At 41.0% G+C, this 263,394-nt stretch overlaps 2 protein-coding genes, 1 long non-coding RNA gene, 1 other non-coding gene and 1 pseudogene across 6 annotated transcripts; 1 reads left to right on the top strand and 4 right to left on the bottom strand.

Annotated features, from left to right (window-relative positions):
• Window positions 1–13,672: 13,672 nt before the first annotated feature.
• On the bottom strand, window positions 13,673–15,581 carry LOC104669392. Its single transcript, XM_010372351.2, has 3 exons — window positions 15,450–15,581; window positions 14,067–14,501; window positions 13,673–13,876 (listed from the first exon to the last, which is right to left on the bottom strand). The coding sequence occupies exons 1-3, from the start codon at window positions 15,579–15,581 to the stop codon at window positions 13,673–13,675; spliced, it is 771 nt and encodes a 256-aa protein (XP_010370653.2).
• Window positions 15,582–23,965: 8,384 nt separating this feature from the next.
• Window positions 23,966–25,275, bottom strand: LOC104669391. Of its 2 annotated transcripts, XR_004054865.1 has the most exons (3): window positions 25,150–25,275; window positions 24,523–24,709; window positions 23,966–24,198 (listed from the first exon to the last, which is right to left on the bottom strand). It is a non-coding gene; the product is annotated as an uncharacterized LOC104669391 (long non-coding RNA). The 2 variants fall into 2 exon arrangements; XR_004054864.1 differs by lacking the exon at window positions 25,150–25,275 and having other exon boundaries at window positions 24,523–24,856.
• Window positions 25,276–58,558: 33,283 nt separating this feature from the next.
• NLK (nemo like kinase) lies at window positions 58,559–211,347 on the bottom strand. Of its 2 annotated transcripts, XM_010372304.2 has the most exons (11): window positions 209,752–211,347; window positions 130,110–130,239; window positions 122,019–122,074; window positions 93,565–93,671; window positions 91,194–91,279; window positions 86,174–86,383; window positions 82,395–82,496; window positions 69,726–69,812; window positions 63,775–63,973; window positions 62,775–62,868; window positions 58,559–60,363 (listed from the first exon to the last, which is right to left on the bottom strand). In XM_010372304.2, exons 1-11 carry the CDS (start codon window positions 210,207–210,209, stop codon window positions 60,309–60,311), a joined length of 1,584 nt encoding a protein of 527 aa, XP_010370606.1. In that variant the 5' UTR covers window positions 210,210–211,347; the 3' UTR covers window positions 58,559–60,308. The 2 variants fall into 2 exon arrangements, with proteins under 2 accessions (XP_010370606.1, XP_010370607.1); XM_010372305.2 differs by lacking the exon at window positions 69,726–69,812.
• LOC115894801 lies at window positions 136,349–136,528 on the top strand (annotated as a pseudogene).
• An 18,823-nt stretch (window positions 211,348–230,170) lies between the features above and the next one.
• LOC115895054 lies at window positions 230,171–230,308 on the bottom strand. Its single transcript, XR_004055258.1, has one exon.
• Window positions 230,309–263,394: the final 33,086 nt, after the last annotated feature.

The raw sequence follows: 263,394 nt of genomic DNA, 5'->3' as shown, positions 1-263,394 counted from the left end.
ATTAATGGTTTGAAGTGGACGAGATTCAAGACTCGCCTCATTAAGGGGTAGATCTATTGTTGTAATCAGATTTCTGAGATCAGTGCTGACTTCCTCTCACATTTCACAGGAAGCTAGACTTCTAAAAGGTTAAAGTTTCCTTGATGGGTTTTATTTAAATTGAATTAAAATAATTATTTTACAGGGAAAAACCTCGAAACACTTTGCAACTTTGGGGTGAAAGTTAAATAAAAGACTCTAGCCCCAAATTATGTTCCCACTGAAATGAATGTTTTAAGAAAACATTCCAGCCATGCATGATGGCTCACACCTGTAATCCTAGCACTTTGGGAGACTGAGGCGGGCAGATCACCTGAAGTCAGGAGTTTGAGACCAGCCTGGCTAACATGGTGAAACCCCATTTCTACAAAAAATACAAAAAAAATTAGCTGGGCTTGGTGGCAGGCGCCTGTAATCACAGCTAATTGGGAGGCTAAGGCAGAAGAATTGCTTGAACCTAGGAGGCAGAAGTTGCAGTGAGCCAAGATCCCGCCATTGCACTCCAGCTTGGACAACAAGAGTGAAACTCCGTCTCGGAAAAAAAAAAAAAATTCCATATGTAGTAAATAATGACTGTTTTTTCTTTTAGAGATTTAGAAACTTAATCCGTATTTAAGAGCTTTCATATACAGTCATGCGTTGCTTGTCATATGAGGAGGAGCTTGAGAAATGTGTCATTAGGTGATTTCACCTTGCACTAACATCACAGCGTATACTTACACAAACCCAGGTGGTGTAGCCTACAGCACACCTAGGCTACGTGATATAGCCTACGGCTCCTAGGCTACAAACCTGTACCAAGTGTTACTGCTGTTAGGTTTGGAAGGGAAGGCGAGGGCTAAAGAAAGACGCAGAAAGAAGGCAGCTCAACGCAAATGCAGGCTTTACATCCAGCATAAAACCTACAGAAGTGTGGGACCAGCCTAATGCCAGAGTCCACTACTGCTTACAGGCTGGGGCTACTTGTAGGTATGGGTGGGAGGGGTCTGGGCAGCATGGCTTGCTGCCCGGCAGGATATTGATGAGATGTTCGTTCCCATGATGCGGCTGTTCTGGCCCTTGTTCCAGCAGGATGTCATCATGGTGTTCCTTGGACCTTTGTCCAGCAAGACATGATAGGGATGTTTGTTTAGTTGGGCCTTTGCCTTGTGGTCTGGTGGTTAGGCAGGATGTTTTCTCACGGCCCAAACCCCCGTGAAATGTTTCACTTTGACCAAGGTCTGCAAAATAGCAGGGAGCTTACAAGATGGTGCAGTTTGGATTAACATTCTTGCCTTTTACTTTTAAAGGAAGAGGGGCATTGTTGATTGACTGGCTGCTTCTTGCTGAATAGGGTGCTGTACTCAGGTTTGGGTTTTGAAGCAGTGGATGTTCAACTTCATCATTGTTTCCTTTTTTTTTTTTTTTTTTTTTTGAGATAGAGTCTTGCCCTCATTGCCCAGGCTGGAGTGTAATGACACAATCTTGGCTCACTGCAACGTCTGCCCCATGGGTTCAAGTGATTCTCCAGCCTCCAGCCTGTAGGTACCTACCACCACGCCTGGCAATTTTTTGTATTTTTAGTAGAGACAGGGTTTCACCATGTTGGCCAGGCTGGTCTCGAACTCCTGACCTCAGGTGATCTGCCTGCCTTGGCCTCCCAAAGTGCTGGGATTACAGGCATGAGCCAGCACACCCTACCCGGAGCTGTTTTCCTTGAGGTGCTGATATCAGACCTGGGAGAAGAGAGTGATGGTATTGTGTTTCTGGGTAGTTGCCAGGACAAGAGAGAATGGGATAGGAAGGTGAGTACACATGGGCCAACTGTTAGTATTATGAGGCGGAAAATTTGGGGTCCTAAGAAAGGGCCAACTGGCTATCCTGGTGCCGAGTGTAGCAGAGATGTTTTGCCCTGCTGAAGAGAATGAAGTGTACAGCCCCCTGGTGTGTGTGGAGGAGGAGGAAATAGGGATTACTAAAGGAACCTGAATAGTTTGGTTGTTAGGCAAAGTGTTAATGTTTGGAGATTGAAACACCGGGGTGCATGTTCCTGGCCAATTGGCCAATAGGCAATTGAGTAGGCAATAAAAGTTTGTACCGCAAAGGAAGAAGATCGCAAGTGCACACCACCATACCTGGTTAATTATTATATATATTTTTGTAGAGACAAGGTTCCCTAGGCACCCCAAGGGCAGCCTAGGGAATTCTGGTACTCTCCAGATGTCAGAGGTCATAATCAAGGATGACGCCTTTAGTTAGACAAACCAACTTTGAGCCTTCACTCCACGTTATAGTGGAGTCCCAGATAAGAGTACAGCTTGGGCTGGGCACAGCAGCTTACGACTGTAATCCCAGCACTTGGGAGGCCGAGGTGGGCAGATCACTTGAGGTCAGAGTTTGAGACCAGCCTGGCCAACAAAGTGAAACCCCATCTCTACTAAAAATACAAAAATCAGCTGGGCATGGTGGCGGGGACCTGTAGTCCCACTATTTGGGAGGCTGAGGCAGGAGAATTGCTTGAACCTGGGAAGCAGAAGTTGCAGTGAGCCGAGGTCACGCCACTGCACTCCAGCCTGGACCACACAGCAAGACTCTGTCTCAAAAATAATAATAAGCAGCCATAAAAAAGAATGAGTTCATGTCCTTTGCAGGGACATGGATGAAGCTGGAAACTATCATTCTCAGCAAACTAACATCAGAACAGAAAACCAAACACCGCATGTTCTCATAAGTGGGAGTTGAACAATGAGAACACAAGGACACAGGGAGGGGAACATCACATACTGGGGCTTGTTGGGAGGTAGGGGACATGGGGAGGGAGAGCAGTAGGACAAATACCTAATGCATGCGGCTTAGCTTAAAACCTAGATGATGGGTTGATAGGTGCAGCAAACCACTATGGCACATGTGTACCTATGTAACAAACCTGCATGTTCTGCACATGTATCCTAGAACTTAAAGTAAAATAATGTGTTATATCATACATCATATGATATATAATGTAGCTATAATGATATAATAATAGCTATTAAAATGGCATTTGAGGCAGGTCTTGAAGGATATGCAGCCTCATTGACCAAAATTTCCATCACTCCCTGCTTGTTCTCCCCTCTGTCAGTCAATCAGCTGCTACCAGGGAGGTCTAGTTTCTGAAACATGGGAAATATGTGAGCAGAAGTCGCAGCCCCCAAGCTGCCCTCCACACTGGAAGCCAGTCAAGGCGTGGCCTCCTCAGCTGGGGTTGACATCCTGTCCTGCTCTGGACCTGTCAAGGGTCAAGCTCTGAGGGTTTCCCGCCAGGCTGCAGGGAGGGGTTTTGGTGTAGACCTGGTGGACTGGAAATGTATCAATTTGCCCCCAGATTAATTATTAACGGGTTACTACCGTCACCATGTCTGGGAGAGGAGCCCAACTCCAGACTGGGCCCGGGGGAGCCCGATAGCACCTCTCTCTGCTTGGGGGTTTCGGATATATGCTCCATGATGGGTTGACTGGACCTGATGGGTCTGGAATCTACGAGTGATATCTGAGGGCACCTGGGGCCTGGCCAGGCCGCATACCCCTCTGGTGAGGCTTCCGACTTCCGGGGCATACAGAGAGGGTGTGGCATCCAGCCAGATGTCCTGGCTAAGGCAGGTGGCTCCAAACAGGAGAGCTGTGCCCTTGGCTCAGAGGGATGTGGGCCTCTCTGACCACTCCTGGCTTGACCACAGGACTTGCCTTGGCCAGTGGCACCTGAGCAACAGTGGCAAGTGCTACATCCAAGCAGGAGCTCTAAGAGCTATCCCTTGCTTCCAGCTTTGCTTTTCTTTCTTTTTTTTTTTTTTTAAATGCAGGGTCTCACTCTGTTGCTCAGGCTGGAGTGCAGTGACACGATCTCAGCTCACTGCAGCCTCCGCCTCTCAGGCTCAAGCTATCCTCCTACCTCAGCCTCCTAAGTAGCTGGGACTACAGGCTTGTGCCACCATGCACGGCTAATTTTTGTATTTTTAGTAGAGATGGGGTTTTGCTGTGTCACCCAGGCTGGTCTCAAACTTCTGGACTCAAGAAATTCACCTGCTTTGGCCACACAAAGTGCTGGGATTACAGGTGTGATCTACCACACCCAGCCCACCTTTGCTCTTTTACCCTGGCTATGAGGTCAGGATGCCCCAGAATGGGGTTACTTCTTTCATGGGCAGGAGGTCCTGGAATGATGTATATTCCACCCACACTGGGGGCACCAGGGTATAGGACAGCAAACATTTTGAAGCAGCAGAGCCATCTCACAGCTTCTGGGAAGACGGAAGGCGAGCTCTAATTCCAATTCCCATCCTGCTGCTGATATGTGGAATGACCGAGCCAGTCGCGGCCTGCTCATTAAACCTTCATTTCCTCATCTGGACAAAGGGGAGACTCTGCTTAGTTGGAGACTAAAGCATATTGAAAAATGAGAGAAGTTTGGGAAACTCCAGTTAGCAGGAAGGTAGGCCTACATGTGGTTAGTCCACTTCATATAATCCTCCTAGCAACCCTAGGAGGTAGAAAATATCACTCTCCCCAATTTCCAGAAGAGTAAAACCAAGGAAATCGCACAGCTAGAAAGTCAGTCTTAGAATTTGGCAGTTTTGCTCCAGAATCGATGAACTTTGGATCTAGGAGAACAAGAAGTCTGGAATTGATGGCCTGATGGGAATTCAGCTCCTTCAGCTTCATCTAACCATCCATCAGGCCTTCCTTCCTTCCCTTATCTTTCCTCTCTTTCCCTCCCCAGGCATCTATTTGTACCAGGCACCAAGTGGTCAGATGGTTGAAGATCTATCTGGGAAGTACAGAAACATGTGAGATTGGTATGGGATTACCTGGGCAGCAACATAATGTAAGGGAGAGAGGGATGTCAGGGGACCTTGGCTGGGTGTCTGCTCAACGTCCACATCCCATCTACCAGCCTCCTCTTAGGAATGTGGCTCTCCTGGCCAGGCAGCGACGAATACTGTGTGCGCTATTTCCCAAACTTCTTGGATCACAAAAGCTAGTCAGGGAATGTGGTAAATATACAGATTCCCAGGCTCAATTCCAGACCAATAGACTCAGAATTGCCCAACATGAATCCTGGGAAAGTGTATTTTAATAAGCCCCCCAGATGAGTTTTCTAACTGGGCAAGTTTGGGAAACAGGGTGGATAAGAAGAGCAGAGACCGGAATCTGGAAAACTCGGGTTTAAGGTCCTGCAGCAACCCTTGTTCCATGAACTTTGGTTTCCTAATCTGTAAAATGGGGACGGGACCCCCATGGGGTCAGCCTGCCACCCAGAAGGGTAGTAAGTGAAGCCCCCAAGAAGGCCCCCTTCCCTTCACGTGCCCCACGCCACCCCCAAGCCTCACCCATCTCCCTCCTCTCGCCCTCTCTAACCTGATGGGGTGGGAGGTCCTGACGCCATTCCCAGGATTGGGCACCACGGCGGCCCCAGCACGGGGCGGGGCCCACCTGAAGCAGTGTGATCTGCTGATGCTGAAGCTTTCCCAGCGGCAGAAGCAACTCTGCTGGAGGGACCCCGGCCTGGCTGAGACCCTGTGGGAAGCCGCACATCTCGGCCTGCTCCAGTTCCAGTGCCGTCCTGAGTTCCATCCTGAGGTCCAGTTCCATCATGAGTGCTGGAACTGTAGCCTGGAGGCAGGATGGGCCCCCTCAGGAGAGGTGGGGAGGAGGGCCGGGGAGGAGGAGGGCTGGGGGAAGAAAGCTGGGGGGAGGAGGAGGCTGGGAGAGGCCACCCTTTCCTCTTCTCTGGCCCCTGTGTCCAGGCCACACTGCCCTTCCTGCCCTAGCACAGTCCCAGATGAGAAGAGTCCTGGGAGGTAATAAGGGGCAGTTGAAGGCCAGGTGTGGCCTAGCCTCAGGTTTGGGGGAGCAGAGGAGCAAGGAAGATCCAAGAGAGGAGGAGACACAAACCCATTTTGGAGGAGCCCACAGATGAGATGGGGGGTCCCTCAGTTTCCTCCCTCTGCCTCTTCCACACCTACATGCGAAACGAAGCGCATGAACATGTGAGGATGGGTGGCAGCTGCTTTCAGGCCCGATGACGTGAGCCAGGCCATGCATTTGTTCGCTCATTCATCTGTCCCTTTGTCCCTTTGTGGGTCACATCCATTTATCCATGAGTCCCTCCTTCCCTTCTGCTGCTCCTCCCTTCCTCCTGCCTCTCTCCCACCTCCACCCACCCCCTAAGCATCCATGGAGGCCTATGGTGAGCTGGTCACTGTGCCAGATGCTGGAGGTTCAGAGCTGAACAAGACCCCAGCTGCCCTCGGGAAGCATGCAGTCTAGAGAGGAGAACGCAGGACACCATGGGACTCCCTCACCAAGCAGAAAGGTCTTCTATGGGACTTTTTAAAAACATGCAGTGATTCTGTACAGGGCAGCCAGGCCCCTCCTAGGCCAGCTGCTCTCCATGGTCTGCAGTCGAACTAATGGCCTCTCTCTGTGTCTCTCTCAGGACGTCACCAGCACCCCAGATGTACTGGAGGGCAGGTAGGAAGGAGTGAGCCCCTGAGAGGCCAGGTTTGGGCCATCCCCAGCAGAGAGGAGTAGCGGTGGTGGGTGGGATGATCAGTCTGGGGCGAGTCAGCCAGGAGACTCAAGGTCACTATCATTGGGCCTATTCCACAGTGGGTAGCAGAGAATGACATTTGAGAATACTCATGTAATCACAGGAAGCCCACAGGGCTTATCTCAGGGGCCCTGGAAATGGGCTGGTCCAAACGATCACACACCAAGTTGGAGTCAAAATGGTGGGTTTAGCCCCAGCTGTGCCTGCACCAGGTGCCTGAGTAGCTTCTCTTTGCATCTCAGTGTTCTTCTTGGAGAAGTGGAGGCAGGAGCCCCTGTCCTGCTGCTCTCTGGGAATCTGGGCACATACTCCACAGTGAATTTGGAAGGTCCATTTAAATGGCAGCTTTCAGTCAGAGTTTAAGGGGCAATTGACAGGGAGACCCAACCGGAGCTGTGTCCTGAAGTCACCTTCCCTTGTGCTGCCCATCGCAGCACTGCCACCACCGCCTCCTGCCCTCAGAGGGGGGCAGGCAGCCTCTGAGCTTCCTCCTTTCCTCTCTCCCCGCTTTCCTCCCTCCCCATACCCCTCCACAGTTCCTGGAATGAGTAAGGGAGTCCAGAAGAGTGAGGGGATGAGAGCCCTCAGTGCCTGCAAAAGAGCCTGGGTTTGTAAGGACAGTTGAGGCTGCAAAAGGACACGTCGTTTGAGCTCTTGTAGGGGCAGGCAGACGTTCAGCACCGGGCTGTGACTAATGGGGATAAGGAATAGCCTGTTTGCTGGTATTTAGGGTACACTGGTCCCTAGATATCTCCTCCCACCCTGTACTACGGAACTTTCTCATGGGAATCTCCTTTCTTTTTCTAGAGATTATTGGCTCCACAGAAAAGCAGTTCTGGTCTCACTTGGCTATGGGCCATCCCATAAACGTCAGTGACATTGACATTGAGTTTCTCACACCCTCACCGAGAGCAGCGTTTGCTTGTTTGTTGTTGTTGTTGTTTTGAGACAGAGTCTTGCTCTGTCACCCAGGTTGGAAGTGCAGTGGTGCAATCCTGGTTCACTGCAGCCTCAATTTCCCAGGCTCAAGCAATCCTCCCACCTCAGCCTCCCCAGTACCTGTGACCATAGGCACGTGCCACCACACCTAGCTTTTTTTTTTGAAATGGAGTTTTGCTCTTGTCACCCAAGCTGGGGTGCAATGGCACGATCTCGGCTCACCGCAACCTCTGCCTCCCGGGTTCAAGTGATTCTCCTGCCTCAGCCTCCCAAGTAACTGGGATTAGAGGCATGCGCCACCACGCCCAGCTAATTTTGTATTTTTAATAGAGACGGGGTTTCTCTATGTTGGTCAGGCTCATCTCGAACTCCTGACCTCAGGTGATCTGCCCACCTCGACCTCCTAAAGTGCTGGGACTACATGCGTGAGCCACCATGCCCAGCCATACCTAGCTTTTAAAAAATTTTTTGTAGAGACAAGGTCTCACTATGTTGCTTAGGCTAGTTTCAAACTCCTGGGTTCTAGTGATCCTCCTACCTCAGCCTCCCAAAGTACTGGGATTACAGGTATGAGCCACCATGCCTGGCCAGGAGCAGGTTTTAATAAGGAGAAGGGGCCAGAAGATGAGACACTTTCAGAAGAAGTGGAGATGGGAGAAAGGGGTTTCTTTTATGAATGGAGGGGCTCACGCCTGTTAATCATCTAGCATGTGCCAGGAGCTGTCCAGAGGCTGAGCTACCTAATCCAAATCCATCTTCACAACAGTCCTAACCAGCTCCACTTTACAGATGAGGATGTGGAGGCTCAGGGGAGATAACGTCCCTTAATCAAGGTCACACAGCCAGGAGGTAGTGAAGATAGGATTCCTACCCAGAAGCCCTTGCTCTTCCTAGTGCACCCCTTCTGGGGTTGGGGTGGGCATGAAGAATCGGTGCACATTTCACAGTCTTGCCCCAGAAAGGTAGCAATATTGAACGGGTAGAGGGGACCTGAGAGGCCACGCAGCTGAGGTTCTGTAGCCTGAGGTAGCCAAGGCCTAAGTTCCTCATCCAAACAGCCAAGACCCACCACCCTCCAGAAGGCTTAGCAGGTCACGCCTCAGGGGCTCCAAAATGGCCAAGCAGGCTGAGAAAATCTCCAAGCCGTGCAGTGGGGCCTGCAATCCTGAAACCAGAAACCGCAACCCCACCCCCTCCCCATGGCAGCAGGCCTAGGGGAGGGGAATAGGGGTGCTGGGACCCCACAGCAGCCCTGTAGGGAAAGGTGGCACCTTGGATCTAGTCAGATGGGGAGGGGCATCTGGTCTCAGCATAACTCCCTTCCAAACAGTAGCCCCTGGGAAAAGCACAGCCCCCTCTCAAACCCAGAGCCAGTTTCTCCCTTGGATCTGCATACTTGGAGCAAAACATTACTCTATTCCCCAGGCCTCCCCGCCTCTGCCACCCACACCTCTGGGCCCCTGGCAGGGACTGTGCCCTGGTCAGAACAGGTGGTAGTCCATGTGCTTCCACCCTCACCTTCTCTCTGTTCTGGACTTTCAGATCATGACGGAGGGAGGAAAAGAAGGCTGTGCTGGAAGTGGAACTTTAGTGGGAAAGGGGGCATGGATCCTTAGGAATATAAAGGGGCTCAGGTCCTGGCCAGAGACGCTTTGCTGTGCTCCTCTGCACCTGCCCAGCACCATGGTAATGTCTGGTGGCCAAGTTTGGGCTCCCTATCAGCTGTATTCTCTAGGAGCTTGGGGATGGGGCCTGGCACGAAGGGCCCTCCTCAGGCCCACTAAGGGCATGAAGGAGTTAGGCAAAGGCAGCCTCATCTACCATTCTGATGGTCAGGACAGCTACTAGGGCTTCTTATCCCTGCTTGGGGTGGTGGGGATGAGTGGAGTTCCCAGTTAAAAGAGGGTTGACGGGCTTAGGAGCTCTGGGGGTGTGCATCACGTTTATGGGCATATAGTCTGAATCATGGTGTGTTGCAGACACAAAATTCTCTGTGCATTGGGTGTGTGAATCATCAGGCTGGCTTTCCTGTGTGTAACACTTAGTCATTCATTTAATATGTATTATCGAGTATCTACTAAGTGCCAGGCACTGTTCTAGGTGCTTGTGATACATCAATAGACAAAATAAGCAAAGAGCCCAGTTGTGATTAATGATGCTTACATTGAGGGAAGGGACTTGGACATAAATATAATAAGTATAGAATACATAAGTTAGAAAGTGCAGCCAGGTGTGGCTGTGCATACCTGTAATCCCAGCACTTTGGGAGGCAAGGCAGGAAGATCGCTTGAGGCCAGGAGCTTGAGACCAGCCTGGGCCACCTAGCAAGACTCTATCTCTACAAAAAATTAAAATTTAGCTGGGCATGGTTGTGTGCACCTGTTGCAATATATATATATATATATATATATTTAAATTGTAGAGACAGGGCTCCCTGTCTTTTGCACAGGCTGGTCTTGAACTCATGGGCTCAAGCGATCCGCCCGGCGGCCCCTGCCTCCCAAAGTGCTGGGATTACAGCCGTTATATACCGCACCCTGCCGGGTTGCAATTTTTTTTTTTTTTTTTTTTTTTTTTTTTTTGAGATGGAGTTTCGCTCTGTCGCCCGGGCTGGAGTGCAGTGGCCGGATCTCGGCTCACTGCAAGCTCCACCTCCCGGGTTCACGCCATTCTCCTGCCTCAGCCTCCCGAGTAGCTGGGACTACAGGCGCCCGCCACCTCGCCCGGCTAGTTTTTTGTATTTTTTAGTAGAGACGGGGTTTCACCGTGTTAGCCAGGATGGTCTCGATCTCCTGACCTCGTGATCCGCCCGTCTCGGCCTCCCAAAGTGCTGGGATTACAGGCGCCCGGCCATCGGGTTGCAATTTTAAACAGGGGTGTCAGGGTAAGACCCATTTCAAAGGTGGATTTTCAGCTAATGCCTCCAGGGGGCGACAGAGCTGGCCATGAGGCTGTCTAGAGGAAGAGTCTTCCAGGCAGAGAACAACGTGACTGACATTTTGAGGGAACGGCAGGGAGAAAAGAGGGCGATAAGTAAGAAATTTGCGGGAGAGAGGTCGGTGAGATTAGGGAGCTGTCCAATGGTTTTACGCCGTCCTTGTGCCTACACCTTAGGGTGTGTCTCCCCGTTCATTTTTACCTCGATGCTGTCAGCGTGCATCACTGGGCATGTCCAGTTGTGCACCATTCCCCCGGGCACCAGGATGTCCCTTAGGCCGTCTGTGCACTGGTGTGTGTTCCAGAAATAGTCACGTCCCTCGGCCTGAGCTCCCCTGCACCCAAGCCTGCCCATCGCGCGGAACACCCGCAAGCTACCGTCCGGGCTCGGCTGACCCCGGCCGACCGGAGCCGCGGGGTCACGTGACCGCCCGCCGCTCTGTGAGTCCGGAGCTCTCCAGACGCCGGCTCCGCGCTGCGCATGCGCTCTGGTCGTAGCAGGTCTCACGTGGCTGCTGCTGCCGCCGGAGGGCGCCCTGGGCGAGGAGCTGCAGGTGCCGCAGCAGTCCATGACCGCCAGTTGGCTGAACTTAGGCTGGATCAAGAAGTACGTGGGGAGGCTCTTCAACAGCAGGTGAGCTGGCGGAGGGCGCGAGGGAGGCAGGGAGGACGGCGGAGGGTGCGGGAGGACACGGACGCCGCCGGACACACCCACGCGCATCGCGACCCAAGCTGGGCTCGGGAAGCGGCCTCATGATCGCTGCAAAGACGTGTTCTCAGCTCGAAGAAATCTAAAAACTACAAGAAAATTGCGAACGCCACGAACACCTCCCCACGGAAAGCCACGAAACCCCTTCTATGGACCACCATGAAACCCCAGTGGCTGAACACCTCGGAACCCCGACCACCAACCTCCTCCCGAGGCGCCAGGTAGGACAGCCTGTATGCTCGGCACCGAATCAGGGGCCTCGGGACTGGGGGCTGCTTGGGTGGGAGCGAGAGGAAGCCCTCGGGGGCGGGCGTGCGGGGAGATACTGGCCGCCCTGAGACTTCCTTCTCCAGGCTGGGGCTTGGCCTCCAGACGCCTGACCCCCCACCAACCCCTTTATATTGAGAGGGGCCTCAACTCCTCCTCATCCCCTCAGTGAAAACAATAAAGACAAATGTCTGTTGCTTCAGTGACTTCTGTGGGCCGGGGAGGGACCAGTCCTTCGACAGGGAAGGGGAACCCTGGAGTTCCTGCTGTGGGAGAAAAAGACCTCAGCTGCGGGGTGGAGGGGTCCTCCCCTCACTCCCCAGCAACCTTCCCCCACCTCACCCCACACACCACCACCAGGGTTGGCGGGGGATGGGGGGGACTCCAATGCAGAGGAAGGGCAAAGGTGAGAGAACCTGGAACCTTAAAGGAGGGCTTCAGCTCGACACACCCCCAGTCCCACCTCGCCCAAGTTTCTATCGAACAGCCCAGCTTGGGCTGTCAGAGTTGGCACAGGAACAAGAAGAGGTGCCTTTGCCCCTCAGCATGCAGAGTATGGGGGGGCCGCCTTTGCCTCCTGGACTTCTGACCCCTTCTAGGGTGAGCATTGCAGGGGAAGGGGTGGATCTGGCCAGGGACTGTCCCTGAGAAGCTGGGTGTGAGGGTGGCTCTCTCTCTTCTGGGGGCTCCCATGGCCATCAGAGAGGCTTGGTAGGGGCAGAGCCCCCTGCCCTGATCCTACTCTCACATCCAGGTATGTCTTCAGGGTGCGAACCACTGGCCCTAGGAAGTATCCACACCTTTTCCCATTCACACCCTTAAGCTGCCAGAGAAAATGCTGGGACTTCAGGCTCCCTTATTCAGACTCAAACCATTCTCTTGCTGAAGCCATCTCTCTATCCAGACACCCCTTGGATTTAAGAATCAACCTGAGGTCGGGCATGGTGGCTCACACCTGTAATCCTAGCACTTTGGGAGGCTGAGGTGAGCAGATCATTTGAGCTCAGGAGTTTGAGACCAGGCTGGGGAACATAGCAAGACCCTGTCTTTATAAAAATAAAAGAAATTAGCTGGGCATGGTGGCATGTGCCTGTAGCCCAGCTACTTGGGAGGCTGAGGCAGGAGGATCGCTTGAGCCCAGGAGGTGAAGGCTATGGTGAGCTGTGCTCATGTCACTGCACTTCAACCTGGGTGACAGAACAACACCCTGTCTCCAAAGACAAACAAAAAATCAATTTGAGCCAAGCAGCTGCATCCTCTTAAAGCTCTTTGTCTTTTAGGACCTGGTTCTACTTCCAGGTCATTTGCACACACCAGATTGAGTCAGGACTTGAGGGGAAACACAATTGTGGTGTCATTTCCATGGGATCTGTGCAAGGTGCTGAGCCCAGGAAAGTGGACCCCTCATCCTCCAAACGTATAACCCCATCCCTTCAGGCCAAGCATGTGGGGGAGACAGGAGAAGCCATTCTAGGAACCAGACACATTCTAGTTCCCTCACTTCTCCCCTATACACACACGCGCACACACACATGCACGTGTGCTCTGTCCCCACCTATTCAGGATGCCTGAGAAGGGCCAGGAAGAGACAGGTGCACTGGGACTCCAAGCAGTCCTCCCTGAGGCAGGATCCATGTCCTCGCCCTCCCAGAGCTCTAGTGTGGAATCCACAGATTGGACTCATGGCAGTGGCTGGAATTCTCAGCTAATCTAGCCTCCTCCCCTTCCACAGCAGCTTGAATACTTCTTGTGCCCAGGATTTCGCTACCTCTCTGGACAGCCCATTCTCTCCAAATTTCTGGATGGCAGCTCAGGCCCCTGGATGCAGCCGTGACTGCCATAGCACCAGAATTGTGCCTCCGTGCTGGGCTGATCCCCTGCCACCATGCCAAGGATGCTTTCGTATACATTTTGGTGCTCCTGCTGCCTCAGCCACAGGGACGCACTGGTGCACCTGGAGCAGGGTTGTCGTGGGGCTGGGCTGGGAGGGTCTACAGGTGCTGAACTGGGAAGAGTCAAGCTCAAGACTGCCACTTCACAGGTCGCCGAATGACCATAGAGGAGTCCCTGCCTTCCTGTGGTCACAACTTGTCCCTCTGTGAAGTGGAGAGGAAGAGATGAGTGACTGATGACCCCATGGACGTTCTGGATGATTTACAAGCACAGCCTGCTTTCCCTGTTGCCTCTGCCCTGCCCTCCCCTTTCTCTCCATGCATTTAGCTCTTCCTGCTGCCCTGCACCAGGAGTCCACAGAGACATAGAGATAGACTGTGGCTTTGACTTGCTTTATTGAGCCTCTGCGGGAACAAGGAGCCAGTTTTGGCCAGAGCCAACAGTGCGGAGGGGAGAGCTGGGCTGGCACTGCCCACGGAGTGGTAGGAGGCAGGTGGTAGCGTTACAGTTCCAGCAGGCTGAGCTCCCTGTGAGGAGCTGTGTGGGGGGCAGGCCTTGTGCCGTCAGGAGGCCTGAGGCCTTAGGCCTTAGGCCAGCCCTGGGCTCCTGTTCTCCCTCTTCCACCCCCCACCACACCTTTTTAAGCCCTGATTCAGTCCCACCATCCCCATTTCAGCCCCAGGGAGCTGGACAGACAGGGCAGGGAGTCGAACTCACCTGGGGGCAGCAGCATGGGAGGACCCCACTCTGAGAAGGCCAGCGTGTCCTCTTTGTCTTTTTCCCTATACATGGAAGCCCTGTGCCCAGGTGCCAGCCCACCTGTTTCGTATCCGCCTGTAGGCACTCACTTGCCCAGGGCACATGGGCCCAGGCCTGGTCAGCACAGATGCTCTGTTTCCCCAAGAGTAGCCTGGAAGGGGCTGGGGCTGGAGATGGGGCTTGGGCTGGGGATAGGGTGTGGCCAGGAATGTGGAGTGAGCCCAGGGTCCCAGGGGCTGGGGTCTCTCTCCATGTCCATGGCACATGCCTAGGCTTGGTCAGCACGTTGATGTATCTATGGAGCTCAGCTGCATACTGGGCCATCTGCTCTGGCGTGGCATTGCCCCCTGGGTACAATGGCTCCAGCGGGGCTCCCCAGGCACCCAGCAGTGGCTGCAGCAACAGAACCACACACGTGGACAGGAGCAGCAGGGAGAGGCAGCAGCATGCAGCAGCCATGTGGGGAGCAAGCAGAGGGGAGGTGGAGGCAGAAGAGCCCGCGCTGCAGATTTTCCTATGCCCAGGAAGCAGGGCCCATCTACCCAGCCCCTTAGCCCATCATCCATTTCTCCAAGCCTGGGACAAGAGGGCAGAGAAAAGGGCCACTCTGAGCTGGCTGCTTCACCTCCTAGACACTGCCTTGGAGGCATAGAGAGCCCGTCCTGTGAGCAGCCCAGCAGCCAGGTCCTCACAAGTTAGAAAAGTGTAGCAGAGAAAATGGGGACATGAGTCCTGGAGACACATATTTCATGACATCCAGGGCCTCATGGCTCAGAGGCAGCAGTAGATAGTGGGAAATAAGGGCACACCAGGTCGCCCACAGGGTGCTGGACACGGAATGAACTGGGGAAGCAAAGGACAGAAATCCATGGCCTTGTGGGTCTGGCCCTCCACTCATCTGTAGAGACAGATATGGGTCCTGGAGAAGACACTGTTGCCCATGTCATCCTGCACAGACCGGCAAAGACACTCACACAGGGACACATTCCAGTTCACAGCCACGCACACGAGTGTGTACACACACTTGTCATCAAATGGCTTCTAGCGCGACAGGTCTGTCCAGGTGCAGAGCAAGACCCAAGCAGGACCTTAGACCTTCAAAGGCCCCTGTCCCTGCAAAGTACCAACTCCTTCCCTCCATCCCAGGCCCCAGCCTGGGGGAGTCCTCCAGAGTCCCAAGCAGGCTGAGCCCACTTACCCAGAGTCAGGAATAAACAGTCACTGGACCAAGCAAGGACAGGTCCCTGCCCTCAGCTGGGCCGCTTCATAGCCTTCAGTTCCCTAGAGTCCTCGCCTCCTGTCAGCCTCTCTCACTCCACAGCCCTTACCCCCTCCTCCCACTGTCTCCCTGGTACTCCCAATGCCAGTACTGGGGCCAGAGATGGGAGGGGCACAGGGCAGTGCTGGGGGTGCCAGACTAGCAGCATAGTCGATAAAACTGGACCACAGCAAAAGTCTCCTGTGGGCCCCCATCGCTGACACCCCTTCCCTTTGGGCCCCAGAGCAGGCTTGGTTCAAGAAAGATGGAGTTCTGGGACTTCAGGATGACTGAAAGGTTTTGGTCACAGGTCTTGGAGCTGGCCCTCCCATCTCCTAAGGATCAACTGAAATCAAACGGATTCTCTTGGGACAGAAGATTGAGGCTGCAGCTGGAGCCTCCAGGATGAAGAATGGAAACTCAGGCCATCCTTTGCAGTTTGGAACTAGAACAAGGTGGGAACAGGGAAGGGGCCTCAGGTCCTCAGGCAAGGTGGAAAGGAGTGGGGTGTCAGGTTTGGAGAAAGCTGTTTGGTGGGTACATAGGATGCAGAATGAGAACTAATGTGCCTGGGTTCAGGGGAAAGGTTGAGGGGGTGCCAGTTTCTGGGAGCCATCCCAGAGCCCCCATTCCAGGGGAGTGCTAAAAACCAGCATCATTTATAAAGCCTCACCTTTTCCAAAGTGCTCCCAGCTCAGTCACCTCACTAAATCCCTACAGCAACCCACTTTACAGATTCAGGGTCCAAAGTCTGCTCAGAGATGTCAAGTAACTGGCCCCAGACCACACGGCTAGTCAGTGGGAGATCCAGGGTTTGGAACAAAATCTAACTCCAAAGTCTAACTCCAAACCTGAACTGTATTTTTTTCTAAGTGGGAGTGTCAAAGTATTGGTATAATTTCCCACTTTTTTGCTGAGAAACCTGAGGCTCAGAGGTAAAGAGGCTTGCTCAAGATCTCATAGCTACCCGGGTCTCCAATTCTGGCTTAGATTCTCAACCCACTAATCCATCCCCACCAGAATCCCCCGAGTCTCCCCTGCCCAGCGTCTCTTCCCAACCCCAAGTCTCCTTCCCCTGCTCAGGCCAAGGTGGTAACTGACGGTGTCTGAATGACATAGTGACACCCAAGTAGGGAGCAAAGGACTTCTCACTGCTGGCGTTCTGCTGTCCCAGATCAGGACACCAAGAAGTTGGTGGGGGGACTGTTGGGGAAGAGGGTGCCGGAGGTGAAACTCCAGGGATCTGTTAGGGTGAGCTCAGAGTCAGACAGACCTGGGTCCGAATACTGGCTCTGTCATTGCCTGGCTGAGCCAGGGAATGTAATTTCTTTAGCCTCTCCGAGCTTCACTTTTCCTCTCTGTAAAATGAGCTCATCAAGTCCATCTCAAGATAAGCAGAATAAAGGAAGGCTCAGCGAACATCAGTGTTCTGCCTTGATCCTCTCAATTTTTTTTCTTTTCTTTTTTTGAAATGAAGTCTCACTCTGTCACCCAGGCTGGAGTGCAATGGCATGATCTTGGCTGACTGCGACCTCCGCCTCCTGGGTTCAAGCAATTCTCCCAGTCAGCCTCCTGTGTAGCTGGGATTACAGGCACGTGCCACCACAGCCAATTAACTTTTTATGTTTTTGGTAGAGATGGGGTTTCACCATGTTGGCCAGACTGGTCTCAAACTCCTGACCTCAAGTGATCTGCTGGCCTCGGCCTCCCAAAGTGCTGGGATTACAGGCGTGAGCCACTGTGCCTGGCCGATCCTCTCAATTTTGATTTCTGGTAACAAGAAGAGCAGTAATGCTTCACCGGACAACTCACATGCCACAAGGCAAATATGAAAGTCATTCTGCCTCAGCAAGCCTGGGTCTTTCTCTGGACTGAGGTTTTCCACTTGCAAAACAAGGGTGTGAACTGGTGGCTGGTCTCAGGCTGGCTTTGAGTTTGGCAGGTAGAGGCTGCAGCTTACCCCCATGGGACACCAGGCTCCAACCCTTGTCCAAAGGGTTGGAGCTTCCACAGGACCATGGCCTGGAGGGAACTGTTCTGGCTGCTATTCTTGTCGGGACCCAGCCCCACCTGACAGACATGGGTCTAGGGATTGACTCAGATGCCAGGGCCACTTATAGTTCTGTTCTGTCACAGAGATAAACCTAAGTGCCTAAGAAATAACAGGTACTCCACAAATGTCAACCAAACTGCAGCTTTCATTTTCTCCTTTGCAAACAACAGATTCCTCTTCTGGGTCCTCTCAGAGATGTGGTGACAATCTAGAAGTGGTAGTGAAGGTGCTTTCTACACTGCCTGTCCATGTGTATTAGTCCATTTTTCATACTGCTATAAAAAACTGCCTGAGGCTGGGCGCGGTGGCTCACCCTGTAATGCCAGCACTTTTGAAGGCTGAGGTGGGCAGATCACCTGAGGTCAGGAGTTTGAGACCAGCCTGGCCAACATGGTGAAACCCCATCTCTACTAAAAATACAACAATTAGCCGGGTGTGGTGGCACATGCCTGATGTCCCAGCTACAGGGGTGGCTGAAGCAGAAGACTTGCTTGAACCTGGGAGGCAAAGGTTGCAGTGAGCTGAGAGCACACCACTGCACCCCAGTCTGGGCCTCTGTCTCAAAACAAAAAACTAAAAGAACTACCTGAGATTGGGTAATTTATAAAGGAAAGAGGTTTAATTGACTCACAGTTTGGCATGGCTGAGAAGGCCTCAGGAAACTTACAACCATAGCAGAAGGCGTCGGGGAAGCAAGGCACTTTCCTCACGAGGTGGCAGGAAGGAGAAGTGCCTATCGAAGCAGGGAAGAGCAACTTACGAAATCATCAGATCTCATGAGAACTCACTCGCTATCACAAGAACAGCATGGGGAAAACTGCCCCCATGATTCAGTGACCTCCAACCGGTCTCTCCCTTGACGCATAGGGACAATAGGGATTGCAATTCAAGATGAGATTTGGGTGGGGACACAAAGCCTAACCATGTCACCATGTCTAGAACACAGCAATGCTTGCTCATATTCATGTGTTCCTATCTGAGGCGTTTGAACCAGAGTGACTCCATCTTGAACAGGGGCTGGGTAAAATGAGGCTGAGACCTGCTGGGCTGCATTCCCAGGAAGTTAGGCATTTTTAGTCATAGGATGAGATAGGAGGTTGGCACAAGAGACAGGTCACGAGACCCTGCTGATAAAACAGAATGAGGTAAAGAAGCCAGTACAAATACGCAAAAAACAAGAGGCCGATAAAAGAAAGTGACCTCTGATAATCCTTGCTGTTTTTTTTTTTTTTTTCCCAGTAAAGATGGCTTCACCATGTTGGCCAGGCTGGTCTCGAACTCCTGACCTCAAGTGATCTGCCCACCTCGACCTCCTAAAGTTCTGGGATTACAGGCGTGAGCATGCCCGGCCTCACTGATCATTATACACTAATTATAATACATTAGCATGCTAAGAGATGCTCCCACCAGTGTCAGACAGTTTACAAGTATCATGGCAACATCTGGAAGTTACCTTACATGGTCTAAAAGGAGACGGAAACCTCAGTTTTGGGAAATCCCCACCCTTTTCCTGGAAAACTCATGAGTAACCTACCCCTTGTTTATTAGTATATGGTCAAGACATAACCATAAAAACAGCCAACCGGCAGCCATGGGGGCTGCTCTGCCTATGGAGTAGCCATTCTTCTGTTTCTTTTCTTTTCTTTTTTTTTTTTTTTGGAGATGGAGTTTCGCTGTTGTAAGACTGGAGTGCAGTGGTGCAATCCCGGCTCACTGCAACCTCCGCCTCCTGGATTCAAGCAATTCTCCTGCCTCAGCCTCCCGAGTAGCTGCAATTACAGGCATGTGCCCCAAAGCCCGGCTAATTTTGTATTTTTAGTAGAGATGGGATTTCTCCATGTTGGTCAGCCTGGCCTTGAACTCTCGACCTCAGGTGATCCACCCACCTTGGCCCAGGCATGAGTCACTGCACCTGGCCCTCTTTTGTTTCTTTACTTCCCTTTTATTTATTTATTTTGTAAGATGGGGGCTCAGTTTTTTGCCCAGGCTCAAACGATCTGCCTGCCTCCTCCCAAGGCGCTGGGATTACCGGCATGAGCCACCGGGCCTGGCCCTCGTTTCCTTCCTTCTCTGATAAACTTACTTTCACTCTACTCTATGGACTCACCCTGAATTCTTTCTTGGAGGAGCTCCAAGAACCTTCTTTTAGGGTCTGGGTCAGGACCCCTTTTCAGTAACTCCCATAGTGCTTACCACAGAGCCCTGCCCTGAAATCACCAATTCCCGGCCTACAGATGCACTAAATGAATATGATGGTAGTGCCTCTTCCCCTGCCCACACCACGCCCTGTGGCACGAGGAGGATGGCCACTGACAGTGATGGGGATGGAGTAAGTGCTGTGAGCCTAGGAGAGGAACACCTCAGAAACACCTGAGGTCCCAGAGTGAACGAGGCAGGTAAAGGAGCAAAGGGAATGGGGCCCCCACATACGTGAACCCAGGGCAGTAGTTTGGCCTGCATTGTGTCCTCCATCACACCCCCAGTCCTTGCTGTCTAACTGCAATCCCTGCTGCTTTCAGTGAATGACCAATGAGTGGTCATTTATTGCACATCTATTCTGGGCCTGGTGGGGGCAGCAGGTGGAGATGAAGAAGCAAGAGTTCTGCAAGGAAGTCCAAGCTGTGTGAGGAGCCGGCGGATGGGTTCCTTTTTTTTTTTTTTTTTTGAGACAGGCTGTTACTCTGTCACCTAGGCTGGAGTGCAGTGGCACGATCATGTTCACTATAGCCTCTGCCTCCTGGTTCAAGGGATCCTCCCATCTCAGCTTCCCAAGTAGCTGAGATCACAGGTGTGTGCCACCACACCACACCACAATTTTTTTTTCTTTTAAATTTTGTGTAGAGACGGGCTCAAGTGATCCACCCGCCTCAGCATCCCAAGGTGCTAGAATTCAAGAGTGAGTCACTGCACCTGGCCAAGACGGTTTTTTGTTTTTGGGTTTTTTTCCCTTTTTCTTTTTTTTTTTTTTGAGACAGAGTCTCACTCTGTCACCTAGGCTGGAGTGCAGTGGCACAGTCTCAGCTCACTGCAAACTCTGCCTCCTGGGTTCAAGTGATTCTCTTGTCTTAGTCTCAATGAAGAGATAGGACCCAATGATTTCTAGATGACGTCCAAAGGACATCATGTTTCTAGCGGATAATGCTAGGTGCCCTAATATCCATGTTCTCCTTTCATCATCAAAGAGCTTGAGGTGGTACATATGTAGGTTTGTTATATAACAAAAAAATCCATTTATAAATAAAAATGCTTTTAAAAACAAAGAGCTGGAGATGGGCACACAGACACTCAGCTAAAGACATCTCGTAGGTTGTCCTTGCAGCTAAGTGGGGCCATGAGACTAGGCTTTAACCAATGGGCTGAGAGTTAAAGTGATTTCTCTCTTTTGGTTTTTAGGAATGGATGTGCCTGCCTGTGGCAGATTATATTTTTCAAAGATGACCACAAAAATACCTCCTATCTCATATGTGATTCTACAGTGGGGCCTATGTCCCCTCTTCTTGAATATGTGTGCACTTGTGATTGCTCTGACGAACAGAGTATGGGGTATGATGCCATGTGACTTCTGAGGCTGGGTCACAAAAAGCAATTGTTATGAGTTAAATTGCATGCCCCTGCCCCCTGCCAAATTCATATGATGCAGTCTTAACTCCTACTACCTCAGAATGTGTCCTTATTTAGAAAGAGAATCACTGCAGATCTAATTAGTTAAGGTAAGGTCTCCTTATAAAAAGGGTAATTTGGGCACAGAAACAGACATGCATAGACGGAAGACGATGTGAAGAGACACAGCTCAGACACCTATCTTCAAGGCAAGGAGAGAGGCCTGGAATAGATCAGAAGGAATCAACCCTGGCAACACCTTCATTTCAGACGACTAGCCTCCAGAACTGTCGTTTAAACACCCAGTCTGGGATTCTTTGTTATGGCAGCCCTAGCAAACTAAATAGCAATGCCACCTTCATCCAATTCTCTGGAAATAAGCAGGAAGCCAGTTATCATGTAAATCCAGCTACCCCAAGAATATCATGCTGGAGAGCCCACATGTAGGTACGATGGTCAGCAGCCGTGGCTGAGCTCAACAACCAGCACCAGCATGGGAGTGAGCCTTCTCAGGCATCAGCCCAGTGGATCATTTAGATAACTGCAGATCTGCCAACCTCTGATTGTATTCGCTTGTGAGACTCAAAGTGAGAACTGCTGAGGTGAGCGCTTCCTGGTCCTGACCCGCAAAATCATGAGTGACATACAACGGTTGTTTGAGGCTGCCAAGTTTTAGGGTAACTTATACAACATAGGAACCAGAGCACCTGCCCTCTCCCTTCTCCCACTTGCCACTGGCTGGAACACAGATGAGATCTTGGCGGACTGTCTTCAGTCCTGTAAATGACAAAGATGAGGGCTTGGGGAAGCCACAAATGAGCCTGGGCTTTTGGATGCCCTCATGGAGCAGAGCTGCCAACTCCCCAGATGTCACTTGCGTTTCAGGTAAGAGAAATAAATTTCCATCCTGTTTAAGTCACTGTTAATTCCATCTTTTTTTTTTTAAACTAAATCAATATCGTACTAATATCGTATATGTAAAATGAACAGCTCCATGTCTAGCACATAAATAAGTGCTTTTTGGAAAGGTAGTTATTACTATTTCATTATTATTATACTAATAATAGTTATTAATGTGATTTCCCTAAACTGCTCAACACTCCTCAAAATGAACATGAGGAGGACCCATGTCACTGATGGTCCATGAGACCTGTCAAGCTGTGCAGAAATTGTCTGCGGTCATGTGTAATTCATACCAGGTCTCTCTTCCATCCACCTTAAACTGAATACCGTTCTCCCAGGCAGACCAATAGATAGGGGGTCACAGACACCAACACACAGACACATCCTCCCACTGCCCACCCACACAATGAGCCGAAGCTCCGGGTAGCCACTGTATGCTCCCATCCCACCTGTACTATCGCAGGAGAGAAGACAGGCAGCAAAATGGGATGGAAAGTGGGTCTAAGATAATGAGTGGGGAGAGGGAGCCAGAGAAACTAACTCCCTCCCCAGGAAATCAGGCAAGGCTTCCGGGAGGAGGTGACCACTATCCTGAAAGTATCTTCCAGGCTGAAGAGAGGGAAAGGGCTCTCTGCAAGCAGGGAGAGTGGCATGGGCAAAGGCATGGAGCATCAGAATCCACACAGCCACTGACCTACACCTGCCTCCTCAGCCTCACCCTTTCAGCTCTACCTCCAGGGAGGCTGGAGGGCAGCACAGGGAAGGGTGGGTGTCAGAGCCCTGTGGCCCCCTGGGGACCTGTGTCCAAGCCATGACCTACTCTGCAGCTACGGCAGAGTCAGCTTTAGAGTCTTCTATTCTTCCAGAGCCATGGAACTGCAAACAGTACTTCAAAACCCTGGTCCACGCAGGGAAGCCTGCAGTCTTCCTGTCCTTTTTACCCTCTCTGGGTCAAAGGCTTTGGCCTCAACCTGATTATCCCCCTCATCTCCTAGTCCCCTGCCAGATTTGGGTAGGTCTTGCTGAACTAGAAGCCCAGGAGACATCCCATAGATACAGGAGGCTGCGTGTGAAGAAGGCCTTTCCTTCCTGAGGCCCCAGGAGGGAGCCAGGACACAGAGACATAGACAAAACTCTCAGTGAATAGAGCAGAGGCCCTGAGAGCTGGGCAGCCAGAGAGGCAGGAAGAGTGCAATTGGGCAATCAAGGCAAGCTTCTTGGAGGAAAGGGGCAGGGAAGGGTGGATGTCAGGGAAGATCACCCCATAGGCAGACTCTGGAATCGGTGCAGAAGGGAGTTTAAACATCCACAGTGCCTTTAGGCTTCAGTATCTAGTCCAGGGGAGGGGGGGCGGTACATGGGAGGGCGTCCCTATGGCCTTGTCACTAGGAAAGCACAGTTCGTGACCTATCCACAGAGTGTGAATTCAACGAGATGAGACAGGGTGGTTTTTTAGCGATCGGGCAGCCTCCACATTCCCCATTGCTGCTCTGCTCGGGGAAGGGGGACGGTAGAAATTACCTGCCTCTGCCGCCAGGACACACACACACGGCTCTTCCTCCACAGTCCCATCTTGGACCACGCCACCGCCAGCCACTCCAGTCCTGGGCGCTACTAATACAGCTCCTAGGGAAGCGCCCCGAGGTCTTGGTGCCCGGCCCGGCCCCAGCCGTCCTTGGTTTCACGGGGTTGGGTGCGGAAGGGACAGCCCTGTCCCCATCTACTCTGCTAGGCTGCCTAGCAGGCTCCTGTCCACGCTCCCTGCCCCTTCTTCCAGAGCCCCATCCACCCCTGCCCCAACTCAACTCGAGTTCCTTCCACAGCCTTCCCTGGTCTGGGCGCTGTCCAGCCCTAGGCTGGGTGGTCAAGTCTTCCTTGGGCTCCCAGCAGAGGGAACCCCCGCCCCCGCCCCAGCCTTGTCCTGGAGCGCCTCTGTCCGAGTCGGTTTTCGCTCCTCTGGCCCCCACGCCTCCACCACCGTCCACTTCTACGAGACCTCCATGAAGGGAAAGGAAAGGAAATACAAAGGCACACATTCCGTAACTGTGGAATTCGCTCTTTATTTTGGGACCAGGGAAGGAGCACACACAGCCCTGCAGCTCAAGGGGCGAGGGCACCGAGACGCAGGACTGCGGTATCCGAACCCTGCCCAGATGCCGGCGGGAGGCGGAATCCGGGTTTCCGGGGTCGGGAGTGAACATGCAAATGAGGTGGGCGTGGTCTGCAGATCTCCCAGGAGGCCTCGGGGGTCCTCACTACAGGTCTGAGCCTCCGGCCTGCGGGAGTGAAGGGAAAGGAATCCGATCTGGGGAGGCGAGCCTGGGAGACGTCGAAAGTGATGTACCAGGGTGGGGCCAGACCGCGCTCTCGGAGGCAGGATGTTATGTGGCTTGACGGGGGCGCTTTTACTGCGACCTGCCCGGGCGGTCCTTGCCCTCTGGGAAGAATGTTTTGGAAAGGCGCGTGTCCGGGCTGTCTTCCCATGCCTGGGGGCGGGGCCTGGAAGGGCGTGGTCAGATCTGACCACGCCCCCAGTGGAGAGGGGCCACAGGGGGAGAGCCCCAGGGGTCCCGCTCGGCCCACCCCGCGCCTGCGCTCACCATGGCCAGGTGACCAGGTTGAGGTAGTGGCTCAGGGAGGCGTAGTAGCGGCTCAGCTCCTCCAGGGAGGCGTCTTCGCCGGGAGCCTCGGTTTGATAGGGTGGGCCTCGACCAGCGCCCCCAGGTAGACGAGCAGGGCCAAAAGCACTGTGGCCATGGTAGGCCACGACCTGCGCAGCGACACCATCTGGGAAAGCGACACTGGGGTGTGGGTCCTTCCGAGCCTCGATCCTCCACGGCAGGAGGCTGCGGCTGCTGTCGGGGCCGCGCTCCGGCGCTCTCCCTGGGGCTGGTAGCGGACCAAGGTTCAGCAACCAGCTTGCCGTGTGTTCTCCGGCACTGCACCGTCTCCTGCCTCAGTTTCCTAATCTGTCAGAGAGACATAAGCCCTGCCTGACATAACCCCCCCCCGCCCCCGCTGCTGCCCAGAGAGGTAAATTAGAGAAGAGGGTTGTGCCGGCAACGGGACTCCCGGGGACTCCCGGGCCTCCCTTCCCACCTCCAATGGCCCCCTCCAATCCAGTTTCCCACCACTCAGCCCAGCTTCCACCATTCCAGCTTCAGTTTCCCCACAAAACAGCCTGGATTTCCTGGTACCAGACCATGCTTGAGCCCCCAGCCACTCACAGCGACAGCTTATGAAGCAGATGAGCAGGAGGTAGAAGGCGAGGGAAGTTTCAGGGGCTGCACTGGGTCAGGTCAAGTTGAGGCCTCCTCTGCTCAGGGCTTTCCTTTCCGGGCTTATATCCCCGCCTGGAAAGGAAGAGGAGTCCCACGGGGAGGGTGAGCCATCAGGGGGTGAGCCCTTCTTCCTCCTTCCACCCTCGCCAGATCGCTGAGCTTACACCCAGCCAGTGTGTGACGTCTCCACCTCACAGGAGCTCAGGGGGCAGCTGCCATGCTCAAATTTGGGGTCCCACTGGATGGGGTACCTAGCCTGAACTCTGTGTTCAGCCCACAGCCCCCGCCCCCAGGGGCAGGTCTAGCCTCCTGAGGAAGTGAAGTGGTTGGACCTAGACTCCTGGGGCAGCCCCTAGGACCAGGGATGAGATTCTGTCTTCTCTAGCCTGTGCGTGGGTGGGAGTGGAGGGTGGGAGGGTGGACACATTTCCTCCAGCCTGTGGGATCTGTGACCACTCTTTCCAAAACACAATCATTTTCAGCCTCTGCTCAGTAATACCTTGGAGAAGGGCTTAGGAGTGACAGGACCTCTGGAAGAAAGTCTTTATCCTGGAGGCAGGGGTGGGAGCACCTGACCTTGGCTCCTGACCTGCAGTTTATGGTATCCTGGGGGAGAGACCTCTCTGAACGCTCCATTATGTTCTCTCTCCATTAAAGAGTTGGGAAAAGAGGCAGGAGGAGGCAGAAGCCAGTCCCCCCACAAGAAGCAGCTGAGTCGGCTACCTGTGTATCCAGCCTGGCACACGAAGACCCCGGTCCAGCCATGTGTGGCATAGAGCCCCCTCCCCAGGCAATGTCCCCACCCCTATGCAGGTGTCAATAAAGGTACTGGTGTCTTCTGGGCCTGAGTGATGCCAAGGCTTCCCAAGCACATGCCACTGTCCCCAGCCCATGACAGTCTCCACTGGCCTCTGAAGCCCAGATCCTTTGAAGGAAAGGACTCATGTTTATTAAGCACCTACTGTGCACTAGGTAGTACGTAATTTCAGACATCACAAAACAATGAGCTGAGTTTATCTCCATTTTCCAGATGAGGAAACTGAATCCCTGATGGAGCAGCCAAAGTTACCCATGATTCAAACAGCAAAAGGAGGGTGAGGCAGACCCCAGGAAGAGGACCTCTCAATTGTGAGGGGCAGAAAGGCTCAGCACCTGGAGTAGCCATGTGGTGCTGGAGGCAGGCCTGGGAGCAGGGACCCAAAGGCTATGTCTGGGGCCCACCACCCACTCTGAGAGGCTGAGTAGGGGAAGGGCCTCCAGACTGCCAACCCCCTCAAACCCACCTGCCCGGTAGGAGAGAGGGCTGTGGGAAGGTCTCTCCATAAAGCCCTTCCAGCTTCCTCTCCCTGGCCTGGCCAGACTTCCAATACTTCCAGATGTCCCATCAGCCTATGGGGGCTGAAGGGGCCAACTTGTCCAGGTCGCTGGTTCTGAGCCAGCCCCTCCAGCCCCAGGACAGATGGCTGTGGGTGCTATTTTTAGAGCTCTCCTGAGGGGAAGAGTTCAGGGCTTTCTCAGTCACCCTTTTATGGGTTCAATCATGGGCATTCTCTGCAAATGGCTCCTTATCAGCCGGTCAGGCCCCATGGGACTCCACATCCCAGGAAGCACCAGGGTGCCCTGCTGAGCATGGAGGTGGAAGAGGACACCAGGACAAGGGATATAGATCCTACCTTTGGAGGAAGGAGAAAAATCATTCTTCTTAGGGACTCCTCATCCAGGGGGTAAGGCACAGCCCTGTCCTTCAAGAACCCCAGTCTCAAAGGAGAGACATGGCCGTATCATGGGGGATCCTCAATCTGAGGGGTTCCCAGAACATAGATACAGAGAGACAAACAGAGAGACAGCTGTTGTCCTGTTTGGAGGGTGACAGCAGAAATCAAAGAATTCCACCCCTCCATGGAAAGACAAAAGACAGGTGCGCACCCTAGGATGGAGGGGGCAGTGGGAGCTGGTTAGGACATCTGTGTTCCCAGGAGTCAGGGCCTACAGAAGGACCCTGCAGGCTAACAGGGGCAAGGATACCAGAGGGTAGGGGGCTCTTTGCTCTTCTGACCCTGCGGCACTAACCATGGTGGTGATAGGGGGTTTCTAGTGCACTGATTCTGGGCAGAGAGATGGAGCCTGTGAGATGTCCACAGGGAATCTGACATCCCTGGAATCCCGTCATGTCTTTGGGAGATATGGGGTCCAAGGACAGATGGAAAGAGAGGAGAGACATTATAGAAGCTAAAGGGCATGGGATGGCTTGAATTTGGGCTACAACCCCTGAAGAAGTCACTTCCTCATTTATAGCCAAAGTAAATGGGTGCCCAGGTAGTCTCAGTGTGGACCAGAAGCCAGCCTCACACATCCCTCCAAGCTCTCCCTATCCATCATACCCCATCCTCCAATTTAACTCCCCAATTATAGGGCAAGCCGATTTGTTCATTAATCACCGCCTCCTCATCGGAGAGCTTGTTAACTTGCTGATTAGCGGGGAGTATGTCTCAGCCCTCTATCAATGGGCTTGGCTACCTCCATCCACACACCCACACCCATCATTGATGCATGACTCAGTGGCCATGAGATGTGTCTGGGCAGAAAGTTCAGAAACAATTGTTTTTGTAGATGTTTGAGACCAGGGCCTGCCTCCAACTTGTCCTTGAAGGGTAGGGGACAGAATCACTAGGACTTCCTTGGCCCCATTCTCAGAGCACTGGGCAAGGCCACCCTAAGTCATGGAGACCATGGACCTGGACCCCAGCCAACAATTCCCCTTGTCTGGTGGGCTCAAGGGCCACTCATCAAGAGGGTGTGGCCTCTGCCATTCATCCCTAGAGGTTTAGAATTCTGCACCCCATCACCCACCTGCCCATACCCACTCCCCACACATAAGGCCTCTCTGATCACTGTGCACTGTGCAGCACTGGCCCACTGCCCTTCCACCTGCAGGCATTTCCTCAGGCCCAGGGTCCTGCAGACAGCAGGTTGTTATACAGCAAGAGTAATTCCATCCTCATTCAACAAGCACTTAGGAAGTCCCTGCTGTGTGCTAGGCACTCATCTAGGGACTGGGATAGGGCAGTGAACAAACAGACAAAACAAAACCGTTGCCCTCATAGAGCTCACATTCTAGTGACATAGAAATAGAAAATAAATCGATAAGCATGGAGGCTGGGCGCGGTGGCTCATGCCTGTAATCCCAGCACTTTGGGAGGCTGAGGCAGGTGGATCACCTGAGGTCGGGAGTTCGAGACCAGCCTAACCAACATGGTGAAATCCCGTCTCTACTAAAATATAAAAAGTAGCCAAGTGTGGTGGCACATGCCTGTGATCCCAGCTACTCGGGAGGCTGAGGCAGAATTGCTTGAACCTGGGAGGCGGAGGTTGCAGTGAGCTGAGATGGTGCCACTGCACTCCAGCCTGGGTGACAAAGTGAGATTCTCTCTCAAATAAATAAATAAACAAATAAATAAGCATGGAATATGTCTGATAAGTGCTATAGAGAAAAATCAGAGCCAGGTATAGTGGCTCATGTCTGTAATCCCAGTGCTCTGGTAGACCAAGGTGGGAGGGTCACTTGAGCCCAGGAAGGAAGTGACGAAGCAAACCACGAAGCTACCTTGGGAAGAGTGGGAAGTAGGTTTGGGAAACAGTGATGCCAAGAAGGAAGGAATTTTCACTTTTTGTGATAGGCGTTCTCCTAGGAGCCCTCCCTCTTACCTGAAGCTTCTGCAAAACGCAGTAACAGATACCTGTGACATGCTGCGCCCCCAAGGCTCAGGCTTCGCTCTAGAACAGAGGTAGGCAAACTCTTTCTGTAAAGGACCAGATAGTAAATATTTTAGGCTCTGTGCTCCAGACAGTCTTTGTTGACACTGTTAGGCTCAGCCATGGTAGCTTGAAAGCAGCCACTGAATACACCAAAAAAAAGAATGGACGTGGTAGTGCTTCAGTAAATCTTTACTTACAGACATTAAAGTTTGAATTTCGTATAATTTTCATGGCATAAATTTTTTTTTAAAGTTTTTTTCAACCACTTACAGATTCAACCACTTTAAAAAGCCATTCTTTTATTATTATTGAGCTCAAGGAATCCTCTGGCCTCAGCCGCCCAAAATGCTGAGATTATAGCCATGAGCCACTGTGCCTGGCCTAAAAGGCTTTTTTTTTTTTTTTTTTTTTTTTTTTTGAGACAATCTCACTCTGTCGCCCAGGCTGGAGTGCAGTGGTGTGATCTCAGCTCACTGCAACCTCCCCTTCCCAGGTTCAAGGGATTCTCCTGTCTCAACCTTCTAAGTAGCTGGGACTATGGGTGCACCCCACCACGCTCGGCTAATTTTTGTATTTTTTGTAGAGATGGGGTTTCACCATGTTGGCCAGGCTGGCCTCGAACTCCTGACTTCAAGTGATCTGCCTGCCTTGGCTTCCCAAAGTGCTGGGATTACAGGTGTGAGCCACCACACCCGCCCCTAAAAGACATTTTTAACCCACAGGATGTATAAAAACAGGCCCACAGGGCCATAGTTTGCTGACCCCGGTCTAGAAAAGCAAGAACTCAGCTGCCTCTGCTCTGGGTTGAGTTGTCTGTTTACCAAGAGTTGATTAGGTGTGTCCCTAGCCTGTTTATGCCAGGTGTATTGTCATTGTAATCATATAATTGAATTAAATATTACATAAACTGATGAGATATGAGTGCATAAAGAATTGTTTCCTTGCAAATGACATTAAATGCTTTGGAAGTAATACACAAAGATTTGCTGACATGTTGAATTAGATGTGAAGGATAAACTATTCAGGGAAAATCCTAAAAATCTAGAAGTGTTCTATATCAGATTGCTTCACAAGTGTCTTTAAGTTTAAATAAATTGAAAATAATAGGTGATTAATTACAGGATTGTGGGTGTGATTTATGCAAGAAAGTCAAAGGGGGATTTGAGTCAAGATACCCAAAGAAAAACTAGTGCCTGAATGTGAATTTTGTATATGTGTCTGTTTTTATGATTGCCCACTTGAACTGACTTTTTCAAAAGACTGGTCAATGACTCAGACCTGCTTATATCAAAACAAGGGCTTTTCCAGTATTGTATATATTTCCAATATAGTTTGAATGTTTTATAGGGTATTTCTTTTTTGTTTTTTTCTTTTTGAGATGGAGTTTCGCTCTTGTGGCCCAGGCTGGAGTGCAATGGTGCGATCTCGGCTCACCGCAACCTCTGCCTCCTGGGTTCAAGTGATTCTCCTGCCTCAGCCTCCCGAGTAGCTGGGATTACAGGCATGCACCAACATGCCCAGCTAATTTTGTATTTTTAGTAGAGACAGGGTTTCTCCATGTTGGTCAGGATGGTCTCAAACTCCTGACCTCAGGTGATCTGCCCACCTCGGCCTCCCAAAGTGCTGGGATTACAGGCGTGAGCCATCGTGCCTGGCCAGGGTATTTCTATTTAATGGCTTAAAGAACAACCGAAGAATTTTTAAAAACCAATATAAATCAAAGGCAGGTGTGTGTTGTGAAGCCTGAAATCAGATACTGTGAGGGGCCCTGGGCTCCAGTCCCCGGAAGCTCTGTGCACATCCCCTCCACACGAGTGCCCCTGTTCCCAATCTGAATCCAAAACTTTTTCTAGGGCTCAACAGTCTCAAGAGGCTTGTGCTGCTGGTGCAGAAGCTCAAGTCCTGAAAGAGGTATGGATTCAAGGAGAAGCAGTTCTGACCTGGTTCAGACACGGTCAGCTCCCTGATTCACCAGGCCCCTGTGGACATGTGTCTTTGTGGCTCCTGGTATCTGATGTGCTGGTATGTGGTGGCTCTTAGGTTATTGAATCGATCAGTCAACAAGTGAACATATTAGTTAAAATATTGGTGCACCTGCCTTAATAGAGACCAAATAACAGTAACTTAAATACCATAGATATTTATTTCTCTCTCATGTAAGGGTCCAAGCTGGCAGCTGGGGGATAGGGTGCCTCTGATCTACAAGGAGCCCGAGCACCATCTGTCTTGTTATTCCAAGATTGTGCACCCATCCACATAGTTTAAGAATGTTCATTACTGGGCCTGGCATGGTGGCTTACGCTTGTAATCCCAGCACTTTGGGAGGCTGAAGCGGGCAGATCACAAGGTCAGGAGTTCGAGACCAGCCTGGCCAATATTGTGAAACCCTGTCTCTATTAAAAACACAAAAATTAGCCAGGCATGGTGGCGCTTGTCTGTAGTCCCAGCTCTTCGGGAGGCTGAGGCAGAAGAATTGCTTGAAACCGGGAGGCAGAGGTTGCAGTGAACCGAGGTCATGCCACTGCTCTCCAGGCTGGATGACAGAGAGACACTCCGTCTCAAAAAAAAAAAAGAATGTTCATTACCCCACATTCATATTCCAGGCACAGGGATAAGAAGCAAGGAAGGAGAGAGCAATTTTGCCCTTGAAGAGTGTGGTGTGGTGAAGGTCAGGTTCCTGGCCCACACCTGTAATCCCAGCACTTTGGGAGGCTGCGGCGGGGGGACCACTTGAGCCCAGGAATTTGAGACCAGTCTGGGCAACCTAGCAAGACCCTGTTTCTACCAGAACAAAAAATAAATTAGCCTGGTATGGTGGTGTGTGCCTGTAGTCACAGCTACTTGGGAGGCTGAGGTGGGAGGATCACCTGAACTTGGGAGGTCAGGGCTGCAGTGAATTGAGATTGTGCCACTGCACTTCAGCCTGGGCAACAGAGCAAAACCGCATCTCAAAACAAAACAAAGAAGTGGGGGAGGAAGGAGAGTATCAGTAAGAATGGCTAATGGATGTTGGGCAGAATACCTATGTGATGGGATGATTTGTGCAGCAGACCACCATGGCACACATTTACCTATGTAACAAACCTGCACATCCTGTACATGTACCCCTGAACTTAAAAATTGGAAATCAAAGAAAAAAAAAAAAAAAAAAGAGGCCAGGTGTGGTGGCTCACACCTGTAATTCCAGCACCTTGGGAGGCCAAGGCAGGCAGATCATGTGGTCAGGAGTTCGAGACCAGTCTGACTAACATAGTGAAATCATGTCTACAAAAAATACAAAAATTAGCCAGGCGTGGTGGCACTTGCCTGTAATCCCAGCTACTCAGGAGGCTGAGACAGGGGAATTGCTTGAACCCGGGAGGCGGAGGTTGCAGTGAGCTGAGCTTGCACCACTGGACTGCAGCCTGGGTGACAGAGTGAGACTCCGTCTCAAAAGAAGGAAAAAAAAAAAAAGAAGAAAAGTTTGGCGAGGAAACTGCATTGCTTCTTGTACTCCTATCCCATTGGCCAGAATGTAGTCATGTGGCCATCCCTAGCTAGAAGGCACTTGGCCTCTGTTTTGCTCCGTTTTCCCCAACCCTCATGTCACCCAGTCTCTGTCTTCTCTGCTTACCTGTCCCTTACCACAATGAAGGCTGTATGGCTTCACCTCAGCATACAGCCTCCTCCTCCTCAACCCCCTTCCTGGAAGTGGGAGCATTTTGCCCTACCTCATACATCTTTTCCTTTCACTCTTTCCCATCATTCTTAGTGAAAGAGACTGCCAGGTATTCCCCAGTATCTATTTTCCCCTTCTTCCCTTATAATAGAATTTAGCTGAGCATGCGGCTTCCCAGCTAAAAACTGCATTTCCCAGTCTCCCTTGCAGCTGAGTGGCTTCTTGTGACTAAGTTCTGGCCAATGGATGTGAGCAAGAGTGATGTGTACCATTCCCAAAATGTGCTATTAGAAGGAATGGGGGTACCCTCTCACTCCTCTGTTTTCCCCCTTCCATGACCCTTAATGCAATGCCAAATGGAAATGTAAAAATGAGCCATTTCTGAGCTTTACTGAGGTATCATTAACTCATAAAATTGTATATACTTCAAGTGTACAGTGTGAAGATTTGATATATGTACACATTGTTAAATGGTTACTACAATCAAATTAACACATCCATCACTTCACATTGTTACCTTTTCTCATGTGAGAACCCTTAAGATCTACTCTCCAAGCAGATTTCAAGTATACAATACAGTATTATTAACTATAGTCACCATGCTGTACAAAAAATGAGCCATTCTTGACCATGTGAATGAAGGAAACTTTTAGTCACAGGAGGGCCCTCAGACTGCCAGGACCAATTTGTTTGCATCACTCTGGAAATGCCTGGGACTTCCCCATTCCCCAGGGGCAGCTTTAACCAATGACTGATGAATGCAGGGGTATACACACTTCAGTTTGCCTCTGATTTGTATGACTTGAGATGTAGCCAACAGGTGTTCCCTGGAAAGTGTGATGGGCATTTTTTGGGCGGCACACAGCTGCTGAAACAGCCATCACAATAGCAGGTAATGGCAAGGCACCAATGCCCTTGCTCAAGTCTAAAGGGCCTGGAGAAGTTTTTGTCCCCTGAGCTCTTAGCACCAACCTGCCAGGGCTCCCCTACGGTACTGAACCCACACTGGGGATAAACCACTAAGAGCAGGATCAAAATTAAGCAGCACAGAGACAAGAAAAGAGGGAGAGAGAGATTCAGATCAAAGGGGGAGAGGAACAGAGCCAGAAAAAGCTCAAACTGAAGCCACCGTCATTTTCACACTTCATGAAAACAATAAAAGGAAGAGATCCATGAAGTCAGAAAAATTCTCTGATGAAGCCTCCTGAAAATTTAGGAAAATTTGTTTCACGTAAAAATCAGCACAGTAAAAGTATTAAGATCAAATCCCATACAAAACTATTATTAGAAATATAGCCCTGGCCAGGCACAGTGGCTGATGCCTGTAATCCCAGCACTTTGGGAGGCTGAGGTGGGTGGACCGCTTGAGCCCAGGAGTTCAAGACTAGCCTGGGCAACATAGAGAGACCCTATTTCTACCAAAAATACAAAAAAAAAAAAAAAAAAAATTCTGTCATGGATGGTCAAAATAGAAAAAAAATACAAAAAATAGCTGAATGTGATGGCATGCACTGGTAGTCCCACTACTCAGAACACTGTGGTGGGAGGATTGCTTGATGGAGGAGATCAAGTTTGCAGTGAGCTGTGAACGTGTCTCTGCACTCCAGCCTGGCAACAGAGAGAGACCCTGTCTCTACAAAGTTACATTACCGTCACTTTTGTTTTTTTTTGGGTGTGTGTGTGAGAGGACAGGGACATCCTGAGTAGCTGGGACTACAGGTGAAATTCACCACATCCAGCTAATTTTAATAGTTTTATTTATTTATTTTTATTTTATAAAAATTATTATTTTTATACTTTAAGTTCTAGGGTACATGTGCACAATGTACATGTACACAATGTGTACAATTGTTACATAGGTATACATGTGTCGTGTTGGTTTGCTGCACCCATCAACTCATTATTGGTCTATTCAGAGATTCAATTTCTTCCTGGTTTAGTCTTGGGAGGGTGTATGTGTCCAGGAATTTATCCATTTCTTCTAGATTTCCTAGTTTATTTGTGTAGAGTGTTTATAGTATTCTCTGATGGTTGTTTGTATTTCTGTGGGGTCGGTGGTGATATCCCCTTTATCACTTTTTATTGTCTCTATTTGATTCTTCTCTCTTTTCTTCTTTATTAGTCTTGCTAGCAGTTTATCTATTTTGTTGATCTTTTCAGAAAACCAGCTCCTGGATTCATTGATTTGTTTGAAGGGCTTTTTGTGTCTCTGTCTCCTTCAGTTCTGCTCTGATCTTAATTATTTCTTGCCTTCTGCTAGTTTTTGAATGTGTTTGCTCTTGCCTCTCTAGTTCTTTTAATTGTGATGTTAGGGTGTCAACTTTAGATCTTTCCTGCTTTCTCCTGTGGGCATTTAGTGCTATAAATTTCCCTCTACACACTGCTTTAAATGTGTCCCAGAGATTCTGGTACGTTGTGTCTTTGTTCTCATTAGTTTCAAAGAACATTTTTATTTCTGCCTTCGTTTCGTTATGTACCCAGTAGTCATTCAGGAGCAGGTTGTTCAGTTTTCATGTAGTTGTGCGGTTTTGAGTGAGTTTCTTAGTCCTGAGTTCTAGTTTGATTGCACTGTGGTCTGAGAGACATTTGTTGTGATTTCTGTTCTTTTATATTTTCTGAGGAGAGTTTTATTTCCAACTATGTGATCAGTTTTAGAATAAGTGCGATGTGATGCTGAGAAGAATGTATATTCTGTTGATTTGGGGTGGAGAGTTCTGTAGATGTCTATTAGATCTGCTTGATCCAGAGCTGAGTTCAAGTCCTGGATATCCTTGTTAACTTTCTGTCTTGTTGATCTGTCTAATGTTGACAGTGGGGTGTTAAAGTCTCCCATTATTATTGTATGGGAGTCTAAGTCTCTTTGTAGGTCTCTAAGAACTTGCTTTATGAATCTGAGTGCTCCTGTATTAGGTGCATATATATTTAGGATAGTTAGCTCTTCCTGTTGAACTGATCCCTTTACCATCATGTAATGGCTTTCTTTCTCTCTTTTGATCTTTGTTGATTTAAAGTCTGTTTTATCAGAGACCAGGATTGCAACCCCTGCTGTTTTTTGCTTTCCATTTGCTTGGTAGATCTTCCTCCATCCCTTTATTTTGAGCCCATGTGTGTCTTTGCATGTGAGACGGGTCTCCTGAATACAGCACACTGATGGGTCTTGACTCTTTATCCAATTTGCCAGTCTGCATCTTTTAATTGGGGCATTTAGCCCATTTACATTTAAGGTTAATATATTTTTTTTGGTATGTTTTTATTTTATTTTATTTTTTTATATAATTTGTCTTTTTTTAATTATTATTATACTTTAAGTTCTAGGGTACATGTGTGTAACGTGCAGGTTTGTTACATATGTATACTTGTGCCATGTTGGTGTGCTGCACCCATCAACTCGTCCTTCACATCCGGTATAATAAGGTTAATATTGTTATGTGTGAATTTGATCCTGTCATGATGCTAGCTGGTTATTTCACCCATTAATTGATGCCGTTTCTTCATAGCATTGGTGGTCTTTACAATTTGGCATGTTTTTGCAGTGGCCGATACTGGTTTTTCCTTTCCATGTTTAGTGCTTCCTTCAGGAGCTCTTGTAAGGCAGGCCTGGTGGTGACAAAATCTCTCAGCATTTGCTTGTCTGTAAAGGATTTTATTTCTCCTTCACTTATGAAGCTTAGCTGGGTTGGATATGAAATTCTGGGTTGAAAATTCTTTTCTTTAAGAATGTTGAATATTGGCCCCCACTATCTTCTGGCTTGTAAGGTTTCTGCTGAGAGATCCCCTGTTAGCCTGATGGGCTTCCCTTTGTGGGTAACCCGACCTTTCTCTCTGGCTGCCCTTACCATTTTTCCCTTCATTTCAACCTTGGTGAATCTGACAATTCTGTGCCTTGGGGTTGCCCTTCTCGAGGAGTATCTTTGTGGTGGTCTCTGTATTTCCTGAATTTGAATGTTGGCCTGCCCTACGAGGTTGGGGAAGTTCTGGATAATATCCTGAAGGGTGTTTTCTAACTTGGTTCCATTCTCCCCATCACTTTCAGGTGTAGTGTAGATTTGGTCTTTTCACATTGTCCCATATTTCTTGGAGGCTTTGTTCTTTTCTTTTCCCTCTTTTTTCTCTAATCTTGTCTTCTTGCTTTATTTCATTAATTTGATCTTCAATCACTGATATCCTTTCTTCTGTTTGATTGAATTGGCTATTGAAGCTTGTGTATGCTTCATGAAGTTCTTGTACTAACCGTTTTTCAAGGCTTTTAGCTTCCTTGTAATGGTTAGAACATGCTCCTTTAGCTTGGAGAAGTTTGTTATTACCGACCTTCTGAAGCCTACTTCTGTCAACTCGTCAAACTCATTCTCTGTCCAGTTTGTTCCCTTGCTGGTGAGGAGCTGTGTTCCTTTGGAGAAGAGGTGCTCTGGTTTTTGGAATTTTCAGCCTCTGCTCTGGTTTCTCCCCATCTTTGTGGTTTTATCTACCTTTGGTCTTTGATGTTGGTGACCTACGGATGGGGTTTTGGTGTGGATGTCTTTTTTGTTGATGTTGATGCTATTCCTTTCTGTTTGTTAGTTTTCCTTCTAACAGACAGGACCCTCAGCTGCAGGTCTGTTGGAGTTTGCTGGAGGTCCACTCCAGACCCTGTTTGCCTGGGTATCACCAGTGGAGGCTGCAGAACAACAAATATTGCTGCCTGATCCTTCCTCTGGAAGCTTTGTCCCAGAGGGGCACCCACCTGTATGAGATGTTTGTTGGCCCCTACCAGGAGATGTCTCCCAGTCAGGTTACTTGGGGGTCAGGGACCCACTTGAGGAGGCAGTCTGTCCGTTATTGGAGCTTGAACGCCATGCTGGCAGAACCACTGCTTTCTTCGGAGCTGTAAGGCAGGGACATTTAAGTCTGCAGAAGCTGTCTGCTGCCTTTTGCTCAGATATGTCCTGCCCCCAGATGTGGAATCTAGAGAGGCAGTAGGCCTTGTTGAGCTGTAGCAGGCTCCGCTCTGTTCAAGCTTCCCTGTTCCTTTGTTTACACTGTGAGCATGTAACCGCCTACTCAAGCCTCAGCAATGGTGGATGACCCTCCCCCTGCCAAGCTTCAGCATCCCAGGTCGATCTCAGACTACTGCGCTAGCAATGAGCAAGGCTCTGTGGGTGTAGGACCTGCCGAGTCAGGCACGGGGGGGAATCTCCTGGTCTGCTGGTTGTGAAGACTGTGGGAAAAGTGCAGTATTTGGTCAGACGTGTACCATTCCTCCAGGTACAGTCACTCACAGCTTCCCTTGGCTAGAAAAGGGAAATCCCCCAACTCCTTGCACTTCCCAGGTGAGGCAACACCCCACCCTGCTTCAGCTCACCCTCCATGTACTGCACCCACTGTCCAACCAGACCCAGTGAGATGAACCAGGTACCTCAGTTTGAAATGCAGAAATCACCCGTCTTCTGCATTGATCTCACTGGGAGCTGTAGACCGGAGCTGTTCTAATTTGGCAATCTTGGAAAGGACCTTATTTTATTTTTTGAGACAGAGTCTTACTTTGTTGCCCAGGCTAGAGTGCAGTGGGGTGATCTTGCCTCACTGCAACCTCTGCCTCCCAGGCTCAAGCAGTTCTTCTGCCTCAGCCTCCCAAGTAGCTGGGATTACATGTGCCCACCACTGCGCCCGGCTAATTTTTTATTTTTAGTAGAGATGGGGTATTGCCATGTTGGCCAGGCTAGTCTTCAACTCCTGACCTCAGATGGCCTCCCAAAGTGCTGGGATTACAGGCATGAGCCACCGCACCCAGACAATATTGTTTTATTCTTTTATTTCGGTAGAGATAGAGTCTCACTATGTTGCCCAGGCTGGTCTCAAGTTCTTGGCCTCAAGCAATCCTCTCACCTCTACCTCTTAAAGTGGTAGGATTAAGGTGTTAGCCCCAGAGCCCAGTCTAATCAGACTTTTTGACAGCAATACTCTACACAAGAAGGAAATGGAATAGTATATTTGAGATGCTCAAGGAAAGAAAACGTGAACCAAAGATTTTTATTCCTAGCTCTACTGATCTTCAAATGCATAACCAAACTATTATCAGCATGTGGGATCTCAGGGAATATCATGCCCATGTGCCATTCCTGAGGAATCTCCTAGAGAATAAACCTCTGACAACCAAAATGACTGGAAAGACATTGACATAAGGACTGGTGATAAGCATGAAGTTTAGTTTCGTAGGACGAATACTAAATGAGGATTAAAAGGAAGAAAGTGTATTATGTAATGGTTATATACTCTAACTATATATAGTAAAACCAGAGAAAAGTGGGCGGGGCAGCAAAGGGGTAGCATATGCAAAAAAAAAAAAAAAACAACTGTTTTCGGTAATAACTGGTGGTGGCAGTCAGCATTGTTATTCTGTGAGACTTCTGCATAATATAGATCAAACAAATGCATATTCTAAAATAAAGGGGATATTTAATGCTTTCATCTCCTGTGTCCTTGAGAACCAGAATTTACAATGTGGAAGAAAGGAGTACAGATGTAATATAGAAGAGGTTAAATAAACACCCATCAGTCCTGAATTTGATTTGGAAATCTCTGTTTACTGAAAAGGCCTAGAAACAATGTTGAAACCAATAGCAATGAACATCCCTAGCATCCAGACTGGTCTTTTTTTCCTTTCCTTTTCTTTTCTCTCTCTCTCTTTTTTTTCCAGCTTTATTCAGGAATAATGGACAAATAAAAATTCCATATATTTAGCCGGGTGCGGTGGCTCACGCCTGTAATCCCAGTACTTTGGGAGGGTGAGGTGTGCAGATCACTTGAGGTCAAGGGTTTGAGACCAGCCTGGCCATCATGGTGAGACTCAATCTCTACTAAAAATACAAAAAATTAGCCAGGCATGGTGGTGCATGCCTGCAGTCCCAGCTACTCAGGAGGCTGAGGCACGAGAAGCATTTGAACCCCGAGGTGAAGGTTGCAGTGAGCCAAGATTGTGCCACCACACTCTAGCCTGGACAACAGAGCAAGACTCTGTCTCAAAAAAAAAAAAATTGTATATATTCAAGGGGTACAATGTGATTATTTAATATATGTATACATTATGTGATGATTACCACAATCAAATGAACACATCCTTCACCACACAGTTACCATTTATTTGTGTGTATGTGTGTGGTGAGGACACATACAATCTGCTTTCTTAGCAAATTTCAAGTAAACAATACAGTAGTATTAACTCTAATTGCCACACTTTACCAGAATTCCCATGCTTTATCATGATTCCCAGAATCTATTCATCTTGTAACTGAAAGTTTGTACTCTTTGACAAACATCTTCCCATCTCCCCATCCTCATCCAGCCCCTGACAACCACTGTTCCTCTCTCTGCTTCTATGAGTTTGTGAGTTTTTTAGATTCCACATATAGGTGAGATCATATTGTATCAGTCTTTCTGTGTCTGGCTTATTTTAATTAGCATTAAAACCCAACATGTTCATCAATATTGTCACAAATGGCAGGATTTCCTTCTTTTTTTTTTTTTTTTTTAATAGCTGAATGAACTGGGATTTCTTGGAGAAGTGGTAGAGCCCAGCTCTGGAACTGGAACTACACAAGCTGAGGCTGGAACACATTGTCAAACCAGAAAACAAGGAGGCTCCGGGCATGTGGGCATGTCCAAAGGACAAAAGAACCAACCTGAATAAGCTCCCTCTGGCCAAAGATGGACTTAATGAGCATCATCAGGGTAATAATTGTAATGGATTGGGGTCAGGTGCAGTGGCTCATGCCTGTAATCCTAGAACTTTGGGAGGCAAGGCAGGAGGATCACTTGAGCCCAGGAGTTTGAGACCAGCCTGGGCAAAATAGTGAGACCTCATCTCTACAAAAACCTTAACAATTTAGCTGGCTTGGTCCAGGTATGGTGGCTCACATCTGCAATCCCAGCGCTTCGGCAGGCCGAGGCAGGCGGATCACCTGAGGTCAGGAGTTGGAGACCAGCCTGGCCAATGTGGTGAAACCCCGTTTCTACTAAAAATACAAAAATTAGCTGGGCATGGTGGCAGACGCCTGTAATCCCAGCTACTCGGGAGGCTGAGGCAGGAGAATCGCATGAACCTGGGAGGCGGAGGTTGCAGTGAGCCGAGTTCGCACCACTGCACTCCAGCCTGGGTGCAACAAGAGTGAAACTGCATCTCAAAAAAAAAAAAAAAAAAAAAATGAGCTGGCGTGATGGTGCATTCCTGGAGTCCCAGTTATGTAGGAGGCTGAGGTGGGAGGATGGCTTGAGCTTGAGAGGTTGAGGCTTCAGTGAGCCATGACTGCACTACTGTACTCCAGCCTGGGCAAGAGAGCAGGATTTTGACTAATAATAATAATAAATAAAGTGTAATGGGTTGAAATCTGTCAAACATGTTTAAATACTTGAGTTCATGATGATATAATTATGAGTTCATTTTAATATTTTTCATTATCTTGAAAACTGAATAAAGAGAAGGAATCAAGCATTTATCTTGACTGTTCTATATGAATCGGATAGCCAGACAGCAGATGAGGGCAAGCTATTCTTTATGAACTTATTCCATCAATCAATAAAGACAAAGGATAGAATTAGGAAATCATCACTGTTCATCACCACTGGCCCTCCCCAGCATATTAATGGATCTACTCATTGAGTATCAATATCTGTTGTCATCAAAAGAAAGAGATGGCCAGGCATGGTGGCTCACACCTGTAATCCCAGCACTTTGGGAGGCAGAGGTGGGAGGATCACTTGAGGCCATGAGTTTGAGACCAGCCTGGGCAACACAGCAAGATCCCCATCTGCACAGAAAAATAAAAATAAATAAAAAATAAAAAGAGAGCCAGTCACGGTGGCTCACACCTGTAATCCCAGCACTTGGGAGGCTGAGGCGGGCAGATTGTTTGAGTTCAGGAGTTTAAAACCAGCCTGGCCAACATGGCAAAACCCCATCTTCACTAAAAATACAAAAAAATTAGCTGGGCATAGTGAGGCACACCTGTAATCCCAACTACTCAGAAGGCTGAGGTGGGAGGATCGATCGAACCCAGAAAGCAGAGGCTGCAGTGAGCTGAGATCACACCACTGCACTCCAGCCTGGGCAACAGAATGAGACTCCATCTCCAAAAATAAATAAATAAATTAATTAAAAGAGAGGCAGCCAGACATTATGAGTCTCCTGATTAAAGAACACTCCAGCACCTATAGTTTTGCCAAATGGAGCAACCTTGAATTTGATCATGCCTCTGGATCCAGCTGCCAATTTGTGGAAATAGAGGACAGAGGAACTTACTGAACTGCATCATGAATATGCAGTCATCCAAATCTGGACTGTGGGAAACTTGAGACGTCAAACAGCCCAGATTCTTCTACAGATAAGTTGTAAGAAAAAGAAAGAGACAGAAGAGGAAACTTCAGATTAGAAGAAACCTTTAAAAAGAAATCTTATACCCAATGATGTTGAGGTGAGAAGAAGAGGAGTAGGAGGACTGGGAGGAGGTAGAGGAGAAGAAGGATAAAGAAGAAGAAGAACCTTAAAATGTATCAGATTTTTGGTCAGGCATGGTGGCTCATGCCTGTAATTCCAGCATTTTGGAAGACTGACGTGGGCAGATCACTTGAGGTCAGGAGTTCAAGAGCAGCCCAGCCAACATGGTGAAACCCCATCTCTACTAAAAATACAAAGATTAGCTGGGCATGGTGGTGGGCACCTGTAATCCCAGCTACTCAGGAGGCTGAGGCAGGAGAATCGCTTGAACCTGGGAGATGGAGGTTGCAGTGAGCCGAGATTGTGCTACTTTTTTTTTTTTTATGAGATGCAGTCTCGCTCTGTCGCCCAGGCTGGAGTGCAGTGGCCGGATCTCAGCTCACTGCAAGCTCCGCCTCCCGGGTTTACGCCATTCTCCTGCCTCAGCCTCCCGAGTAGCTGGGATTACAGGCGCCCACCACCTCGCCCGGCTAGTTTTTTTGTATTTTTTTTTAGTAGAGACGGGGTTTCACCGTGTTCGCCAGGATGGTCTCGATCTCCTGACCTTGTGATCCGCCCGTCTCTGCCTCCCAAAGTGCTGGGATTACAGGCTTGAGCCACTGCGCCCGGCCCAGAATTTTTAAAATAAGCAAGACTAAACTACAGTGTATAGAAATGCACATGGGAGATAAAACCATAAAGAAACAAGGAGTGATTATTGAAAGTGTCAGGTTAATAGCAGCCACTTTTGGAGTGGGTCCGGGGTGGGACTGTGATTGGGATGAGGCACACAGAGGGACTTCTGGGTGGGGAGGCGCTGGCAAAGTTCTATTTCTTTTCTTTTTTTTTTTTTTGAGAAGGAGTCTCGCTCTGTCACCCAGGCTGGAGTGCAGTGGCCAGATCTCAGCTCACTGAAAACTCCGCCTCCCGGGTTTACGCCATTCTCCTGCCTCAGCCTCCCGAGTAGCTGGGACTACAGGCGCCCGCCACCTTGCCTGGCTAGTTTTTTGTATTTTTTTAGTAGAGACGGGGTTTCACCGTGTTAGCCAGGATGGTCTCGATCTCCTGACCTCGTGATCTGCCCACCTCGGCCTCCCAAAGTGCTGGGATTACAGGCTTGAGCCACCGCGCCTGGCCAAGTTCTATTTCTTGACCAGGGGTTTGGGGTGTTCATCTTGTAACTCATCAAGCTTGTGGTAAGGGACAAGTAAGTCTGGAGGCAGAGAAGACAGAGACTGGATGACATGAGGGTTGGGGAAAATGGAGCAAAACAGAGACCAAGTGCCTTGTAGCTAGGGATGGCCACATGACTATGTTCTGGCCAGTGGGATAGGAGCACAAGAAGGAATGCAGCTTCCTCATCATACTTTTTCTTTCTTCCTTTCTTCTTTTTTATCCTTCCATTCTCCTTTAAGAATTCAGGCCTTCTTATTATTTTTTCCTTCCTTCTTTATTCCTTTTCTGAAGTTCTTCTTTGATGTCTGTCTGGTTGGAGGGTTGGCGGTTTTGCATTGGGGTGATGAGTCTAGGTGGGTTGTATCTAGCTCTTTCTTTCTTTCTTTTTTTTTTCTTCCTTCCCTTCTTCCTTACTTTCTTCCTTTTCCTTCCTTCCTTCCTTCCTCCTTCCTTCCTTTATCCTTTCCTGACCTTCCTTCCTTCTCTTCCTTCCTTCCTCCCTCCCTCCTCCCCTCCCCCCCTCCCTCTCTCTATCTATATATCTATTTCTTTCTTTCCTTTTGAGACAGAGTCTTGCTCTGTTGCCCAGGCTGGACTGCAATGGGGTGATCTCGGCTCCCTGCAACCTCCACCTCCTGGGTCGAACTGATTCTCCCACCTCAGCATCCTGAGTAGCTGGGATTACAGGCACATGCCATCACACCTGGCTACTTTTTGTATTTTTAGTAGAGACGAGGTTTCACCATGATGGCCAGGCTAGTCTCAAACTCCTGACCTCAGGTGATCCACCTGCCTCGGCCTCCCAAAGTCCTGGGATTACAGGCATGAGCATCATGCCTGGTCTGTTTCACCTGGTTTTCTATATTAGTGTTTTGTTTTACAATAAAAATGGAAGTTGTTGTTGTTTTGTTTTTATTGTACATATTTAAAGTATACAACATGATATCTTGATATACATATACATAGAGAAATGACTACTAGGATCAGGCAAATTAACATATCCATCACCTCACATAGTTCTGTGCATGTGTGTATCTAAGAGAGCACCTAAACTGCTCTCAACAAATTTCCAGCATGCAATACAGCATTACTAACTGTCATCCTCGTGCTGTACATTAGAGGTCTAAACTTACTTGCATGGATGAACCTAGCAGGCATTAGCTAAGTGAAATAAGCCAGACACAGAGGGAAAAACACCGCATGATCTCATTTATCTGTGGATTTTTTTTAAAGCTAAATATAAAGAAACAGAGAGTAGAACAGTGGTTACCAGGGGCAGGGCGTGGTGGGGAAGAATGAGGAGATAGAGGTCAACCAGCACCATAAAAAGTTTTAAACAAAACTATCCATTGAGAAACAGAAAACAACCAAGAAACAACTAAAATAATTCTTTCTTTTTCTAGCCATTTAACTACAAAACAAAAAGTGATTTTTTACTGGCTTTTCCTGTTTCTTCCCTTTGATATTGGTGCTCCCCAAGATGAGATCTTTGACTCTCTTCTTTTTTCTTCTTCTTTCTCTTTTTCACCATGGAGTTGTCATCCACCCCCAAGATTTTAACCACCCCTAAAATCTGTGTCATTGCTCCTCTGCAGAGTTCCTGATCCACATTGTCCACTGTTTCTAGACATATCCCCGTGGATATCTCTCAGTCAGCTTAAAGTTAATGCAGCCTAAAAGCAAAAATAATAAATCAACATTTCTCAAGTGCCTACACTGTGCCAAGTGCTACTCCAGGTACGTCTCACATATTATCTTAGTCTTCACCACACATAATGTGCCATCATTAGCCCAGTTTTACAGATATAAAACTGACACACAGAGAGGTCAAGTCAGTAGCTCACCCTTATCTTAGCTTGTTATCTGAATTCCCAAATCTCCAGGATCTCCAGCTCCATGAATGGTATCTCCGTCTCTTTAGGTGACTGAGTTGGAAATCTTGGCTTCACTCCACCAATGACCTGAGTCATTCTTAGAAAGTCTGAAGAAGGAGCATGCAGCTCTGAGGGTGGCAGCAGGTCCAGGAATCTTAATGTGACCACAGGGGAATTCTTCATAAAGGGCTGAACTTTACTGGATGAGTTTCCCCTGGAATACCAGGAAGTCATATGAAATCGCAGTTTAGGAAGTGCATTCAACAGTACATGGCAGACATCACTTCATGTTAATAAATATATCCAGCCCTTTACCCCAACACTCCCAATCCTCCTTATCTGCCCTGTTTATTCCCTAGGACTTATCACTTTCTAGCACTCTATGTAATTGATTTATTTGTATGTTTATTGTCTGTCTACTAGAATGGGGGCTCCATGAGGGCAGAGGTTTTTGTCTGTTTCTTCACTGATGTATCCTCAGTGCCTAGAATAATGTGTGATACATGGTGGGGGTTCAAGTAATACTTGTTGAATGAATGGATCCACATCTTCACTTTCAATGGCTGCATGGCTTACACACAGGCACATATATAAGCATGTATATGCACATACACACACATGCATATGTCTTAAAGACAGAAGTCTGTTCCTATCCCACCACAGTCCAGATCTTCATCAAAGAAGAAAGCAATTCCCTAAACACTATGCACTCTTCCTTCATACACCGTGCACGTTAAAGGAAGTGACATATCAGGCCCTGTCCACAACACATGAGCCCCATATCTCACCCCACAGAACTGTTGTGTTCAGCTCCTTCTAAAGGTGCAGAACTAGCGGCTCAGACCACAAACTCTGGGGCTAGGATGACTGGGTTGGCCACTGACTAGCTGTGTGATCTTGGGAAAATTACCCTCTAGGAACCTCAGTTTTGTCATCTGTCGAATATAGATAACAATAATACCTACTTCATGTAATTGTGACAGTTTAAAAAGCTATTCCAGATGAGATGGAGTAAGCACCCTCCACCCTGTCTCTCCCACTGAACGCTGCTGTGAAACATGGACAGACATGCACAGGGCAGCTCTCTGAGGAGTGTGAAAGTAAACACAGTGGGGAAACGGTGGAAGACAGTCAGAAGTCAGCGTTCCACTGAGCTGAAGCGAGTTTCCCATTTTTTCTCTGTTATTCCCCAGCCTGGATACAAGACAGCCCCAAATCCAGAATAGGCACTGGGGCGATGAGAAGGATCAACAGGGCCGGGCGCGGTGGCTCACGCCTGTAATCCCAGCACTTTGGGAGGCTGAGGCAGGTGGATCACCTGAGGTCAGGAGTTCAAGACCAGCCTGGCCAACAGGTGAAACCCCGTCTCTACTAAAAATACAATAATTAGCCAGGTGTGGTGGCAGGTGTCTGTAGTCCCAGCTATGTGGGAGGGTGAGGTAGGAGAATCACTTGAACTCGAGAGGTGGAGGTTGCTTTGAGCTGAGATTGTGCCACTGCACTCCAACCTGAGCAACATGGTGAGACTCCATCTCAAAAAAAAAAAAAAAAAAAAAAGAAAGAAAGAAAGAAAGAAAGAAAGATCAACAGGAGAAACGCTGGCTCTGCCTCGAGGAATGGAAAGGGAAGGTCTAACACTGAGAAAGAGAAGAGGAGCTCAATTTTTCTTTTCTTCATTCTCCCGTGCTCCAGCCCCCAGACAATGCCATGGGAGTAAAAGTGGTGATGGTAGTATCGGTGGCTGCAGGGTCCACAGACACCCAAAACTTTGAGGAATGGAAATCTTTCCCCCTCTGATCAAGAGTTGTGGGTCAGGGGCAGTGGATCATGCCTGTAATCCCAGTACTGTGGGAGGCTGAGGTGGATCACTTGCAGCCAGGAGTATGAGACCAGCTTGGACTACATATATATATATATACACACACACACACATTCATACACACACATACTTGTGTGTGTGTTTGTTTTTCAAAAGAGTTGTAGTCCCAAGAAGGAGAACTCCCATAGCTTTCTTTTCTCTGTGTCCTCCTGCCACCTGGCCCTGAACACGGACACAACCATAGGAAGTGTGCAGTAGAGCGGGATAACTAAAGAAGAAATGGCCAGGCGCGGTGGCTCACGCCTGTAATCCTGGCACTTTGGGAGGCTGAGGTGGGCGGATTACGAGGTCAGAAGTTTGAGACCAGCCTGGCCAACATGGCGAAACCCCCATCTCTACTAAAAATACAAAAAATTAGCTGGGCGTGGTGGCGGGTGCCTGTAATCCCAACTACTCGGGAGGCTGAGTCAGGAGAATTGCTTAAATCTGGGAGGCAGAGGTTTCAGTAAGCTGAGATTGCACCATTGCACTCTAGCCTGGGTGACAGTGCACGACTCTGTCTCAAAAAAAAAAAAAAAAAAAAAAAAAAAAAAAAAAAAGAAAAAGAAAAAGAAAGAAAGAAAAGAAAAGAAAAAAGACATAACACTGATTTTACACAATCTCTTCCAGAAAATAGAACAAGAGAAAATACTCCCCAGTTCATTTTATGAGGCCAACATTACCCTGAGACGAAAACGAAACAAAGATATTTTAAGGAAAAAAACTACAGATCAGTATCTTTCATGAACACAGATGTAAAAATTTTCAACAAAATATTAGCTGGCCAGGTGCGGTGGCTCATGCCTGTAATCCCAGAACTTTGGGAGGCCGAGGTGAGTGGATCACTTGAGGTCAGGAGTTCGAGACTAGCCTGGCCAACATGGTGAAACTCCACTTCTACTAAAAATACAAAAATTAGCCAGGCATGGTGGTGCATGCCTGTAATCACAGCTTCTCGGGAGGCTAAGGAAGAATAGCTTGAACCTGGGAGGTGGAGATTGCAGTGAGCCAAGATTGCATTACCGCACTCCAGATTGGGCGACAGTGAGATTCCATGTCAAAAATTAAAAAAAAAAAAAAAAAAAAAAAGAAAGAAAGAAAAACAAACAAAAACAAAATACTAGCCAGCTGAACTCTGGAATATATATTTTAAAAATGCTACAATCAGGTGAGATTTATCCTGGCAATGCAGGGCTGGTTCAATATTCAAAAATCAATCACTGTAATTCAGCATATTAACAGCCTAAAGAATTAAAAGCAGGGCCGGGCACGGTGGCTCACGCCTGTAATCCCAGCACTTTGGGAGGCCGAGGCTGGTGGATCACCTGAGGTTGGGAGTTCGAGACCAGCCTGACCAACATGGAGAAACCCCATCTCTACTAAAAATACAAAATTAGCTGGGCGTGGTGGCACATACCTATAATCCCAGCTAATAGGGAGGCTGAGACAGGAGAATTGCTTGAACCTGGGAGGTGGAGGTTGCGGTGAGCCAAGATCGTGCCATTGCACTCTAGCTTGGGCAACAAGAGTGAAACTCCGTCTCAAAAAAAAAAAAAAAAAAAAAAAAATTAAAAGCAAATGATCAAGCTGGGTGCAGTGGCTCACACCTGTAATCCCAGCACTTCGGGAGGCCGAGCTGGGCAGATCACCTGAGATCAGGAGTTCTAGACCAGCCTAACCAACATGGCGAAATCCCATCTTTACTAAAAATACAAAAATTAGCCAGCGGTCATGGCTCATGCCTGTAGTCCCATATACTCAGGAGGCTGAGGCAGGAGAATCACTTGAACCTAGGAGGCAGAAGTTGCAGTGAGCCAAGATCATGCCACTGCACTCTGGCCTTGGTGACAGAGTGAGACTCTGTCTCAAAAGGAAAAAAAAAAAAAAAAAAAAAAAGCAAATGATGATATTGATAGAGAAAAATGTGACAAAAATTCAAAATTCACTCACAGTTAAAAAAATAATACTCTTAGGCCCAGCTGGGTCACTCAGACCTGTAATCCCAACACTTTGAGAGGCTAAGGCAAGAGGTATTACATGAAGCCAAGAGTTCAAGACCAGCCTAAGCAATGTAGTTAAGACCCTGTCTCTAAAAAAAATTTGCTTTAAAATTAGCTAGACATGGTAGTGCCTGTAGTTTCAGCTACTCAGGAGGCTGAGGTGGGGGAATTGCTTAAGCCCAGGAGTTTGAAGTTACTGTGAGCCATGATCACACCACTGTACTCCTGCCTGGGTGGGTGACAAAGCGAGACCCTGTCTCTTAAAAAAAAAAAAAAAAAAAAAAAAAAAAGACCAGATGCAGTTGCTCATGCCTCTAATGCCAGCACTCTGGGAGGCTGAGGCTGGAGTATCACTTGAGGCCAGGAGTTCAAGACCAGCCTGGGCAACATGGCGAAATCTCATCTCTACTAAAAATAAAAAAATTAGCTGGGCGTGGTGGCACATGTTTGTAATCCCAGCTGCTCGGGAGGCTGAGGCATGAGAATTGCTTGAGCCCGGGAGGTGGAGGCTGATGTGAGCCAAGATCGCACCCACTGTATGCCAGCGTAGGCGACAGAGGGAGACCCTGTCTTAAAAAAAAAAAAGGTGTGATACAGGTGAAATGACAGAGTGATAGACAGCTAGGTCAATGGGACAGAATAGAAAGTACAGAAACAGATCCACGCAAATATGGCAAATTGATTTTTGACCAAAGTGCAAAAGCAACTGAATGGAGAAAGGATTCCTAGACTGTGTCCACTGGAGTCAGGACACAGAATGACTGTATCACTCCGAAGGACTCCCTGGAGCTATCCCTGTGTGGTCACTCCTCCTCTCACCCCTAATGTTTGGCACCCACTACCATCGCTATAGTTTCATCTTTTAGGGAATGTCATACAACTGGAATAATATAGTGTGTAACTTTTTGAGACAGGCTTTATCCACCCCTAATGCCTTTGAGATTTGTTCTGTGTATCAATAGTCCATTCCTTTTTATTGCTGAGCAGTAAATATCCCAATATATTAATGTGGTTTGTTTACTCGGTCACCCATTGAAAGACATTAGGGCTGTTTCCAGTGTGGATCAACTATGAATAAAGCTGCTATATTGGCGGGGGGGAAAGCTGCTATATTGGGAGGCCGATGCAGGTGGATCATGAGGTCAGGAGTTTGAGACCAGCCTGGCCAATATGGTGAAACTCTGTCTCTACTAAAAATACAGAAATTAGCTGGGCGTGGTGATGTGTGCTTGTAGTCCCAGCTGCTCGGGAGGGTGAGGCAGGAGAATTGCTTGAACCTGGGAGGCGGAGGTTGCAGTGAGCCGAGATCACGCTATTGCACTCCAGCCTCGGTGACAGAGCAAGACTCCATCTCGAAAAAAAGCTGCTATCATGTGGGCATATTCATCTCTGTTGGATAAATACCTTGGAGAGAGTTTTCTAGGTCATACGTAATTGCGTGCTTAACTTTAGAAAAAAGTGTCAAAATGTTTTCCGGGATGGTTATTTTGCGTTCCCACCATCAGTGGAAAAGAGTTCTAACTGTTCTGCACCCCCTCAGTACTTCGGATTGTCAATTTTTTTTTATATTGCCCATTCTAAAATATGTGGATAGTGGCGCCTCATGATGGTTTTAATTTGCATTTTCCTATTGTCTAATGATGTCGAACATCTATTCATGTGCTTATTTAACATCTTTATATCCTCTCTGGTGCAGTGTCTGTTCATGATTTTTTTTTTAAGTGCGTTGTTGGTTTTCTTATTGTTGAGTTTGAAGAGTTCTTTATATATTCTGAATACAAGTCTTTCGTTGAGTATGTGATTTGCAACTATTTTCTTTCTGTCTGTAGCTGTTTTTTCCATTTTCTTAACATTGTCTTTTACAGAACAAAAGTTTTTGTTTATGATAAAGTCCAGTTTGTCAATCGTTTTCTTTTGTAACTCATGGTTTTGGTGTCCAGCCTAAGAACTCTTTGCCTAAACTGAGGTCATGAAGATTTTCTCCTACTTTTCTCTACAGGTTTTATCATTTTACATTTCTTTTAGATATATGATCCATTTTGAGCTAATTTTTGTATAAGGTGTGATGTTTAGGTTGAAGTTCTCTTTTTGTATATGAATGTTCATTATTCAGACATTGTTGGCTCTAGGAATCTATACATGTGTTAAAACTCATAAAGCTGTACATCAATGAACGAGTCAATTTTACTTTATGTTACATTATTATTATTAATTTTTTTTTTTGAGAGGGAGTCTCGTTCTATCACCCAGGCTGGAGTGCAGTGGCGTGATCTCAGCTCACTGCAACCTCCACCTCCCTGGTTTAAGTGATTCTCCTGCCTCAGCCTCCCAAGTAGCTGGGACTACAGGCTTGCACCACCACGCCCGGCTAATTTTTGTATTTTTTGTAGAGGCGGGGTTTCCCATGTTGGCCTGGCTGGCCTCGAACTCCTGACCACAGGTGACCCACTCGCCTTGGCCTCCCAAAGTGTTGGGATTACAGGCGTGAGCCACCACGCCTGGTCAATTTTATGTTACTTAAAAAAAAAAATTTTCTTTTGAGACAGGCTGTCACTGTATCAGCAAGGCTGGAATGCAGTAGCCCAGTCAGCTCACTGTAACCCTGAACTCCTGAGCTCAAACGATCATTCCACCTCAGCCTCCCTAGTCGCTAGGACTACAGGCATGCACCACTTTACCTTGGTAATTTTTGTTTTTATTTATTTTTGTTGAGACAGGATCTCACTGTGTTGCCCAGGCTGGTCTCAAACTCCTGGCCTTAAGTGATCTTCCTGCTTCACCCTCCCAAAGTTCTGGGATTTACAGTCGTGGGCCACAGCACTCTGCCAAAAAAGTCATTAAAAAAAGAAAAAGTTATTTCTAAAGTGCTTAGAACAGAACCTGAAAAACAGTAAGTTTTCAACAAGCGTTTGTTACTTAAATACCTGGCTTTCCTAGGCAAGCCACCCTCCTATTATAAAATAAGCACCCATGGGTGGCTACTGACAGATCAGGAGTCTTTGGGTTTTGTGCCTGGTATGGGATCACATTCTAAGTCATGTCCCCAGATGCTACTGTGCAAGCAGAAAAGAAGCAAGGGGGAGATTTGGACTGTCCTGCACAGTTCCCAGTAAGAAGGCGGGGTGGAAAGGCAGATAGTGGTGGATGGGTCCAGGTGAACCTGCAGGCGTCTTTGGAGGGAGGCATCCCATAGTCGATCAGAGCCCCACTCCAGAATCAGACAAAACCTGGTTCAAACCCTGCCTCAAGTGTTCAACCAGTCTCTGTGGCCTGAGGAAATTATTACATCCCTGAACTTTGGTTTTGTCCTCTGTGAAAAATAGGTCTTTAAAGTGCCCATAAAGGGTTAGGAGGATTGAATGAAATAATGCCTGTCAGAAGCACAGGACTGTTGCCAGCTCATTGTTAGCACCCAATAACATGCTACATTTTCTTGCTATTGTTTGCAATAAAGAGACTGGCAGGATGCACCCTTAATGTGAACGGTGAGTTCTTTTGTTGTGGGTTTCAGGTCCTAATATTGTATTCTAAAAACGTTCAAAGTTACAGCAAATTGAAAATGGCTGCTCAGCAAGTGGTGCTGATGAGAATCAGGATGCTTTTTCTTTCTTTTGGCTTAGCCATAGTTTCTGTTTTCTACAGCAGACATATATTACGTCGATAATTAGAAATAAATATGGAGGAGAGGATAAGGAAAAAAAGGTTCAACAGAGCAGGACCAGGGGCAGAGCCCTGTGGTGCAAAGCCACCACTTCCCACTTTCAGTCCTGGACTTTAGAAACTTTTAGAGCCTTTAGAAACAGCCTCTCATCTAATCAGAAATTCTTGGCCAGGCGCAGTGGCTCAAGCCTGTAATCCCAGCACTTTGGGAGGCTGAGGTGGGCAGATCACTTGAGTCAGGAGTTCGAGACAAGCTGGCCAACATGGTGAAATCCCATCTCTACTAAAAAGACAAAAATTAGTCGGGCGTGGTGGCAGGTGCCTGTAATCCCAGCTACTCAGGAGCCTAAGGCAGGAGAATCGCTTGAACTTGGGAGGTAGAGGTTGCAGCGAGCTAATATCAGGCCGCTGCACTCCAGCCTGGGCGATAGAGCAAGACTCTGCCTCAAACAAACAAAAACAGCAACAAAATTCTTCCAGCCGTTGAGCCATTTCACCCACATATCACCCCGTGTCCACAGGATGTCAGAAGAGGTTTTGCTGTGTGCCTTGCTTAAGTCCAGACACGAGGAGCTTGTGGCACCCCCATCCCTAACCAAATAAGTCCATCAACGGGGAAAATCAGAGCAACCCAGACTGATCTGTTCTTAGTTGTTTCTGATCATGTCTTTCCTTGACATGTACTTACAAATGTGTCAAGGTGGTGGAAAGGGTATGGATTCTGGAGTCAGATGTTCTGGGTTTGAATCCCACTCGCATTTCTCCACTGTGTGACTTTGGGAGAGTTGCCTGGCCTCTCTGAGCCTCACTGTAAAAAGAGAATAGTAAAGCTCATGTCACAGGCTTCTTTTTGACAACTTAAACAGTGGGTAGGCTGGACGCCGTGGCTCACGTCTGTAATCCTACAACATTGGGAGGCCAAGGTGGGCGGATCGCTTGAGCCCAGGAGTTTGAGACCAGTCTGGGCAACATAAGAACCTCATCTCTACTAAAAACACAAAAAAATTAGCCAGGTGTGGTGGCATGTGCCTGTAGTCCCAGCTACTTGGGAGGCTGAGGTTGGAGGATCACCTGAGCCCAAAAAGTCGAGGCTACAGTAAGCCGAGATCACACCACTGCACTCCAGCTGCTTGGGTGACGGGAGTTAAAAAAAAAAAAAAAAAAAAAAAAAAAAAAAAAAAAAAAAAAAGCAGCAACCAGGTTTCTTTAAGGACAAGGCAGGGGATTCCTATCTTTGTGCCCCAGTGCCTGGCACAGAAGGGTACCATCAATCCACCCCACCCCACCCTGATACATATGCCTCACATCTTCTTGCTCACATCTCTGCCACCTGCCTCTCCCCACACTTCTCCATAATTCTCACCAACTCTCTCTCCACATATGCTTCTCCCCAGTGCTTACCTCTGCCCTCTCATTTCGCCCCACCCTGCCTTCCTGGCTTAGGGTGACAGGCCCCATTCTTCATTCCCATTCTGTGTCTCTAGTGTCCATGAGCTGCTGTGCAGCCTGTGGCCTGCTCCATGGCCTTCATCGGAACAGGGAGATGGAGGGGGAGAGTGATGCAGGGGCGGCAACTCATTTACCCAGGCACTTGTTAGCAGTTTCATTAGTTCCAAGGGCTCCATAGAAAGCCCTTAGCTGTGACTCAGCCTGTGCCATCCATCAGAGAGGGGGGTGGAAGTGACAGCAGAGAGAGAAGAAAACAGGAAAATGACCCACTCCTGCCTTTCTGCTGCTTCCCAGAGAGAATGAGGCCAAGCCAGTTGGGTGGCAGCGATGGGCAGGGAGAGGTAGCACATACACCTCTATCTGCCCTGTCCAGTCCCCATGCTGGCAGTCCTCACAACAGTCTGCTCTGCATCCCTCCTACTTCAGGCCAACATGGTCTACTGGACCATCACCTCCAATCACCCAGGGCTGCAGCCACACACCCTCCCACTCACCCATCACTGAAACACCACAGGGAGGAGAGAAGGTGACTGGTGGGAACCCCAGAGTCACCGACTCAGGAAGAAGGGAAGCAGAATGAAGACGTTTCTTCCTGTTTCTGCCTCATCCTTCCACAAGGGTCTCATCCCACTGCCAATCATCAAAATAACTTCCAGGTAGACTAAAGAGTTAAATGTAAAAATACATCAAACTATGGAAAAACAGGAAGCAGAATCATCAGACCTCTTGTGGAAAGAGAGCTTTATGAGCGTAAAAGCCCTGGAAGAAATCACAAAGAGAAAGGTCAACAGCCTTGCCCGTACAAGCGTTAAAATGGGTGTGCATGTCATAAAAGTGTAACTGAAAGCACAGATCAGACCACCTCTCTTTGCCAGGCTAACTCTAATTTATCCTCAGTTCAGCTCCCCGGGGAAGCTTACCTGACCACTTCACCTGCTTTGGGTTAGCTGTCACCCCTGAGTACTCCAGGGCACTCAACTCTGTCTCAGAGCAGAGTTGAAACCATGTTGTGATTTCTTTATATTTCCATCCCCATGAACCATAGGCACCTTGACATTTTATTGTTTTGATAATCTCCATGGCCAGCACACAGAGATATTGAACACAAAGTAGAACTCAGTATAACTCAATAACTTTTTTTTCTTTTTAGTGACTGTTACATTTTCTGGTTATCTTGCTTTTTTTTTCTTTTTGAGACATAGTCTTACTCTGTCATCCAGGCTGGAGTGCAGTGGTGCCATCTTGGATCACTGCAACCTCCACCTCCTGGGTTCAAGCGATTCTCCTGCCTCAGTCTTCTGAGTAGTTGGAACTACAGGCGCCCACCACCATGCGTGGCTAATTTTTGTATTTTTAGTAGAGATGGGTTTTCACCATTTTGGCCAGGCTGGTCTTGAACTCTTGACCACAGGTGATCTGCCTGCCTCGGCCTCCCAAAGTGCTGGGATTATAGGTGTGAGCCACCACGCCTGGCCTCAAGCAATCCTCTTGTCTCAGCCTCCCAAATAGCTGGGATTACAGGCACACACCACTGTGCCTGGCTTCTAATTTTTTTTGAGGAACTGGCATACCATTTTCCACAGCTGTTGCCCCATTTCACATTCTCAGCAGCAATGCACAAGGATTCCAATTTCTTCACATCCTCGCCAATATTTCAAATATTTTTGGTTAATTTTTAATCTTTTGCTTTAAATATATTTTTGCCAAAACTTTGTAGCTGTAGATTCAAGCTCATTCTAATTAAGGAACATGTCTACCATATACACTACTGGAAAGTCCTAACTGGCAAACCACGCAGTCAAAACCAATTTACTTTCTATTGGGAAAGGTCTACATTTGTTTTATACATGTTTCCACAAAAACCATCTCACTTCTCAATTTTAAGTCAGACACAGCTGTGCCACAAATTTGCTGCCTGAATGAAATAAAATATCGCCAGTCCCAGTATTTCTTCCTAATGCTCTCTTAGCTTTACTTTCCAGGGGTTCTCTCTCAGGATTGATGGATTACCTGACAGTAGTGAGATGCAAGAGGTGAGGTCTCTATAAGCAAAATTGTTTCAAATTGTCCCTTTAGTTGGCAACCCAGGAAGTTTTTATACTTAGGTATATTGCACCACATTAATACCTAAGATGTGTAAGAAATTCATCTTTCTTTTATAAGTGGGAGAATGATAACTGTGAAGAGGGATGTGAAAATAAAACTCCAAAAGAGAATGGAGGAAAAAAAATAGTGAAGATGGGTGGGTGCGGTAGCTCACGCCTGTAATCCCAGCACTTTGGGAGGCCAAGGTGGGTGGATCATTTGAGGTCAGGAGTTTGAGACCAGCCTGGCCAACGTGGTGGAACCCCGTCTTTACTAAAAAGACAAAAATTAGCTGGGTGGTAGTGGCGTGTGCCTGTAATCCTAGCTACTTGGGAGGCTGAGGCAGAATTGCTTGAGCCTGGGAGGCGGAGATTGTGGTGAGCTGAGATTGTGCCACTGCACTCCAGTTTGGGTGACAGAGTGAGATCCGTCTCAAAAAAAAAGAAGTTAGTGAAGTTGACTCTCTTAAAAGTACATGTGCTCGGCTGGGTGAATGGCTCACATCTGTAATCCCAGCATTTTGGGAGGCTGAGGTGGGAGGCTCACTTGAGCCCAGGAGGTTGAGCCTGCGACTGCACTCCAGCCTGGGTGACACAGCAAGACTCCATCTCAAGAAGACCCAAACAAACTTATGTGCCCACATACCTCCTGGAGAATCTTCGTTTACCCTTAGGGGTGTCTGTATCCCAGTTTAAAGAATGCTGCTGTAATTCATCATCCCCACAACCAGATATTATTAATTATTATTATATGCAATCTGTGTTTGCTTAGTGTTCACCGATTTCTTTGTTCACCATTCTTGGAGATCTGCTTTTAGTTATTCTTTTTCTTCCTCTTGAAGTATGTCATCTTCTTGAAGTAAAGTAAGTCCCCTTTAGAACTGCCTTTGGTGAGGCTCTGTTGATAGTAAACTCAATTTGTTTTCTGAAAATATTTTAAAAGTTGTCTTAATTTCAAAATTCAAATTTTGTATTCTATTCTTTATTTTTTATTTTAATATAAAGTAATATTTTAAATAACATAGCATAGAGGGGAAAAAAAAATTCTAAACTTTATGAGTCATCTCAAGAGATAATCTGCATCTTCCACATGTTCTCAAACTGCATACAAATTGTAGGTGATATAGCCCTAACTTACCTGTCCACACTGACTCTACTGGCTTTGGGAACTCCACAGTTTTGCAATTCCCAAAAATAAAGCAATAAGGAACAAATCTCCGTGGTTTTCTAAGTAGGTTTCAGTAAGAGCAGGTCAATACATTTTCCCAAATACTTATCTGTAAAGGAATTTATTATTTTTTTTTTTTCTGAGACAGAATCTTGCTCTGTTGCCCAGGCTAGAGTGCACTGGCACGATCTCAGCTCACTGCAACCTCCACCTCCTGGGTTCAAACGATTCTCCTGCCTTAGACTGCTGAGTAGCTGGGATTACAGGCGACCGCCACCTACCATGCCTGGCTAATTTTTGTATTTTTAGTAGAGATGGGGTTTCACCATGTTGGCCAGGCTGGTCTGGAACTCATGACCTCAAGTGATCCACCCGCCTCAGCCTCCCACAGTGCTGAGATTACAGATGTGAGCCACCATGCCCGGCCAGAATTTAGTTTCAAAATGGTATGCATAACTCAAAATGATCTCTTGTAAGTGATGAAACTGGTTTCCTTATCTAAGCATTGGTGATATTAATATGGATTCCTGACAAGTAATTCTTATACTTAGTAAGTATTCAAAATTTTGTTGAATGAATAAAATAATAAATGTATTTATATTAATTTACACGAGTTAGAATAGTCAACTCCCTCAATGTCAGGAAAAAAAATCCATTCATTTTGCTAAATAAAGAAAAGATAGGGAGAAGTACACACCACCTACAAACTCAAGAGTAATGTTTCTTTAGCCTCACGGAAAGTATTTTGAAGCTAGGCAGCCTGGTTTCAGGCCTTGATTACACCAACACTGGGCTGGGACTTCTTCCTTAGCTGAAAGTACCTTTGGGCTGCTAGGGGCAGGAGGCAGAAGTGAAGAGGAGGGAGGTGTCAAGTCCCTTTACCATTCTGTTTCATACAAAGCAATCTACTTTTATTTGTTAAATATATTGGACTCCAAGATCTTGCTTCAAAGAAAAAAAAGTTTGAAAACCACTGGATTAGAGACTCTAAGGTCTAAAAAGACTTCTATATTGTGTGTATTTAAATCACATGTCTTTGATATTGATTCAACTAAATTTTCAATATGTTGTCAGTCTAAAGTTTCTGAGAAGATTTTTAAAAACAACCTATTTCCGCAAAGATCAAAGTGGAAATAGGAAGTGTCTCAAAACTTTGCAAAGTCAGGATACGAGTTGTACTGAAGAGAAAACAAAAGAAAGAAACTGAAATAAAACAGATGACACAACTTTTTCAAATGTCACATTTAATGTTTTCACCACTGTACTTCAAATCTACATTGTACAAAGTGACCAGAAAGTGTGCCACGGTAATTGACCAACCTCTGAGATTGTACCTTTCACACCAGTGTCTTCTTGGGCTCTTTTGATACTAAACACGTTTCTCATTCAAGTGAATTGAAATGCTTCAGTTGGGTTGATTCTCAGGAGCCTCATAAAAAAAAAACAAAGATATTGCACCATCTTTGTTTAGTAATTCAATGTTTGTTTCTTTCACAGCAAATAATTACTTCATTGAAGTTAAAACTTCCAAACATAACTTATTAATAGTCTTCAAATTCAGCTCAGATCACTCAAGTTGAAAATACTCTGCTAAATACAGATAACTTACAATAACTTTAACAGTTAATTGTCCATAACACACACCAAGGTTTTTTCCTAGACCAATTTTAAGACGATCCATTAGTATTCCTTGTACAGGTGAAAAATGATCTTCAATTTTCTTGTCTTTTTATTTTTAATATAAAAGTTGGAAGGGACATTCAAGTTTCAAGTCTCCACACTGAACTTAAAAAAAAAAAATAGTCATCATCAGCATGTGGAGGTAAACAAGCCAAGTTGTATAACTCCAGGAGGTAGAGGCCTTCGATTTGTATTCATATGTACATATGCACAGAAGAATTCAGTGTTCCAACAGAAAAAAAGAACTTGTCAAAAAGTAATAAGTTATTTACTACTGTGACATTTCAAGACTCCCACAGCTTTGCCTAAGGACACAAACACATTTGACATAATTCCCTATGTGCCTTTTTTGTGGCTTAAATTTTTTTTGATTTGTTTTTGTCTTTTATTATTTTTTTTACTGTCCAGTGCAGGAAAAGTCTCACAAAATTTCACAGACCTAAAATGTGCAAGCTAGTTCTCTTTCTATACAGCAATGTTGGGATTCTTTTGAAATTAGCCCAGAAATGAATTATTTACACACATGAAAGATGCATGCTTGGGGTTCTTTTATGTAAGAAAGAGCAGAAAAACTTCTAATAAAAATAGATTAAATATATATATATATATTTATACTGGGTAAGGAAAACAAAAGTTTAGTCTCTCCTAGTCACAAACTCATTCTCTCTACCCACAACATTGGATTTTAGACAGCACACATCACCATCACGGCTCTAATGAGAAGCTAATTATAGGGCTTGATCATTAGGTGGCATGCCCCTCTTCCCTACCCTCCCCCCAGGTGCAGCCACGATCAGCTCATGTGGCTCCATGATTGGTCGCAGGCAAGTTTCTAGATTCTTTAGTTTTAGAAAACCCCAAATCTTTAGGAATGGCTCAAATATCAAAATGTATGACTGTCCTTTGTGTGTGTGTGTGTGTGTGTGTGTGTGTGTGTGTGTGTGAACAATCTCACTTCATTTTAGAAAAGAAAAACAAAACAAAAACATAAAACCCCAAACTCCCAAATTTGGTTCAATTCTCTTTTGTTCTGAGGTGAGCCACAACAGCTGCACTAAATTCATAAAACATGTGCAACTCTGGGTAAAATATTTTTCTTCTAAAAGCACAACCACTTTACAAGATTAAAAGTCTAGTAACATTTCTAAATATTATTCATATCATACAAGTAGTGGTTGTTAATTTAAAACTTCATTAGTAAAATTACAGTACAAGCATGATTAACCTCCAGAATTGCAAATCCCAGACTCCAGTGGAAAGCTACATTACATCTTCAGTAGTACATTATCTTCCACCATTACTCCCACACCAGAGGAGATGGGGGCATCTCAGATGGCTGAGCAACAGTGGAACTGGAAGAAAACAGAGATGGAGAAATTAGTTATCATGTCACAATGGACAAAAGGACAAAAGGGTAATTCACTACTACCTGTTTTCCTCTCTTCCTCTGAAAAAATTAAGTCCACTTCTGGATTTTTATTTGTTTCTTTGAAGTTGAATTTGCTCTAAGTTGCTTGTTTATGGACCTGTTATCTATGGAAAGGCAATCTGGTATAGTGGCTAATATGCAGGCTGGAAAACAACATGTCATTTACTAGTTGTATGGCACTGAGCAAGTGCCTTAATCTCTTCTCATTTGGAAAGGAATGATGCTGTTTACCTCATAGGATACTGTGATGAATAAATGATAATAGATGTGAAGTGTTTTTCCACAGTGCCTACTTGAAAGTGTAAAGTAAATGTAGGTATTACAAGTAATAATTTCAATAATCAATCAGGAAAATAACCTTAAGGGATGTAGAATTATCCATTTAAAAGTAGCCTCTCAAAATACAGTGGCCTATTTTGAATGGGCCTTATAAGCATTCTTTTATCAAGTATTAATGGAGAAGTATAGGTAATCATTTAGCATTGGTTATCCACAGATCTGTTATTGGCTTTTTCCTATGTCTAAGGTTGCTAATGAGATCACAAACTTGAGAGGGAAAAGTATAACCCCTTGTTTCCCCAAGGCCCAGGATCATTTGCACCTAAGCCGTTCAACTGCCTAACTGACTGGGTCACTGACTCTTAGGGGAAAATAGTAAAACAAAGTAATTTAAAACCACAGATAAATAAAAATGCAACTTAACTCTTTCTTCCAATAGAAAAATACATGGAAGAAATGAAAGTCACCCGATTTTACAAACTTTAAGCATAAAATCTTGACTGCGGTCCAACAAATCCAATGATTTTTTAATATGATTAAAGGGAAAGAGCATCAGGGAGAGAGAAAAAGGAGAGGAGAAAGGCAGCAGGGAAGATACAGACTGTCACCACTCAGATCCGAATCCACCCTTTGTCCTGCTTTGTGATACTGGAGCCAGACCCTGTTCATGGTTCCCCTTTTCCACCTAGCTTAATGTTAGCTTTTGTCAACACAGGGTGCTGGAAGGGCATTTGCAAGGCTGTAGCATCAGGAAGCAGTCTCCCTTCCTTGGTTTGTTGTGCTTTTTTTTGGCCATGTGGAGGGCTCAGCTTTGGTCCACCCGAACTCTCCTGGCAGGCGGTCTTTGATGGACCAGTTCTGTCCACACCTGCTGGCACACTTCCTCTTCCACACCACCCTCGTGCTGTGTGTTCCTGTTCCTGTGGCAGCCATACCCTCTCCAAAGAGGTCCTTAAATGGAGGAACCTCTTCTAAATTCTTAGTTTTCTTAATTTCCTTCTTGTTTACTCTCCCTCAGTCTACAGGGAGTGGCTGCTTTCTGCATTTGCTACTTCAGCAGCCTTCAGAATCCTCTTTTATGCCTTTTAGCAGTTGATCACCTTTCCTTGTTAACAATTCTTATTACTGAATTTTCTCCACTCATATTATAGGGAAATGGTTTATTTCTCCTGACTAGACCCTGATCAATATATAAGGAATTAAGGAAAAAGAGATCAAGAGAAGGAAAGGACAGAAAGACAAGGAGAATGACGCCTGGTAACTTCCAACAGTAAGTTCATAGCTCTACCATAAGCCTTTTGACTTCTCCTCTAAATAGGCTACACCAGCAGTCCACCTGCACATACAAAAATTATTTTCTTGCTTGCAGTTATTACTAGGGAGTGGGAATGGTAGTGGGAACTGAGATGACCACGTCTAACTCCAGGACAGGTGGCCATAATACTAATGCTGCAGTAGGATCGCCACGTATGTGATGAGGCAGCACAATGGTCATCTGGGGAAAAAACTGCTAAAGCAACCACAGTCAACTGGCACCAGTGTAAAATGTGATGTTTATGGTGTTGTTTTTTTTTTTTTTTTTTTTTTTTTTTTTTTTTTTTGAGATGGAGTTTTGCTCTTGTTGCCTAGGCTGGAGTGCAATGGTGTGATCTTGGCTCACTGCAACCTCTGCCTCTTGGGTTCAAGTGATTCTCCTGCCTCAGCCTCCTGAGTAGCTGGGATTACAGGCATGCACCACCATGCCTGGCTAATTTTGTATTTTTAGTAGAAACGAGGTTTCTCCATGTTAGTCAGGCCGGTCTCAAACTCCAGACCTCAGGTGATCTGTCTGCCTTGGCTTCCCAAAGTGCTGGGATTACAGGCATGAGCTACTGCACCCAGCCCAGATGCTTACAGTTTTAATACACTTTTGACTAAAGCCAAACCTCGTAACAGAAACTATCTGTTGCACCTTTTATCTATGTTATCTAAATAAAAACAGAAATATGCTGAATAATGAAGTAACACTGGCATCCTTTTAATTCTAACAAGAATGTTAGAAATACATATAGTTACCTAATAAAGCTCTTAAAAGCAGCAGACTGAGGGTTGATGCAGAGAGGCACTCTGTTTCCTTTCTGCTGTTCCAAAATGAACTGATGAATAATTTCTGTGGAGAAAACAAACATCACACAATCCATGACAATTTGCAAGCCCGGGAGCAGTGAATTCTCAGCTAACTCTAGCTAGCATCTGAAAAGCATTTCCTACTGATTTAGTTGAATCAAACACACACATCATCTATCAAGCAGAATTCAGCTGAACTTCCTAAAACTAAAATGACAGCTGTTGCTAAATATAAGCAAGAAACGTACTGGTGGCATTACGTAGACTGCAACCCCATCAGTGGGAAGAGTAAAATGGTCTCTAAATTTGAGAGACACGTCACAGGTTTGGCATTATGAGTGAACTCTTCTAAGTTTTGCTGGCAATTATTGCCTTTTTGAAGATCACTTAAAGACCTCAGTTTGTATCTAGGTGTATAGTTTCAGGTGGTTACTTTGGGGACTACCCTCTCTCTTGTAAAATGTCCTACAGTAGACACTAAAATCACTCAGAAGTTTGGATGTCATTACTCCCACTGTATCCCAATAGGAGATCCTGCCACAAAATTTTATGAGGACACTATCAGAAATTCCCTTCTCTTATCATCCAAGGAATAATTCCCTCAGTAAATGTTTATGCTTTATGGAACTTTGTATGTTATATAAAGAAGTTCAATACGTTTGAATCAATGAGATGACATTGAGTGAATACATATTAAACATATTTTGAGTCATACTCACTAAATAAACTTTGAAAATAAGAACAAAATATTCACTCATCTCCCCAGCCTTCCCCTGGATATAATATTAATTATGATTTGTTATGCCCTGGACACATAGCTATATGCAAGGTTGTGAAATAAACATAGAGGGGAGCTTTGGTTACCATTCAGATCTCAGCTCTTCATGGCCACCTAATGGAAAATGTTACTAGGCATATTGCCTGGCCAAAGGCCAAAACAGATACTCACCTTTAACCTGTCGGACAGAACTGAGGTTCTTCTCAAAAGTGTCATCAAATTTGGGATTGGTAACAGGCTCAAAGTCACTGGTATAAACTCTTCCAGTAGAGGTGGAAAAGCAACATTTACACATACATGTGTGATATCGTAGTCGCCCTTCATCTAGGTAGGGGTGGGCTAAGGCATCCTTAGCGGATATTCTTTTGGACTGAAATCAAATTAGAGACCAGCACATCAACACTACAGATAAATACAACTGTTCACATAGGATCTTTCAAAAGACACATTAACTGCTTTACACAGCATATATATAATTTATAGTACATCCCATCTAAAGAGGGATAATTGAATTTAGAGGTGGGTCACATAGTAGCAGAGGGAGTGTATGATTTAGGACAACTACTGTTATTATCTACCATCATAAAGTACTTAGAAGTGCCTTGCTTCTAAAATTCTGAGAAGTTACTACATTGAAATAGATGTATGCAGGGTCAAAAATCACAAATATCATGACATTTATGTAGTGCTTTGAAGGGGTTACGTTTACCTTTTAAATAACAGGCTATATTTTCTAAATATGTGTCAGCATCCAGAAGATGTGTTCACAGTGGCAATTTTCAAAGCTGCTTGAAATTTTTACTCTCTTAGAATACCAAATGGATGATGGCAAAAGCTGCTGGAGTTAGGCAGCAGATAGTGGTCTGATTGCCATGTTTTGAGATATAGCTCAGTCTGAATATCAGGAATCTAGTCTAGCTTTTTGTTTTCTGGCACTCTATTTCTTGAATTTTTTGTAGAGATGGGGTCTCACTGTGTTCTTGAATTTCTGGCCTCCAGTCTTGGCCTCCTGAAGTGCTGGGACTGCAGGCATGAGCTACTGCACCTAGTAATTTTCTGTCACTTTAGATCAGAATACTTAATACACGAGTTTTAAGTTTGCCTGAAAATCTAAACTTTTAACATTACTCCATGAAAAAAATTAAAGAAACTGTCCCTTCTTTTAGCTCAGTAGACATATGTGTACTACTGAAAGTAAATTTTAAAGATTTAAGCATGAACTCAATAGTACAGAGTAGGACAAAAACAAGAACACACACCTTGCCCTGATTCCAATATGACCAAGCACTTTACATTACACAATTTAAGAATGAAAACTACTTTTGTTCTCAAATAAACCAAAAACAACTGTTCTGGTCCCCAAATAATAATAAAATGTTTCTCATACACCTGGATTCCCTAAAAACACTTTTATCTCTGATTTTCGCTATGCTGATGTAAAAAGGCATGTCATGACCTTTCAAGATAAGATAATCACAGAAGAAAGCAGGTGTTTATCTACCATGAACAGGCAAATGTATGCTTGATAACCTTGTTTTTTTTCTTTTCAATAAGTTTATGTTTTCTATTTGGTGATCTAGCTCTTTTGAAGTCTGACTTCCCTGCATTCTTAGCAAGTAAACTTTTTCCTTTTCTTTTTTTCTAAAAAAGTCAGAGTCCTTTGATAGCTATTCCTAGAGATTCCACTGGGATAGTGTTCCACTGTTTGAACCCAAAGGAACAAGCAGGCTGACAGTGTACGTGCCTGATCCTAGGCCCCTCTGAGCTCTTGGTTTCCCTTTCCTTCTATTTTTCATTAACTTCTGTTCATGAGTTTCAGGACACAACTTCAACAGTTTATCTTTCTGTTCCTTTAGGTTATATACAGTGATCATTCCAACAACATACTTGTCTGTAAGATGTTTCACACTTACACTGCTGTCCAGTTTCTCCAATAGCTTTGCATTCTGTGCTATAGATAAACATAAATGCTTTCTCTTTTTAAAAAAATCAGTTACCTGCTGGGTTATCTGCAGGACTTTTTGACATTTTCAATAATACTTTTACTCCAAAGAGCACAGAATAGGCAAAAAATACAGTAAATAATGCCCACAGGTCTCGGCAGCATGTGGGACATTGTGGGGAACCTGTCATTGGTGCATCTGGCCTGCACATATGCCATTTTATTACCCTTTGTGGGGACACTTGCATGGGGGAATCTGGATATACTTGGGGAAGATAGAATCACAGCTGAAGGAGGCTGGAGGGTCTTTTTTCCCTTGGGGATACTGAACAAACTGTGTGTTGTATGCCTACTTTTTGACAGTGACCTGTCACCGAGGTGAGGTCATTTATGTTGTTATGTTGGCACTCAGAGTTCCAGATTACGGATGTTCAGAGAGAGAGAGAAAGAGAGAGAGAGAGAGAGAGAGAGAGAGAGTGTGTGTGTGTGTGTGTGTCTGTGTTTGTCTGTGTATGTGTATCTCACCACAGACACCTGCCTTTTAGACTCAATCAAGTAATTGAGTCAGCATTTCAGTCCAGGAGCAGACATGCCATGGCAGTAGACTGCTTAACCCAAGATTGACAAAACAAGAATAACTAGTTACCTCAGACTAAATGGACTAAATAAATACACTGATTTAAATATGGTCAATGGTCTGTTCTTCATGGATATTTAAAAAGTGGCTCATGTCTGTAATCCCAGCACTTTGGGACGCTGAGGCGGGTGGAACACTTGAGGTCAGGAGTTCGAGACCAGCTTGGCCAACATAGTGAAATCCTGTTTCTACCAAAAATATAAAAATAAATTAGCTGGGCGTGGTGGCACACATCTGTAATCCCAGGTACTTGGGAGGTTGAGGCAGGAGAATCTCTTGAACCCAGGAGGTGGAGGTTGCGGTGAGCCGAGATCATGCCACTGTACTCCAGCCTGGGCCACAGAGTGAGACCCTGACACACACACACACCTCATATCCTTCTTAATGTATTTCTGACTTTCAATTTAACAGGTTACAATGAGAAAAAAACTTTCTTTAAATGGTTTCTTGTTCTGATTGAACTCTCAGAACTGGAAATATAAAAAAATCCTTAATATAGATCAAAAGCTAATAAAGCATCAGGCCAATTTAAAAATAATTCTGTAACAAAGTAACACTTATTGGCTTTGTTTATAACACAGTGATAAAAACGGTTATTTATTATGTAGTGTGCATTAAATAAATTAATTTCTTTCTTTTTGAGACAGGGTTTCGCTCTGTCTCCCTTGCCAGGATGGAGTACAATGGTGAGCTCATGGCTTACTGTGGCCTTGGCCTTAACCTCCTGGGCTCAAGCCATCCCCCCACCTCAGCTTCCCGAGTAGCTGGAACTACAGGCAAGTGCTACCACGCCCAGCTAATTTAAAAAATTTTTAATTTTGTTAATCCCTAAGTTGCCCAGGTTGGTCTTAAGCTCCTGGGCTCAGAGGATTCTCCTGCCTCAGTCTCCTAAAGTGCTGGGATTACAAGTGTGAGTCACTGTGCCCTATGCTCAGCTTAATTTCTTTATTTTTAAATGACTGTGTAGTTACTTACATAGGTTCCATAAGAATATGTATTCTTCCTTATCAGATAAATCTTTCTCCTTAAATAAATCTTTATAACTACAACCACACCACAAATTTCATTTAATTAAGTGTGATAATCCCAGTGTTAAGGAATAAGGACATGTCACATGTAGAACTTGTGTACAAAAAACCTCCCAGAAAAATGGACTTACTACTTGCTCTATGGCTTAGGAAATTCCAGCCTTAAAGACTATAAACACTAACTTCCTGGCAGATTGGGAGCATTAATAAACACGGGCTCTCTAGGCTGGGTGCAGTGGCTCACGCCTGTAATCCCAGCACTTTGGGAGGCCAAGGCAGGTGGATCATGAGGTCAGGAGTTCGAGACCAGCCTGACCAACATGGTGAAACCCCCATCTCTACTAAAAATATACAAATTAGCTGGACGTGGTGGCGCCTGCCTGTAATCCCAGCTACTCAGGAGGCTGAGGCAGGAGAATCGCTTGAACCTGGGAAGTGGAGGTTGCAGGGAGCCGAGATGGTGCCACTGCACTCCAGCCTGGGCAACAGAGCGAGACTCTGTCTCAAAAAACCAAACCAAACCAAAACAAAACATGGGATCTCAGAGAAAGAGAATGCCTTACAGCTCTAAACAGTGTATGCACACCTGATAAAGGTGAGTTACATGGTTCTTGGATCCACATCTAAATAGAAATAGAGAATAAAATATTTCTAACACATACAAGTAAATTTCAATCCTAGACCCTTTATAAAATCCTCTATGGGAAGGTAGAAATTACCTCTGAAGCCTGAATTTCACACAGCTCTAGTTTTGTTAACCATATAAATGGAGTTTGTTTTTTAACATATTGATCAACATATTCTGTTAGCTATGTAGATAAACTTGCCAAATAACATAAAATATCAAATGATAGTAAATTACTAGCTCAATAAAGCAAGTTATATGATTGAAATTGTCCTTAATGGTGGGAACTTGACCACAAGGAGAGACTGTGCGAGCAAGAACTGCCACTTTGTCAGGCCTATAGTATCACTAAGCACTTCACATACCACATGGTATGGTTTGGCTGTGTCCCCACCCAAATCTCATCTTGAATTCCCAGGTGCTATGGGAGGGACCTGGTGGGAGGTAACTGAATCATGGAGGCAGGTCTTTCCTGTGCTGTTCTCGTGATAGTAAGTCTCATGAGATCTGACAGTATTAAAAAGGGGAGTTTCCCTGCATAAGCTCTGACTCTTTGCCTGCTGTCATCCATGTAAGACGTGACTTGCTCCTCCTCATCTTCCACCATGATTGTGAGGCTTCCCAGTCATGTGGGACTGTAAGTCCAATTAAACCTCTTTCTTTTGTAGATTGCCCAGTCTTGGGTATGTCTTTATCAGCAGCAAGAAAAAGGACTAATACACCACAGTAAAAAACAGAAAACAATAGCAAAAAACACCAAAATAAACACATAAGCAATCTAAATTGTACCCTGAGACATTACAAAAATAATTGGTTCTGGTCCCCCAAATAAAAAAACCTTGACTGTTTCTCACCAACCAGGACTCTAACAGAATTATTTTTATCCCTAATCTTTGCTGTGCTGATGTCTGAAGGATTGTGAATTTGATATCTTCTGAGAAAGTTGCAGCTTTCTCACTACAAATGGACCAACGTAAACTTAATAACTCTGGTAATTTTGTGGTTGTTTTATCTTTTAACTCTCTGGTATTTTTTGTATTTGGTGACTTTGTATTCTCGGCAAGTTAAATTTTCTTTTCTAAATGCTTCCATTTGTAAGTCTTCTTTGACAATAGTTATTGGCATAGATGTGAATAATAAATATTCTTTGGATGAATGAATAAACGAAGAGCTGAACTTATAGTATAATTTGTAGTATGTTCCAGAAGAGTGAAGTCCAGAAAGGGTATTGGGAAAAGCTTCCATCTCAAAAACCCAGAGCAAACATTTTCTTATGGAATATAATGGTCAGATTTTTTTCAAATAATCTTAAAAAACTTTGTGTCCTGGCTGGGCGTGGTGGCTCACATCTGTAATCCCAGCACTTTGGGGGGCCGAGGCAAAAGGATCACTTGAGCCCAAGAGTTCAGACCAGCCTGAGCAATATAGTGAGACCTCTTCTCTACAAAATATTTAAAAATCAGCTGAGCATGTTTGTAGTCCCAGCTACTCAAGGGGCTGGGGTAGGAGGACTGCTTGGGGGGTTGAGGGTACGAGCTGAGATCACACCTCTGCACTCCAGCCTGGGTGACAGAGCAAGACCTTGTCTCAAAACAAACAAAAAATTATTTTGTCTTGATTTAACTTGGTGTCAAATTCCTTTTACAAATATTGAGATAAGAAATAAGAGATACATAAGATCCAGCTCCTTATCTCTTCGCCTAGATTCTTATGTGTTAATAATCAAACTTCTGTGTGATGAGCGTGCATGATACATATGATACGGGGGACTGAAGTTTATGTTTTGAAAAGTAATTATTTACATTGCCAATCTATTCAAAACCACACTGTTTCTCTCGAACACATGTATTTGTAATTCATTAAAAATACATAAAAACAAACACTACTTACTGGATCAAAGACCAACATCCTGCAAAGGAGATGAACAGCTTCATGTGTAGCCTGGCTAGACAGGGTATAGAGTACAGGAAGAGATGGCTGTGAAAAAATTAAAAATTCAAATATTTAAGTGAGTCTCTGTGTAAACAGCTATGGAATACAGCCAACTTATGACAAGGTAAGTACTCAGCTCAAAAGGCAATGTGTGTCTAAACTCAAAGAGAATGAGTTTTCCCTTCATTAACCAGTCTTCAAAAGCAACAATTGTTACTAACTTCCCGTAGCATTTTTACTTTTTTATTTTATTATTTATTTATTCTTTTGATATGGAATCTCGCTCTCTTGCCCAGGCTAGGGTGCAGTGGCGCCATCTGGGTTCACTGCAACCTCTGCCTTCCAGGTTCAAGCGATTCTTCTGTGGTCAGCCTCCTGAGTAGCTGGGATTACAGGTGTGTGCCACCACGCTCAGGTAATTTTTAGTAGAGATGGGGGTTTCACCATATTGGCCAGGTTGATCTCGAACCCCTGACCTCAAGTGATCTGCCTGCCTCGGCCTCCCAAAGTGCTGAAATTACATGTGTGAGCCACCACATCTGGCCCTATATATTTTTATATTGCATGGTTACCCACTATAGGGGAAAGCACAAAAGAGCCTATAAAAAAATGAAAACAAGTTGTAAATATGGCACTCCTGCTAGCCATCTTTTTTTTTTTTTTTTTAATAGGAGAAAAGGCATGCACATTTATTTATCATGGGTACATAGGAGGCTTCAAAATAAAGCCCCAAACCCCCAATGAGGTACAGAAGCTTGAGGTTATAGAAACAACGTGGGCTCGGAGCATGGCCAAAAATGGGTTTTAGCCTTACATCTTAAATGCTTTGGCAAGAATGATAATCAAACATGCCTAGAGGTAGGAGAGAAAAGATCGAAAGGTTTTAAAACCTGGGCCACCTGCAAAGCACGTAAACTATAAGCATGTGAACTATGTCTTATGACAACATTACCATAAAGGTGCTGAGATACTAGTCCTAAAGGAGCCAAAGGACATGCAAGAACATACAGATTCTTTAAGAAAGTACACCACTGGTTTTGATGGTTCAATCTGAATTGTCTTTAGCATTGATTTCTCACTCAATAATTGCCTTCGTAAGTGGTAGGCATATCCACATGGCCATATCTGACTTCCGTGAAGCAGAGAGGTGGCTTTAATGACCTGAGAAGCCATAGAGCTTATAAAGCTTCCATTTCACTGCTAGAAGCGTCAGCGGACAGAGCAGGTAAATGGCATCATTGCTCTGTCTCTCACACAAGTAAATTCTTTATATCTAATGTAAAAAAGGCAGAATTAAGGAAGGTGACAAAAAATGTTTAGACACTCCCTTTCTTCCAATGCTTAATATAACCTTTGGCAGAGAATTTTTTCCTCAAGCTTTGAAAGTTCTAGACTTATGGCCATATTATTATTGGCTTGACTTTCATACCACTTTAAAAAAAACAAACTCATCTCTTAGTGGGGTAAATGATTTTCCTAATGAGTTTTAGACCTGGTGTCTACTTATAACCTTTCTGTGGTCAGAAAGTTTGGTAGGTCAAAGCCTATGAAAATCAACTCAAATAACAATAAAGTCAAAGGCTAAGGCTGGATGCGGTGGCTTACATTTGTAATCCCAGCACTTTAGGAGGCTGAGGCAGAAGGACTGCTTGAGCCTGCAAGTTTGAGACCAGCCTGGGAAACACTGTGAGATGCCATCACTACAAAAAACTTAAAAATTAGCCAGGCCTAGTGGTACATGCCTGTAGTCCCAGCTACTCAGAAAGCTGAGGTGAGAGGATTGCTTGAGCCTGGGAGGTTGAGGCTGCAGTAAGCCGTGCTTATGCCACTGCACTCTAGCCTGGGTGACAGAATGAGATTCTAAAAACAAAAAAAAAGTCAAAGCCTAGCCTAAAGAAAACCTAACTTTGGGAGTAATGACCCCTGACCTTCACTAAGATTTGGAAAGTGAAGAGACTCAAGTGCTATAAACTATATTTTATCTGGATCTGATCTCTTCCCATTAGCTCTAAGTGCTGCTGCTGCTGCTTTCTCTTAAAGAAATAGGAGTCTTGCTATGTTGCCCAGGAAGGGCTCAAGCGATCATCCCACCTCAGCCTTCCGAGTAGCTGGGACCAAAGGCACGTGCCACTGTGCCCAGCTTCTCTAAATCCTTTTTACATCCTCTGTTTCTTCAGGGGTTCCCCATAAAACTTTGAACTTTTAGGATATAATCTCAGACTAGAGCAGCCTTTCATAGTTCCTGGGCTTCTTATTTTATATAACGCCCAGACTGCTTCACTACGATTATATTTGTGGGAAAAACTAAAAAGAGAGTTTTAAAAACATATGTGTTTCTCTCATTTGAAAAACAATTTAAAAGCCATCTGTGAACTGTGTGGTATCTTTATCTGGTCCTGATCTCTTCTGCAGACACTGCCTCATCATACCACTTTAGGGTCAGGGCATTTACATTTTGTTACTACATCATTAATGGTCTAATAACAAGAGAGCAGAACTTCAAAAAGGGGTGGGGTGGTGGGGGGAAGGCAGTCTGACTTATGTTTGGGAGAATTTGACCATCTCACCAACACTGCATTACTTTCAAGGCAAACTGGAAGGAAGTTTTACTTGCAAACCTCTTATATAAATTTCCTGTGGGTAGTCTACCTTGTATTTTTTGGTTTGTCAGCAGATGAAAATTCAAAATATCACAGAAAGCTCCTGCCATTTGAGCACTGGAAGGCCAGAAACAGCAGCACGAACAGCAATATAAGCAGGTCTCATTGGGTCAAGCTCTCCACAACACCAGAAACAGGAGAAGCAGAACACTAAAAGGTTTCCTTGGACCTTGGTCATAGCCTCAGAATTCCGCTAGGACAACTATTAATGTCAAGAATTTTATATATCTTCCTCCTTCCAACAAAAGCCACGTAGGAAAATCCCCCCCCCACCAAAACAAAACAAAACAAAAAAAAACACCACCAAGAAGATACCTCAGAATCATCAGGAGGTAATTATTCATTATATATAAGTTTTCTTCAGGATCAAAGAGTAATAGAGATAAGATTAGATAGAGGTTCTAGCTTTGTCTCCTCACTAACTAATTAGATAAATCAACATGTCTTAACCTCGGTATCTTTAAGTATAAAATGAGGGTGTTGGACCATCTGATTTCTGAAGTTTACTTTAGTTCTAAAATTGTATGTCTTTTTTGTTGTTGTTGTTTTGAGACAGGGTCTTGCTCTATCACCCAGGCTGAAGTGCAGTGGTGTGATCTCAGCTCACCGCAGCCTCCACCTCCTGGGCTCAAGCAGTCTTGCTACCTTGGCCTCCCAGGTAGCTGGGACTACAGGTGCGCACCACCACACCCAGCTAAATTTTGTATTTTTGTAGAGACACGGTTTTGTCACGTTGCCCAGGCTGGTCTCAAAGTCCTGAGCTCAAGCCATTGGCCCTCCTCAGCCTCCCAAAGTGCTGTGATTTGTACAGGTGTGAGCCACTGCACCCAGCCTTGTGTGAGTCTTGATAAGATTACTTTGGATAAAAAAATTACATATATGCACAGAGCCCATACAGCATATTTGGCATTCAAGTATCTGTAGACCAACTCGCTATTCCTTGGTAATAAAAAGAGAAGTATTTCTTTTCTTTTTTTTTTTTAAGAGACAGAGTCTTGCTCTATTGCCCAGGCTGGAGTGTAGTGGCACGATCACAGCTCACTGCAGCCTTGAACTCCCAGCCTCAAGTGACCCTCCTACCTGAGCCTTCTGAGTAGCTGGGTAGGACTACAGGCATGTGCCACCACAGCTGGCTTTTTTTTTTCTTTTTTGAGACAGAGTCTTGCTCTGTCGTCCAGGCTGGAGTGCAGTGGTGTGATCTCAGCTCACTGCAACCTCCACTTTCCAGGTTCAAGCGATTCTCCTGCCTCAGACTCCAGAGCAGCTGGGATTACAGGCACCTGACACCACACCCGGCTAATTTTTTTGTATTTTTAGTAGAGCGGGGTTTCACCATGTTGCCCAGGCTGGTTTCGAACTCCCGAGCTCAGGCAATCTGCCCACATTGGACTTCCCAAGTGCTGGGATTACAGGTGTGAGCCACCACAGCCGGCCCTCACTAACTTTTTTAAAATTATTTTTTTAGAGAGACAGGGTCTCCCTATGTTGCCCAGGCTGATCTCAAACCCTTGGGCTCAAGAGATCCTACCATCTTGGCCTCCCAAAGTGCTGGGATTACAAGTGTAAGACACCACGCCCAGCCTAAGTATTTCTTGTTTAAAAATGTGTGAGTCTATAAAGCTCTGAAATTATCTATATTAGTCAAAATAAGGAGAGGTGGAGAGTGATGGGGGAGAGGCTTTAACTTATAACTTAATTTGCATGTATTTTACACAAGAATTTTGTTACTGTGTAAAGCGATTTGATATTCCAGAAAAATTTTTACTGTGAATAGCTGTCTTCTTTTTTACTAGCCTGTGCAGGTTGGCAGCCAAATTCCAGACAATTCGTACAATTGAATTGTCTCACCATAAACAGTTCTTTCCCTTCCACTCTCAAAATGAAACTACTCATCCTATTTTTGCGGTGAAGGTATGTCATAGCTTAGCAAAGGGAATACTGGAAGAAGTACTAGAAGACATGAGTTTGAATCCTATCCTTGCTATTACTAAACTTTGGTAAGTCACTCAGGCTTTGGCTTTCTCATCTGTTAAACTGCACTAGTACACACATCCTTACCTCTTAATATCATTGATACTCATTTAGAAACCACCCAATGTCAGGGCCTGGGTTAGTTATTGAAGTAATGAAGATGAAAAAGACTCCTCTAGTGGGCAAGGAAGACAGGCAAATAAGTAGTTCTATGTACCAGTGAATGGGGATAGAGAACAAATTAAAAGGCAGAATTTTTAAGACTTGAAGACAACTGGGTATGGAATGAGTGGCTAGAGAAAATAAAATTAGTGGATGTTAAGGCTACCTGAAAATTTAAATTTCTCCCTCCACCAAATTTCACCTTTCTTTATAGAAGCACACCCCAACAAATACAATAAACATAAAAGCATAATTTCAGCCTAGAACAGTCATATTACATACTTTCTCCTTTTCTATGTCAGTTTATTCATACCAATGCTTCTTCAGAAAGACAATCATTAAAATTTTAGTTTCTAGCATTGGCTCCACAGGAAAGATGAAGTGCTACAGATACTGCATTTCTAAGTTCACATTCTTCCCTCTAACTCTATAGCCATTAGGTTAAAACCATTTGGGCCAGGATATCAGCAACAAACAAGAAGTTTACATTTCTCTTAAGTGCAACAGAATCAATCTGAATAAGCAAAAAAAGTCAGAATGCTTAGAAATATGCCCTAGACTGGGCACAGTGGCTCATGCCTGTAATCATAACCCTTTGGGAGGCCAAGGTGGGAGAACTGCTTGAGCCCAGGAAGTCGAGACTAGGCAACTTAGGGAGATCCTGTCTCTTTGTTTTTGTGTTTTTGTTTTGTTTTGTTTTGTTTTGAGTCTCACTCTGTCACCCAGGCTAGAGTGCAGTGGCACGATCTTGGCTCACTGCAACCTCTGCCTCCCAGGTTCAAGCAATTCTCCTGCCTCAGTCTCCCGAGTAGCTGAATTACAGGTGCCCACCACCATGCCTGGCTAATTTTCTTTGTATTTTTAGTACAGACAGGCTTTCACTATGTTGACCAGGCTGGTCTTGAATTCCTGACCTCAACTGATTCGCCTGCCTTGGCCTCCCAAAGTGCTGGGATTACAGGTATGAGCCACCATGCCCAGCCGGGAGACTCTCTCTCTTAAAATAAAAATAAAATAAAATAAAATAAAATATAAAATAAAATAAAATAAAATAAAATAAAATAAAAAAGGTTAGGCAGGGTTGGCATGTGCTTGTAGTCCCAGTTATTCGAGAGGCTGAGGTGTGAAGATTGCTTGAGCCTGGAAAGTTGAGGCTGCAATGAGCTATGTACTCTAGTCTGGGTGACAGAGCAAGACCCTGTCTCAAAAGAAAAAAAAAAAAATATGCCCTAAACATCTCATTTGGAAATATTTTTGCCAATTCTTCTAACATTTACCCATGTTAAATTTCCTCCTTTAAAATAAAATGCTGCATTTTCTGTTTGTTCTGCAAGTTTATAAGTAACTTAGCAATGTGGGAGTAAGTGGGTACCAGTGCTGAATCATGAGGACAGGAAGGGGCATAAAGAGTGCTCTATTAATGACTGATTAATTAAATGAAGCAAAGATGAGCTTCTGGACTTGGGTGAGTGGCCCTAAACAATATGCCACAGTCATCATAAGCTAACTGTAGCATGCTGGTTGCTACAGCAGAGTCAGCTGGACTGTGCAAGTGTCCCGAGCAGACGTTCCTATTAGTTTTCATCCAACTACATATAAGTTTTAGACCTTAGTTGGCAGCAAAGAAGCTGCGATGATCAGTCAGTAACATTAAGTGAGCATGCACAGTGAGTACAGAATAGTAAGCACTCTGGGGTGACATAAACCCCCACCTATAAAATAAGTTTGAACTGAATGAACTCTCTAAGATCCTTAGTCTGCTAAATGTAAGATATGGTTCCTGTCAGGAGACAGGACTATCTTCACTTGAGCAAAAATATTGTTATCTATTTCTGACACAATTAGGTGGGAACAAACTGAGGAAAACTGAAGACCTAAACCTTATTATAAGAGAAGAACAAAAGGACTAAGAGCAGACAATAGACTTTTCAATCCTATCAACAGGTCAGTTGAAGAACTATCTTCTTTAATAGATACATGGGCTGTGGCAGCTATACTTCCCTTCATTCAAGATTTTGAGTTGTAGAAAAGATAAATAAACTTGAAACATCACAGTGTTTTATTCTGCCCAGCATTCCCTGACCTCTAGGGAACCACCCCCTTTCACTCCCAAACCAAGTGGTTTGATTAGGCTTGATTGCAATCTCCCAACTCCTAAGGATGGGCACCTGACCCACCCAGGCCTGGCCAATCAAATGATATCCTCCTCCCTGAGCACCATGACTGGCTCCAGGATGGACACATGGTCTGAAACAGACAAAGGACAGACAATGGGATGGCTAACCCAATATATACCCTCAACCCTCTTTTCCTTATCTGACTTTATTATATAGAATAGAAAAGCTAAATACTCACTTTAGCCTGTTTTGCAGCTAGGAGGCCACATATGACACAGTTCTGGACGATGACATATGAGCAGGAGTTTGTTAAGCAGGCTTCTAGGAAAGCTTTTACTTTCCTGATTAAGGGAACAGATACTGCTAATGCACCTTCTTTCCTCCATTTTCTTGCTTTGAATATCGACGGGATTTCTGGATAAGCTACAGTTATATGGTAACCGGTCACCATATAGTATGCAGGCAACATTCTAAAGATGGCAGGGCAGAAAATAAAAAAGCTGGATCCTTGACACAAGTGAGCTACTCTATCAGCTCCAGACTATGGAGGAAACCTCTTGATATAAGGAAAAAGTGTACTCTTATTTCTTAAACCACTATAATTTTCTACTACTTATAGCCAAACACATTCCTAATAAAAAGTCTTTCAAAGATTTTTTTCTGGAGCTATTTGGGAAGCTCTTTCCAGAAGGATTGTTATGGTAATAGAATGTAGGCCTAGACTGCTAGCTCCACCTTTGCAAACACATGGGGAAAGCCTGTTTGAAAATGAAGTCAAAATACAGGAAAACAGAGCAGAGGAGAGTCAGATTCCTGGCAGGGAAGATCATCTCACAACCTGAATTCCAACAGGGCCTGAAGTCAGCTGTGCTCAAGATTTTTCAGTTATGAGCCTTTAAGAATTCCCTTTTTCGCTTAAGCCAGTTTAAACTAAGTTTCACTGGAAAGAGTCTTGACTAAATATGCCACATAGAAGCACTTATATTAACCAACCAACACAAACACATTAATTTGACACATTAATCTGTGACTTTAAGATGACAGTCAATTAGGTTCTCCTTCTGTATATGTATACAGTTGATCCTTGAACAACACAGGTCTGAATTGCATGGGACCACTTAAATGTGAATTTTTTTCAATAAAAGTTATATTGAGTGTGCCTGCCTCTCCTTCCACCTCCTCCACCACTTTTGCCTCTGCAATCCCTCCTTTCTCTTCCTTCTTAGCCTACTCAATATGAAGACAATGAGGATAAAGACCTTTATGATGATCCACTTACAAACAAACAATTTATTTTCTCTTCCTTATGATTTTTCTTAACATTTTATTTTCTCTGGCTTACTTTAAGAATACAGTATATAATACATATAAACAGACAAAATGTGTTAATTGACTTATACATGGATTTTCAACTGTAGGCAGGGGGTTAGGAGGATGGAGTTGGCACCTCAGCCCCTGCATTGCTTAAGGGTCCATTGTATTTGTATGTTTTTAAAAGTCTCATATTCTATTTACACAAATATATGTAAATAAATGAATATAAATATGTGAATATATGTCCAGAAAGATATTCTCAAGTTAATCCAGACGAGACTGGGATTGGGGTGGTAGTTGCAGATAATTAACTTGCTGCAAAATTTTTATTTTATATGTTCTCACAGATTACATGCATATATACAAATGAAATTTTAATAAATCTGCTGTGAAGACATAAGTGCCAGGCAGTGTATACTAGCTAAGAACATAGATTCTGGAGTTAAGGAAACCTAATTTTAAGATCTGGCTTATGACATTAAGCATGTTATTTAACTTCAGTTAATCTTCCATTTCCCATCTGTAAAAAGGAATAGTAATGGTACATTATAGTGTTATTGTGAGAATTTAATGAGCTAGCATATAAGAAGTGTTCAGTACATAGCAAAGTTCTAATTATTCTTAGAAATTATGAACAAAAATGATAATTTATGTCTAACTTTGAGTAATTACTTAAATGAAAACTACTTGAAAGAAGCTTAGTTTTTCTCAGTCCAAACTCAAAAACTTGTATTGAATTTTTAGAAGTATTCTTCATGAGTTTAAACACCATCAATCTAATATTCCTATATTAAGTAATTTTAAATAAATACAGTGAGATAGAATTTGCCCCAGTTAGACTCCCAAATGAAGACCTCCAATTGGCCTAAGCAGCATCACTGAGGATTACTAGGAGTCTTTTCCAAAAGCCAGAGGCTGTGTGTGCACACATTTTTATTTCATGTAAAGTGTTATATACTTCATCTGTATTGTTTGTACGCTTAAAAGAAATTCACCCCAAATTTTTCTATAGATTTTCATAAAGATCCTTTATATTAAGGCATAAAAAAGACCGAACCTTATCAAATGCCTTTTCTACATCAATTGAGATAAACATGATTTTTCTCTTTTAAGATATTATAAAATAATAGATTTTCTGTTTTAAAATATTAATAGATTTTCTGTAGGTGAACGATCCTTGCATTACTGGGATAAACCCCACTTGATCATAATGTATACTTTTTTAAAAGTCACAAGCTTCATCTGCTATTTTGGAATAATAACTTTAATGGTTAATATTTATTAAATGTTTAGTATGTGCCAGGCACTATTCTATGCTCTCCTTACATGCATTAGCTCTTTTCTCATTATAACAATTTAATGAGGTAAAATCATTTTTAATCACCATTTTACAGATGAATTAACTGATATACGCAGAGGTTAAATAATCTGCCTAAGTCACAAAGGGAGGTACTAGTAAAGCCAGGATTCATACTCAATCTGTCTGAAAACTGTACTGTACTATTCCCAGTTCACCATTCAAAACGTGCAACATGGTGAAACTGAGATTGACACTACACTCTTTTTTATTTTATTTTATTTTTTTTGAGACGGAGTCTCGCTCTGTTGCCCAGGCTGGAGTGCAGTGGCATGATCTCGGCTCACTGCAAGCTCCACCTCCTGGGTTCGTGCCATTATCCTACCTCAGCCTCCTGAGTAGCTGGGATTACAGGCACCTGCCACCATGCCTGGCGAATTTTTTTTTTAGTACTTTTTTTAGTAGAGATGGTGTTTCACCACATTAGCCAGGATGGTCTTGATCACCTGACCTCGTGATCCACCCGCCTCCGCCACCGCCTCCCAAAGTGCTGGGATTACAGGCGTGAGCCACCGTGCCCGGCTGACACTACGCTCTTAATCACTACAGTCCAGAGATTATAAACTGAGTACATAATCTGCACAGAGCACTAAGCTAAACCCTATACATTTTGCAGAAAAGTCATGAGGTACAGAAACATAAGCTATATTGCATATTCCAAAGACCAAATTAATCTTTTAAAGTAAAAAAAAAAAAAAAATCCAGGTGTCTATATACCAAATATATTTGTGTGTAGGTGTCTTCCAATCTCAGCTGTAAATAGCTATAACATGAATGGCGATACCTTCAAGCAGCTGTTAATAGGCCAACAAGAGGCGCATAGGATATGCATCATGTGGTTGGTGAGTGGACAGGGAGTGGGAAGTGAAAAGGTAGAATCTGATTGGTGGCTTAAGTAAAGCACTTCAAGAACCTGTTGACATCTCTTAAGAGCAGTGATGATAAAGATCAACTAGCAAACATAGATCAAAAACTCAATTTCCATACTGAAGGAAAAGTAGAAGCAGGCAATATGCTAGGTTCTTTTACATTCAATTATATATGGTTGGTATAACTTTATACACATCTAGCTGGGTTAGTGCTAAAAGACCATGAACATCTGCCTAAGGAGACCACTTCTAGCAGTGGATAAAAGCCATTTAAAGAATTTAAAGTCTCTGTAAAATGCATCTAGCCTTTAAACAGAAATGGCCTCCTAACTAGTTTTCACTCTATCAGTCTTCTCTTCAAAATCAAAATATTCCGACACCAAGACTGGAAAGGGCTGCCCCTAACTTCTACCACAGTACTCCCTTAAGGTCATCACTAAACTCAGTGATAAGCAAAGGGATTACTGTTAAGAGGCCAATTAATAGCAAAATATCTAAGAAGTGATTTGTTTAGACATCTCAACCTATTTAACTAGTTAAATAATAGTGGAACTTTGGATTTTCCTTTCCTCTTCTTTTGTTTTACAGAATAATATATTTACTCTTTTTTTATTTCATGGAAAGCCTTAGGTTTTTACAACTAACAGATTTTTAAAATTTTCACAGAAAAAGTACTCAATTGCCAGGAATGCTCAGAACAGTGCACAGTGACTTTTGGTGCAGTAAGTTACATTTTCCAGCCGTTCTATCTAGACAGCAGACAGGAAACTCCTCAGGAAATCTTGTTCTTCAGGCTGCTGTTTAGCAACTCTTTGACACAGATGATTAATTAACTAGTAACCATTAATAACAGTTAAAACTCCTCTAGAGACAGAAGGGTAGCATAAGGGCGTCTGATTGTCTTCACTTTTCATTATTGTTTACCTTGAACCAGGCAAGATTTACTAATTAATGAAGTCAGTGAAAGAGGACAATTATTTTGCTACTTCTAAGGACACATTTACCAAGAGGCATTAGTAAATTAGTTTAATGTCCCTGATGCTGGCCAATAAATGGAACATAATAGATCTTGTTAGTTCCTTCTATAATATAGAACTTTTCTCTAGGTTAAGACTTACTGTGCTCTTCTAAGGGTGTTGGGCCTCATTATTTTCTAGTTCTAAACCAAATACTAAAGAAAGATGTAACCATCAGGGGGCTGTTTAACACACAAGCATGCATCTCTATTTACTAGCCTGGGCTGGTTTTAGAAGAGAACACACTTTACCTCGTTGCCCTTTATGCCTGTGACAACAAAAGCTCTGGAGTCACACTAGAATTACGAAGACAGAACCACAAAGGGAAGGTGAGGTCTTCCCTTTGTAAATGTCTGGCTGACAGTTTGAGAGGAGGAGTGTCAAATTCACTCTCATTTGGTACCAGCAATCAGATAATCTAAATGTCCAATTCAAAAGAAAGCAAAACTCAGGAAAATTTGTTGCTGGGTCATCCTATTCAAGTCTTATCTGTTCTGTTTTAATTGTTGCTCCTAGGAAAAGTATTCCCCTTACTCACTCTTCACATCATTAGGCTGTTCTGTCCAAAGGAGATTAGGAAGTGCTTGTAAAAACTGCTGCTAAATCAACAGGTGGAGATAAAAAACCATCTTGTCTTTCTCAGCAGTGACTTGGCTAGTTGTAAGTAATATTGAATGCAAATCTGGCAATCTATCTTCATACTTCTTTTCTAACAACATTCACACCTGATTCTGTGTCAGTGGCGAGAATGCAATAGCAACAGCCTCACATTCCTGGCTGGAATAAGAAATACCAGGTATTTTGGCTCAGTATTTGGAAAGGACATCTTGATATACATGTAGTAGGTTATGGCACTGAGGTCAAAGCTCCAACTCCAGTAATTTTTCCCATAGACACCAATAAATCAGGAGACATAAAACCAAGGGTAATTTATTAGCAAAGGAGCTACAAAAATACGCACTTTCTCCTACGACATTAGGAATGAGATTTTATTTAGTTTCACAAATATTGAACATTTTCTTACTTAGGACCATGATGTTAAAAAAAAAAAAAAAACCCTACAAATAATACATTTGCTTAAAAATCCTTAATAGATTATTCTATTGGAAGGGAAATCTTGCCCCCAACAGTTACCAGAAAAATATTCCCCCCTCCTCTCACCTGTTTATGAGGACCCCTGAGTATATGTGCCTTAGCGCCTTCACAAGCTGTCCTCATTGCTTCCAGTGATGGTGTGCCCAACAGATCCGTGATCAAATCCAACTATAAGGAAATAAAATACAGATAGATAGCAATCTCATGGAAATAACTTTTCATTACTCTTAAATCATAGTCTTAGAGATGTGGACCAAATTTGGGGAAAAAAACCTTAAGACAAGCTCTAGGTTAACTGACAGGAGCCCCTACTTTCACTTTCTGGCCTATTAAAAAAGACTTCTAGGAATTTATAATAAATTCCTCACATAAAGGAATTTAAATATATTCCTGTTAATTTATTATTCCTAATATTTAAAATAAATAATCCTGTTATAATTCCTGTTATTTTATTATTCCTATTTATTATTTAAAGGTTCCTCTTTATCCTATTCCTATTTATACTATTATTTATAATATATAGGATTATCCTATATATCCCATTCCTATTTATCCTATTATTTTAAAGTTCCTATTTATTTATATAAAAGTTCCTATTTATATGAGAGAAATACAGAAATATGTTTTGATAAGTATGACATTCTAAGACTAGAGCAATTTGGGAGTCTGTATCTGTCTGTCCTGTTTTCTTGATACCATAGCACCTAAGATCTTTGCAGAGTTGAACTCCTCTTCTATTGATGGCTAATGACTATACTTTCCAAACAGTTAATGAATGGATTCTGATGCTTCAAATGAATGCAGGCTCACCAAGGAGCTAATCCACAAATTGGACACCTGTGATTTCATAAATCCTGAAAACATTCACACCTGAAATGAAAGCTAAGCTCTCCATGCTTGGGCCAGTATACATCCTTTACATTCTAGTCATGCTAGAAATCTCTTACACTGGCAGAAAACTGTGACACTTAGAAAATATGACACTGCATAAGACCACATTTAGTTAGCTGGACACAATAAAAGAGACCAATAAAACAGTCTTCTTGCAAACAAGTCTTTGGGTAGCAAACTATCTTACCAATTTTCTGTAGTGTCACAATTGTTCTAACTTCATAACTAATTATCAGTAACATTTCATTTGGATTCCTCCAGGATGGGAAATTCTTACCTAGAGAACACTTCTTTTCCTGGTTCTGGGCTTGCCGAATATAAAGCACTATTTATCTAAACCATGGGGTAGCCATCAGCATCACCACCCTACAGGTTAATGGAGATACTTGAGAAGCTTGCTTTCCACAGAAATAAAGATCTCTATACAAAGCTTTTTGGGAAAAGTGTGTAGGTGATACTTTTGGATCTCTAATAACCACACTAAAGGCAGAAGGAAATGACTAGCTTCTAAAAACAAATTGAAACATTCAGAAAGTTGTCTAAAATGGGTCAGATGCATAGATGAGAAACACTTTTATGATGTCTGCTAGTATTGGGTAATTAAATCTCAAAGATACAGAGAAAATACAACAGGAAATAATGACTTCCATTAGAAGTTAGAGCCTTTTCTATTTTAGATCTTCATTTCTCACCCCAGCACATATCAACAATTAGACAGACATGAATTCTCCTGCAGTGGCTATGTCAGACTGCCAAACTGAAGATCTATATATTTCTCTAGCAAATGAGATATCTGAACTCCAGTCCAGTTGCTTCACACTTTCCCTCACATATTTTTTGCAGCAGCAATTCAAGATTCTTGTTCCATATATAGGATTTGAATACCTCCTTATTATTTTTTACTTAAGCTTTTCTGTATGCAAGGTAGTAGTCACATTCATTTTATGACAGCTTATGTCCAGATATGAGAGTCTTATAGGTTAAGTCTGTTAAACTTTACTTTCTAAAGAAATTGAAAATTGAATATTGTCAATAGTACCCAACATCAGATTACATATTATATGTACATAATTTTTTAACACCAGAATCAATTTTTAAGATGTAAAATTAAAAAAAGACAGTTTGAATGTATAGCATAGAAAAATTTAAATGTTGATAAAAGCAGATATAGTTTCTAACCTATTAGGTAAAAATTCTTTGTAGAAAAAGCATAAAAGAAATAATTCTGTCTGGTCAAGTGCATGAATTATTTACAAAGACACAGTAGTCAGTGTGATCTTTTAAAATGTCATTAATCAAATCTTAGTATTCCTTTGGTCAAAACCTTCATTTACGTTTTCTATCACACTTGGAATAAAATCCTAAGGCCTTATCATGTCATCATGGCCAGGTTCTTTCTCACTTTCTGATCTCATCTCCTACAGCGTCTTCCATCACATGCCACCCCTCCAACATGCCATGCTTGTTCCTGCCTCAGGGGGCTTTGTTATGGTGGTTGTCCCTCTTCTTGGAACTTCTTCAGCATCTTGCTGCCTCATTTTATGTGGGTGAAATGTTACCTCCTCAGAGAATCCTTTAGTGCCTGCTCTGCTCTGCCACCATTCTCTATCCCTAACCTGGCTACATTTTTCTTTATGGAACTTCCATTACTTGGGATCATATTTATTTGCATACTTATTTTTGTCTCATGTGAAAGTTTCACAAAGGTTAAGAATGACACTGTCTTATTTACTGCTGTATCCCCAGCGTCCTGGCACACTACCACCATCGTAATTGCAAACATTTACAGAGTGCTTACTATGTGCCAGGCCCCATTTTCAGCTTTCCTGCTTCATTGTACAACAATCCTCAGAACAGTTTTAGGGGCAAAAAAAAAAAAAAAAAAAAAAAAAAGAAGAAAAAAAAAAGGAAGAGAGAGGTTAAGTAACTTACCCAAGATTTAACATAAGTGGTGTAGCTGGGATTTGAACCCACCAATCTGATTTCACAGCCTGAGCTCATGGTTACTACATTATTTTCATGCAAGTGAATTAATAAAAAATACCTAGTAATTATCCCAAGAAAATATGTGTAGTAGTGAATAATTACCTTTAAAGACAATTAAAGTAACATGAATAGCTTCCAAAGGATTCTCTGAGATTATATTTTAATCATCTCCTGATGTTCTCTGCCATATTTAGATATTTTAGTACAATAATAAAGGTTAGAAATTTTCCTAAATGTTCAGATTTCAAGAAATCAACACAAAAATTTACATTCTAAGCACAAAGTGTAAGCACATTAAGTCACGAATACATTTTCAAGTCAGAGCCATTCACTTAGAAGGAAAAGAGGCCTTCTAACAACTGAAGATTATGCCTGTGCAAATTGTCACAGCACAGCTTGCGGCTATGCATCAGTGCATATAATAATGTCAACAGGCTGGGTGCGGTGGCTCATGCTTGTAATCCCAGCACTTTGGGAGGCTGAGGCAGGTGGATCACCTGAGGTCAGGAGTTCGAGACCAGCCTGGCCAACACGGCAAAACCCTGTCTCTACTAAAAATACAAAAACTAGCCAGGTGTGGTGGAGTGCACCTGTAATCTCAGCTACTTGGGAGGCTGAGGCAGGAGAATCACTTGACCCTGGCAGGCGGAGGTTGCAGTGAGCCAAGATGGCAACACTGCACTCCAGCCTAGGCAACAAGAGCAAAACTCCGTCTCAAAAAAAATAAATAAATAAAATAATAATTATAATAAATAAATAAAGTCAATACACACTCTAAAGGCTCATAAGTTACAAAATGAATCTCTTTGTAATCTTCAACTTTATAACTTTCTGAATTTTAAGTGAACCTGAATTTCCCAAAAGCAAATTAGACAGTATAATGAATAAGCCCAAGACACATGTGCAGGATGGATTTTTCCTTCAAATCTGTAATAGAATTAAAACTAAAACCTAAATTGAAATCATACCTGCTGAATGGGACTCTGTGCCTGAAACAATATTCTTCGTCCTAGTAGTTCTGCAAAGATACATCCCACAGACCAGATGTCAATAGCATTGCTGTAATGACGGCTGCCCATCAGGATTTCCGGAGCCCGATAATACTGAGTAACAACTTCCTGAGTCATATGACGGGATTCATCTAATTCTTCCACTCTGGCCAATCCAAAATCACAAATCTAAATAGAAAAGGCAGTCAAAACATTGTCAAGCAAATACAAATGAAAGAGTAAAACAAAACATCAAAACCTTGATAGGGCACTGAACTTTGAAACTTTTTTTTTGAGACGGAGTCTCACTCTGTCACCCAGGCTGGAGTGCAGTGGCACAATCTCAGCTCACTGCAACCTCCGCTTCCCGGGTTCAAGGGATTCTCCTGCCTCAGCCTCCCAAATAGCTGGGACTACAGGTGCCCACCACCACGCCTGGCTATTTTTTTTTTTTTTTTTGTATATTTAGTAGAGAAGGGGTTTAACCATATTGGCCAGGCTGGTCTCAAACTCTTGATCTCAGGTGATCCACCTGCCTTGGTCTCCCAAAGTGCTGGGATTACAGGCGTGAGCCACCGCACCCAGCCACTCTGAAACACTTTTAATGATACAGGTATAGTATATTTATGTCAATATACAATCTGGTTTTATTTGGTTAGAGAGGAACAAAGTCTCAAACTTACATCATTTTCTTAAAAATATTCTTCTCATCTTTATTAATAAAAACATGTCTGTTTTCAGTTGATAATCAAAGCAAAAAAACTAGGTGAACATAAACGACTTTATTTATTTTTAGACAGGGTCTCACTCTGTCTCACTGGCTGCAGTGCAGTGGCATGATCAATCTGAGGCTCCTCCCACCTCAGCCTCCTGAGTAGCTGGGACTACAGGTGCGTGCTACCACGCCCGGCTAATTTTTGTGGTTTTTTTTTTTTTTTTTTTTTGGTAGGGATGAGATTTTGCCATGTTGTCCAGGCTGGTCCTGAACTCCTGGGTTCAAGCAATCTGCTTGCCTCGGCCTCCCAAAAGTGCTGGGATTACAGGTGTGAGCTACTGCACCTGGCCAAATGCATACTTCTAGGTTTGATTTAGAGACCAACTGTTGGCCAGGCACAGTGGCTTATGCCTATAATCCCAGGGATTGGGAGGCTGAGGTGAGAAGACTGCTTGAGAGATCAGGAGTTTAAGACCAGGCTGGACAATATAGCAAGATCTCAACTCTACAAAACAATTAAAAAAAAAAAAAAGCTGGGCGTGGTGGTGTGCACTTGTAGTCCCAGCTATTCTGGAGGCTGAGGTGGGAGGACTGCATGAGCCCAGGAGTTTGAGACTACAGTGAGCTATTACTGTGCCACCACACTCCAGCCTAGGAGACAGAGTGAGATTGAGACCCTATCTTTAAAAAAAATTTAAAAACCCTGACAAAACCAACTACTTTCAAGACTAGTTTATAGACAAAGATATCATAAGACAAAGGGGTGTATCTTGAAGGCTTCTTAGTGGAGACTGCCTGTCATCTTTATGAAATATATATAAATTTCTTTAAAGCAATGGGTTTCAAACTGACTCCAGTGGAATCTAGTTCTGACTTTAGGCATTCCATAAATATTATATCCAAACTTCACATGTACTTATCTATTTAAAATACAAATTCACACTCAAATGTATAAATACGTTAAGACGTAGTATACTGTAGAATACTAATGCTACTGGGTTCATTTCTTCATGCCATAAATATTTAAGTTAGTACTTGTTATATTACAGCTGGTATGTTAGAATCTGGAGATACAGTAATAAGTAATAAAGACTGGTTAACTTCTATACAAACTTAAAAATAAACCTTTTCTTGCTATTTCTGCTCAACTGGAAAGTATGCTGAGGGTTACAAGGTGAGCTATTAATAAACAGCAGCAGTGCCACCACCAGCAACTACTGCTTATCTTTAGGAATTAAAATTTTCTTGATATGGGGCAATCAAAACACAACAACTAGGAGCACTGAGGATGAGATCAGATAGTAATGGCCATCTAAACTCCAGTGTTCTCACTGATTAACTTTACAAGTCACAATATTGCAAGTGATAAAATACGATTTTAAATCTGTTTTCTAAATTGAAGTCCCTATATAAGATTTTATTTGAAAAAGAGTTCTGGCAGCTTAAAAAGAAAATCTGAAAACTCCGTTCTAAAGAAAACAAAATTTACTCCCCAATTTTTGGAAATCCCCTCTTTCTGATTTGAATCTACTGTCTGGTTACATCAAATGAATTCAGATGTGTATGTAGGAATAAGTCAGTATGAAGCCACCATCTTAACAACTTAAGAATGCAGGAAAATTTTCCATACTATACAGACAAACCATATAACATAACAACAAAAGCCTAAGTTCATCAAACATGTTCAAATAACATATATATATATTTTTTGGGGACAGTCTCACTCTGTCATCCAGACTGAAGTGCACTGACACGATCTCGGCTCACTGCAACCTCTGCCTCTCAGGTTCAAACGATTCTCGTGCCTCAGCCTCCCGAGCAGCTGGGACTAGAGGCACGTGCCACCACGCCTGGCTAATTTTTATATTTTTAGTAGAGACAGGTTTTTGCCATGTTGGCCAGGCTTGTCTCAAATTCCTGGCCTCAAGTAATCCGCCCACCTCAGCCTTCCAGTGTTGGGATTACAGGGGTGAGCCACTGCGCCCGGCCAAAATAACATATAATATTTTTAAAACTCCATTACTTGGCCATGACTCTTGAGGGTATTTTAAAAAACTAAACCAACAAAAGGAAAGAACACAATTTTTTCTTGTATATGAAAAAAACAAACCAACCACCCACCCATCCAACAAAAAATGACTTCTGTTATAAAGCAAATCTCTTATTAAAAATATCAGTATGATTTGTCATTTTTAGCAACTTATCTGGAAGACAACCTGAGTCCAAAATAGGAAGCTAACATGATCACATAACTAAAAAAATTCCAGCAAAATTCTCCATCTTGTGCTGAATAGGAAACAAAACACATTCACAATATGGAAGGATACCGATTTTTAAAAACGATTTTGTTATAATGATCTTCAATGAATTTGTATGTTTGAGAAGAAAGAACTGGTGTCTGCAGTCTAGCACTCTATTCTGGCTTTTTAAAAGCAGGCCCATAAGATGAGTCAAAGGAGTGGAGCAAAATTTGTTTGTTCTGATTTGTGTGTTGTGTATTCATGAATGGCATTTTCCTTTAGTTGCCCATTCATACAGTCCGACGTTATAAAACCATAACAGACAATTTGGAAAATGAACTTCAAGCAGTTAATGGCATCAAATATGACAGGTCCTGCACAAAATCCGGTGTGAAGTCTTCCAATCAAAAATCAAAAGAAGAAGAAATTGGCTTAAACGGTCATAAGATTGATTAGGTATGAATAGGACAAAAAAATTTCTAACTATAAGGTTTAACATTTTTTTTTAAATAAAAACGATTATGGGGATAAGTTGCAAGTTCTCTTTAAAAAGTGAAAAGGTGGCAGGAAAAACTCAATAACCTATAGAAGGAATACTTTAGATTTTGGGGGCAATTAACTTCTCTGTGGAAACAAAAGACTGAATTACAACATCAGCTATTTTTAGGGAAAATATGAAACATAGGTTTTCGTCTTTCTAGAGCTAAAATAAGGGTGAGGGCTCTTCAAGGCTATAACGAAGGGAGAACTTTCATTCATAAGCAGTATCATCCACCAGCTTTTCAAGAGAACTGACCTACAGTTCAGAGATATCATTTAAAATAAAAAATGAATTTTATTTATACATTTGGTTTTATTACTTAGTTTAACTGCCAGCAACCTAAGTAATAATGATAGTCTTGATTATTTTTAAAGTGGGTAACATTTTAAAAACTTATTTTTCTTCTCAAATATAGCAGTTAAAGGCCCTTATTTCCAATTACTATTATGAGGAAAAACATAGTGGACCTCTCTCTTATTCAAGAGTTCTGCCAATACACATCTGTATTAGAGGTAGGGAAATACAAATATGTGGACTTTGCTATTTGCAAGCCCCTTTTTAAATGAAAGACAATGGCTGTACTAGGGAAGAGAAGTAAAACTGAAACTGATGACTTGAAATTTTGGAACTACTAAATATAATTCTGTAACCAATTCCTCTTCAGAGGAATAATTAAGAATTGGCTACTATACATTATGGAAATACATTGAATAGGTGCCTATTACCCTTTTCTGGTTTGGCATTTTCACTTCTTTTTTTTTTTTTGGAGACAGAGTCTCACTCTGTCACCTAGGCTGGAGTGCGGTGGTGCGATCACAATTCACTGCAGCCTTGATGCTCTGGGCTCAGGCGATCCTCCTGTCTCAGCCTTCTGAGTAGCTGGGACTATAGGCATGCACAACCATACCTGGCTAATTTTTGTATTTTTTATTGAGATGGGGTTTTGTTTGCCCAGGCTGGTCTTGAACTGCCGGGCTTAAGCAATCTGCCCGCCTCAGCCTCCCAAAATGCTGGAATTATAAGGTATGAGCCACCGTGTCTGGCCAGCACTATCACTTTTAAATATGTTTCTACTTCTGACTTTGCTACCTTGGTCAAACAGCATATAGAAATATTAGCTGTGTAAAAATGTAGATGGTCTTCCTAGAAGTCACACTTCATTCTCTTATATAAACAGATGCTTGCTGTTCTAATATTTCTTCTGATATGCGCTTCTTTTAATAATGGAACAATCTGTAAAGGAGTCACCTTCTCTATTCTTCTTTCTAGGTACACTGTAATTCCAATTTCAGTGTTTCTAAAACATAGGCAAAATATCATGAAAAGAACATGAGGCAGGACTACAAATTATTACTATGGCTATGAGTAGTGATATGGAGAAAACTGGGTTAACTTTTGGTAAAGTAATGGAAATGAACTTATTTCTTTCACAAAAATATGTGTTCTTTAACCTGCCTTGACGTTCTTTTTTTTCCCAGGTATTTAAATAAACTGAAAAGCTACCTTTAGAACACAGTTGCTGTTCACAAGGAGATTCCCTGGCTTAATGTCTCGATGTAAAATGCCAGCTGAATGTAGATATTTCAAACCTGAAATAACAAACAGATTTAACTGCAGATATTTAATTCCTTTTACTCAACCAAAAATTTTTTAAAAACCTTGGAAGAAAACAGTAGAGGATTTAAAATTGATCCCTAAATAACTGCATAATGAACATTATTAAAAGCTAGTCTCACCTCAAAATATCATAATTTTGCTACAGTAAAATAAAATGTCACCAAAGGTTTGCAAAGTCTAGAGATAATGTCTATAATTTCAACAATTATGTAGGTTTAAATACAGATAAGCTTCTTAGGCACTCGAGTTAAGACCATAGTAATAACCTTAGATTGCTAGTCAGTGTGGCTACTGGACTGCTGTTATTGATACTCTTAACCTGCAACTCGGAGCCTTCTCCAACAAAACAGTTTCCATTAACCCACATGGAGCCTTTCCCAGGACGGGTGTTTCACTGATAAGACCAAATTCAGGAACTTGCCCACATTGTCAGTAGTATTCTTTACCACTCAGAATCAAGAGGGTAATGAACCACTTTAAAAATATTTCTGACATCTTAGAAGACCAGTGCCTTCATTCAGTACTGCTAAAGGTCCCAGCCTCAACGTTGAGTCCTTTTTGTGTGCGTTTTTCCTTTTCTTTTTTTTTTTTTAATTTGAGACAGGGTCTTACTCTGTAACCTAGGCAGGAGTGCGGTGGTATGATCACAGCTCACTGAAACCTCAACTTTCCTGGCTCAAGCCATGCTCCCACCTCAGGCTCCTGAGAAGTGGGAACTATGGGCATGTATCACCATATCTGGCTAATGGGTTGAGTCTTTTTTGGATAAAATGTAGCAAATCACATTTTTCACAAGTACAAAAAGAGCCAATATCTTCCCCATTTTCTCCTACCACAGAATATGAACAAATCTATTGGAGGTGAACATTATTAGTTTTTTTGAGACGGAGTCTCACTGTGTCGCTCATGCTGGAGTGCAGTGACACGATCTCGGCTCACTGCAGCCTCCATCTCCCAGGTTCACTCGATTCTCCTGCCTCAGCCTCCCAAGTAGCTGAGACTACAGGCAAGCGCCACCATGCCCAGCTAAGTTTTGTATTTGTTTAGAGTAGAGTGTAGTTTTGCCATGTTGGCCAGGCTGGTCTTGAATTTCTGACCTCAAATGATCTGCCTGCCTCAGCATCCCAAAGTGCTGTGATTACACGCATGAATCACCTGGCTTGGAGGTGAGCTTTTTAGTTTTAATATTGCTTATGTGGCCAGGCACAGTAGCTCACGTCTGTAATCCCAGCACTTTGGGAAGCCAAGGCAGGCGGATCACGAGGTCAGAAGATCAAGACGAACCTGGCTAATACGGTGAAACCCTGTCTCTACTGAAAATACAAAAAAATTAGCTGGGCATGGTGGCAGGCGTCTGTAGTCCCAGCTACTTGGGAGGCTGAGGCAGGAGAATGGTGTGAACCTGGGAGGCAAAGCTTGCAGTGAGCCGAGATCGTGCCACTGCACTCCAGCCTGGGCAACAGAGTGACACTCTGTCTGGGAAAAAAAAAAAAAAAAGCTTATGTATTTTCATCCTTTTGGCATTTATTTTTCAATCGCTATAAAGAATCTCTTCTATGAATTCTGGGGCGGGTGTGGGGGGAAGTATTTTACTTACTAGGTAAGAAAGCTGTTTTAGGTTTAAGCAATTCTCTACTTGTAATGGCAAAATTCTCATGGACATACTTGATGGTCAGAAGAAGTGTCAATAATGTTGGCCCAAATCCTTTCTCAGTCAAGTACGTGCTCTTTAATGAGCCAGTCTAGAGTTATTTAGCTGGCTCTGTTTATTGGTCTTCCCAATCTACTTTGGTTTTAAGGGTCATTCTGTTTCTCTGGAGTTGGCTTCAGGTATGCCAGCCAATATTCAGACAGGCCCACCTACTGTTGGCTTGCAGGATGGACGTCATCTATAGGGGATATAGTCACTTTTCACCTGAGTCGTCTGATGACACATATTCCTATTCCGTTGAAAACTAAAGGCTGTTTTGTGAACTTCTGACAAACCATCCTGCTTATTCACCTAGATTAGCCCACTCAACTGCCTAATGAATTTGACAGGGCTTTCTCTTTCATTACTGAAAACAAGAAATATTTGGCAACCCTAAAAAGCTTCTTCATTAACATTAAATATAGAAATTATAAAATATGCTTTGTCAAAAGAAAAAAGTCTTTAGAGAAGAAGAAAACCTTGGAAGGTCAGATTAAAGTCTAAATGAGAAGCAAAACATTTCATTTACAGTGTGACAGCACCTTTTTCTTCATAAAGAAATCTTACCTCGCAAAATCTGATAAAGAAAAACTTTGACATGATCTGAGCTGAGTGGTTGAGGAGAGACGATAATTTTATGTAGGTCACTCTGCATCAATTCTGTGACAACATATCTTGAAGTTTTAAGTTAAGGAGAGTTCAACGAATTCAGTCCCCTACCCCCTCAAAGTGGTGACCAGATCCAAAAAATAACTTCCATTCTCAAGGCTGGAAAAGTGGGCAAAGAAAGCTTCTAGACAGCATGACATACGTGAGAATTCCAGCCCTCACAAGATAAAACACTACTAAAATCAAAAGAACTTACATGTTTAAAAGTCAGCAGAAGTAAACGACCAAATGATTTCCTTATAATCAGCATTATAAAAGACAAAACCAAAGGTAAACATTTTAAATAACAGCCAGGCCAGGAAAAGTATGACGACCAAACAGTCTTGAGTTCTACTTAGACATGTTACAGGAATGTCCTTTGAATCCAAACAAATGGGGATTGGTGGTCTCATCTTAGGCCACCATGACACCAGTGGAAAAGATCACGACCTATCCAAGGGTCGTGGCTTGTTTCATTATAAAATATGGTATTCTTAAACACATGTAAAGTAATTAGTTAAGTCTCTCCACAATCTTAGTAATTTAGTTCTTTTATTATTTAACTTTGTATGTATTTATGAAACACCCCTCCCCACTACCACCAGTAGATTTCAAGCTTCCTATACGTTGTACTCTGTTGTATGTCTAGGGTTTTGCTCAATGGACACATGGCAGATGATTAAAGGCTGGAGCCTGGAGAGCCATGGAGATATGGAATCCAAGACTCTTGTGAAGCACATGAGTGTTAGATACATTAGAGAAGCAAAAGTATGGTAAATCTTATAATTTAAGTATTAAGTTTTCTTAAGGCAATTTCTAATTTAATGTTTTAGCAAAAACAAGTAGGAAAGGGGATAACTTGGGAACAGGGAGAAGAAATGATAACAGCCTTTGACAAAAGCAATTGAAAGCTCCCTCCTCCTCGAGACATTTTTTCCAAATTGCTTTAGTCTCCTTTTTTCTTCAACCACTGTACGTTGAAATGCCCCATGGCTGCTGGTCCTCAGTCCTCTTCCCTATCCATACTCATGGATACTTGGATCCAGTCCCATGTCTTTAAATAATATCCATGCTGATGACTCCCAAATTTCTCTCTCTAGTTAATCTTCTTTCCTTAAGTGCAGACTTGTATATCAAACTGCCTATTATTTCCCCTGGATACCTAATTGACATTTCAAACTAACAAGTCCAAAACTGTCCAAATCCTTCTTAGTTGCTCGCACCACAAACCACATCAGGGAGTTATCCTTGACTCCCCCTTTCTCTTTCACCATACCTCCAATTTTCAGAAAATCCTTCAAAATTTAGCCAGAATTAACGCCACTTCTTATATCCACTGCTACTACTCTGGCCCAAGACTGCTATATTTCTAAAACACAGCAGCCAGGATAAATCTTTTTTACTATTATATTTTTTATTTTGCCTATATACTGAAATTTACTTTATTATATAGAAAATATAATTTTTAAGGCTTTATTAGACATTCTAAGATATTTTAATCTTAGGTTTTATCATCCAGATTCTTTCCAAAGAAATATATTCTACTTCGTAATGAAAGTTTATGAGAAAATGATATTTGGCATGTAGGATTCACTTATAGGACAGTTTTCAGTGACATGTTAAAATTATTCTATAAAATGATGAAGAGTTAAATAATGACATCAGGGTTACAGTTTTTAATAGTTTTTATTCAAACTATTTTTCTTAAAAAATTTTCAAACACACACAAAATTACACAGAGATGATCCATATACACACTTACCACCTAGAATCTACACTGCATATTTTGCTATAATTGCTTTGTCACACATCTATCTATTGCTCTTTCCATCCATCAATTCATCCAAAACTGGATGCATTTCACAGAATGATCTTGTAGGATGAAGGCCAAATTATGTCACTTTTCTGCAAAAGCTTTCCATTTCATTTAAGAGCAAAAGCCAGTCCTTAAAATGGTCTCACAGGCCATAAATCATTTGGCCTTCTTACTTCTCTGACCTCTTCTATTGTTTTCTTCCTGGATATTCTCTGAACATGCTAGACACACTCCAATCTTAGGCCTTAGCTATTCCCTCTTCATGGACTGTACTTCCTGACATTTATTTGGTTAACTCTTTCACGTCCTTTGTGGTTTTGCTCCAATTTTATCTTTCAAATGAGGCCTACATCAACCACTCTGACACTACAGTCAGGCGTCATATAATGATGTTTGGTTGATGAAGGACTACATGTATAAAGGTGGTCCCATAGATTGTAACGGTGCTGAAAATTCCTATTGTATTGCCTAGGGGTGTCTTGGTGACTAACCCTGTGCAGGCTTAGGCTAATGTGTATGTTTGTGTCTTATTTTAAAAAGTGAAAAAGCAACTCAGACCTCAACTCTATAAAAAATTCAGCCAGGTGTGGTGGCTTGTGCCTGTAGTCCCAGCAGTTACTGAGGACATTGATGTGGAAGGATTACCTGACCCTGGGAGGTCAAGGTTGCAGTGAGCCATGACTGCACCACTGCAATTCAGCCTAGGCAACAGAGTGAGAAAAATAAACAAATAAAAAGAAAAAAATATTTTTATATAGCTGTATAATGTCCCTGTGTTTTAAGCTAAGTGTTAATACAAAAGAGTAAAATATTTAACAAAATTAAAAAGTTTAGAAAGTAAAAAAGTTACAGTAAGCTAGGGTTAATTTATATTAAAGAAACATTAAAGAAAGAAACTTAGGAGGGGGAGGAGGAAAAAAATAAACTTAGTGTAGCTTAAGAGCACAGAGTTTATAAAGTCTATAGTAATGCACAGTAATGTTTTAGGCTTTCAGATTCACTAACCACTCACTGACACACCCAGAGCAATTTCCAGTCCTGCAAGCTCCATTCTTGTTAAGTGCCCTATACAGGTGTACCATTTTTATCTTTTATATCATATTTTTACTGTACCTTTTCTATGTTCAGGTATGTTTAGATATATAAATACTTACTATTGTGTTAAAACTGCCTACAGTATTCAGTACGGTAACATGTTGTACACTTGTACAGGTTTGTAGCCTAGGATCAATAGGTTATACCATACAGCTTAGATGTGTAATAGGCTAGACCATCTGGGTTTGTGTAACAACCTGTACTCCCTGTCTACTTGCTGTCCCCTTGCACAGCTTTACTTTTTCTTCTTCCCTTAGTAGTTATTATCCTATAATTTCCTTATGTTTATTCTGTCTGTATTGCCAAGCCTGCACCAAAAAGGCAAGTGTTTTTGTCTGTTTTGTTCACAAATCTATCCCAAACTCTTAGAATAGTGTCTGCACATAGTAGGTCCCTATAAATATTTGATGAATTAAGGTATATTGAGTACCTGCTAGGTACTAGGTACTCTACTTAGTATTTTAAACATATAATCTCATCTAATTTTCACAGTTACTCTACAAAGTATGTAGTGGTACCCCTAAATTTAGATAAAGAAACTGACATTAACAGAAGACAATCTGCCTACGGTTACATAGTAGTGAAGTTTTTAGATCTGATCATGTCTAAAATTGCTTCAATGGTTCTATGCAATTTTGGATTTATCTTCTTTTCTTATTCTTTTTTTAAAGTAACATTTTTAAAAACTCTAATAAAGTAGGCCAGGTGGGTGGCTCATGCCTGTAACCCCAGCACTTTGGCAAGCCCAGGAGGGTGGACTGCTTGAGCCCAGGAGCTCGAGACCAGCCTGGGCAACATGGAGAAATCCCATCTCTATAAAAAATTTAAGAAATAGGTCAGGTGCGGTGGCTCACGCCTGTAATCCTAGCACTTTGGGAGGCTGAGGCAAGTGGATCATCTGAGGTCAGGAGTTTGAGACCAGCCTGGCCAACATGGTGAAACCCTGTCTCCACTAAAAATACAAAAACTAGCTTGATGTGGTGGTGGGTACCTATAGTCCCAGTTACTTGGAGGCTGAGGCAGGAGAACCACTTTAACACAGGAGGCAGAGGTTGCGGTGAGCTGAGATCGTGCCACTGTACTCCAGCCTGGATGACAGAGCAAGACTTTGTCTTAAAAAAAATTTTTTTTTTAAGAAATAGATGAGTGTTGTGGCTGGTGCCTGTAGTCCCCGCTACTCAGGAGGCTGAGGTGGGAGGATCACTTGAGCCCGGGAGGCAGGGGTTGCAGTGAGCCCTGATCTTGCCACTGCACTCCAGCCTGGGTAACAGAGTGAGACCCTGTCTCAAAAACAAACAAAACCCCCCACAACTATCACAAAATATACTAAATGTTCATTGTGTTCTTTATAGAATAATTTCAACTAATAAATGCAGAAACAATTATAGAATTAGAAAAAAAAATCACAGTTTTGCAATCTCTGGAGCTAGGCACCATCAATGGCTGGTAAAATCACTTGAAAAGGATGAGTGTGAGACTGACATCACTTCAATCCACCACTCAATCTTAGCATAATTTAATGTGGGACAAGAATATTATGTTTGTGATATGCACACCACTGTCTACAAGTATTCATGTCCCAAAAAACTTAATTTGAATGTAATCAATCATCTAGCTCTAATGACCAGTTAACTAGAAATATGTGGAATTAAAAAACAAGACATTAAGAAGAAGCAATCTGCTAAACACACAATGTGGACCACTCTTCAGGAAAAAATTATCTAACAAATCAATGACCATCTCCCTCCCACTGCCACAAAAAAAAAAATGTGTGTTATGGGGTGAAGGGCAGGCAGAAATGTTTGGGATAAGAGACTCAAGAGACATAATAACCACACATACATGTGAACTTTGTTTAGATCCTTATTCAAAAAGTGACTCTTGAGGCAATCAGAGAACAGATATTAAGGAATTAGCTAATTTTATTAGGTGTGATAATGGCATAATGGTTGTTTTCAAGATACTTATCTGTTAGAAATTCACATTTAAGTATTTATAGGTGGGATAATGTGATGTTTGGTTATCTACTTTAAAATACTCCAGCCCTCCTTTCCCTTCCCCTCAATAAAAAGGAAAAGAGGAAATGAGATTGGCAAAATGATTAAATATTGTTAAAGCTGAGCAAGAGGTACATAAGTTATATACTTACATACTACCTCCTCTTATATTTTTGTATATATTTTTGCATATTTTGTATATATTTTTATATATTTTGAAAATTTCCATAATAGTTTTCTTAAACTTCATTGTAGAAAATATAAAATATATAAAAAAAGCAAGAATATTAAAAATATCCAGAATTCTACCTCTTTGGGTGAACTATAACATTTTGATGAAAATAATGTGCACGAGTACATGCATGTATATTTAAAATAAAACTGGTATTATATACTTTTTTAAAAAATATTTTAAGTTCTAGGGTACATGTGCACAATGTGCAGGTTACATATACATGAGCCATGTTGGTTTGCTGCACCTATCAAAATCGTCATTTACACTAGGTATTTCTTCTAATGCTATCCCACCCCCAACCCCCCACCCCCTGACAGGCCCTGGTGTGTGATGTTCCCTGCCCTGTGTGCAAGTGTTCTCATTGTTCAATTCCCACCTATGAGTGAGAATATGCTGTTTGGTTTTCTGTCCTTGTGATAGTTTGCTGAGAATGATGCTTTCCAGTTTCATCCATCTCCCTGCAAAGGACATGAACTCATCCTTTTTTATGGCTGCATAGTATCCGTGGTGTATATGTGCCACATTTTCTTAACCCAGTCTATCACTGATGGACATTTGGGTTGGTTCCAAGTCTTTTGCTATTGTGAATAGTGCCACAATAAACATATGTGTGCATATGCCTTTATAACAGCATGATTTATAATCCTTTGGGTATATAACCAGTAATGGGATCGCTGGGTCAAATGGTATTTCTAGTACTAGATCCTTGAGGAATCGCCACACTGTCTTCCATAATGGTTGAACTAATTTATACTCCCACTAACAGTGTAAAAGCATTCCTATTTCTCCACATCCTCTCCAGCATTTGTTGTTTCCTGACTTTTTAATGACTTTTTAACTTTTCTGTTGCCTGTTCTTTTAATAAAATGTAAGGATCTAAACACAAAACAAGCAAAGGAATCCCTTGCTTATCGCATTCAATGGTCTAATAATGCAGAATTTTAATGACTGCATAGTGTTCTAACGTGTGGATATATTATAATTCATTTAACCAAGTGATCATTGTTAAAAAGCTATTTCTAATTTTACTTTTTACTATTTGACTTTTTGAGATGGAGTCTTGCTCTGTCACCCAGGCTGGAGTGGAGTGCCGTGATCTCGGCTCAGAATTCTGCAGCCTCCATTTCCCAGGTTCAAGCGATCCTCGTGCCTCAGCCTCCCGAGTAGCTAGCATTAGAAGCGCACACCACTGTGCCCGACTAATTTTTGTATTTTTAGTAGAGATGGGGTTTTGCCATGTGGTTTTGCCAGGCTGGTTTTTAACTCCTGACCTCAAGTGATCTGCCCACCTCAGTATCCCAAAGTGCTGGGATTACAGGTGTGAGCCACTGAGACTGGGCTATTTTTAATTATTTTAAATAACCTTGAGATAAACATCCTATACATAGAATTTTATGTGGATCTGAGGATATTATATATACTTTTAAAAAGTTTTAAAATACTGTAAACTCCATATTATATATATTCTTTTATATCATTTTACATGCTTAAATAGTACTCCATTTTACGTAATATGTCAGGAGTTAAGTCATCTCCTGCCACTGGATGTTTACAATATTATTGTTTCACTATTATGTAGCTCTGTGGGAGTGCTTAGAGCTTTAAGGTATTATTTCATGAGGAACCCTCAATTATATATAGATCCTCCTTCCTGGGTCAAGCATTTATTCAGAAGAGTTCTCCAATCTTCTTTCTGAGGATGAATAGGTCAGGCTGCCAGAATTCTATGTTAGTGGGTGTCCAGGGAATAAACTTTTAGTCTCCAGCAGGGTGGGGGAAGAAGATCTGAGCATCTTACTACTTCTAAAACAGTCTTGCAACCAATCCGATGTTTAGGCCCACCTGTACTCCCACTTTCTGAGATAATTGATGCCTCTAATTCCTGAGACTTTCTGACATTCTGTAGCAAATCAACCTGTTTCTGGGTTCTCATTACTGCCACCTTAGATTTCTGCCTTTTCTAGTCTGAATTTGTAACCCTTTAGTGAAATTTAAGGGGACTACAGGAAGGAATGGTAGTAAAGATTTATATTCTATCCACTGTGTTTTAAGGTTGAAAATTCTTTACATGTTTATTGGCCATGCATATGTGTGACCATGAAAGAGAGAAAAAAAAAAAAAAAAAAAGGAAAAGCAAGAGTGAGAGCAAACTGTTCCTGTCCTTTGCTCAATTTTCTACAGGGATGATAATTTTTTTGTAATACTGCTTCTCATATTAAGGATATTAACCCGCTAGTATGTACTGAAAAAAGTCACAGGATGGTGATATAAAAAAACTGCTGCTTGCACCTTTAAGTCTTAATCAGAAGTCCCAATATTCTTGAGTTGCACTGGTTCCAGAATTCTCAAGGGAGAGGAAACAAAGGACCATTACACAGAAAAAACCCAAACAACAAAACAAAAACAAAAACTTCACAATTGCCATCCCTGTATTAAGTGTTTTGTTATGTTCTGAGTATCTGTGTCTTCCCCAAAAATCATAGGTTGAAATGCTAACCCCCAAGAAGATGTGATTAAGAGGTGGGACCTTTGGGAGGTGATTACGTCATGAGGGCAGAGCCTCTCTATAAAAAGAGGCCTAATGGAGTTTGTTAGTCCTTTCCACAATGTTAGGTTATATTAAAGACTGTCAACTAGGAAATGGGGCCTCAGCAGACACCAAATCTGCCAGTACTGTGATTTTGGACTTCTCAGCCTCCAGAACTGTCAGAAATAAATTAGTGTTGTTTATAAACCACTCAGTTTATGGCATTTTGTTATAGCAGAATGGATGGACTAAGACAATTATCAACTTGAGCTTTTGTTTTTTGTTTTGTTTTTTTTTTTTTGAGGCGGAATTTCACTCTTGTTGCCCAGGGTAAAGCGCGATGGCATGATCTCGGCTCACCACAACCTCCACCTCCCAGGTTCAAGCTATTCTCCTGCCTCAGCCTCCTGAGTAGCTGGGACTACAGGCATGTGCCACCATGCCCGGCTAATCTTTATATTTTTAGTAGAGATAGGGTTTCTCCATGTTGGTCAGGCTGGTATTGAACTCCCGACCTTAGGTGATCTGCCTGCCTCGGCCTCTCAAAGTGCTGGGATTACAGGTGGGAGCCACCGGGTCTGGCCAAAACTTGAGCTCTTATACAGGAAAAAAAAAAAAATAATAATAATCCTGAAGTACCAATAACCAGGCATGGTGGCTCATGCCTATAATCCCAACATTTTGGGAGGTCAAGGCAGAAGGATTACTTAAGCTCAGCAGTTCAAGACCTGCCTGGGCACCTTAACGACACCCTGCCTCTACAAAAAAAATAAAGTTAGCTGGGCATGGTGGCATGCATCTGTAGTCCCGACTACTAGGGAGGCTGAGGTGGGAGGATCACTTGAGCCTAGGAGGTCGACGCTGTGGTGAGCCATGATTGCACCACTGCACTCCCACCTGGGTGACAGAGTGAGTCCCTATCTCAAAAAAAAAAGTACAAAGCATTTATGTGTATGGGATGTCAGTCAGATCTGCTGAGTTTATTGACTTTTTTTTTTTTGCTTTTGCCAGGATTGAAGAGTTCTTTCATGGATGTGAAGAACAGATTATATTCTATTCTTCTTCACATATCTTCAAAATTGGCAGCCAAGTTGTGATGCCAGAATCCTTACTGTTAGTAGTGACAGTTAGTAAGCTCATAAGCAGCCGAGAGAAAACATCTTAATTTTCAAGTTTATCAGGTTGAAATCATAGTGCTGGCACTTCGAAAATCTTGCTTTGACTTATAAATTTATAAATGAAACAAACTGATACAAAAGCCAAAAACAGAGAATAAGCATGAAATAATGTCATATGCTTTCTTCTAACAGTGACTACATTTTCAAAGAAAGGAGAAAATGGAAAACTGACTGGAGGGAGTACTGCTCTAAGCAGATATTTTATAACTAAGTACTTATTTCAGAAAAAGAAACCTGACATTTCATCTAGCATTATGAAACCTATCAGGTCAGGGTGTTGCTTACCCTATACCTGCTGGATTTGAATGGACAAACTGAACTATTTTTGACCAACAATAACACTTTCATATGATTCAACACAGAGCAAAGTATTACCAGATATCAAAAAACTGAAAAGGTATTCAAAATGAATATAGAGCATGATTTCAAATGGTAAGTCAATTCCTTCATACTAAGACCACATACACACGTGCATAATTTCTCACAAAATATAAACTAGCAGGCCTTCTGCAAAGCACAAATGACTATGTCACTATCTTCAGGATCCATGAACTTCAAAAACCTTTCATTCAACCTTCTATTATCTATTATAATATTTAAGAAAGCAGAGTTTAAAATAATGCTACTTTTATATCTCTGCTTCTGGAGAAGATGACAGGTTGGGTTAAAAAAGAATAGGGGCAGGTTAATTAACTTTAATTAACTGGAAAGTTCAGGGCAAAATACATAGAGCTCCTGTCTACCTCTACCATTTCCCACTTACTGTGGTGCAGAAAAGCTTTCCCTTTCTTTAGTATCTTTTAAACATAAAAGACTGGAAAATTTTAAATATAGGATTTTTATAAAGTGATTAAAACAGCCACTTTGCAGAGAATACGTTTTGTCAAGCTTTAGTTTAGCAAAGTAAATTCTTAGGGGAAATACATTTTTCATTCCATGAATAAAGCAGTGTTTTTCTTTATAGAAAACAATGTAACAACCAGGCCAACATTTTAAAATTTTCTTTGGAAAATAATTCCTGAATTTGAAGCTTTAACAATATAGCTTCAAAAATTCAGAAGCAATACACACCACCTTATGATACGGTTTTTGCTTTGCTCTAGCAGAAATCCTCTGAAGTCTCAATCCCCAGCATAATGTCTCCCAGATGTCTCAACTAGTTGCCATGCCAACTAAAGCAGCTTAAATTAAATGAGGTCCTGAAAAGGCACCTGCATCACTCCAGGTCTGTTGCACATTAAATAAAGCTCTCTTGACAGGGATTCAGAGGTGCCATTAACTTGAACAGCATCTATCTGATTATTGTTTCTGAGAAATTTAACGAGGGTCTCCAAACAAGAGTGAAAACAGGGTGCTCCTTCCCTCTCCCGGTCTTTCTAAATGGGACAGCCACTCCAACAGCTGGTGCACCCACTGGGTCAATGAACTTGCTATGGCCCTTTAAGTTACCATTGGATGAAGATAAACTATAGGACCAAAGTTAAGGCTTTCAGAAGAATATGAGCAGATTAACCACCTCTCCTACTTAAACATGCCATTAAAAATATGATTGTTAAAAACACACTGTGCATGGTATGCCAACCTCAAAGTGATTTGAACAGCCCTACTATAAAACAAATTGCTGCTGATTGCAGCAATTAGTTAAGTAGCTCCATGAAATATGGATTCCAAATGTACTGATTTGCTTCAAAAAAAACCTGAATGATGCAAATGTTTTGGTGGGGGTGGGGGAGGAGGGTAGCTCTGATGTCTCAGGCGCCCAAGAGAAATAACAATGTCTCTGTATTGTTTTAAAGAGTTAATTTTTAAAAATAATATTTCAAGCTTTTTTACTGCTTTCTCATGTTAGTCACTGGAGAACATCACTTAAAAGAAACACAAACTTGGGCTAGAGAGGTTAGATTCTTTACCAAAGGTCACATTCCCAGTCAGTAAAAGGCCAAGACTAGCTCAGGTTTCCTGACTCCTCATCTAGTGCTCTCTCCACTCCCACCAAGCTGTTTCCCATGGAAACTTGCCTTTACAGATCTGTTATTCCAATTTCTTAACCAAATATCACCACCATATGCAGGTTTCTATGAAACAAAAAACAGTTGAATTATTCTTAATTATGGGCTATAAGGAGAAGAAAAGGAGAAAGGATGTTAATGTTTATTTGAAGCTACTATGTGCCACTTTATATGTGATCTCATTTAATCTTCATAACACCTACTTTATAGCTGCTGTATTTCTATTTAAGAAATAAGCACACTGAGGCTGGGAGAGGTTAAGCTGCTCTACACAGTTTGCATTTAAATCTAGACTGTAATGATTCTGAAGTCTGACCCTTTCCATGAAGTTATATTACCTCTATTTGTTTACTATTAAAAGAGAAAATGAAATACATGAGACTGCCATTACTTAAATGTTGCAAAAACCAGGCTTCAAGCAAAATCAGAAAATCAATATTGTATTACATAATGTGGTATTCCTTTTCTTGCCATGTTTTTTCCAAATAAGAAGTCACTGTCTTCATTCTCCAACAAATTTTGAATAGCAGCATGTACAAGATGCCAATCTAGGTACTAGAAATGCAGTGGTGTACAAGACAGCCCACTGCTTTCACTGAGAAACTCAACAGCCTAACAAGGGAGACACACAATTAAACAAGCAACTGCAATTCACTCAAAGATTACAACACTGTTACGGCTATTCATCTCATAAAGCTCCTTAGGTTCTGCTTTCGAATTGAATAAGCCAGACTTGCCATCATAGAGCCACCAGGAATAAAAGCAACAAAGTTGCACAACAAAGATATATTCTTCTAAAGAGATAAATCCCTAAATTAGAATTACTAATTTCCAATAACTAAAGAGATTTCAACAAGTGAGAAACCATCAAAAAAAAGCTTTCTTCAGCACCTACAAATTACTGAATCAGATGTGCAAACTAGTTGGCAATTTATCTATACTGTATAAAAAAATATACACTCATATTTGGTTTCCTAAAATGGTTCATCCTTAACAAATTTATTTAAGCCAGGCACAGTGGCTCATACCTATAAGCCCGGCATTTTGGGAGACCGAGGCAGGAAGATCGCTTATAGTCAGAAGTTCGAGACCAGCCTGGGCAACATAAAGAGATCCTGTCTCTACAAAAAAATTTAAAAATTAGCTGGCTGTGGTGGTGTGCACCTGTATTCCCAGCTACTTGTGCCTAAGGTGAAAGGATTTTAAGTTTAAGCCCAGGAGGAGTTCGAGGCTGCAGTGAGCCCTGATTGCCACTGCACTCCAGCCTTGGTGACACAGCAAGACCCTGTCTCAAAAAAAAAAAAAGTTTTTTAAAAACAACATGAAAAGTAATAAAAATAAAATGAACATTTATTGAGTGCTCACTATTTGCAAGACACTTCTTTAAGTACTTTATATGAACTATTTCATGAATCCCCACAACACAAGTAGCAGGTTATGCTAAAAAACTAATTTTTCTCTTTTTGAGGTTTAGTCTTTCCTTTCGGAAGAAATTGAATCCAAAGACACCTGAAGTAACTGCTCAATCCACCCAAGTACTTTTATGCATTTCTTCCAGCACCTGAATTTTAGTTTTAGCTCTGTTACTGGCAGAACACAACCACAAATAAGAAATAATCCCACATTTGCAGAGGATTTATCTGTTTGCTGAAAAGTATTTTTGAGCTTACCATGCCACTTTTAACATAGGTCACCTCATTTAATCCTTATAACAACATGTGGCTATTTCCACATAACAAGTCTAAACTGCTAGTGAAGAAATGTCTGACAAATAATGATACCCTTTTGACCAATGACTTAAAAATAAAAAGGATAAAAAAATCAAGAGGCAAATTTTGCTACCTCATTCTCTTTGTCTCAGTGTCTTTTTCCACCTCCTGAGTATTTACTTCCTTCAAGTCTTTTACCTCTTACCCTTCTTTAGTCAAATTATAAAAATAATCTTGACAATACAAGAAACATTTTCCCTGCACTTATGAATCATACATGCTTAAATAGCTTCATATCCTCTCATATTTTTTAAGTGCATGAGAACTAAAAAGTTAGTGTATACATATGTACAAATGTTTATATGCATGTGTACAAAAGAAAAGGAACTCCTGGCTACTTCTGTGTGTGTGTGTGGCGGGGGGGGTACAGGGCTTGGACTAGTAGCCCTTTACAGATTTGTTTTTAAAGTCTAAATTAGAGATTGCTGGAAATATAGGACAGGCCTTTGATGGTAGATAAAAGTTAAAAATATAAGTTTGGGAATAATTAGATACAGTAAAAAATAAGAATTTCTACTTTCTACTAAATGAAATATGCCACACTGAGGTATTTATTTGCATTTGGTTACAATCTTCTTTTTATTCGCATAAAAGTTTATCTTAAAATTTTTTTTCCATTTCCTTCTTTTATTAAAAAACTTGGATATTAAAATTATGGAAGCTTGTCACCATTAATGGGTTGCAAATTCAACCTTAAAAACATGACATTCTTTAGAATAATGCAACCAGTGTCAGCAGCTGAACTGTTAGTGGACAGTGCCCAAATATAATAAGCAGCACATCCTGCTAGATTTCCACAGAGTTTGCTGAGAAGAAAACGTTTTCATGGAGGACAGAATTTGAGGCAAGAAAAAGCAAGAAATGAGACCTCTTCTGAAGATCAAGGACATTAGGTGGGAACACATTAGAGATATCAAAAAGGGAGAGAACAGAGAGGGGTGCTCAGAATTAAAAATAGGCCTGTACAATTTTCTCTGATGCAAAAAAGATTATGGGCAAGAAGACCAGGAAACTAATCTACAGCCTGGCAGCCATCTACACCTTAATGATAAGCCTCTCCTGACCTCTTGCTCCAATTAAAGCAGATCTGTACCAAGATCAATATTTGTTTAACCCACCTCTATGATGCTGCATCTATTTTAGGAAGTAATTTAAGAATGCATGATAATCAGCCTCACACCAGAAATACTGACTACCCCAACTGTCAAAGGTAATTCTTCAGAAAAAGCTACACAGTCACCACAGAAACAAATGCTGACATCAAATTCTGACCTTCAATTACAAATAAGATGATTGAGTACTTTTCTGTTTTTAGGAAGTCATGATTACTCAGGCAGTCTCAGAGCCTGCAGGACTGGTGCCAACAGCATCTTTGTTTAACCATCATCATTAGCATCAATAAACACTGACTGGGTACTAAGTGGGTGTAGAGAACATGTTAACTCAATGACAAGACAGAGAAAAAAGATGGATGAACGCAAGGCAATAGCCAAGAGGTTGGAAAAAGACTGACACTGACATGTAAAAATCAAGGAGAGGGCAAGAAGGCGCAAAATATTTTAATGTAAATGAACAAAGAAGTCTGACTGAAAAACAGCTTAAATTTACTGAAATTTTCTGTGTTAGGCATCCAGCTTTAAATTTATTTTGCCTCATCTACTCCTAATTACTGTAAGAAGTAAGTCCCATTATGGGTTCCCATTATATAGATGAGCAAAGAGGTTTAGAGAGGTAAAGAAATTAATCAAAGGTCTTAGCTAGCGTGCAGTGGACATGGCACTAGATCACAGCCCTTGTTCTTGTACTCTGTCCTTCAAAAGATAAACTTCAAAAATAGAAAACTAAAGAAAGAGGTAACAACAAAACAATTCTACTTTGTGAGAGGGAGAAGGCCTGGAAATTGATTTTAAATGAGGAGTTAACAGGTTCAGCAGGGGGAGGCGGTATGTTTGTTGTAGGCTTTGGAATCAAAATGACCAAGGTTAGAATCTTGACTCTGCCACTTAGTAGCCTGATAACATTAGGTAAGTTAAACAACTTCTCTGAGTCTGTTTCTGCATTTATAAAACGGGTACAGGGACACCTACTACACAGAGTTACTGCTAGGATTTAGAATCACATATAAATGCCTGGCACACAGAAAATGAATTAGGTGGTAGCCGCTGTCATCATCATCATCATCATCATTATATGAGGGAGGAGGGGAGATGAGTTTTTTTTAAACATCAATACAGGCTAGGTGGTATGCCAAATGTTCTACATACGTTAATTCATTTATTCCTTAAAAATAGCTCTGTAAGAATATTATATCCATTACCATTGAGGAAACTGAGGCTTAGGGAGGCGTATCAAATAACTTTTTGAAAGTCAAAAAGCTAGTAAGTGGAGGGAAAAAAAATCAGGATTTGAACTCAGGGCTGCCTAATATCGAAGTCCACAGGCTTTTTCAAAATGTATGATTGTGCCTCTATTTCTTTCCAACATTCTCTCCAGGGAAAAAAACAAAAGAATATAAGGAACAAAGAAATTGGTGACCACTCAAAAAAGCTCCTTTTGGTCTGGTACAGTGGCTCATGCCTGTAATCCCAGCACTTTGGAAGGCTGAGATGGGCAGATCACCTGAGATCAGGAGTTCAAGACCAGCCTGGCCAACACGGTGAAACTCTGTCTCTACTAAAAAATACAAAAATTAGCCAGATGTGGTTGTGGGCACCTGTAATCCCAGTTACTCAGGAGGCTGAGGCAGGAGAATCCCTTAAACCCTGGAGGCGGAGGCTGCAGCAAGCCGATATCATGCCACTGAACTCCAGCCTGGGGTGACAGAGTGAGACTCTGTCTTTAAAAAAAAAAAAAAAAAAAGCTCCTTTAAGTCACTGTGATCTCAAAAGGAAAGACTAGGTAATCTCAAAAGTATATCACCATTGAAGAAGGAGAAAAACTTTATTCACTTTTTATTAATGTGGTCTCATGCAGGGTTTTTGGCATCAAAAACATGTCCATGACAGACACATTCCTTTAGAGTTTACTCATTCATTCATATAAGGACAAAAAGCCCTTTCTTAGACTAAGAAAGGTTTCCTACAGGACATATTTTTGACAGATGGGAACTTGAGGGAACAATTAAAAGTATTAGTTTCTGTGAGACCTCTGAGAACCTTCACACAGGGTAACTCCTGGTTTTGGTAAAGGGTTAATAACCTGAAGGGTTTCTTAGTCTTGAGCTCAGGGTGATAAATATTACCTATCAGATTAATATTCTTCATATTTAACCCTAATTACAGAAAAATATTAATATCCTATAACTAATTAAAGTCCCCATATCCCCCCAAAACAAAAGCACACATTAAGAACCCCAAAACTTTGCTTACTCATGCAAATCATGTTTTCTTTAGAAAAAAAAAACACCACTTCAGCCTGATCCTATTTTCTACCATCTGGTTCTCCTGCCACCTCTAAGTGAGGTAAACTATCAATTAAATATGTAATTTTTAAACCCACTGCCAAAGACACAATTCAATATTTTTGATTAATACTTAATAATGACAGGCACAGAATATGTAGAGAGCAAAATAATATCAGCAGTACATAAATAAACTGTACACTGGCTAAAATTCAGATTTGTGCTAGTGTGCTATAAGTCTATTAAGTTTCCTGAGGTACTGCTCTCAAATAAATTCAGCTGACAGCAGGAGACTCAGCTGGTCTATGAAGTGCCTAAAAGCCCCACTGATTCTCCATATCCTCCAATTATGGCAAGTCTGATATATTTCGTGGCTTCTGAAACCTCTAGGTCTCCACGAAACACATGCCTCCTGGTGTCTAGCAACCTTAAAAAATAAAGTCAACACAGTGGGACATGACAAAAAGATGAAATAAATACAGTCCCATGAGCTTCGCTAAACTCTCACACCTGAATTAAATATGTCAAGAGGCTAATAATCAGAAGGTTAACCAGAAGGTTAAGCAGTTCAGGAGAATGATAATGGGGTTATGAGGCTTTTCAGAAGCTCAAATTAAGTGTGGCTTTGTTGTTATTCAATATTACCGTCTAACAGTTGGGAGCACTGACAGCATTTCATTCCCACCAGCTGGGAAGTTTTAGAGCTATATTTATTTTTTAATGGAGAGGTGAAAAGACTAGATTCAAGCTTTAGTTTTTTTTTTTTCTGGCTTAACTTGGAACGCAGGTGTTTCAAAGAGCTAGCGTGAATAAGTTGTTCCAACTATAGTGACTCTCTTCAAAGCGGAGAGGAAAAAAAAATCCAGCTGTTGAGTTTGAACTTTAAACAATTCTTTAAAACAATTTCAGGATTTGCTATACACTAAAGCCTAAGTAATCGTTATGCAGACAGGAAGGCCTTTTAAATGAACTAAAAGAGGTGATGTAACTTTCACTACAGGGCATCATAAGGGGAGTGGTCCTTGGGATCTCAGGCTGAAAGAGAAAATTATGTCGTGTATGGATGGAGGTCAATTTTCCATCTTCCCATGTTCAGGCCTGCCAACATACTATGACTTACATTTTTCATAACTTTCAGAAAAAAAGAGGAAAAATAAAGCTGATTCATTACACAGCATTTAGAGAGTCAATAAGAACTGGGAGAATTTACAAAGTATTAAAAATAAGTGCTTACTAATGACAAGGTGTTGTGTAAGTATGTCATAATAAAGCACTGCTGAATAAACACTTGATAACAGACAGCTAACCATTGTGGACAGTTCAAGTTGTGCTTATAAAAAAGTTGTGATACTGTTTTATGTAAAAAAACTATCAGGTCAAAAGCTTTTGCCACCTAGAGTTCAGAAGGACAGTGGGCTGGCTTCCCTGCTCAACTGAAGTCTGAGAACATATTTAATGTTCCAAGTGCAATGAGCTACTGATGTTGTATGAAGTTCTAATGATGTGTTAAAAACTTTCAGATAGCAAAATAAAGATATTTACTTGGTTTATCTGAGTTGGGAAAAGAAAATGGGAACATATTGTATCAAATTATTTCCTACAGAATGAATATGGACAGAAAGTAGGGTTTGAAAACCCTACTTTAATTCCTAAACTCTCTACTGATTTCAGATAGAAACTTAATCATTCTTTCTTCATTTAATATGGACAGAAACTAATGCTAAGTCCAATTACAAAAAAAGAAATCTTACAATATTAAATATTTATCAAGTAGGTCCCATATGGGTCAAAGGTTCTACAATCCTTTTTTAAAACTTTTCATCTTCGGCTAGGCACGGTGGCTCACGCCTGTAATCCCAGCACTTTGGGAGGCCGAGGCAGGTGGATCATGAGGTCAGGAGATCGAGATTATCCTGGCCAAAATGGTGAAACCCTGTCTCTATTAAAAATACAAAAATTAGCCAGGCATGGTAGCATGTGCCTGTAGTCCCAGTTACTCAGGAGGCTGAGGCAGGAGAATCACTTGAACCCGGGAGGTGGAGCTTGCAGTGAGATGAGATCACGCCACTGTACTTCAGCCTGGGCGACAGAGCGAGACTCCGTCTCAAAAAAAAAAAAAAAGTTTTCATCTTCAATGTGATATATATTGGAACAAATATGAGTCAGGTGACTTTTTCAAAAGACACAGTAAATTTGGTTTAATAAACCGTAGTACATAGATGCCCAAGCCTGGCCCCCTCAAGCCATAAGTTCTCTTATATGACAAGTACATGAATGACAGTTAAAACATGCTTAAGTGATAACATAGTTAAGCACTTTAAGCATTAACATGCTTAGGCAACTTAAACACAAATTCTGAAATCCTGCCATTCCTGTCTGAAAAAAGAATCTACAGCCATAAATGTGTGAGACTTAATAAAATCTCTCAGCTCACATTTTTGTTTTCTTCCAAAATCAGGTGCACAGGGGAAGGAAATTTCAACCTAGTACTCAGATATGAAACTGGCTGATCTGAAATAAAAGTGAAGGCATTGAATCGTGTGGATAATGACAATCTGGTTTACAGATATGGTTGATTTCAAACAATGCTTTCCACATGAAAGAAAAACAGCAATGTGTCACAGAGAGAATTGTGTTCTCTTGTAACAAATGGTCAGCCTTAAATCTCATCATCTCTGCAACAAAAAGCACGGGAGCCTTTGCAACTAGAAAAAAATCGGTGTGCTTCAATTAGAATCACTGACCTTTTCTGAAGCATGCCTGTGCTTCTCTATAGAAATCAATGGAATAAAAGGTCATGTTGTTAAAACGTTTGAATACGACAATCTCTTTCCCAGGCAAAGGCAGATTCCTTTTCTTTGTAAAGTAACAAATTTGTTGTATAGAATGTCAAAAATTAAAACTACCTCAGTTGTAATTTAAAACTGACTGAAAAAAAAAAATCAATCCAATCACCAGAAAAAAAAGAAAAAAGCGGGAAAGCTGTCATTCTGTTACAGTCCATAAGATCTGTCAGATGAGTCTTTTTCACTAAGGCTATAACCATGTGTGTAATAAAACAAGAAGAGCATTCTAGAGAAAATGATGTTATTTCGAACTTCAGCTCTCTCCTTTACAAAGTGCTCTGGAGAAGGTAAGGCAAGCTCTGTGTCTGTCAAACATAGATGGTAGAAACTGGTGATTAATCTTCCACCATCATAACCCTCCAAAGCAAATGAACATGTACACAAACCCAGAGATTAAGAGCTGAGGAACAGAAGCCAAAGTGACTGGAATGTCACTGTTTTTTGGAGTATAAAAAACTGTATTTGAAAGAGGAGCCTCTATATACATTAGGAATATTTTACTGTATCAATTTCTTCATTCATGAAGAGAAAGGGCAAATTCTTCAATTATCTCTCAATGCATTCAGAAGGTAAGGGATGAACGTTATCAGTCGTATAACTTCATTGTCCTTCTTACTGCCAATACAATGAATATCAACACTTTCTCCAAAAGACAATGAGCCCTCAAATTAGACCCGAGTAACCTTTCCTTAACAGGTCTGAAAAACTTACTTCCATGTCCAGACAATTTGGTGTCAAATGTCCTTCTGCCCAACAGAATTTGAGAGCATTTACTCCAGTATGATCTATTGTAAAGCTGCACAAATGTCATTAAAACCTGAGAGCAGATTGCTACCAGTGTTACAAGTCTCTAAACACACCAATCTACAGATGTTAGTCCTTACCTAGCCAGTGTTACCCATCACCAGTGTAGCTCATTTGTGGTCGTAGATTTTAAAAGACAAAGTTACTAAAAGAAACAGTTCGGAAGAACAGAGAAGATTCAAAATAAACAGAGAACAAAAATCTACAAGAAAAATTTAGAGAAAGTATATCAAAGAGTCTGTTTCTGAGTACTTTTTATGGGAGTTGAGATGAAATAAAATGGTGGTCCATTTAAAAGGATGTCCCTCCTCTGTCTAGACAGATGATACAATATAGTATCTAATACATTTGTTCACAGTACCCACTTTCTACCTTTTACAGAATGAATATTAGATTATCCACTTAGTTATACCATCTATTAGCACTGTTTCATATGTTATTTAATTAGAAAAGCTATGCAAAAAGGGTTACACTGGACCCATGAACAGGAATGAGACATGGATTAAAATTTTGTGGAAAAATGAGAGTGTTACTAGAAATACTGAAAATATACTTATCCTACTAATATGTAATTGTTCTTATATGAATTGATGCTGGAAGGACTACTGAACATGTTTAATTCTATGAAAATTATTAAGTTGTAGGTAAGTCTTCCAAGCTCTTTTTGGGGGGTGGAGTAGGGGAGTAGAGAAGGAGTACAGGGCATTTTTTTTTTAATCCATAAGATAATTTGGTTAATGTCTCTATTGTAAAATTGATTACTCTGGTACTATAACTATTTGAAAACTGTCTATCATCTCTATTACACCATGAACTCCTTAAAGGTGATGGCAACAACCATATTTTGTATTACCTGCTGGTACATCTTTGCTGAGGGTAAAGTTAGAAAGGACATAAAACAAACATTGAGCATCATGAAAAACCATCTGGGAAGATGCCAAACATCATTCTGTTCTTCTTTCATGACAGTCACTGCCTCTCAGCTCCGACAGTCAGGTCCTTGTTATGGTGTTTTTAAAAAATTACGTTAAAATACACACAAAATTGATCATTTAATCATGTTTCAGTGTGCAATTCAGTGGTATTAAGCACATTCACAATGTTGTGCAACCACTGGCACTATTTCCAGAACCTTTCCATTATCAAATATAAACTCCTTGTCAAGTTTTTAAAGTACACTTCTGATTCTGTTATTCTTCATCACAAAAATCTTTCACTGGGGCCCAATGTCAACTGAATTAAGACCAATTTCCAGGTCGGGCGTGGTGGCTCAAGCCTGTAATCCCAGCACTTTGGGAGGCGGAGACGGGCGGATCACGAGGTCAGGAGATCCAGACCATCCTGGCTAACACGGTGAAACTCCGTCTCTACTAAAAAATACAAAAAAAAAAAAAACAACAAAAAACAAAAAGCTAGCCGGGCGAGGTGGCGGGCGCCTGTAGTCCCAGCTACTCAGGAGGCTGAGGCAGGAGAATGGCGTAAACTCGGGAGGCGGAGCTTGCAGTAAGCTGAGATCCGGCCACTGCACTCCAGCCTGGGCGGCAGAGCGAGACTCCAGTCTCAAAAAAAAAAAAAAAAAAAAAAAAAAAAAAAAAGAGAGACCAATTTCCGTAGTTCAACATTCAAAATCCCCCATGACTTGGCCCCACCTAGTTTAATTTCTCATTATTTCTGCATATCAAACTCTGGTCAACTAGATGATTTACCATTCCCTAATTATGCTCCTGATAGTCTCACCATCTGGAATATCCATCCTCTTCAATGCTACCTGTCCAAATTCTTCTCATCCATCAATGCTCATCTGAAATGTCTTTTCTCCACACAATTTCCTTATGGTTTTTTTCTGCTTGAAGTAGTCTCTCCTTTTAAAGTCCCACACCACCTTACTATATTCTTTTGGCACATTCTACCACACATGTTAGTTATCCCTTTACATCTCATCTCATCTCCCCCCCATTGATTATAGTATCTTCCTTGAGGGAAAGCATTAAGAGGCAGCAGGGCATGGTGGGTTGAGAGTACTCCTGGTCCACTGGACTATACAATACGGGTTCAAATCACAGCTCTGTTACTTCTAAGTGACCTTGGACAAGTTATTTACCTCTCTGAGCTACAGTTTCTTCATCTATAAATTGCAGATATGAATAAAGTATTTAGGATAGCATCTCACATATTACATTTTTAAAATTAAAATTAAATAAAAGAACAATACATCTTTGTATTTATCTCAGAGGTTAGTACAATGTCATATATAATAGTAGTGCTAAAGGTTTGGCTGAATGAATATGCAAGGTTAACCAGATACTGACAAAAATGGTGGTTAGGTCAGGAATTTATCTGTTCCTGGATTGTTCTATCAACCTTTCTTGGTTTTTCCTTTCTTTAAATTTCTGTTCTAGGCTTCAGAGATAAGAAGAAAGGATCAGTGATAGTGGGTAAGTGAAAGTTTTTGTTTTTGTTTTATTTATTTATTATTATTATTTTTTTTTTTTTTGAGATGGAGTCTTGCTCTGTCGCCCAGGCTGGAGTGCAGTGGCCGGATCTCAGCTCACTGCAAGCTCCGCCTCCCAGGTTTACGCCATTCTCCTGCCTCAGCCTCCCGTGGACCTGGGACTACAGGCGCCCGCCACCTCGCCCAGCTAGTTTTTTGTATTTTTTAGTAGAGACGGGGTTTCACCGTGTTAGCCAGGATAGTCTCGATCTCCTGACCTCGTGATCCGCCCGTCTCGGCCTCCCAAAGTGCTGGGAGCCACAGCACAGGCTTGAGCCACCGCGCCCGGCTTGTTTTTGTTTTAAATCATCAAATGTTTTTCTAGTAATTCAGTGGGAAACTAAAATGGGGGAGAGTAAAAATGAGAACCCCCCCAGTGCTCTCAGGATACCTTGGTTCTTTTGTATTTTTGGTGGGGAGATGGGGGCTCTCTCTGTCACCTAGGCTGGAGTGCAGTGGCACGATCACTGCAATCTTCACCTCCTGGGTTCAAGAGATTCTCCCACCTCAGCCTCCTGAGTAGCTGGGATTACTGGCACACGCCACCAAACCCGGCTAATTTTTGTATTTTTAGTAGAGACAGGGTTTCGCCATGTTGGTCAGACAGGTCTTGAGCTCCTGACCTCAGGTGATCCACCTACCTCGGCCTCCCAAAGTGCTGGGATTACAGGCATGGGCTACCATGCCTGGCCAGTTCTTTTCTATCATTATACTTTCCAACCTATATTATTGTCATTATTTATGTGACTGTATCCTCCACTAGATTATAAACCTGGACCAGAAATCATCTATTGGTTCATTTACCAAATATTTATTTTGTACCTACTTTATGTCAGGCACTGCTCTAAGTACTCGTAATGTAACAATGAATAAAACAGACAGAATGTCCTGAATCTGGAAACATAGTTGATGCTTATGTTTACGGAATAAATGAACAGGAAGTTCTTACAATATGGGAATCTTCAAAGCTCCCAGGATATAAATTTCTGGTCCTTAGTAGTACCATTATTGAAGAAAGAGTACACTTACATAAGCATATATACATTTTGTTTCCATTGTTCTTAGTTTTTCAATGACTCCTAAGATTCCCTGAGGGTTATACAGCTGTTTCAAAGCACTAGAGACTCTTACTGGCTGCAATGGACACATAGGTTTCCTCAGTCTTTATGACAAGAGATTCCTATTTAAAATACTGCTGCACAGGCAAAACCTATCATACAAACAGTGACACTTCTGAGAGTGAGAACCTCACAATAATTGTGCCAGAACATCAAGTAAAATCCGAGACCATCTCAACAAACTGTGTACGGACACTCCACTAGACATCTCATTTCCACTGAGTTTAGAATGTAATTGTTTCTAGCATATAAGACTCACACCACCCATGTTCGTCTTCATAAAATGCTAAGTTATGCTTTAAGTCAAAAATAAGCTTTTCCCAAACCAAACCAAATTTTTATTTCCAACCCTGTAGGTAGCTAGTGCTTTCTAGGAAAGGGCCTGTAAATGTGCACTGCAGAGCATCCAGAATCCAAACTGAAGCATAATAAATTCCGTTTTCTAACCAAACAATTAGAACTGGTTTCTCTTGATTTAAATTTTAGTAGGCTCAAAGTAATTAAGTACCGAACTCTTTTCACACAGATTTCCAAATAGAAACTCAAAAGTACAAAATGAAAAATGTAATCCTTTAAGAGCTAAAACATCAGTTCAGAAAAATACATAATCTTTAAAATTATTAAATAATATATTTCCTAGATAGATTAAAAACTATGAAGACAAAAAGTTAAAAGATACAGAGGTCATGATAGAAGTTATTGCTCCTTTCACATCTGACTTGTCTGTCCCAGATCTGTTGAACCCTGTAGGCAGATGTACAAAAACTTACAGTCTAGATATTGACTTTTTTTTGTTGCTTCAAGAAGTTATCTAAAAATGCATGGTGTTTCAAAATCCACACTAAATTTTTGGGGAGCACTGATGTAATAATTTTATTACAGTTTCAGTCTCTTTAGGAAATACATGATTAACTGCATGACACTATACACTGATACTCTTACTTTACATTTGATTATATCAAAATGCACATAGAACTCAAATTTTCTAAATTATATTCACTATTATATTAGGTTTAAAAGCGCCTGCTGGTTTAAAATATTTGTCTATTAAAACTTGAATATGTAATATATATCCCAACTTTTCTAATCTTAGAAAAAGTGTAATGATGTGGTACTTTATGTACAGTGGATAATTACTTAGGATTATTTATTTTCCCTCACAACTTAATATAAATATATATTTTTGACTCGATGTACTGACCCATTCAACTAAGTATTAAAAAACTCATTAGATGTATAACAATATACTAAGAACTTGCCTAAAACAACAGAACTTCATACAGACCTCAAAATAGTTTCTTAAAAGCATAATTCCAGGATCACTTATTTAAAATTCAAAATATTACCTACTCTAAAATCTGTAGACACAATAATCCTCCAAATTAAAAAACATCTAAAACCATTTGTAATGTGTGTGCCATATTTCGGAGACACTACAGAGGGAGCTGCTGACATAGATAATATAGTATGCTGAATTCATATAGTAACTTGAGGTCCTATTAATCTTTAATATTTTTATGTTTTAGGTAATAGGTTTTTTATTTTTCAAGGAGAAAAAAGAGAGTAAGGAAACTGAGGAATTTTTTTTTTTTTTGCTTTGGCTACAGCCAATTTATTTGTATCAAAAACATAGGACACATGGCCAGGCACAGTGGCTCATGCCTGTAATCCCAGCACTTTTGGAGGCCAAGACGGGCAGACCACCTGTGGTCAGGAGTTCAAGACCAGCCTGGCCAACATGGTGAAACCTCGTCTGTACTAAAAATACAAAATTAGCCAGGCATGGTGGCATGCACTTGTAATCCCAGCTACTTGGGAGGCTGAGGCAGGAGAATCTCTTGAATCCAGGAGGTGGAGAGTAAGCCGAGATTGTGCCATTGCATTCCAGCCTGGGCAACAAAGAGTGAAACTCCGTCTCAAAACAAAACAAAGGACACAGAAAACTTTCCCATTTAGGACACTAAAAGAATCAGCAGCGAAGGCAGAGCATATACGTAACTAAGGTATTTCTTACATTTTCATTTGATAGTTGTTCTATAATACAACTTTTCAGTATCCTGTACTCCAAGCTAAACCATTCCTTTCTAAAAAGTCTTTATAATCCTGTGGCTGCTATAGGTATGATTCCTTTTTATGTTAAAAGGATTCAGTTTTTTCCAATCGACACCATTACTGGAAAACGCTTACCTTTTTTCTATGCATGCTTCTACATATAGCTAAGAATTATAAGGCAGAAAACAGAAGACTACTGAAGTTTAGGTTTGAAAGATTTGATTTTTCCATCTGTAGTCAGTTAATTACTGTGAGAGTAATGTGTCAAATTTTTAACCTGAAGCTAAAAAATTAAGTGATATGATAGGATGAAATAAAGTAAAACATTTAAGTAAATGGTATACCAGAGGGTTCCATGAATATTTTATGACAAAGACTCTTTACTTAAACATCTATGAACAATTTTGAGGAGGAAAATTTCAAAGAAACATTCTAACTGATGAAATGGATTGAAATTTGCTACCAACAGCTACTAAGCCACCTATATCGCTCATGGTTTTAAACCATAACTATGCTAACTTTCCCTCTGTTATCTGAAATAATGATGAATCAAACATCTCCTAGACTCAATTAAATTATGGCCAATAATAATAAGTGATTGAGAACTCTTATCTTACAGAAGCACATGCACAGTTTTCAAACCAAGTACCAAAATTAATGCCTGATATAAACAATATGTGCCTGAACTATAAGGTAAAAAATGGATATAATGAATTAACTAAGTGTTCAATGAAGAGAACCTAAATATATTGGGCTTTTATTCAATATATCCATATTCACCAATTAACTTACATAGAAACATTCTTTCCTCACATATGGCCTATGTGCAGTAAAGGGTTAACTCAGCAGACCTGGGCTGTCCAAACCCTGCCCATTCCAAAAGTCTCCAAGACTGGCCCCGGACTTTTGGGAAATAACCTTAGGTCACTGCAATATCCACCTGATAATAGTATCTTAGTATACCTGGGGCTTTGGCCATGCCAGATAGTTTATGTTAACAATATGATACATGGTGAATACCTGTCTTTGCCTGGACCTTGGGCTATGCTGTATTAGTTTGACCTCTGGAGGGGAAGGGAAAAAGGAGGGCTGGAGACTGAGCAGCTAAGGTCACTCACATGGGTGCTTCATGCCTATATGACTGACCCACAGTAAAAACCCTGAACACCAAGGCTCAGGTAAACTTCCCTGGTTGGGAACACTTGCCCATGTTGTCATATATCATTGCTGGGAGAATTAAGCACTGTCCATGCAACTACATTGGGAAAGGACAAATGGAACTTCATGCCAGACTCTCTAAATTGTTTTCCTTTCTTGATTTTAGTCTGTATCTTTTTTGCTATAATAAACTGTAACCATGAGAATAACAGACCTCCTGGGCTCAGCTGATCCTTCTGCCTCAGCCTCTCGAGTGGCTGGGACTACAGGCATGTGCCACTACACCCAGCAAATTTTCTTTTTTTTTTTTTGTAATTTTGGTAGAGACAAGGCCTTGCTATGTTTCCCAGGCTGGTCTCCAACTCCTGGGCTCAAGCGATCTGCCCACCCTGCCTCAGCCTCCCAAAGTGCTGGGATTACAAGTGTGAGCCACTGTGCCCAGCCATATTACTTTTTATTTATTATTATTATTTTTTTTCAAATATTTTCCATTCATGGATGCAGTCTCACATCTATGGAGGACTGACTAGCATTCAAGAGCTTTTGGTTTGAAAGATCAAAACATCCCAGCAGTGTTGATCAGTGACAATTCTATTACCATATAAGGTTTCCCAAATCCTTAGCCAGCTTAGTTATCTTGGGAAGCTCTTAATTGTTCCTATTTTCTCAGGAAGTTATCAAAGATAACAACCTCATATGGAATTACCTACCCTCTGTGTAAGAATGAGATTTTCATTACCTCACTGGTGAATCAGAAAAAGTATCTCACTATTACATGGGTTTCCATTCTGAGTCATAGGTCTAAAGTATTAATAAAAAAGCCTAGAGTTTAAATAAACTCTCGAGCTTACCAAAATCAATGACTTAGGATTTCCTGTCTTTTATTTAAAGCTTTACCAAGTTAAATGCGGAATGGAAACTGGTGACACTTTGCCCAGGAATGTCAGTGAGGTTAACTTATGTCTCAGTTTTTTTCATGCACAGTCCCAGGAGCTATTACCATGCATTATTTTATTGTTACCATGGAGCTATCACCAGGCATTATTTTATCATTATTTTATAGTTCATTATTATTCACAATGTCTAACATACTATTTTTAAACATTAACAGTAGTAACAGGAGAACGTTAAGGGCTCTATCCTGAGAATCACATAGGTAAGGGCTGAAAGCAAGACTACATAGTCAGAATACCTGGAACCAAATCTCCATCCCCACACTTACTAGCTCTGTGATCTTGGTCAATTCCTTACCTTTTGTGCCTCAATTTCCTCTTCTGTAACATGGGAATAATCATAATACCTTCCCCAGAGGATGTTTGTAGGATTAAATTAAACATATGTGTAAAGAGCTTAGAATTATGCCTGGCATCTGATAAAAACTATATAAGTAATGGCTACTAGGTCAATATCACCACTACCACCACCACCATTCTAAGGGACATAAGACAACTTAACTTACATTAATTCTATAATTTTTTATCTTACCCCAAGTGTTATAAGAAAGGGCAGTATTACTCTCTTAACTGACAGGCAGCTGTTGCATAGTGGTAAAAGCACTTCCCTGGGTTCTACTACAACAAAGCTGCCTCAATGGTTTCATCTGCAAAATGGGGATGGTAATAATCTATCTCATAAGGCTGTGTGGGGATTAAATATCTGTTCAGATGTTCTGTTCTGTGGCATCACTACATAGAATATGTTGATAATATTGAGCTCTACCAGACACTTAGGATTTCAAAATTACCTGGTTCCAGGTACTCAATCACTTCTGCAAGGATGAGATTTAAAATACTTGAAGGCATGAACCCCAAAAGGTGCTAGAAGAACAAATTAATTTTAAAAATTGTCCCCTTCTTTCACATTCCCTGGTTAGGATACATTTCTTCAAAATAGTCAATGTGTGGAGGTTGGAGTATGTCAAGGGCAGAGAGTACCTGAGAAAAGGAAAAAAAAAAAAGTCAAATTTAGAGAACTAAAAAGGAAACAAAATTCAACATAAAAGCAAGTAAATACTAACAACTCTTTAATGATTTAAAGCTTAGTTACAATTGCCCACTGAAAATTAGTTCATCTGTCAAGAAACACAGTCCTAAACATTAAGATGGATTTGTAAACTTACTATCCAAAAGACTTACAAAATGACAGAGGCAATTGGATTACACCACACGCTACCAAAATCCCTGCACAGGAGAGTTTTTTAAATAAACGTCCTATTTTAAAGAATCAATGTTACTCTAAGAGTGTGAGGAGCCACATCTATCATTCATTCCTTTATTCTTCTGTTCAACAAACCCTTACTATGTGCATTCTACCTGTCAAGCACTAAGCTTTTAGGTTATCCTGTTGAACAAAATAGGCATCATCCCTGCTCTCACAACTACAGAAGAGGTAAGCACTAAACAAACAAATAGTTACAGATATGTAATTACAACATCTATTACTCTGGAGGAAAAATGTAAAGAAGGGTAGAGAGAAAAAGCTTCCCTGGGTAACACTACTCTAGAATTTGAAGGCTGAGTAGGAGCTGGTCGACGGGCAGACAGTGTAAAGACACTGAGGCAGATTTTAGAAACAGAAAATCCAGTGCTTATGGAATATAGAGGGTAGGAAGAAAATGGACTAACAAAGTAGAAGAGGAAGGTATGAAATACACTACACAAAGTCTCTTTAAATCACACTAAGCATTTTCGATTTTATTCCAAGATTTTTGTAAGAAGTCACTAGGGTGAGGAAAAAAGACACTACGACGCAAGTCCTTTATAAAAGCAGCGTAGTACCCGTGTAACTTCTGCCTTCAAAACATAACAAACAAATCCCCTCCCAGCTGTCTTGCTAAGCTAATGAGAAATACTAAGTTCAAAGGACATGGAAGAAACTACTTAACAGGAAATAAATTGTGTGGTACTAGTTAAAATTTTATGATCTGTAGCTTAAATTTTTTTTTTATTATAGAGAACTTCAAACATATAAAAGTGGGCAGAATAGTATAAAGAATACCCATGTAATCAATACCTGGCCTCAGTTATTCACACACATGAACATTTTTATTTCATCTCTATCCTTTACTCTCCCTATATAATTCTCAAGCATATACCAAACTTATTTCAGTCATAATCAGTATCTCTAATAAAAAAAAGTTTAAAATTACAATGATCAAATCTAAAATGTAAATGTTTAAAAACATCATCAAATATCCAGTTCTCAAATTTCCTATTTTCTCATATTAAAAAGCAGTTTGTTAGTCTAAATCAAGAGCTAAATAAGATTCACATAGTACGATTGATAATCTAAAGGTTTCTCCATCATTTCTTTTTCGTTTCCTCTTGCAATGTATGTGTAGAAGAAACCTGGTTCATTTTAAAGGTTATTCTTGTTTCAGTCAAGCATTTCTCACTATAAATTTTAAGCAAAAATTTATTTTATGCATTAAAGCCTCTTGTAATGAAAAATTCTTCACTCACTTTAAAGCCAGTTAGAGGCTTTTAAATAGTTTAGATGCTTTTTATAAGGAATATCTATCTTTCCTTTTGAATTAAAATGTTTATATTTAGAATTCTGGTATAAACAGAAAATAAGAGATTTTCCAGTTTCTTTGAAGAGTAATTTTTTTCATATGACAGATATATTATTTCATTTCTATGTATTTTTAAACCTATAATTAGCCAGCTATATTTTTTAAACCAATAAATTCACATAAATTTCTCATTATGTACCAGAACAATTTTTAACATGAATATCTGACAACGAGGAAGGCAGTTAGAAATTAGTGTTTTACTTTACATCTTTCGGACTCTAAACTCTGTATCTGAGCAACACACATCCTGTCTAAGGAGGAAACAGAATGCAATGAGTGACAGTGTCCATTATACAAAGCTATTTTACACTTCAAATCTATCTGCTATAATTAGAGGTTATCTAGAAGAAAGTGACAACCATACATTTTAAACCTTGATAGAGAAGAATGATGCTTTCTTACTCCATATTTGATGAGGCCTTTTGTAAAAAAGCCATATAAAATAGGGATAGACATTTGCACTACAGCATTTAGCTGTGACTGTTAGTTCGAAAGGTACAATATTTAAAACTGTGCCTGGAATTTTTTTAAACGCCTGTTGTTTTATCCTCTTGCTCTTTCTACTCCAAAATGTTTATCAGAGGATGGCATTCTACAGTGCTTCTAGGTGATAAAAACAGTATTTAGATCAGTAATGATCTAGGAATCTCAAAAGCAAGTAAATGAGTAAGTGAGAAGGTATAGTGGCAGAGTTCGAAACTCCAGGCTTCATTTAAATAGCTGGAGATCCTCTATAAACCCCACTAATATTTGAGGGAATAAAGTACATGAGATTAGCCTTAAGATATAAATAGGTGGACGCTTGTAAAGACTTTGGCTTGTAAAGAGTTGAAACATCCTCAAATACCACACTCTTCAAAGGATTTCAAATACAAAAAAACTCAAGTAGACTTGTCTAATTAAAACATGAATTAAAGTTATGTCTTTAAATGATAGTCATTGCCAAACACATTTCTTAACAGTGTCTCTGCACATTTCACAAATCTTTTAAGAAACATAAAAGCTCATTATGTTAGCTGCTTTTTAGGACTTCAACCTCCATGATGTTAGAAGATTCACTATAAACTGGTTACATAAGAAAATAGCTTCATTTCAGTCAGCCCTTTATCAATAAAATAATTAATTGCTGTGAATAATCTCAATCCTAACTATAAAGACAAGAAATTTATCTGTTCATTCATAGAATCAACATTTATTGAGTTTCTACTCTGCCAAAGACTCAAAGACAAGAATAAGACACCTATAAGGAACACAGTTAAATCCCATTTAGCAAAGGAGCTACTCTTTTCTCACTCTCTCCCCACAATAGATTCTAGATTCTAAGTTTTTTATGGTAGAGACTATATTATTATTTTTTTTTTTATAGAGTTGTAGCATAAGGTATACAAATCCTGACTGTAACTTGATGAATTTTTATATACACACATATTTCCGTGTAAATACCACCCAGGTTAAGAAATTAGGCATTTTAGCTCCTTTGCTTTGCTTTTTTTTTTTTTGAGACAGGAGTCTTGCTCTGTTGCCCAGGCTGGAGGGCAGTGGCATGACCGCGGCTCACTGCAACCTCTGCCTCCTGGATTCAAGCAATTCTCCTGCCTCAGCCTCCGAGGTAGTTGGGACTATAGGCATGCACCACCACGCCCAGCTAATATTTATATTTTTAGTAGAGAGGGGGTTTGACCATGTTGGCCAGGCTGATATCGAACTCCTGACCTCATGATCCACCCACCTCGGCCTCCAAAGGTGCTGGGATTACAGGCATGAGTCACTGCACCCGGCCCATTTGCCCTTTTTTCAGTCAAAACCCATCCTGGCACTGTTTTTACTTCTGTCACCAAAGATTCATTTGTCTCATTCTAGCCCTCTCTGGAGCACTCCAGAGCTAGGACAACAAAAAGTAACCCCAAGAGAGAGATCACAGAAGTTATCATTCCAGGCCCTTAGATTTCTTTTTTTCTGTCACTTTCATTCACTCATTCACTCTTCAAGTAGAATGGCTGCCTACTGTGTACTTACTGTTATTGTCTAAAGACAAGAAAAACGTCCAAGACTTGTGTCACAGGGGCTCTTGGCAGGAATCAACAGACCCTAAGGGGGTTCTAAATGGGCTTTAGAGGACAAATGAAAGCCTAAAATGACATTAAAATTGTATATATGTGCATTTTTCTGAGAGGATTCATAGCTTTCATCTCAAAGATCCAAAAAACCTAAATCATCACCTTCCCTGCTGATCATAACTATGCATGTATATACACACAAGCACAAATGCATAGGTGGGTAGACAGAAGATTCTGCCAGATTTTACAAAAGCTCAGATAGATACTAGTAATAAGCCTAAACACCAATTTTTAGAAAGCTAAATCCATTTCTGTTTCCGAAGTTACTTCATCAAGGTGAATGTGTTCTTCAAGATGGCGAAGTAGCTACTTAGATGTGTGTGTGTATGTGTGTAAAAATTCAGTCAGATCACCTGAAATCAATGAAATTGATACAGTGACTTTGAAGGTTCCTTTCAAAAGAAAATTCAAAGCCTCTCAGGCTTTGTTACTATTCTTTGACACATAAAAAGCCATCCAAATTAAAATCCAACCTTCCTACAATGACCAAAATCTTTCTAAATGCCATTTTTGTCATGACATTCCTTTCTGCTTCAATCAAATCTTGTTCTCAAAAGGCTCATATTAAGATTTTTCTTCTCTGTGTTTGACGCATCTTTGAGTTTCTAAGTTTACAACAATTTTTCTCTCTTCTTAATATTATGGTACTCGCCTGACACCCGAGAAGCTTTAAAAAATCAGATACCTGGCCTCAATCCCAGAGATTACAACTTAGTAGGTGTAAGGTAAGAACCACGAACCTGTGTTTTAAGGCACCCCTCTCCAGGGAATCTTTGAATACATTTCTAGGTTTTGGTTGTCCAGAGCTTTGCTATGCACACAGCTGTCCTGGCTTAATGTTTAACCAGGGAGGCAACGCTCCCATAGTACTTTTATCATAGTAGTTATCACATTATGAAAATAATTTCAACTATTTGAAGATAAAGACACCAGAAGCTAATGTAGTTTAGGCATATAGGATGTGCATAACAAATGTTTACTGAATTAATGTATATGGGTTCTACAGCAAGACAGATTTACAGTCCAGTCTGTGCCACCTTAACGTTGGGCAAGTTACGTAACTCCAAGCCTTTGGTTCCTCCTCCACAAAGTAAGGTTAACAAGCTCTATCTGACAAGATTTTTAAGGAGTAAATTAATTAATATATGTAAAGCATCTAGCATATCTCCTGACACACAGCAATATTAAACACACCTCTTCAAAAACGAAGTGTTTTAAGTCTTTATTGTATCTTCCACATGACCTAGCACTGCACTCCTTACATAGGACACAATAAATAAACATTTGCTGCCTTAACTAGATCAAATACCAGTTGTCTCTTAGACTGGCATTCCACACATACTAGGTATGCTGGCCCTGAGATCCTTTTGGAAATAGATCTCAGAGATAGCAGAGATCCATTATATATAAAATAGTGGTGCTGTGCCATCTTCAACTATGTGCATCACTTTTAAACACTTTCACAGATGTCACAGGCACTCTTCTATGCTAGAGCTCAGCAGCTCCAAATAGTGGTTGTGTGTGTGTTGAGCAGATTTATATGCATTAAAAAATTTTAATTTCTGCAACAATCATATACAGTTATTTCTGCTTTTACCATGCCTGCTTCAAAAATGAAAAAACTTAAAGCTTGGAAAAGTTAACGTCCAAGATGCAACAGTAAAAAACAGTAGAACCAAAATTCAAACCTAGTTCTGACTTTAAAGCACAGCTCTTAGAAACTATATTAGAATTGCTTGTATGTTTTAATTGGTGCGATTCTCACAAATTCAGTTTATTTTTCTTACACTGCTCCCTTTGACACTGTCTTTGTAACTTAATTAGTTATTAGGAATGAGTCTTGAGCAAAAATACCAACTAGACAAACAGCAGTTTATTATACCACCCTTCCTTTATAGAAGAGGCCAAGGTTGGTCTGAATATAGTAAGCCACTGACATCATTAGTAAGCAAATTTCTTTTTTGTCTTTTTTTTTTTTTTTTTTTTGAGATGGTATCTCGCTCTGTGCCCAGGCAGTGTCGTGATCTTGGCTCACTGCAACCTCTGCCTCACAGGCTCAAGTGATCCTCCCACCTCAGCCTCCTGAGTAGCTGGGACTATAGGCGTGTGCCACCGAACCCAGCTAATTTTTTATTTTTTGTAGAGACAGGGTTTTGCAACGTTGCCCAGGCTGGTCTTGAACTCCTGGACTCAAAAGATTCAGCTGCCCTGGCCTCCCAAAGTGCTGGGATTACAAGCATGAGCCACTGCACCCGGCCCTTAGTAAGCAAATTTCTGATACCACCCTTGAGATATTTCTTCATCATGGATACCTTTACTTGAGTCTCTGACAATGAAAGAAGGTCTGCACTCTTTGATATTGAAGTGACACACTAAGGTAAGGTCAAGAAATAAAGAACTAGACATTATTCTAAATTATTTCTAAAATCTGAGGATTTGGTAGTAAAATAGTAACTCAAGTGGTATTTTGTTTTGTGTTGTGGTTTTTCTTTTAGAGATGGAGTCCTGCTCTGTACCCAGACTGAAGTGCAGGGGTGATCACAACTCACTGCAACCTTGAATTCCTGGCTCAAGTGATCTTCCTGCTTCAGCCTCCCAAATAGCTGAGACTACAGATCTGTGCCACCACACCCAGCTAATTTAAAAAACTTTCTTCTTTAGAGATGAAGTCTCGTTACGTTGTCCAGGCTGGTCTTGAACTCCTGGACTCAAGTGATCCTACCACCTCAGCCTTCTGAGTAGCTAGGATTACAGATGCAGCCATTGTCCCCGGCTTCAAGTGGTATTTTGAAATGTATTAAAACAAGCACATTGCAAGGCAGTTCCAATTGACTAAAACACAGCAATACCCTTAAAAAAAAATTAAGGCAAGAGAATTTCAAGAGGAATAATCAATAAAATGAAATATGTCAAACCAAGGAGCTTCGAGTAAACCATACGGTAAGTTTAGTACTCCAGTTTTAACAAATACCTCAAACTTTGGCAAATTTGCTTCTTAAGTGAGACCAAACTTTTGGCCAAAGTTCTCAAGTTTTTTGTGCAAATAAGCACTCAGACTCATAAGAAATCATAATTTTTTTTTCTGATAAGTTTTTATTATGGCAATTAAAATAGCATAGGTTGAGTATTATATAAAGAATTTGAGGCAGTTTTTCTTTTCACATGAAAATGAAAACATATTCTAATGTTGGCAACCTCCAGGTAAATTTTACATGTACCAAATTTTTAATTCAGGATTAGTTGAAGGGAAGCTCTGTCAAAACACAACGAGTCTATTTGTCTGTAAGTCTTCACATCTCTAAACACAGCCAAAAATAAGCTAGCCTATGTTAACTTAAGGGATGTACTGTTTTTAAAGGAGAAACTGTTTCCCACATCTCTAACTTAATCTCTGATTTAAAATATTATGAGATAAAGATAAAGCACTTAAAATCAAGGGTCAATTATTTCCACTTAAATCACTCACTACATAAATCACTACACTCTATTTTTGTGTTGAATATTAGTATTATTCCTTGGCTAAATATCAATATTTGCTCTGCATCAATCAATATTTATCTGTCAATCAATCAATCTTAGAATTCACTTGAATTCACTTACACTTACTCACTGTTCAGTCACAAAAAGGGTCCAATTTGTCTCAGGTTTCCAAGCACCTCAATAAAAACCTTGGTTGTGGTTTCTATTAAGAACCTATTTTCCCTACAAATACATGGTCCTTTTCTATGGGCTTTAAACATATTTAATAGCTTGTATTCTTAGAATTAAAAAAGACATTCAGACTGACAAATGAGAGTGCACACCACATTCCAGAAGCCAATGTGAAACTGCTGATTTGAGGTTTAGAGCTTGTGCATGTCATATAATTCATAGTGTAATTTTCAAACCTTCAAATAAAATGCTCATAAAATGGACTCCCCAGGTGTGTCTAATATGCTAAGGTTGAAAACCACTAATCTCAATAGTGAAAATTTAAGACAGTCATAGAGAGACATAAAGAGTATATATAAAAGGAAAGCAAAGCACTGAAAGACTACAGCTTAGAAAACTCTGTGTGTGTGCATCTCTTCCAATAAGAATGCATGAAATGAAAACCTAACAATAAGTATTCTCCTATAACCTCACTGGTGCGCTTATTTCTTTTCACATTTTGGCATAAAACTGTAGCCAATTTCCAAATTTTACTTATAGGTGCCCTTTTAAACTCTCATTTGCTCTTTACTAACTGAATGCAGGAGGCTTAGGAAATAGTTTCCCCCAAATACCAATTTCACTTACATTATCATGCTTAAAAAAACACAACATCTTCAATTCCCGGAAGACCCTTTTGCAAGAGACCAGATTCTGGAAGACGTTGGGCATCTTTTTGAGTGCTACTCTCTTTCCATCTCTTGGATCTGTTACTGACCTAAAGAAGCAGTATTTGGGGAAGGGGGGAAAAAAAACAGAGAAATCAGTTCCACGCCTTGTTTTCCAATGTTTCAGATCATGACAATATCTTTATCTTAAAACACTCAACATTAAGTCCACTTAATGAAGCTTAAGGTGTCAGTGAGAAAGATAAAAAAGTTCACACTTACAATTAAAGTGAATGTTTGGTCACCCAAGTCATCTGCCATGCTTTAAAAAACAAATTCCCTGTCTAAATTTATATAAACACTTACTCTTTCTGAAGTCACTTTATGGTATTAGTGGTAAAGCCATTTTAAAGACAGGAAAAAACAAACATACAGAAGCAGCATAGATAACATTAATTTGATAAAAGTTAAATTAGTTTTATGCTTTATTTTCAGAACTACATTGAGAGGGAAGACATGTTCAAACACAATTTAAATATTTTGATATCTTATGTATATGAATATCTTTTAGTAATACGGATTTCAATATAAGTAGCAGTTGAACAATGTCCCCTCCTTAGAAGTCTGGGTGCCAGCTTAGGGATCCCTCTAGCTCCCAAGTAATGATAACTTCATTCCTTTTATTTCCTAGCTCTTAGTGTGGTAGTTGCCTCTTGTAGTTACTATCTCTTTAACAACTATGTCCCCCTCCACCCGGCCCTTTTAGCCTTCTAACACCTATATAACCAATTTCCTGTATTATATTTCCCTATGTTTGAAATAGGAATGTGGTTTCTGTTTTTTTGACTGAACCCAGTTGATACATATTAACCAAATAGTTAAAAGAATATCAGGCCGGGCTCAGTGGCTCACGCCTGTAATCCTTGTATTTTGGGAGGCCAAGGTGGGTGGATCACCTGAGGCCAGGAGTTTGAGACCAGCCTGGCCAACATGGTGAAACTCAGTCTCTACCAAAAATACTAAAATTAGCTGGGTGTGGTGGCGGGTGCTTGTAATCCCAGCTACTTGGGAGGCTGAGGCATAAGAATCGCTTGAACCTGGAGGTGGAGGTTGCAGTGAGCCAAAATTTCTTGACTGCACTCTAGCCTGGGCGACAGAATGAGACTCTGTCTCAAAAAAAAAAGAAAGAAAAAATAAATACCAATAAATTAAGTATACATGGCCAATTGGTCATTTGGCAAATTGATTTTCCATGAATTAACTAACCTAGAGCTTTTTTTTTTCCTTCTACCTATCATACTAAGATTGGTTGTTCTGGTAGAATTTATTTCTGTCCAATTTCTTTGGCTAGATTCCTGCCTAACATTTTCAGCTATTATTCATTCAGCCCCTGTTCTGATCATCCAATGCTCTGAGTATTTATTCCTCCTAAATTTGTGTCATTTTAAAATTTGAGGCTGGGCTCAGTGGCTCATGCCTGTGTCCCCAGCACTCTGGGAGGCTGAGGCAGGAGGACTGCCTGAGATCAGGAGTTTGAGACCAGCCTGGGCAATACAGCAAGACTCTGTCTGTATTTTTAAAAAACCGAAAAAAAAAATTGATTCATGTGGCATTAATGTCTCTTTCTAAGTTATTAATTAAAGTTTAGAATAGGACTGAGAATAGATCTCTGCAACAGATACAATACTAGAAATCATCAACAAGTCTGACATTCAATCATTAATCTTGGGTATGGATATTCAGTTACTCATTCAATGAACTACAATCACTCAGGAAATCAGACACTCATCAAATTGCTTTCCTGAAAACAAAAATTCCTATTATCTACATTATCTGTCTAAAAACCATATCAAACTTCTTTATGGATTCATTTTAGTGATCACTACTTCCTTTTCTAAGTGCTCATGAAACTCTGAAATTATGTATTCTAGTATTTTTTTTTCCTTAACATGGTGCTATCTCTATTGAGTATTCTAGTATTTTTTAAGAACATGATGGCTTCACTTTCTTCCACTGGCCAAAATTTTGATAAAACAAGTATTATCTATTATCATTATTTTTTAGAGACAGGGTCTCACCGTCACCCTGGCTGGAGTGCAGTGGCACAAATATGGATCACTGCAGCCTGGAACTCTTGGGCTCAAGTAGTCTTCCTGCCTCAGCCCTCTCAGTAGCTGGGACTACAGGCAATTGTGAGTTTTCAATAGCTTCATATGTAACTCAAGTAGGCCGGGAGACCTAACATTCATGACTGTTGCTTAAAAAATACCAACCCAGGCAGGGTGCAGTGGCTCACACCTGTTAATCCCAGCACTTTGGGAGGCTGAGGATGAGACAGGAGGATCACTTGGGGCCAGGAGTTCTAGACCAGCCTAGGCAACACAGTGAGACCCTGTATCTCACATACACACACACACACACACACACACGCACACACACACCCCAGCCAAATCTGCAATACTGATTAAAATCCACATAAACTAGAAAATAGGAGGGGACACTGATATATTGCTATATTCAAACTATTAGTCGTACTTTTTTTCTGTTAAATATACTACTTCAGTATCTAGCTACTAGAAGAGAAAAATGTCAATGAAATACGAAAAAGGGAAAACTTCAGATAACACACTGTATTCAACTGTCACGTCTCTTTGGTCTTCTCTAATCTAGAAGTTATTTGGCATGTCTTTCATGACTGCCATTTTTGAAATATACAGACCAGGCCAGTTACCTTGAAGACTAGCCCTTAATTTGGGTTTGGTGTTTTCTCATAACTAGATTCAGATTACCCATTTTTGACAGAAACAACAAAGAACTGATGCTTTCTCAGTGCATCATCTCAGGAAGCATATAATGTCAATATGTCTCATTACTTATCACTTGAATGAGGTGTCTGCCAGGTTTCTCCACTATAAAGTTACTATTTTTTTCCCTTTGTAACTGTGTAAATATCCTATTCCTCACTGAACTTTGATCCATTAACTTTAGTGTCCATTCACGATTTTTGTCGGAATCAATTATTACGATGGTTGCCAAATGACAATAATTTTAATATCTTTAACAGCCGGGCACAATAAATACTAGTTTTTAAACATGAGGTAAACTGATTTAACACAATGCCCTTTCCAAAGGCCTCATACAATACTTCTTCCTAACTTCTGACTACTACTTACTGGTCACCCTATTATGGTTAGAAAAGCCACTAAAGGAGATAAACCCACTCCTGAAAACACTTGACACAGGCTCAAGGTGAGTACTGTGTCTTGTAATGTTTTAAAGTAAAATTCACAAAGCAGCATTTTATTATTCATGCAAAAGCCAGTCGTGCCTGTAGCTGGCAACAATATAACTCTAATGAATGTGAATGGCAGTGCAGTAATTTCATGCCATGTTGAGTTTGTTCTCTCTTAACTTGAGGTAGCAGATGCTTTGGTTCAGCACAAACAGTACCACAGAACACAGATAAGTGTGGAGGCATGTTATACAGGAATTCTTTTATTTTCTTTGTTACTCAAAGGCTTGAGGCACTTAGTTTCTCTGCTGCTGCAATACCCTGGTTATTCTAACAGCACTTGCTAATGAAGCTCCAGCTGTAAAGATAACGAACAACACTTAGGATAAGTTTCTTCATTTCAGAAAAAAAAGGAGCCATCCTTATACCTACAATTCTGGGGCAGTTACTTTCTCTGCTAAACACTGGATGCCTTAAATAAGACAGTGCATCTGTCATTTCATCTGATTCCCTTCTTAAACAGTCAAGTTTTACTAACAGGAGTTTACTTTCTAAGTCTTAAATTTATACTTCAAACAGCATGTTTAAGAGTCATGAGAAAGAATCCTTCCTTACACCTGTCCAGAGTTTATCAATACTTCTTTGTCCTCACAAATTCAACTGGTTTTTAAAAAGCCAGAAGAATCCACAAGTCACAGGAAGCATTTTAGATCTGTTGTGGTCATTTTGTTGAGTTTTCTTAATCCCAGAAGACTGAACACTGCCACAAATCTGCTTAAATTACTGACAAGCAGAAAAGTTGTAATGAAACAAAAGTGAAACTTATTACTGAGAATACTTTCTCAGCCACTAAAATGTCACTTAAAACATCTTTACACTAGACAGCAAGAATCTCCAAGAAATTATGTTTCTCTTTCATTTTTATGTGAAGAATCCTCCATGTTTTAGCAGTTTTAAAGTTCGTTTCTGATACATGTTTTTAGCTATTCAAAGCAGATACATAATATAATTTAAAAAGTGCTTCAACTTGGTTTAAGAAAATCAGGTTCTTCTAATTCTATTCACATAAAGTTGTAATCAGCAATCCTCCATTTCTTGCTACACATACTACAATATGTCAACTACACCAATACAGTACATAGCTCAGTAACAGAACCTCCTAACTAAACTCTAAATATTTAGATTATTGCCTTCACATTTATTTTGAAATTCATTTCCTTATTTTTACTTGTATTTAGATTAAGTCTGTTTCAGAAAACAATAGCAAACTGGGGCAAAATTTTTGACAACAAACAAGTCTAGGAAATGTATCCTATTTGTACCTTGGTCCTTGTTTTATGTTCAAGGATACACAAGAAATTTATGTAGTAAGTTATGGAATAACAAATTTATTTTTATTTCTCACTGGTCTTTCTAATCACAATTTTAACAGGTTATAATTTGTGTGCACTTCACCACATTTATCGAGTTGTACACAATTTAGAAGAAATCTTTCTAGGCTTTTCCCCCACCCAAAACACACAAATAAAAAATGGATTCTCATCTTCTATATTTAATGTATCCTATTAGCCGAGTTCTTTTCTCATTTGTTTGTTTATCCAAGTTTGGTAATTGTTGGGTTAGCTGTATGCATTAAGAAAGAGATCCTTTTCCAATTTATCAGGATATATAAAATGATTCCCAAATTTGCTAATTTGTATTACAAAGAAAAAAGGCCTTATACAACAGATAAACCAAGACTGAGAAACAGTTCATTCTTTTCTTCATATCCTCCTAATATTATTCAATATTAGGAGGAGCAAATAATATTACGAGCAGCAAAATATCTGTATTTGACTCAAAGAGTTAAATAAGAACTTAAACATCCTCTAACTCTGTGTTTAATGAACTAAAAATAGCAAAGATCTCAGCAGATAAGACAGCACTGGGCCATTGTGATCTGTAGTGAGACACCTGAAGGTGCTGATAATGGAGGAAGGATAAGGAACAGGTAAGCCATCCAGCATCAAGCTGTCATATTTAGTTTCAAGTACTTAGTACTAGTGAGTGAAACCTAACTCTGAAGACCCTTTCAGTCCCCACCAATAATACTGGATAAGTTAAAATGTAGCTAAATCATTTTATGATAATTCTTGTGGTCTTGGGAATATTTAATTGCTTTTTAGATCATGAATTAATTAGTTCCATCCATACTGTAGATGCTGGGGAGATACAGAGACTTCCTCCTCAGTCACTGTTCAATATGTCTACAAGGAGTATTGAACTGCCTGCAGGAAAATTGCCATGCCGGATTTTCTCATGTTAGAGGGTGAACATGATACAGCCCAGTCTGCCAAGTCTAGGTAGTTTTCATGGCCCACTAGTCACAGTCCTTGCTTAGAAACAGACCTACGAATATTGCATGGGGAGGAAAACCAGTTGAAACAATGAAGGAAAGGCTTCTAGGCAAAGCCACAAATGAAAATAATTCACAACTACATCTCCCTCTTACATTTTAACAACTTTGTCTAGGCAAGAAGAGGTTACAAAGGGCAAGTAAAACTAAAAATATGTCACACAAAAATGCACTTACTTTTAATCCCACTGATTACTTCCTGAAAGATATGTGTTCAGTAATAGGAACACTGAGGACCAGAAAAAAATTTATATTTAACAAATGGCAATTTTTGTTGCACATTAGGTTTATGTAAGGATAGAAAACATTTGAAAGAAAAAGACAGTTTTATTCACATGGTAGGTTTGTGACAGTGTGGCTTTGCAGATGTCAAAAATCTTAATTAATTTAGAAATAAAGTTCACATCAGAAAACTTTGTTCTGAATTGTCATAGAGCATACTTTAACGTTTTAATGGCTAATATTTTAATAATTACTTAATACAAAATGTGAACAATATGCCTGAAGTTAAAAGCAAATTGAACATATCAACAGTAAAAAACATTTTTGAAATAAAAGAGGCCCTTTGCCTGGTTGCACTCCTGAAAGCAAGATGGGTCACCAGTAGCTCTACTGGAGCCACCCATGAAAATTTGGCCGGGGTTCTCACACTTGTTGCATCTGCTCAAACCAGCATGGTCTGATCGTGAAACATGGCCTCAATAGGTGCTGCCAGTGTTTCCATCAGTACGTGAAGGATATAGGTTTCGTTGGACTAAATGATCTTTGTTGAATGAATTATCCAAGGCATCCACTCAATGAAAGAAACCATGTTAGCTCTGTATACATAAAATAAAAAATTTTAAAAATATAAATGAGGAAATGTGAATACGGCTTAGAATTAGTTATAAATAATATGTCCGTATTTTCTAGAGATGCATACTTATAAGTATAAACAGGTGAAATGACATGAGATCTAGGATTTGTTTTAAAATACTTCAGCAACAATAAAAAAATAGTTGAAACAAATGAAGCAGATCTTATTAAATACTGAATCTAGGTGGTGGGTATAATGAGGTCTAATTATACAAATGGAAAATAATGTTAGTTTGAAATTTTCAAAATAAAAATAATAAAATGAAATTTATAAAAAATACTATTTGTAATATTAAAATATGTAATATCTGGGATTAAAGCTAACAGATGCTACACAAGACTTCTATACAAGATGTTTAAAAAATATTACAGAGCAAAATTAAAGAATAAAAGGAAAGATGTATCATATTCATGGACTCAACGTTGTAAAATTTTTAGTTCCCCCCAAATTGACGGGGGGGATAGATGAAGTAGTTTTAAAGTTTTTCTATAAATTCAAGTGTTCTAAGGACAGCTCAAACACTTGAAGAAGGATAGGTCGGTTTTGAAAAATTACTCTACTAGGTATAAAGACATAATAAAGCTACAGCAATTTACATAGTGTAATTTTGGTACAAAGATAGATGAAATAGAAATATAATCTAAAAAGAGACTATCGCCTATATGAACACTTGACTTACCAAAAAGTTGGCTCTGCAGAGCAGTGGAGACAGGAAGGTTGTGTCAGTTATTAAGCTCTTCTCTCTCAGCTTCAAACCCATTCACCTAAACACTGCTCTATAATGCTGTGGGGCTAAACTCTACAAACCACATTTTGGTTTTGCCAACTGGCTCCATGTTAGGCTCTGCCAACAGAAGGTTGTAGAGGGAGACTGCAAGGCGGGAGGAGGAAGAAGGGACTTGCTCCTCCTATGGGCTTCCTGTCTGTTTCTTGTTTCTGTGACACCCAAGCAATACTCCTTCACTCCCAGCAATAGTACCTTCTTATAGCAGTAGCTGAACTCAGTTTATAGTTCTGCCAAAACTTGCAGAACTAGCCTCACCACATCTTCCATGCCAGATACCAGCATCAGTGAGCCAGTATCCTCTCCTCAGACATCATGGGGTTCTAAATTTAATAATTCCAACCTCTTCCCTTTATTCTTCCTGCTGTGGGGTGGAAACCGGTACTTTTGTGATATCTTATGTGTTTTCTTCTTGTATTTTTAGTTATCTACTTGACAACTTTATACTTAATTAAAATTTTTTCCCATATTAAACTCTGTTTAAATAACTGGTGTGGTTTCTTTCTCCTGATTGAACCCTGTCAGATATAGTATCTTTTCAATCTATGTTATTGGAACCATGAAATATCCACATGGAAAAATAAGATGAACCTCCAAACCTACTTCACACTATACACAAAAATGAATTCCAGGTAGGATGTAGATATAAATGTGAAAATCAAAATCACATCGCTTTTAGAAGATAACATATAGAAGAATATGATATTAAGGCAGGGAAAGATTTCATCAGTTGAACACAAAAAGCACTAATCACACTGGAAAATATTGGTATATTTGACGACTTTAAAACCAAGAACGTCTTTTCATAACTACATTGTTAAGAGAGTAAAAATGCATGTCACATAGGAGAAGATGCCCGCAACACTTATAAGGAACAAAGGGCTCTTATCCAGATGTATACAGAATCCTACAAATCAATTTTTTTAAAGTCTAACAATAGCAAATGTTTTGTTAAGATGAAGAGCAATGGAAATTCTTATAGTTTAGGAGGGTAAATTGTTATAATTACTTTGGAAAACAAGTTGACATTATCCATTAAGTCAAAAATATATATACACTATGACCTGGCAATTTGACTCCTAGGTATATAACCAAAAGGAATATGCATATCTATACATTAAGACACATGCAAGCATATTCAGAGCAGCAATATTTGTAATACCCTTAAAACTGGAAATAGCTTAAATATCCACAAACAGAATGTTTAATATATAATATACAGTATACAAATTGTAGTATATTCAAACAACGGAATACTCTCCAGCAATTAAACTACTGCTATATGCAACAACATAGACAAATCTTACAAACATAATTTTGAACAAAAGAAATCAGTCACAATAAATACATACTACAAGATACCATTTCCATAATATTTTTTAAAATAAGGCAAAGTTAAACTATAATGTTTAGGGATGCACACTTAGGAGACAGAAACTGCTGGGAAAGGAAGTAGTTAGCATAAAAGTTAGGATAGTGATTATCTTGGGAGGAGAGGACAACGATGGTAGAGTGTCAGAGGCGTTTGAACCAGAGCAACTCCATCTTGAGTAAGGGGTGGGTAAAATGAGGCTGAGACCTACTGGGCTGCATTCCCAGGAAGTTAAGGCATTCAGAGTCACAGGATGAGATAGGAAGTCAGCACAAGATACAAGTCATAAAGACCTTGCTGGTATAGCAAGTTGCAGTAAAGCAGCCAGCTAAAATCCACCAAAACCAAGATGGTGATGAGTGACCTCTGGAATTATAATACATTAGCATGCTAAAAGACACTCCCACTAGCACCATGACAGTTTACAAATGCCATGGCAACACCAAGAAGTTACCCTATATGGCTTAAAAAGGAGAGGCATAAATAATCCATCCTTTGTTTAGCATATAATCAAGAAATAATCATAAAAATGGGCAACCAGCAGCCCTCAGGGCTGCTCTACCTATGGAGTAGCCATTCTTTTATTCCTTTACTTAAGTAAACTTGCTTTCACTTTATGGACTTGCCCCGAATTTTTTCTTGTGTGAGATCCAAGAATCCTCTCTTGGGATATGGATCCAGAAGGCACAGGGGACTTCTGGGTACTGGTGATGTCCTGTATCTCACTTGAATGGTGGTTATAGAAGTGTGCACTTTGTGATACGCCACTGAGTTATACATTTTATTTTATGTATGTGTGTTACTAAATTAGAAAGATTTTTTAAAAAGGCAAACTGCCCGGCTTAATTTTCTAGCACAAAAAAAGTATTTTAGCTTAAACTTGTATAATGAGTAACTTTTTAAAAGGATGAGTCTTTCCATTATTTTTCATATAGATATACATCTATACCAGCCCAAAGAACTTTGTCACTTCTTTCCCTGTGCCAAATTCATTCTGTAGAAAGGAGTATACTATAATGTCTTTTTTATGTTGTAGTAGAATTCCAAAGGAATCTGCTTGCTTAAAAAAATAAACATTTTCTTCATCATTACACAAGAAAACATTATTAGGAAGCATTCCACAGGAAAGTGCTGTCAGCAAATTTAGGACTACAGCCCCACCCCTAAGCTAATCACAATCTCCTAACTTCTTCCATTGTGAAGCAAAACGCTGAAGCAGCTACAACATATAGTTGTGTTTCAGGTTTTCAATTAGCCTGTTAAAAATAACCAAACCCAAAAATATTACAAAAACAAAACAAAACAGGAGGCAGGACTTCCAGCTGTGGCAAACTGAAGAGGTCAGCAAATCCTTTCCCCTCAAAACAACTATAAAACTAGACGAAAGTGTCAAAAACAGCCATTTTGGGACTCCAGAAAATGGCCAAAGTCAAATGACAAATTTAAGTGTTTTTTACAAAAAACTGCTGCAATTTGTGTAAGAGGAGTCACAGCTAGGGGTTGCTTCTTACCCCACCCCTGCCACACCCTATCCAAGCACCAGTACATCTAATAGTTTCCAGGCAAGGCTGGCTACAAAACCTAGCAGCTTCATTGTCGCAGGGAGCTAACATGATTTGAAGGCGAGGGCAAAAAATCGACACCCAGTAGCATTGTGGGGTCAAAGCATTAAACCCAACTAGAAAAGAACAGAGAAAGCCTATACTCTGTTATTCAAAGGCTGCTGTCCTGGTTGAGAAGAAGGGCAGACTATCAGAAATCCAGAAATTTAACAAGCAGATTCTGGAAATGAGAGAGCCAGAGAGGGGGACTAAACTCCCCACACAGTCCTGGCTAACTGATGGCTGAATATATGTCCAGAGGAGATTGGAGAGAGCCTGAACTCTCCATAGATCTCTTGCTAACTGAGAGGCTTCCTGCATGTAAGGAAAAACTGAGAGGGCTCAGCAGAAAATAAAAGCTGGGCAAATTTGAAAACTACATGCTCTCCCAACACACACACACACACACACACACACACACACACCCCAAAAGGTATAAGCCTTACTAGCTCAAAATGCTTGAGCACCTTTAACCAACAGCCAACCACTCAGCTATGCAGGCACAAGCAGGACTCCAAGAAAGCTAGGCTAAAAATTAAAAAAAAAAACAAAACTGAACAGAGACCCGAGTTGGCTGCACCTCAGTGGGGAGAGAGATTCTGCACATTAAGTCTGCACGTGTCATTTAAGAATAAGCAAATATATATAATAACAATAATGACAACTGTCAGGGGCGAGGAAAATCAGAACCAGAGCTGTTACGCTGTATTATCTAATATGTCCAGCTTTTAGCAAAAACATTCCACGACATGTAAAGAAACAGGAAAATGTGTCCCATACTCAGGGGAAAAAAGCAGTCAATAAAAACTGTTTCTGGACAGGCACGGTAGCTATTGCCTGTAATCCCAGAACTTTGGGAGGCCAAGGTGGGCAGATCTCCTGAGATCAGGAGATTAAGACCAGCCTGGCCAACATGGTGAAACTTCGTCTCTACTAGAAACAAACAAACAAAAAAATTAGCCAGGCATGGTGGCATGCATCTGTAATCCCAGTTACTTGGGAGGCTGAAGCAGGAGAATCACTTGAACCCGGGAGGCAGAGGTTGCAGTGAGCTGAGATTGCACCACTACACTCCAGCCTGGGCAACAGATCAAAAAAACAAACAAACGAACAAACAGAAACTGTTTCTGAGTGGGATCAGATGTCCTATTCAGAAAAAGACTCCCAAACTAGCTATCATAAATATGCTCAAAGAATTAAAGGAGACCTGTTTAAGAAATTAAAATACAGTGACAATGACAACAGGGAATATCAACACAGAAGTAGAAACTACAAAAATAGAACAAAATCAAATTCTAGATTTGAAAAGTACGTATGAGAAACGAAGAAAAAAGTTTGAGAAAATGAACAAAACCTCAGAGATCTATGTAATAACACTGAGGGTACCAACATGCATGCAATGGGAATATCAGGAGGAAAGGAGCGAGAAAGAGGCAGAACAAGTATTTGAAGAAAAAGAAATGATGGTTGAAATATTTCCAAATTTGATGAAAAATAATCTACAGATCCAAAAAGCTGTAAAAAAAAAAAAAAAAAAAAAAAAAAAAAAAAACCCAAGTAGGATAGACACAAAGAGAGCCACACCTAGACACTTCATAGTCAAACATCAATTCAAGTCAAAGAAAAACTCCAAAAATAGCAAGTGAAAAATAACAGTAAGATAAATGACTGACTTCTCATCAGAAATAATGGAAGTCAGAAGGCAGTGGAATGCCATATTTTAGTGGAGAAAGCAAAACTTCTGTATCTGACTAAAAAGAGCCTATCCTTCAAAAACAAGTCCAAATGAAAATATTCCAAGATATATATATATATAAGCAATAAATAATCTAAAGATGAACTTAAGAAAACAATTCCATTCACAACAGAATCATAAAGAATAAAATACTTAAAGAATAAATTTTAAAAAGAAGTGTAAGACATAGAATGCAAACTACAAAACATTGCTGAGATAAATTAGAGAAGATTTAAATAAAGGAACACTTCATATTCATGGATTAGAAAACTCAATGGTGTTAAGATGACAATTCTCCTCATAGTGACTTATAGATTCAATGTAATCCCAATCAAAATTGGAACCCTTTTACATTACTGGTAAGACTGTACAATGGCACATCTACCTTGGAAAACAGTTTGGCTGCATCTTAAAAAATTAAACATAAACTTACCATGACCCTGCAACTCCACTCTTAGGTGTCTACGCAGGGGAAATGAAAACTTAAGTCCACACAAAGACTTATATGTAAATATTCATAGCAGCATTATTCATAATAGTCAAAAACTGAAAAGTGTTAAATCCATTACCTAGTGAATGCATAAACAAACTATGATACATCTATACAACAGAACAAACTTTATTACCACATGGATAAACCTCAAAAACATTATGCTAAGTGAAAGAAGCCAAACACAAAAGACTACATAATATATTATATCACTTACAAGAAATTCTTGGAAAAAACAAATGTGTAGAGACAGAACATTTCAGTGGTTGCCTGGGGTTGGGACTGGGTTACTATTAATGAGCAAGTCTTTGGGGTGATGAAAATATTCTAAAATTGGGTGGTAGTGATGGTTGTATAACACCATAAATTAACAAAAAGGCACTGAATTACATACGTATGATGGGTAAATTTTACGGTATATGAATTATGCCTCAATAAAGTTGTTAGGACAAAAATCATCACCATAGAATATTAACTGTTTACAATATTATAGACACTATTCTGATTTTATTCTGTACAGTTTCCTTCTATCCCCTTTGATATACAGTTTGCCCATTCATCCAAATAGGTCACATATTAACCACTTATTTAAACAAACAGGAATCACCTGGAAATCTTAAAATCTTAAAACGTAGATAGATTCCCTGTGTCTGGGGTGGGGAATTGAGATTCTCAGGTAACGTTGCTGCTGGTATCAAAGCTTCTAAAGATATTATATTGGTATTTTGGTTAAATATTAAATCTAGTAATTAATATATAGTAAGTATGTGATTTTAATACATCTGGCCTTCCCACTAGCCAGGGTACAACTTTCCATTTATTCAAACTTATTTCATACTTGCTATTAAAGTTTTAGTATTCACATATACACAGAACATTATGTTAAAGTATTTTACGTGTGTCACTGTAAACAGGTATATATTTGTTGCTATATTATCTATTGTTAAAATACAGTAACATGCTTTACTTTTGTTAACTTAAAATTTGCAACATTTCTAAATTCAATTATGTTGTTTAATTTTTCAGATTTTCAGGATATATAACAATCATTTGAATTCTGATAGCTTTATTTCCTTCTTGCATATATCTGTACCTTGTTTTCTTAACTTTTATATAATAGCTAACGTTTGATATGAGGCAGCGCTATTTTACTTTTTAACAGAAGATGCCTTTACTTTTCCTTTTAGGCTAATGTTAAATCTTAGTTACAAATATATATGAAAAACCTTACATTTCCTTTATAGTTTTTTGAATTGTCAGGAATGTATGTTAAAAGACAGAGTATCCCTCTGTTGCCCAGGCGGGAACACAGTGATGTGATCTTGGCTACAACCTCTGCTTCCTGGATTCAAGTGATTCTCTTGCCTCCTGAGTAGCTGGAACTATAGGCACATGCCACCACACCTAGCTAATTTTTGTATTTTTAGTAGAGATGAGGTTTCACCATGTTGGCCAGGCTGGTCTCAAACTCCTGACCTCAAGTGATCCAGCTACCATGGTCTCCCAAAGTGCTGGGATTACAGGTGTGAGCCACCGCACCCAGTCTGTTAATTTTTATAAGACATTTTTAGGATATTTTCAAATATTTGGGGCACATCATGATTTTCACTAATTTTCTTTTTTAATTTACTAGGTTATAAACCCTTGAGAGCACAAGGATTCTACTGATATATGTCTCTTTGTATCCTTCCAGTGCCTAGAACAGTATCCCATCCCAGGTCAATGAACATTGTTTTAATTGATTTTACTATTTTTCCTAGAAATGAAATGGATTATATTAATAGTTTGACTTACACTGAACCAATCTTGAATTTCTATACTAAATCTCACTTGGTCATGGTGAATATTATTTTTAATTGTTGGATACCTTTTAATATGTGTTCTATTTACATTATTCTTAGAGTTTTTTCATCTATATTCATCAATAAGCCTGCCTTCAATCTTATGTTCTGACCTTAGAAGGCACCATACCTGTCTGCCTCACAAAATAAACTGGGTAAACTTCAATTCACTTCAGTGTTTAGTAGCTATTTCTTTTTTTTCCCCTTTTCCCTTTTTTTTTTTTTTTTTTTTTTTTTTTTTTTTTGAGACAGAGTTTCGCTCTTGTTGCCCAGGCTGGAGTGCAAGGGCATGGTCCTGGCTCACTGCAACCTCCACCTCCCAGGTTCAAGCGATTCTCCTGCCTCAGCCTCCCGAGTAGCTGGGATTACAGGCGCTGCAACCATGCCCAGCTAATTTTTGTATTTTTAGTAGAGATGGGGTTTCACCATGTTGGCCAGGCTGGTCTTGAACTCCTGACCTCAGGTGATCTGCCCACCACGGCCTCCCAAAGCGCTGGGATTATAGGCGTGAGCCACTGTGCCTGGCTTAGTAGCTATTCCTATGATATACATATTACATATTTAAAAATATTCACCAGTGATTCCATAGGATTCTTGTGCTTCCTATTGCAACTAGTGTATTCAAAATACCCAGTTGTGTAGTGTTTTTAATTTTTGTAATCTAGTTTCTAAAGTAAAAAAAATTTTTAATTATTCATTTCAGTAGTTTTCATCTTAATTTTGTCTATCTTTTTTTTTTTTTTTTTTGAGGCGGAGTCTCGCTCTGTCGCCCAGGCTGGAGTGCAGTGGCCGGATCTCAGCTCACTGCAAGCTCCGCCTCCCGGGTTTACGCCATTCTCCTGCCTCAGCCTCCCAAGTAGCTGGGACTACAGGCGCCCGCCACCTCGCCCGGCTAGTTTTTTGTATTTTTTAGTAGAGACGGGGTTTCAGGGTGTTCGCCAGGATGGTCTCAATCTCCTGACCTCGTGATCCGCCCGTCTCGGCCTCCCAAAGTGCTGGGATTACAGGCTTGAGCCACCGCGCCCGGCCTTGTCTATCTTACTCTGGTCTTTTCTTAGGTCCTTTTGGGATTAACCAGTGCATTATGTATACTCTATTTTTTCTTGTTGAAATTGGCATGTAGAGTTGAACAAAATTATGAGTTAAGTTATGCCAGCCTCATGATAATTGGTGAGGGGGATTTTTTATGTCTTTCAAGTAGTATAGTTTTACTGTAGTATGTATTTCTCTTTTTCATTTGGTTGAAAACCTGTTTTCTTATTCATTTCCAATTTTATTGCACCATAATCTGAGGATGCTGTATGTAAAATTTACGTCGAAAGTATTTACTACGAAATTGTGTGTATTCAAATCTGTGCATCTAAAGCAAAGTGCTCAGGCCTACTACTTCCATTTCATTCTCTTAAAAATTTATCTTATTACACTACTGAAGGCAATTACATTTTTGCTTATTTGAACTGAAATTCTCATAGTGAGATATTATCTCTTATTCAAGTGTTCTGCTATACAGCTCTATTATTTATTGGTTTTTGTGCATTCTTTGTTTTCCTGTTATAAGGAATATATCTGTTAGCATATAAGAAGCAGTATATAAGATATACCTCAATTTTACAAAGGAAGTTCTAGAATATTTTATATATATTCATTATATACAAATTGAAATTATAAAATGGTAATATAAATCGAAATGCTATAGTGTTCATATAAATAAAGCACACTGTATAAAAGAATTTATTTAGTTGAAGATAAGTTCTAAATATGCAAAATTATTCTGAAAGCTAAATAGAAGAAACTAATGTTGCTTGAGGCATGTTTTCAATAAAATATGTATAGTGAGGTACTCAAATCATAATTCTATCTATTTCATGTTAGGTTCTCCAACCATAACATGGATGCTTTAGATACAGAATAAGTTTTTGGGAAACATATTTGGAAAAAAAGCAATGGGACAAATACTGCAATTTACTCCTGATTTTTAATTATGGTAAATAGAGCAATAATGGAAATTAAATAAATCACCCATAATAGCAACATCAAACATTGCAAACAAAATGTCTGACACAGGGCTGTGGCCTTGGCTTTGGGCACTGAAGCCTGTTGGCATGATGCAGGGAGCAGAACGACTCTAAATGAGTAAAGTGATCATCATTAGCTAACAATGTCTACTCCAGATCCACCTGGAGACATGGAGGTAGGCTCAAAAGCTGCTAGCAAGAGATAACAAAGGCTTTCTTCTGTGGCCAACCTATGAGTGAATCACCAGGTCTTCTTTATAGCTCACCTAAGAAGGGGCGGGGGAAAGAACTGACTGTTCAAACACTGACAGGGGTTTATCTGATGAATGAAACTTACTTTTTCCCAAATCAATTTTTTACTAACAAATGATATCGGCAACCTCTGAAAAAGAATTCATATTTTCTCCCATTTGAAAAGTCAGCTAACTGGAGGAAGGAGATGAAAACACCATTACAGGTTTATATCTGAAGTACACCAGTCTTTGGATCAAACAACAATTTTTAAGAGTTTATACTACCAATTAAAAAAAAAAATGGTACACAAACTACGAAATATACACAAACTACATATACACAAACTATGAAATCTCAGGTAAAGAGGGATACATTTTCTTCTGCTACATACAGCTCATGAGCCATGTTAGAGAAGTCACCTGTTTTACCACAGCTAGAATTTCAGGTATATATTTCATGGTTAGGAGGATTTTTAACCCATCTTTGGGATATAAATTTAAAAGACAGTGCTGGGTGAAAAAAGGTACCTATTTCCTTTCCCTTCAGCTGTGACAGAAACCTTGAACCAAGGTGAAGATTCAAGGTAGTAATCAGAGACAGTCATGCAGAATGTAGCTGAATACAGGAAAATAGTCTGCAGCCTGGCATCTTACTGAGGAATTGAACACGTAACAGAAAACCACCTGAATAATGCAAGGCTACTAAATCAAAAGAACTAAAATGGGAGTCAAACAGAACTAAAACTGAGATTCAATAATGCAACAGTTTCAGTGTGGGAGTTTGGGAAATGTGGCCATAAGAAAACCATAAAATGGCTTTAGAACTAGGACAGCACAGCATCAACTTGTTCTTAGTTTCTTTCTTTGGCTATTATTAATAATAACCAAAATACCACCCCAGGGGTGAAAAGGGAATTTTCCCTGAATCTACAGCATTCCATGTAAGAACATTTCAATACTATTATCCCCTTTTACTAAATAACTGCAAGTTACTTCCACATGGATCCTCATTTTTTAATCTCTTGAGAGCCTTGGTCTGCTTGTTGTCCGTTTCCCCAGTAAGAAGGATGAAACTAACCATCAAAGTGATATGGGCAAAAAACATCAAGTGTGCTTGCCAAAAAAGTCTATCTGAATTTACTACTTACAACATTCAATAAAAATAACTAAAACCTGGCCGGGTGTAGTGGCTCACGCCTGTAATCCCAGCACTTCAGGAGGCCAAGGCGGGTGGATCATGAGGTCAGGAGTTCGAGACCAGCCTGACCAACATGGTGAAACCTCGTCTCTACTAAAAAAACAAAAATTAGCTGGGCATAGTGGTGCGCACGCCTGTAATCCCAGCTATTCAGGAGGCTAAGGCAGGAGAATTGCTTGAACCCAGAAGGCGGATGTTGCAGTGAGCCGAGATTGCGCCACTGCACTCCAGCCTGGGCGACAGAGCAAGACTCCATCTCAAAAAAAAAAAAGGAAAAGAATTTTACATACTTCTATTCCACGACCACATCTCAAAATCCCTGCTCTGTTCTTAAAGAATATAGGAATTTCAGTGAATAATGCAATAAAATGAATATCAGGCAATAAACATATTTATCACTAGACAAAGGGTCAATGGGAAATTTCTTTCAAGTTGAAAAAGAGCTCTGGAATGTTTCATTTATTAAATAATAATGGTAATCAACAACAGAAATAGAGTGAGTGTATACAACAAAATGATAAATGTATGAGTCAAAAAATTAGCAGGTAAAGTGGTCAGAATACATTTTTCAAAGAGCTTACCAGTTTTAAAACTATTTCTCTTAGTACTTTAACGTAACTGGCCACTATCTCTTACGTTTTCAAATTACAAACCTTAATCAGACCTTAAACTATAGAGAGAGAGAGCGCACCTAAGTTTAAGAAGACACTAGATTTTTTAAAGTATTCAAAACTTGGCTTCAAAAGTTCATCACTAACACATTAATTTCCTACCACTGTGATAACTACAAAAAGCTTAAAATCTATGCATATTTCCAAACTCATTATCTCATTTGTAAATACACATACACAAAAGTTCCCTTAATTGAATCTTTACGACCTTAAATATATATTGACTATGTGAAGCAGCTTTGTAAATTCGCATGTATTTATATGCAAACACAGAAATATATATGGATGAATACAACTTTCAAACAAAAATTTTCACACTGCAAAAGCTCCAAAGTTCAAAAAAAAGGGGGGTAAAGCACAATCTTAAAAAGTTTGAGTGCAAAAAGATTTTAAATCATGGTAAAAATGTATGTAATGCATAATATCAATGGTAGCTGGCTTATGGAACTTCAGCTATACTTCCAGAGAACAATCTACAGGATTCATTCTTGTTACTCTCAGATAGCACATTATTCTATACAAAGTTGCAAGAAACAGACTAGGATCCACATATAACAAAATTTCCCTTCACTCCACCATTCCTCAACCTTTTTTTTTTTTTTTTTTTTTTTTTGCCATTTTTCCCCCTCAGAAGAATGAAAGGAAATATATAGGAAGGGATAATTACTACCAAAAGGTTGTTAGAAATTGCAGAGTTGCTTCACATGAATGCTTTATAGCAGAAAGACAGACACAATAGCCACCTGCAAACCATTTACTCTTTCCACATACCTTTACTGGGCATCTAACTAGCCATCACTAGGTACTACATATATAAAGAGGAACAAGACAAAGCTGATGCCCCCCTGAAGTAAACTTCTGTGCCATGGAAGAAACTACAAAGAAAAAAATGCAAGCCAGACTCTATAATAAATGAACTTTTATTCATTAGGCTTTCTAAGTCTGCTACATTTCTTTTGCAACCTCATCACATCCCTCCGAACTCAGAAATATCCCAAATACATAAAATATTTCTAGCTGAAGGGGGTAAAAACTATTTTTTTTTTTTTGAGATGGAGTCTCGGTCTGTTGCCAGGCCAGAGTGCAGTGCTGTGATCTTGGCTTACTGCAGCATCTGCCTCCCGGGTTCAAGCGATTCTCCTGCCTCAACCTCCTGAGTAGCTGGGACTACAGGTGCGCATCACCACGTCCAGCTAATTTTTGTATTTTCAGTAGAGACAAGGTTTCATCATATTGTCCAGGATGGTCTCCATCTCCTGACCTCGTGATCCACCAGCCTCGTCCTCACAAAGTGCTGGGATTACAGGCGTGAGCCACCGCGCCTGGCCAAAAACTTTTTTCTACTTTAACATAAGCCTGGCCAAAAACTTTTTTCTACTTTAATATGAGTCAGCAATATCCAAAAAATGTTTGATTAAAGCAATTACTGTCAGTAAATGTCTACAGATCACTTAAAAAGATTAGTTAATATAAGCTTTTCTATCTCAAAAAAAAATTTCTCAAATAATCCAAAAGTGAGAGGGCTGGAAAAGAGGAACATAAAAACAAAATGCAGGCAACAACAGAAAACAACAACAACAAAATGGTAAACCCAAACCTTACTATACATCACTAATTACATTAACAATTAAAAAACTAAGTTTCCAATTAAAAGGCAGAGACTATCATAATGGACAAAGAAACAATACCCAATCATATGCTGCCTATAAGAGATACACTTTAAACAAAAGATACAGATAGGTTAAAAGTAAATAAATGAAAAAGAATATAGCATGTAAGCATAAGGCGGCTAAAATGGTTATATTAGAATCAGATAAAATAAATCTCAAGATAAAATTTATACAAGAAAGAGACATTTTATACCTATATAAGGCTAATTTATCAGGAAAACATAGCAATTGTAAAAGTGCCTGTACACTGGGTCCCTAGCCAATAGGGAAAAAAGTAAGTAAACAAGTAAATAAATAAATGGCATATGGATGAGAAAGGAAAAACTTAAAATGTACTGATTGACAGATGATAAAATCATACATGTAGTAAATCCTAAGAAACCTACAAAGAGTTACTAGAACTAATAAATGAAAGCAGCAAAGTTCCAGGATATGAAGTCAATCTATAAAATTCAACTGCATCTCTATATACTAGCTTTGAATAATCAGAAGATAAAGATGAATAAAAACCCAACTCTGTTTACAAAAGAAGCACAAAAAAATACTCACAAATAAATTTAATGAAAGATGTGCAAGACTTGTACACTGAGAAATACAAAACATTGCAAAGAGAAATTAGTGACAACCTAAATAAAGAGAAATATACCATGCCCATGGATTCATGTTCATGGCTTAAAAGACTTAATATTGTTCAAATGGCAAACTTCCCAAAATTGGTCTTTAGATTCTACGCAATTCCAATCAAAATCCTGTATGCTTTTTCGAAGAAAGCAACAGCTGATTTAAAAATCTGTATGGAAAGACAAAGAACCTAGAATACGTAAAACAATTTTGAAGAACAATGTTGAATGATTTATACTAGTTGATTTCAACATTTATTATAAAGCTACAGAAATCAATATTTGGTGGTATTGGCATAATGATAGACATAGAGGTCAATAAAACAGAAAACGAAGTCCAAAAACAGACCTATGCTTATATGTCAAGTAATTTTCAACAAAGGCCAAGGTAATTCAACAGAACAAAAGATAGCTTTTTAAACCAATGGTGATGGAATAATGGGATATCCACATGGAGAAAAATGACTCATGACCTTTACTCTCACACTATACACAACTTCAAAGTTGGCCAGATTTCTATTAAAAGAAAAATAATTCATCATTTCTACCCTCTTTTACCCCACCTTAGACATATGAGGCTACCCTTTCAGGACTAAATTTAAAAGGTAAAACTGATTAAACTTGGGAAAAAAATCATTTGGATCAAATGTTTGTAACTTTGGGTTAAGCAAAGATTTCTTAGAACACAAAGATGCAAATCTATGAAAGTAAAAAAAAAAAATAGATGAAATGAACTTCGTAAGATAAAAAAATTTTGCTCTTCAAAATACACTGTTTAGAAAATGAAAAGGCAAGCCACCAAATGGGAGACACTATTTTAAAACACCTACATGACAAAGGGCTTGTATCCAGAATAAATAATCCAATTAAAACTGAGGAAAGGTCTCCGCACTTTATGCAGATGGCCAATAAGCTCATAAAAGTATGCTCAACATCACTAGTCAGAGAAATGCAAATTAAAACCACAGTAAGATTCTACTACACAGCCACTAGCATGGCTGAAGTTTTAAAAGACTGACATATTTAGCACTAATCATACCATGTTGTAATTATGGCCATGTTTCTCTATTCCAATAAAACATGAGCTCATGGTTTAAAAAAAAAGTCTGAAAATAATAAGTGGTCATTGCTGGTAGGAATGTAAAGTGTATGGACACTTTGGAAAGCAGAATGGCGGTATCTAATAAAGTTAAGCATATATTTACCATGTGAACTAGCAATTCCATTCCTAAGTATTTACCCAAGAGCAATGTAAAAAGAGCTATGTAATGTAAAATGTAAAATCTGAAATGAGCAATGTAAAAGAGCAATGTAAAAAAGAGGTATTTACCCAAGAGCTATGTAAAAATTTGCATACAAATGTTCACAATTGTGTGATTCATAAAAGCCAAAACTTCAGCAGAATCCAGATGCTAATCAAGTGAACACACAAATAAATGTTGGTATACCCATATTAAAGAATACAACTCAACAATACAAAACAAATGAAATATTAATAAAACATGGATGAATCTCAAAACATTATGCTAAGTAAAAAGAAGTCAAACACAAAAGACTGCTTACTATATGACTCCATTTATTTGAAAATATAAATGTCTACAAAATGACTTGTATCAAGACAAAACTACAGTGACAGAAACTAGACCAACGGTTGCCTGGCGCTGCAGATGGGAGAGGGGACCAGCTGCAAAGAAGCAGGAAGAAACTTTTTAGGGTGAAAGACCCACAATGTTCTGATTGTGGTGGTGGTTCCATGATTGTATATAATTACCAAAATAAAACTGTACTGTACGTTGTATGTATGTATGGTTTGTATGTAAACAAAATCTTAATTTTAAAAAAGGAACACAAAATCAGAAAACAAATAGTGCCCCACTGCACTAATAAAAGAAATAAAATTGAAACTGAGATATTATTTTTTTCTCATAGACTTGGCAAGAATTACACTAGTGATGAAAGGTGTTAATTAGTACACCTAATTAACATTTGGCATTGTATTATCAAAACCCTTAAAAAATGGGGACCTTTTTGTCCCAGCAATTATACTTCCGGAAATGTTTACTACAAAAACAATCAGACAAAATAAACCTGTACAAGAATGGTAATGAAGACCAGGCACAGTGGCTCACACCTGTAATCCCAGCACTTTGGGAAGCAGAGGTGGGTGGATTACCTGAGGTCGGGAGTTCAAGACGAGCCTGACCAACATGCAGAAACCCCGTCTCTACTAAAAATACAAAATTAGCCAAGTGTGGTGGCGCATGTCGGTAATCCCAGCTACTTGGGAGGCTAAGGCAGGACAATCACTGGAACCTGGGAGGCAGAGGGTGCTGTGAGCTGAGATGTCGCCATTGCCCTCCAGCCTGAGCAACAGGAGTAAAACTCCATCTCAAAAAAAAAAAAAAAAAAAAAAAGAATGGTAATGAAAAGCTGTGAAAAATAACTGGGAAAAAACTTGTATGCCCAACAATAGGTGATTGGTTAAATAATGAAATATCCATCCCATTAAAATGATGTGGCCAATAATATACATGTGTCCTTACTGATGAATAAAGACGTACTCAATGTCAGTTTTCTTCCCCTTTCCTGCATTTTATGCTGGTACCTTTCACAAAAATGTTTACTTGGAAGAGTTATGGTACAAATAAGTGAGTAAAAACTATCATAACAGATTTATATTATTAGAAGAAAAATAATTCATAATTTCTACTCTCTTTTACCCCACGGGCATATGAGGCTACCCGTTCTGCCTAATTCTTATGACAATTTTTTAAACAATTACCTTTGGACTTCAATCATTGTTACCACAAAAGATCTAACATGAGCAACTGTATCATTTCAGGAGAGTTCTGATTCACAAATTGAATCAGTTATTTTAATTATTTACTTACAGTTTGCCCAGTGGTAGATAAAGAAGTTAACAGAAGGTTCTAGGGTACACTTCGTAGGTTTTTATTATCTGGGTCTCAGTTCCCTTATCTATAAAAAGAAAAGGGCACAGTGCTGGATCTGGTCATTTGTAGTTCTAAGGAAGATTCATCTATTAACAACCAGTCGACGCCTTAAAAAATTACAGAAGTGGCAAATGCAAAGTGCCAAGAAACAAACTTTCGTCAACTAGATTACCCTGTAAACATTCACTTAAAGAAAAACCGAAAAGGAACAGGATCCTTATGAAAGCTTGGTGAATTTAAACCCACACTATAACATAAAATGGAAATTCGATTTGTCAAGGAGACTAATAAAGGCAGGAATCACAACTGAAAAGTGATATATTCTCAATGGTTTCCTAGTTGATAAAACTTAATAGTCAATCACCTTACTTGAAGACACTGAAAATGTACAAGTATCTGTCCTTATAATCCTATCAACAGTAGGTAAGCTGCCTTATACTCCTGTAACAACTATAGGTAATTTCAAACAGAAAAAGTGCAATATACTTTTAATTATTTAAGGTATATAATTTATCGTGCCTGCTTTAAAATAACATTTCCCAATCCAACCAGGTTCAGATATTCAAACTGAGTAAGGATAATTCATTTATAAAACTGAAATACAACTTGGGTTCACAAGGACCATGCCTAACCAATTTTTCCTACAACTCAGCATTATGTAATTCAAAGAAGAGAATAAATATATATAAGTTTGACTGCAGAAAAAGGAAACTTGAATTTTACTTGTGTAATGCCAAGTCAAAGAAACCAAGTTAAATACAGATACCCACACAAGAAATGAAACTCATTTATTAAACCTTCTTAATAAAAGAAACAATTACAGTTAGAAGCATGGCCAATTCTTAGTAACATTAGTATAATTTTAAAACTTCTATAATCAAAAAGCATTTTGTTATTTGAACACTTTTTAATGTTGCCTTCAGAGGTTACACAATAAAAACAACTTATACATTTTGTACTTTGGTGCCTCATTTTTAAGTTATATCCCAAACAAAACTGAAATACAGGGAAATGGCTCAAGCGAAGTTTCATTAGACGGAAAAAGAATAAAACTTACTCTCATTAAGTCTGGCTAGAGATGGTGGTGACTTGATGTTGTACTGTAACATAAATGACACAGCTAGGTAACACAAAGCATGAAAACAAGGGAAAGGCTCCATCCTATCACTGTTTAGACCCCTCACTGTCTCACTTATGTATGCTACAAGGCAACTGCTGGAAGAAGAATGCACCTCTTATTTTTGAGCAGAAAGGAAGCGATTCTTTATCTGCCAATAGTAAGGGATTTCTTCTTAAACTGTTTCTCTGACACCAGTGATTTGTTAACAGTTGATATTTATTAGGGGCTTATTTCTTTATTGAAGAAAATTAAGATGTTCAAAATTATTTTTCCTGTTCTCTTTGCTGTTTGGAAATAGATAGGGGAGTGGGAAACTAGAGAAGCATCTTCAAGATCTACAAGGGCTTTGATTAATTTACAGCAATGACCCATTGCAAGTTTCCCTTTTGATGCCCAGGTGTCAGGATTCCAGTATTAAAGTTCCCATAATCTTCTCCATCCAAATGCAAATTGTTGACAGACATTTTCTTCTCCTTCAACACTCCTTCAATTATAGTTCCTTAGGACTAGAAAGCTGAGACTATATTGTAGGAGGATAAAAAAAATTACAAGAACACTTCATTTTTGTAAACAAGTCTATACCACTGAGTCACAATAACGACAGTTCTGCAAGGTTTTGGTTAGTTTACATTTTCTTGGCTTAATTATGGCAAACTAGGCTAAAAGTAAACCATATTGTACTTTTTCTTGTGTAAAATTATAATTTTACATAGTAGAATCAAGGACTTAGGAATTTTGTCATCATCTTCAAAAATCCCTATTTTTAGTGAGTCAGTAGAAAGTCCAGGATGCCACTGAAATAGATTCTTCTGAAATCAGTTAAATAATTACCATTATTTTCCAACGTTTTCAAAATAAGTACATCCTTGACCTATAAAAGAATGCCTGTGCTGACAATTTCTTGAATGTCATTATTTAATAAGCAAGACGTCATCATGAAAGTACAATTACAATTCATTTGTGACAGTGGGTCCTTGCATCAGGAAGTAAGATTGGATGGAGAAATGCATGGGAATTTTTGGAATAAATTCTCCATTCTGGTTTTATGATTTCAATATAAGTGCAACAGTTAGAACACACAACAAGAGAAAAGGACAGGAACATATATGGGAAAAAGATGACTTTTCTATTTGAGCCAGCTATTTTAGAAAAATCCTAGAATACTTACAGTGAGTGTCAGAATGCCATCTGGTTGTACTGTTGATGTAAATTTTAAATGTAACTTTAAGGATTGATGCAGATTTTCTTTTGCAAAACCAGAAACATTAAAAGTTACACCACAGCAAGGGTCACAGCAGGGGGCAAGTGGATTGCTTAATGGAATAATCATTTCAACTGTATATATTGTAATTGCAGAAATCTGGAATCATAGGATAATCTGCATCAATAATAATACTGGTACCTTGTTTCACAATAAAGCCCTTGAAGATTAAAGTGTACAATTATACTACAATCCCGAGTAGTGGGATCCTTGCCTCTAGAAGTGAGACTTGGATAGAGAGATACATCTTTTCCCATAAGCTCTAAATTTCTTCCACAACTATGCTGAGTTACAGTCTGAAATTTTTTTTAGAAAGTAATACAATTCCATCACATGTAGAAGCTGTTAATCTGAATTAGGAATGGAATGAATCTGATAACATGGCCATGTAGACTTTTCAGCAAACTCTTCCCTAGGGTCCAGGCCGCTGTCCAAGTTGACTACCCTCCCAGTTTGAGGGAGTACTGCACTATGGAGGGGAAATATGGGGATAAAGCAGGAGGACTAGCACAGGAAGGCAGCAACAATAGTATCATGTAACATTTGCTAGCACCATGTATAACTCATGGTCTTTTTCCCCATGATGACAATCCTTTTCTAGAACTTATGACTTCCACATGAGGTGGCAATTATTTGTATCTTCCCAATTTTTCCTTCTAGTTTTATTCTGGTAAGGAAATTACATTCTCCACCATCAAAAAAGACTTAGATATTACGAAAACTGGAGCTAGGTCGGGTCCCTTTCCTCTTTGGTTAAAGAAGAGCTGTAAATATGTGGACTGAGAACTACCTCTGCCATGTAAAGAAAACAGTTTAAAAAATAAACACAAATTTGCAGAGAAAGTCAGAGAAAGGAGTCAAGAGTCTTGACAATATTCAAGTCTTGCACTATCAAAGCCTAGTTCTACTCTATCCATCTTGAAGCCAACGTACCCACTTTTTAAGCTAGTATAAGTTGAACTTTTGTAATCCAAGAATTCCAACTCTTAACCTCCCTTTACCAGATGCTTATTTTCACCTGTATAAAAATATTAGCTTTTGTCTCTCTTCCCCCGCACCCACCTGCCTCAAAGACTATAATTTGCCTCTACAGCAAACCCCTAGGGATGGCAATGTTTGAAATAATCCTTTTCAGATACTTAATCTTTTGATGACTGACTTTACATTACATATTACCATAGATGCAAATCAGTAGCTACTTTGTCAAGATCTCCCTCCCAGTACTACCTCCCTCTCTGGTACATAAGCTTTGAACTTGGTCAGCAAAAGGCAAGTGGCCATAGCTGGGTTAATAATGCACTAATAGTAAATATATCCATGGCAGTAATTTCAAAGGTGTAAAAGAGAAAGGCAGCCTTGTTGAAATGTGTTCTTGCTTTTAGGTTCTTAGGACAGAAGCAATCTGACATCATCTCTCAAACTATTTGGGTAATTTGTTTTTGTTTTGGGGGTTGTTTTTGCTTAGAAATCTTAAGAATCTAACCATTCCCTACATAGTAAATTCTAGGACGTTCTGAAGAATTACAGTTTTTCTAGCGAGCTTAATATCATCTCACATGAATAAAAACAAGTCATCTTATTTGTTCACAAGTTATTAAGTATCATCTGATGAGAATATAATGGTTCTTGTCAGCATCTGTGAATTAATCATATTCTAGTAAAAATATTACACCTTCTTTCTGCTACACTATTAAACAATAGTCTTTTTTTTGGTAAACTTTTGTCATACTCTTTCTAGAGATGTTGGATTGAAATTCTAATGTTATAATGCAGATCATATCCTGACTAAGGCAGTCTGACAATAGAATAAGTCCTGACACAATGTTCATCAATTGTTAACAGTAGCAGAAACCATTAGTCCAGTAAAACACAAATAAATGAGGTGAACAAATGAAATATATGGTGAGAATTTAGTGTGCAATTTTCATGGAAAGAATTGTTACCTTCATTTTTCATACAGGGAAACTAATGCACAGAGAAGTTAACGAACTTGCCACGTGTTACATGCAACTCTCAAGTAGTTTGAGAGTTGATGTCAGATTGCTTCCGTCCTAAGAATAAGGGGCAGAACTGGGATTGGATTCAAGTCTGTTGGACTCTACAGTGTATGTTCTTTTTACTATACCAGACTGCTCTCCCTCAACTGTGAAGTTCTGTGAAGCAGCAGTTACAAAGCTTTCCCACCATATCTTCCAAGGAACCCTTTGATGACATCATATTTCACAGAATTTTTTTTTTATTATAAATTATTCCTCTTGGAATGCCTATGGAGTAAGGTGAATATGCAGTTAAGATACCGAGGGAGAGTTAATGGAGATCGCCCACAAATGGTCTACTTTTGGAAATGCCATTATATATAGATCAGCCTACTTTAGGAGCATTCAATTTTGGTTTCATTAAGTATGTATGTACTTCAGAGCCAGAATTATATTTAAGAAATCCATTGTATATTTTTCCAGCATCTGGTCATTAGAATATTTCAAAGAAAGGAAAGCCCTTTGTTTTGTTAATGCACGTCCCCTCCTCCCTGCAACTACCCTCTCAACTAATGAAGTTACTCTTAGTCTCAGAAATCTGGTTTAGGAAAACTTTAAAAATAAAACAAAAGAACAAGCCACTAGGCCGGGTGCGGTAGCTCACGCCTGTAATCCCAGCACTTTGCGGGGCTGAGGTGGGTGGATCAGGAGGTCAGGAGATTGAGACCGTCCTGGTCAACATGGTGAAACCCCGTCTCTACTAAAATACAAAAATTAGCTGGGCATGGTGGCACGCACCTGTAGTCCCGGCTACTCGGGAGGCTGAGGCAGGAGCATCGTTTGAACCCTGGAGGCGGAGGTTGCAGTGAGCCAAGATTGCGCCACTGTACTCCAGCCTGGGCAAGTGAGACTCCATCTCAATAAATAAAATAAAAACAAGTCACTTAGTCACTTAGTTGCTTAGCTCTTTCTACTTTGAGGCAGGATACAGTCTGCTTTGTTTGACTATTATCTCCCTGAACTTGTTACACTATAGGTGACTGTTGAAGGGGAAGGCTTTACTAACTTAAATCTGGTTAGAAATCAAGCAGTTACACAGTTGCCTGGGCCTGAGGGTGGAACAGCTTTTTTTTTTTTTTTTTGAGACGGGGTCTCGCTCTGTCGCCCAGGCTGGAGTGCAGTGACCGGATCTCAGCTCACTACAAGCTCCGCCTCCCAGGTTTACGCCATTCTCCTGCCTCAGCCTCCCGAGTAGCTGGGACTACAGGCGCCCGCCACCTCGCCCGGCTAGCTTTTTGTTTTTTGTTTTTTGTTTTTTTTTGTATTTTTTAGTAGAGACGGGGTTTCACCATGTTAGCCAGGATGGTCTCGATCTCCTGACCTCGTGATCCGCCCGTCTCGGCCTCCCAAAGGGCTGGGATTACAGGCTTGAGCCACCGCGCCCGGCTAGAACAGCTTTAAGACAGGAAAGAGAAATACTAAAAGACCATTCCAAAATATTTATATAGTTAATGGGAACAAGAAAATTCCCTCACAAACTATGGCTTCCTCTAAAAAGAAAAATAAGTATCACCAAAATGGAAGAGCTCCCACATATTAAGCAAATGTTCTAAATTTGTTTCCATTTGCTGTAAAGAAATGTGTATATCCACAAGTTTTCTGAAACTGCTAACATTACATTTCAATGTAAATTCTTTTTGGAAGACAAATGAAAATGCTGAGTAGGCTTTCCTTACCTTTCCTTGTCCCCCCAACCCCCTTTTTTTTTTTTGGTTTCTTTAAAAAAAGCTCTGAGCAACACACCAGTCTTGATGCATTAAGATTAGAAGCATGTGACCAAAGAAAAGTTGGTTCTGACAGAAGGCTATTTTACTTTTTACCATTAGAAATGAGAGGAAAAAGCTGCTGTGCAAGTGCTACATGTCACCAATCCAAAGAGGTTATGCACTTTGGCAGCACATTTAAGAAAAACCTGTATATTGTTAGCTCTAATGATTTCCAGGTCTTTCTTATTCAACAAGGGGTGCCTACCTGGCAACATATCAAAAGATGCTAAAATGAAATGCAAGAGTCAGAAGACAGGCTGGTTGTCAAAAGAAAAAAAAAATCAGATGCCAGTATGACAAAGACTTTTTATTTTGGAAGATGGGTAACAAGTACATTAATAAAAAGAGTAAGAAGGGAGCATTACCCAGTATTATCTGTCTTAGTTAGATTGGTTGCACGCCTGCAATGTTTCTTCTGGGATACCGCAAAATGAAATTAATGAGGGTCTCTTAACAGTAAAGGAAATGACCCACAGATCAGATTGTCTCACTGGAGTCTCATTTTAGAGATTACTGTGGAAATTCTGGTCATGACATTCTAAGGAAACAGGTCTTACATCCATGGGAATAACTTTTATTTGGTAGATTACTGAAATGTAACTATGTGGAAGGGGTTATTTTATGTCTAATAAAGTAAAGCAATAGAAGCTACAAGAACTGTATTGACCTTTTTCAAATCAATGATTTTATATATGTGTGTGTTTGTGTGTACATATATAAATATAATTATATATTTTAGACGTGTGTAAATGTAGAAATTAAATGCTGTGTATTCACTGCCCAAATGAAGTGTTTACCACATCTGCTTCAGATACATTTTATTAAGACATAATGCTACTACAGATCCATCCAAAGACTGCATCTTTAACTGAATCTGTCCCAGAGTTTACCACTATTCTGGCTCTGGTGTGAATCCTTGATACTCACACTTTAAATTTTGATACATATGACTGTAGCCATAAAAATATGGTTGTTTTATGTTTTTAAAATGTACATAAATGGCTCACACTGGCCTAAGCTTTTATATATAACTTGCTTTCTCCCAAATCAGCCTTATTTTTACAATCTATCCATGTTGATGTGCTTCAAGTCAGTGACAAGTAAATAAGTAAAATGAAATAAAATTGATCCATGTTAACACATCTAGATCTGGTACATTTATTTCATATATATAGTATAGTATTCCACTATATCAATACACTATAGGCCCACAGATTCAAGAAACTCACTGAATCCCAAGAAGAAACATGAAGAAAATTACATTTAGACATCACAATCAAATTGCTCAAAACCACTGATAAAGAGAAAAATCTTAAAAGCTGCCAGAGGAAAAAAAGACATATTACACACAGAGAAACAAAGATAAGGATTATAGCATATTTCTCATTGAAAACAAAACAATCTAGAAAATAACAGAGTAACATCTTTGAAGTACTTAAAGGAAATCACCCTAAAATTGCATAACCAGCAAAAATAACTTTCATTTATTTTCTAATAAGCTCCCGCTATGTTTTTAACAAGTTCCCACCAGGAGATCTCAAACTCCTGGCCTCAAGTGATCCTCCCACTTCTCAGCCTCCCAAAGTGTTGGGATTACAGATGTGAGCTACCACATGTGGCTAAAAAAAACTTTCAAAAATGGAGATATTATAAAGACTTTTTCAGACATTAAAAAAAATTAAAAGAATTTATCACCAGCAGACTGGCACTGTAAGTAGTCATAAAGGAAGTAAAATGACTAACAGATGAAAAACTGTATATCTACAAAGAAATGAAGAGCATGAAAATAATAACAAGCACAGGAAACAACAACAATACAGGTAAATATAAAGACTTTTGGTATTATTTAAATCTCCTTAAAAGATAACTGTTTAAAGCAAAATAACAATGTAGTGTGGGGCTTAAAACATATGTAAGAGTGAAATGTATGACAACAGTAGCACAAAGGCTAGAAGGTGAGAAATGGATATAGACTTCTGTAAGGTTCTTATGCTATGCATAAAATAGTATACCAATTGAAGGTATACTGTGATAGGTTAAAGATGTATACCATATACCGTAAAGCAATCATTAAAACAATATAGCAAACAGTTACAACTAAAAAGCCAACAAGAAAGATAAAATGGGGGCATAACATGCATGATTTAGTTTAAAAATTCTGATAAATTGGAAGTCATTAAAATTAGAAACTTCTGCTCTTCAAAAGACACTGTTAAAAGGATAAAAACACAAGCCACAAACTAGGAGTACTTATTTGCAAATGATGTCGCTGATAAAGGATTTGTATTCAGCCATCAGAAAACCCTTAAAGCTCAATTAAAAAAACACACACAATTTTTTTAAAAGTAGAGAGAAGACTTGAACAGATACTTCACCAAAAAAGACATATGGATGGCAGATCACTAGTCATCAGCAAAATGCAAATTATAACCACAAGTAACACTACACAAACATTAAAATATCTAAAATTTAAAAAACTAACCATACTAAGTAACAGCAGTGATATGGAGGTACTGGAACTCACAAACCATTGGTGGAAATGTGAGGTGGTAAAACCACTTTGGAAAACAATTTAACTTTAAAAAATTATGCATACACCTAGCTTATTATCCAGCCATTTCATTCCAGGTGAAATGAAAGCATATGTCCATGCAAAGACTTATACATGAATGTCCAAGGAGTTTTATTTCTAATAGCTCTAAACTAGAAATAACTCAAATGTTCATCAGTAATGAAAAAAACAAAACAAAACAAAACAACTATAGTATATCCCTACAATAGATTACTACTAAGCAATAAAAAAGGAATGAACTATTAATTAATGCAACAACATGGATAGATCTCAAAATAAATAAGTTGCGTGAAAGAAGCCAGATGAAAAAGAGTTCATTTTATACGATTCTATTTACATAAAAATCTAGGAAATGAAAACTAATCTATAGTGACAAAAAGCCTACAGATGACAGTGGGAGGAGAAAGGTGTAAAAAGAAACATTGCAAAGGGGTAGAGGAATTTGTGGTGATGAATATGTTCAGAATCTTGACTGAGGCAACAGTTTCATGTGTATACGCACATCAGACTTACCAAACCATATGGTTTTAACAAAGTTCTTTACATAATCTAAACCTGTTTTCATTAATCACATTGTTGGTGCTGGTATTCTGAGTACTGTGTATTCACTGCGAGTTGAACAAATGAATACTTATGTGAAGTTCTAATTCTATCATTTCCGGCACCACTGAAAACCAAGGTAACCAATAATTTGTATGGGAAAAAGGTGATTCAAGACCAGAATTTTAATCACTTGAATTTGAAGTATCAGTATGAACAACTGGTATCATTTTATCCTAAAGATCTGCCCACTAAAAAAAGCCTAGAAACAATGACAAACCCAAACAATGAGTACTTTAGTGCTAAGGGAACCCTGGAGAAATGGCTGATTCCAGGTCTGGGTTAGAAAACGTACACATGAGCGTGGAACATGTTGCGAAATCTAAGCAACCAAGATTATGTCAAAAGGACTCAGGAGCCCAGTGGCCAAAATAACAATTTGCATACCAATAAAGACAATGATTTCAGTGAAATAAAAATACCAAATATTTTTATATTTGAAAAGTAAGAAATACTTTTTGATATGAAATATAACTTAAATCCATAAGTTAATTAACTGGTCACTGTTAGGGGATGCTAATGGATCAATTCATTATTTTGAAAATGAATAAAGCAAACAAATTATTCGTTTATCCCATCATTTATAGAAACTATACCTACCAAAAAGTAATCAAATAGAAAATGAAGTTTCACTTTATAGAACTATTCAGCTAATAAATACAGAAGAACTGGTAGAATTAGATTATCACCATTTTGCAAACCTTAACAAATTAATGGATCTAGGTATTAATCATCAACATCTATAATATCAAAATGGAGAGATGATCCAACATTATGTGCCTCCTGATTAAGTACAGATCACTTGCACTATCTAGTGAGGTAGTCATAGTCACCCATCAAAAAACAAACAAGCAAATAAACAGAAACATGAATGTGATCAAGCCTCCAGATTTAACTACCAATGAACAGAAGAGAGAGCAGAATAACATGCTATACCACATGGATGCAACAGTAAAATACAGATTGTGGTAAACTCTAAGACAAAGCCACCTGAATTCTTCAAAACTAAATTCCAAGGGGGAGAGATGTGGAGAGATGCTGACATTCTCAAGTTCAACCTTTTTATTTCTCTTTCCTTTCCTCCTTGGTGAACTCATTCACCATATTAAGCTATAAACTTTATGACTGATTATCAAATCTCTCATGATGACACCGAAGAAGTGACATGTCTAAAGCCCAGCCTCATCATGGGTTACAGATTCACAGGACCAAAAGGAATCTTAGAAATCATCCAAGCTAACCATCTACCTAATAAACTGATCTAATACAACAAGGTCACTTTAAAAACCTTGGAGCAAATTTTTGAACAAAAAATAAATAAAATCCAAATTTCCTAACATTCAAAGCCCAATCCCTCCTTCTAGTTTTATCTTCCTTCTCTTCTACATATATTTACTCCACTGACAAACTAGACAATAGCTATTCCCCAAATATGCCTATATGCTCTTACCTAATCTGTTTCCATACCATAGCCCCATCTACTATTTCCATTAGCTGAAATATTCCCATTGGTGAGATAATGATTTTCTGTTCTGATTTACATCCCTCTATACAATAGTGGTGAATGATTAGCATTTCTACAGTATCTCTGATATTCAGGATCAAGTATAAAACACTCAAAAGAACCAAGATACAACCAAATCTTTCTCACCAAGTCCAATTCAAATACCACTTGTTAATACCTACACATAGCTCTAACTCATCTCTGACCCACATTTCCCAAATTTTCCCTAATTTGGCACACATAGACAGCCTATATAAAAGTTAAAAAAATTAAATCAGATAATATTTGAAATTATAAACTCTAAGCATGTTAGAATGTACTGGTAATTTTCACATAAATGTAAGGTGGTTAACTTTACCATTTCTGAAAACTCATTTATCTAACAGCAAAAGATTCATTCATAATCTTTATGAAATTATTTTATTTGCCATATACTCAATATCAATTTTTTTTTTTTTTTAGAGAGACAAGGTCATGGGGTGTCACCCAGGCTGGAGTGCAGTGATATGATCTTAGCTCACTGCAGCCTTGAACTCCTGAGCTCAAGTGATCCTCTTACCTCAGCCTCCAGAGTAGCTGGGATTACAGGTGCACGCCACCACAACCAGCTAAAATATTTTACATATATATTTTTTTAGAGATGAAGTCTCATTTTGTCGCCCAGGCTGGTCTCGAAATTCTAGTCTCAAGTGATCCTCCCACCTCTCAAAGTGCTGGGATTATAGGCGTGAGCCACCACTCTCAGCCTTAACTCTCAATTTTAAATGAGATGTAAGTGACTCATCACAAAGTCACTTATACTGACTTATGCTGGAGTTAGATATTAAAATGAAGGCAATGCAACCTCATGAGATCTTGAAAAATAAATTTTAAAATATTTTAAAAAATAAAGTTAAGACAAAAAACAAAATCTTTAATTTATAAAAGTTCAATTATGTATGTTTGGTAAAAAATAACAATAATACTATAAAACTGTATTTTCATACATCATTGGTGAGCATACATCAGCTCTTAATCTTGGGCAAAGACTTTTAGATGCCATCTAGTAGTACATTCTCTACCCCTTCCTCAGAAACAGAACTTCAATTTTTTTCAAAGTAGCAATGCATTCAACTAAAAGACAGTGTTTTCCTTTTCTTCTGCAGCTATTATGCCCATATTATTCAATTTTAGCCCATGGAACATAAAAGGAATTGTTATGTGATTTCCAGCAAGGATCCTTAAAAGGAAACTAGTAACCTGTTTTTCATTGCCTCTAAAAGGGGTAACTGGGTGACAGCTGGTAACTGGGAGAGAGATGAAACAGAAAACTTGTAAATCCTTCTGTATCTTTTGAATTTTGAATTACGTAAATGTCTTATTTATTAAAACACACACACATGATTTTAAAAACTATAGTTACTTTTTAAAAGTATTACTGGTTTGGGGAAAAAAGTGGCAATTTCAGTAGTCATGCGTCACTTAACAACAGGGATACATTCCGAGAAATGTGTCATTAGGTGATTTTTGTCATATGATGTCACAGATATCACAGAGTGTACTTACACAAACCTAGATGGTATAACCTATTGCTCCTAGGCTACAAACCTGTACAGCATGTTACTGTGACAAATTTGTGTATCTAACAGATCTAAACAGCCAAAATGTAATGGCGTTGCACTATGACTTTATGATGGCTATGATGGCTCTGGGTAATAGGAATCTTTCAGCTCTCCTTTTTTTTTTTTTTTTTTTTTTTGAGACAGGGTCTTGCTCTGTCATCCATGGTGGAGTGTGGTGGCACCATCTCGGCTCACTGATGCCTCCGCCTCCTGAGTTCAAGCGGTTCTCCTGTCTCTGCCTTCTGAGTAGCTGGGATTACAGGTGCGCGCCACCACGCCTGGCTATTTTTTGTATTTTTAGTAGAGACAGGGCTTCACCATGTTGGCCAGGCTTGTCTCGAACTCTTGGCCTCAAGTGACACACCCAACTGGGCCTCCCAAAGTGCTGGGATTACAAGCATGAGCCACCACGCCCAGCCTTCAGCTCTGTTATAATTTTAATGGATTACTATTGTGTATGTGGTCCGACATTGACTGAAACATCATTATGCAGTGCATGACTGTATGTACTTTCTTCTTTTGTTTAAGTTTAAATTTAATTACTTATTTGTGAAGAATACTCCAAAAAATGCTCTGGGTTGGGGGATGATAATGGAAACCTCTTTTCTGCTGGTTGATGTAAACTTTATTAGCTCCATGTGCCAACAGAACAGTGTCACCAGGGGCTGAGGTGGGGGAGGGGAAAAGGCATAAAATGTGGTAATTTTTACCTAACCTGATGGATTACAAATCTCGGGCACCTGAAATAAAGATAGACTTTCATCTGCTTATTTCTAAACCATGTGACTATTATTTCAAATAAACAGTCCTCTACATACAGTTTTTATGACCAACCAAAACACTTTTTAGGAAGGGCCACAATAGAAACCTTGGCATTAGACTATACTGTACAGCTGATTCTAATGGCTAAAATTAGATTAGTCATATACTGAAACTTGATGTACTGATCTGTGTTTTTTCACAAACTTTTGTGCAGCATGGAACAATACTGCAAAAAATAGAAAAGGTAGTGGGACAGGGGCCGGGCATGGTGGCTCATGCCTGTAATCCCAGCACTTTGGGAGACGAAAGCGGGCAGACCATGAGGTTAGGAGTTCAAGACCAGCCTGGCCAACGTGGTGAAACCCCCTCTCTACAAAAAATACGAAAATTAGCTGGGTGTGGTGGCAGGTGCCTGTAATCCCAGCTACTCAGGAGGCTGAGGAGAATCACTTGAACTGAACCTGGGAGGCAGAGGTTGCAGTGAGTCGAGATTGCACCACTGCACTCCAGCCTGGGTAAGAGAGCAAGACTCCGTCTTGAAGGAAAAAAAAAAAGAAAAGAAAAGGTAGTGGGACAGAATGTATAGCACTGTTGACAAGTCACAGCCCAGGCAATTCAGAAGTCTGGAAGACTTACCCCTATTACTATCTCTTTTTGCACTGGCACTTAGAAGGTTGTATTCTTTCTGTTCCTGGTTCTATCACTCACTAGCTTTCAGACTTCGAGTTAGACACTTAACAAAACAGTATTTCCTAACTCAAGAAACTTATTTCATCTTAGTAAACCAGTGAAGGTTATCAATAAGTGTGTGCTGCAACATTTTCTGACTACCTGCCTTGTATAAAACCTTTTTACATCAAAGATTATCTCATTTAATCTTTATGATAACCATGTAATGCAGGGTCTTTCACTTTGCAGATGAGGAAACAATACTCACAGGTAGTTAAAAGAAGGTGTTCATAGTCACACAACTATTAAATGCAGAATTTAGGGGGCAAGCTAGGTTGCTGCCTCTCAGTCCAGTGTTAAACCCACTATACTTAACTCAAGTGGGCCTTAGTCTTCTTGAATACTGGGCTAATGGGTCTTCCACACAGCCCTCAGAGCTGTATCATGATATGGCTCATTCCTTTCATAACTGTTTTGTGGTAGGCACAAGCAGGTCTCGTGGAAGTTTGCTTTCTAGTGGGAGTGGGGTAAGATTTTGAGGACTACTTAACATAACTTAAACCACTCCTCTGTGGTTACTTCTGTATAGTGTCTTCATGCCTATATATTATTTAAGGGTCATACAAAGAATTTTCATGGTTATCTGGGACTATGAAAATCCCACCTCTAAAAGAAAAAAAAAAAGCAGCATCTATTGAACGGCCAGAGATTTAAAACAATGTTCACAAGACTTATGTTCAAAATGTCAAATATTTATAATCCATGTCAAAGAATGGTTAACTGCTAAAAACAAACACATAAACCAACACCAACAACAAAAAACAATAATAAAATGTACCCTCAATCCATTAGAGTTATTGGTAGAACTTTTAAAAAATGGATGTCTCTATCTGCTGTGACTTGGGTTTAGCAGTTCTGGGCTGGGAACTTAGACATCTGATATACACTCCTGGTTAGCATTCACTACAAAGGCTCAGACACTATATTTTAAATTTATGTAATCTAGTATAGGAAGCTTTGCCTTTCTGAATGTGATATAATAGTAACATCCTGTCAGTATAATGTAAATAATATTCTTCTCTGTTCCAAAAACATATTTGGTTAAAAAGTAATCAAAGTCTCCACAAATTCATGTATTTTTCAAAGAAGGATGATACATATTTATTCACTCAGCAAATATTTATCAATCACCTACAACGTGCTATGTTAGGCACTGTCATAGATACAAAGGGACAGACACCCATCCTGATATCCAGAACTTTTCATCTAATAATTAAACAAATAAAATTAGATTCTACAGATCAAGCTGCTTCACAGGTGCTCATAATTCTGAAAACAAATGCACAAGCTGATTTCTACATGTCAAGCAGCAGAAGGAATGGTATCATAAGGACAGTGTGGGAAAATATAGATTTAATAACATAACAACAGACTTTTACTCTACTTATTTCTCAACTATGTGATGACTATTATTCCAAATAGTCTTCTGCATATAGTTTTTATGACCAACCAAAATACTTTTTAGGAAGGGCCACAATGGAAACCTTGGCATTAGACTACATAGTATAGCCGATTCTTATGGCTAAAAATTCCCTCCTAAATGTCTATTTAGGTATCTTTTAGGATAAATGAGAAAATTCTAAAATGTGCACCTGCATATGTTGTATTACTTAGACATTACAAGCATGTTATTTCCTCAGTGTTTACATTTCAAAGCTTTTACAGCCAAAGCACTCTACTCAATTCAAAAAGACAGGCTTTAGTGAAGACAAATAAACCCTTTTGGGCATCAACTTTAGAGGTCAACATTAAATTCTGCTCTTCAATTTCAGCTCACAATCCAAACTGAGCCTGCAATAAGAAAAGCTGCGGGAAACACAGGGGATTGTGCTTCCCTTTTAACCCCACCTACTCTTTTTCCCAGCTTCCTATTCACAAGGACAGGGAGGCACCCCGATTTCAGACAAAGGGAACTGATAAAAAGGGGATGAACATATTAGCAGAAACTCACATTCAGGCTGCTGGGACATATAAAGATGCACTTTGCCAAAGTATTTCCTTATAATTCAGGTAAGTCAAATTAAAGTTTTATGCTATGCTAGCACACATATCCCTCCCTTTTTCCCCCTTTTAACAGCTAATAATGTTCTTGAAACACAAGATTACACAAAAAGCTATTTTCTTTGGCCAGGTCTGTCAGAAGAAGCCAGTCTTAATAAGTTGCAGATGGAACATTTCTATTTAAGGAGTTACTTAAAAAATAACATGAATTTCAGGCCGGGCGCAGTGGCTCATGCCTGTAATTCCAGCACTTTGGGAGGCCAAGGAGGGTGGATCATGTGAGGTCAGGAGTTCGAGACCAGTCTGGCCAACATGGCAAAACCCCATCTGTACTAAAAATAAAAAAACTAGCTGGACATAATGGTGGGCCCCTGTAATCCCAGCTACTCAGGAGGATGAGGCAAGAGAATTGCTTGAACCTAGGAGATAGAGGTTACAGTGAGCCGAGATCGCTCCACTGCACTCTGGCCTGGGTGGCCGAGAGACACTCTATCTCAAAAGGAAACAAAACAAAACAAAATCCATGAATTTCAGGAGTGAAGTGTCCCTTTAGGCAACTGCCAAGTGTTCAGTGATGAGGGGTATAAAAGCATTCCTAACACATGCTCCTGCAGGTTGATTTTCTTAGGGACAGGGAATTTGCCTGGAGATGTCAATATCAAATGCAAACCTGGTAACAGGTAACATTAAAATGAACACAAAACCTGATTACCTTTGTTACCCCAGTGTACACATCATTGGCCCACGTGAAGGGTTAACAATAGAGGCTTCAGGTAATAAAGCTCAAAGGTAAGCTTTTAGTCAATCTTGCCCCACAATGAAAGGGACTTTTTTCCAGTTCTTTTAATTTATATTTGTAATTTTTTTCCTAAAGAGTGGTGGGGGAAGGTGGACACACTGTCATTTCTAAAATTTATTTAATATTGTACTATAATTACTAACACCTATCAAAAACATATAACTATTATCACTTATTCATTAAAAAGTGAGTCTGGACAACATAGTGAGACTCTATCTCTAAAAAAAAATTTTTTTTAATTTTTAAATTAGCTGGGCATGTGGCATACACCTATAGTCCCAGTTATTCAGGAGACTTGAGCCTGGAAGGTCAAGGCTGAAGTGAGCTGTGATCACGCCACGCACTCCAGTGTAGGCAACAAAGTGAGACCCTGTTTCAAAAACAACAAAAACGGCCGGGTGCAGTGGCTCACGCCTGTAATCCCAGTACTTTGCAAAGGAGGCCAAAGCAGGTGGATCACGAGGTCAGGAGATCGAGACCATCCTGACTAACACGGTGAAACCCCGTCTCTACTAAAAATACAAAAAATTAGCCAGGCGTGGTGGTGGGCGCCAGTAGTCCCAGCTACTAGGGAGAGGCAGGAGAATGGCGTGAACCCCGGAGGCGGAGCTTACAGTGAGGCGAGATCGCACCACTGCACTCCAGCCTGGGCGACAGAGCGAGATTCCGTCTCAAAAAAAAAAAAAAAAAAAAAAAACCCCCAACAAACCAGGTCTAGGACTGGCATGGTGGCCCATGCCTCTAATCTTAACATTTTGGGAGCCTGAGGCGGGTGGATCATTTGAGCCCAGGAGTTCAAGACCACCCCAGGCAACATGGCGAAACTCTGTCCTTACAAAAAAAAAAAAAAAAAAAAGCCAGGTGTGTGGTGGCCTGTGCCTGTAGTCCCAGCTGCTCAGGAGGGTGAAGTGGGTAGATCGATTGTGCCCAGAGGTTGAGGCTGCAGTGAGCCATGAATGGGCCACTTCACTTCAGCCTGGGTGATACAGCAACACCCTGTCTGAAAAAAAAAAAAAAAACCACAAACAGATCTGAAAGCTAAACTAATTACTTCAAGGAACTAAGCTCCTTGAACAAAAGGCACACAATTAAAAACATTAACTTACACCAAGTAAATCTTTTAGAAGCAACTAGTTCTAACATTTTGGATGTTTGGTTTTCTGTTTTCAACAAACTTTCAAAATATTTGACATGATTACGCACTAAGCTGATAACCTTGTCCATGAGAAACTGCAAACAAACTTCAAATGCTCCAGTGCCTCCAAATGCTACATGTGATATTGGTCCCATTCTTCTTCTCACTTCATTGGCAGCATGAACTTACCCTTCATTCATAAGTGTGCTCTGTACCAATAACAACCACAATTTCCCCTAGCCAGGCACTACAGTAAATTTAAGTAATTACCTGTTTTTGATTGTCATAGTCCTAGTCTTTGGGGGTAAGGGTTGGGAATCACTTTCAGAATCTGATGAAAGTTAATGATCTCTCTTTTTTTTGGTAGAGATGGGGTTCTCACTATGTTGCCAGGCTGGTCTTGAACTCCTGGGCTCAAGCAATCTTCCTGTCTCAACCTCCCAAAGTGCTGCGATTACAGGCATGAGCCACTGTGCCTGGTCTAACTTTTTGTAGAGATAGGGATTCACTATGTTGCCAAGGCTGGTCGCAAACTCCTGGGCTCAAGCAATCTTCCTGCCTTGGCCTCCCAAAGTGCCGGGATTACAGGCATCAGCAACTGCGCCTGACTGGAAGCTCTTCTTTAAAAATGGCAGACACACACAGACACACACAAACATGCACAAAATATTGCACATAATTTCAGCAGTTTGTAGATCTGAAGTCGTTTACCTGGAGGTTAAGAATAATATTGGGGAAACTAGATAGCCACAGGCAAAAGAATGAAGTTGGATCCTTAGCTTATATCACATACAAAAATCAACTCAAAATGGATTAAAGATCTAAACATAAGACCTGAAACAATAAAGTTCCTAGAAGAAAATATTGGGGAAAAGCTTCATGACATTGGATTTGACAATTATTTCTTGGATATGATACCAAAAGCACAGACAACAAAAGCAAAAACAGATGAACGGGACTCAAAAACTTTTGCCCAGCGAAGGAAACAGTCAACAGAGTGATAAGGCAACCTATAGAATGGGAAAAAAAAATTTGCAAATCATATGTGGTTACTTCCTAGAATACACAAGGAACTCTTAACAACTCAACAACAAAATAACCTGATTTTTTAAATCAGCAAAAGAGAAGATACACAAATGGCCAACAAGCATATGAAAAGATGCTCAACCTTACTAATCATCAAGAAAATGCAAATGAAAACCACAATGAGGTATTGCCCCACACCCATTAGGATGGCCACTATCAAAAATAGAATAAAACAAAATAACATGTGCTGGCAAAAATGTGAAAATACTGGAACCCATGTACACTGCTGGTGTGAATATAAAATGGTCCAGTTGCTATGGAAAACAGTATGAAGGCTCTTCAAAAACTTAAAAATAGGATTACCATATAATTCAGCAATCCTACTTATTGACATATATCCAAAAGAACTGAAGCCAGGATCTCAAAGAGATATTTGCATATCTCTGTTCATTACAGCAAGATTCACAAAAGCCAAGAAGTGGAAACATTTGTCTATCAATGAATAAATAAATAAAATGTGGTATATATGTACAATGAAATGTTATTCAGCCTTAAAAAAGGAAATCCTATCATATGCTACATCATAGATGAACGTTGAGCATATCATGCTAAGTGAAATATTCCAGTCACAAAAAGACAAATACTGTATGATTTCACTTACTGAGGTATCTAAAGTAGTCAAATGAATATAAATAGAGAGTAGACTGTGGTTTCCAGGAGCTGATAGGGAGAATGGGAAGTTGTTATTCAATGAGTAGTTTCAGTTTTGCAAGATGAAAAAGTTCTAGAGATCTGTTGCACAACAATGTGCATATAGCTAACACAACTAATACTGTACAATTTTTAAATGGTTACAATGGTCAATTTTTTTTAACAATAAAAAGAATCCATAAGAGTACAATAAATCTGAGAAGGGAGGCTAAGGTCTTTTTTAAGGGTCCTTTAATGCCTTGCTAGGACTACAGACGAACTTTATTCACAATTGAGAGAATGGGTGCTATAAACCATGGTTTATAAACCCTGTAGTTTATAGAGAGGGTGCTATAAACCAAACTGACTACTCTGAGTCTGGCACTGTACTGGGGCACACTACATGTATCATCTTATTTAATCTTCCAATAAGCCTGAAAATGAATGCAAAATAAAATGGAAAGTGGGTGAAAGTGGCTATAAGGTGACCAACTACAATGAGAACACGGTTAGCAATCCTGGCAGAAAGAGATGACAGTGATAGAATTTACTGGTGCCACAGATGGAATGACCCCCAACAAAGTCTTCAACAATTTCCTGGGCCAGGTTCAACACTGCTACCAAGAGGAAGACTGTGTGTGTGGCACAGGGGAGATAGGCAGGAACTCCGTACTTTCCAAATTTTGCTGTAAACCTAAAACTGACTTAAAAAATAGTCTGTTAATTTTTTTAATGGTAAAAGATCTAATTTATCATATAATCAAAAGAGGTTTTACAGTCATTTTTATTTCAATGCTTGAAAAAAGGCATGTTATTTCAGGAAACCTTCTGACAATTAAATTTTAATTTCCTCCTACTGGATATGCAATGATCTAAACCCCTATTCAGCTGCCATTACAAAAAATAATCACATATGTTTTCTGGGAGAAAAAAATAATGTACAGTACTTTCTGGATTAAAGCAGCATACCATTTCACAATTTTAGCTGATGGAATGAGTAGAGGCATTTATAAACTTCAATCAATACCACTTTTTTTACGAATTCTTTTTATTGGTGAAATAACAAATGCATACCTTAGGGAAGAACATCCTTTTAAGAATTGTTTCATATTTTCCTGTAACTATAACATGCTTGAGAAAGAAGCAGAACTTTCTGTGCATCTATATATTTGTTAAAAAGAATTACTCTTTCTTCGAAACTTATGAGAGAGACCTATGATAGGAATTTAAGGTAAGGTTAATACTATTAAAAACATGAAAATCTAGAGTTAGTTTATTATTTCCAGTATGAATGAATTATAACACATCACTGGCAAAAGAAGCTAAAGTTTCCAAACATTTTCTTATTAATTCCCTCCATATTAATGCAAAGTTTAATATAATGGCATTCTTGGCATCAAACTGATCAAGATGCCTGATTTTATCTCCAGATTAATGTTTTGCATTAACTGATAGTGTCAGATGCCTAATAGCCTTAGAAATTGTTTATAATTTAAGTATTCCAAGACAATTAATTCTCAGGAATGACTTTTATCCTCAAGGGCTTGTGATATGGTTTGGCTGTGTCCCCACCCAAATCTCATCTTGAATTCTACTCTCGCAATTCCTACATGTTGTGGGAGAGACCCAGTGGGAGATAATTTGAATCATGAGGGCAGTTTCCCCCATATTGTTCTCGTGGTGGTGAATAAGTCTCACGAGATCTGATGGTTTTATCAGGGGATTCTGCTTCTGTATCTTCCTCATTTTCTCTTGCCACCGCCATGTGAGAGGTGCCTTTTGCCTCCCACCATGATTCTGAGGCCTTCCAAGCCACGTGGAACTGTAAGTCCCATTAAACCTCTTTTTCTTCCCAGTCTCAAGCATGTCTTTATCAGCAATGATAAGAAAAAAAGGCAGGGAAAGAAGTGTAAAGCCAAAATAAAAGAGAAGTACAAAGCAAAGAAAGAGAAAAAGTAAAAGGAACAAGGGTACTAACTAAAGAAAGCATCACGAAGAAGAAACAATAAAAAAAAAAAAATGGCATGACATACAGCATTAAACTAGCAAATTTTACTTATATCACACCAAATATAACTGTCAATCTTACAAGCTGCAATGTTACTTCAGAGGCAGAAGAAATAGGAAGAGGCAAAATATGGTAATACAAGTCCAATTACTACATTGCACTTAATTTGGTTAGATTAGGACAGATGTTTAAAAAACTGCATGAACCAATGATACTAACCCTCTTTACTCCACTTCTTTGTTTTCACTGTTTTATAAACCATAGGTCCTCTTTTAGTCACATACCAATTTAATACACAGATGCACAAAAATAGGGATACTCTTTTACCTTCTCCACTCTCAGGAAAAACACCAAAATTTCTAACAGAAAAGTTAAAAGTACCTTTTCTGTTAGAAAAGAGTATAGCTCTGTCACATTATTTCCGCTAATCAACAGTAACTGCTTTGGACTGAATATGTGAGTCCCGTGAAAATTTGTATGTTGAAATCCTAATTATCAATATGATGGTATTAGGAAGTGAGACCTTGGGAGAGGTGATTATATCATCAGGGTGAAGCCCTCATGAATGGGATTAGGGCCCTTTATAAAAGAGGCCCCAAAGACCTGCCTTCCGGTTTCCACCAGATGAGAACACATTGAGAAGGTATCATCCATGAACCAGGAAATGGGCCCTCGGCAGACACCAAATCTGCAGAAGCTTTGATCTTGGACTTCCAAGTCTCCATAATTGTGAGAAATAAACTTTTGTTGTTTATAAGCTACCTAGTCTATGGTATTTTGACAGTAACTACATCTTTTAAAGTTGTCCAAATTTTTAATTATCCTTTTCTTTAAAAATCTAGTGTCTCTAACTTAGAAATAACTTCAAAGAGCTCACAATCCTTTTTAGCTCCAACACACTAAAGCCATCACAAATGCTGGCAAAACAAAATTCGCTTTTCCTCAAAACAACTCACCTCATTTAAGACATATACAAAAAAAGGACAACCAAACTGGGCTTTTCACTTCACCATTTCAATGTGCTGTTTTAACTGTATGGACAAATGTTTTTTAAAGATAGATTTTATCTGTTTATGTTTTTTAGCTTTTATCTATATCCCACCCCATTCCAAAACAGATGGGAGGTAGCTATGACGGAATCATACAGTATAAGATTGAAGGGTGGAGGAAGAGGAGGAAGAATAAGGGTTTGAGGAAGGGGGGAAAAAGGGGTAGGAAGCTTATGAAGTGGGGGTGAAGGGGCCAAAAAGGTGGTCTGTACCCAAAACATAAGCTAAGAAATTCTAAACCCTTAACTGAGGAGGCTGCACATTTGACTCTAGGCTTTAGAGTAGCCAAAGCAAAAGAAGAAAACTTAAGAATAGTTTTTAAGTTGAGGCATTTTTCACTCAAATGCCCAATTTTGTAAAATAAGATAAGTAAGTCTGAGAGTTCAATCGCTGTGTCAAAATTCCAAAGAGACTCAAGAATAGAAAACAGAGATGAACTTGAGGCACAAATTGTACAGAGATGTTGTCTAAGCAATGCTAAGAAGTTGCCATACAAGTTGTTCTTGCCTAACAAATAATTTGCACGTGCTTCAGAGAAATAGCCCCTCAAATGACAGGGATAGAGAAAGGTAACTTTGATTTCCACCTAATGATTACTTGCCTTTGATTCAGAATTTGTGGCAACTGCAAACACAGCCTGTCCAGCGTTAGACCTTTTACAAAAAGATGTTGCTAGTTTCACATGAATCACCCTAGAGAGAGGTTTCTATTGGAATAACATCAATCAGTTGCCCAAATCAGTTGAATGCTGAGTCTGTTTCTGAATGTTTTTAAAAACTAGTTTGTCTGCCAGATCACATAATGTAAACTAACAGGATAATACAGCCAATACTCCTTGTGAACAATGTAAAATTATAACATATTTCATTAACTGTAAAATGCCACTAATGGTAAATGTGCCATTATTTTATATACTAACAAAAAGAAAAAGCAAACAATTTTAAGAAACATACTAATTTTGGAGATGTTAAAATGAAAAGTACATATTATAAAAACATTTACAAGTGAAATATGCCAGCTTGTTTCATCATGAGCCAGCTTGGTGTCCATCTCCCAACCTCTGGTGTTGGCACCTCCTCTTGCCTTCTTCTCTGACCCATGCCTTCCCTCTATTGTTAAGTCACCCCGACCACTACACTAGTTGCTTTCCTTACCTGTTTTTGCTCTCTACGAAGTATTCTTCTCACCTCCCTTTCTCATCCTACCGCTCTTTTCCCATCTATATATCTTCAAATATGTGAAAAGATGCTAGGCAAAAGAAATACATGTTTACAAAATCAGCTTCGCCAATGGACACCTAAAGGCCCTTAGATCTCTTTTCGTAATAAATAAATAAAAATTGCAGGTCAAATATATAATGGCCACAAAATAATTATGTAATTCACCTTAGAAAAAACATTTAAATTCAGGCAACAGGAGAAAAACAACCTCCTTAACCCCCTACCCCAACACACACAAAGTAATCAAGGTCATCTGGGAAACTTCTCCATTTGTAATTGTTATGCTCTAAAATCTATCACTGCATCCATTTTTTAAAATCACTTTTTAAAAGTAGTAACCCAAAGGCAAAAATTCCCCTCGATGTTCCAGATACAAAGTGCATAACTTTTTTCTCCAACTTTCAAGTTCAGGGGTACATGCGCAGGATGTGCAGGTTTGTTACACAGGTAAACGTGTGTTACGGTGGTTTGTGGCACAGATTATCCCATAAGTGTATAATTTTAAAGTGAGCTCAGATTTAGAATTGGGATGTGAATGTTCATTTGCTCCAAAATTACATCACCTCAGCCCATCTGGAGATTGTAAGATAACACTTCTATCATATTTTAATCCGTCCTTAAATAGGACTAGCCCAAGGACTTTACCAAATACCAAATTAAATTACTTTATCTTCAAAGCGTTGAATAAGCTTTAATTGCTTTAAAAGTTATTTTCTAAAACTAGCAAATTAAGTCATAACCATTCTAGCTAGAAGCTTAAAATTTCAAGAGTTGGTTATAAACACTTTGAAAACTCAATTCAACAAACTTTAGTGAATGCATATTACATGCTAGCAACATAGAAATAAATAGAATCCAGTCTCTCTCTCTCTATATATATATAAAGAAGTACAGAAACAAACGTAAGAGAGTAATTCATTCTACCAGGGGTATATATAGGGGTAGGAGTTGAGCCAGATGGGGAGAATACCTAAAGAGAAGAACATCTGAAGTGAGTGAAGAGGAGGATGTATTTATCACAGTTGAAATAGGAAAAGACGTTCTAAACTGGGAGACAGGACTGATTATGGACTTTATTTTTCCCCTTGCCACATTTCAAAAACAGCTAGAGGTAATTCCTAAAGATATGAGTAGAGAGTAAAAGTAAATTAGATGGAAAAGCATCCAAAGATGCTGGATAAAATATATGGTTAACCTTGAGGGGGAAGCAAAGAAATTCCTGGAGAGCAGAAACAAGAAATAAATATACATTCACAAAGGTGAGTAACACTATAGACAGTTTTCCCTGGAGTTACTGGCCAATCCTTGGTGGACAAAAGCCTAGGTTTTAATGGGCTACTTGCTGAGATTGACAGGAGGCTACCTGGGGCCCTTCCCAGGAGACTGGATTAACTATACCTTTACAAATATACTAGAAGTCTCCCAAAAGTCTGCATCCTTAGTAAGTGAAATAGGTACAAGCTCATTCTGCAGAGGGAGATAATGAGAATAAGGGTCTTTATTGGCTTTGGTTCTTGGCTAGAAGAGTAAAACAGAAATATGTCTCCACTGTGAATTCCTAATAAGTCTGCACCTTTTGTGACTAAATTCAAACTAGTTGTGTGGCCTGAAAAACTCAAGTCAAAAATTCGCTTAAAAGTAGGTAGTAACACTAGACACGCAAATCATCGCTGGAAAAAAAAAAATCTAACACCCTGCTTCAAAAAAATCACAAAAAAAAGTTCTAATGTCATGAGCTCACAATTTTAAAAAAATCACTAAAGAAACAAGCACCTATGAGTAAGAGCCAATGTATTGGACCAACAAAGACAGCAGATAAAAGTATTATCAGATGCAAACATAAAATATTTTTAATGTGAAAAAATATAAAAGGGGGAACAAGTATGACAGAATAGGAGACTATTAAAATGGACCAGGCAGATTCGAAAATAAACAATATTTATTACCCATGGAATTTAAACATGCATGCTAAAATTTCAAGGGCAACTAAAAGAACAAGATAAGGTATGAAACTTATAAATAAGGGGTGGAAAATCTCAAGCAATTCAAAAGAAGGCAAATAAAGAGAAAAACATGAGAAGCAGAACATATGAAATATATAAATAAGGTATAGGGACAAATTTAAAAAGATCAGAGCACTCATCTCAGCAGTCTGAGACCAGCCTGGGCAACACAGTGAGACCGTCTCTACAAAAAGTTTTAAAAAATTAGTTGAGCGTGGTGGCACGTGACTGTGGTCCCAGCTACTTGGGAGGCAGAAGTGGGAGGATCGCTTGAGCGGTCCCAGCTACTTGGGAGGCTGCAGTGAGCCGTAAACCACACATCTGCACTCCAGCCTGGGTGACCAAGCAAAACCCTGTCTCAAAAAAAAAAAAAAGAAGAAAGATCAGTACGCACGATTGGTGGAAATGAATTAAGTGTTTCCCTTAAAAGATTGTCAGACTAGATTAAAAAGCTGAATTTAAATGTATGCTGTATACCAGAGACATATAAGAATAGTAAAGCTGAAAGTAAAAAAAAAATAAAAAAGAAGTTAAAACATCTACCAAAAGACAGAACAAAGAAAACTGGTTAACCACTTCCGGTTAGAACATAGAAATATGATACTTTGCATAACAAGGAGAAAGGTGAGATAATCAATGAAATCATACTTTTTGTTGGCTGGTTGGTTGGTTAGTTGGCTGGTTGTATGTAAGAAGGCTGAGAACTCAAAAAATGTAAATGAACTAAACTCCAGAGAGAGAGAAGCCCTTGCTAAGAGAAAACACTCAAGCCCCTTTCATCCCTGGGTCACAGTGGAAAGAAGAGCAATCTGGATGCTGAAAGCAGGGGAAGAGAAACCAAAATAACCTTTTACCAACCTTTCATTGGCTGAAGAGAGCTGACTTAATTAATTAAAATCTGAGGCTCTCCAGACCTGTTCTGCCAATTCTTTCTGATGAAGCCTTCATGTATAGGATACAGCAGGATTGCTGAGAGGGATCACCCTCAAGTAACATGGTGCCTAAGTGAATGTAAGGTTGAAGGCAGGACAGGAGGGCCTACAACTAGTCAATGACATTGGACAGTGAAACTGAAAATAAAATAAAAATACCACTTCTAATGGCATTGAAAAATATTAAATACCCAGTGATAACATGTGCAAGACCTCTAAAATGTAGCTCCCAAACACTGCCAAGAGAAATTAAAGAGTGGCTGACAAAGGTTGTTAAAAAAAAAAACAAAAAAAAAGTGGAGAGATTTACCATGTTCATGGATTGGAACACTCAACTTTCTTAAGAATTCTCTTCTATTTGATCTATAGAGTTGACATCTTCCAATAAATATCCCAACAGATTTTTATAGAAACTGACAAACTAATTCTGCAATGATATGAAAACACAAAGCTTTCTAGAATAGCCAAAATAACCTTGATTAAAACAAGTAAGTTGAAAAGACTTACATTATCTGACTTCTAGAATTACTTTAAAATAATGTTTCTCAACTGAAGGTGACTTTGTTCCCTAGGGGACATTTTGCATTGTCTGTAGAAATTTTTTGATTATCACACAATAGCGCTGAGATGGAAAAATCCTGCTCTAAAGCTACAATATATAAAGATAACGTGGCATTAACATAAGACTAGACAAAATGACTAATGAAACAGAAAAGCTTAGAATTTCACTGTATTTACACAGTCAATTGATTTTCCACAGTGGAGCAAGGCTATTCAGTAAGGGTAAAAAAAATCTTTTTAACGAAAGATGTTGTGAGAATAGGTAAAATTAGTATTTTACAAATAGTATTTTACTTTAAAATTAGTATTTTAAAAAACAAAGCAACAAAAATGCCTCAAACCCTTATCTTAGTCCACATACAAAAATTAATTTCAGGCTCAGCACAGTAGCTCATGCCTGTAATCCCAGCACTTTGGGAGGCCAAGGAGGATCCCGAGGTCAAGAGATCAAGACTATTATGGCCAACATGGTGAAACCCGTCTCTACTAAAAATATAAAAATAATTAGCTGGGCATGGTGGCGCGTGCCTGTAGTCCCAGCTACTCGGGAGGTGAGGTAGGAGAATCCTTGAACCTGGAAGGTGGAGGCTGCAGTGAGCCGAGATCGCGCCACTGCACTCAAGCCTGGCAAGAGGACGAGATTCAGTCTCAAAAAAAAAAAAAAAATTAATTTCAGATGGAAAACTTACCTAAACATAAACATTAAAACCTTAAAACTTCTAGAAAAAATAAAAGAGAATAGTTTCACGACGTTGGCACTAGACAAAAATTTCTTCTTTTTTCTGAGACACAGTCTTGCTCTGTCACCCAGGCTGGAGTGCAGTGGTGCGATCTTGGCTCACTGCAACCTCTGCCTCCCGGATTCAAGTGATTCTCATGCCTCAGCCTCCTGAGTAGCTAGGATTACAGGCACAGGCCACCATGCCTCACTAATTTTTGTATTTCTAGTAGAGACAGGGTTTCACCATGTTGGCCAGGTTGATCTTGAACTCCTGACCTCAGGCGATCCGCCTGCCTCAGCCAAGCAGGATGCTAGGATTACAGGCACGAGCCACCGTGCCCAGTTAGACAAAGACTTCTTACACTGAACCGAAAAAATGTACCAATAATAAAAGAAAAAATTGATAAACTTAACTTCTCGCAATAGAATTTTCTGTTCATCAAAAGACATCATTTACAAAATGAAAAGGTAAGTTACAGGAGGAGAAAATACAATAGATTGATCTGTCAAAAGGCTGGTATTCAGAAAAAAAATAAGACTCCTACAGTATAATAATAATAATGATAAAACAATCATTTAAATGGGTAGAAAACTTCAACAGAATTTTCAGGAAAAAAAAAGACATGCCAACAGCCAATAAATACATGAAAATGTGGCAAACATCATTAGCCATCATGGTAATGCAAATTAAAACTAAAATGAGATACTATGTCACACTCACTAAAATGGCTACATTCAAAGACCATCAAATTTTGCAAGGATTTGCAAGTGAGTTAGAACTCTCATCTTTGCTGGTAGTAGTACAAAGTGGTAAAGCCACTTTGGAAAACTGCTTTGGCAATCGTAATAAAATTAAATATATATGTACTCTACAACCCAGCAATTCCATCCTTAGATATTTATCCTTAGAGAAATAAAAACTTACATCCACAAAAAGACATTATGTAAGAATAGTCTATAACTGGAAAGAACAGAAGGATGGATAAACAAACTGTGCTATATTCATACACTGAAATATGATTCAGTAATAAAAAGAGAAGAAAACACTGATATGTGCAAGCAACATGGATGAATTGCAAAAATATTATGTAGAGTGAAAGAAGCCTCGCACGTAAGAGTACATACATATTGTATGATTCTATCTATATAAAACCTAAGAACAAGCAAAACTAATCAAAGATGATAGAAACCATACAAGTGGCTGCCTAGGGCAGGGGGAGGGGGATGCATGGTAGAATTTACTTGAGTGAACTTTCTGGGTTGATAAAATGTTCTGTATCTTGATTGGGTGGTGCTTACTATAGTAGAAACACATCAAAAAAGATTAGGTGTGGTGGCTTACACCTGTAATCCCAGCACATTGGGAGGCTGAGGCATGAGGATCGCTTGAGCCCAGGAGTCCAAGACCAGCTTGGGCAACATAGTGAGATTCCATCTCTATAAAAATTTTAAAAATTAGCCTGGTGTATTTAAAATTAGCACATGCCTATAGTCCCAGCTACTCTGAAGGCTGCAGCAGGGGATCACTTGAACTCAGAAGTTTGAGGTTACAGTGAGCTACAATCATACCATTGCATTCCAGCTTGGGCAACAGAAAGAGATCTCGTCTCTAAAAAATAGAAAAAATTTTAAAAATTAAAATACAATTAACAAACTTTAGTGGATATATACAAAACATTAATCAACTGCAGAATTAATATACATTTTAAACACAAAAAGATATTTATTTACTTATTTATTATTATTATTTTTTAGACAGACTCTTGCTCTGTCGCCTAGGCTGGTGTGCAGTGGCGCGATCTCGGCTCACTGCAAGCTCCACCTCCCGGGTTTGCGCCATTCTCCTGCCTCAGGCTTCCAAGTAGCTGGGACTACAGGCGTCCGCCTACAAGCCCGGCTAATTTTTTGTATTTTTAGTAGAGACGGGGTTTCACCGTGTTAGCCAGAATTGTCTCGATCTCCTGACTCCGCCCACCTCAGACTCCCAAAGTAATGGGATTGCCCGGCTCGTTCAAAAGGATGTTTATAAAAAATGGTCACATACAAGACCACAAGGTAAATCTCAACAAATTCCGCCCCCAAAATGGTATCAATCATGCAAACCACATATTCCAATCACAACAAAATTATATCACAAGATAGTAACCTAAAAACAAGTATCATTTTTGAAAATTAAAAACAGGCTCGTTTGAAGGTATTAAAAGTTCTCTTGATTGTTCAGTCAGTTCCAAATACAACTCCTTATTTTACTCCTTCCCCTTTCTGACTACTGCACTTGACTAAAAAGAAAAAAAGAAAATTAAAAACACACTTCTAAATAATCTATAAGTTGAAGAAGAAGTGAGACACACAAATATGGCCAATTAATTTTTTGAGAAAAGTTATACTTCTGTCAAATCAATGGAGAAAGGACAAACTTTTCAACAAACGGTATTGGAACAAGTGAACATCCATTTTTTTTTTTTTTTTTTTTGAGACGGAGTCTCTCTCTGTAGCCCAGGCTGAAGTGTAGTGGCTCCATCTCGGCTCACTGCAACCTCCACCTGTTGGCTTCAAGCAGTTCTCCTACCTCAGTCTCCAGAGTAGCTGGGATTACAGGCCTGTACCACCATGTCCTGCTAATTTTTGTATTTTTAGTACAGATGGGGTTTCACCATGTTGGCCAGGCTGGTCTCAAACTCTTGACCTCAGGTGATTCGCCTGCCGTGGCCTCCCAAAGTGCTGGGATTATAGGCGTGAGCCACCATGCCCGAACCATACAATTTTTTTTTTTTTTTTTTTTTTAAAGAAGGTCTACCTACAGTTTGGATCATAATACCAAAACACACAATTTTGAATGCCATAATCCTCAATGTTGAAATCCCAAAAGAGCAAAATCCCCAGTCTAAATCCCTAACATCTAAGATCCCAAAAGTCACCATCACAGGATAGCTGCATCATGTTTGACCAGATCTTATGAACTATTTCCATGCAAACTGCCCAGATCTATCCCTAATATCAGTTTTTTTATATATATTGAATTTTTTCAGTTTTTAACACTTCTCTGTGCCATGGTTAATCTTCCCATCATTTCCAATACTAGAGCTATAAATTGTATAGAGACTTTTAGAGAGTTCTAACTTGTTTTACGCATGTTTTGCAAATTTGACTCCATGAAAGTGCATTATCAGAATGCTGACTTTGTGTGCAAGCATTGTGCATGTACATAAAAACTGTTAAAACTTCAATAAATGAATAGATGTTCTTTTTGTAAAAAACATAAAAAATAAAGGTCTACCTAAACTTCACACCTAGTCCAAAAACTAACCCAAACATGAAATACAGACTTCAATGTAAACCATTAACCTATACAACTTTTAGAAGAAAACGTAGAATTCTTCATGACCTGGGTCAGGCAAAGAGTTTCTAGATTTAACACCAAAAGTTACGGTCTGAAAAGAAAAAGTGGATCAACTGGACTTCAACAACATTAAAATGTTTGTATTGTAAAAGATATTAAGGATAATTTTTTAAAAAAAGAACTACAGACTGGGAGAAAATATTTGCAAACCACTTATCTGAAAGAGGATTTACATCCAGAATATGTAAAGATCATTCAAAACCTACTATTAAGAAAGCCACCCAGTTAAAAAACGGGCAAAGGCTTGAATAGATATTTTACAAAAAAGGACACAGAGATAGCTAATAAGCACTTGAAAAGATGCTCAACATCTTGAGTTATTAGGGAAATGCAATATTAAACAGTATTACATACCTATTAAAATGGCTAAAATTAGGAAGAAAAAAATGGATACTACCAAATGCTCACAAGCAACTAGAACTTTTACAACCTTGTTGGTGGGAATGCAAATTGCAATCACTTTGGAAAACTATTTGGTAGTTTCTTTTAAGCTTGAACATGTAATTTGAACCAGTCATTCCACTCCTAGGTATTTATCCAAGAGAAATGAAAGCCTATGTCCACAGAAATACTGTAAATGAATATTCATTCCAACTTTATTTGTAACAACCAAAAACTAGAAATGACCTAAATGTCCATCAACAGATGAAGAGGCTTTTAAAGTTGTGATATACTAATACAATGAACAAGAACAAACTATTAGTACATGCAACATAAATCGTAAGGACTGAAATGTGCCCACTGGATTTGGTACTTAACTGTTAGTTAATAACAGGTCACGTATTTGTCAGAGCAGTTTGAGCTGTATGGTATATTTAGAAATTATTGCACAGTGGACTGTGAATAAATGAGAGATGAAGAGGTAGAGACAGCAATGGACAAATATACTTTCAAGGACCTTGGCTGTGAAGGGAAAGAAAGAGGTTAGGCTGGTAATCTAAAGGATGAGTGTCGAATTTAGGGATGTGGTGGTTTGAGCAAGTTTACAGGGTAAGATGAAAGGGAGAGGGGCAGAGGTTGAACACTTGAAAGAAGATAATAGTGGAGCCTCTGGAAATAGTGGAGCCTCTGGAAAAACTGGAAGAGAACAGGATCTGGAGACTGAAAAGTAGATGAAAGCTACGTTGACATAACTTCGTCTGTGGGTGTAACAGGAAGTTACCCAGTTCCTGCATCCTTTGGCTTTATCTTCTCTGTGACATAGGAGAATGAAGTCATCTGTAGAAACTGAGGAAGAGGTGGAGTAGGAACTTGGGGAAAGTGGTAGCAGTTTGAAATAGCTGTATGAGCAGTGGAGAAATGAGCTGACTTGGAACAAGTCTAAGACTTGCTAGAGAACACTGAAGGCCCAACAAAGGTTATATACCATGAACCATGTCAAACTGCCATAAAAGTTTCTAAATACCTGGGGATGAGCCTCAAGCAAGTTATGGGATAAGGAGAAATTATTTATTTATCTTGTGCTGCCAACTTGTAATAAAGTTCGGGTCCACAACAGGAGTAGCATTCACCTAGACTACTACAACTACCTTCTCCCAGCTTCTAGACCTGTTGCTACTCCAAACTATTCTTCTTAGTATTGCCTGAGCCACTTTTTAAAAATAAATCTGATCATTTTAATCATTTCTTTAAGTCATTCAATAGCTTCCCAGATTCAGATAAAATCTCAAGGTATTAATATAGCAAAGAGGGTCCTTCATAATCTAACCTCTTGTTGTCTTCTCTTAGCAATCACACTCATCCTACATTCTAACCATAATGAACTAATTTCAGGTCCCCAAATACTGTCATCTCTTATTCACTGACTTTGTACATGAAATTCCCTCTGCTTGAGGTGAATTCTCCCTCATTCCCTGTCATCATCAAAATTTAACTCAAATATCACTCCCCTAATCAGGCCTACACTGCCTAGAAAAAAACTACACTGCCAACTGCAGGGGGTACCATTCATAACATAATGTAAAAATTGTCCATCAGAATTGTACAAACTGAGGCCCTTGGTACCCCATCTATATCTTGCCACAGTAACCATTCTGTACATATCTGTATGTATATGTTAATTGTAATTTGTTTATAAATATTCAAGTGTAAGTTTCTCCCGGGTAGGAATTATGTCAAGGAAGCTTCCTTGATCTTGTAATTTGGACTAGGTTAAATTAGGATTTTCTAATTAATCACTCTGTTTTTCTCCATAAAACAAAGATGGAAAGTGCTAAGAGATAACAATTAAAACAGTTAATATTTGAGTGCTGACTACAGGTAAGCCACTGTAGCATTTTATACACATTATCACATTTAGTTTTCATTAAGAACCTATGATAGGTACTATTATAACCTGTATGTTATAGAAGAGAAAGCTGAGACACAAAGCAGTACAGCAACTTGCCAAACGGCACATGGCCAATAAAAAACAGCAGAATGTGAATCTAGGTAGACTATCTTAAGAGACTGCACATTTAAAATGATTTGTTTAAGCCAGGCCCGGTTCCACAGACCTGTAGTCCCAGCTACATGGGAGGCTGAGTCGAGAGGACTGCTTGAGCCTAGGAGTTCAAGGACAGCCTAGGCAACATAATGAGACCCCATCCCTGAAAAACATTTTTTAAAAAATAATGTGTTAAATGTCTGCCTTACCTGCTTCGTATGATATTAATTTTATTCCCAGTCTACCCTCAGGACTCAAAGCCTAGTATACAGGCCTTCAATAAATATATCTGCTAACTACCAGGTGCAGTGGCTCAAGCCTATCTAATCCCAACACTTTGGGAAAATGAGGCAGGAGGATCACTTGAGGTCAGGAGTCTGACAGCAGCTTGGGTAATATAGAGAGACCTCATCTCTACAAAAAGTATTTTAAAATAAAAAAATTAGCCAGGCTTGGTGTTACATGCCTGTAGCCCTAGTTACTCATGAGACCAAGGTGGGAAGATTACTTGAGCCCAGGAGTTCAAAACAGTGAGGCCTTGTCTCTTAAAAAAAAAAAAAAAAAGTTTGCTAACTTAAAGATGACTCTAAATTCAGCTCTCTGAATACCTGTTATCTACTATGTTAGCCATCCTTCTTGACTTCCTCTGATCAGTAAATTTGATAAGCCTACTATGTTCCTGACAAATTATCAATAAAAGTGTTACAAACTCCTATATTTATGTTCAGTAAATTATTTTGACATCTCAAACCTGAACATTCACCCAACTACTTAACTGAAATCACAGCTATTTAAACTATTCAAATGGCTAAAGAACAGACCCATTACTTTGGTAGGTTTTCCATAAAACATTATTTTACCTTTTGTCAAGGCTTGCAGTTTTTCAACAGGTAAATCAACACTCTCGTCTCATTTCGTTCAGTTTAATTATTCTGAGCTTCCAAATGCAGTCCTAAGCCTTTCTCATTTTGTCACAATTCTCTTCTGCTAACCTCCTATTTGCTGCAAAGCTCCAGAGAATAAAGAGTAAGGAATAAGGTGTTCCATATTACTAACTGAATTTTTATGAGGGTGAAGGAATAAAACTTCTACAAGTTTGACTATATAAACAGTATCTTTGGAAAAAGGGAATTAGGAACTTTATGTAAACAGAGACAAAACATAAAAGAACTATCAGACAGATGGTAAAATTACCTCCCCTTAGGAGAGCTAAATTTTAGTGAATACTTTTTACAAAACAGTTCAAAAAATGTATTGTTTTTAAAACCCAAACCCTGAGAAATAAGATGAGAAAATGAATAGACTGATGAAAACATTGTGTATATATATAAATCATCCTCGATTTTAAATTCCTTTTCCTCTTGGATGCCATATTAAACTATAAACTGAAGTATGCTATAATCCAACATTGAGAATGCTCGCCAGTGTTTATTTGGGGTTAAGATGTTCTCACTGCGTTATCAAACTAACAATGTAACAAAGAGAAAAAGATAAGAAATGACTTCTTAAAAATAAAAATGTTGTCAGTTGCCATGGCTTATGCCTGTAATCCCAGCACTTTGGGAGGCCAAGGTGGGCAGACAGCTTGATCCCAAGAGTTTGAGACCAGCCTAGACAACATGGTGAAACCCCATCTCTACAAAATACAAAAAAAATTAGCCAGATATGGTGGTGTAGGCCTATAGTCCCAGCTACTTGGGAGACTGAGATGGGAAGATCACCTGAGCCCGGAGAGGTTGAGGCTACAGTGAGCCATGACCGTGTGCCACTGCACTCCAGCCTAGGAGATACAGTTGTCTCAAAAACAAAAATAAAAATATAGTCAATCTGCCTTAATTTAATAATTTTTGATAAAAGGTATTTATCCCAGCAGGGTGCAGTAGTTCATGCCTGTAATTCCAACACTTTGGGAGACTGAGAGGGTGGATCACTTGAGGTCAGGAGTTTGAGACCGGCCTGGCCAACATGGTGAAACCCCATCTCTACTAAAAATACAAATATTAGCCAGGTGTGGTGGCACACACCTGTAGTCCTAGCTATGCAAGAGGCTGAGGCAGGAGAATCACTTGAACCCGGGAGGCAGAGGCTGCAGTGAGCTGAGACTGTGCCACTGTACTCCAGCCTGGGCAATAGAATGAGACTCTGTCTCATAAAAGAAAAACGTTATTTATCCTATGATTTGTTGTGTGACTCAGATTATAATACACATGGCTTTAATATTAAACTTTTCATCATTATCTGAACAGCACACTTTATAGTAAATTTTAAAAATGTTTTCTTAAAACACTGTACAATTCCAGGTTTTGATTTTTAAAAGGACTAAAAATCTATACATTCATTTCAAGACTCTTCAGTCATCTTCAGCAGCTTTCTAAGTGTTATATGAAGCTCAATAATGGTATTTACATTAAGAAAAAGAGAACCAAATGATAGGAAATGGTCAAAAAGTTAGTATTAGACACAGAACTCTTTTGATCATGAGGGCAATAAAACTGTGAATTAAGCCACTAAATGAGGACTATGGAGTCACCACTCTAGACATCCTCAGAAAAATGCGAACAAGCTGCTCCATCTATAACTCTTGCTCTTTTTGGCACTTTAATATCCCACTGTTACTTATGCAGTTTCAACAGGCAACACTTCCCAAACTTCCCCCACTAAAGTACATGGCATTTTTTTAAGGGTCAGAAGGCTCCTGCAGGTCTGGAACCTGAGCTCAGGGATTAGATGGATGGAAAGTCCAGCAACGGGAAGGAACTGCTTGAACTAAAGCTAACATGGTGGCATTGTTTTCTAAAAAAACAAACAAACAAACAAAATATATATATGCACACACACATATATAAAATGATTTGAGAAATACATCCCATGTATAGAAAAACTGAAGGTAGAAATCACCAATTACTAGGGCATTAATCTAGTATACCAGACAAAATGATCTCTTTGTGTCTCCACTATCTTCAAGCCACAAAATAAAACTTCTAAGGAAATAAAATTGCATTTCTAGTTTTAAGGAATAACAGACTCTCATTAGCCACTTTCATATTCTTGGTATTTAGAATACATCCAGATACCATGAAGTGTCTTACAGTTGAGGCCTCCACAAACCATGTAATAACTTATATTACTCTCAAATTCACGTTAGAAACTCAAGTGACATTGAAATATCACACACATTAGCTAGTGCTACTTTTGTCACTAGCACTGTTGAATCATAAAAGGCAGCAGAAAAATCATCTCTGGGTTCGTTCAAGACCATTTTTCTTTTAATATCTTTTTTCCAATTTGCTTCTAACTATAAGGTTACAGACACCTTTTAAAAATAGCTCATAGAATTACAGAATGGTAAAACACTGAAACTGGATAAACCAGCACATCAACCTCCAACTCTCAGCAACTTGATTACTAGAGGAGTCTATTTAAAACCAACTGGCCCTCAGGAGGCTGAGGCAGGAGGATCGCTTGAGCCTGAGTTCAAGGCTGCAGTGAGCTATGATCGCACCACTGAACTCCAGCCTGGGTGTCAGAGCCAGACCCCATCTTAAGGGGTCACTGACACAGATTTTCATTTAATAAACTGTGGGTATATTTCAAAGATGACCACTCTACTACTCATAGACATTTAGGTTGCTTTTAATCTGGGAGGATTATAAATAACAGTAAATGAACATCCTTATAAATATATCTTTGTATCTAAGGTTAATGATTTCTCCAAAGAGCATGTGCATTCAATTTTGAGAAACTGCTCTCCATCCATCCATGCTATCATAAAAAACTTGAGTGTGTGTGTGTGTGTTTCACTACATCTGCAACAACTAGAGGGATTATTACTTTAAAATATCTAGCAGTTTAAAAGTGTTATTTCTGCATTTTTATTAATGAAAGTGAAAATTCTTTAATGTGTTTTAACAATTTGTATTTCTTCTATGTGCCCATTCTCTAGCTTTTGCCTGCTGGGTTCTTCAAGTTTATTTCTTGTTGATTTTAAGAGCTCTTTAGGCTGGGTGTGGTGGCTCATGCTTGTAATCCTGGCACTTTGGAAGACGAGGCAGGAGGATCACTTGAGCTCAGGAGTTAGAGACCAGTCTGGGCAGCATAGTGAAATCCTGTCTCTATTTTTAAAAAGTAAAAAAGAGAGCTCTTTTAACATTAAAGGTATTAACTTCTATTTTTCACATATATTGCTAATATCCTCCCCCCAGTTTTTGCTTTTTCTTTTAGGCATTTTCTTATGGTATATTTTACCAAATACACATCTTAGATGTCTTCATAGACAAATCTGATGTTCTTTTCTTGCTTTGAAGTCAATAGTGTCTTTCCTTCCAATATTATAAAAAGTTATATTTTCTTATTTTTTGGCTTTGTTTTTAAAAATCTTTAATCCACTTGGACTTCATTTTTGTATTTCTTCCCCACTGCTTGCTAAGTATCCCAACAAAGGTACAAAATAAACTAGTGTGCTGGAACTGGTGTATACTGCTCATGACAGTTACATTTTTCTGGAATTTTGTAAGCTGACTGTGAAACATAACCATAAAAAACTATGTTATATAAACTTAGAATAAAATAAATCATATTTAAAACAAAGTTAACAAATACTCAGGAATCATCACTCCCTAGTTATTTTATTACGATTGATGCTATTAAGGTTATCTAACACCTATTTTATCTATATGGTGAAAATACTACATAAGGGCGTGCTAGTGCATATCTTTCTCCAATTCAGCATTTAAAGACTTCACATTAGTGGCTTGAAATTGGCCATTATAGTATTTATACCACAGAGATCAGCAAACCCTACAAACTATAGCTTTTTTATTTTTCAGAGAGCCTTTTGTTAAACATATGCCATCTTACCACTGGAATAAGCCATTCTTTGCTCACTAATTTGAAAAAGGATCTCTAGTGTATACTAAATTGTCATTTATTCTTAAGTTTATAAAACAGAATAAAGAGCTTAGAATTGAACTTTTTTTTCTACTCAAGCATCGCAGACTACTTTGGTATGTTTTGATATATTAGATAAGACTTTGGACAGTTTCTATTAACTGGATCTCTATTTTTCCAACATAGATCACAGTACTGCAAAGAAAAGCGTATTTTCCCTAAACAATTCAATAGTATTCTTAACTTTATGTAGATTATAGAAAACAGTATACATAAAGGACTATTTCTTTTCAAAATAAAGGACTATTTCTGGACACATGGTCGGGTACCATACACTATTTTTAGATTAGGGCTCTTACTCTTAAAAAAATAAAAAGTCCAAACATAAGAAAAAAAACCACTACCATGGGGTGGGTCTAAATAATAATAATAGTAAATAATAAGTGTTCGCTCATAAAAATTCTGCCAGTGTGTGAAGAAATGGTGATCTTTTAATACATAATGGCAAGAACCAACTACAGTACTTTTTTGCTTTTTTTTTTTTTTTTTTTTGAGACACAATTTGGCTCTGTTGTCCAAGCTAGAGTGCAGTGGCACAATCTCAGCTCACTACAAACTCTGCCGTCTGGCCTCAAGCCATGCTCCTACCTCAGCCTTCCAAGTAGCTGGGACTACAGGCACACACCACCAGTCCAGCTAATTTTTGTGTTTTCAGTAGAGACGGGGTTTTGTCATGTTGCCCAGGCTGGTCTTGACCTCGTGAGCTCAAGCAATCCACCTGCCTTGGCCTCCCAAAGCGCTGGGATTACAGGTGTAAGCCACGGTGCCTGGCTGCTGACGGTACTCTTCTTTGAGAGTCAGCATCACATACAAACTCAGCATTGGAAACTTTCTTCCTTTTTTACATAAAGATGGGTCTTGGTATGTCAACAAGGCTAGATGCAGTGGCTATTCACAGGAGCAATCATTGCATACTAAAATCCTAAACTCCGGGGCTCAAAAGCTCCTGCTGCCTTAGCCTCTTAAGTAGGCTGAGTAACTGAGAATACACACATGGGCCACCATGTCCAGCCTAGAAACTTTCAATTCAACAACCAACAAGCACCAACCATGGCACCATGCTAGGCTCTGAAGAAGCAACTAAGACATGACCCCAATCTTTGAAACTCTCATCATTTTTAGTGGATCAGTGGGTAGAGAATGTGTCACAAGTGGTTATAAGCACTTTCACTAGCATTGAGAGAAACAGATTGTCTTCAAAAATGAGTATCTACTTTAAGAGGAAAAGAAAATCAGGGTACAAAAACTAGCTAAAGTTTGCCCACCTACCGAGATAAGCTGATATACGCTGATAACTAGACCTTCAGCACCTATACCAGTTAAACATTAGTGTCCCTATTTAATGTCTTTCCTGCTGAGGTACTTTAAGTCAGTGATTTATTTGCAGATACTGGTATCAACTGCATCAAGAACACCAGTAACCGCTGCCTATGTACTTCCTTACCTGTCATGAGCCATTTAGATTTACACTCCAGCTACCTCATTCAAGGTGTTTACATTATGAAACTATGCAATGAAATAGCTGGGCTGGGCCGGGCGCGGTGGCTCAAGCCTGTAATCCCAGCACTTTGGGAGGCCGAGACGGGCGGATCACGAGGTCAGGAGATCGAGACCATCCTGGCTAATACGGTGAAACCCCGTCTCTACTAAAAAATACAAAAAACCAGCCGGGCGACGAGGCGGGCGCCTGTAGTCCCAGCTACTCGGGAGGCTGAGACAGGAGAATGGCGTCAACCCGGGAGGCGGAGCTTGCAGTGAGCTGAGAGCCGGCCACTGCACTCCAGCCTGGGCGGCAGAGCAAGACTCCGTCTCAAAAAAAAAAAAAAAAAAAGAAATAGCTGGGCTGACTAAACAGAACCACCCTTTTTGCATCTAAGCCGAAAGACCTCACTTTTAAAGGCTTGCTGTCATTCGCTTTCTTGTAAATATAATATCTTATATTGTAGCCTAGGCAGCAAATACAGCAGTTGCCCTTTTCACACATACAGTTGATACAGTGACGATTTCAGCCTTTTCCAATCATTAACTAATATTTCAGATTTAAAAATCTATTCTTAAGGCTTTGTACTATATGGAGGGGAAATAATCATTATCCTTGGGGAAACAATGGCTCATTTACTGAAAATGAGTTTAACAAAGGAATTATTTCGTACTGAAAATACAGAGCAGTGAATTGGGTGACACAAATCACAGCATCATCAGCTCATATGACTGCATTAGGGTAATTTACTTTAAGAAAAAACCTACAACTTAAAGTTTAACTTCAACAATAAAATCATACCCTCTGTCATAGAATTGTGAAACCAGATCTTAGACTATTTTGAAAATGTTCCCTTAAGTCTCAACCTGAGATAAAAACCACACACACAAAAAAAGTTTGTAGAATGGAATATTTCTATACTGCCTGAAGTTTAGTTTTGACTGGCACGTTTCATTTACACATTTGATTCACACTGAATTTTGTTTTAATTATTAAGAGAATAAACAGCATTCCAAAATAGTCACAAGCTTTAAAACTTCAACTTCCTTCTCTAGTTGGAGAGCTTACAAAACTCATTACATGGAACAGTGAGTTGATGCAGTGACCACAAATTTCTTAACACTGTATGAGTCTTAAATTAATCATAACCCAATCTCCGCAAGTTCTGTAGAAATAGCCTGAAAGTAGGTAATGCAGCCGGGTGTGGTGGCTCACGCCTGTAATCCCAACACTTTGGGAGGCCAAGGTGGGCGGATCACCTGACGTCAGGAGTTCGAGACCAGGCTGGCCAACACGGCAAAACACTGTCTCTACTAAAAATACAAAAACTAGTCAGGTGTGGTGGAGCGCGCCTGTAATCCCAGCTACTTGGGAGGCTGAGGCAGGAGAATCACTTGAACCCGGGAGGCGGAGGTTGCAGGGAGCCGAGATCATGACATTGGACTCCAGCCTGGGCAACAAGAGCAAAACTTCGTCTCAAAAAAAAAAAAAAAAAGTAGGTAATGCAAAAGTCACAAAATGTTAATCTAGAAGAGTGGTTTCCGGATATATCATACAATTCTCTCAAATTTCCTGAGGTTTTAAAACTTTTCAAAAAATATGTGGGAGAATGATATGCTCAAAATAGATATACATCTTAGTTACATATTACATGAAAAGACTGAGTTGTTCTTCACCAAAAATCTTGTAGTCTGTGACTTTTAATCAGAAAACATTTAATCAGAGTCACTGGCCCACACAAAATAACCAACAGATTAATCTAAATATTCCATGGTTTTTCTCAGATGCTTGTTCCTGGTTTCATTTATATAGAGTTTTCATTTTCATTTTTTATTTGTTTTGTTTTTATAAGAACACTTCCTCTATTTTCAATATGCATTTAGTTGGACAGATATTACTGGTAAAGTAGCAAAACAGCAAAATCTCTGGCTCAGCCCCCAACCAGCTTTGCAGCGTTGAACAAATCTCTTAGCTTCTCTGCGTCTCAATTTTCTCATTTATAAAATGAGGCAACTAGACTAGATGCATTCTAAAGTATCTTACAACTCTCCAGTTTCTTTGAGGCAGAGCTCTAGGCTGTGAGAATGAAAAAGTCCTCAAAAGACCAAAATCTCATTCTGCAATGTTAGTGAAACAAACAGGATACAAAATTGTAAATATAGTGTGATCATGATCCCAACTCTAAATCTACAAACACACCCACACATTCCAGGTAAAAGTCTTGTAAACAATACACCAAAATGCTATCTCTGAGTTGTAGGTTACAAATGACTGTTTTTCCTTTCAGCTCTTGTGTTTTTCAAGGGTCCTACAATAAACATACTATTACTCTGATAATAGGGAGGAGGGTGAAAAACAAAGAAAAAAACCTTCCTTTTATGTGCTAAAGAAAATTTTACATTTGGAAAGCATTCTAGAATTTGAATGAATTTTTCAAAAACAGTTGGAGTTAATCAGAAAAAAAATCTCTAGTGAAGTCACATACCTGATACCTGTCAACCATCACACAAAAGCCGTTTATTTTCCCTAAATTAGTAAGTTTTCAGGAGGTACTATTTTTTTCACTTATACTGCAACCAGTAATAATAATTATGATAGCTACCATTTACATAATGCCAAACATAGCTCTAAGACTTTAAATATATAATACGTCATTTAATCCCCACAACAGCCAGACACACTGGCTCATGTCTATAATCCCAGCTACTTGGGAGGCTGAGGTGGGAGAACTGCTTGAGGACTGGAGTTTGAGACCAGCCTGGCCAACACGGCAAGACTCCCAGGACCACCACCTCTTAAAAAATAAAAAAATCAGCTAGGTGTAGTGGGTTACACCTATGGTCCCAGCTATTCAGGAGGCTGAGGTGGGAGGATCACTTGAGCCCAGGAGTTCAAGGCACCATTATACTAAAAAAAAAAAAAAAATCCAACCTGGCACGGTGGCTCATGCCTATAATTCCAGCACTTTGGGGACCTGAGGTGGGCGAATCACGAAGTCAAGAGCTTGAGACCATCCTGGCCAACATGATGAAACCCTGTCTCTACTAAAAATACAAGAATTAGCTAGGCATGGAGGCGTGCGCCTGCAGTCCCAGCTACTCAGGAGGATGAGGCAAGAGAATTGCTTGAACCTGGGAGGCAGAGCCTGCAGTGAGCCAAGATCATGCCACAGCACTCCAGCCTGGTGACAGAGCAAGACACCGTCTGAAAAAAAAAAAAAAAAATCCCCACAACAACCCTACAATTACTGGAATACTATCTCCGCTGTATACATGAAGACCATGAGGTACATAGAGATAAAAAAATTTACCCACAGATAATGAGGGGCAGAGCTAGGATATAAAGAGAGTTATCGTTTTAAGTAGCTGGGACTAAAGGTGTGTGCCACCACACCCAGCTACTTTTTATTTTTTTATTTTCTGTAGAGATGAGCTCTTGCTACACAGCCCAGGGCTCAAGCACTCCTCTGGTCTCAGCCTCCCAAACTGCTGGGCTTACAGGCATACTATCCCTTTAAATGTTAACTGTTCTCAGGTCATTCTTTAACTACTTTTGTTCTAAAAGTTCCTCTAAACTATTTTTCTTTAAGCTGAAAAAAAGACTGGCCCAACTTTTACTAGCTTAAAATTATGATTCTTTTCCAAGTCATTATTTCAAAGCATAAGGAGTATGATTTATTCCCTGTACATATCACTAAGTGAATAATATTATAACATCTGAGAAATTAAGTAACATTAATTATTAAGTTTAATATTGGAAAGTCTTAATAAAGAAAGGTGCTTTGTTGGTTGACATTATTTGTCCTCATAAATCTTCTGCAAAGAATCCCTACAACCAACTGTTGTGACTTTCTAAAATTTATATTTTATTAAAATGTTTTAAACAGTGTTATAATCAATTAGCTTGTGTTTTTAAAAGAATGCCTGTCAATATTTACTTTGAACACTGGCTATGGTATACACCCAGTTAACTTCAGAATAACCCCAATTACTGTAACATGCAGAACCTGGGAAAATGAACACAGAGGAAGCCAATCAATTAAACATGGTTGAAGATGCTCACATAATTCTCTGAGGCAATTCAAACCCAAACCAAGCCCCTTCTGCACAATACCCACATTACTTGCCAATTTTTTATAGCTTCTGGATTACTTTTAATAAAGTCCAAATTTCCTCCGCAACTGTACTACTAAATTTCCAGCTCTAGTGAAGTAAATACAGAAATCAGTAGTTTCCTATTTTAAAAAATTAGAAAAGAGAGGGAAGTGGAGAAGGTGAGGAAAAACCCTCTGCACCACGCTGCCTGTTAATTTAGATGTGCAATGAGACAATCACCTGATAATTGTACCCTTTGGTTACTTTTGTACTGGTAAGATAATACAGTGAAATAAAGTCACCTGGCTTATTTCAATTAACTTACACAATTTGCAAATCTGCAACTCTCTGCCATGGTACATTAAGAAAATTAGCATGTAAGAAAAATCACCTGCTTATGTAAATTGGAGGATGATTTTTATCCATGCAGATGGGAAGAAAAGCTGCAATCTGGGTCAAATGACTCATTTTATCTATTTGTTCAAATGTCTCTTTTCACCTTTTCTCTGTAGCTCAGAGCAAGAATTTTAGGTCAAAGAATGGATAAACAAAAAGTTTCTGTGTTGTCCACTCCCCTGTAAGAAGTCTGCTGCCTGACACTAGTGAGCTCTATACTACTTACATTGCAAGCAAGACTGAGAACCTTATCCGGATAACAAAACCACAACACAGAGAGGATAAAAAGAGAAATCAATAGGAGATATCTGCTCTAATTGGTAAGGAAAGCAAACATGAAGGATCAGGTACCAATTTTACCTTCTGCTACTTTAGGCAAACAAAGCTTCAGAAAAGAAAAGGAAAAATGCCTCCAAATAACTCAGGGCAGACAGGATTTCTCTATAGAGATCATTATTCCAGTTTGTTCCATAAATGTACCCAGTCAAGTTCTTCTGAGTCTGATATAAGTCAGACAAATGCAATATCCTGGTCATTAATGACTGCATTCCTGGCATTCACTGCTGGTATTCATCCCTCCCATTTAAAACTGACTCTATCTCCAGGTCCAGAAGTGGATCTGATTGCTCCAAAAGTAACCTTATCTTCATTGACAGTGATTGGTTCAGAAATGAGTATGTAATCCAACAAAAGCCAAAGAGAGGCCAGGTGCAGTGGCTCATGCCTGTAATCCCAGCACTCTGGGAGGTCAAGGTGGGCAGACTGCTTGAGCCCAGGAGTGTGAGACTAGCCTGGGCAACAAAGTGAGACCCCATCTCTACAAAAAAAACCAAAAAAATTGCCAGGTGTGGTGACAGAGCAAGACTGTCTCAAAAAAAAAAAAAACAAAAACAGCCAGAGATCAATATGCTGGTGCTGGTCAATAGCCTCACGTGGCTACAGAGCACTTAAAATGTGGCTAGACCAAACTGAGACATATTCTAAGCATGAAGATACACAGTGATTTTGCAGACTTAGTATGAAAAAAAAAGTAATATAGATCATTAATAATTTTTATAGGGAATACATGTTGAAATGACAATATTTTGGATATAGAGTTAAAATACATTACTAAAATTAACGTCACCTGTTTCTTTTTACAGTTTTTACTGTGGCTACTAGAAAATTTAAGATCGCATACTTTCACTATATATTTGGACAGCACTGCTGGTTTGCTAAGGGTGTCCTGGACAAGAGCTTTAGGAAGTCACTCCCCTCTTTGGGCACTGTAAGCCCTAAATTACTACAGCCTTAAAGCTGTTTCAAAGCTCATTTTCTGGGAGGCCCACATGCAAACTAGTAAGTCTCTTACCCAAATTCAGAATTTAAAGGAGACTCCTGGAAAGATACTTGTTTTAAAGAAACTTGCAAATTAATGTAAGCACTGGCCCCCAAATCATCTTACCTGATTACTCACACACAAAAGATGACAAAATACTGAACATTAAATTTTATTTAAAAATTTAAAAATCACTCAAAATGCCGGGCGCAGTGGCGCAAGTCTGTAATCCCAGCACTTTGGGAGGCCGAGACAGGCGGATCACGAGGTCAGGAGATCGAGACCATCCTGGCTAACACGGTGAAACCCCATCTCTACTAAAAAATACAAAAAACTAGCCGGGCGTGGTGGCGGCGCCTGTAGTCTCAGCTACTGGGGAGGCTGAGGCAGGAGAATGGCGGGAACCCCGGAGGTGGAGCTTGCAGTGAGCCGAGATCTGGCCACTGCACTCCAGCCTGGGCGACAGAGTGAGACTCCGTCTCAAAAAAAAAAAAAAAAAAAATCACTCAAAACATTATAAGAAAACTATTATAAGATTTATAAGAAACTAAGCAAGTTTTTAAAGTCTAAACCACTAAAAAGGTAAATATTATCAAGAAAATAGTAGTATCAAATGGACATGTAGGAAGAAATTGATTGCTCATTTGCAAATAGGCCTGCTCTTCTCCACAGCTGAACTACACGTATAATCCTTACCAGTAACTCAGTAATAGAAGAAAACAAGTCTCTTGAAAAAAATGAACATTTAAAATCTGATCCCAAATTAGAAAACTATAAAAGTTACCACACTGTAACAGGGTGACATTCATCTCATTCCTTCTTTAAACAATTTTAGAAGTTATTCAACACTGTAGTCCTGAAGAGAGAAAGTTGTCTCGTGGTCACCAGCAAACTCCAATGCCACTATGCCGTGCAAATATTAATACCATTTTATAATAGAATCTTAGGAAACACAGGATTTTATAAATGAGAAAACCAAGGCTAAGAAAGTTTAGATAACTTTACCAAGGTCATAGGGTTGTTGGCAGCAAGGCTAAGACCAGAACCTTGTCTCCTAACAAATTTAGTTTAATCTATTACCCTATTGTTTAAAAAAAAAAAAAAAAAAGGCCAGGCGCAGTGGCTCATGCCTGTAATCCCAGCACTTTGGGAGGCCGAGGTGGGCCGATCACGAGGTCAAGAGATCGAGACCATCCTGGCCAACACAGTGAAACCCCGTCTCCACTAAAAATACAAAAATTAGCTGGGTGTGGTGGCGTGCACCTGTAATCCCAGCTACTCAGGAGGCTGAGGCAGGAGAATCCCTTGAACCTGGGAGGTGGAGGTTGCATGAGCCAAGATCACGCCACTGCATTCCAGCTTGGTGACAGAGGGAGACTCTGTCTCAAAAAAAAAAAAAAAAAAAAAAAAAATCCTTCCCAAGGAAATGGCACCTTGAACATTAAGTTCTCTGGTTTATTAAACTAAAAAAAAAAAAACTTGAGATTTGGAAAAATTGTATTAATAAGTTTAAAAAATTGTAAAAAGTAATAGTGAATACTTACGAATTCTTTAGAATCAAACATACACAGTATAGGGAAAAACAATCAAACACAATCATTCTCTCAAATGCTGTCAATGAACTACTCACTAAATACAATGGCCTTTTCTCCATCTTAATTTTCTGCCCTTTTTTTTTTTTTTTTTTTTTTGAGACAGGTTCTGACTCTGTCGCCCGGGCTGGAGTGCAGTGGTGCGATACCAGCTCACTGCAACCTCAGCCTCTTGAGTAGCTGGGACTACAGGTGCGTGCCACCACACCAGGCTAATTTTTTTTTTCTGTATTTTTAGTAGAGATGGGATTTCACTATGTTGTCCAGGCTGGTCTCAAATTCTTGGGCTGAAGTGATATGCCCACCTCAGCTGCCCAAAGTGCTGGGTTTACAGGTGTGAACCACCATGGCTGGCCTTCTTTGACTTCTTATTAGCACCAAAGATCACTCCCATTTTCCTAACAATCTTCTGCCATACTTAGATTATCAATCACTGTGAACACATTTTCCTGACTGCCCTTTAGTTCTGCTTCCAATAGCTTCTTCCACCTACAACACAGAACATTCCCTAAGACTCAGACAGATCTCAGTTCTCTCTTCTATTTTACGTAGCCAAAAAAAAAAAAAAAATTAAATCTGACCAAGTCTCTCTTATTTAAAAACTTTCAGTAATTGCCATTTGCAGAGTTTTAACCTTTTCTCATCATTGACCACCTAAGGAGCCTTTTTAGGCTTTTTTTCTAATCATTCCCCTCATAAAATCTTAATACCACAGATACGCTATTTAACTGTTATGTGCTATATGTACACATATGCTTTATCAATAAAAAGCTGTTTTTAGTGCCTCAACCCAACCATGACATTCCAACCTCTCCATGATTGAGCTCTAGCTTACACCTCCTACCACCCACTGCACTGCACATTCAGCATCTCCAGCCCTGTAGTCTCCTACATATAGGCCCTTCCACCTACACTGCCCTTCCCCATTGGTTGACTTTCATTCTTAAAACTCATTGAAGAATTACCTAATTTAGGAAGCATCCTGACCTTCCATAGACATCCCTCCTCTACATTCCCTTAATGTCCAGGGACTATCTCTATTGCTGCATTTATGGCACTATAAATGGATAATAATCCATCTACAAATCTGTTTCCCCCAGTAGGTCATAATCACCTTTAATCCTTATCTCCAGCACAGTGTCTGGCAAATAGTAACACACAATAATTGAATATTGTAAGAACAAGTGAAAATAATATATATATTTTTTGAGACGGAGTTTTGCTCTTGTTGCCCAGGCTGGAGTGCAACAGCCAGATTTTGGCTCACTGCAACCTCCGCCTCCCAGGTTCAAGCGATTCTCCTGCCTCAGCCTCCCGAGTAGCTGGGATTATAGGCATGTGCCACCACGCCTGGCTAATTTTGCATTTTTAGTAGAGATGGGATTTCACCATGCTGGTCAGGATGGTCTTGAACTCCTGTCCTCAGGTGATCTGCTCCTCAGCTTCCCAAAGTGCTGGGATTACAGGTGTGAGCCACTGTGCCCAGCCTGAAAATAATATATTCTTAAGTTTTTATTTAATGGTTTCAAATTTAGTTTCACCTCTCCACCAAGGCTGAGGACACCCTGAGAGTAGGCATGTGTCATTGTTCATATTGTTTACTTGACTGTCAACTCCTCCAAAGCAATATGGCGACTTAAACATCCCTATACCTCAGTACTAAGCACAATACGGACAACAGCAGCAGCAGCTTAATAGAGGTTCGCAAAATTATTTACGTGACTAAATATCCCCATTTGGTGCCTGCGAAAGTGCTGGTCCACAGCAAAGTGACAATAAAAATATATAGACTAGTGAGTTCCAAAGGTGTTAAAAGCTTTCACTGCCTCATAGTAGATACGACTCAATTAGCCAAATTATTTCAAAACTGGGTTTAGGTAAAGAGCACCAATCATTATCAGTGGCAGATACCCCTATGTATACTCCCTTTACTCACACCATTACAACTAAGTGTTAAAGTTCAATCTCAGTAGAGTTCACTTAGAAGTCATCTTTCCATAATGTCAGAGTACCAGGTTTTTCTGTTTCCGCACTAGGTACCTTACAACCTACTGACTATGTCTATCATAACTTGTTATGTGCTCACTGACAGTGTTATAACTGTTGCCTTAGGGACTCTGTTACCCCTAAGCAACATCAGGATCACACTGACAAGCTATTTTAGTTATTGTTGACCTGTATTAAATGACCCAATCAACAAATAATTCACTGGAGTAGTATAGAGACAAAGGGACTCAGAACTAAAACCCAAACAGATGCATAATTAAAGAGCTTCTAACAGCTTCTGTCCATTTATTGGCTGGACAACAAATGAAAAGTTTCTTTGGCCTTGACAATCTCCAAAGAAACCAAATAAGCATATTAAGGAAACATACAGTATATGAACAGTTAATTCTTGAATTGCTTGGACATCAATAAATCTAATAAAAACCACAAGAATAGCCACTCAGTTTTACAATATAGAAGGCAGAGAAAACTCTGACACTCCAAGTTGTGAAGACAATGAAACAGTCCAGTACTCCATTACAAGACTTTTTGTATCTACAGCTGCCTGTGCTTTGAAGGTAAAAACCCAGAATTTAAATTCAAACACATATTCAGTTAACGCACTTAACGCATTTTACAAAGTTTTTGTTCTGGTATAGCATATGAAAGGGAACTACATCTGCCCCCATTTCTCTTTCAGGACACATGCCCAGTGGTACTGATGGCTAAAAAGATGGCATTTAATGTTGAGGGATATTGTTTCAGCTTGTTTGAAAGGGCAATGTTTCTGAAATGCCTTTAAAAAAAAAATTCTCTTTTTTTCTAAATTAATATTTCACAGTATAACATGAAATTTCTCCCCAAGAATAAAACAAGTTATTTTTTGTGCTGTGGTTTTGTTTTTTGAACATAATTTGGATAATCTTTTCAGGAGTCTAAGTACAAAATGACTTGCAATGTTATAGGCTATGGAGTTTCAACCACTAAGAAATGGGTTCAGTATCATTAGATTGTTACTTTTATTCTCTACTCTTTGCTTTATCTACTTTATGACCATGAACCTGTAATTTCTAAAAGTTCGTTTGTAGTTAAAATTAACAATACAGATTTCCACATTTCTAGTTTCACACGGATGCTTTGTTATGTCTAGAAGAGCAACCATTTCCTTTTTATGGTGCAGGCTCTGCTTCTTCAAAGCTCTTTTCACAAAGCAGAGCCCCCAAAGAATCCAGCTGTGGCTGTTAATCTTGGCTGACAGTGGAGAAACTTCTCAATGCTACAGATTCTTAACCTGTAAACACAGTTAATAACAAAATACCCTTTAGTATATACTACTCTTTCTGATGTAACTTACTCCAGAATTTTCCCCAAACATATCCCAAAAGCATTCTCCATTTTTCCAAATTACAGTTTGTTATATGGAGTAAGAGGACCAGAGAAAACATTAAAAAAGATGCCTCTCATGTTCACAAGATGAGCAAGATAGACAATCTCTACCATGCACAAGGGCTTATACTGAATAATTTTTTTGTTAAATCACTATTATTTCTCCCACCTCACTGGGATCTTTAGCAATACACACTTTTTCATCCAAACATAAGCAAAGTGAATCTCTACTAAAGCTGAACTTCGACAATAAGGATGTCTTTCATTTGTTACATTGAAAAGAAAAAAATAATTCCCTCCCAGTATATAAAGCCATAATACTTTCTAAAACAGTGCAGATGATCTGACTAAAACACCTACAAACTCCATACAACTGTGTATTATTTTTATTTGTTTTTAATTAGTTGACAGGACAGCACAGAGTATTTTTCCCTTGGCTTTAAATTCAACCGTTTTCAAATCTCCCTGGCATACGGTACAACTGAGGGGACACGCTATGTTATTTAGAGTCATGCCTCCAAAAATAGTCTGCATGCTGATTTCACCTGATAAATCTGACAATCTCTGAAGACACTTCCATGCACATTAACACAACAGCTTGATTTTTCTACCAACAATACAACAAAAACAACTAACATTTATTGATGCTTACTGTGTGCTAGATAGTGTAATCATTGGTTTACAAGAATTACCTCACTTAATCTTCACACCAATCCTGAGATAAATACTATTATTATCCCCATTTTATAGATAAGGAACAGAGAAGTCAAATAATTTATCAAGATCACAGAGCTAGTAACTAACTATTACTACAGTTTTGCAAGACAGATAAAAGTAACCGGCTGGGCGCGGTGGCTCAAGCCTGTAATCCCAGCACTTTGGGAGGCCGAGACGGGCGGATCACGAGGTCAGGAGATCGAGACCATCCTGGCTAACACGGTGAAACCCCGTCTCTACTAAAAAATACAAAAAACTAGCCGGGCGAGGTGGCGGGCCCCTGTAGTCCCAGCTACTCGGGAGGCTGAGGCAGGAGAATGGCGTAAACCCGGGAGGCGGAGCTTGTAGTGAGCTGAGATCCGGGCCACTGCACTCCAGCCCGGGCGACAGAGCAAGACTCCGTCTCAAAAAAAAAAAAAAAAAGTAACCTGCTGAAGTTATTAGAATAATAAAATTCAAAGACATCCGACATTACTTGGAGTACACAAAGGCAACAGAGCAAGTGAATCACAGGCTTTTTGATCTTTTAATTAATCAGGCAAATCACAAACCAAAATGCTAATTTTATTTAAAAAAAGCTTTTCCCAGACTCACTTTTACCAAGGTGGCAATATGTGCCATTAATTCCATCTCTGATATGTTAAGTTGCCAATGTCAAAAACTGTCTAGGCAGAGTGATCCTCAAACCACTCTCATGTGGTCAACTTCCTCTATCTCTCAAAATTATGAGCCCCTGAAACTCTTTGTCCCAAAGTGGTTACATCTTTAACCACAGCATTTTCTTCTGGCAAATGTGAACTGTGGACAAAATGGCAGATTTATATTACTCACCAAATGACTGAAGTTACTATTTGTGGGTTGCTTTGTGTTTTGTTTTCACATTATGAAAATGTCCATGTGGATGTTTGGAGGCTGTAATGTCTCACAAACAAGGTCAAATTATATATGACACTTTGATAACCCATAAACAACGTTCTATCAGTGGCAACAAATGTTATCTCAGGCTATCCCACAATCACATTACCAGGTAAACTGGAACTCTTACTTTGAGATAAAATACAGCAGACAGTTGTTAATGAAACCTTAATTGAACTGTCACAGCACCATCTTTACCAGCAAGCTAATGAGTAATTCACTACTTTTACACAACTAATCCAATACTGGTAAGTTATTCCACTAGTTAAATTCAACAGAAAGATAAATCAAGTCAGCTAGACTAAATTGTTCAGTGATAAATCTGGTAAAATGCTGCATCACTTCTACAAATATCTCTCCTTGTCTACATGGAGAAACAACAATCTCTCTCAAAATTGCATGCCACTTTTTTAGCTATCAGTTAGTACCCCTGGGTGTATGTCCCCAAGGAAATGGGGGTAAAATACAGTTTCTTGTCATATGCTATTCCAGAAGAATACTTGCAAAATGCATTAAATGAATATATGTTTAAATTAAGTGAATCTTATAATACCCAGGCAGTTAGTTATGTGGTGGTTTGAATCAAATGATGTAATATTGGGAGAATATTTTTATGTTCCATTATAATCATTTTAGAAAAAAGTTGTTTCCAATTCATAAGGTACTTCCTAAATTAAAAAGATAGATTCTGTTTCAGTTAAAAAGTAAAAAAACCTCACTAATATCTTTACCTTGGGTTTCAGAACACTAGTGCAAATCCCTGTAGTTTGGTTTTCAAATCTCTAAACAGTCTTACTTAGGTCATACAACAGTTAAATTTCAAATATAATAAGCAATTCAGACAGCAGGTCATTGACATGTAAATATAAAAATAGAAAAGTATTTGCATACTAAAACATACACCTGGAACTCTTCCTTTTTTCACACCAAATTGTATTTCACCTGTTACAGCTGATGAAAACACTCAATATAGTTAACTAGAAAAACTTGGTTAAAAAAAAGACCTGAATCACGTGAGGACACAGAAAGAGGGCAGCCATCTACAAGCCAAGGAGAGAGGCCTCAAAAGAAACCAAATCTGTACCTTGATCTTGGATTTCTAGCCTCCAGAACTGTGAGAAGTAATTTTCTGTTGTTTAAGCCAAAACAAAGAAGGACCTGACTAGATCAATTAACCAAGCAGCAAAGATGCCAAAGCACTGTGCTAGGTGCTGAGGAGAAAAGGATTACTACAGTAAACAATCCTTACCCTCAAGGGGCTTATGAATGTAGTCAGTGACACAAGACAAACCTGCAATAAGACGGTGCACAGAGGTGTACTTCAAGTACATGAGACAAACTCCAGAATGGATTCAAATCAAACATATTTGGGCTTTCATATATCAGAGATTCAGAGTACCCACCAGCAGAACGTTTGCTGTGTGAGATGTTTCAGCACTCCAGTTCTTTATTGCCCCCTTCCTTAAAAAAAAAAAAAATTTTTTTAAATCTTCCCTTGCCACCGAAGTTAAAACTGCTACAAGTCACATCACTTTTTGACAGAAATGCAAGTGAAAAATGCCTTTTGAATATATTCAAGAATGCTGCAACCCATTTCCCTTTCAGTATCCCTAGTTTTTAGCATTGTATGTAAGGCACTAAAAAAGCAACCAAGCATCCAGATCCAAGAAGATCCAAACAAGTGCTAAAAGTTATTAGTGAATCAATGACAAAATTTAAACCAAGGAACAACCATTTTCCTGTCTGCTCCATTCCCCAACCAAAGCTTGTAAATCCTCAAGAGTTAAGCAAGAATAGGAAGTTCACAGTTAAATCTCTTAGATAGTCCGTGGAAGGGAGAGAGGAAGGCAGGAACAGGCGGGTCCCTGAGCAGATTGACCGAGGCACCACTACCAGCTATACTCTTTCCCACCTTGAATCCCACACACCTTGGAGAAAGGGCTGCGCTGCAGCAGAAACTTCCTTGGGGATTAGCTGAGAAAATACTGGACTCGACTAGCTTTTTTAAAAAATGGATGAGATCACTTAGAAGCCTAGATTATCAAATCTGAAATATAAATAAGATGGCCAGTTAAAATGCATAAACGATGCTGCCCATCAATTTTAGCCTCAAAAACAATAACGAAAGGACATGTTTACCGGGCCAGTTCCAAAGAGTTCATTTTCCTGTGGTAACGGGGGCTTTTCTAGACAGTAACAAGAATCAATTTTTGAATGCACTGAAAATATCAATTCATCTATCCAAAGTGGAATCATTAGTCCTTGGGAGAAAACCCAGTTCATTCTAGTTTTGACAGGAATAAACATATTTTATTATAAACTACTAATCTTTTTAAGGTTAGACCAAATAGACCAAAATGTTATATTTAAGAAGCCCTTAGGCTTTTACAAATGTCCTAGCACTAGCAAAAGTAGTACCATTTGTTTAAAAAGTATTATTTCCTACTACAGCAACTGACCAACAGATAATGGCAACTTAAGAGGCACTAAATGACACTAAAACATTACACTGAATGTGGGCCACTGCATAGCTAGTCTACTAACCTCATTTGTGGTACTCATGTGTGATGCTATATTTAATGCATTCTTATCAAAAGGCTACAGCTACATACTTCCCAACTGTAGCTCCATGGTTTAAAATAAACCACTCAAGCAATGATCTTAACTGGTTCAACTATGAATCCTATCTTTCTTCTCGAGATCAAGATCACAAAATAAGGAGTGAAAAGACAGAAGGATAGGAAAGTAGTTATGCAAAGTATATCGTAATGACAAGAGTATTATAAAGGAATTCAGTTTGGATCAGTTGCTAACCCTTAATGCCACTGGGCAACTGATCCAAACTAAATCAAACACACGAAATGACCAAGGCCTTTGTAGGAGTTAGTATTCCATACATTCATCTACTGATCCTGTGTTCAGTGGCTTGCTTAGGTTCTAACAGAAAAGTTTGGTAGACAGCAAACTTATGTGTGTTGCCCATGAGAAGGTGCTCCACCAAAACTTGCCATGAGCCTAGACAGCCAATGCATTAGGCCTAGACAGTCAATGCATTACCACATAAGTGAGGGTGGCTTCCTAGAGTTGGGTTGAGAAGCTTGCTCCACCTTGGTCAACATGGAGAAAACCATGAGGGATGCACTCACCCAATCACAACCATCAGAAGAAACCATGAGAGGTTGTGTTTTTTTTTGGATACTCACCAGACAACACCAAAGGCTCCATATCCAATAGGTCTATCCGGCTCAATATCCAGCTGCTGTTGTGGATGATGCGAGTGCTGATGATGGTGCGCCTTAACTGTAGCAGCTGCGGCAGCCTGTACCTGAGCTGGGGCTGCTGCAGCTGGTCCAGGAGCCTGCCCCGGTGCCGGTGATGGGAAATATGGCTGTTGTTGCCCAGGGTTTAACATGGCTGCAGCTGCAGCCGCTGCTGCGGCTGCCGCAGCTGCCGAAGAGGTGTGCTGCTGTACAGGGTGTACAGCGGCAGCCGACCCCGGATGAAGATGGTGTTGAGGGTGGTGGTGGTGGTGCAGGTGAGGAGGAGGGAGGTGTGGAAGGTGGTGGTGATGGTGGTGGTGGTGACCTGCTGCTGCTGCAGATGTACCGCCATTGTAAGCCGCCATCATTTTTGCGTTGGCTCTTGCGCCACAAAGAGACATTCAAAATAAATGCCCTTTGATTGGAAAGCAAACTGGGTCAAGCTGTCATTTGGCCATTTAAAAATGAAGAAAAACCACTCACTCCACCTCAAAAAACATAGAGCGTAACTGGCTTTATGTCTTCATCAGTCAATCCAAACAAGTTAGAGGAGCCTGGTGTTTAATTTTGGGGTGAGCGTGTGTGGAAGGGTGTGGGTTGCCAAAAGGAAAAAAAAAGGAAAAAAGAAAAGAAAAAGGAAAAAAGGACCCCTTCCCCCCAGGATTCCTGCCACAGGTGGGTACTAAAACTCCATTCTTAATTTGGGGGAGGTTCCAACTTTGAATGTGGGAATAAAGGCCAAACCTCCCGACCCCCTGAACTCCACACACGAAAAGGATCAGGTAACACACCACCCTTGGAATCTTGAAAGAGGGTTGAATCATCTACCCCTTCCATTCCCACATCCTTTTCTAAACACCTACCACCTCCTCAAAAACAGGATTAAAAAAAATTCCCACCACCCTAAATGGAGAAGATGGGGGGAAATTTTCTGGGAAACCAGCTTCCAGCTTCCCCCCCCTCGAACTCTCAGGCCTTCCTACATCTCCCCCTACTCCTAGTCAGGTTGACCTGATTGGGGAGGGGGGGGCGGGGGCTCTAAACTTTCCTGGGCAGAATGAGCCAGGGAAGGAGGCTGGAGTGAGGAGAGGAGGCGACAGCAGGACAGAGAGGAGAAAGAGAGCTAGGGCAAAAGTGAAGGGAAAGAGGTGCAGGGAAGAATGAAAGGTGTGGGCAGCGCTCGGACGCCCAGAGGGAACCGCCCCGGGAGAAGGTTAGGGTCCCGGGGCCAAAGAATAGGAGCCCCGGGAGGCGGGCGGGGTACGGTCGGAAGCGGGCTGACTCCTGCCCCCGCTGCCGGCTGCTTCTGCTGAGGAGGGTTGGGGGGGAGAGCGGGTGGGTCCCCCGCGCGACGGCCCCTCAGGGCTCAAGGCTGCTCCGTCTCCCCCCCTCCCCCCCACCCGGCTTCCGTCCCCGCGGCTGCTTTCTCCTCAGCCGCCGCGGCCGCTTTCTCCTCAGCCACCGCCTCCTCAGCCGCCGGTGCCTCCGCGGCCGGACTCACCTCCCCTAGCAAAGCCGGATAGACCGGAGCCAGCGGCGGACACGCGCAACCAGCCGCCGAGGCCCCGCCCCCGCTTTGCACTGACCGGCTGCCCTAGCCAATCCACGCCCACCTGTCCGCTACCGCCTCCAATCCTGTGCCAGGAGCTTCAGACAGGCGCACTGTTCGGCCAGTGGCAACAAGGTGTGGGTCTTCTGGGGAAATCCCGCCCCAGATCCGGGATGGGCAGATAGAAAGACCAATCAAAGGCAGAGTTTGGCTTGACCGACAAGGCTTAAAGCCAATGAAAAAGCAAAGATCTTTGTGGCATTTTTTTTCTTTCGCCTGTCTCCTCTTTTTTCTTCTTTCATTATTTATTTATTTTTTGGCAGGAGCAGGAAGCTGCGTGCTAATCCCGCCTGCAAAAGCTGGAAGAGAGGGGCGGAATGAAAGAACCAATCATGAGCCAGAGGCAAAAAAACAGAGTAACCAATCCTTGGGTTGAAAATGAAGTAGGAGGGAACCTGGGCCAGATAGACACTTGACCTGACAAATGGAAAAAAAGATTGATGTAAGTCCCACCCTTTATAGCTCCTCTAGGACACGATTGTGGAGAATTTGCTGTCATAGCGAGACAACCTCTTCCAGGGGCGGGGCTTAGGAAAGGGGTGGGGTCTTAAAGTGGGCGGGACCTAGACGAAGAAGGCGGACCCCAAATCACCACTGGTCCACTGATCCCCGAGCCGTCTAATATGACACTTAAGATGTCAAGTGTGCGGGAAAAATAGAGGAAGAAAAAGGGAATGCTGAGCTTCAGAAAGTCAAGGTCCAAGGTCACTCAACAAGAAGACAGTCACAAAAGAAACTCAGTAGACTGACAGTTCATAGTCTACGGCCGGTCCTCTCCATGGTTAATCCTGATCTTGGCAAAAAGAGGAGGAATCGGCCGGGCGCGGTGGCTCAAGCCTGTAATCCCAGCACTTTGGGAGGCCGAGACGGCCGGATCACGAGGTCAGGAGATCGAGACCATCCTGGCTAACACGGTGAAACCCCGTCTCTACTAAAAAATAATACAAAAAACTAGCCGGGCGAGGTGGCGGGCGCTTGTAGTCCCAGCTACTCGGGAGGCTGAGGCAGGAGAATGGCGTAAACCCGGGAGGCGGAGCTTGCAGTGAGCTGAGATCCGGCCACTGCACTCCAGCCTGGGCGACAGAGCTAGACTCCGTCTCAAAAAAAAAAAAAAAAAAAAGAGGAGGAATCTCCAGCATTCAGAACTCCACTGTCAACAGATGATAAAGTTGTTAGTGCAAATTAAAACAAAAAAGTAAACTTGACCACAAAAATAATACTTTTCTTCCATCTTTCTTTCTTAACGGGGTCACGTTCTGTCACCCAGGCTAGACTGCAGTGGCACAGTCCTAGCTCACTGCAGCCTCCAACTCCCGGCTCAAGCAATCTTCCCACCTCAGCTTTCCAAGTAGCTGGGATTACAGATGTGCACCACCATACCCGGCTGATTCTTTAATTTTTTAGAAACAGGGTCTCAATATGTTGCCCAGGTTGGTCTCAAATTCCTAGGCTCAAGAGATCCTCCCACCTCCCACCTTGGCCTCCCAAAGTGTTAGGATTACAGGCGTGAGTCACCGCCTCCAGCCTCTCCCATATTTTCTATCAAGTAAGTTTCTGTCATTGAAATCTTACTAAAATAGCATCTTTCCTTTACATCACTTGATTTATCTGAATTTACCCTTCTTTTAAAATGTGAAATAATAAGCTTACAGAACCTTATCCCTACTGAAACTGCATAGTGTACTCAGAAACTTGGAGGTCATCTTCAATCCCTCCTTTGCCTATCCACATTGTCCCTTCCAATCAATCAATCATCAAGCCTTTTTATTTTTTATTTTTTTTGGGGGGGGACATGGTCTCTGTTGCCCAGGCTGGAGTGCAGTGGCGTGATCACAGCCCACTGCAGCCTCTACCTCTTGGGCTCAAGTGATCCTCCCACCTCAGCCTCCCAAGTAGCTGCAGGCACACACCACCACACCTGGCTAATTTTTGTATTTTTTTGTAGAGATGGGGTTTTGCCATGTTGCCCAAGCTGAATCATCAAGTCGTAAACAATTTTAAATCCCTCTCACTTCTGCTTCTTCCCAGTCACACAGCATTTACCCAAATTTATACCACTAACATCTTCAACCATTTCCCTGCCTACAAGCTAGCTCTCCTTTGATCCATCCCCCTCTGGGGGCATAGTAAATTTTAAAATATACAAATTTGAGACCAGGGGCAGTGGCTCACAACTGTAATACCAACACTTTGTGAGGCCAAGGTAGGTGGATCCCTTGAGCTCAGGAGTTCAAGATCAGTCTGGGCAATGTGGCAAAACCCTGTGTCTACAAAAAATACAAAAATTAGTGGTACACATGTCTCTAGTCCCAGCTACTGAAGAGGCTGAAGTGGGAGGATAGCTTGAGCCAGGGAGGTAGAGGCCGCAGTGAGCTGAGATCCCACCAGCGCACTCCAGCCTGGGTGACAGTGAGATCCTGTCAAAAAAAAAAAAAAAGGCTGGCTGTACCCCTAAATAGCCTGGCATGATCTGGTTTCTGCCTACCTGCCTCAAGGGTCTTATCTCTCTCCTCCACTCTCTACACTTCAGACATTCTGAACTTCCTGCAGCTCTTGAATACTTTCAAGCCTTCATGCATATCTTCAGCCCAAAACACTTCCCGCCCATCCTTCACTGCTCTAATTCATCCCTCAGGTCTTCATGTAAATTTTACTTTTTTTCCTGGAAAGTTCTAACTCTGTTCTAGAGTATATGTTTCTGTTGTATATCTCCATGACACTGCCTCCCTCATATCTATATTTTAAGTGCTTGTTGAGTTTGACCAGGGACAGAGAGCTTATCTGTCTCACTCAGTGTTATATACCCAGTTCCTTAGGACAGTGGCTGGAAAAAAAAGAAGACACTTGCCTACAGATTTGCCTGAATTACTGAGTGCAGAAGTGGGTACAAACCCAAGCTCTGCCATTTACTTACTCTGTAGCTTAGACAACTTACCTTTCTCAATCTCAGTTGCCTTGACTGAAATAATAACACATGACTCATGAGGTCGATATAAGGGTTAAATGAGGTGATATGTTTAAACATGCTTGGCAAATAGTGAAAATGCAATATAAATTCTCTTCAACACTCACCCTCACGTAATATTTGAGATGGTTCCAATTTTCCAGTGCACAGCACTCTCCTCCAAAGTGTAGTTCCCTAAAAGCTTCTTAGATGTTCAGCAAATTATCTGGTTTCACCTCAGACCTACTGAATAAGAATTGGGGGAGGAGAGGAGGAATCTGTTTAACAAGCTCTCCAGGTCATTCTTGTAAACACTAGAGCTTAAGAAGGACAGGCCTAGAGTAAAGGAGCTTCGTCTTTGTGAACTTTCTTTTTCAGCACTTAGTATACTACTATAATAACACATAGAAAGTGCTTGATACATGTGAAATAAATAAATTAATCTAACCCATGAGAAAACAATTGTACATTAAGAGTTATTTATTCCTTCCGCAAACATGTATTGAGCACCGATTTTATGTAGGCATGGTGCTAACTTCAACTGTGAGTGAGAGGAGATAGATGTACAGATGCTCCTGGACTCATGATATGTTTGTGTCCCAGTAAGCCCATTGTACATTGAAAATGCATTTAATACCCTAACCTACTGAATATCGTAGCCTAACCTACCTTAACGTGCGCAGAACACTGCCATTAGCCTACAGTTCTGCAAGATCATCTAGCACAGTCTATTTTATAATAAAATGTTGAATATCTCATAATTTATTGAATACTGTAGTGAAAATGAAAGCTGAATGGTTGAGGCCGAGCGCGGTGGCTCAGGCCTGTAATCCCAGTACTTTGCGAGGCCAAAGCAGGCAGATCACAAGATCAAGACCATCCTGGCTAACATGGTGAAACCCCGTCTCTACTAAAAATACAAAAAATTAGCCGGCCTGGGAGGCTGAGGCAGGAGAATGGCGTGAACTCAGGAGGCGGAGCTTGCACGTCACTGTACTTCAGCCTGGGCGACAGAGTGAGACTATCTCAAAAAAAAAAAAAAAAAAGAAAAAAGAAAGAAAGAAAAAAGAAAAAAAGGAAGAGAAGCATCACTTTCAAATCATGGTAAACTAGAAAAATCAAACCATCATAAGTCAGGGATCATCTGTGTTAAAATCTCTGACCCCAGGAGCTCTAAGTCTCTCTGGGTACAAGAATTTCCAAAATGGTGTGTGCACACCACGGTGGGGGGTGCACAAAGTGACCCACTAGGCTCCTGGAAGAAATTAGTACAACTTCTTCTGTTTCTATTTTTTTATTTCATATTTTAAAAATATCCATTTTGTCAATGTTTTATAATGTACACAATATTACAGAGTAGTACAAATATATAGCATTTATGAATAAATAAGAATATACAAATTGAGGAGTTGTGCTCAAAAATTTATCAAAAACATTGGGAAATCATTGGTCTGATGATCATTTAATAATGTTTATGGTTTAGATCAGTGCTGTCCTAGAGAAATATGAGAGCCACATATGAAATTTTGTGTTCTAGTAGTCACACTAAAAAGTTAAAAGAGGCCAGGTGTGATGGCTCACACCTGTAATCCCAGCAATTTGGGAGGCCAAGGTGGGAGGATTGCTTTAGCCCAGAAGTTCAAGACCAGCCTGGGCAACATAGTGAAACCCCATCTCTATTGAAAAGCAAAAAAAAATTAACCATGTCATGTGCCTGTAGTCCCTGCAACTCAAGAGGCTGAAGTGGGAGGATCACCTGAACCCAGGGAGGTCGAGGCTGCAGTGAGCCGTGATCATGCCACTGCACTTTAGCCTGAGCAGCAGAGTGAGACCCTATCTCAAAAAAAAAAAAAAAAAAAAAAAAAGGAAAACAAAATTCATTAGCCACATGTGGCTAGTAGCTACTATGTTAGACAGCACAAATCTAGATCATGGGTTTGAATCCTTAATCTGTCCCTTACCAGCTGTGTGACCTTGGGCAAGTTCCTTAACCTATCTTAGTGTGAATTTTTTTTTTTTTTTTTGTCTGTGAAATAGAGAGGTTCCCTGACATCTGCAGTTGTGATAATTCAAAGAGACAATCCATGGAAAGCACATAGCCTGGGGCTTGCTGGCAGTAAGTGGAATGGTTATTATTAGTACAGGTATTACAATCCAAGGCAAAGTGTCCCAAGTGTCCAGTGGAGAAATCATTTTGGGCACCACTCAGTTCATGTCCCCAGCATTCCATCCACGTGGAGTGGCTGGCCCCTTAAACACATCATCAGACAGTACAATTTCCGGCCTTTTCCATTTTGTTCCATTTTCAGGAGCTGAGCATGATGAACGAGAAGTCGGAAGTGAGTCAGCAGGATAGCACTTAGAGCCTAAAAAAGCAAGCAGGACATCAGAATGCATAAGCAGGAATATAATGTGCAGGAAGTGGGAGGTGATCTTCCCTTTCTTCCAAGAACTGGCTCACCCCATAAGTTGTCTGCAGAGACTTTGCAGAACTTGGACCAGGCCCAGGAAGATTAAAGGACTACAAAAGGAGCAACTCATATTCAACAGTGCTGGGTGCTCAACACCTGTTATCTCATGTGATCAATCATCAATATGTCCCATTTTGCAAATGAAGAAACAGACTCGGGAAGGCAAGGTACCTTACCAAATCTCACACATCTAGTGAGTGACAAAGCTGGGGCTGGCCGGCTTCCCACTGTACCCCACGGCTGGAGGGAAGGGGCAAAGAAGTGATGCTATGGAGTACCGGGAAGGATAGGCAGAGAATGCTTACCCTTTCAAGCCTGGCAGCCAGGGACGCCCCTCACTGGGTGCATGACACTTTTTTTTTTTAACATTTCTTACCCAAAACTGTTAGCAGAAGGCAGTAGGATCACCTCTGACCTTTTAGCACACACATTCCTCTGGGTCACACCCCGTCCATTCTCTGTCTCCACGCTTGGGGCCTAGCTTATCTTTCTACCTCTTCTTCTACTCAAGTCTCAAGTTCTACTCACTTTTAAGGCTTTGCTGTTGGAGCCTCAGATCTTCTTCTTTGTCGGGTTTTTTTTTTTTTTTTTTTTGAGAACCTCGACCTCCCTGGGCTCAGGTGATCCTCCCACCTCAGCCTCCTGAGTCGCTGGGACTACAGGCATGTGCCACCACAGCCGACTAACTTTTTTGTATTTTGTAGAGTTGGGGTTTTGCCTTGTTGCTCATTAGAATCTGCCTGCCTCAGCCTCCTAAAGTGCCAGGATTACAGGCGTGAGCCACTGCACTGGGCTGTAGCCTCAGATCTTTCATGAAGTGTTTTTCTGATACAAGTCAATCTGGATCTCTCTCTCCCCTGAAGAATTTAGACATTCAATGTCTGCAATATTTATTTGAAACATGCACTCTTATGTATATAATCTTATTTATGTGATTCTGTGAAAAACTTTCTAGCTGTCTGACCTTGGGGACTTGACACGAGCTTGTTTCCTCGTCTGTACAATGGGCATAATAACACCTATTTTGCAGTAGAAGGTAATATTGAGAAAATTAACTAAGGTCATATATTACTATATGAAATATCTAGCACAATGCCTGACACAGAGTAGCCACTTGGGCTCAGTAGTTCCCTTCCTCACTATTTTTTTTTATTTTTAGAGATAGGGTCCCACTATGAGACAGCCCAGGCTGTTCTCAAACTCCTGTGCTGAAGCAATCCTCATGCCTCAGCCTCCCAAAGTCTTGGGATTACAAGCATGAGCCACAACTCCTGGCCTCTTTCCTCACTTTTGTGCATTGCTTACTTGTCATTATTTTCCTGGTATCTCCATTTCCAGTGCTCTTCTGTTTGGGGAGTTGATTGGGGAGATGAGGTGTGATACTTAAATCTTAGTAAATTGTAAAATGCTTCTCCCATCTTCCTTCGTCCATTTTTCTGAGCCCCTACAGGCCCTCCATCAGTCTTGTGACAGAGGATAAAGTCATCAATGCCAAAGTGAAGGTGGAGGCTTGATAAGAGAGAGTAGGAGCAAGGCTACAAACCTCATAGGCATTTGGTATTGCTGAAGGGCAACGTGCATGTTCAGGATCAGCTACTGGAAGATATAACAAGAGAAGCCAGACAAGACAGTGGAAGAATCAGTCAGGGAGCCATTAGCAACTAAGATAGAGACAGGACATGGCAACAAGCTGGGGACTGGGGGAGGCCAGGCAAATCTAAGTTCATGTACCACCTGGTCCTTTTTCCCCCACAGCTGGGCCTCTTCCCATCCTAACAACACAGGCTCTGAGCCCCAGGAGAGTTCCCTTTACATGTATCTCAGGATGTTGGCCTCATCTTACCCCTCTCCATCTTTCAGTCCCTGGATGGGATATTTCTCCCAGCTCCAAACCACAGGACCAAACCTCAGCCCTGACCCATGTCCTTGGCCATGTGAGTCCGGCAGTGTCCCAAACTTCCTTCTTCCCAGATCAGTGGTGAACATTTTATCTTAAAGTTGGTAAAAAAGAAAGTTTAAAAATAGATTACAAAATTGTTATGCTTAACATTTGTAAGTGCCCTTTATCACTTTGACATCTTAAGCCTTAATAAATGAAAGTATAACTCACATGCATTGGACACATCAGTAAAATGAGGAAGGTTTCATAATGTTATACAGACAATATTCTGTGGATCTATTTTCAGCTTAGAATCCAAATACAACAAGGTATTTTTCATCAAAAGGGCAGCAATGAACCATACACAAAATTACCACCTATCCACCCCAATATACCATGTTATAGAGCTCAGCCTCCAAGGCAGAATAAAGGTTGTCCTTGCTGAAAGTCCTCAGAGACAGTGGTCCCAGATTAGACAGACACAGCCTTAAAAAGCTATTGCTAGGGTTATCAGGTGAAACCAAATTATCCAAGACTACAATGAGCATTATTTCGGAAAGACTAAGACAGTTGTGGTTTCCAGACTGCTGCACATTGGAATCACCTGAGCATATTCAAAAACTACTGATGCCTGGTTTCAGTGGTATGCTGGTAAATATTTTAACAATCGGCTGTTTAGAAAGAAAAGAAAGCCCTGATTTATAACCGATATCCATGGCATAAAAACTTCAATCATAGTTAATTTCTTCTTTTTTTTTTGAGACAGAGTCTTGCTCTGTTGCCCAGGCTGGAGTGCAATAGAACGATCTTCGCTCACTGCAACCTCTGCCTCCTGGGTTCAAGCAATTCTCCTGCCTCAGCCTCCCAAGTAGCTGGGATTACAGGCATGTGCCACCACGCCTGGCTACTTTTTTTGTTTGTTTGTTTGTTTTAAGTAGAGACGGGGTTTCACCCTGTTGGCCAGCCTGGTCTCGAACTCCTGACCTCAGGTGATCCACCCGCCTTGGCCCCCCAAAGTGCTGGGATTACAGGCATGAGCCACCGTGCACGGCCATGGTTAATTTCAAGCTACTAGTATGACATCACTGAAGACAGAATTGGGAAGAGATGTACACAATAGGTTCTCCAGAGCCAGGTAGCAGCCAGCTTTAGCACACCACTGCCTGGTCACCTCCTCCCCCCTCGACACACAACTTAGTAGGTATGAGGTGTGACGTAGGCATCAGGATTTTGAAAAGCTCCCCAGTAGATTCTAATATGCAGCAAAGTTGGGAAGGACTGGGCTAAGGGGCCTTGTAATAAGGTCCCAGAAGCAAGAAACTGGCCAGTTGATTGCCTTCCAGTGACAGCTGGGTTGTAACGCTTGCCTCCTCAAGTACATTTTCTTCCCTTAGCAAGCCTCCATGGAAAGCTAAATCCTCAGCAGAAGGTTGCTCAGTGGGCTGATCTCAGAGCATGGGGCAGGGGTGGGAGGTCCTGGAGGGGAGGCTGGTGAGAGATCTGAAAAGCTAGGGGCAATGTGTCAATGTAATTGTCCGCTAGAAATTCCTGGGGGTGCTAGAAACACTGATAAATTCCTGCTCCAGGACATTGCTCCAGGGATGTCATTATCCTTCCATTAAAACTGTATTCTGACTGGGTGGTAAGTACCTGATTTGCTTAATTCTTAATCGTTATACCTTCAGCTCTGCTGACTGAGCTCTAGCCATTTGGGTTGAAGTGTACCTAAGACTTGCAGGGCAGGTAGGGGAAGAATGAATTTTTTCTGCAAATGGCTGGTCGGGCCCCAACTCTGGGTTACTACAGTCCCTCTGCTTATGTCTGTCATAGTACTTGCCACCTGGCCTTGCAGATGTTTACTCGTCTGTTGCCTTTAATGCTCTACAAGCTCCCCAAGGGCAGAGACTGGGCTCCTATTTTGCTAGGCATCCCCAGTGCCCAGTGTTGGTTTAAGCTGATGTAAACTGAGCTCTTCCATCCATTATAAAGTATTTTAAATTTACTTTCGGAAACACAAGGAGGCCAAGTGCAGTGGCCGAGTGCGGTGCTTATAATCCCAGTACTTTGGGACAGGAGGATTGCTTGAGCCCGGGAGTTTGAGACCAGCCTAGGCAACATGGCAAAACTTTGTCTATACAAATACTAATAAAAACAAAATTAGCTGAGCATGGTGGTGGGCACTTGTAGTCTCAGCTACTCTGGAGGCTGAGGCAAGAGAATAGCTTGAGCCCAGGAGGTCAACGCTGCAATGAGCTGTGATTGCACCCCTGCACTCCAGCCTGTGTGACAGAGCAAGACCCTGTCTCAATATAAATAAAATAAAATAAAATCACAAGTAATTCATGAATAGATTCTTGGCATTTGCACACACACATGCACATTTTAAAATATATGGTTCTCAACTGGGTGCTGTGGCTCGCATCTGTAATCCCAGCACTTTGGGAGGCTGAGGTGGGCAGATTGCTGGAGCTCAGGAATTCTATACCAGCCTGGTCAACATGGTGAAACCCTGTCTCTACAAAAAATACAAAAAATTGCTGGGTGTGGTGGCAAACACCCCTAGTCCCAGCTACTTGGGAGGCTGAGGCACGAGAATCACTCGAAACCAGGAGGCAGAGGTTGCAGTGAGCTGAGATAGTGCCACTGTACTCCAGCCTAGATGACAGAGGAAGACTCTGTCGCAAGAAAAAACGAAGTATGGTTCTCTTTTTTGTGTTTTCAAAATATATGCTATTATACTATACATATTGTTCTATAAAATGCTTTTTCACTTAATATATTATGAGGATCTTTTCATAATCTATTTATTAATGTGCTTTGTTCTTTCATAATGCTGAATTTGAAAGGTGACCTTGAGACAGGATTTAAGTGATTTTACTTTATGTGGGAGGTGAGGGTAATGCGGAAGTGAGACAGGGAAGGGAAGGAAGCCAATAAAGGGCATTTTTTTCAAGCAAGTCATCACTGTATGTAAAACCGGAGCTCAACTCCATGGGGAAACTGGGAGCCAGTGTAGTACACAACTGTCCTAAAGAAAGCTGGAGGCCGGGCGCGGTGGCTCAAGCCTGTAATCCCAGCACTTTGGGAGGCCGAGACGGGCGGATCACGAGGTCAGGAGATCGAGACCATCCTGGCTAACACGGTGAAACCCCGTCTCTACTAAAAATACAAAAAAAAAACTAGCCGGGCGAGGTGGCGGGCGCCTGTAGTCCCAGCTACTCGGGAGGCTGAGGCAGGAGAATGGCGTAAACCCGGGAGGTGGAGCTTGCAGTGAGCTGAGATCTGGCCACTGCACTCCAGTCCGGGCGACAGAGCGAGACTCCGCCTCAAAAAAAAAAAAAAAAAAGAAAGCTGGAGTGTTTATCTAGTGACTTCCATCTGCCATTGATCGAGGGCTACTTCAGAGGCACATTGACTCAGGATTTTTGGCCTGCCATATGGGCAGAGAGGGCTCTGGTGGCCAGAAAAAGCCTTCAGTCAAGGAGGTGCTTGTGCTATCAATTGGAAGTCAGTTGACACACACAGACATGGTAAGTGCTAGGTCATATGGGTGGAGAACTGATAGGATCTGCTCCAAAACAGATGTGACTTTGTGCCTTCCCTCGTTAAATCCTTTCTCATTTCTCCTTTTTTTTTTTTTTTCTCACAAGCAACTCTTCAGTAAGTATTCCCATCCATGTTTTCTTATGCACGTGTACAATTTTTTTTTTTTTAAGAGATAGCTCTGGCTCTGTGGCCCAGGCAGAGGTGCAGTGGCACTATCCTTGCTCACTGTAGACTCAATTTCCTAGGCTCAAGTAATCCTGCAACCCCAGCCTCCTGAGCAGCTGGGACTTTAGGCACATGCCACCACACCTGGGTAATTTTTTCTTTTTGAGACAGTCTTGCTCTGTTGCCCAGGCTGGAGTGCAGTGGAGCGATCTTGGCTCACTGAACCTCCAACCCCCGGGTTCAAGAGATTCTCCTGCCTCAGCCTCCTGAGTAGCTGGGACTACAGGTGTGTGCCACCATGTCTGGCTAATTTTTTGTATTTTTAGTAGAGACAGTGTTTCACCGTGTTAGCCAGGATGGTCTCGATCTCCTGATCTTGTGATTCACCCACCTCAGCCTCCCGAAGTGCTGGGATTACAGGCATGAGCCATCACGCTGGGCCCACCCGGGTAATTTAAAAAAAATTTTTGTAGAGGCAGAGTCTCACTATGTTGTCCAGGCTGGTCTTGAACTCCTGGGCTCAGGCAATCCTCCAACCTTGGCCTTCCAAAGTGTTGGGATTATAGGCATGAACCACCATGCCTGGCCCAGTATTTCTTTAGGATACATGCCTACAATGGGTCCATCCATTACACATTATTTCTGTTTAATATTACTCTCCTGGACTGGGAAATGCCTACTGTAACCTCAGAACTCCTGGCTACTAGACTGTGCATATCTTCTCTTCCTAAAGCCTTCAGTCTTGATTCCTTTCAGGAACCCTTTCAATATTGAAGATAGGAGAGCATTTAATGACTTTCCTACGGCCCTATGTGAGATTCTCATGGCCTCATTAATTCTCTCCATTGGCTGTCCCTGTGACTTTACTCTTGTCTCCTGCCTTCAAAACCTGTTGTTGATACATTCAGATTTTAAGTAGTACTCTAGTAATAAAAATCAAATCTTGGAGCAATTAGTTTCTTTTATTTGGTCAGACATTTTACCTCTGTTTACCTGCGTAGGCCATCATTTCCAAATAAAGAGCACATGTTCACAACCTGAGACTGGGTCTGTGCAATTCTTTCTTTACAGTTGCTAGTACAAGGACACAACTAGGAATTTATTTTTAAAATTTTCAATGCAAAATTTAATTTTTATTTTTAAAATCAACTTTATTGAGCTGTAATTTACATCCAATAAATATTTTAAGTTCCATGAGCTGTGGATTCTTTTTTGTTTGTCTTTGTAGATATGAGGTCTCTCTTGCTATGTTACCTGAGCTGATCTCGACTGACCTGGGCTCAATCGATCTTCCGGCTGCAGCCTCCCAAAGAGCTGGGTTTATAGGTGTGAGCACCACACCAGGCTGGCATTAGTTTTTAAATTTTATTTTCCAGTAGTTCATTGCTGGTATATAGAAATACACTTGAATTTTTTATATTGACTCTTTTTGCAGCCTTGCTAAATCCATTTATTAGTTCTAGTGGCTTGCTTTCTACATTCGTGAGGATTCTCTAATCTTATTAATCTATAAATAAAAACAGCTTTATGTCTTCCCTTCCAATAGTTAGGCCATTTATTTATTTTTCTTGACTTATTACACTGTCTAGGACCTCCAATGAATAGCTGAATGAAAGTGATGAGAGCAAAACTTCCTTGCCTTGTCCCCGATCTTAGGAAACAGTCTTCTACCATTCAGTCTTTCAGCATTCAGAATAATGTTATTGGTAGGTTTTTCATAGATGGTATTTATCAGCTTTAAGAAGTCCCCCTTTAGTTTTAATCTGCAAGTACTTTTGGTTCCAGTGGTTTATATTTCACCATGCTAAAAGATGGTGTGACTCTAGGTCTAGGTTCTCTTTTCCCTAGTAATATTATACAGAAAGCATGGTTTCAGATTCAAATAGACTTGAACTCTGTCACTTTCCAGCTATGTGATCTTGTTCTAGTTCTCCATCATCTACATCAATTTCCTCACTCATAAAATAAGGATAGCTAGTTTTGAAGGTTATTGTGAATGGTATTTGGTTTGCTTGCATGTGTCTGACACATGATAGACACTCAAAAAATATTCTCTCTCTCCTCTTGCTTTTTTTAGTAATATGCTTTTCACTTTATAATGACATTTATAATGTCTGGACTGGGAACAGTAGCGCATGCCTGTAACCCAAGCACTTTGGAATGCTGAATGGGAGGATTACTTGAGGCCAGGAGTTTAAGACCAGCCTGGGCAACATAAAGAGACCCCCAACTCTACCAAAAAATAAAACAAAAAAATAAGCAACGCATGGTGGCATGAACCTGTTGTCCTAGCTACTCAGAAGGCTAAGGTGGGAGGATTACTTAAGCCCAAAAGTTTGAGCTTACAGTGAGCTATGATCATGTCACTGCTCTCCAGCATGGGCAACAGAGTGAGACCCTGTTTCTCTAAATAATAATAATAATAATGTCCGCCCAAATGTTCACAATAGGGCTTTTTAATGTGGGTATTGGTAACATACAAAGGTCAGGATCTCATCTATGAATGACAACTTCTCCATGAGTTGCAGTAACTTGTGGCATCCAATCAGGCACTTCTCTCTGCTAACTGCAGGTTCCATAATTATTCCCAGGCTAAGACTTCCTGGGATTAACGCGTTGTTCCAACCACTACTAAAACAAATGTACTGTTCCAAACAATACTTAATTATATCATGTTCACTGCTTTTTTTTTTTTTTTTTTTTTTTTTTTGAGACAGAGTCTCGCTCTGTTGCCCAGGCTGGGTAGTGACACAGTCTCGGCTCACTGCAACCTCCACCTGCCGGGTTCAAGCAATTCTCCTGCCTCAGCCTCCGAAGTAGCTGGGACTACAGGTGCATGCCCCCATGGCCGGCTAATTTTTTGTATTTTTAGTAGAGACAGGGTTTCACCATGCTCACCAGGCTGGTCTCGAACTCCTGACCTTGTGATCCTCCCACCTTGGCCTCCCAAAGTGCTGGGATTACAGGCATGAGCCACTGCGCCCAGCCCCCACTGGTTTTAATAGTATATCCAGAAAGAATGATTCACAAGCCTTGGTGCCATCTCAGATGTGCAGAGAACCTTTATTGTTAGTCCATGCTTTATCTTCTTAGGTCTGGAATTCTTTGGCTCTGAACATAGCAGGAGTTAAGGATACCAGGCCAAAAAGTGTAGAAATGATGTTATAATTCCCAGAGCAGTGATTTCAAATGCCAGCCCTAGAGCAAGTGCCTGATGAAGTGTTTTACACAGACCTCGTTAGAAGAGGAAATATTAGGATGATTTGTGAGTTCTTCATAAAGCTAAATGTACTGTCCCTTCTACTGAGATTCTATTTCTCCTACCTTCTTGGTGTCAAAATGTCCCTATATTGTTATTTGATGATGATGATGTTGATGATGATGATGATGATTTACTATCCTTACATGGTATAATAAGTTAGCAAACTTATTTCAGTATGCTACATATCACCAATTTTTTAAAAGTTACTGACCTGAGTATATAGCAGAGTATATTTTCCAGTACGCCTTGATTTGTGCCGTGGTAACAGATCAACTGTCATCATTATTACTCAGGGCAACTATGGACCTGTTTGGAGTCACTTCGGAATTCTAGCCTTCATCCTACAACCAGGGGTTGTTGGCCCCCATGACAGAGATCTGTAAGGTATTGGGTGCAGAAGGTTCATGCTGCTCCAGTGGGTTGAGGTCGGCTTCACCCAACCTGAAAAAAAATAGATAGTTATACACTTTGTGGCTCTAAACATGGGGAAGTTTTGGATATGCTGAAAAATACATAAAAATTGATAAATACCAAGATAAAGGGTTCATATCAACATGTTGACTAGTTTGAGGGAACCCAGGATTTGTGAGAAACCTCATTTAGGGCATAGAGACAGAATCATGAGTGAGAAGAACTTGGCTGAGGCTTAACTACGTAAGTCTCAATTTCATCACCATTAAGTGGAAATGATCACCCTGTCTTGCCTCTCCGGAGTGTTTGCTTGCAGATTGAACGATAATGGATAGGAGAGCGCTTTGCAAACTACAGCATCCCCAGACAAATTTAAGAAATGACTCTCTTTTACTTTGTTGACAATTTAGAAGGCAATATTTCTAGACACATGACATCACTCCAGGCAATCCCTTCACTGAGAAGAGATGATGAAAATGTACATGGCCTGTAGGCTAAATACTGTCAGAACATGTTATCACCAAATAAATCTGGACAATCCAATTTTTTTTTTTTTTTTTTTTTTTGAGACAGGATCTCACTCTGTCACCCAGACTGAAATACAGCAGCGTGATCTTGGGTCACTGCAACCTCTGCCTACCAGGCTCAAGCAATCCTCCTGCCTCAGCCTCCGAAGTAGCTGGGACTACAGGTGTGCGTCACCACGCCTGGCTAATTTTAGTATTTTTAGTAGAGATGGGGTTTCGCCATGTTGGCCAGGCTGGTCTTGAGCTCCTGACCTCAGGTGATCTGCCTGCCTCGGCCTCCCAAAGTACTGGGATTACAGGTGTGAGCCACTGCATCTGGCTCGACAATCCTATTTTTAATGCCATATTCCCAAACCTGGTAACAAGGCAGAGAGCCTCCATTCTGGTGGGCTGCTGGATGCACAGTGGGGTCTGAAGTTCATGAAAGGACAGCCAGGGGCTGTGTCAGTTGCTCATGCCGCCATGTTCTGGGTAAATGTCTCAGATAGCATTTGGGCTGCGTGATATGCTGGTGTCAATTCAGAAGCGGACTCTAGCACTAGCAATATCTTCAACTGACAGTAAATTATTTTCATTGCCCTAAGGTCCATGTTGTTGGAATGCATTCAGATTACAGACTATTGCTGAGAAGTAACAGTTGTCATTTGTCGAGTACTACCTATGCAGAGGGACAATTTTAAGTGCTTTAATATATTATCTTATTTAATTCTCTTAGCAACCCTATGAGGATGGTACCTTCTTTGCCTTCATTTTTTTTTTTTTTTTTTTTTTTGAGACAGAGTTTCACCCTTGTTGCCCAGGATAGAGTACAATGGAACAATCTAGTTCACTGCAACCTACACCCCCACCAGGTTCAAGCGATTCTTCTGCCTCAGCCTCCCAAGTAGCTGGGATTACAGACCTGCACCACCACGCCTGGCTAATTTTGTATTTTTAGTAGAGATGGGGTTTCATCATGTTGTTCAGGCTGGTCTTGAACTCCTGACCTCAGGTGATCCACCTGCCTCGGCCTCCCAAACTGCTGGGATTACAGGTGTGAGCCACCGTGCCTGGCCAGTCTTCATTTTTAAGGTAAGGAAACTGAGGCATACAGAACTGAGTACCTTATTCAAGGTCATGATTAACTAGTGGCAGAGATTGAATTGGGCCAAGGCAGCCTCACTCAGGTGTAACCTATATTGCTTTTCTATTTTTATTAGACATGTGCTCTTTTCCAGGCACTGGACTAGTCAACTACAGGGATTGATAAAACAAAATCTATGACCTCAAAAAGCACTCAGTCTAGTGGGGGAGGAGTTACAACACAACGTAGTAAGTACTGCATATTTATCCCTCTGATGCAGATTTATTTTTCTCCAAAGCATCCTTTATTGCCAACTAGCAAACTACATATTTACATCCTTATTTTTTTTTATTTTCTGTCTTCCTTTACTCAAACTATAAACTCCATGAGGGCAGGGTCTTCATTTTGTTCACTTTATATCCTATTATATAGAGGTGTGTCTGGCAAGTAAATTTGTAGAAGCTGTGTTCAAGGAACAGGAGTGGAAATTAAATAAAAATGAACAAAAGATGTCACAAAATATTACAGGATTCTTCCTCAGTAATCTGGACTGACCAAATCTTCATGCAATGGAGTATGCTGAAAGCTTCAAGGAGAAGAAAGGACATCAGCTAGAGCTCGGGCAGTGAAGCTGCCCTTTAGATGTCCTGGAGTTATTTTAGATGTATGTACCTTTACACTCCAGTCATCCCCCCACCACTGAGGAATTACCACTAAAAGAAAATGTGTGGAGTAGGGAAGACATTTCTCAATATAATAAAAAAATTTAGCTTGCAGCAGAAACTGTAAAGAAAAAGATTGCTAGATTTGAAATAAATATTTAAAAGTTATGTGATAAGCAAAAGGCAAATTTAACACTCAGAAATCTTTACTTATAGATAAGAGTTGCTGGGCACCGTGGCTTATGCTTGTCACCCCAGTACTTTGGGAGGCCAAGGTGAGAAGATTGCTTGAGCCTAGCCCCGGTTTGAGACCAGCCTGGACAATAAAGTGAGACCCTGAAAAAAAAAAAGCCATGCATAGTGGTGCATACCTGTAGTACCAGCTACTAAGGACACTAAGGCTGGAGGATGGCTTGAGCTCTGGAGTTCAAGGCTGCAGTGAGCTATGATGACATCACTGCACTCCCACCTGGGTGACAGAGCAAGACCCTGTCTCAAAAAAAAAAAAAAAAAAGAAAGTTTAGTCTTAATTTGTGAATAAATTTTATAAAACAATAACAACAACAAAAATCCAAATAGAAAAAAATGGGCAGGCCGGGCGCGGTGGCTCAAGCCTGTAATCCCAGCACTTTGGGAGGCCGAGACGGGCGGATCACGAGGTCAGGAGATCGAGACCATCCTGGCTAACCCGGTGAAACCCTGTCTCTACTAAAAATACAAAAAAACTAGCCGGGCGAGGTGGCGGGCGCCTGTAGTCCCAGCTACTCGGGAGGCTGAGGCAGGAGAATGGCGTAAACCCGGGAGGCGGAGCTTGCAGTGAGCTGAGATCCGGCCACTGCACTTCAGCCTGGGCGACAGAGCGAGACTCCGTCTCAAAAAAAAAAAAAAAAAAGAAAAAAGAAAAAAATGGGCAAAGAACACAAAGGAAAATATTTAAATAGCCAATAAAATTCACCCTAAAAGTTTAGCCATAGTAATGATCAAAGAAATGCAAATTTGAGCAATACTTAGATTCCATTGTTTTCTGTATCAGATTGGCCAATGAAAAATACTGTTAAAATCCAGTGTTGATTTTTTTATAGGGAAACTGGCCACTCATTAATATACCGCTGCTGGGACTGTAAATTCTTATAGCCATTTTGGAGAGTGATTTGTTAGTATGTCTTGAAAGCATTAAAATACCTTTGACCCAAAAATTCCATATCATGATAAAATAGAAATAAGTGCAGAGATGAATGTTCATAAAATTGAAAGTTTGACCGAATAAAATGGCCAGCAATAGGGGACTGGTTATGTAAATTGCGGAATAACCCCATACCGGAATAATATGCAGCCTTAAAGTGATACAGATTTTAAACTCTGCTTCCAAAGGTCCACAGAAATCCTAAAGAACTCTTTGGAACCCTATGGAATCCTTTTACTAACCTATTGGAAGGTAGTAAAATGTAAATGTGTAGATAGAACTGAGGCTCCCACCTCTTTCCTTAGCCAGAACAGCTCTCTTCCTATCTGTTCTATGTATTAGGGTTTTGAGTCAGAATCCATTAAAAGGCAGGGGAGGATGTTTCATTAACATTGAAAAAACTAACATTGTTGAGAAATGTGTCTGAAGCTACTAACTGGTCTATTTTAATTTGTTCTGAGACAGGTTCTCACTCTGCTGCCCAGGCTGGTTTTGAACTTCTGGGCTCAAACAGTCCTCTCACCTCAGCTTCCCGAAGTGCTGGGATTACGGGTGTGAGTCATCATGACTGGCCCTAAATGGCCTTTAAATAAATTACTCAATTTTACTGGGCCCTAGTTTCTCTCCTTTTTTTTCTTTTTCACATCTGAGGTAGGAAAACAAGGCTGTCCAGCTCGTGGTGGTTCTGACAATGATCCTTGAGGGGTGGTCTTGGCCTCCAGCCGTGGTTCGGGAGAAAAGGGAGCCTCCCAGTGTCCTGATCTACAGAAATGAGACAAGCACCTAAGGTCCTTGCCAATAAAAAATTCTAAGAGACTGAACTTTCACTCCAGGTTTCAAGTGTTTGTGCCTGAATTCACACCCATGTCTGCTTCCCTCCCAAGGGTTTCTCCTTGGGATGACGCTGAAGCAGCAAAGCTCCCCAGAGCTGTTATGCAGACCTGGACACCCAGCACTGTGCAGAGGGCAACATCTTGGATATGCCTCTTTAAGGGATGAATAGGCTTGGAGGGAGGTCACATAGATAAGTCCACCCAGGGGCGCTGCATGGGATGACAGATCTGAAATGTGTCATCTCTGCTCTGGCCCCGATCCCTGTACCCTTTTTTATTCATTAGCTTTTTATTTTAGAATGGTTTTAGATTCACAAAAAAGTTGTAAAGACAGTATGGAGTTCCCATATACCCCTTGCAAAATTTCCCCTATTGCTAACATCTTACATTACTAAGGTATTTTTGTCACAACTAAAGAACCAACATTGGTACATTGTTTTATATACATATTCTTTTTCTTTTCAGAAACAGGGTCTTGCTATGTTGCCCAGGACGGGTTCAAACTCCTGGACTCAAGCGATCCTTCTGCCTCAGCCTTCCAAGTAGCTGGTACTACAGGCATGAGCCACTGCACCCTGGTATGTTAATATTAACTAAACTCCACACACTATCCAATTTCACTGTTTTAAAAAATGTCCCTTTTCGGTTCCAGGATCCCAGCCAGGATATCACATTACATTTAGTTGTTATGTCACTTTAGCCTCCTCTGATCTGTGACACTCCCAGACTTTTCCTGTCCTTGATGACCTTAAAGATTTTAAGTGGTACTGGTAAGGTATGTTGTAGAATGTCTCTCAAATTTGGAATTTTTTTTTTTTTTTTCAGGCAGGGTTTTACTCTGTTGCCCAGGCTGGAGTGCAGTGGTGTAATCATAGCTAACTGCAGCCTCTTACTCCTGGGCTGAAGCAATCCTCCCATATTGACGTCCAAAGTGCTGGGATTGTAGGTGTTGAGACACCGTGCTCAGCATTTTTTTCCTTAAGACAGTCTCACTGTGTTGTCCAGGCTCGGGTGCAGTGGTGCGATTAATCAGAGCTCACTGCAGCCTTGGCTTCCTGGGCTCAGCTGATTCTCCCACCTCAGCCTCCCGAATAGCTGGGACCACAGGTGGGCACCACTACACCTGGCTAATTTTTGTATTTTTTGTAGAGGCAGTTTTCGACATATTGCCCAGGCTGTGCCTGATGGATTTTTTTTTTTGTTTGTTTGTTTTTGTTTTTTTTTTTTTTGAGACGGAGTCTCGCTCTGTCGCCCAGGCTGGAGTGCAGTGGCCGGATCTCAGCTCACTGCAAGCTCCGCCTCCCGGGTTTACGCCATTCTCCTGCCTCAGCCTCCCGAGTAGCTGGGACTACAGGCGCCTGCCACCTCACCCGGCTAGTTTTATGTATTTTTTTAGTAGAGACGGGGTTTCACCATGGCCCAGGATGGTCTCGATCTCCTGACCTCGTGATCCGCCCGTCTCGGCCTCCCAAAGTGCTGGGATTACAGGCTTGAGCCACCGCGCCCGGCCTTTTTTTTTTTTTTTTTAATGGGTACCTTAAAGTTACTCATTTGCCCAGTTGCAAGATTCTCCAAGGCTTTATTTATGCTGGCAGAGCCAGCATCTTTCTAAAAAATGACATTGATATATATTCACTTAAGTAAATTCATGCACCCATCTCAACTCTTCCCTTTGACGGCATGGACAAGCTCATATTCCAAAGCATATGACCCTAAAACTGAAAAGATGCAACAACACTTCAGGTTTTGTGCTGATACATTTGTTCGAAACATTGGATGAGATGATACAGAGCATTTTACACAGTGCCTGACACATAATTGGCACTCAACACATATTAGCTATTGTTATTGAGAAGTACTAGGTCTTTTCTTCTTACATTTCTTGGCATTTGTTAAGTCATGGCATAGTGCCAGAGATCACATGGATGGAAAAGTAAAGTGTAAGGAGTAAGGAGATGGGGTGAGAGGCATTTCATGATTTGTCAAATTTTGAATAAAGGAACCTCACTTCTTACAAAAATAAAAAGTACTGGAAATGCAGTAACAAGTAAAGAATAAGAATGTACACCTGAAAGTAGTATTATAAGTCAGGAATATAGGAAAGACCACCTGGACCCACCCTGGCTTTTTTTTTTTTTTTTCAGGGTCTCACTCTGTTGCCCAGGCCAGACTGCAGTGGCACAGTCTTGGCAGCCTTGACCTCTCATGCTCAGGTGACCCTCCCACCTCAGCCTCCTGAGTAGCTGGGACTACAGACTCACCCACTATGTCTGACTGGCCTTGCATTTTGATTTGTTAAAAAATATTTAGTGATAACTTACTATGTGCCAGGCATTGTGTTAGGTGTGAGGATACAACAGTGGATAGACAGATTTGGTTCTTACCCTCATGGAGTTTGCTGTCTACTGAGGGACACAGCAGTTAATAAAGTAAACATTTCTAGCCATGGAAACTACAAATAATAATAATGATGATAATAAATAAACAAATAAATATGCAATTATAAATTGTAATAAACAATTACCATCTCTAACAGACAATTCAAACTCAATTTGTCCAAATAAAGTTCTCTTTTTCCTTGTGCCTTGTCCAGTGTTCTCCGTCTCAGTAAATGACACCGTCATTCACCAATTACTTAGTGTGTCAGTAAGTTGCTTTAGATCAAAAACCTTGAAGTGATTCTTGACTCGGAATTTCCCCATATCTCAGTCAGTCTTGTCTTTTGGCTGTACCTTCCAAAGTCATCCTGAATTCAACCTCTTCTTGCCATTCCTGAGACTAACGTATTACCCAAGCCATCATCATGTCTCACCAGGAATATCCAATGCATCTTGCTGCTTTTAACCTTTCTCCTGTGAGGACTATTCTCTGCATACCAGTAAGAATGATCCTTTTTGGCATTCTCCCCAGATATATAATGCCCAGGAATAAGTTTAAACAAGGTGATGAAAAACTTGTACACTGAAACTATGAAAGCATTGCTGAAAAAATTTAAGGAAGACCTATAGAAACGGAAAGACATTCCTTGTTCAAAGGTTAGAGAATATTATTTAGACGGCATTACAGCCCAAAGTGATTTACATACTCAATGCAATCCCTATCATAATTTTAATGACTTTTTTTACAGAAATGGAAAAGCCAATCTTCAAATTCAAATGTAATTGCAAGGGACCTCAAATAGCCAAAATGATATTGAAGGAAAAGAATAATGTTGGAAGAGTCATACTTCCCAATTTCAAAACTTACTACAAAGGTACACTAATTAAAACTGTGTGGTATTGGTATAAGGGTAGACCTATAGAAGAGAATTGAAAGTCCAGAAATAAACTCATACATTTATGGTGCTGATTTTTGACAAGAACACCAAGTCCATGCAATATAGAAAGAATAATCTCTTCAACAAATGGTGCTGGGACAATTGGATAACCACATACAAAAAAATTAAGTTGGATACGTACTTCATACCATAAGCAAAAATTGCCTTAAAATGCTTTAATAACACAAATATAAGCGTTAAAACCACAAAACACTTAGAAGAAAACAAAGATAAATCTTCACGAGCTCGGATTTGGCAATGAATTCTTACATAGAACACCAAAAGTATGAGCAATAAACAAATAAATAAATTGAACTTCATCAAAATTGGAAACTTTTGTGCATCAAAGGATATTTTTAGAAAGTAAAAAGGCAACTTACAGAATGATTGGAAATATTTGTAAATTATATATTTGGTAGGGGTCTACTATCTGGAATATAAAGAACTCTTACAACTCAACAATAAAAAGACAAACAACCCAACTTTAAAGCGGGCAAAAAGTGCAGGGCAGTGTCGCATGTGCTTGCAGCCCCAGCTACTCAGGAGAAGAATCGCTTGAGCCTAGGAGTTCAAGTGTTGACTAGGTAATATTGCAAGATCCAGGCTCTAAGAATAAATAAATACATTTTTTAAGTGGGAAAAACTTGAATAGACATTTCTCCAAGAGAATGTACAAATGGCCAACAAGCACATAAAAATACTAAGCATCATTAGTTATTAGGGAATGACCCTACTAAGAGGGCTATAATTAAGAAAAGATAGATAATAGCAAGTGTTGATCAGGATGTGAAGTAATCGGAACCCTCTTATATTGCTGGTGGGAATGTAAAATGGTTCAGCCATGGAAAACCCGTGGAAAACAGTTTGTTGGTTCCTTAAAAAGTTAAATACAGAATTATCATATGATCCAGCAATTCCAAGAAGTGTATAAATGAGGACTGTATTTGTCTGCTACTCAAAGACATGTATATGCATGTTCACAACAACACTATTTACAATGGCTGAAAGGCGGAAACAGCCCAAATATCCATCAATGGATGAATGTATAAACAAATTGTGCATATCCATACAATGGAATGTTATTCAGCCATGAAAAGAAATGAAGTACGGATACACACTACAATGTGGATGACCCTTGAAGACATTATGCTAAATGAAAGGAGCCAAGCACAAAAGGTCATCTATTGCATGATTCCATTTACATGAAATATTCACAATAGGAAAATCCAAAGAGATGGAATAAAGATTGGTGGTTGCCAGAGGCTGATGGCAGGAGAGAATAGGGAGAAACTGCTTAATAGCTAGGGGATTTCCTTTTGGGGTGATGACAATGTTTTTGAAGATACAGGTAGTGGTTTCCCCACATTGTGAATGTGATACATGTCACTAAATTGTTCGCTTTAAAATGGTTAACTTTATGTTTGGGAATTTCACCTTAAAAAAAACAAGTCCTTGAAGGTCTGGGGCGGTGGCTCACACCTGTAACATTTGGAAGGCCAAGGTGGTTGGAATGCTTGAGCTCAGGAGTTTGAGACCAGCCTGGGCAACATGGTGAAACCCTGTCTTTACCAAAAATACAAAAACTTAGCTGGGCATGGTGGCACGTATCTGTGGTCCCAGTTACTTTGGAGGCTGAGGTAGGAGGAACCGTTGAGCTTAGGGGGCAGAGGTTGCAGTGAGCCAAGATTACTCCACTGCACTCCAGCCTGGGAGACAGAGTGAGATTCCCTCTCAAAAACAAAAACAAAACAAAACAAAACAAAACAAAACAAACAAAAAGTCCTTTTAAGAAGATTATATAATTTCATCTTTGGTGGTTTAAGATGAGGTTGAAGAGTAAGCTTAGGCCATATCAAGCAGGGACTTGGAATCAAGCTTTATGGGATGCCAAATCATGATTGATCAAAAGCTATTCACCATGAAAGACTGCTGTCTTGGGGACCAGAAATATAGACCAGTGTTTTCTCTTCCTTTAAGAGAGGGGTCCAGAAGGTTGTTTGAAGAAGCAAGGAATTAGCACCAGGGATATTAGGTTGATAGATGCCTACTGACATCAGCCTCAGGTGACCTGACTCATCCTCCTTGTGATAGTGATGGTTTTGCCAATGGTTCATGATACTTAAGATCTAATTGCTGAGGCTCCTTCAGGGATGGGCACTACCAGTCCTTGCTTCAGTGGCTTCCCTTTGTCTATGCTCTCTTGACTGACCAGCCTTCTCTTTCCTCTGCACTATCATCCATTCAATTCAGCACATTCTTTAGGCTTGATAATATCTTCAATTATACCTAGGAGCTGCCCCTGTCTCCTTCAGGTGACTAAGCATATGTCTAATCCCATCCATAGCTTATTTAAGGCCCATTGTGTGTGTGTGTGTGTGTGTGTGTGTGTGTGTGTGTGTGTTTTGATGGGCACCTCACTTATAGACTCCATGTAGCCACAATACTCCCAAAGTAACTCAAATGGCTGGATAATTCTCTGTTCAGTAGCTTTCAATTAGGACTAAATCAACTGAAGTAAAATCATCTACGAAGATTTTTCTGAACTTTATATGGTTAAAATCCCACCCCAAGCTAATTCTGATAGACCAGAGGATTGGGGTGGGTGGAGTGGACAAGCATGCATACTTTGGATAATCTCTGCTGGTGATTCTGAAAAAGTTTCTCCATTTCCATCCTTGTGAGAACTATCATATACTTCAGTGGGGCTACTGGCTCTGGGCAGGAATCTGACACACAAAGATGCTTACCAAAGGAACTATCCCTTTAATATATGAATTCAGAGCCCAGTTGCTTTTGAAGGGACAGGAAGATCCCACAAAACTGCCTTGGATACTTCTCCATCAGCCAAGTCTTTGCCACTATTTTTGTTTCAGAACCACCCACCTAGTTGAGGCTTTCTTTCTCAGGAAAGACATTTACCCACCAGAGTTCTCACCCACCAGAGAGTGGGAAAGAAGAGAACTGGTGGAAGTAGGAGCTGCAAGGCAGAAAGAATATTTGTCACTTTCAGACTGATTCTGCCTCTCTACTACTTGTTTGCAACAGGAAAGATGGACACTACAGGGTTTTAGAAATGAAGAAAAGGGTGAATGACTTCACAATTTACTTTGTGGTGGTAGAGGGTAGAAATGCAGGTTGAATCCCCTTCATAAATGATTAAATCCCTCAACTCCTTGAAATCTGGGTTGATGAGATAAGCAGAATACAATACCAGCTTCAGATTACTCTAATTGCAGATGGCAGTGCTTGTCAATAGAGATGATCATTTTTCCATGGGAGATTTGGAAGACAAGAGGAAGAGGAACCAGTATTACTATTAAAATTCTAACAGCATTGAGTTGGCCATTTGATTCTTTGGGTTTGGACAACAGTAAGATATGAGTGGTTTTCAGCAGTGGAAATTTAAGTCTGTCAGTGTGTCAGTAAGTTGCTTTAGAACAAGCTACCAGAGCCTGTTGGTGATAGTAAGAACTGGCTTTATCCCACCTTTCTCCCTCAATTTCTCTCCCTAAAAGCAAAGATCACACTGAGAGGTTCACCCTGAGAGGTGGCCAAATCAACATAGCATGGTGACTAAGTGCTTTGGAATTGCAGCTTCCAAAATGGAATTTATTTCTTTGGCACACATAGCCAGATGTGGCCTATAAAAATCTTTTGTTTGGCCCACATATTTTTTAATTTTCATTTGAGCCAATATTTAGAAATCCCCGTACCTGCTCTCTCTTCTCTTTCTATGCCTCTCTCTCTCTCTCTCTCTCTCTCTCTCTCTCCCCCCCCTCCCTCTCCTTGTCTCCTTTTCTCTCTCTCATATCAGAAGCTCTGGTAATACTGATCCTGCATTTTTGCATGGCAAGAGTAGACTGAAACTGAGAAGTAGCCTCTCCCTTGGACAGTTCACCATAGTTCCCACCACTCACACAGCACATGGATGTGCTTTTATACCCAAGGCCATTTGATCTCAGACCTCCTTCAGTGTACAGGAAGCTATTGACATGTCTCAGACCATTCAAAACCCAAAGAAGGAAGTATCAGATGTCTAACCAGAAAAGTATAACAAGAACCCCCAAGTGCAAACCCCCTTTAGTTGTAATGGACAAAACACATGAGACATTCCTGGAGATAGTCCTCCTGGAAGATGTGCCATATGATGAAGAAAGCAGTGGCTTCTCTGTAATAATGCAGAAGTGATTAACATTGATCCCTGAGCAAACAGTTTTCTCTTATGTCCCAATAAGCTAATTTCTAGGAGAACCAAACAGTCCTAATGCAGTGGTTCTCCACTGAGGTGAGTGTGTTGAGTTTGAGAAAGTGTCCTTGGTACTGACACATGCCACCACTGCTTCTGATTGAGAATCACTCTGTTCTAACCAGTCTGAATCTGTGTGATCACCTTTTTTTTTTTTTTTTGAGACAGAGTTTTGCTCTTGTTGCCCAGGCTGGAGTGCAGTGGTGCATGTGTGATCACTTCTATGGTGACTATAGCTCCTCCTTCAGAACTGTCTTGGCTCTGAATCCCTGGGGACTGTGTTACAACTAAAGAGAGAAGGAGGAATCCTGAGGATTATAAATTTGCCAAGGGCAGTGGTGGTTCCTAAATCTATCTATGCATCAGAATCACTTAGAAATCTTTTAATGTTGATGTTCCTGGGCTCTATTACACTCCTACTGTGTTAGTCCATTTGTATAGCTATAAAGGAGTATCTGAGGCCAGATAATTTATAAAGAAAAGAGGTTTAATTGGCTCATGGTTCTTTATAGGAAGCATGGTGCCAGAATCTGCTTCTGGTGAGGGCCTTAGGAAGCTTCCAATTATGATGGAAGACAAAGGGGAAGCAGATGCATCACATGGCAAAAGCAAGAGCCACAAAGAGAGAGGGAGGATGTGCCACACTCTTTTAAACAACCAGATCTCACATGAACTCAGTGAGAACTCACTTATCACCAAGGGGATGATACTAAGCCATTTATAAGGGATCTGCCTCCATGATCCAATCACCTCCCACCATTGGGAATCACATTTCAACATGAGACTAGGAGGGAACAAACATCCAAACTATATCACCTACTGGATTCGACTCTTTGGAAATGGAATCCAGGTCTTTGCATTCTTCACAGGCCCACCAGATGATTCTAATGCAGCTGTCCTAGCACCAGCCTGTGCCTCTAAGCCAACTTTAGAGAGGCATTGGCTCACAGATGTAGAGGATTCTCCTGAAACTCCCACATTCATTCTGGAATCAGCAACTTAAGGCCCCTCACTCAATCCCTATTACGCCATCAGAGCCTTTTGCCCTACTGGAGTTTCTGATGTCACAGACAGTGGCTTAACACTATAGTCTAGTGTTAAGACTGACCTGAGCATAAATCTTGCCTCTGCCACTTGCAAACTGAGTGGTCTTAAGTAAGTTGTGACCCCTCCTCAAACTTCAGCTTCCCATCTGTGAAACAGTGATAGTAACACCTTTCTCCCAGAGTTGCTGTAACAGCTCCTTGAGATAGCATGTGTAAAGCTTTGTGACTTGAGATTTGTGTGCATGATTGTTATACGGTAAATGCTGGCTCATTTTCTCACCTTCCAGAAGTAGAGTCAGTTCAGTACTCTTAGGAACTCTTAAATAGGAATTTTCCTCTAGGTGTCCTAATACCAGAGTACCTATGTCAGCCCACAACCCAATTTAGAGAAGAAAGACCCTAATTTAAGAATGTGTGGCCAGGCACCATGGCTCATGCCTGTAACACCAGCAGTTTGGGAGACTGAGGCAGGCAGATCACTTGAGGTCAGGAGTTTGAGACCAGCCTGGCCAACATGGTGAAACCCCTTCTCTACCAAAAAAATACAAAAATTAGCTGGGCATGGTGGTGCATGCCTATAATCCCAGCTACTCAGGAGGCTGAGGCAGGAGAATCACTTGAACCTGGGAAGCAGAGATTGCAGTGAGCCAAGATGGCGTCACTACACTCCAGCCTGGGTGACAGAGTGAGATCCTCTCTCTCCCTCTATATATATATATACACACACACATATATATATGTATACACACACACATATATATACACACACACACAGAGACACACACACACACTTTGGCTTTGTGTTAAAATTTGAGAGTCTGCTCTATTTGTTAGTGTGGGTATGCTTCAGTTTAGTTCTCTTAAATATAACAAAAATTACTCCCCATGGCAACAGTTATTATTCTCTTCCCCAGATAGTCCACGCCTGTCTTGGGGAGAAGATAGAGAATTATTTAAGTAACATGTTCTCAAAATAAGGCCAAAGAACAAGCACCCCAAAAATGTGCCCTAATTCCCTTGATAATTTGTGAAAAGCTGAGGCAGCTACATAAGCATTTTCCTAAGACATGGAAAATAAAGCCAGGGAGAACGCAACTATAAAAGACATTAATTTTAACCCAGAAGGGGCTCATTAAAAAACTTTATAAAGTTATACTGTTTTCAAAACATAAGCTTTGTGTCAGAATCAGCCTCAGTAGATAACAATGCAGCCTTTCCCAAAAAGTTGGTGATATAGGTTTAGAAAATGTATTTACCTGAGCAGGCTTTAAAAATGTTGTCTAACTTGGTTTGTTTTGGAATCAGATGGCTTCAGGTACCTTCTGGTATGCCAAACCTGTGTACTCTGGCCTGAGTACTTAAAGTTATGGCAAGGAGGGCAAGAAAGGCAGGGAAATCTTGATCAGAGCCATGGGCAGAGGCCAGGTTCTGGAATTAGAGTTAAGAAAGTCCTGGGGGAGGAGCTGTCCGTACACGTGGTGCTGACGACCCCAGCCGGTTGCCACTGTGAGGCTACAGGCAGCAACAGTGCATGAAACAATCTTGGAGTCCTGGGAGAGTCTTATCTTGTGAATTTATATACTTCAAATGGGGTTTAGGGTATTCATAGATCAGGATGGAATGCACTCGAATCAGGTAAGGCCATCAAAACCTGCTGTCCTTGCTCTGTCTAGACATAGAATATGACTCACAAACACCATCAGGAGTTGGAGATATCACATCCCAAGAATGTCACAGAGGGTATGAGGTATAAAATTGGCATTTACCGAGCACCCAACTAACTGTGATAGACTATTTACTTCCAATCACTCTTTAATTTTAAGATACAGCTGCTTCTGCTTCTGCTTCTCCTCCTCCTCCTCCTCCTCCTCTTTCTCCTTCTTCTTCTTCTTCTTCCCCTTCTTCTTCTTCTTCTTCTTCTTCTTCTTCTTCTCTTCTTCTTCTTCTTCTTCTTCTTCTTCTTCTTCTTCTTCTTCTTCTTCTTCTTCTTCTTCTTCTTCCTCTTCCTCTTCCTCTTCCTCTTCCTCTTCTTCTTCTTTCTTCTCCTCCTCCACCTCCTCCTCCTCCTTCTTCTTCTTCTTTTTGGAGACAGGCTCTCACCCTGCCACTCAGGCTACAGTGCATAGCTCACTGTGGCCTTGAACTTCTGGTCTCCAGTAATCCTCCCACATCAGCCTCTCAAAGTGCTGAGATTACAGGCATGAGCCACCACACCCAGTCCATTATCCTTATTTTATTTAATTAATTAATTTATTTTGAGACAAGTCTTGCTTTGTCACCCAAGATGGAGTGCAGTGGCGCAATCCCAGTCACTGAAACTTCCACCTCCTTGGTTCAAGTGATTCTCCTGCCTCAGCCTCCTGAGTAGCTGGGATTATAGGTGCCCACCACCATGCCCAACTAATTTTTGTATTTTTAATAGAGACGAGGTTTCACCATGTTGGTCAGGTTGGTCTCAAACTCCTGACTTCAAGTGATCCACCTGCCTCAGCCTCCCAAAGTGCTGGGATTACAAGAATGAGCCACTGCACCCGGCCACTATCCTCATTTTAAACTGGGAAACTGGCCAGGTGCGGTGGCTCATGCCTGTAATCCCAGCATTTTAGGCAGCTGAAGTGGGAGGATCACTTGGATCCAGGAGTTTGAGATCAGCTGAGCAACATGGTAAGACCCCATTTCTAGAGAAAGTTTAAAAATTAGCCAGACGTGGTGGTGTGCACCTGTCATCCCAGCTACTCAGGAGGCTAAGGCAGAATGATCGTTTGAGTCCAGGAGGTTGAGGCTGCAGTGAACCATGTTTGCACCACTGCACTCCAGCCTGGGTGGCAGAGCAAGAACTTACCTCAAATAAATACACAAATAAGTAAATAAATACATAAATGGGGGAAACAAAAACTCAGAAAAGTTAAGCAAATTTATCCAGTGTTCCACAACTAGTAAGTGGACATCATCCTCCTGAAATCTCAACCTCTGTATATGAAATATGTCTAACTTTCAAGATTTATCCTTTTACCATGTGCAATTTTCCTAGGGCTAAAGCCAAGAACCATGTCTATTGGTTGGAAAAGAGGGTGGCCCTAGGAAATTGACTCAGGAAGGAGGTATTTAGGCCAGAGTCTGGAGGCACTACATTAACTTCATGGCCTTTGCTCTGCCTGAGAGGGGCATCTGGTGAAAATAGTGCTTACCTTCTTCCTCAACCAGGAACCCATCATTTGTAGTTACTAACAAGGTGAGACCAACTCTGCCAGTAAACGGAGGTGACCTCAATTCTGATATCTTCCCCAATAGGGAGCACTGGCAGCACTGAATAGTCTCAAATGAACTCATTTCTTACCTCACCCTAGTTTTCCTTTTGTCCTTTCTGTCTCAGTGATTTCACTGACCCAAGCTATAAATCAGACATCCATAACTGACTCTTTCCTCATTCTCATTCTTCTAGCCTTGCCAAGCTCTCCTGGTCGGTGTTACCTCCATATATCCTTGCAATTCTTCCACTTGTCTCATTTCTACTGCCACTTCCGTGGTGGAGGTGACCATCATCTCCTGCCTAGACTATTGCAGTAGACTCCTAACTGGTCCCCTTGCCTCCAATTTTGTCCTCTACAAGTCTGTCAGCATAATCCCAAATGCAAAGCTGACCATGTTATTTCCCCACACTTAATGTAATGAACATAGTACAGTGGTTAAGAGCGAGAGCTCTAGAACCAAACTACCTGGTTTTGTATCCCAGCTCTGCCTTTATTGTGTGTCCCTGCACAAGTTACTTAACTCAGTCTTCTTAACTATAGAATGAGAATAATAAAAATGATACCTTCTTCAAAGAGTTTTTCTTGAGGATTACATAGTACCAGCTACTGCCTCATTTCTTTGATCTCCTTTACAGCAAAACTCTTTGAAAAGATTTTTAAAACATTTTATTATAGAAAGATTCAAACATACATGAAGGCCAGGCCCAGTGGCTTGTGCCTGTAATCCCAACACTTTGGGGGGCTGAGGCGGGCAGTTCATCTGAGGTCAGGAGTTTGAGACCAGCCTGGCCAACATGGTGAAACCCCATCTCTACTAAAAATACAAAAATTAGCCAGGTGTAGTGGCACGTGCTTGTAATACCAGCTACCCGGGAGGCTGAGGCAGGAGAATTGCTTAAACTCAGAAGGCGGAGGCTGCAGTAAGCTGAGATCACACCAGTGTACTCCAGCCTGGGAGACAGAGTGAGATTCTGTCTCAAAAATAAACAAAAAAAATACATCAAAGATAGAAAGACTTAGTATATTTTCATGTATTTTCATCTGATTTTCAATACTTATAAATTTATGGCTAATGTTTTATCTCTCACCTCTTCTCCTGGATTATTTTGCAACAAATCTCAGGCATACAATTTCATCTGTAGAAATTTCAGTAGGTACTTCTAAAAGATAGGTGCTCTTTCACAAAAAAAAAAAACAAAAAACAAAACTTTACACTATATCATATCCAAAAAACAACAGTAATTTTTTCCCTATTTTTTGTAGTAATGAAATCTTACTCTGTCACCCAGTCTGGAGTACAGTGGTGTGACTGGATTACTGCAGTTTTGACTTCCTGGGATCAAGCAATCCTCCCACCTCAGCCTCCCAAATAGCTGGGATTACAGGCACACACCACCAGGCCTGGTTAATTTTAAAACTTTTTTTTTTTGTAGAGTTGGAGGTCTCCCTATGTTGCCTGGGCAGATCTCGAATTCTCAGTTTCAAGTGATCTTCCTGCCTCAGTCTCACAAAGTACTGGGATTCCAGGTGGGAGCCACTGTGCCCAGCCTCCGTAATTCTTTAATATAATCAAGAATCCAGTCAGTGTTCAAATTTTCAATTATTTCAAACGTCAGGTTTTTTTTCAGTGTTGTTTGTTTGAATCAAGATATAAATAAGAATCATTCATTGTAATTTGTTGATGTACCTTTAAATCTTATTTAATTTATAGGTTTCTCTCTCCATCCTTTTTTTCATTTTTGCAATGTTTTTATTGAAGAAACAAGACCATTCTTTTCCTGTAGAGTTTCCCCCAGACTGGATTTTCCTGTTGCATCCCGGTGGTGTTGCTAAACGGGTTCCTCTCTCCCTGTGGTTTTTATAAATTGATAGTCAGAACTAGAGGCTTAATCAGATTCAGGCTCTTTGTTATTTGGAAGTAATATTTATTTTTGTAGTGCCATTGGTGAGCATTGTCAAGATCCATTCATTCAGCAGGAGTTGCAAAAATGATGATATTCTATCATTCCTTCCTTTTTTTTTTTTTTTTTTTTTTTTTGAGACAGGATCTCATTTTGTGGCCCAGACTGGAGTGTAGTGACATGAACATGGCTCACTGCAGCCTTACCCTCCTAGGCTCAGGTGATCCTCCTACCTCAGCCTCCTAAGTAGCTGGGACTACGGGTGCACCACCATCCCCAGCTAATTTTTGTATTTTTTGTAGAGACGGGGTTTCACCAGGTTGCCCAGGCTGGTCTTGAATTTCTGGGCTTCCAAGCTGCTGGCATTACAGGCATGAGCTACTGCAGTAGGCCTTCATTCCTTGATTATTTGCTAGCTGAATACATCTACATGAAACTTCTCCTCATTAACTCTGGTTACCTTGAGGAAAAAGAGGATGGATGTTGGGAATATTTTTCCCATTTGCTTGCTAATTTTCAAAATAATGAATTGGTTCAGTTTACTTTCTTTTAAATCTACTTTAGCCAGGATTTCACTCCCACCACACCACTGAATCTACTGTGGTTCATTCCTCATAATGATGCATCAGCAGCATTTTGCACTGAGGATCAACCTCTTCTTGAAACACTGTCTTCACTTGGCTTTGAAGACACCACATCCTCCTGGTTATCTTTCATCTCATTGACCTCACCTTTTCAGTCTCCTTTTCTGGTTCATCCTCATCTTAAACTCTTATGTTGGAGTACCCCAGGGCTGTCTTTGAACTTCTTCTCTGTGCATAAATTCAGATCCTTGGAGATGTCATTCAGTCTCATTGTTTTAAAAATGCCATTTTTATACTAACTACTCACGTATTTCTATCTCCAGTCTATACCTCACCTCCAAACTTCAGACTCACATGCAGCTGTCTACTGTATATCCCTGTTTGGAGTGTAATAGGCATTTCAAACCCAACCTGTCTGAAATCTAATTCCCAGTTTTCTCCTGAAACCAGGAGAATTCATCCACATTCATCCACATTCTTCCTCATTTTAGTTAATGACAACATTCTTCCAATTGCTCTGGCCAGAATTTCTGGAGTAACTTCTGATTCCTCTTTTCCTCTCTTATCCCATATCTAGTTTTGGGGAAAATGTATTGATTCAAAATACAATACATGGGGCCAGGTGTGGTAGTTGAGGCCTGTAATCCCAGCACTTTGGGAGGCTGAGGTCACTTAAGGTCAGGAGACTGAGACAAGCCTGGCCAACATAATGAAATCACTTCTCCACTAAAAATACAAAAATTAGCCATGTGTGGTGGTGTGCACCTGTAGTTCTAGCTACTCAGGAGGCTGAGGCAGGAGAATCGCTTGAACCTGGGCAGCAGAGGTTACAGTGAGCCAAGATCATGCCACTGTACTCCAGCCTGGGTGACAGAGCCAGACTCCATCTCAAAAACAAACAAAAACAAAAAAAGCCCCCCCCCCCAAAACAAAATACAATGCGTGCAAAGATCAGATCACTTTTCACATCTGCCACTGATGCCACTCTGGTCTAAATCTCTGTCATCTCTCACCAGGATTATTGCAATACTCTCCAGTTCATGCTACTTCTCCTGTCCTCATCCTCCACTTACACTTGTATTGCTGCCATTCAGAATTTGAGACTCAACTCAGTCATCCCTTCTTCACATAGCAGCCAGAGTAACTCTTTTAAAATGTCTGGTTATATTACTTCTCCCTTAAAACCCTCCACAGATTCTCATCTCACTCAGAGATGCCCAAGTCTCTAAAATGACCTTTAGGGTCCTACATGATCTGTACCTCTGCTTCTTCTCTGATTGCATCTCTTACCCTTCACTTGTCCCATTCTATCTATACTGCCTTCCTTGAACAAGGCCAGCACACTCTTGACTCAGGGCCTTCACATTTGCTCTTTTATCTGCTTAGAACAGTCTTTCCCCACCTATGCTCTTGGCTTATTCTCTCACTTCCTTCAAATCTTTGCTCAACAGTCATCTCAATGAGCCTATTCTAGACCTCTATCTTAAAAACTGCATCTTCTCCAGCACGACTATACTCTCTTCTTGCATCATTTTCATCCATTGTACTTATGACCCTTAAATATACCATATATTTGCCTCATTAATTTTGTTGGTTTGCTCCCCTCACTTAAATGTAAATTGCAAGACAGCAGAATGTTTTTGTCTTGTTCTCTGCTGTATCTTAGAGTCCAGAGCAGAACTTAACACATGGTGGTACTCCAGTGATGGGCTCAAGGGCATGCAACCAGTGCAGGTGCATGGGGCTCGTGCTCAGATAGGGGGCCCTACACTTGGAGTTTAATGCTCTGTGGTTGCCATCTTGAAATTCTTAAGAATTTGATCTTTACATTTGTGTTTTGTAAGTGAGTCTGATTGGACACTGGAGCATGCTCCACAGGCTTGGTGCTCCAATTTGCATACGATTTTGCCTCTGTTGTCCTTCACCTTTTCCAGATGGGCTCTCACCTACCTCATCTTTCATTCCTTCTCAGCAACTGCCACCTTAGGCCTCAGAGGGGCTTTGGGCATGGACATGAAGAGGGTCAGAGTTGGGCATATGTGTGGCCTATGATCCAAGTCTCAGGGCAGGGCAGTGGGTCGCTGTGAGGGTCTGTACTTGCCCTGCCAGTATCCCTGTGCTCCAGGAATGCAATATTAAATAGCAAATGAAAAATACCATGACTAGTGGAGAGAGACCACGAAGGAGGTAAAAAGCTTTTTCCTGCTTTTGAACTAGGGGCCCCACATTTTCAATGTGCACTGGAAGTTTTCACCCTCACATCATACAGCCATCCCTGTAGTGCTCAATATATATTTGTGAAATGAATGAATGAATACTATACGTAAAACTCTGAGAAAATCTGGAATGTGGTAGGCATCCAGTAGACGTTAGCTATTATCAACTATTGGCTTATCAATGCCACTTCTTGTTTCAAGTTTAACACTCAAGTTATATCCAACTATAGTTTTCTCCCCATTTTGTGATGCTTTTGACACGTGTGTGTCTTTGCTTCTTGTCTTCTCTGCTGGGAATTCTTTTCTCTTTTCTTCTTCTCCATTTTCACATACGTAGCTACCACTCAACTCAGCCACCCCTTCCTCCAGGAAGTCTTCTTTCATCCTCCTGGGTCAGCTCCTCCCTCTGCACCCACTTAACACCCTTCATTCTTTCCCTCCATCAGGCTTACTTCTTCCAAGGTGGCTAAGCTTCATCCAAAGGCTCAGAACTTCATTTGATGCGCTTTGGAACATGACTGTGCCACTAACCAGTTTAGGCACCTCTTTTGCCAAGGGTGAGCTCCCTTCCTGACCCTGTGCCCCTGAGTTAAGCATTAGCTCTTCCTCTGCTTCATGGCTTATTTGGAGCCAGATTGGTTGCTCTTAGTCCCTAGGGTCCCAGTGGGACAGGGACTTGCCTGAACCTCAGCCTGCTATTGGGATCCTAATACCCATACTAGTTGTGTCCATGGACAGCTCTTCTGGAATGGTGCTGTTCTGTTAGCACTGGAGCCATGCACTTTTTCTTTTTGTGTGTGCAAGCTTTTTAACAACCTTGAACTTCAGTATCTCTATCTATGAAATGGGAGTAAAAGTGTCCACCTGGCAAGTTTGTTGAGAAGTTTAAATAAAGAATACCTGCCCAAATAGGAACTCAGAAAAATATTTGCACCTCCTTCTGCCAGATGTAATAGTAGCTACTGGCATGGGCCCTTCCCATTGGCGTGGTCCTCCTAGTTTCTGCACTGCCATAAACAATTTTAAGCTGCTCTAGTCTCAATCTGTATGACACACTGGTCCTGCCTCAGTGTTAGTCACTATCTCCCCAGTAGGTCCTCCTGGCCTCAGAGAGGAAAAAAAAAATCATTGTTTTGGTTCAAGTGTGATAACAGTGATTGACAGGCCTGAAAAAGAAGCTGTTGAACAATGAGAAAAAGCCTCTAATTATTCCCCTTAACCTGTCTGTTATCCTGTCTGTTCAATTCATTCTTTGACAACTGCCTTTCCCCCCTGCCTTAACTGTTTAGGAATAAATTATTTTGAAGAAATGTGTTTTCAATAAATTTGTTAAGGCTAAAATGTTGACATCTGGAAAATTCTCCATATTCTGAATCTGAGCTCGCCCATCCTCCACCAAGAGACTGGGAGTCACTCTCGCTGGCAAAGCATTGGTGATGGCAGCCAATAGGAGACTCAAGTCCAAGTGGGGGAAACCATCTTTTGGCCCTAGATCCTTTGTAATTAGCTGGGTGACCTTCTGGCAATGTCTTACCCTCTCAAAGCACAGCTGCTTCATCTGCAAAATAGACACACTCTACACATCTTTTGGAATAATGGATGTAAAAGCACTTTGGAAATGCAAAGGATTTTTTTTTTTTAATATCATGCTGAAAATACAGACCAATTCAGTGAAAAGGAAAGAATGACTTACAGTGGGCTGGTCACCCCAGCTCCTGCTCTTGGACTCAGATCTCTGATCTTGGTCCCTCCAGGCAGTGTCCTCTGTGTAAGTCCTCTCTGTAATGTTCATCTCTGTAATGAAGAGGCCAGTGAACCCTTCAGGGACTCTCCTGGGACTGGGGAAGGTGGAAGAAGGGAGGAAGAGGAAGGGCCTTAGGATGAGGGAGAAGGGGTAGGGAACCTGGAATTTTACTGTGGGAGCTCAGAGCCACAGGCTTTAGGAGTGATCATTATAATTATTGTTACCTTTGCCACATCACTTGCTCATCCTCCTGCACTGTTGCTGGGACTTATACATTACCCTGATGGTCATTGTCAGTAGCCTGGGCATGGTTTAACTGGGCATGGTTTAATCCAAGGAGTAAGTTATTTCTTTTTTTTTTTTTTTTTTGAGACAGGGTGTCACTCTGTCACCCAGGCTGGAGTAGTGCAGTGGCGTGATCACAGCTCCCTGCAACCTTGACCTCCTGTGCTTAGATGATTCTCCCACCTCAGCCTCCTGAGTAGCTGGGACCACAGGCATTTGCGCCACCACACTTAGCTAATTTTTTGTATTTTTTGTAGAGATGGAGTTTTGCCATGTTGCCCAGGCTTGTCTCGAAATGGACTCAAGTTATCTGCCCACCTCAGCCCTGCAAGGTGTTGGGATTACAGGCGTGAGCCACTGCGCCGGCGTGGAGTGCATTCTGTTGGTAGTGAATCCATTGTGGTCTGCATAAAGGACCCAGTTGGTGATGGTAAGGAGAAGAGCATAGGCCAAGAGTCGGGAGCCCCTACTTAATCTCATAGTCAGCTTTTTGGAGTTGAGCTGAAAGTTAAACAGCACTCTGTAAGAAGGGACTTAAGCATTTGACTAATCATATTAATAATGAACATTGTGAGCACTTTTGATTTGTGGGGTTTTGTTTTGACAGTCTCTGTCTCTGTCACCCAGGCTGGAGTGCAATGGTATAATTAGGGCTCACTGCATCCTCAAACTCCAGGGCTCAAGTGATCCTCCTGCCCCAGACTCCTAAGTAGCTGGGACCACAGGTGGACGCACCATATTCAACTAATTCTTTTATTCATTTTCTTTTTTCTGATAGAGACAGGGGCTTGCTATGTTGCCCAGGCTGGTCTCAAACTCTTGGCCTCAAGCTCTCCTCCCACTTCGGCCTCTCAAAGCACTGGAATTAAAGGCATGATTATTATGCTTGGCCTGCACACTTTCTATATGCCAGGCAGATGCCAACCAGGGGGCTTTCCTGCCCCTCAAGATATAGATAAAACTGGCTGGGTGCAGTGGCTCACACCTATAATACCAGCACTGTGGGAGGCTGAGGTGGCAGGATCATTTGTGGTCAGGAGTTTGAGAATAGCCTGGACAACATAGCAAGACCCCATCTCTACAAAAACATTTTTAAAAATAGACAGATGTGGTGGTGTGTGCCTGTAGTCCCAGCTATTCGGGAGGCTGAGGTGGGAGGATTGCTTGAGCCTGGTAGTTTGGGGCCCCAGTGAATTGTGATCCTGCCACTGCTCTGCATGACAGCCAGAGGGGTCCTTTACAAGATAAGCCACATTGTGTTGCTTCTTTGCTCAAACCTTCCAGTGGCTTCCCATCTCATGCAGAGGATGACCCATCTTACAGTGGTCTCCAAGGCCCTATGTGATTTGGCCCCCAGCTACCTCTCATATCTCATTCTCTACCATTCCCCATCAATCATCAAATTCAAGCCACACTGGCCTCCCTGCCATTATTCCAACACATGCCTGTTTCCATGTCAGGTCTCTTACGCTTCTTCTGCCTGGAATGCTCTTCCTCCAGACATCTGCGTGGTCTAGCACTTTGCTGTCCCTCTCTCACTTTGTTCAGGTCTCTGCTTAAAGGTCACCTCATCATATGGTCCTTCCTTGACTGTCTTATGTGAAAATGTCCCCTTATCCCTCACTATCCTTTTATCTTCTTTTATTTTTCTTTATAGCACCTAGCCACCTGACATATTAAGTATTTATCTATTTATTTATTTGCTTACTTTCTCTCTTGCCAGGTCCCCACTAGAATATAAGCCCTGTGTAAGCAAGTGCTTTATCTGTTCTGCTCAACCTCTTTGTCCCCAGTTCCTAGAGCAATTTCCAGCACACAGTGGGCACTCGACAACTACTTGTTGAAATGCTCATTGAAAAGTAGAATTGCCAGGTTTTGATAATTGTTTGGATATGGAAAATAAGGTATAGGAAGAGTTTGAGGGGTTAAGAATTTCTAAAGCAGGGCTTTGTAGAATAATTTATGTGGTTATTACCAAGCTTTCTTTTTGTCCTCTGGCCCAGTTTATCTTGGGCACCATTAGATGTCACCACGTGTTTTGCTCCATTAAAGTCTCATTAATGCAAAAATCTTAAGACTCCTGAGGAGCAAAGTATAATAGCAGATCTGTGACTGGGCGAGGCAGAACTGCACTCCGGGAGGACACTTAACTTGCTTATCTACTGAGAATCAAGCATGGCGTGGGGGTTGCAATCTTCTGTATCTGGTTGGTACTTAATTGTGCTAAGGAATGCCAGGCTGAGGAACTATTTGGGTCCGCATCCATGCTGTGGACATGAGTCTCAGGACTCCCTCTGTGACAGGTTTATGGGCGCAGAGGTGGCCAGGCATAAAAAGGAGCAGAGGCCACGGTCGTATACATGAAGTTCAACACAGCGAAGCTGGATCATATGCCAGCTCTCACCTCCCAAGGTGAGGAAAGAGAAGGGGACTGTGTTAACTTCCCAGGGCTGCTATAACAAAGTACCATAAACTGGGGGGCTTAAAACAACAGGCATTTATTATCTCACAGTTCTGGAGGCTGGAAGTCCAAAATTAAGGTATCAGCAGGGCTGCACTGTCTCTAAGACTTTGGTTAGATTCTTCGCTTGCTTATTCCTGGCTCGTGGAAGCTAGGATTGCTTGTGGTCATCTTTGCAGGCTCAAGGGAGGAAGCCCAACTATAGCAGCAAGGAACAAGTCCAATACAGACAGAGAAGCAGAAGTTAGAAATGAAAAGGGTGACAAAGTTGCTCGGGCACATCATTTGAGCCCCAAATACAGAGAGGCCTGAAGCTGTCTCTCACCTGCACCTCATCTCATCCTTCTGAGTTATGTGAGCCAGGAACCTCCTTTTTGGATTAAGCTGTTTTGAGTTGGTTTTCTATTACTTGCACTCAAATACTGTAGTTCTAAAAAATATAGTAGTGCAGCATATATCTTTTCAATAAATTCCCCTTTTCCTGAGGTGACTTGATTGAATGACTCTGTAATTCACACTCAAAAGGACCCAACTGAAAAAATGAGGGAGGCGTTTGACTCCCTGTTTTGTAGTTGAGAAGACTGAGGCCAAGGTCACACCATTAGTAAATATCAGAACTGGTATGTGAACTCAGGAATGGATTCAAACAGTAGGGATCCAGAGGTTGTTTTTCTGCAATATATTTCATCATATTTCTGCAGAAGACTTGAGTAATGATGAAGGAGAAACCATTCATGTCCCAGCCCCCCAACTCATTTACCAAGTTATTGAAATCCTCTGGGCCTCAGCTTCCCCCTCTGTAAAATGGGATAATAATATTTCTTACCTCAAAGAACTGCAGTAAGAATTAAATAAGATTTTAGATATGTAGATATTATATAGAGAGATGCAGATAGATATGTACACAACGCATAGAACAGTTTCTGGCACATAGAAAACACTCAATAAAAGTTAGTTATTATTATAATAATTATCATCACCACCATCATCATTATCATTAAACTCCTGGGCTTAAGCCCAAAACCATCAATCAGCCTACACTCGTGTCACTAGTAGAGGGACAGCTGCACTTGCTGTCAGCTTATTCTCAAAGGCTCAGGATCTGGCTGTTGCTTGTAGAGCATTTTAATGTGGCTCAGTGTTTTCATTTCTGTCATTTTGTTGTACCTGCCCCCTGAGGCGGCTGAAGCAGAGAAATCCCTGAGAAAAATAAATAAGTAAAATAAGCTGTGATGAAGACCCCTCGTTATTCTCTGCGTTCAAGCTGTTTTTCAGGGTATCTTTTGGTAACCAGGCCAAGACTCAGAATCCAGTGGATCAAGCACAGGTTTTAGTCCCTGGAGGTGACAGATTGGGTGGGTGGGGGCCAGCGGGTGATGGGGACAATAGTGGGTGGCTTGGCAGACAGTAACTGGGGCAACAATGCATTCTGGAAGCAGTAGTTTTCAAATTCAAATAACAGCATGACGATCACCCATTAATTAGAGCCACAGATATTCAGAAGCCAGCTTAGCAAACTCTAAAGATTATTTTTAACTACACACACCAGACAGCCGGGCTGGCTCCCCTGGCAGCTCTGTCAATCTCAGCAAATCTGAGTTAGAGTCGTGGAAGGTGACAGCAGGGGAAATGGTGGGCCAGGACAGCATTCCTCTTGGGTGTGCAACAATTGAAGAAAAACATTTAGGCTAGGCAGACCCACCCATGGACCAGACCACCATGACAAATAACAATCCCTTTCTGTTACCAGCACTTATTAGGGCCTTCTACCTTCTCCTGCCCCTGACTGATGAAAGAATCTTTTGAGTTCCTGATCCACTGGCATGGTCTCTTGCTTTCAGTCCTGCTCTTTAGAATTTAAAGATGACCTTCATTTCAGCATCTCTACTTTGACCTTTAGTGGTTTCAAGGGCAGACCTGCATCTCCAGTCTGTCTGCTTTGGATAACACTACCTGGCTGGAAACTTGCCATGCACAGATCTTTCGCAACTCTTCCCACCTTCCCAACAAAGAGCACTGGACAGATTTTCTACTCTTATTCCTCCCTCTTCTCCAGAGAGTTCGATTCAGCAGGGCTGGAGTAAAGACTGAGCATCTGAATTTTAACCTAAGTACCTTAGGTGACCTGGTGCAGGTGGGTCCTGCATTCATACACACTGCCTCACAGGTTCCAAGAACATTCCCTTCTTGTCTCCTTTACTTGTACAGGGGTGCTTTTCTCTTTAGTCGTGGCCTTTTAGGTTATGCAGAGGAATGAATTCAGCTTGCAGAGATTTGGGAAATGTATTGTCCTTATGAAGCAAGAGGTTACACAGGAGGAAATGATGTGACATCTCAAGATTATTGGAGAAGAGACTTTACAGAGACATAGATAAGTTTTTGCCACTATTATCTTTTCCACCTTTATTCTGTCTCCTCCATCCCACAAAAACCCTGATCCCATGATGAAGAGTAGGAGAAAATGCATCCAATCATTATCTTCCTGGGACTTTCTTTCCTTACAATGGATAGTACCAGTAATGTTGTCCTCAATTCTAGATATTTTCATCATTCTTAAATCTACCACTATGCTTTGAGGGCCCTCAAGTTGCCTACATTTTATTTATGAGACAGGATAACTTAGGTTCCATGAGGAGGTCATAAAACACTTTAGATTAAAAAAAAAAAAAGTTATAGTAGGCATAGTCTAAGACAAAAGAGATAAGAAAAGCCATCATGTAAACAACAGGTAATTCAGGGCCATTCCATTTTGAGGAAGGAAGAGAAGAACCTTGCTTCGGACACAGGGAGATGGGAGAATGGTGTTAGGTCGTGCAAAAGTAATCACAACTTTTGTCATCACTTTCAATGCAAAACCACAATGTCTTTCGCATCAAACTAATAGTTTTTTGCCCTTTAGCATGGTTTAGTCCATTTCTGTTTCACGATAAGACCTTCACATGGTTAAGATTTTGTAGCACTAGATCTCTGTGATCTGATGACTTACAACACTCAACTGTATTGTTTGATCCTCACAACCTTTCAACGTAGTGTAATTAATTAAGCAAATATTCATTAAGCTCTGACTGTGTGCCAAATGCTCTGTGAGGTCTTTGATATATACAGAGGTAAATCAGACAAGATCTTTGTCTGTAGGGGTTCCTTCCTTGGAGGAAAACCAAGGGTCAGAGAGGCCAAGTGACCTGCCAGATTTGCAAATCAAATAGTGGCAGAGCCAAGACTGGAAACAAAGAACCCCATTCTTTCTTCTCCATAGGATTCAGTTACTGAGATCGTGATCTCTTATTTTGGTTTTCTTTTCTTTCCTTTTTTTGTTTTGAGACAGGGTCTCCCTCTCTGTCACCTAACAGGAGTGCAGTAGTACAATTACAGCTCAGTACAATCTCCAACTCCTAGACTCAAGTGATGCCCTGGCCTCAGCCTACCAAGTAGCTGGAACTATAGGCATGAACCACTATAACCTGGTTAATTAAAAAATATGTTTTTGTAGAGACAGAGTCTTGCTATATTGCCCAGGCTGGTCTCGAGCTCCTGGCCTAAGCAATCCTCTCTCCTTGGACTTCCAAAGTGTGGGGATTACAGGTGTGAGCCACCATGCTCAGCCATGATCTCTTATTCTTGACATCTTGAGATGCAAGTACTGGGCCGAGGGCTCTCAATGGCTTTCCCTGCAGTAGGATTACCAAGTCCCGACCATCCTGTAACCCCTGCTCCAGCAATGATCTCCGTCTCCTGGTATTTGTGCTCTCATGTAATTTCCTTCCACTAAGTGACTAATGATTCACTTCTGGCAAATAAAATGCAGTAGACATGATAGAATGGCACTTCTGGGATTAGGTGATAAAAAGACTGTGATTTGCACCCTGGGTGTGCTCTCTCTTGCTGTCTTTCCTGAATCACATGTGGTAGAGGAAGCAAGCTGCCATACTGTGAGTAGTCTTTTGGGGAGGCCGATGTGGTGTGACAAGGAACTAAGATCTTTAGCCCCATAGCTCACAAAGAATGGACACTTGATGACAGCCATACGAGCAAGCTTGGGATTGGAGCCTTCAGCTCTAGTTGAGTCTTCAGATGAGACCATGTTCCTGGCTAACAGCTTGATTACAGCCTCTCCAGAGAACTTGAGCCAGAGGCATCCAGCTAAGACTCATTCATATTCCTGGCCCATAGAAACTGGGAGATAATAACGTTTTTTGTTTTAAACTATTAAACTTTGGGGTAATTTGTTATGCAGAGATAGATAATACAGTATCTTTGCTGCCCTGGACTTTTAACTTAGTCATCTCCTGCCTAAAGTTGTCTCCAAGGGCCCACTCAGCCTGGTGATGATAATTGGAACTGGGAGACTACAGCATGTTGAGGGGCACTGGAGTTAGGGGAGTATGGCTGGAGGAGCAGAAAGTAATTCTATGAGGAATGACCTCATCTGTCAGAGAATGGCTGTGGAGGAACACAGGGCTGGAGAATAAAGCCTTTCTGTCATGCAAGTCCAGCTGGACTGGGCAAGGTCTCGGTGCCAAGCTGGGCTGAAAGTGTTAAAGACTACAGACTTTCTCTTGGCAAGATTGGGGCTCCCATTAGGTCACTAGGGAGAAGATAAAAAGTGAGAGGGAATTGGGGCAACTGTATGGAGATTGGAAGCTATAGTTAGTGTCCAAAGAATCAGGCTCTGCTACTTACTGGCTCAACGACCTTGGACAAGTTGTTTAAGTTCTTTGAACCAAACATTTAAAGTGGGTATTGTAATAATCTCCACTTTGAAGGGCCATTTTAAAGATTAAATGGGATGGTTTAGATAGAGCTTTGAGGAGAATGCAGAATAGTTGATATTACTATTATTCCTGGAAGGGATCCAAGTTGGAAGTTTTGCCTTCGATGTTTCTCCTGTGATCTGGGTGGGTGGAAGGGGCCAGCAGAGCCCCACAAGTAGGGCTGTGGAGGGCAATTTGGTAAGCCCCTCTCAAAAACAAACGCACAAATAAAAGGCCAGTGGAGATACCACAGACCACCTCAAAAGGGAATTGGAACATCAGAAGATTCGTATGAAAAAGGCTTGTAGTCTACGAAACATGGGTAAACCTTCAAATATAGCTCAACCCTCATTTGACATAGAGAAACTCTTATAGACAGCTTACTCCAAGAAGTCAATGAACAAAAATGGGCGAAGCGTCTCATCTAGAAGTCATGACTCATGGTTCTCCAGAGAATTCGTACAGGAGCAGAACCCAGGAGGGTGAATTCACACCTCATCGATGTCAGTAATTTCACACTGAGGAGAAAGTATCAGTGTAATGAGTTGGAAAACTAGGTAATATTAGAAAAGTGATGCTTCAGAAATGAGATGAAAGTTTTTGTAGAAAAGATCATAGAAATTCCATGATTATAAAGGATAGCTTTGATTGATCACAGTTGGGTGGAAGATTCAAGGGGATGAAAAAATTGAGTAATAAAAATGTATATGAACACTTTCCAAGGTTTGCAAGGGTTATGTTTTTGAGTCTGGTATATTTTGAAAATTGTACATGTGTTGACATTGCATATGTGAACCTAACATAATTCTGAAAATGATTATTATGTACAAGACCCTACAGAGAATATGATATAATAGGGCTAGCTGTATGTGAGCAGTCCCTAAGGTTTTTGAAACATTAGGTAAAAGCAGGATAAGTACTCATTTAAAATTTATGGGCCTGTGTGGTTGTTCACGCCTGTAATCCCAGCACTTTGGGAAGCCAAGGCAGAAGGATTGCTTGAGCCCAGGAGTTCGAGACCAACCTGAGCAACATGGCAAAACCCTGTCTCTACTAAAGATATAAGACTTAGCCGGGCATGGTGGCACATGCCTGTAGTCCCAGCTACTCAGGAGGCTGAGGAGGGAGGATCACTGCAGCTTGGAAGGTCGAGGCTGCAATGAGGAGGTTGAGCCCGGGTGACAGAGTGAGACCCTGTCTCAAAAAATAAAACAATAATAAAATAAAATAAAATAAAATTTGCAGATCATTTTCTGAATCTAAATTTACAGACCTTAATTTACCTTTGGAGGAGCTGCTGCTTTAAGAAAAAAAATCTCAGAATGGCCTTTTTGTTATCCATAAGTAAAACATTGTACTCATTGTTCTTGATGGAAATTGTGACATCATTGTTAAACTGACTATGGATATTGGTAATGTAAATTGTGATTTTGCAAAGCTACTATCTACTGAGCATTTCCCATAAGCTCAAAAGAACCACTTGGGACACTCATTCAACATACAGATTCTGAAACCCTCCCTGAAGATCTGATTCACTAGGCTTGGTGTAAAGCCCTGGAACCCATAGATTTAACAGGAGCCCTCCACTGGCTATAATGGGAAATAGTTTGGGAAGTAGTGCTTTACATGATTTATGTCAATTAATTATTACAATTGCTCTCTCAAGTTGCTACCATGATTATCTCAATTTTACAGATGAAGAAACCAGCTCAGAATATAAGATATGGTATACCTAAGTCAAGTAGCTAACAAACAGGAGAGCTGCTGACTCTGGCACCCAGGACTGCTTGTCTTCAAAACCAGGTGCATAACCATTTTACTGTTCTGGTTGGTAGGTATGGTTGATCAAATAGCTGCAAAGGTTATCTGGCTGGCTATTTCCACATACGCCCTCACTGGGTTAGGGCATGGTAAGTTGCTTGCAGGGAGTGGGGCATAGAGGGAAAGAATGGGAGGTCTAAATCTTCTTGGTGAGATGCTTTATGGACTCTGAGCTCAAAGAGTGCTGCTTTGGGGCCCATGAGACAAAATGTGACACCGACACAGAGCTAGGGCTCTAGATAGTGGTGATATTGAGAGCACCAGGAGCTGGTACCCTCTAAAGATCACTGGTGATTTCAGAAGGGGCATCTAAGAATCTCCCTCCAATGCTACCAGGGCTGTGACATGGGACAGGGCACCTGAAATAGAAGAAGGAGAATATGATGGATGCTGTGTGGTGATTGTAAGTATGTGGATTGTTTTTTTTTTTTTTTTTTTTTTTTTTGAGACAGAGTCTCGCTCTGTCGCCCGGGCTGGAGTGCAGTGGCCGGATCTCAGCTCACTGCAAGCTCCGCCTCCCGGGTTTATGCCATTCTCCTGCCTCAGCCTCCTGGGTAGCTGGGACTACAGGCGCCCGCCACCTCGCCCGGCTAGTTTTTTGTATTTTTAGTAGAGACGGGGTTTCACCATGTTAGCCAGGATGGTCTCAATCTCCTTACCTCGTGATCCGCCCGTCTCGGCCTCCCAAAGTGCTGGGATTACAGGCTTGAGCCACCGCGCCCGGCCAGGTGGATTGTTTTAAGAGTATATAAGATATGCCTTCGAGGACTGCTCCAAATAACTGGGAAATGCCTTTTATAAGGGAGGTTGGATGAGGTGGGAGCCCAGGTCATTGTCATGTGGGCAATAAAAGTTAATGGGACTTCATTTTGTATCCACAGACCTTGACACTTAGATTACATAATTGGATTTTCGATGTGTCTAGACCTCATTATGTTTCTTAAGGGCAGGTGCTGTAATACAGTGTCTAGCCCAGGGGGAGAGACTCAATAAAGATCTGTGTTTAATAGAGAAAATTTGAGCTGTAGCTCCCCTCTTTCACTAACTGTTTGTGGTAGGCCATTTTTTTTTTTTTTTTTTTTTTGCATTGCTATAAAGAAATACCTGAGACTGAGTAATTTATAAAGAAAAGAGGTTTCATTGGCTCACAGTTCTGCAGGCTTTATGGGAAGCATGGTGCTGGAATCTCCTTGGCTTCTGGGAAGCCCTCAGGGAGCTTACAATCATTGTGGAAAGCAAAGGGGGAGCAGGAGCAAGAAGGGAGAGTGGCGAGGGTGGTACCGTACACTTTTAAATGCCCAGCTCTCACAAGAACTCACTCACTATCACAAAGACAGCACCAAGCCATGAGGGATCTGCTCCCATAATCCTAACACCTCCCACCAGGTCCCACCTCCAGCACTGGGGATCACAATTCAGCATGAGATTTGGGTGGGGAAAAATATCAAAACTGTATGTCTGTTCCTCAGCTTCCTCTTCCTTCCTATTCCATAGCCCAGCTTTATTCCTGGTGAAGACTAAGATGCTGAGGCCCTTGTGTTTGTTCTTCTCCTCTCACATATTGGTCATGTAGCGGGTAGGAGATGTAGGATGGTGATTTATTGAGTGATTTGTGAGACATTGGCCTAAGAACTCAAATACCAATGCACACACATGCTACTATCTCATTTAATCCTCACCTCCACCCTGTAAAGAAAATGTTACCCATACATGATAATGAGGGCTCCCCTACATAGATGATGAAGATATGGAAAATAAAGTTTCCGTTTGAGAAACAGACTCTTTAGATCCTTACACAATGGGTAAGAATAGCCACTTGCAGTGGAATAAAAATCAGTCTGTGAAGATGTGACCTAAGAGTTTGAGACTCCCTCCCCGCTACCTCCAATGCCATTCAAGGTGACCAGGGAGGCATTCCCAAAGGAATTGTAAGTACAAAGTGGAAACCAAGCAATTTGCTTTCCATTCTTTTGGGAAAGGCAGGGAGAACAGAAGGCAAGTGGTTGGCCTGGTAGGATGGGAAAGGAAACCCAAAGAACTTGGGGGTGCCCAAACACTGAAGAGAACAGAGGTAAGCTAACCAAATGGAGACCTGCCTTTCTGTGGCAATGCTGTGGAAGGATGGTGAGAGGTCCACAAGCCACTTAGACAGGGGACCCTGATTGAGATCAATAAACAAGTCATAGACTCTTATTCCAAGCTTCACAAGCAAGACACTTCCATAGATCCCTGGGATGCCAAGTCTCTGGGTGGGAGCATACTCCCTGAGCCATTGTGCCAATCAAGTCTGCTCCCTGGCCTTCTGGGATTTATGCTCAAGTTCTTGTGCTCTTGGACACTGACTCCTGAGAAGTGAATCATCCATGTGCCAATAAACCAGGTCTGGGAGCTTCCCAGGCCATGCACAGATTCTGGACTGTGGTGAGCTGATGAAAGGAAATGCCCATCTGGTCAGCTACCTGGCCTTCCTTGGGAACATCTCTCTGAATCTCTGGGCCCAGAGCATACCTTTTGCACAACAGGAAGTGTCACTCCCTCTGTTCTGGCAGCATGCCTGTGGTCCCAGCTACTTGGGAGGCTGAGGTAGGAGGATTGCTTAAACCTGGGAGGCCAAGGCTATAGTGACACTTGGCCAAGGTCACTCAAGCAAAACCCTTTTTTCTCTGTTCCTGAAGCCCACACACTTAGCTCCTCCCCAACTGTCCTTCCAGAGATTTACCTTCTGTTTCTCTCCCTTTCTCGCCACTCCTTCCTCACGGGCCCTTCTCTATTGTCCCACAGCCTTGTGGTGGCACTCCAGCAGTTTTCCACAGGGAAATCCTCTTCTGGGTCAAGGCTGCATCACGGGAGCCTTTGAGTTCTTGCTTCTGTCTCCTCGCAGGACCCTGACTACTGAAGGCCCAAGACTCTTGGCGGTCTGAATCTGGGGTCCCAGCTGCCTTGCCAGGCTGGCAGATCTCTCTCCACTAATGCAGCTGTCTTATAAGGTAGGCCTTGTTGCTTCAGAAAGCAGTGGGTGTTAGAGGCTAAAATGGCAGACTGTCTCTCATGGGCCATTCAGGTGAGCAGACTGCTCGAGAGTAGCCTTGGGTCAGTGCTCTTGTCTGAGAGGGGCCTTTGGAGACAGTGGCCCGGAGGTCTCTGACCTGGCCTGAGGAGAATGAGGGAACCAATTCCAAGAGCAGGCTGAACTTGCCTCCGGTGATGCTGTGGCTTTAGGTTTTTCACTCATTATCCCATTTCCTCCTCACAACACCCACTCTCCTGAGGACCTTATACCTCAGAAGAGGCAGCAAACTTGCCCAAGGACACCCAGCTAGAAAGTGGCAGAGTAGGGGGCAGAACCCAGGTCTGTCTGATTCTCACTCTGCCCTGGGGTGGAACTCTCTGTGGTGTGGGGGTGTGACGTGATCTCCTGGGTTGGAAGCACAGGACCAGCATGATGCTTCTAGACGGACCAAGCCTATCAACCACGCTGGTGGACCATCTGTGTTAGGAAGACCAGTCTTAGGCACAAGCCTGGCCCATGGAAGACAGGCCACTTATGCTAGTGTCCTTGTCATTCCACCACAGGCACCAGAAACTACCAACAGAACTGATTATTACTGTTATTTTTACAAAGAGGTTGCTATCTTAGACCAGCAAGAAGAATTCATATCCCTTTCTGCCCACTGCAAAGTGCTGGGTGACTTGGCTTCTTTTTTTCTTTTTTTGAGACAGGGTCTTGCTCTGTCACTCAGGCTGGAATGCAGTGGCACAATCATGGCTCACTGCAGCCTCAACCTCTCAAGTTCAAGCAATTCTCTCACCTTAGCCTTCCAAATAGAAGGGACTACAGGTGCATACTACCATGCCTAGCTAATTTTTTCTTTTGTGTTGAGATTGGGGTCTCACAATGCTGCCTAGGCTGCTCTTGAACTCCTGAGCTCAAGCAGTGCCCCTTGTTTCGACTTCCCAAAGTGCTGGGATTACAGGCGTGAGCCATTGCACCTGACCCTGACTTGGTCTCTAGTTCTTTCTCCAGCCAATGACTTGCCACAGAGTCTCAGTTACTTGTTTTGGCCTTGGCTTCCTTGGATTTTCCTAGATGATCAGCAGAGATGCTTGTAGAGCCACATGGCAAACTTTTAACAGTTTTTTTTTTTTTTTTCTTGAGACATAGTCTCACTCTGTCACCCAGGGTGGAATGCAGTGGCATGATCTCTGCTCACTGCAATCTCTGCCTCCTGGGTTCAAGTGATTCTCCTGCCTCAGCCTCCCGAGTAGCTGGGATTGCAGGTGTGTGCCATCATGCCCAGCTAAGTTTTGTATTTTCAGTAGAGATGAGGTTTAACTGCTTTTGGCCAGGCTGGTCTCGAACTCCTGACCTCAAGTGATCCGCCCACCTCAGGCTCCCAAAGTGCTGGGATTACAGGCATGAGCCACCATGCTTGACCTGGGTGTTTTATTTCTACATTTTCAGAACCCAGAGTGGTGCTGCCTGACACATGGTAGGCACGCAGCACAAGTTTGTCGTGTGCATGAATAAATCAACCGGTGACCATTCAGGTGTGGAGGAGACTAATAGTACCTGTAGCACTGCCCCTTAGGCATTTCTTTTCTTGGTCTTCTGTACCTGATGTCATCAGCCAGGACGAAGGAAGCAACTTTGGCATAGATATCTTCTGCTTAAGGGAAGCCCATTGTGTGAACACTTACACTTACAGGAATGGTAAATTATGATGATAGTGGTTCTTTTAAACGCACATCTGTGAGGAAAGATAAGCAAGACCTCACCATAAAGTCCTCACAGGCGTGGGCAGGGCCTGGGGAACACTGTTAAGAGTGCAAACAGTAAAGAGCTGTCACAAAAGACAGAATATGGTTTCTTAAAGTAGTAATTATGCTTAAAAAAAGACAAACTGACATTTTGGTATGTTTCCTTCTAGATGTCCTTCTTTACGTATTTTTTTTTTTTGTAGAGATTGTAACGCATACCTATTTGAATCCTGCCATTTTTGTTCCACAAAGCATAAACTTTTGCCAATGTTGTTATAAACTCTTTAGAGACATCAATTTTAATTATTGAATAATACTCCATTTATGGATGTACCATAATTTATGTAACCACTCCCTCATTGCTAATCATTTAGTTTCCAGTTTCTCCCCTATTATAATCAAGTTACTCTGCTCAGAAGATCTTTGTGCATTAAACTTTTTCTGTATTTTCGATTATTTTGTAAAGATAGGTGATCAGGAGTCAAATGCTCGGTCTCTGGGAGTGATAGTCTTAAGATTCTTAAATTTTTTTTTAATTGAAAAATTTTTATTTTTAAGATTCTTGAGAATATATTGTTGTTAATTTGAGAAATTTTATCATTGTTCTTCAGAAACCAGGTTCTGTGTTCAGACAAGTGGTGTATAAGCCCT

Source organism: Rhinopithecus roxellana, chromosome 19 (genome assembly GCF_007565055.1).
Source record: "Rhinopithecus roxellana isolate Shanxi Qingling chromosome 19, ASM756505v1, whole genome shotgun sequence".
NCBI classification, from domain to species: Eukaryota; Metazoa; Chordata; class Mammalia; order Primates; family Cercopithecidae; genus Rhinopithecus; species Rhinopithecus roxellana.
This window is presented reverse-complemented; position numbering and strand designations above follow the sequence as displayed.

Excerpts from the sequence above, each read along its gene's own strand:
- LOC104669392 (XM_010372351.2), bottom strand. The coding sequence starts at position 15,581 with ATGGGGGCCCACAGGAGACTTTTGCTGTGGTCCAGTTTTATCGACTAT. Across the intron at positions 14,502-15,449 it reads TTGGGAGTACCAGGGAGACA|CCACTGCTGGGTGCCTGGGG; the intron begins GTGGGAGGAGGG and ends CTGTTGCTGCAG. Across the intron at positions 13,877-14,066 it reads TCCCATGCTGCTGCCCCCAG|GGAGCTCAGCCTGCTGGAAC; the intron begins GTGAGTTCGACT and ends AGCTCCTCACAG.
- NLK (XM_010372304.2), bottom strand. The coding sequence starts at position 210,209 with ATGTCTCTTTGTGGCGCAAGAGCCAACGCAAAAATGATGGCGGCTTAC. Across the intron at positions 91,280-93,564 it reads TCTTTATCAGATTTTGCGAG|GTTTGAAATATCTACATTCA; the intron begins GTAAGATTTCTT and ends TTGTTATTTCAG. Across the intron at positions 82,497-86,173 it reads CACAGAGTCCCATTCAGCAG|TTGGATTTGATCACGGATCT; the intron begins GTATGATTTCAA and ends ATTTCCTTATAG.